We start from the raw sequence: 288,358 nt of genomic DNA on the forward strand, positions 1-288,358 counted from the left end.
GCTGAGGGATGCTGAGGGTCACCGCTAACACCCGGAGGAGTCAGGAAGGATCTTCCCCAAGAGCCTGCAGACGGAGTGGCCCTGCCCACGCCTTGGTTTCAGACTTCCAGCCTCTGGAAACCACAAGAGAATAAACCTCTGTTGTTGGAAACCACTCAGCTTGTGGTATTTCGTTACTACAGCTTAAGGAAACGAATACAGGTTAGGTTACAGGGACGGATCAGACTCTGGTCCCAAACAAACAGCTGGTGTCTGGGAGGGGGTGAAAATCCAGAGAGCCTAGGAGGGAGGGTCTCTGAGGAGGACCTGGGGAAGGGATGGCTCTGAGGATGAGCCCAAGCGCTGAGATTGCTGTGCAGAGCAGAGCGACCTTTTTCTGTCGAGCCCCTGGGGCTGCTCCAGAGAGGGCAGAGCACGGGAAGTGTGCCTGTACCAGGACCACCGATGAACCTCTGGCTGGCACCCCCTGGGTGGCCTCGAATGGCCACACCGCCTCCAGTTCTAACTCGCTGTTGACCTTGACAACACCCCAAAGGGTGACCTGCTCCAAATCAGAGATTGACTTTCTTTAAGTCACAATGGAAAGTGAAATCACCAACATGTATTAAATTTAAAGCTGGCACATTTCACTCTCCTCGCCCTGCTGCTTCTCCTCCACCATATGCTCTCCTGTGAAGCGATCTCAGTCAGATGACCATGGACAGGTCCTTTTTAAAAAGGTCATCATTTCCTGTGAAGGCAACTTTCATCAGCTGATTTTATGGGTGTTTTCCTTCTGCTGGAGCAGGTCAGCTTTAGGGTGGGCTTGTCCCACGTGGGGAGAGGGGAAGGAGGTTTGTGTGTGCCCTGGACCGAAGACCCCATCAGGTATGAGCCCAGGGTGCGTGGCCGAGACTGTCTCAGTTCTAGCACTGAAAGTCCTGCCTCCCAGGTAACCCTCAGAACTCAGCACATAGCGACCGTTGGTCTCCCAGCTGAGGATCACTTCTGCCTCCCCCGTGCACACAGCCCCCTCCATCCCCACCATGCACATGAGCCCTTGCTCACATTCTCACAGTTTGGTGACTCAGCCCTGAAGCCATCTTCTGCCAATGAATTCTGCAGCTTGTCAGACATGAAGGAACTCTGATTCTTTGTGCCAGCACAACACAAAAGGATTCTGAAACCCATTTGTGACAAGAATTTTAAATTCATCTGTGAATCTTTTGATCAAAACCTACACGTCAGATGGCTTTGTATTGATGAGCTCCTGGAGGTCCAAGCAAAGGCTATCTTATTCTGAAGCACCAGTATTCAGTCAGGCCTCTTTGGTTAGCAACTGATTTGCATTGAAAAATTGGCAGGTTTTTGGAAGGACACGCTTCAGGAGTATATCAGTGTCACTTATGGTGGGAGAAAAAAACTCCAGGATTGTTTTTGCTAATCAGCTTATTTTGAGTGAACTAAGCTATGACCTGGATCCAAAACTAGAGCTGCCTTTGGGTTATAAGATGCCACAAGTCTTGCTAGATAGCATAGTCCACTGTCCCAGGCTGTGGTGAGGTTCCTATAGGCTGTGCTAATTGGGCTTTTTTGTCTATGAGGGACAGACATCCAACTGGCTTATGCAAGAAAGGGGCATCATTTGTTCATTCATTCATTCACTTGACATGCAATCACTGAGGTCCTACTATATGCCAGGCAAAGTTCTTGCACAGCAGATGGATGTAAACCAACTCAAGACCTGCCTTCCTGGAGTTCACATGTGCATTTACAGTCTCATTATGGAAAATCCAGACCCAGTGGGTCAGGGGTTGAAATAGTATCAGAACACTCTGAAGTTTTCCTTTTCTCCCAATGGTTCACACAAAATCACTGGACTGGGGTGTCATGGGGGATACTTGGGTTTCAGGCCAACCCTGTATCCATCATGGTGGCCGGGAGGTGGGTAAGAGAGAAAAACGCTCTGATTGGCCAACTTGGATGATGTTTCCACCCCAAAACCAATCCCCATGGCTTGCAGGCAGTGAGGGAGGAAGATGCCAAAGGAATAAGCCAACTGGTCGGGACTGGCTCAATTGTCTATGCCTGAAACTCAAGGTTGAACCTATCTACTTAAGCCCATGGATCAAAGGATTGAGTGGAGGTGAGTAGGCTTCCCAAGAAACATATGGGTGAGTTACCAGCAAAAGGAGGTTAGGATGTCGGCAGAAAAATCAGCAGACCACCTGTTGTAATGCTTAATTTTACATGTCAACTTGGCTAGGACATGGTGCCCTGTTGCTTAGTCAAAACCAGTCTGGGGCTTCCCTGGTGGCACAGTGGTTGAGAATCTGCCTGCCAATGCAGGGGACACAGGTTTGATCCCTCGTCCGGGAAGATCCCACATGCCGCAGAGCAACTAAGCCCATGCACCACAACTACTGAGCCTGGGCTCTAGAGTCCGTGAACCACAACTGCTGAACCTGCATGGCACAACTACTGAAGCCCACGCACCTAGAGCCCATTCCCTGCAACAAGAGAAGCCACCACAGTGAGCAGCCTGCTCACTGCAGTGAAGAGTGGCCCCTGCTCGCTGCAACTAGAGAGAGCCCGCATGCAGCAATGAAGACCCAATGCAGCAAAAAACAAATAAATAAATTTATAAAAATAAACAGTCTGGATGTGGCTATGAAGATAGCTTTTAGATGAACTTAACATTTATATCTGTAGACGTTGAGTAAAGCAGACTATCGCCACTGGGTGGGTCTCACCCAGTCAGAGGAAGGCTTTAAGAGGGAAAACTGAGATTACCCCAAAGAGGAAGGGATTCTGCAAACCCACTGCCTTTGGACTCAAGTCTGCAACAAGAACTCTTCCCTGGGTCTCTATCCCCGCAGACTTGCCAGCCCCTCAATAATGTGAGTTAGTTCCTTAAAATAAATCTCTCTCTCTGTGACAGATGATAGTTGATGGATAGATAGAAACATAGATAGATAGATAGATAATAGGTAGAAACATAGATAGATGGATGATAGATAGATGAGAGGTAGATAGACGATAGATGATAGATAGGTGATAAGTAGATCTCTATCTCTATCTCGATCTATCTATCCTTTTCGATATCTACACACACCCTCTTGGTTCTGTTTCTCTGGAGAACTCTGATGCCCCTACGAGGGTCATGGGGGGAATGAAGGAACATACCATGTCACACACATTCTGGTCTTTGACTGGACACAACATTTGGTGAATCTTAAATACCTGGTGGCAGGGCCACCATATCAGGCCACTCAGGGCATAGACTGCCCAATTATACTTAGATTACAATATTAACAATGCCCCCTGTAGCTGTGCAGTGTAAAAATCCCATCTGCTTCTGACATCAGAGATACAACTTGGTGGGTTCATAGAACCCCATACACCCTTCCAGGGTAATCTTGCCACAGGCCCTTAGCTTGTGCTATATCTTATTCAATCTTGCTGCTATGACCAATTAGAACGGAAACAATTTACTGCTTAAATAATTTATCCAGATTCCACGCAGGAAGTCTTTTGCAGAGATACACCAGCTAATAAAGAACATTGATTTTAGAAGCCAAAGTCAATATGAGGTTAGGGAAACGTTCGTCTATTTACAGGTTCCTGTCTCCTGAGAATTTCTGTCGCTTTATGCGCTGAGAAAATTAGCCAGGCAACTTGATTGCAAAGTCTTCTTTCATTTGTTATTCTTTGGGTGTCGTTGCAACTGTACTTCTGAAATTGGAAGGGGTAAAGGTGTGGGAATTTCGTTAGCAATTTATCAATAAAAATGAAGATTTCTTTCCTCAGGTGCTCATTCTAGGAGATTACTTGCTAGTTTGAGGGTGAAATGGCCTGAGTAAGTGAGGGTCTAAACAGGAGGCTCTCTGCCTGGAGCACATTCAGGCCTGAGTAACGAGCTGACTTGAGTGTTCAGACTGTGTCTCAGTGTATCTGCTTCATAATGAAGACTCATTTGTAATTGGAAGCAATGATTTTCACATAGACAATTAATGTAATAAGGTATCCCCAAACAATTTTTTTCCCTTTGAATATCTCCCTCGTAATTTGGTTCATCTAGTTCATTTCCTTACTAAGCCCTTTTTTCACAGATAATGAAAAGGTGCATTTCAGCCCATCCAGGAGGAATTCACAATGCTTTGGTGATGGAGGCTTCCCCGTGTTGAGGTCCACCTGACTCTGGAAAGCCTACAGGTGTCAGGGTAAAGAGACTCAACCATTGCATCATCCGGAACAGAGGTTCCCAACCTTAGCATAAAGCAGGATCACTGGAGGCTTGTTCAAGCAGATTGCCAGTGTCCTATCCCAGGGCATCAGGGTCAGCAGTTGGGGTGGAGCCTGATGAGAATTTGCATTTCCGACAAGTTCCCAGGTGACCTGGAGGCTGCTGGCCCCAGACCCCACTCTGAGAACCACTGGTCTGGAACTCACAAATTCTTCAAAGACGAACTGATGAAAAGTCATTACCTGAATGGGTCCATGTTAACCAATCCCAGTGACTGACTGAGGTCTCTCAGTACTTAACCCCACACAGGTGAAAGACAGTTTAGAAAATCGCCCTGAGCTTTACTATGTGCTATTTCATCCCTTTTCTTCCTCTTCCACGTCCTGGCATGTCCAGAAAAGTTGATAAGTGGTTCCTTTTGCCCTGGTCCTTCATCAAGATGGAAACACTGAATTGGTGAAATGAACACAATGTTTACCCTTCAGACCACTTCCCTTTCTCCTCTGCATCCAGCTCCCATCCAGCCACTGTCAACATTCTGGAAGAGAAAGCAGCTCACAGAGAGCAGCTGTCAGGGCCATGGTGGCCTCAGGGACCCTAAAGGGGGGGCAGGCAGTACTTTCCCGGTGGGCAGAGGACAGCACACCAAGTTAGGTTGATGGTGATCGTGATGAGGATGATAATGACGATGATGGTGGTAATGACAGCACAAATTAAAATAGATTGGCACAGGCATTGGGGGCTCTGAGGACTGGGTTAAAATGTTTATCCTGATTGGTCCTGAACCCAAGGGGTAGAGCATTGCCAAATGTTCTCACAGAGAAAATGATGAATTTCAAAACGAGCCCCCGTGTTTATCTGACTCTTGTTCACACAAGTGGTGACTGTCTGTGCAGTGAAGCAAAGGAACCTCATCCGATGACGGGGCTGCACCCGGACTCTCAGGGGAGCGACTTTGAGGTGTGTGAGTCCAAGGAGCTCCCCCTGGCTTCAGCGAGAATGGAGCCAGGAAGAAGGTGGGCTCCAGGTGGGTGCTATTCAAAGGGCCGCCCAGGCGTCTGCCTGGGACTCTGCTCAGGCATGGAGAGGGCAGAGCCAAGGACGTTCTCGCTGTTGATTCGTGGTCTCTCTGCCTGCGTTCCTGACCATGGGGCCAGGTGTGTTTCAACTTTCTGGGCCACGATGTCATCATCCCCAAAGTGGGACGGGCTTTGTGCTCTCCACCCCTGGCCTGCCCCGCCGCCATGAGAACATGGTGAGAAATGAAGAGAACTCAGTTGGGCCAGGGGAGTGCGGTGTAAATCCAGCCGGGTTGGGGGCAAAGTGAGCTGGAGGTGATGAAGACAAAGAGGACGCGATACAGGCCTGAGGAAACGGGCAGATCACCGGGACCATGGCAGGCCATGCTGAGCTCTGGCTGTGACGCTGCTCTAGCCCCTTGCTACTCAGCTGGGCCTTGGGCCAGCAGCACCACAGCACCTGGAATTTGGTTAGAAATGCTGATTAGGAGATCAGGACCACCCCAGATCTCCCTACTCAGAATCAGCATTTTCACTGGATCCCCGTGATTCCCAGGCACATGGAAGTTTGCAAAGCTCCCAGTAGGAGCTGTAACTTCACCCCAACTGAGTTTGATGGACTAAGTGGTTGCATTGATTGGCTGGTGGCTACTCTAACTGTCTCTAGTCGAGTGTTGCTTGGTGTCAAGCACCCTCCCAGCGTGCGGGATGCCAACCCACGTCGAGACAGGAGTGAACTAAAATACTGCTACCATATCAGTAAACAAAGGATGTTGCAGCCATCAAGCCACCACGTTACATCCTCCACGACGGTGCACCCTGAGGAGACTCAGGATGAGAAAACACAAGATACTGGCCCCGGAGAGCTGAGGTACATATCAAAGGAACGATCTCAGTGAGCCCAGACTCTTGCATCTTCCCATACATAGAGAAGCGCTCAATTCCTTAACTTGAGATGTCTGGTTTTCTTTCATTAACAGTAACGTTTTCATGTTCTGACTACCTGGTCTTTGTTGCAAAACCCCCTATATATCCTGGCTCCCCCCTTGCCTCTTCAGAACAGTTTCTCCGTGTTATCTGAGATGTTGTATCTCAGGCTTGAAGTCCTCAGAATGTCCGCTGAATAAAACACAACTCTCAACTTTTAGGTTGTGCATATTTTTTTTTCAATCGACACAGGGCAGGTGCCGAAAACACAGAGCCTGCATTCTGGGCTTGTTTGGGCAGAAAACTGGTGAGTGGGCCAATACACCCACAAATTTCAGAGTCTAATAAGTGCAAGGAAGTGAGCACAGCGAGTGTTGACGTGGAGAGCAACTCGGAGGGGCTGGGGGAGGCTGCTTTGGATAGGGCGGTCTCAGGGCAGGTACTGATTGGACACCCGCCCCTGCTCTTGAGTATCACTACACATCAATGCCCAGAGCGTCAGCTCCTGCATCTCTAGCCCCTTGTGTCCCCATGCTCAGCCGTATTCTGCCTGGAGTGCCTTCCCTCCCCACCCAAGCTAACAGAATAACACGCATCCTCTAAGAACTGGCTCAGACCCACCTCCTTTAGGAAGTCTCTCCGGAACTGCTCCAGGGACTCTCAAATTGATTCCAATTAGTTTCTTAGGCCAGGGGTTCAGAAAACCATGACCCACAGATCAGCTGTCTGGTTTTGTAGATAACGTTTTATTGGAACACAGCCACAGCCAACCACATACATATCACCTGTGCTGTTTGCACATGACAACAGAGTGGAGTGAGGGTGACAGAGACGGTCTGGCTGATGAAGATGTAAATATTTACTATGTGGCCTATCAAAGAAAAAAAATACTGCTGCCATATCAGTAAACAAAGAATGTCGCATCCACTAAGCCATCACATTACAGCTGCCTGATGGTGAGCGCTGAGGGGACTCAGGATAGAAACAAGATGCCAGCCAGCAAGTCGTCAGCCAAAACAGCCACCATCCCCTGCTCCTGAGGGCGCAGCCTCGGGAGAAAGCACAGGATACTGTCCCCATGTGGCTGAGGTGCATATCAAAGGAGTAATTTCAGTGAGCCCAGACTCTTGCCTCTTCCCATACAGAGAAAAGCGCTAAATCCCTTAACTTGAGATGTCTGGTTTTCTTCAATTAACAGTAATCTTTTGATGCTCTGACTACCTGGTCTTTGTTGCAAAAACTCCTATATATCCTGCCTCCTTCCTTACCTCTTCACAGTAGTCCCTCTGAGCTGTCTGAGATGCTGTCTCCCAGGCTTAAGTCCTCAGTTTTGTCTGCCAAATAAAACATAATTCTCAACTTTAAGTTGTGCATTTTTTTCAGTCAGCAGGCCCTTTACAGAGAAAGTGTGCTGCCCCGTCCTAGACACCTCCATCCCCTAGCACACAGGACAAGTGTTATGAGCGGGCTGTTGTGATTCCTGGCCCCGCTGTCTCCTCCATGCAGATCTGTGCTCCTTGGAGCAGGGAGCATGTCTTGTCATCCCTGAGGGCCCATGCTGTGTGGGGCATCCAAGGGACCTGATAAAATGTTTGCTGATCTCAAGCTTGGTGCACAGACAGGTACCCCATGCCCAGTGTCCCACAGCACCAGGAAAGGCTGTTCTCTTCCTGATGAATTGTCTGACACTACAGAAGGCTCTGCAGAGACAGCCCTAATGTGTGGCCACGACATGGGGGATTCAGCCCTATTTGGTGATGGAATCTGAAGCCAGGGTGATCGCTAGCACTGGGGTGAATGTCGAATCTGTCAATCCAAAGCCCCTCCATTTACCTAAGAACATGGTGATGCGTGATGTGCTAGGCGTGCCTCGGGAATTGGCAAAGAAACCAAAGATGTTGAAAATACTGACTGATCTTACGGCCAGCTTTCTTTATTCACAGTAGTTATTAAAAGAGTCACCATGAATAACGAATTGGTGAATACAGACCATAGCTCCTAGGAGAAATACAAGGTTAGGTTCCTAAGAGTCTCTGGTCCCAACATTTTAATCAACCAGTCGATCCATAGCCCTGTTATATACGTGCCTCAGTTTAAAGCTACTTCATTGAATGCATATTGTTGGTTCACTGTCACAGACAACAGTGCCGTAACCCGTGCCTGATGAAGCTCATCTCACACACGTGATGTCTCCCTGAGGTACATCACAGCCTCCTTGTGCGTAGGACACTGGGCAGCGCTTCAGCGCTACAGGCAGGGGCCACTTTAAATAGCAACACCACCAATGAAGGTTCAAAAATGCAGAAAACGGTACACTGAATAGAAGGCAAAAGGGATACTTAGAGTCTGAGAGCTGAAGCCAGAAGGCAGAGCAGCCGGGCCCACCTCCGCTGGACATGTGCATGGATCTAGGTTCAAAAATGTCTGCCTCAACATGGAAACAACCTAGGTGCCCATTGACAGAGGAATGGATAAAGAAGGTGTGACATATATATAGAATGGAATATTACTCAGCCGTAAAAAGAATGAAATTTTTCCATTTGCAGCAACATGGATGGACTTGGAGGGCATTATGCTTAGTGAAATGTCAGACAGAGAAAGAGAAATATCATATGATATCACTTGTATGTGGAATCTAAAAAAAATGATACAAATTAACTTATTTACAGAACAGAAACAGACTCACAGACTTAGAAACCAAACTTATGGTTACCAAAGGGGAAAGGTGGGGAGGGATAAATTAGGAGGTGGGAATTAACATATACACACTACTATATACAAAATAGGTAATCAACAAGGACCTACTGTATAGCACAGGGAACTCTACTCAACACTCTGTAATGACCTATATGGGAAAAGAATCTGAAAAAGGATAGATATATGTATACGTATAACTGAATCACTTTGCTGTACACCTGAAACTAACACAATATTGTAAATCAACTCTACTCCAATATAAAATAAAAAAATTAAAAACACAACACACTAGTGAATATAACAAAAAAAGGAGCAGACTCACAGATACAGAGAACAAACTAGTGGTTACCAGGGGAGGGGCAATAAAGGGGTGGGGCAGTACGAGGTACAAACTCTTAGGTGTAGGATAGGCTCAGGGATGTATTCTCCAACACGGGAAATAGAGCCAATATTTTGCAATAACAGTAAATGGAAAGTGACCTTTAAAATTGTATAAAAATAAAAATGAAAAAAAGAAAAGTCTGCCCAATGCCTTTGGGGGAAACTTCCAGGCTGTCCATTAAAGCACATCCCATCCTATAAAATGGGGGTGAAGCAAGGTTACTGATCACTGCAGTTTATTTACCAGTGACAGTTTTTAGAAACAATGAATTAAAAAACAGTGATGGCAAAGTTATTGCAAAGTAAAGGTCACGGTGCATCACAGACTGTGTTGTTAGCACCGCAGTCCCGAGAGCTTGGAAGGTTGCCAAACCCCTGAATTTCAGGAGAGCAGTCACTGAGTCTTAGTTCTCGCTCTGAGGTTTTTCCATAATTTGGTTGTTTGACTTTGCTCACATCGTAGCCTCGGATCTGCCGCCTGGGACCAGCTCTAGCCGCAAAATAAATCCATGACAAAGTGGCTTATCCCCTCTACAAGGGAATTCAGCAGTTCCTACCAAAACCACACGGGTGGTTTCCCTTTGAACCAGGAGTCCCTGTCCTAGAAACTTATCCTGACTATGCATTCAACAATGTCAAATAAACGTGCACAGGGTTCTCTGTGATGGCCCTGGCTATGACTGCAAAGTGTTGGAAAAAACCTGAACGCTCACCTGTAAGACAGGTTGCATAAACTATGAGGCATCCACAGGACGGAGGGGAGGCAGCTGTGAAGAGGATAAATAAGGAGCCTGTGAATGAATATGGGGTGGGTTTCCAGGATGTACTCCTTAGTGTAAAAGAACCAAATGAGAGTCTATTGTACTCTTCTCATCCGCATCGAGTCAGTTAAAGGAGGGGGTGTAACCAGAAACAATAAAGCCGTACCCAGGTGTCAATGGTTCCTGTCTAGGAGGACTGTGCTCTCCCTGGGGTCTCGGGGGGCTGCCCCTGAGACAGTGGATTCTTCCAGGCACGATTGGTCCACCAGGGCTGTGAACCCAGGAAAGGAGTTGAGGCTGCAGGTGAGAAAAGCAGGGCCAGGGTCTTCCCTCCCTAGAGCCTCTGGGGAAAGTTTTCCGGGCACACCTGGGGCACCCTGAGAGCATCTGACTCCAGGAAAGCATGAAAGGTTCAGACCTTTCCACAGGCTGGGATGCAGTCCTCTCTGGCTTAGACTCTGAAAAAGGCTTACGGCCAAGACAGAAAGTTGAGAAATTAATTAAAACTCCTGTGCCCTTTCGGCTGCCACCTCAGAGAGCAGAGAGCCTCGTTTCTCTTGTTTAATAAGCAAGTGGCTGTGTTTACTGCCGCCGGCCAGCCCTTTGCCAACACCACCTCTTATTATTTCCCAAGTCTGGAGCCAGCTCTCCCCTGATTGATATGTCTGCACAGAAATGCAGTGACAGACACCTCTCCCCCATGAGCCCCTCCTTGCCAAAGGGGCCTTTAAGGTTGCGGCATCCCCCAGCCCCCCAGCCAGAGGGGTCTCTCCACTTCTTCCACCTCCAGTGGTGTCACACACTTAGAGCCTCGCTCTCTGCCCACACACCTTGCTCTCTGTTAACACCCGAGCTCTGGTCTCCACAGCCAGCTCTGCCTTGTGCATTGATCAGAAACGACTCTGAGGCAGAGGGGGGCCAGCAGCTGGAAGACAGTTCCTGCTGTTTTCCTTCCTGTTCTAAAGTCGTCTCGAAATGGAAGAAATAAGCCCTTTTGGAGGTGTAGGGTAGGGAACAGGGTGCAGGGGGTGGTGGAGAATCTGGAGTCAACATGAGCTTCCTCTTCCTTAAGTGGAGTAAGGTTGTGGGAGTGAAATATGATTAAATTGTTGGCAGCCAAGGCCAGCCTCAGGCAAGCAGTGAAACAGAAGATCTGGGCCAGGCCAAGTTCAAGGGTCTGGGGTCTGGGGAATGAGGGGATGCTGCCCGAGGGCATGATGGATAGAACAGATGCCAATTTTCCCAGCAGCAGAGGGGGATCCTCAGGAGGGTCCCAGGGTCCAAAGCCCTCACCCGCGTCTCTGAGGTGGTGGACCCATTCCTACCAGAGGTCTTTGAGGAAGGTTCTGCTATGATTCACTTTTCCTCTTAGTAAAATAGTGGAATGCCGTGGGTCTGGAAATGACCTCTACCCTTGCACCCAAGCCTGACGTATGCATTGGCCCGCTTGCTCCTGGCAGCTTCCCGCATCCCCATTCCACCCAGCCCCTCCAGGGTTTGTGCCCCCAGCCCTTCCATGGTTCATTCTCATTTGGGACCTCATTTCCTGGCCTCTGGAAGTGCCCAAAGGAATATTACTGATCCCTGAGTCTCAGCAAGGTTTCCTGAATAAAGAGGTGTCCCAGGGTCTTTTGGCTGGGAAGACCAGCAAAAGAGCACAGGATTAAAAGACTCTTGGCAAAATAAGAAACTTGGAAATACACGCCCACAAAAGAGAGCGGAAGAGAGGAAGTCCCCTCTAAGCTTGTGGGTGGATGTCCTCTGCAGTCGAGCTGGGGATCTGGAAACTGGTATCACCCTCCCGTGTTCTGTCCCTCCTGGAACGTGGTCCATGGTCCTGATTTGCTTAAAGACACAGGGATTACATATGCAGATCACCCAAGGTACCCCGAGGCTCTGATGCCCATAGGACCCCTTGACACCCACTGCTGTGTGGTTTGCATGGTGTTTGGGCACAGGGCACAGGTTGGCCTTCCCTCCTTGGGCCAGGACAGCACACCTGTTGCATCCTGCAGCCCAGCAGCATTGGACCTGAAGCTCTGGGCTCCTGAACCATCCTTAAGGGCACAGTCAAGAACTCAGGATGGATCAGAAAGAACGTCTGCAGAACTCCTAGCTCTGGTTCAGTCTTGTTAGGGTTGCCCTTGTTGGGTTTTTAAGGAACACCCATATAATTCTTCTGTCGTGGGAAAACACAGTTCTTAGATAGGCGTGGGAAATCTCTGCATGATGTGCAGCCTTGTTGAAACCCATGCAGGCGTCTGCCTTCTGGTGGTTTGCAGACCAGCAGGCAATTGCCTCTGCTATTGATTTCTCCCCACAAGGGCTGCCTTGGAGAGCCACATGCGCACAGCGAGAGCCATCAGAGGTAGGTGAGAAGGTTGAGGATTTAAATCCCGAGTAGAACACTAAAGGCAGCTTCCGAGCAATTGCTGTGGAATTTGTAAGCAACAGTTGAAAACGGGCATCTGTAAGCGTTTTTCAGAAAAGGGCTGTGGGGTAACACTGAATAGAAACAACCCAGCTCCACCAGACGTTCTCATGTTTTTATTAGCACACTGCATATCTGGAAGTGGTTTTTTAAAAATAACCTAAGAGTTCATAAGTTTGTTGGCTAGCAGAAGCCAGTCTTCGGTCCAAAGGTTATGACCAATCCAACATTCAGTAGGAAGTTTGCAAAATACCCTCCACGTGGAGTTAATATTTCACCTTGACTGGCTAAGTCGAGGGGAAATATTACGCTGACGGATTGGAAGGAGTCTTGTGTGTCTTATTACTGGATCTCTTCACTAAAAACAGATGTGTGCAAGGAAACAGGATGACATTTAAAACAATACTACAATCTTGTAAACTTCTAGCATCCTGATGGCATCTCCATATGATAGAAAGCACTAGAGCCATTCCTGGGGTCCCCTGGCCAAAATCCCAGCAGAAGGTAAATGTTCGGAAGCAGAAACTGGCTACAGGTCACAGCGCCAAGAAGTGGCAGGAGGTCTGATGTGACCACCCAGCAGTATGGCAAGGCCAATATCAAGCTGATAATACGTTATTGATCTGAGATGCATCAATTGGAGACCAACATTTGTTGGACTGGGCATGGGGCAGCCCTGTGGTCTTACACAAGGTTGCTCAAGGATGCTGCATGAGCCTTCTTGTCCATGCGTCCAGGAATCACGTGTCTCGACAGGTTGAGGGTAATAATAGTGATGGAGAAAGTCCCTGTGATGGTTGATTTCATGTGTCAACTTGGCTCGACCACAGTACACAGATATTTGGTCAAAGAATATTCTAGATGTTTTGGGGGTGAGATTAACCTTAAATCAATAGACATTAAGTGAAGCAGATTACACTCCATAATGTGGGTGGGTCTCATCTAATCAGTTGAAGGCCTTAAGAAAAAGACTGAGATCACCTGAGGGAGAGGGAATTCGACCTCCAGGCAGCTCTTGGACTTGAACTGCAACCTTCCCTGGGTCTCCAGCACACTGGCCTGCTTTATAGATTATGGGCTTGCCAGCCCCCACAACGCTGTGCGCCAGTTCCTTAAAATAAGGCTCTTCTCTCTATCTCTCTCCATCTCTCCATCTCTGTCTGTCTCTCTGTCTGTCTCTATATAAAGGTATATCACACACACACACACACACACACACACACACACACACATCCTATACGCTTTGTATTTCTGGAGAGCCCTGATAAACACCGTCCTAAGGCTTATAGGGGGTTGAGCTGTGAAAGCAAACCTCTCAAGAGAACGCAGGTCCTGCAGTGTCCTCCTTCCTGGGGATCACATATAAGTGGACATATTGAGAGCTGTCATCAAGGTCTCTTCTGTGATTTCCTTGAGGGGCCCCATCGATGTGCTTCATCTCTGCACAAGGACTTGGGGATCCGCAATGGGACTTCCCACCAGATGGTGTGACAGCAGCCTCCCCACTAGCTGGATGTTCTCAGGCAAGGGGCTTGACCTCCCTCCACCTTCACCTCTTTGTTTGTGGGACAGAGATGATGAGGTTTCCTTCACGGGGCTCCTGTGACGTTCGCCCAAGATACTGAGCACAGCAAGCACTCTGTAACCCACGTTGGTGGTGACATTGTTGTTTCTGTTGGGCATTATTACATTATCTGACCAACGTCTAATCAAGTTGATTGCAATGTATCATTTCAGAGTTTCCTTGTTTAAAATAAAAATGAGAGCCCTTTAGGATAACTCTTCTGCAAGGTGTATCTGGGGGCTGCCTGGCTATCGAGGATGCCAGAGGGGCTGGCTGCCCAGGTCATGGGCGCTAAGTAAGCCCAAACGAGTGCCCTGAGGAAGGCACTCGTTTAAAAACATCCTCTTCGTCAGCTTCCCGGTCGCTGTCCTGGAAATGCCGAAGGCATCCACGGTAGAACCCAAACTGGGAAAGTAAAATGAATGTGAGAAGAGAAGGTGGAGGAGCTCAGAGACAGCTATGAGTGGTCCAATCCTTAAGTGCAAAATCAAACCCACAACTTTCAACTCAACATGTCACAGCCAGAGCAGTCACGCGAGGGGCTGCAGAAAGAAACCCACAGAAGCTGCTGCAAATTGCATTCGCTCCTTCTTTAGCCAGAAGAGTCTCATCTGTGAAGACAACAAACTCATTCAAGGAGTGATGAGCAGGGCTTGAAATGCAGGGCGTGTTCGAGCTCTTTAATTCCTCACCTTGGACTGAAGCAGCGAGACAGACGGCAGAATGCTGCACCTCTTCACTTCTGCTCAACTGACCGTGGAGAAGAGGAAGGGACTAGAAAACACAGGCCGGGGCACTGCGGAGAGCACTCCTGGGGAGAGAGTGTGCATGGCAGCCAGAGGCTGCCCAGAATAAGAGACCAGGCACAACGGCAATGTTTAAGGGACATTTAAGTAGATTGAGGGTTCAAAAGAAAACATCCCAGACAAGGTGTTATGGACTGAATGTTTGTGCCCCAAATCAATATGTTGGAATCCTAACCCCCAATGTGATGGTGTTAGGAGATGGGGCTTCTGGGAGTTGATAAGGTCATGAGGGTAGAGCCTCATGAATGGGATTAGTGTCCTTATAAAGGGACCCCAGAGAGCTCCCTTGCCCTCTTCACCACGTGAGGACACAGCAAGAAGACGGCCATCTATGAACAAGGAGGCAGGTCCTCCCCAGACACAGAATCTGCCAGTGCCTTCGTTTTGGACTTCCAACCTCCAGACTGTGAACAATAAGTGTCCGTTGTTCATATGCTGCCCCGTCTATGGCACTATTATTATAGCAGCCTGAGCTGAGACACAAAGATAGATACCTCTGACACTGGTTTCATCCACTAGCTCAAGAATAATGTTCTCAAAAGTTAGAAAACCTTGAGATTAAATCTTGGTGCGTCCAGACACCAGTTGTAGGCACATCACTTAGCTTCTCTGAGCCTCAGTTTCTTCTTCTGGAAAAAAAAATCAGCAGATGATTTCTTACCCCAACAGGTTGTTGGGAAGAGTCAGCAGGAGCCCATGGGAAACACCTGGTGCAGCTTCCTGTTTAGAAAAGACCACTGCATATTAACACCAACCTTACTGATGATCTAATTATCAAATCCGGTGATTATGAGCCTTGCTATGTGCTGCCCTGAGGTCTACTCAGGGATTGCCTGAGGAAGGGGGGAGTTGAAGCCCCACCTACCCCCACCATGAATTGGATCTCCAAGGGCTATTTATCTGTCATCTGTCTTTCATGTAAGGTTTTGTTTCAGGACACCTCTTGTACCTACTTGACAGCCTCTCAGCTCACATAGGTGTAACCAGCTTTGCACAGGTGCTACCCTCCCCCAGAAGATTGACAGAAATATAAAACTTTGGCAAAACACTGTGTGTTTGGCTGTGGAGAAACATTGCCGGTGGAAATTCAAAATAGTACAACCCCTATGAGAGAGAATTTGGCAGAATCTAGCAAAATCTTATATGCTTGTACCTTTGTCCGAGGAGTCTACTTCTAGGAGCTATTTCCAGAGATGCCCTGGGAAAAACATGGAAAGACACGTGCTTTGGTCCTTTTCATTACAACACTACTCAAAAGAGAAGACGGTCGCAGTCAAAATGCCCATCACTAGGGAATGGCCGAGGAAACCAGGGTGCACCTATGCAATGGATTATTTTGCAGCTGAAAAAAGAATGAAAAATATTTCTTTGGGCTGGTTTGAAGCAATTCTAATGTTCAGAAATAAGTGAAAACATCAAGATGGTAAGTGTAAACAAAACAGTATGTTTTTCTTGTATTAAAAAATATATATTTGCTCGTCAAAAGGAGGTGGAACTAACCTGAAAAATGGCAAAGCTAATACCATCTGAGCAACAAAATAATAATAATATTTTATTATAACATAAAGAATAAAACGTTGGTGTTATGAAAATTGGGATGCTGATTCAAACAAACAATTTCTAAAAAAGGAAAAAAAATGGAGACAACTGGGTAATTTGAACAATGATGGGATATTTGATGATATTATGGAATTATTGTTAAATTTTAGGTACGATGATGATATGATATTGCGGTTGTGTGTAACTTAAAGGAGCCCTTATCTTTTAGAGAAAACAAGGGAAAATAATTACAGAAGAAGCAATATAATGCTTGAGATTTGCCCCAAAATAACCCGAGGGAGGCAGGGATCATTGTGGCTGCATGATGGGGACGCAGTGTTCATTATACTAGTCTTCCTTATTTTGTATAAGCTCGCCATTTTCCATAATAAAAGGATTTTATGTACCAATCTACCTTACTGATGACATACATTGAAGCCACATTCGAGGCATGGGGGCTTGTTCTACACATCCTGAACTGTTGGCTTCTGAAACAAACTATGGAAACTTTCAATTATGTTGTCAAGCAAAATCGGCAATGGGGACACTTTTGCAGGTTCCCTTGCCCCACTACCATGTGGCTGACGGCACTGATGGGCAAAAACGTGGCCAGGGTGGATGTGTGAGCCCAGGGTGTGGCGGACTTAGTCAGGAGGGGAAGGGAGAGCTTGTGCTCGGCTGTGGGTGGGTTTGCTCATGACTATTGTTAATAAACACATAAAGTTCCAGGGGCTGACCAAGCAACAGGGCAGGAACCTGCTTTCAAGGAGCTTACACAGCAGAGACGACAAAGGCTCTGCACGCGATGCAAATAAACAAGACTCCAGCTGGCGATGTGTGGGCCAAGATAAAAGGTCAGACACAGTCACAGAGGTGTCTGTGGTCCCGAAAGCCCTCGCTGAGGAAGGGATTCTTGAACTCAGAACAAACACAGGAAGGCACCAGCCCTGCAAAGATCTGGGGAAGAGGCTCCACCTACACGGGTCCAGCTCCCCCCAGGCTCCTCCGGGTTCACTGGGATCCAGCCGTGCTGGCCGCCTTCCAGGTGGCCCATAAACTCTCCTGGCCCGAGCGGGGTTCCAGACTCTGCACCTGCTGCTCTCCTTCCCTGCAGTGCCTTTGCCATGTGCCTGGAGGACTCAGCCCCTCCTTCCTGAAGTTCTGCTCAACGGCCGCATCATCATAGCAGCCTTCCTGCTGGAATTCCTTGAGGTCTCACTTCTTCTTCCCCTTGCTTGGATTTATTTTCTCCACAGTATTTCCCATCATCTGAAATATGATACGTTTACTTTTTGGCTTACTGTTCCCTTCTTGCCAGGGGAATATCAGCTCCAGGAGGACAAGGATTGAGTCTGTTTTGGACACTTGTGCAGTCCCAGCCCCTGGAATGGTACGGCATATGGTGGGTACTCAGTACTTGTTTCTTGGACAGATAAACAAATATAAGAACACTGTAGGAAAGACTATTTCAATTCCATATATCAGCACTGAAAATGAAATATAAATTACACTTTTGTGGCTTTTGTAAGTGGAACCTGAAAGAAAACCCCAACAAGAATACATCTAAATGAAGATATGAAGGAATTTTGTGGAGAAAATTACAATAGATTTATTCTAAAACGCTATAAAAGCATAATCAATGCACCATGTTCTATAAAAATAAAAATTATCTTCAAATTAACCCATGATGTCAGACAATTCCAATAAAAATCCCAATCCTTTGTAATGAGTAAATTGATGAGCTGATTCGACAACATAACTGTAAAAGCACAATGATAAAAATGGCCGAGAAAATTTTGAAGACGTGAAATGAGGTGCTGGGGAATGTGTTGGGGGAGAGGGCCATATCAGAGGCCAGAGCGCATCACAAAATTATGGTTGGTAAAAGCAATGTGATATTAGTAAAAGGCCAACAGAATGGAATACAGTGCCCAGAAACAGAGCCATGCATGTACAGAAAATTAAACTATGAGAAGGATGCTCTTGTAGGCCAGTGGCAAACAATAGAATATTCAATAAACACTTCCGGGGCAGTCAACTATCCCCATGGGGAATAAGATAAAATTAGCTCCCTATCTCGTTATCCCATGCGGCAGCCAATATTCAGTCTCAGCTGCATAAAGGTCAACTTAGCAGAGCAAAATAATTTAAATTTAGAAAAAAAATGAGAATATCTTCAAAATTTCAGAATATGGATATATTCTTAATTAAGATGAACGTGCAAAAACTACTGCTAATAATTGCTAATGATAAAACATAATCGCCAAATTCAACTACATTAACTTGAAAAAACCTATCGGTCATCAGGAGATACCATTTTAGAAATGCAAGAATAAGCCACAGGTCAGGGCAATTAGAAAAGAAAAAAGGAAAAAGATAGAAAAAAAGGAAGGAAGGAAGGAAGGAAGGAAAGAAGGAAAGGTATCCAACTTGGGGCAGAAGAAGCAAAACTATATTTACAGATGACATGATCTTGTACATAGAATAACCTAAGGAATCCATGCACACACACACACACACACACACACACGTATTAGAGCTAATAAATGAGTTCAGCAAGGTCCCAGGATACAAAATAATTGTAGATCCATTGTATTTATGTACATTTGCAATGAACCATCCAAAAACAAAATTAAGAAAACAACTTGATTTACAATAGTAAAAAAGAATAAAAGACTTAGGAATAAATTAACAAAAGACATGTAGGTCTTGTACAATGAAAACTGGAAAACCAGGCCTGGACAGATGCTCCCTCACAGCCCTCATAAGGAACCAACGCTACTGACACCTTGATCTTTGACTTCCGACCTCGAACTTTGAGAGAATAAATTTCTGTTGTTTAAGCCAGAGGTTCCCAACCCCCAGGCCATGGACAGGTCATGGTCTGCAGCCTGTTAGGTGCTGGGTCACACGGCAGGAGGTGAGTGGCAGGTGAGTGAGTGAAGCTTCATCTGTCCTTCCCCATTGCTTGCATGACAGCTTGAACAATCCCCCCGCCTCCGTCTGTGGAAAAATTGTCTTCCACGAAACCTGTCCCTGGTGCCAAAAATGTTGGGGACCACAGGTTAAGCCACCCAGTTGGTGGTATCTTGGCTACGGCAGCCCTAGAAAACCAATATACTATTCCTATATACACCTGTATCTACATCAGTATCTATGTACACGAATACCTACACCTGCACCTGCACCTCTATCTACAACTTGATCTAAATCTTTGTCATCTGTCTACTTATCTATCTACAAAGCTATCTGTGGATTGAAGGACCTCAAGACAAATTGTTGAGGGATAAAAGGCAGTTGCAGCATGATATATACTGCATAATACAATTCATATAAAGTTAATAATTAATTAAAGTGATAGAAACATCACGCTTCTAGTTCCTTAGGCCAAAAGAGCATGGTACCAGTTCCAACTCTTCTCTTTATTACACATCCTTTATCTGTCCTGTAAGGGCAGCCCATCATCTGTATCTTGAAAACACATGACCTTTGGCCACCCTCACCACCTTCACTTCTCACCAGCCAGGTCCAGGGCACAGTCATCTCTGGCCTGAATGTTTACTGGAATCACTGGTTCAAGCTTGCCCACTTTGGTCTTTGATTAAAACAGAAGCCAGAGAAATCTTGTTAAAGCTAGGCTCATACCCCTTCAGTTCGTAGTTCAGGAAGAAAAAGATACACAGCCTCCTTATTTTGGGCAGTCAACTGATAGTACAGAAACCGATAGCTTTCTGGTCCTGCTTCCTCTACCTCTTCTTAATCCCACCCGCACCCCCATAGAGGAAACCGTTCTACACAAGGAGAGAAAGCAGGAGACAGAGAGCGAGAGAGGGAATATGTGAAAACCTAGACACCTGAGCACCGGATGGGAGTCCTTGAAGCCAGCTCCACCCTTGACTTCTCAACTACAGGAACCAATAAATCCTGTTTTAGCTCAAACTATTCTCAGTTGGGTTTCTGCCACTTTTATCTGAGAGCTCCCTGTCTGTAGCTTTTCTTGGACCATAGTCAATACTTGAAAATGTAGAGTTGCTGTTTCCAGAGGCAATGAAAATGAAGTGACACTGAACTGTGACACCATGTGTGTCTTGCCTTATCATTGTCTCCAAAGCATCTTGAAGACTTTTGCTGGTTTCCTGGCCATTTTGGAATTCTCACACATAGAACAGGGATGTGCAATTTTTTACAATCCCAGAAATACTCTGAAATTGAAGCAATTTGGATTGTCTGGGAATAGATGTGTTTCTCATTCATCTTTTCTCATATTCCTCAGGGGGTTGTAACTCAGCAAAACACAGAATAAACAAGTAGGCACAGGATGCTAAGGGTGAGCAGGGCTTGGGGAGAAGGTCCCAGACGGGAAAGCAGTGAGCACGGGTGGCTGAGGCAGGACTTGCCCATATGCCTGAGTCATCCGTGTCCTTCCGGATACCCTCTGGACACGGAGACTGGCCTTTCGCCCAAGTTGAATGTGAGCAGTCAATCAAGGGAAGTCCAATCCCACTATCTATCCTGGAATCTTCTCTTCTGTCCAACTGACATGTAACCTTATCTCTCGAGTCCTTGTTACATGGATTTCCCCACTCAATCAAAGCAAGACCACTATGCGCTCCTTCTCAGATGCCTCTTCCGTTGTTGCCCTTGTCTCTGCAGTGGCCACGGAGAAGCAGCCAGAGCTATGCCCTCCTGCTGTCTTCAGCCCAGTCAATCCAGTTTCCCCGTGCTTTTGCTGGCTGGTGATTACATCCTGCCCAGTTCAGTCCGTGGATGAGTAGCAGCTCCCAGTTTTGTAGGAACAAACCACAGTCATTGAAAAGCATGTTCCAGGTGGGGATCCGAGCAGTGGAGAAGGTCCACACATTTCTCCAAACAGAAAAGACAGATTCTCTGGCCACTTGACACACACAGAACAGTGAGCCACTGTGCTCAGAGGCCAGGCAAAGGAAGCCAGGACTGCTATCAGGCTCAGTCTATAGGGAGCTCACTTGTGCATGTGACAAAGAATGGAAGTAATTTCTTGCTCTCTACAACTCAGAAAAAGGGATAGTCAGTCCTCGTGGTTCAAGGGTGATAGGGGGAGCAGGGAGAGGGTAGAATGTATCCTTTTTGTCTTGAATGTCAGGGACTACATAGGCTACAAAGAGGCCAGCTCTGGAGGAAGGGAGGGGAGTCAGGTGAAGGGCAAACATTTTGTACGTTAGTTCGAAGGTGGAAGGAAAAGGGTGAGGAAGGAGGGCAGAACTGAGTGTCAAATGCTTGGATGGGGTTATGGTGGATTATAGCTAAATCATGCACTGTTGTCATATAAATTTCCCTTCGGCTAAAGGAGAAGGTGGGAGGGGGTTATTAATTGTTCTGAGAAATCAGGACAGATGCCATAAAAATCAGGTGGATAACAACTTCATTATATTAAAGCAAGTAATTGAAGGGCCCATATTATGTTGCCTCCAAATATTTTGCATGCACATCTCATCTTTTATCATAAATTCCTTATGGATAATGACTGTTATAAAAATGATGAATTGCTTAGGTGAGTTCCTTTTTTTAAAAAAATAAAGGAGCAATCATTTTCAGACATTATTTCCTTGGGGGACACCACAGCAGAAAATGAGAACTGGCTTTTCCAACTTTGCCAGCTGCTTTATTTTGTTTTCTGTTTGGTTTTGTTGTGTTTCTGAAGGAAAACATTCGCAAGCACCAATATCTCTAGATTTGCAGAAAATTAGTTCTGTAGATGATGTGGAAATGATAGCCTATAAAGTTAATGAGATATTACCAAAGGCTGGATAAACAATTAGCAGTATTAGCTGCGAAGATAAACCAGGACCTGTTACCATCTAACAGAACTGCAACTAATTAAATCGAAAATTACAGCACAAGCGTGTGAAAACAAAAGTGAATGGAATGGGGGTGAGAATTAACAGGAGCTCATATTGCAAAGGCAACAATGTTATTAAAAATGAGAAGGAGGGTAGTGTATTAAAACCATCAATCTCCCCCTCCCCCATCCTTCACTGGATTTTGTTTTAATCATTGCATTTCCCCATTGTCCCTGTCTTTCTAGTGTCTGCTTCTGGCCACTCTGCAGGTCTTCAGAGATGCTACATTTGCAATTTCTCCTGTTCAAAACCTGCAGAGCAGCTATGCCCACCTGAGTGAAGGAGTCTTTTCCTGACCCCACAGACCATCCACCAATCCCCTGAAGCATGAAATTGGCTTCCTTGTTTCTGAACATGAGGAGCTATAGAACTTCCTGGGGAAAATTGGATATGCTGCAAATCTCAGCTTTTTACGTTAGATTTGGGAACCCCACGGTCCATGTTCTCTATGCTCTCAGGGACATGGAGCTGTATTTCTCCCCTTTTTAAAGAAAAATTACAGTCTTCCTATTTCACAGCTTTGCCTCAGTTCCTCCTTGTCTTGGAGAGCTTGGAGCTTCCCAGGGAGCCTGGTGGAAATGGAGACTGAGGTGGTGGGTGCCACAGGTAGAGTCTTCCATCAGGTGGAGGCCTGGGCAGGGCGAATAAGCTGGATACTGCTCTGCCTCCATCCCCCAGCTGTGGTGCAGAATATGCAGGAGAACCAGGTGTCTCTTTGTGAGACAAGGTTGGCTGTAGCCAAGACAGGAGAGTATGCCCAGGCATTCTGAAGATGCTGGAAGCAACTACATCTGGGTTTCCTTATATGAGACCTTGCCTTTACTGAGGGGCCACAGGGTCCCCTCACTTCCGTGAGAGCCAGGGAATCTGCTGCATGACCCCAAATCTCAAGGGTTCTCTCTAAAGCGGCATAGGCTGCTCTACCGATAGACAAGAAAGCCGCCTTGGTGGGGGACAAGCATTGCACAGCCCCACCTTGGCCCCCAGAAGAGCGACAGGATGACAGACGTCCCCCGAGAAGATCTTGAAAGGTTAGAAATGGGAGGGCTGTGTGTTGTCAACATCCTTCCTCTGATGACAGCATCCAGAGAGAACTAAAGGACATTTTGTCCCAACAAAGGTCTAACCTGAACAAGCCACACTGCCTAAGGGTCTGAGAAGAGCCACTCCATGGTTACGAGCATCTCGGCTTCCCACACAATTTACTGGACCTGGAACTTTAGACACTAACTCTCAGTGGAAGTGCTGCCCCAATATTCCATGTTTCCTCCTCTCATTGTCATTAACAGGATTGATTCCTTCCCTTAGGGCTCCCAGAGTCCTTTCCATGTTACTGCAAAAGGAGAGCGTAAGATGAGGACTTTCTCTGGATCATAATGCCCTGAGTGTGGACCACTTAGCTTTGCCTTTACTTATATTCTGTCTTATGTTCCTTTCTAGTTTACAATGGATGCAAATTTTGTTTCCTCAAGTAGTACACTTCAGGGATTCAGGAACTATACCCTACACTTTCACACAAACCCACATCCACATCTACACCACCACCACCATCACCACTACCATGGCTAGTCCTGGTTGGACATACCACAGGGGCTCAAGGATGCTCATCATGAAATCAACACTTATTTTATTCTGTGACATTTAACTTTCTTTAGACCAATCCAGCTCTGCCTCCCATAAGCTGTTCTGTTCAAGAAGAGAGCAAACCCAGCATCTCCTCAGAGCCTCTGCGTCTCCCCACAGTTGTCCCTGCTGCTCGTGGCAACTCTCTGACTTGCTCTATCTTTAGATAAAAGTAAGTTATTGACAACCTGGCTGGAGAAGAAGCATTATCAAAGAGCCCAGTAGATGGGGGCTGCCATGTTTGATGCATACAGTCTCTTTGATCGATCACAACACGAACACCTTTGCTCCAGGCAAACTGCTCTAAACTGTCTGGGTTTCCTGCAGGAAAGTAGAGCTTGTTTGGGAGAAAGTTAGAGGAGTATTCACTGCTTAGCAGTGACACATAGATGGGCAGCTTTCTCAGCCCACACCAAGACTGAATGACTGAGTAAAACCACATCAAAGGCCACTCAACCAGGCTACGCTCTACTCTCCAGCAAGGACTCAAAGGGCAGTAGGGCTCTCTGCTGTGGAGCTTCAGCTCCTAATGGGGATCTTACTGGATCCACAAAGAGCTGGGAGTTGGTGTTAATTGAGCCTCACCCTAGGTTACCCACCAGAGGAAGGGAGCCGGGGACTAAGCTTTCAAGACTCATTTTGATCCACCTCAACTTCACGGCACATAGGGGTGGTGATCAATTAGCCCCCATTAGTGACTTTTCTATCATCACAAACATAGGTTCCAAAGATACCCATCACTTGAGAGCCAATGACTCCATTTGTTTAAAAAATTTCATTAATTCGGGCAAAAATAATGATCCAGATATCAGAAGGGGCTAGACTTGGAAACCCTTCAGCGATGTATCACACATGAGAATAGAGCGGCAGAAAAGACTTCAGTGTAAACACTGTAATTCTGCCAGTAATTAAATAACCTTAAACTGACTCATTATCTTCAGAGTTACATGTTAATAATTTTACTGGCAAGCGTTTCATAAGTTAATTCTGAAAAGACTTAAGCATAGATAGATTTAATTAATTCCATATTTATACTAGCTTTTGCACTTTCAACTTCAAGTGATTTTTTTGAAAAGTCAAGGAGTGTATAGATACGTTGCATAAGTGATGAAATGACAACATCATCCTGAAATTGTTTGGAAGAGGAGCTCCGTGTTAGGGAATGAAGCTGAAGAAAGACAGAGCTCTCTACCCACAATTCTGGCAATAGCGTGCCACACTCGGACAAGGGAGGGGCCCCAGGATGGGAAAACTTGTTATCAATGATTTTCCTACCCTCTTAGTTCATTTAAAACATTGCAAAATGCATCATTCTATAAGATGTCTCCTGATGTTTTTTCTATATGACCATATCCTAGATGTGCTGTATACTGTAAGGTGGAGCTGGTGGCCAAACATTGATTCATGGTATTCATGGTAACAAGTTAAACTGAAACCTTAGTCCTTTTCTCAGAAAGACATTCAATATGTAGTATCAAACTATCTGCTCTTCAAAGTGGCTGACTCTGGGCCCTGAAGAAAGAACAAGTGCAGTGTGACTGGTATTTCAAAATGTACCTGGTATCATTTCACCAAATACTTTCAGCACTGTGACCTTTGGACAGCTCTCCAGGTGCACAAATGCTCCTCTCTGGGAATAGATAACACCTATCTCCAAAAGTTTATTCCACGTCCTGCAGGGAACTAATGGTGGGGTGCGTGTCTTTCTTCTCCTGGTTTCATCAGAGAAAAATCCAATCTGCAGGATGAACACTCACACCCTCCGTTCTGCGAAGAACTCCTGTGACCCCCAGCTCGTTGCTCTTATCTCTTGTCTTCATTTGCTTGAAGTAAAAGATAGATATTGGCTCCTAATTAACCCACCTAACCCTGCAGTTTAAATATCTTTGCTTTTGTGAAATTCTGGGTTAAGGTTAATAAGTCAACACTGCTTCTAAGCATGTTCTTTCAGAAGGTAATTCATGCATACTAGAGGAAGCATACCAGGGCATACCATGCCTGTGCTCAGGGTCAAGGCAATTTGAAGCAACTTTCCTTAAGGCAACAGGGAGAGGGTTGAAGGTTGGGTCAGATTCTCAGCTAATGACAGGGACTTTATTCTGGGACTGATTAACATTCAGAGTCAGGGCCAAAGCTGGAGGGGAGAAAGCATGTGGTAGGAAGAAGTGTTTGAACTAAACCCACAAATTTCTACTATGTAGAAGGAAGCCTTATGCTTGGGATGAGTTTAGCTGTGACTCTGTGTCTCTTTTTTGAGTTTAGGAATTAACCTCTTTATTTAAAGTCCAAAAGTAAGTCCCTTTGAAGGAGAAGAACACCACTGAGCAGTGAGTGGAGGTGAAGATGGCCCAGGAATGTGGTTTAGCTGCTTTCTCTGAGAGGCTGAGGAGGTGGTTGACCCCAGACCCAAACTCCCTATGGTTCTCAACAATACTGAACTCCGTTATAGATAGATGAGGGCATAATTTCTTGGCTGCATTAACTTTTAATAAGCTGGTTGCATCAGATCTAATTATGCCACGGAGGGCAGTTTTTATATTTTATAAGCACAAATAAATCCCTTCCCAATCTGCAAGCTCTTTATTGGCAATTTGCAAAGGCCTTTGGGTAGCATGCTTTAAACCTTCATCTCCTGTAGTCATTCCCAACTTGTAAGTACCTCTGGAAGATTCACCGTTGCTTAAATAATTGAATCTATTTAAAGAAATGAAGCCAATTAACTTTTCCGTTTATGACCAAGAAATAATTTCACCATGTGTGGTCAGATTCTGCTAAGTATCTAGGGATTCAATTACTGTTTAGAGCTGGGAAAAATCCAAATAGGATCTTAACTTATGTCAGATTGCCTTTTCCATGGCGTTTAGGGTAACTTCTGAGTCCAGACTTGATGGTGACACCAAGTAACCAAAACTCTGTCTAGTATCTGTAAATCCTATTTGGTTCTTCTACCTAAATCCTCAAACAAGATTTGTAAATTGAGGCTCCGTGCCTCCATGCTCTAGTTTTGGTGTCATTTTTTTTTTTCCTTACCTGGTGCCCCTTTCTTCTTTTCATAAGAAACACACTGTCCTCGTAGGTCTCTCTCTGATTGTAATTTTTTTTTCCTTTGGCTCTCTATGCACATTAAGGTGTATGAGAAGTTTAAAAAAAGGGTAAACTTTCCCTTTTTTTTTTTTTTTTTTTTGCGCTACGCGGGCCTCTCACTGTTGTGGCCTCTCCCGTTGCGGAGCACGGGCTCCAGACGCGCAGGCTTAGAGGCCATGGCTCACAGGCCCAGCCGCTCCGCGGCATGTGGGATCTTCCCGGCCCGGGGCACGAACCCGCGTCCCCTGCATCGGCAGGCAGACTCTCAACCACTGTGCCACCAGAGAAGCCCAAGGGTAAACTTTTCTTGTGGGAATTTGCATTTTTAATAGGAAATGTCATCTGATAATAAAGAGAAGAAAATGTGAACAATTGGAATATTAGACCTTACCACAGGCTGAGAACCCGGAGAACGTCTTGGCCCTCCAGGCGCTGCCAGCCTTGTGCTACGTGGGCTGAGCTCGCTGCATTCCCCCCCTCCCCCACGTGGCCCACAGCACAGAGCCACAGCCCCTGAGCAAACAGGAGAACCGAGATCTCGATATTTTCTCCAACTGCTACCCAGGGGATCAATCTCCTTCACCTCTGAGGTTTATTCTTTTATTTCACTCTCAGTTCTAGACCATATCTGTAGCTCTGGTCCAACCATTCTCTCAAACTTCAGTCATGTTTCTAGAACTTCTTAATAGACATCTCCACTTGCACATCCTGCTCCCTTCACAAACTAAACATGCCCAACTCAACCCAAAAACTCAATGAATATACGGCCACCGTTTACCCAGCTGTACAAATCAGAAACCTGGGTGTCACCCATGTCTTCTTCTTCTCACTCATCCTGCATACTCAATCAGTAACAAAGGAGACCGTACTTATGCCCTCGGTCTTTCTTACATTTGATTCCTTCCATTCTTACTCCCCCTGGGGATTACTGCAAACTATTACCTTTGCTCTCTGTCCCCTGCTTGTTGTTACATTGCTTATCTCTCCTAAGTCATTCAATACCCTTCACAGATGGCACCTCCTCCATGAAGCTTTCCCTGGGTCTTCACCCGCAAACCTTCCGATCACCATAATCATTCCTTCCTCTAAACCTGTCACCTCCTTCCGTCTTGTAGCACATATCCTTGGCTGCCTTATATAAGGGTTATTTGGGCACCTGTGTTGACCCATCTACTATTTTCTTGAGAAGGACCAGGGCTCTTCATCTCTATACTCCCTTCACCTAGAACGATCCCTTGCCCATGACTGTTATCTGAACAAAAAGCAACACTCAGCTAAAACCAGAATTTGAAGACAATTTGGAGGAGGGTATCTGCGCCAGCCGCCTCATTGTTCTCAAGAGAGACTGGGCATTTCTAGGGAGTTCCCTTTTGCTGCTACAACCAACCCTACAAACCAGGATTAGAGAGTGCAAGGAAAGCTGAGGTCTCAGGTCCCAAGTCTCTCCAGCCCATCTTAACTCCGGAAGATTCCATCATCAGGGAGAGATTACCTTGCAGTATGATGGGATTTGATGTCACCTGGGATCATCCCATAACTTGCCTCAACCCCTACCAAGGCAAATGCATTTAACTCTGGCTGGGGGCCGACCAGGTGAGAGCAAGACTCTAAGGAATGAGCCCTCAGGCAGGTGGCTCTGGGGGTAAGGCTTGTACTGAAGGACAGGAAGGCTGCAGCCAGGAGTATTAGAGCCGTAACGGCAAAACATGGTCCACGTTGGGGCTGCTTTCCTGACTCTTGGCTCTTCAGGAATCTGTGGCCCATGTTGTCCACATGGAATAGAACTATCCCAAATGGGCATCCCAAATGGGTATTTCCAATATCTCCTCTCCTGCAAGGTGAACTTGGGGAGGTGTCCTGCACCAGAAAGGGCTTTTGGAACGGTATGTGAACGGTGGATGCTTTGAGGATTGGGGGTTGTCAGGCACTGGGTTTATGTCAGTGCTACTGAAGAGGAGATCTGAAGGGTTCCCAAGAAGAACCCACACACAGAAACCAGGGTAACGTCCCCCTGTTCCTGGGATCCCTGCAATGTGAGTCTCCAAAAGCAGAGTCTGACCACATGGTGAAATCCTTTCTTGGTCGTAAACTGGAAATTAATTGGCTCCATTTCATTAAGGGGATCTAATTATTTAAGCCCCAGCAAAGGTTCTGGTGAGAGTTACTAATGAGGGTACTCTTAGCTGTCTCCTGACTTGGGAATCCGGTCAGCACAATTGCGGCCTGAATGAGTTAATGTAGCAATGACTAAGGGGCTCTGGGGGCCAGGGAGGAAAAGGTTCCACAGAGCGTGGGCCTTGGGAGCCAACTGCCTAGATTAAGAACTTCAAATATCCCCCATGCCTGAATTGGAAATGAGTTTGGAACTTTATCCAACAGCATAAACGAATGTAAAGTGTTCTTAGAGACAGGGGAAGGCAAAGAGCTACTGTTCTAGAAATGAGGCCATCGAACACTGGCAGTGCATGGATGGCAGTCTCGGGATTTTAGTCCAGAACCAAGCTTTCCAGGCATTTGTAAGATTGGCTGTGCTCCAGGGCGGGGTACTGAGCCGTGCCATCACGATTATTTTCCTTTCAGCTGTGCTATAGAAGAACCACCCGTGATCCTTTAAACGAACGCAATGACCACACAGCAGGAAGAAGAGAAGTGCTGAGAATCAAGCAGTTGTTCTCAAATGTCTCATGTACAGAAAAGAGTTCATGTCTTTCTAGGTACGGCTGCCATAGCAGCCTCCGAAATAATGAACCGCCATTAATTCCTCATTTTTGTAATTCGTTATTAAAATCCTAAATTTCGATGTATTCTTAATCCCTTAATCCTGAGTCCAGTTGATGAGGCCTAGATCATGAAAGCATTTTAAAGTATTTTATTTTTTGTGTAATTTGAAACAGACTTAAAAGCCTGTTATGTAGACATTAGGGGATGATGTGTGTGTGTGTGTGTGTGTGTGTGTGTGTGTGTGTGTACATGTTTCTCAATGACCACAGTAACTATTTTTACAAAATTAAATGGCTTGAATAATGATGATGATGATGGTGATGGTGATGATGATGATGGTGATGTGATGGTGATGATGGTGATGGTGATGGTGATGATGGTGATGGTGATGATGGTGATGATGATGATGTTGGTGATGGTGATGGTGATGATGGTGATGGTGATGGTGATGGTGGTGATGGTGATGGTGATGGTGATGATGGTGATGGTGATGGTGATGATGGTGATGGTGATGGTGCTGATGGTGATGGTGATGATGGTGATGATGATGATAGATGTTGGGATCTTTGGATACCCTACTATGACTCCATTTATCACCCCTGCCACCTAGGTTCTGACCAAATTGAGAAATAAAACAAATAACAAGTAGCTGATGGAGCTCACCTATGAACCCTCTTATTAGTAGGTGTCAGATTGGATGATGCAGCTCTAGCTGTTAATGTTGCAAGCTGAGAGTGTTGGGCAGACCTGTCCACCCAGCTCAGGATGCCCCACACTGGACCCAGGAGGAGCAGAGGCAAACATGTTCTCTTTCAGAAGCATTCTCAGTTTTTCCTCCCCAAATTTACCAATCAGATAAGTCACCCCTCTTCCTGGTATGAATGAAAAATGTTGCTGCCATATCAGTTAACAAAGGAGGTTGCAGCCATCAAGCCATCACATTACAGCCACCTGGATGGTGAGCCCAGAGGGAACTCAGGATGGAGACAAACAGGCTGCCCACTGCCAAACCCTCATCCACTGCAGCCACCCCCAACTATGCACCCTGGATGGAGAAAAGCAGAATACTGTCCCGTGATAGTTAAGGTGAATATCAAAGGAATGATTTCAATGAGCCCAGACTCTTGCATCTTCCCATATTTAGAAAAGCACTAAATTCCTTAATTTGAGATGTCTGGTTTTCTTTAATTGACAGTAACTTTTGATGTTCCGATGCCCTGATCTTTGTTGCAAAACTCCTGTATATCCTGGCTCCCTGCTTGCCTCTTTGTGGCAGCCCCTCAGAACTATCTGAGAGGCTGCCTCCAGGCTTGAAATCTTCAGAATGTCCACCGAATAAAACACAGCTCTCAACTTTTAGGTTGTGCATATTTTTTCAGTGGATATTGGGGAAGAGAGTAAAGGGGTGGGTAATGAAAATCCCTGCATGTGGGAGGAAGCAACCTGGCAGAGAGTTTATGGAAGCCAGGCATGAGCCAGATGTTATCACTATACCTACCGTATGTCTAATCTTCATAGAAACCTAATATAGGCATTACCAGTCCCATTGTAGAGATGAAGAGATTGATTTGGTCAGAAAGTTAGATGACTTGCCCAAGGTCAGCTACTTAGTAATAGGACAGGGATTTAAACTCAGGATTTTAAGCCTTAACCGTTTCCAAAGCTCAAGGGTTTATACCTGAAAATTGTACAGAACCATGATCCTCAGAAAGTGGTCCATGGACTCCTGGGAATTCCTCAAACCCTTCCAGGGTGTCTTCAGGGTCAAAATGATTTTCATCAGGACACTAAGATATCAGTTTCTGTCTTCACTTTCATATTCTCATGGGTGAACTGCAGAGTTTGCCAGGAGCTATGTGACACGTAGCATCACAGTTGATTGGAGAAGCAGCTAGGGGAGTTCAGCTGTTAACCAGAGATTAAAGAGAATCACAAAAATTGTGAAATAATGCCACTCTTCTCACTAACTTTTTTGTATTATGAAATATATTTCACTTTATTAAAATATGTGTGTTAATACGTGGTAAGCTTCTTATTTTAATGAAATAATAAATATTTTAATTTTTTCTCAGTTTTAATTTCTAATATGATAAATCCAAATAGATGTAAATAAAAGCTCTTTGGGGTCCTCAATGTTTTTAAGAACATAAAGTGTTCCAGAGACAAAGAAGTTTGAGAACCACTGGTGTAGAGCCTCATTTATCTGGATAAAGTGTGTGTCCCCTTTGGGCTTCCATTTCTGTTCAGCCCAGAGGACTAGCTCAGCTACCAGCCAACCGAAAGCAAATTTTGAACCTGGGGTCACAGGGAGGCAAAGAGATGAATCCGGTCTTTCATGTGGCTTGTGTGTCTCAGAACTCAGGAAAATCTTAACAAGTACCGACCTCTTCTTTATTTTCTCTTAAAAGATGTTTGTGAACCCTTGTGAAGACACACCCAAGACCAGAAAATCCTAGCGTAGAACGGAAACACATATTTGGAAAGTTTCCTTTTTGTTTTTTCCATGATTGACTTGGTAAGTAGTCAGGACTCAGTATTTGCTCTGTTTATTCTGACCTGAAAGAATCAAGTCATCAATTTGTGAACTTCTGGTGAAAACCAGCACCTTTGGGGGCAAAGGCCACGTGTCTCACAGAAACAAGGTAGTGGTTTGACTTTGGCAAAGATACAGCCATATGGCCCCTTGTTACCAGCCGCTCCCTTGATTCTCAGGGGGCTGTGGGGATTACTGCAATTGTACTGGTGGTGAGATTTTAAGCAGCTCAAAAAAACCAAAATAAGACTCTGCCTATGGTCAAGCCTATTGCCTTTTGAAGTATGTCAGTGCCAACAGAAGGTTAGAGCCTGTAGAGCCCTTGGATATTAGCTTGGTCCAACCCCTTCATTTTACTGGGGAATAAACAGGACCCACAGGAGGAGAGCACCCACCCCAAAGTCAACACCCACCACTGCTTAGGGTGGGTGCCTGTGAACATGATGGAAGTGGTGGGTTCTCAGAATGCCTTGGGGTTCCAAGCCTGCATAGACAAGTGTCCAGGGATCAGATAGGTACATGACACTTGGATGGAAGGTCCCAGCAAGGCCGAGTCTCTGCACTCAGATTGTGTTCTCTGCCTGGTCAACCTTCTATCCCAGCCCATTGACCCTGCATCAGACTTACATGCTTAATCCCATGTTCTTGTACTGGTCTGAGAGGTCCTTAGTCTGTGTCATTTTTTTCCAACATCTGGCATGGATTTCTTAGCACAGAACTAATCCTTCATACACATGTATTGAATGAATGAGTGAATGAATGAGTGCATAAACAAATAACTTGATTATGGGTAGGAGCCATTTTTCATTTAGACAGGACAGGACAGTGTGACTAAAATATTTGGGCTGCTTAATGAACACCAAAACCACTTCTGAGCCTTATCCTAGATATTTTTTTGCTTCATGGTAGATGGCATACTCCACAGTTTCGTCAACTCCTTTTGCACCTTATAGAACAGGGTGGATTGTCCTTGAGGGCTTAGATTTCACTGCTTGAAGCCATGAGGAACTGGAATGACTCAGACTCTTTCAGGTTATAAGTTCAAGGATTTTGTGTCCCGAATCCATTTCATTCAACTGTATTTATTGTGTATCCACAGTGGGCCAAACTCCCTACCAGATGTGGGAATACAACAAACCAGGTAAGGTTCTGAGCTCAGAGTCTTGCTGGGAGGATGAACAGGCAATGGCAATTTAACAGGATGAGGAACTGATGGAACCATAAGGGGGAACAGTTAACCCAGCCTTGTGGAGACGTCCACAGGTGGAGGTATCCAGCAGAGACCTGAAGGATGTGTCCAAAAGAGCGAGGAGAAGAAGACCAGGGTGAGAGGGAGGGGTGAGATTGTTCTGGGAGGTGGGAACTGCTTGTATAAGGCTGAGAGGCAAGCAAGATCCATGCTCAAGGACACAGTTTGGCTGGAGTGTCAGGCTTTCTGTCCAGTTTGGCGGATGGTCACCTCAGCAACCCTGCTGGCATTTGTCCAGTCTCTGAAATAACGCAGCATGATAGGGAACGGTGGGGAGGGACGAATTAAAACCATCTCACCTCCACAGACTGTCCTGACCAACATCCCCAGAGCAAAACATTTTCCAACCCGTCTCCTCCTGACTTCTCCAAATTAGGGAAAATTGCTGAGCAAGACAAAATATGGTCGCAGGCATGGCCAAGATGGAGATTTGACATTGTGACTCTCTGTCTTTAAGGAAAAGAATTTTTTTCAGTCTGGCAAACTGGCATTCCCATTCCTTGCTACACTAGCAGTTGGCCTGAAAGCTGCAGTTTCTTGTGAGAGACCCATATATCAAGGGCAGGACAGTTTTGATGGTTATGAGAATACATGAAAGTGCTGTTTGGATTATATTAAATGGAGCAAAGTAGGTCAATATTGTTTGGAATAATGAACTTGAGTTTAACCAACATATCATAAGCAAAATTATGTGGAAAACCATGGCAAGTTATTGTTGCTATATTGGGTTATTTGACTATTTAATCTTCTAATGTATGCACATAATAATAAAATACTTTTACATGTGGATAGAACTCATTTTTCTACAATCACGCAAGTGTGTTTAACAATATGTTAATAATGCATCATGCTACATTGTGGGGAAAGCTTTTTTAACATTGTACTCATCAGTTGACGTTGAGTTGTCCTGCTTCCTCACACCCACAGGCAACGTGCTTAATAAAATGGGTAGAATTAAGTGGAGAAGTCAGCTTGCTTCCCAGATCATCAGCTGTACCAGGACCAAGGAAAGCCTTTTTGTTGGAGTCATGTGATTGTTCCACGATGCATAACAACCTTCAAAAATTCAAAGAAAATTCTGCCAACCTTGAGAAAAAGCAGAATGTGAATCCTTTACCTTAAAGAGGACAGTTTTTACCAGGCTGATTCTTACCTTGGTCCCTCTAAACTCTTGCAAACCTCAGAAGAAGCATCTGAGTGAGGCAAGCAGGAATACAGAGAAAGATTCAGAGGCTTCCACTTATTAAGTTTTTGTGCTCCAGAATAGACTGGTACCGCCATCCCAGGGACATCTCTCCTGGTTGCATGGCCTCAGGACATTCTCTTATCCTAGTTAAGCTTTGGCACCTCCCATTTTGGGAAGTGTGAGGGCTAAATGGAGGAATTCCTGCTAAGTAAGCACCTGGTACAGGTAAATGCCTTCAACAGACATTTCTCCTCCTGATGATTATTATTATTATTGTCATTGTTATTGTCACTGTCATCATCCTCACCATCACCACATCACCATCATCATCAGTATCATCACCACCATCACCATCATCAGCATCCTCACCATCATTATCATCATCATCAATATCATCACCATCCTCACCATCCCCACCATCCCCACCATCATCATCATCACCATCAGCAGCATCAGTACCATCACCACTATCACCATCATCACCACCATCATAATCAGTATCGCCACCATCCTCACCATCATCATTACTGCCATCATCATTGTCATCATCATCACCGTCATTGTCACTGTCATCACTAGGGTCAGAGAGGAGGCATCCCCACACCTAAGATGCATTCGACCCACTGAATTTGATGCATTTTCTTTGGCCAAAACAAAACAAATTGGCCAATTCATCTCCATTCTGACCCTGTTGGCTTGGAGTCTGGCACCATTTTGCAGAGTGCTGCTATTTCTGTTGACATTTTAGGTTCTCTTGAGAGAGAGAAGGTGATAAACTAACCGGTTTGGGGGATCAGGGCATTTGTTATGGCCCTGGGGATGGACAGTTTAGGGAAAAATCCTGTGACTTTACAGATGCCCGGACCTCTGACTATGGCCAGCATTGCCCATCCATCCCAGGTCAGAAGAAGAAAGGGGCTGAACACAATGGTTGCCCCGTCCCCATTGCTCTGCTGTCCTTGTGAAAGTGACCTTCACAGCTTAATCAGTTGGTAGTAGAGAGCCAGATTGCCTCCTAGTAAAGCATAGTTTAAGATCAGTTTCAGGAATTTTTTATCTTTGTAGTGAAGCCATAATGGTCCTTGCAGCAGCTGGGCAGGCTGAGAAGTTGATGCTTCCAAGTGGCTCATTAGGGTGTAACGACATTTCTGAGAGTAGATGCTCCTAAGAGCAGCAGGCAGAAGCCTCGAAGCAGCGGCTTGGAGTGTATTCCTCATCAACAGTGTTCCAGCTGATGTACGGGCCATCAGGGACTAAACTCTATAGGCAGCTCTGGAGTCTGAAAAGGCGCTGAGAGCTCTTTTCTCCAGTATAGGGGATGGGGACAGTTTCTGGGTGTGCAGGTGTAAATGGAGGGGTGAGAGGGGCTTGGTGGGTCTGATTGGAGTTAGACAATGGTGGTGGGTTACGGGGGATTTAAAGCCTTCCTCTCCAGTTTAGATTGAGCTGTACGTTCTTACTCTGACATGGCTATCGCATTTGATGGGATTAAAATTTGGGAGGAAAAGTGGTCTTTGAAGTCAGGAAAATTCTGGTTTCAACCTCAATTTATCTTTTCAATAATCTTGTGGCCACAGATAAATCAATTCTGCTTTGGGGGCTTCACTTTCCTTATTAGTACAGTCAGTACAACTGAGTACAATTGCTTATATCTTTCGCTATGCAGTAAACCACCCTAAGACAACTTAATCATACCTGTTATAGCTCCGTGGGTTGATCGAGCTCAGCATGGTGTGTTCATTTGGGAATGCTCATGGTTATATTCAGACTGTGGCTGTGTCTAGAGTCATCCAAAGGCTTGGCTGGGCTGGAAGATCAAAACTGGATGCTTCATTTATGTCTTGGCAGTTAACCTGGGCTGACTGGGAGGACTGGGGGCAGGTGGGGCACCTCTCTCTCCCCACCCATGACTGGCATCCTCATAGCATGGCTGCCTCAGATTAGCTGACTTCTCACATGGAAGTTGACTTTCCAAAGACTGGGCATTCTAAGACCAGGAAACCAGAGCTGCCAGTCGCCAAAGACCCTGGCCCAGACAGAGACACAGAATCAATTCTGCTGTAGTGCAGTAGACAAGCAGTCACTGAGTCTACTGAGATTCAAGTGGAAGGGTGAGGATGCCATCTCTCCTTCAGATAAGTGGCAGAGAATCTTCAAGACCTTCTTTAATCCTCTTCCACATTGAGAAAATGGTATTTATCCCTAGTAACACTGAAAGAACTGATGGAAGGAAGTCTATAAAGCATCTTTCTGAGTGCCTGACATACACAAGCATTCAATAAATACCAGTTCTTTCTCTTTTCATCCTCATCCTTCCATATATCTCTTTTTTATTTAACATCTTTATTAGAGTATAATTGCTTTACAATGGTGTGTTAGTTTCTGCTTTATAACAAAGTGAATCAGCTATACATATACATATATCTCCATATCTCCTCCCTCCCACTCTCCCTATCCCACCCCTCTAGGTGGTCACAAAGCACTGAACTGATCTCCCTGTGCTATGCAGCTGCTTCCCACTAGCTATCTATTTTACGTTTGGTAGTGTATATATGTCCATGCCACTCTCTCCCTTCGTCCCAGCTTACCCTTCCCCCTCCCAGTGACCTCAAGTCCATTCTCTATGTCTGCGTCTTTATTCCTGTTCTGCCCTTAGGTTCTTCAGAACCTTTTTTTTTTTAACTTCCATATATATGTGTTAGCATACGGTATTTGTTTTTCCCTTTCTGACTTACTTCGCTCTGTATGCCAGACTCTAGGTCCATCCACCGCACTACCAATAATTCAATTTCATTTCTTTTTATGGCTGAGTAATATTCCATTGTATATATCTGCCACATCTTCTTTATCCATTCATCTGTCGATGGACACTTAGGCTGCTTCCATGTCCTGACTATTGTAAATAGAGCTGTAATGAACATTGTGGTACATGACTCTTTTTGAATTACGGTTTTCTCAGGGTATATGCCCAGTAGTGGGATTGCTGGGTCGTATGGTAAATTAGAACTGCCATACAGCCCTAGATCTCTTAAAACTGAGATGTCTCGCCAGCAGCAGAGTCCTGAGATCAGGATGTTCCTCACTTTCCCTCCCAGCTGGGAAAGTTATGGGAAAATCTGACCGTCTGGATTTTAGATTAAGATAGTTGTTCTCAGCCTTGGATGCAAGTTAGAAACTCATGGGAACTTTCAGGAATGGCAATTCTTGTCCTCACCCTCGAGTTTCATCTTGGTTGTTTGATATGGGCCCCCTTTATATGTCTAAGCCCCGTCCCCTAGTCTTTTTCATGTCTGCAGTGAGAGGGTGGGTGCTGAGATTCCAAGATCCCTATCGTCACTTGCAACATGTTACCAGGAGAGGTGACAGGTTGACCTACCCCAAAACCTACTGCGATTGGGTGTCCAGGTCGGCCCCAGGGAGCCAAAACTGGGCTCCGAGAGGCTGGGACTGCAAAATGCCTTTGATGAGGGGTAGACATCCATTTCCATGAATTCCTGGACCGGGAGGAGGAGACAGGCCAGGGAAGCAGCAGACCCTTGTAAGGAGCAGTGATGGGTGCGCCAGAGGATGTGAATTATGCAGAAACCAAATCCCAACGAGACCACTGTTTATGATCACTGGTGATGCCTGGCCCCCTGGGCTCTCTGGTGTGCAAAAGCAGGTGAGGGGTGTTGACAAAGTCATGCCAACGTGAGCATCTCCCTGTCACCCCACATCCTTCCATGAGCACTTGAGTGAACCATCCTTCTTTCAGGATTTAACAGTCATATTCATAAAAATGAAATGGTTACATGAGACCCCTGCTAAAGGGAACAAACACATTAGGTTTCCATCATGTCCGGGATGGTGGGGATGGATATAAATAGCTGGCTTTTATGAGGAAAGTGCTGAGCAGGTGCAAATGGTACCCACACCTTGAAGGTATCTGCTGAGTCTTATTATTCTTGGGTAATTGGGGTTCTGGCCAGTTGCTCTTTCTTATCTGTCAGAGTTTCTGAAGCTGGCGCCTCCAGAGTGAATGAACACCCCCTTCATAAGCAGCCAGGAAGCCAATTAAACCTTTCTCTGCCCTGGCAGGGAGACTTTCTCCTAGCCTCTCCAGCTACCCCCACATCCCCCGTGATACCTGTCCTTCCCTGCCCACTGCAGCCGGCTGTCCAGGAGGCGGAAGGTTCTGGACAGGAACACTGGGCAAGTGTGGATTCCTTAGGTGGCAGGAGCTGGAAAGCAGAGAGGGAGTGAGGGGCTGTAATCAGTTTCTAAAGAGAAGATGCATAACTGCTCTGAACGTCCTGGCTCACCAACCCACTTTTCAGGCGGGAGCAGAGTTTGGGAGAGCCAGGTCATCTAAACAAAATGACTCAGTTGTCCACAAACACCTTGATCATCCATTATGACTGACAGTTGATTTATTAGGAAGAACATGAGGCAGAAATTAGGGCACCCCTTCCTCATCTAGAGCTTTCCTCTTCTCTGTGAGTTTCGTGTCCATCTTCATCCTCTTGATGAATAAAATAGTCCTGCGTGACTCTATCCTCGTGGCCTCCTGGGTGCTGGCCGGAACCAGTGGAGAGGGTGACAAGGACCCCAGGGAAGAAGATATGATAAGAAAAGTCACCTCAAAACGCAGAGGGAAGAGTCTTCTAACATCTTTTGAAGACGATGGCCGTGTGCGTGAAGGAATCTGATTCATACAAAGTGTCATTTTAAAGTATTTTACCCCTTTGTAAATAATTCATTTTTTAAAATATGATGTTTTATTAATTTTGACTTTCCATGCTGTGAGCAGCTAATTCGTAACCAACTGTGCGACCTTCCATTCGTCTTAGCCATGGGATGTGGACGCACACATAAACCATCTGTATTAGTTTCCTGGGGCAGCTGTAACAGAGCAACACGGACTGGGTGGCTTAAACGACAGACATTTATTTTCTCCTGGTCCTGAAAGCTGCAAGACTGAGATCAAGGTGTCAGCAGGTTGGTTTCTCCTGACGCCTCTCTCCTTGGCATGTAGGTGCCACCTTCTCCCTGTGTCCTCACATGGTCGTCCCTCTGTGTGACTGTGTCCTAATTTCCTCTTCTTATAAGGACACCAGTCATATGGGAATAGGACCCACCCCAATAACCTCATGTAACTTAATTATCTCTATAAAGATCCTCTCTCCAAATCAGTCACATTCTGAGGTACCAGTGTTTAGGATTTCAACATATGAAGTTGGTGGGGAGTCCACAATTCAGCCCATAACACCACCGAAGGCCAGCGTAGCATCTTGCCTTGGGGCCAGAGGGGCCGGGTCTGCGGAAAGGCCCCTCCTCTCTATGACCTGCTACTTTGTCTGTCCTCACAGCGGCTCTGTCAGCCGCTGCAGACTTGGTTCGGGAAGGTTATGCACCTTCCGATAATAACCTTCCCCTACTTACCGCAGGGTTATTTAATACGGCAGCTTCCTTTTCACCACCCACAGCCATAAACAAAGACAGATTGCTCCTCTCACACTGAAGGCCTTTGAATATAGAACAGAATTGATTTTATAGATGGGAGAGGAAGGCTTCCTCACATGGCCCGTGTGAGGTTGCATGTGATGACAAAGCCCCTCGCTCAGCGAATTCCTCCTCCCGGGGAGATCACATATGCACTTGCTTCCATATGAAGGTGAGTGCAGATCAGATAGAATGCTTAGTTATTACCGCGATGGGGCTGAGTTAAAATTTTATTTCCCTGATCGTTTACCAAGGACCTGCTTCCTCTCCAGGAAACACGATTTCGCAGATCACATGAATCAACTTCATCAGCAGTTTCAGACTCATTTTCTTCACTGCTTTCTGATGTCATGAGTCTCGGTCTTCCTGGGCAAGCACTCCACTGGTTCCAGAAACTTCAGTGGTCTCCCATTGCCCCTGCCCCTCCCCAAGCACCCCCACTCTCTCTCTTACTTGCAAATCAGAGCTTTCTTCTCTAAACAGACTAGCTACTGGCCACCCACCCTCTCGCAGCCATTAAGTGCCCTCCAGACACCTGCCTCTCCCAATTCCTGGTGCTCTTTCAGCCTGACCAGGGAATTCAGAGCACGATAAACATTACCTGGTGTGTGTTTGTTTCCTGTATATGCACCTTATTTCTCTGAAGTTGCAGAAGGCAGAGAGTGAAGAAACAGCTCTAACCTTTCTGAGAGATTACTATGGGCTGGGCTCGGGCAGATAGAACACGTTTTCCAGCCATGGCGTTGTTTTCTACCTTGGCAATCGCGGTGTTGAAATAAAGGCATTATTTATTTATTGGAATGCCCCAAATATTTTAATCTGCAAGCTTTCACCACCGTGGCTCAGCGCAGCTCCCTTAAATAAAAGCCCACAGGGACAACCACGGTCCTCTCTCTGCTGTAACCCTCGGGGCAGGGTGTCTGGCACTGGTGCAGAAAGGACAGAGCCCTTGTCGCCCCACTTGCTGAGTGAGGTCCCTGTCATTTTTTATTAAACCGTGGGCTTCCTGGAACCCTCCCCTTTATCTACAGATTTCTCTGGCTTCTCTCTCTCCTGTAGCTGTTTTGGACTTGTTTTTGCAAATGGCAGAATAACGTGCAGATCAAGAACAGGGATTTGGAGCCAGGGAGCCCAGGTGCAAATCCTGGCTCTGCCACTCACTAGTTGGGTGGCTTTGGGCATGTTACGTAACATCTCTGTGTTTTATTTTCTTCGGTGGTAAAATGGGGGATAATCATAGTACCTATAATATCTTCTACCTCAAAAGATTGTTCAACTGTTGAGAAGTGAGACACTTGCAGCTTAATTAGCAGGGTCCAAACTAAGGTACTGGGTCCAACATCATTTTATTGTTTGTCCCAAGAAATTCTTGCCCCGGAAGATAAGCTGTAAAGGAAATCACTGAATCATAAGCTTCAGCAGCATCCTGACAATCTGTTTCGCTGAACAATAGATTGTCCAGCTGGGCAAACACACTTATTCATCAAATATTTGGCCCAAGACCCTAGCCCGGTCATGTCTGCCAGTCCGACACTATTATTATATCATCAACACCCTTCTAAACGTTCACCTTTGATTTCTGCCGGGGTGCGTTCTCCCTTACGTACTAAATCATCCGCTTGACTCTGCTTGATCAACAGGGCTTTGTGTGGAGAAAAAGGCAGTTAGAAGGATTAACTGAACATCATTCATTTATAATATCTAATAAGCACTTAACACTGCTTGGCACATTCCAGGTAAGGGAGGTGTCAGTTATCCTTATTATGTTCAGTTGTGAAGATAACTTTGGTGCATTCAAAACATTTATTTGACACCCTTTATGTCCAATGCATGTTCCAAAAGAATTCTAAGTGGACAAGTGAAAAGAGCAAAGAAAGTATGTCATGAGAGGGGGTTGCAGTGAACTTGGAGGGCACTGGCGGGGCCTCTCTGGAGAGGAAAGAATCCGAGGGCGTTTCCCATGCTCCCTCCTGCCTCCCTCTCAGCTGTCAGCTCGAGTCCCTCTGGGCTGTAATAAGTGTTCTCATCCTGCAGTGATTCTTGTGTTACTGCTGGAGAAGGTGGGCCTCCGTGTCAGGCCATCTCAGGATTCAGGGTGGGAGGACTGTGATAAAGAATATTCCCTCACTTCCATCGCCTCCTGGAGATTTGGGTACGTCCCGCCCCACCGCTGCTTGATCACCTTACAGTGGAAGAATCAACAGGATGATGGCATTTTCCCGTTTCCCCTCCTCCCCTCTTTTCTGTGGGGCCTTGGTCTTGCGAACAACTGTTGTGCCTCCAGGCTAGTGGGAGATGACCAAGATCCACAGTGCCTTCCACAAGAGAGGACTACGGGAGGGACCCACTTGCAAAGGTGGGCATGCGAGAATTCCAGGATGTTTTCTCCTTCCACGTTTTACACGTGGATGCCAAGTCCTTTGAGTGAAGGGCATCACAAGGACGTTTCATAAGAAGAGCAGAAGGTACTAGAAGAAAACATCGTGGGTGCACGCACACAGACCACTTTTCACATTTGGCCAACAATGTCGATTTTTGTCCGTGCCGCTATTTGATGTTTTTAGATCTGACCCGGCACTGGAAAAAGTTCGAACGGGGACCAGGAGGTGGTCATAGTCAGCTTGACGAGTGACTGTTGACAGGGATGCCTCGGAGACTCACTCTGTCGAGGGCTGATGCCTCCGAAACAGAAACGTGTGGAGAAACCTTCTTCAAACGGATGACCCCGTTTCCATTTGGAGGTGGTATCTGAAACTACTTTTCAGATTTGCTGGACTTAATTTTCTTTCTTTCTTTCTTTCTTTTTTCTTTAAGTACACACAACTAAATTACCTCTATTTTCTTCTGAAACAGATTTTACTGGAAAAACACAACTACCCTCATTCCCTTACATGCCCTGTCTTAATAGACAAGCTGTTGAAATTCTTTTGAAATTTGTTTGCCAAAGTCGGACATAACACGTTGTGAAGAAACTGCAGGAAGGGAGAAATATTGAAATCCAAGCCCCTCAACCATTTTATTTTAGACTTTAGACCATTGCAGATCTGCATGCTCATCCCTGTCTGAGTTTGCCAGGAGGGGAGAGGACCGTTTAAGGCCATTCTGGGTGTGAGCTGAGCCCCCAGCTCCTCAGAGGACAGTTCCAGCTAGTTTTGCCAGGAAACTGGAAGAGAGGGAAAGACTTATTGGTATGGACATCAGTAATCTGAAATTTATGATAATTTAGTCAGAGAGGGGCTACTGTGAATGGAAGGTTTGGCCAAAGGACATTTATAATGCAAACAAGATTGCAGAAGGGAGGTCTAACTCCCTTTAGTTGGCCGCCTGTTTTCAAGGACTGAAGGGACACACCATTTAGTTAACCTATAATTGATTTGCCAATGACCCATCTATCTTATCTGGTTTTCTACTAGATAGGAAGCCCACTACTGAGTGGGGTGGGACCAGCATGATGCTTTATACTCAAAGTTATTTGCTGATTGAAGAAGTGAATATTTTTATAAAAATAAAGACCCAAGGGAGAACACTTAGTTTTGGTGATACAATACATTATTTGTCTAATTTTTCTCCATTTCTTTTAAACATTGTATATTTCAGAATTTTCACTCATCTAGATCAGTGGTCTCAACTGGGAACAGTTTTGTTCTGCAGAAAATATTTGGCAGTATCTTCCTGGGCCTGGAGCTATTTCTGGTTGTTATAAGTTGGGAGAGGTGTGTTGGTGTTACTGGCCACCCCAGACACAACACACGCAAAGTGTTGTCTGTTTCCCAGTGTCAACAATTCTGGTGACCTTGACCTAGAGGGGACTTCTCAGTTCTTCTGGGGAAGGGAACTTGGACTCTGAGGCTCTGTGTTAGGATGTCTGTGGTTCTCATCATGCCTCTTGAAGGAGTTTGACATTTCTGCTTCTTCTCCGTCCTCTTGGACTCAAGGGGACGTGTGAGACAGTAGAACCTGAGAAAACTTATTCATCTGTTATTTTATAGAGGAACAGGCTTGAAAAGGGAATGAAAGAGACAACCTTCACCATCAGTGAATTCGCTTGTCTGGTGAGGTATCTCATTTGTGCCATGGGGAGAGTCTCCCCCCCCCCCGGGGAATGGCCAACTTTTATCTCCTACTTCTGGACAAACCCTGGGGTGGAGCAGATGCTGAGCGAGAGCTGGTGCCATGCAAGGATTTAAGCCCGTGTGAAGGTTCTGGAACACCCTCTCATGAATGGCACGAAGCAGACTCCTGTGGTGAACCTGCCAGTTTCATGAATTATCCCCTTGGATAGATGGGGAATTTGTTAAGTCTTGCCATCTTTTCCCATCTGTTTGGCCAAGAGGTTCATACAATGGAATTTGAGACCGTGAAAATGTAATGGGAAATGTGTCCCATGGCTGTGACTTTGACTATATGGATTTTATCTCCTCCAGGAATCCCCGATCTTAACTCTCCACCCACTCTCCACTCCCAGGCAGGTAGAGCCTGAGGTGGGAAGTCAGGCCCTACAATGGGTTGGCTTTTCCATCGGTTTCACCCAGCTGAGGGGTCGAGAGCAGGGTTTAGAGTGAGGCAGACGTGGAGTTGTACCCCAGTTTCATCATGTGTTACTCAAATCAATAGGGAGCCATTTCTAGTTGGCACACCGTTCCCTCATATTTAAAACTGGGATAGTGATGCCCAGCTTCTCCGGTTGTCATGGAGACAGAGATAATGTGTGTATCGTGCTCAGTCCAGTGTTTGCCATGAGGAAGCTCTCAGGAAGGATGGCGGCACACCCTCGGAGGTAGCATTTCCTGCCATGGGCGTTAATAGGGTGTAATGCAAAAATGGTGTCCTGGCGTTCAAAAAAGTTTGGGAAATATGCAGTGAAAGTTAAGGAGGCTTCTTTTTTTTCAACTGTAGGACTCCTCAACAACATGAATATGTAATGCAAATTAGGGCTCTCCAAGAGAGATAAATAGTGGGCAGCATTTTCCAAACTTGCTTTATTCATTTCACACCTAATTATTATGCTCATATATATGCAAAACACTGTTTGAGGTACTCAGGATCGTGCAGGAATAAGACAGAGTGTGGACTCCTGTAGCTTTCATCCCAGGGAGCAGATGTGAACAGAGGAAGGAGAAAAGTATCTGTGAGTGAAAGTTGTGAATCAGAGAATTAAAAAGGCTGAGAGGGATGGTTGGTTGCTTCAGATGGAGAGGTCAAGGCAGGGCTCCAAGAAGATTAAGTTGAGGCCTCAGTGACAAAGACACAAGCAAGGGACAGTCGGGGCAAAGAACGTTCCACATAGAGGGAACAGAAAGTGCAAAAGCAAAAGCCCTGCAACAAGAATGAATATGGTGACTGACACAGTGATGGACAATGGGGTCAGAAAGGCAGGAAGGACCCCGTTAGCATGAGATTTATGTTTTAAAGAATCACTCTGCCTGCACTGCTGTGACCAACACAGCAGGAGGCAAGGTGAAAGTAGAGAGGCTATTGCTGAAATCCAGGGGCAGGACAAGGGCTGAGACAGAGCAACGCTGGTTCTCATGAGGAATGCGTGTACTCTAGATCCATGCTCCTGTTCCTTGGAATAAACATTTTATACTTAGATGTTCATTCCTGTAGAATTCCCACATCACAAACCACAAGTAAACAGCTCAATGCATGATCACAAAGAGAACATGTCCATGGAATTCTCCACTGGGTCTGGAGGGTCTCCTAGACCTCCCCCATCACCAACCCCACCCCCACTTCCCAAGGGGAAGCAATATTCTGAGTTCTAAAGCCACAGAGTAGGTTTGCTTGCTTTTGAATGTATACGATGGACTCATACACTATGCATGCTCCTCTGGGTAGCCCCTTTGGTTCAACATCAGGTTCATCCAGGTGTTGATCACAGCAAGTGTTCCTTGCTGGTTGCTGTATAGAATTGCTTTGTTCCATTACACCAGAACACATGTGCATTCTGCCTTGGATGGTCATTAGGACGGATTCCTCTTTTAGCTATTATGAATAACACTGTTAAAACATGATATGTATGCTTTTTTTTTTTTTTTGCGGTACGCGGGCCTCTCACTGTTGTGGCCTCTCCCGTTGCGGAGCACAGGCTCCGGATGCGCAGGCTCAGCGGCCATGGATCACGGGCCCAGCCGCTCCGTGGCATGTGGGATCTTCCTGGACCGGGGCACGAACCCGTGTCCCCTGCATCGGCAGGCAGACTCTCAACCACTGCGCCACCAGGGAAGCCCTATGTATGCATTTTTGTTTGTATAACTAGGAGTGGAATCTCTGGGTCTCCAGAGAGATTGTACCATTTTTTCTCCCACCATCAGGGTAAGACGGTTTTGGTTTCTCCCACTTGGTGTCATCAGGCTTTTAAATTTTCGCTATTCTGGTTTGTCTGTCGTGGTACCTCTTGTAACTATAATGTTCACTCCCTTGATGATTAACGAGTTTGAGCATCTTCTCCCATTTAATGGGCCAATTTGGACATTCTCGTTTGTAAAATACCTATTTAAACATTTTTCCCGTTTTCCATTGCATTTGTCTAAGTGCTTAATTTGTGGATGTTTATTTTTCAGTTCTAGAATTGCCTTTTGATTTATTTATTTTTATTACTTTTTTTAAATGGTGACACCATTGTATTTGCATGTTACTCTTACTCTAAGAGGGAAGGACATTCTTCCACATTTTCTCTTTTTTAATGTAACATTATTGTTATTTTTAAATTTTATTTTATTGAGGTATAGTTGATTTACAATGTTGTGTTAATTTCTGCTGTACAGCAAAGTGATTCAGTTATACACACACACACACACACACACACACATATATATATTCTTTTTCATATTCTTTTCCATTGTAGTTTATTACAGGATATTGATATAGTTCCCTGTGCTATACAGTAGGATCTTGTTGTTTGTCCATACTATATATAATTGTTTGCATATGCTGATCCCAAACTCCCAATCCATCCCTCCCTCACACCCCCTTGGTTTAATTTTATGGTTTCCAGTTTTCTGCCCAGATTCTATATCTTGTTCTTTTTTTAAAAAAATTGTATTTATTTATTTTTGGCTGTGTTGGGTCTTCATTTCTGTGCAAGGGCTTTCTCTAGTTGCAGCAAATGGGGGTCACTCTTCATCACGGTGTACGGACCTCTCACTATCGCAGTCTCTCTTGTTGTGGAGAACAGGCTCCAGACACGGAGGCTTAGTAATTGTGGCTCACGGGCCTAGTTGCTCCGCGGCATGTAGAATCTTCCCAGACCAGGGCTTGAACCCCTGTCCCCTGCATTGGCAGGCAGATTCTCAACCACTGCACCACCAGGGAAGCCCCTATATCTTGTTCTTAAATTTCCTGAACACATTAATCATACTTATTTCAAAGTCTGTGTGTGAAATCTCAACATCTGTGAATCACTGTGGGTTTGTTTCTATTGTCTGTTTTTCTCTTCGTTTTCATTTAATTCTTGCATTTTTTTTAAAGCAATAGGACATCGGAAGCTAGATGTGTTTAAAAGGGCCTCCTATGTTTGGAGGGTCCTGAACTTCAATTTTATCTCCCGGGCACTGTGAAACCACCAAAAGCTATGCTTAGCTTCTTCACCACCATTTTCTTCCTGGCTTTTCTGCCTCAAGATTTCTGCTAATGAATCAGCAAATGCCTTCACAGGGAAAGCAGCACTCAATAGGGTCCTCTTCTGTGTGCCTCTTTTCTCTCTGGAGTGTGTGGAGATCACCTAATCCAGTTTATATGCAAGCTCTTTGGAGTTCAGGTTTATGGTTTTGTTGTGGCTGTTGCTTCTTCCTCCCTTTTCTTTTACTTTCTTTCTTCTTCTTCTTTTTTTTTTTTTAAGAGAAGGACAGGATAGTCTATTTCTGGTCTGCTTTCATTCCCAGTTACAGCCCTTCCTGGATCCCACCTTGATGCCCACATGTTTACTGGAACGCATCCTCCCTGAGAGCTCTGAGCATCCCTCACCCGCCCAGCCCTGTGGAACTGGAAAAAGCTCTTCTCAGCTTCTTAGGCCCTCAGGCTCCTTTCACGAAATCAGCAGATGTTTCAAGGAGAAAAGTCATGCCAAATTCTTGGCTCTGCCTTCCCTGGCCTTCTCTCTGGGATTGCGGCTCCACATGTCCCTGCTACCTTGGTTACATTTGGATGCCTTCAAACAGATGTTTTATTTTATGATATTCTTCCTGAATTTTCTACACATAAGAAAATTTTTATACAAAATTTTCAATCATCCACAACAAGCTCGTCTGTCACATCCAGATGTGGAACATCCGGATGTATTTTGAAGGGAGGTCAACAAGATGAGCTGAGAGATAGTCTGTGGGTGTGAGAGAAAGAGTCTCCTTCAACCTTCTTTAAGGTTTGTGGCCAGGGAAACTGAAGTATGGAATTGACATCCTTTGGAGGAAGTTGGAGAGAGATGAGGAGTTAAGTTTTGACATGCTGAATTTGAGATATTAGATATCCATGTAGAGATGTTGATTGAGCCCTTGCATACATACATCTGGAGGTTGAGGGAAAGATTAAGTCTAAATAAGCAAAGGTGGTCTTTGAGCAGATAGCGGATAATGAACTTGAACTTTTGGAGAAGGTCTTCCTGAAGATTTAACTATGGAGTCATTGGCATATACACTGATGCTATATTAAACCACAGAAATGATCACCTAAGGAACAAATGCACGTCAGAAGAGAACAAAAGTCTGAGTTCTTTGGCACAACTTTAAGAAGCTGTGGAGAAGAGGAGATGAGAAGGAACCATCATGGAGACAGGAGAAAAACCAAGAAGAATGTGCTGTGTTGGAAGCCAAGAAAAAAGAACCACTGATGAAGAAAGAGTCATCATCAATCTTGACAAAGATGGCATCAGACAGGAAAAATGTGTTGCAATTTCTGAGACCCTTCAAAAATTTTAGGTCAATCAAAGAGTAAGTAGCTGACAAAGAGGTTGGGTAAGAATTTCCCATTAAATAAGACAAAACCTAGCGGGTGCTGTGTCCAAAAGTCAGGAAGAGATGGGCTTCAAGAGGGAGATAGAGTTCAATGAGACAAAAACTGAAGGTTCAAATAAGATAAAAACATAGTCATCTCCTTTGGTTTTGGCAACATGGTGGCCACTGGTAACCTTAACAAGAGCAGGCTCAGTAGAATGGTAAGGACGGATGCCCAAGGCAGAGGGTTAAGGAAAGAGTATTAGGAATTGTATTAGCGTTCTCCAGCGACACAGAACCACTAGGATGTGTAAGTGTGTGTTTGTGTCTGTGTGTATGTGTCTGTGTATGGGGGAGAGAGAGATGGATTTATTTCAAGGGATTGGTTTGCACAATTGTGGGGGCTGGCAAATCCAAAATTTGCAAGCCAGGCCAGGAAACTGGAGACCCAGGGAAGAGTTGATGTGGCAACTGAAGTTCAAGGCAGTCTGGAGGCAGAATTCCCTCTCCCTTGGGAGAACCTCAGTCTTTTGCTTAAGGCCTTCGACAGATTGAATGAGGCCCACCCACACTATGGAGAGTAATATGCCTCACTCAATGTCTGCTGATTTAAATCTTAATCCTCTCCCCTAAAAAGCCCTCACAGAAACATCTAGAATAGTGTTTAACCAAATATCTGGGGGCCTTGACCTAGCCAAGTTGACACATAAAATTAACCATCAGAGATGAAAAAAGAAACAGAGTGTAGATGATTCTTTGAGAAGTTTCCCTATGAACAGACTAGAGCTAGAGGGACAGGTGGAATCCGATCATTATTTTGTATCTACAGAGGAGACATTTGAACATGTTTGATCACAGAACTTTTATTCTTGGAATAATTGTTAATATTTCTCTGATGTAGTGTTCTGTGAAAAACAGTTTGGGAAATTCTGGCTTCAGGACCCAAAACTAAGTTTGTATTTTTTTCCTGATAATCAGTGAATCAATCACACAAACAAACAAAACCTCACACTGCTTTCCAACTTTCTCTTTGTTCCATCTGTGGATTCTATCTGATGAATTTACCCATTGAGTCCTGCTAACTGGCTGCTGCTAATCTTTTTAGGCTCTAATTTTACATTAGGACAGAATTCCTGAGAAGGAACAATGCCTTTCATACTCCATGTAGTGACCTAAAGGTCTAATAACATGCTCTCAGACAATTGATGGGTTTGATTTGGGGGATGCCCAGCCATATCTTTAGTGCAAGAGACCATACCAGTTGGCCTACCCCACATGGAAAGAGACAGCCCTAGTAAATTCTCAAACACACATAATGCTTTAAGGTTTTCACCTTTCATTTATCTATATTGGTAGATATTTATTGCAAAAAAAGAGTTTGGGAAAAAAAATAAAAACAATTTGAACATCAACTCCGAGTCTGTGCCTAATTCCCGGAAAGAAATATTAACTTTGACCAAAAATAAATCATAGTGACTTCAAGGCCCTCAATGCTGATTTTATTATTAATTGTACAGATGTCTTTGGCCTGCAGTTATGTCATTAAGGAATGGAAATTTCCATTTGCAGAAAGGGATTTCACTCACCTCTCACTTCTGGAATTAGCCAGTGCTCTTAGTTGCAAGCAACAGATACCAGTATCATGACTGTTTAAGCAAAAAAGTAATTTGCTCAAAAGAGGTGGGGTAGCTCATGTAATTGTTGAGAAGTGGGGGGATCAGGCTCAGCACTTGAGAGTCAAGGACCGCACACATCTTCGTGCTGCAGAACAGCCCAGGAGGCATCAGTGTCCCTGGCACTGGCTCTTAGCTTTCAAAGTTTGCACTGCCAGTGTCCACTAGCGTTAGATCTTGGACACTAGAGCCACAAGTGCGCAGTGCTGGTGCCTTAAGAACTTTTTCCTCCCACAGATGTGTACCCCTGTAACCAAGCAGGACCCTATGGGACCTTCTTAGAACAGTAACCCCGCCCACCATGTCCTCCACCTTCCTCTTGTCTGTAGAAAAGCTGTAGCCTCCTAGGCCTTCCCTGAGTTCCAAAGAGTAAATTTAACAAGAGAAGTGAGAACATGCAGAAAGGAAAACAGTCAAGCAAGACAAAATAATAATAGTTTAGCCATTAAACAAAGTCAAGTACCGTTAGCTCCTCTTCAAGGGCCATAGATGATATTATGAGCCATGTCCTTTGAGATGTTTTGCAGATGCTGAAACCCCCACCAGGTGGAAGAAGTTAACTGTATGCTGTCCACCAGCATATAGACCCCAGAAGGTTGATGATGCTGACTCCTAATTACCTCACCACCAACAATTCAGAAGGCTGTCCATGAGCCGATCATACACACCACAACCCCTCTACCTCACACAGTCTTTAAAAACCTTTCCGTGAAAATCATTGGGGAGTTCAGGCCTTTTCAGCACTAGCTACCTGGACTCCTTGCTTGGCACCTGCAATAACTACTGCACTTTCCTTCACCATGACCCAGTGTCAGTAGACTGGCTTTACTGCTTGCAAGTGAGTGGACCCAAGTCTGGTTTGGTAACACCTTCTCAACATCACCAGATCCTGACTCAAGTCTGAGCAAATTCATCTGGTTGCTGGGCTCTAGGTCAAGTAATGGTGCCACAGGATGGCTAAAATTGTGAACATCTGCCTTTCTCTGCTTCTGTGTAAAAGGTGTCTCTGCTTCCCACCAAGACCCCTAAGGAGAAATTGCCACACATAGGAAGGAAGACAAAAAGTTTTGTAAAGCAGAAAAAACAAATAGCTCTAGTGTTAAATTAACTTTCACCACTGGGATTGGCAGTCCTAGGAGGCACCCAGGGGACCCCAGAGTTCCCTACACCTCCATCCTGCACTGTTTATCAACAACCTATTTCCCCTTCCTCTCTCCATGGTCAGGATTCAACACTTGAGTGAATATCGTATCATTTTTTTAAAAAAATGTTTTCACCTAGTGGCTTGAAGATCACAAAATGTCCTCATGAGCAATTACTTTGCTACCACTTGGTCCTACAACTACGGTTCTTCCTTCATGGATCGATGTGGGGATTTTTCCTTTTACTGATGTATTTCTTGCAAGTGTACACTCAGAAATTGGATTGGTTCAGGGTTCTCCTGGGCATACCAGAATGGACAGCAGAGTCACTCTCTGTGTATCACCTGATCCTCTTAATACTCCACCCATGATTAGGGTGAGCTTGTCCCATTTCCAACAATCCCTGAAAGTCTGAGCTTTTCCCTTTTCTCAATGCAGAGTTAAGTAGTCAAAAGGTTGCTGATCTTTTTAGGAGAGGATTAGGGGAAAACTTCCTAATCCTTTTTTGTAAGATTGTTCCCAGACCCCTCCTCAAGGGTGTGTAGCCAACTCAACATTCAAGAGGTCCTAGGCCTGTGAACTGACTCAGGTCAGGGGCTTAGGTGAGGGGCTGAGACTCTACATCATTATGGCTCTGTTTAGGCTCGGTTCACCTGGGCTGTTGAAATCAAATAGGATCTTACGTGCTCTATTTTGTTCCTACAGGACTCAACATGCATAAGCTACCTCTAATAATTTATGAATAGCAGACCATTCTAATTACAATATTTTTGGTTCTTAGGATGTAACCACACTCACTTTGCCTGGATGGTAAAGTATTGCCATGTCTTTGCCTGCCAGGATCCTGGAATTCCTATTTAAATCAGGAAACCCAATTCAATTGCAGCATCTCTGCATCTACAGTTCTATTTAAAGTTTCAGGTCCTTCCATCAGCAAAATATTTATTAATGTTTTTATGAAAGGAGTGCTCTGAGCTTTCTTGTAGGACACAATTAAGGAGTAGGAAAGTGGATGATAAATCCACCCTAGCATTTTAATCTTCCTCCTTTTGGAATCTTTCTTCTATGGTAAACAAAAGAAGGCTGGCATCCCAACTTCATTTAGTGTGAGCCTCTGGTGAAATGTTGGGCCCAGGTTTTATTCAACCAACTCAGAAAATAAGCAGAACAACTTTCAGAGGTTTGACTTATCACATTGCAATAAAAATCTCTGACATATGCATCTATATTAGGAAAAAAAATAGCCTGATTAATATTATGTTCTTCCTTGCTAGGACTACCACCATGAAATCTAGTGTCCTCTTCCCTTCTGTCCAGACATAATTCCTATCCTTAATTTATCAATTTCTTACTATTCTTTAGATATTTATCATGTTTTAAAATCACCAACTCAATATTTAAGATCTCTAAACAATATATTGAATATTTGCATGCCTTTAACTTGACACATAACTGGTTCTATGCTTTATGTCTTTTTTTGTGAGCCTTGGTTTCGTTGGTCAAGGTTAGAGTTGCAACGTATTTTTTCTGGTATAAATGAAAAAAAAATCTTGCAAATTCTTTGGTATTTTGGTTTATCATCGATCCTGCCATGGATACACCAGGTTGAAAGTTCTGGAGGAAAAAAGGGTCCATGTAGGCAAGGCTTCCCCTCACAGTGGTCCTCAGGCAGGGTCATTAGGGCATCTTCAACCAAGTGGGGACTACTCTTTCAGAAAGGGGAAGCGGAGCTGCTTCATCTGGCAAGTAGGGTCAGTGAGGTTCAGTGACTCAGCGTCCTATGATTAATCAGACTTTTCCCAAACATCTTCATTCCATGTCTTTGCTCTAGTGAAGACATCACTGCCAAACACTAGACGCTGCTATTTATACCATGAATGTTACTAGAACTGCTCTTGAAACTCAAGTTTCCTACAATCACCACTACCACACCATCCTTACTCCATCATTTCTATGCATCACTAGCTCCCAGGTCTAGGTCATGTGAGCACATCTGATTGATGGAGCCTAGGTGACATGAATATCTGGCATTTTCAGCTTTTCTAATGGGAAGTAACTTATCTTCCCATAAAGGTGGAGAATTCTTCATACATAGGAAAGGTTGGCCAGGCAGTCAACAAAGAATGACAAATGCCTACCGCTTCCTAGCAAAATGAGAATTATGTTTCTTTTTCTTGCTAGTGAAAATTAGCTTTCAAATTTTAATTAATTAATTAATTAATTTTTGGCTGAGACACGTGGCTTGCAGGATCTTATTTCCCTGACCAGGGATCAAACCTGGGCTCCAGCAGTGAAAACGCTGAGTCCTAACCACTGGACCACCAGGGAATTTCCCCCCAATTTTTTTTCTTTACATCTTCATTGGAGTATAACTGCTTTCCAATGTTGTGTTAGTTTCTGCTGTACAACAAAGTGAATCAGCTATATGTATATGAATCAGTTATATGTATACATATAACGCCATATGCCCTCCCTCTTGAGGCTCCATCTCAAAATTTTTAATTTAAAAAGACTAAAAATGAAAATTTATGGGGAAGATCCTAATTTATTTGATCATGATTGTGATGAGGTCCTTAGGGAGCTAGAGATTCATGATGGTTCATCCATTTAAGCACTTATTTATTGAGCATTACCTACAAGGCAGGTATCCTGCTGGGCTCAGGAATATAGTAATAATTAACCCAGAAGTGGCCCCATGCCCACTAGATTACTCTCTAGCAGGGAAGACATACAACAAACAAATAACATAAAGAACAAAATAATTGAAAATATCATAAGAACAATGAAGAAAAAGTACATGGTGTTATAAGACTATGTAACAGAAATATGAACTTGTTTTGGGTCCATCCCCTCCCTCTTTCCCTACTCTTTGAGAAGATAATCATTAGCCTCCTGGAGGGGCTTGTGATGGGCAGCTGGAGAGAGAGGGATAATGGTTCCCACAGTGGACAAAACGTGTCTGTATCTTTAAGAAGTGTGGTAAGCACATGGAAAAATTAGACTTGTGTATTCGGTTCATCAGGTGGAGAGAAACACATTACAAAACTAGGGCGCTGGAGTTGCTGATCTCAGAGACAAAACAAGGGAAGGAATCGGGAGTACAGGGTCTTTGTGTGGTTTCTGGGCAGCTTTGGAGCAAACCTGAACTGACTCAAGTTACTATCTCCCTGTCCTCAAACCAGACCCCATGATCTGTCCTAGCTCAGGCATGATTAGATTTACATTTTAGGGAAAAAATAATTCCTGGCTGCCACCTGGAGAAAGAATTGTGGAGAAGCAAATGAGAAGACCGCCCAGAACCCAACTGCAGCCCTTAAGGCAAGACATTGGCATGGAGTTTACACAAGGTGGCAGAGTGAAGACAGTGGTAGGACATCTTGAAGGTAGAATTAAGTGAATAATGCTGCAATCAGGATGTATTCTCAAATATCAGAAGAGTAGGAAAATACTGACGCTGAAATATAAAAACGAATCATGTTTCAAACCAAAGGATTCTTTTCTGAGACATATAAAATACTCCAGTTTTGTTTTCCTGAACCATCTTCCCCAACATGTTTTTTTCAGACCTACTTCCTGGGACTTGTATTAGTCAGAATTCTCCAGAGAAGCAGAACCCATAGGAGATTTATATAGAGAGAAAAAGGTGGAAAGGAATTGTGGCACCTGAGTGAGGAGGCTAATGGGAGAGACTGACATGCTGCAGACTCAGGAAGGAGTTGGAGTTCAAGTTCAAGGTTGTCTGCTGGTGAACCTGGAGGAGCTGACATCACAGACAAAGCATGATGTCAGTTTGCTACAGAATTCCCTCTTGCTTAGAGGAAAGTCAGCCTTCTGTTCTGTTAAGATCTTCAGCTGATTGGATGAGGCCCATGTTATGGAGGATAATCTGCTTTATTCAAGTCCATTGATTTAAATGTTACCCTTACCCCAAAACACCCCCATAGAAACATCCAGAATAATGTTTAACCACACACATGGGCACCATGGCCCAAGCAAGTTGACACATACAGTGAACCTTCCCAGGGTTGCATCTGAGACCCTAAGTGCAGATGCCTTTGAGAGCCAAGACCTGCAGGGTCCTTGGCTCACTCCTGAGTCCCTGTGCTGGGGCTTTGCTGTGGCTCACCGACCACTTCCAAGAATTGAGCAGAAACTCTTTCTCTCTCTCTCTCCACCCAAACACTATTCCCTGAAAACTCTCACTCCCTACAAGCAGGAGCTCAACTCAAACAAATGTTTCTATAAATGGCCAGACAGTAATAGGTGGCCTGGGAAGATGTGACATCTGTCCCCAGGGACCTTCCTAAGAGGATGCAAACCATCTGTCCTGTCGGGCTTAGCCTGGGCACCCACAGGCTTGTGCGGGAAATGGGGCCAGATGTTCTGTTGAGATCTTTTCTTGATCAAGGATTTGATGACACTGGTCCTTCACTTCTTCTGAATCAACAGCTGCTGATTTCATTCAAGTAATCTAATTTGAAATTTTGTTTCTGGAACATAGACAGCATTTTCCGCCCAAGCAGAACAAAGAGAGTGGAACAGGGGGACTTAATGGGAGATATTTTGGGTGTTTTCAGATGTAGAAGTCAACAATCTGTTCGTTCATGGGAGCTCTAACCTCTTGTTTTCAAGGAAGATGGGAAAAACATCCTGGGTACAAAGAATGTAAATATTTTGATTTCACCCATTCTCTAATCTGGGCTGAAATAAATGTTTCCCCGAACCCTTCCCAACCTCTCCCCTCCCCCCAATACATCTTTGAAAAGCCATGATCAGATGATGAAAATGGGTTTAAAATGTAATTTACCAGTTTTGAAGATATAGAAGTTGAAGATGCAGCTCTTCATTTCAGGGAGAAGGAGGACATTCTCTCAGATAGTTATAGGAGGCTTTGGAAGGAAAGACATTGTCCCCTTCCCAGGTGGGTGTGAGACAGGCTAGGACCTGGGGCCTGGGACCCTTTGCTGCAGTGCCTGCACCTGGACAAATGTCTCCTTCAGCAACAAAATACAAAGACACTATAAGGGACTAAAAATAACTGTGTGCATGTGCAGGTGGGGCAAATCATGGATGAGAAGATACAAAAAGACCAAAAACCCACCTGCCACTTCTGAAGAGCTGGGAGCAAAATCAGGGTGTTGGGAGCAAAAGCAGGGTACTGCGCATGCCCCCTGTGCTCAACACCACCAAAGGGGTGGGCAGACCACCTAAGCTGCCCATCAGGCCTGACCTCCAGACCCAAGGGACCAGCTCACACCCCTCTCAGGGAGCAAGTGAGCAAGGGAAACTGTTGCTTGTTCTCACTCCCCCCTGCTGCAGCAGGAGCCCCAATAAAGACTTGCCTGAATTTCTTGCATGGCCTCATCAATTTCTATTGGATAAAGGGGGCAGAAACCCTAGTTGGTAATGGTGTTTGGAGCTGGCCAGGAGGGAAGGAGACACAGCCAGGGGGACGGGGAGAAGGGCAGATAGGCTGTGGCCGCTCCATGTTAGGATCCGAAGTGTAAATGCATGAAGGGGAACAGAATCTGAAGATTCACGCACAGATGGCCACTCTACGCTTCAAAGGTCTGTGTGACATGTCTGGTCTCCTGCCCCTAGTGGCAAAAATCGGAACTGCCTCTGCCTCTCCTCCCCTGTGGTCCAGCCCAGAAAAGTGCTTTATCTCAAATGTCAAAGCGTCATCTCCTTCTTTCTCTGCTGTCTGGGATTCCTTTGGGAAATTTCCAAACGAAGGCCCTGGCCAGATCAGAGGCAGCAGCAGGCACAGGCCAGGCCCTAGGCTGGTCCCGGTTGGGACACTGGACCAAGGCAAGGACTAGTTGAGTGAGCTACTTACAGATTATTGTAAGATTATTAGGACTTGTTTTCTAGGAAAAAAACACAAAAAACTGAGACAGGTTTTTCTATTATCACAGAAATATGTGATCAGATTTTTTTAAAGAAAAATTAAATGTGCAGATGATGAAATAGTGGATTGCTGCCCCTTGGGAACAAGTAATCTACTACAAAGTGGCTCTGTGAGAGAAACCCGCTGCTGTGTGCACATCCCCACCCATGCCTCCCTCCCCCACCCCCTCTCTAGGGTCCAGAGAAGGGCTTCCTTCCACTCGACATGGTCTTTGGGGGTGTTCTTATCCAGGAAGCCTAACTATCCAATTAAACCAGCAAGAGTCTCAAACACCTACTGTGAATCAGACATGATGTAGGTACTGGCCACATGAGGACAAATAATGTCCCTCTTTTCAAGGAGAATAAGGTTTTGCTAAGAGACTAGATGTGTGTTGTGCTGTCATTTGTAAAAAGGGAAAGGAAAAGGGAAAATACGCTGTGTGTAAAGCACAGGGTTGTGGGACGGGGGGTGCAATTTGCAAGAGGGCTCCGAGGAAGGTTTTACAGAGGAGTGAAGTTAGGACTGGGTACCAAAGGAGGTGTGAGGACAAGTGGGGCTTGGGGTAAAGATGTGCTGGTAAAGGTTCATGGAGGAGGTGGGAAGGATGTGCACTGGCTGGTGCTGACTAAGGAGCTTGACAGGGACCCGCGGGAGATGAAGGGGGAAAGAGAGCAGAGCATTACTGGGTGGGAGTGAATATCCCCTGGGGATTCCAGGAAGGAGGAGACCCTCCTCTCACCCTGCAGGGGCTCCATCCCTTCCCCACTGCTCTGTCATTGGCACAGCGGTCAAGTTTAGAGACTAAGGTCTTTGGAGGTACTGATGGGACCAAGGACGGTTTTTTTGTTCCTTCACAGAAGTGCGATTACGGAGTGCTCAGCACCTGCCAGGAGCTCACAGCTGATGACAGAGGCGGATAGCGACACAGCAAGACGGAGGGCGCTCAGCACAGAGCAGGGGGACGGGTGGGCAGGGAGGGCTTCCTGGAAGAGGCGAGGTCTGAGCTGAGCTGGAAAGAACAGGAGGGAGCTGGCCCCACATCAAGCTCCTATGGCCACTTGACAAATCACCATAAACGCCCCGGCTTAAAGCTACACACTTATTCCCCCAGATCCTAGGGGTCAGGGGTCTGAAATCAAGGCGTGGGTAGGGGCAACCCAGGGGAGGGTCTCTTCCTCGCCTCTTGCACCTCCCAGGCCTGCGTTGCTCTCATTCCTTGGCTTGTGGCCCTTCCTCCACCTTCAAGTCATCAGCTCTTCCTCAGTGTTCACGCTGCCCTCCCTCCTCTGTGTGTCACCCCCCTGGCCTCCCGTTTGTAAGGACACTACGATGGCACTGAGGGTCCACCCAGATGGGCCAGGGCCACCTCCCTGTCCCAAGTTCCTTTACTTAATCACGCTCGCAGAGACCTTTTTCTATGAAAAGTAACATGCGCAGACCCAGGAATTAGGACGTGGATACCTTTAGGGGACACTATTCAGCCTAGTGTGGAATCCACTGCTGACCCCCGATCCTGATAGAGGCCATTATTATTTCAAATACCAGGGACAGATGATCCTCTGATCCCTCCACTGGATGAGCGTGTGAGCGTTTTAGGAGGGGGCTTAGGAGGCTCCTGGTGCGGCCGTGTCGCGACGGGGTGGGGACACGTTCCGGTGCTGAGCGGGAACAGGGATCCAGCATCCAGCCACTCCTGGGCTCCAAGGGGCCAGGCTTTGCATGTGTTTCTCTATCGCTGCTCGCCAACACTCACCCCTGTGAGACAGTTCCGGAAACAGCTCTAGGGTTTACAAGCAGCCTTGGGCGTTTGAAGACGGGAAAAGAGAGAGGATGAAGAGTATTAGAAAAAGCCCTGTGATGGCGTGCTTGGATGTGGATGCATCCGCTGAGCGCAGAGTGGGGAAATCTTACGTGGCCCGAGTGCCTCTGGAGCAGGCTCGGGGCATTGTGGGCTAGCCAGGACCCTTGCTCAGCTCCCGGCAGGGAGCACGGCTGTGCCGGGCCTCTTGCCGGAGCTGGGGACCGCGGCCTGTGAGCCTGAGCCCTCTAGTGGAAACTGCGGCCATTGGAGACCAGAGCCTACCGTGTGCCTCCCACCTCCTGCTGCTGACTGATCCCCTGCTCCTGTGGGCATCCACCAGGCTGACCCCTCCCCTGCTCCATCGGGATCCCTTGGGTCTCGGTCCCACTGGCACACCCAGTTTGGGTTGGAAAATAGGGGCCCTGCTAGTTCCCAGCACTGTGGCAGATACAGCTCTGGCATCTCTGGGGGAGACAGTGGCTCACCCCACCCCACCTCCACATCCCAGAAGCCACGTCTGGGCACCAACACAGGATGCATCCACTTCCCAGGTGGCCACGCCTCCTCACCCAGAGCAGGGCCCCGGCACACCCAGAAACAGGGTGGCCTGTGCCCCATGACCCTCTCCTGGTCCAGACCCCACAGGCAGGGCCTGAGGACACAGTCTCACTGGGTGGCGAGCTCTTCGTGCAGAATAAAGCAAAACAAAACAAAATAGAGAAACTCAAGAAGCAGGTGCCCAGGTGGCCACATGTGTATTCTGGAATTTGGAGGAGAGCAGGCAAAGGTCCTCAGAATCAAAGTTTAAGAAACGGGTCCCACTTTATCCAAACATAACCACAAACCTCCAAGGAAAGGTACAGCAGTGTCGCTGGATCAGTAGCCCTGGGAGGGGCACGGTGGCTGTGTGCTCACTCACTGATCCGCCCGCTGCCCCTGGAAGAAGGCCTGACAAACTTCAGGGTTAATATTCTACAAGATAGATATGTTTAGAAGGACTGTTCCATGGCCTCTGGAGAAGCCTACAGCCCGGGGTTGGGGAAGGGGTGGGGGCGGCCAGGGTTCCTGACGACATCCATCAGCCGTGCGGCTCTTCATTGATAGCTTCTCTGGGCCTCGGATTTCCTTTCTGCAGAATGGAGCTCTCACTCATGAACACACTTGTGTTTTGCCTAAAGAGTTACCAAATGGTTCAGAAACACTGTGCTAAACAGAATCTCCACTGAGGGCACAAAGTGAGCCCTGGTGACGACACACCGCACTTGTTCTCAACAGTCTTGAAGCATCTACGGCACCTGCCATGCAGAGATGAGCGAGGCGGGCCTCTGCCCTCCAGAAGCTCACCCACTGGCGGAGCCGGCCGAGGACTCTCCCTGCCAGGAGGAGTGGTTCCGTCAGGAGTGGGGAGGCGGCTGTCACCCCTCCCTCTGGGCGGGGCTGCAACACGGAGTCCCAGGATCACTGGAGGCTGTGTTATAATCAGGGCCTGGGTTCGTTACCACTGGCCTTGGGGACGCCCCTGGATCCCCATCAGCGTTTCATCCATTTCTAAGGTCCCAGAGCCTGGGACTGCCTCCCACCTGTGATAAATGAGGCATTGCCAGCCTGTCACCCTTACGACTGGATGTCTCAGGGTCTGTCCCAGACAGAGCCAGGCCAGATCAGCTGTGGGACATATGCTCTGGTCAGTGTCCCAGGCTCAGAGTCCTAGAGACATGGTCACAGGAAAACCTTGAATCATCCAGATTTGTGTTAAAAAGAACGCCACCCCGGAGGCATTAAGAACCTGACCATGGGGATCGTTGTGCCCAGAGCCACTGGAGTCTGCCCCTAGCTGGGCACTAAACAGGCAGCCCCTCTGCTGCTCCTGGCCTTTCCCCACCCAGGGCATGGTGCCGAGTCCCAGGACAGGGAGTCGGTGGGTGCACCTCGGGCTCTCCTCTTCTCTTGGCAGGTGTTAGAGCCCCGCAGACCCCAACCCAGACAAGCCAGATGGGCCCAGAGCTGGTCCCGAGGATCGGAGGACGGACAGGCCTCGGCAGGCTCCTGGGGACAGAACCACAGTGCACCCATGTCGCCAGGGCTCTCCCCTGCGGTTCACATATGCCTCCCCATTGGCGGTCCCGGAGGAGAGCCCAGCTGGGCACTGAGAGCCATGTGTGCACGTGTGAATGCGTGTGCTATGTGTGTGAGCTCACCTGAGCACGGGAGGTGGCCGGCCAGTCCCCTAAACCTTTACCTTCTGTGTCATCGGGTGGGCATGAATGTTCCACATGGGAACCTGCCGTGTTCCAGAGAAATCCGATGTCAGAGTCAGCTGCGACACACACAGGAGACCCTTGCTTCAGCTAATAAAGTCTGGGACTGCTCAATATAACCCTAATGTTTGTAATAAAATCTCATTTTAATTGTCCCAGGAGTCATATTATTCAAAGAAATGGTACAGGAAGTCTTTATTGATTCAGTCATGCCTTAAACGTCTCCAGCCCTGGGCCAGGCCACAGGCCACAGGGATCAAGCCCTGCCCCCCTTCAGAGAGTTCGTGGACCCTCGGGACAGAGGGCATATGTCCACACACGCCCACCCACTGGACTGATGCCAGAAGACACGGGCTCCCCACCAATTCGGCACCTCAACACCGGCAGCTAGCTCTCATTCCAGAGTCAGTTTTCACCAAGAAATAATGTTTTGATCATGTCATCAGGTTTTCTAGGCCACACCTAGAAAATTACTAGGTATTTTCTTCCTTATTAAATACTAAGTATTTAAATATCTGCTATTTAAGACTCACAGACACAGAAAACAAACTTACTGTGAACGAAGGGGAAAGGAGGGGAGATAAATTAAGAGTTTGGGATTAACAGAGACACACTGCTATATATAAAATAGATAAACAACTAGGACCTGCTGTATAGCACAGGAGACTCTACTCAATATTTTGTGATACCCTATAAGGGAAAATAATCTGAAAAAGAATATAGAACTGAACCACTGTGCTGTACACCTGAAACTAACACAACATTGTAAGTCAACTGTACTCCAATAAACAGACTCACTAAAACATGCTATTCAAATACTAGGCACACCTGGTGTTACATACCTGCTATGTGTGTAAATCCCTAGAATTTAAATTGTGCCTACCAGGTGTTTACCTGCCTATTCCCTTGCAAATCACACATTACCTAGTAAGTGACACACTACTAGGTGCTCTGTGGGAAGCAGTACACAGCGGTGGTCTACTGGGCTCACTTCTGAGCTACGTAACTCGCTTTCCCACCCTCCGCCTCACCGTCCATAACTTAAATCCAAATCCTAACAAAATTACAGTGATTGTTGTAGAACGAATCATCTGTGTATCGTTTTGTTTTGTTGTTGTTTCCCCCCGTATCTGTATCTCGCTGTGTCAGACAGAGAGGAGGGGAGGTTACTTAGCTAGGGCAGGGGCTGTCCCGGACATCTTTGAGCCTGGAGATGTGGTCAGGTATTGCCAGATGGGCAGGAGATCAAGGGAGGATGGGGAATGTCCTGGTCGAGGGGACGTGGCCAGGCTACAGGGGAGGAGAAAGCGGGGAGATGGGGGCGGAGCTGTGTGTTACAAGGAGGGCCTTGGAACCAAGGAAAACCCTTGGTCCTTCACTGGAAGCAGCTTCCGAAAGGGTGAGACGGGAGAATCACCAGGTCCAAGCTCTGGTAGAGCAGGATGAGTTTGGCTGAAGTGTAGCTGGGACGGGATAGCAGGGAGGCTCTGGGGCTGGACAGATGGGGATTCTACCCGGGGCGTCATTTATTGCCAGGTGTGCCCTGGACTAATGGCTTGGCCTCTCTGAGCCTCTGTTTCCCCATCAGTGAAATGAGAGCCATAAAGGGCCGGAGCAAGCTTGCAGCCGGTGCCCCCACCCCTTACTGTTAAGATGCTTTCACAGTAGTCTGGAAAGGGCTCAAATGGGGCAGGGCCCCGGGGTAGAGAGGTGAGTCCGTGGTAACTCATGCTCTACATGTCTCTTCAACATGTATAGAGCTCACCACCATCTCATTGGACTCTCAAGTGCCCTGGGAAGGTTGCCAGGCAGGTATGACAACTCTCTCGGTCCAGATGTGGGAGTTGGGTGTACAGAGCGATCTGTGAATTTCAACCCAGAGCCCACTCTCGCTCTTCCCCACGGAGCGTAGAGCTGCTCCGAGGGCGGTCAGAAGGGTGAGAAGCTTGACCAGGGCTTCAAGTGGGTCTGTTTGGATCTGATGGGCGAGTCTGTGCTTCCGCATCTAGAGCTGGCCTGAGACTCCGAAGACCAGCCTCAGGGCTCACGCGATGAACGCTGTCAGTTTCTCGAGTGTCTGCAGCTTTCTTGGAGCTTGCTGGTGGGGGTAGTGGGTACCGTCACCGAAAGCTTGGCCAGTCTGCCCACCGCGGGCCTCAGGATCAGCCCAGAGAGGGCGGGAGGCAGATCCAGCTCAGACCTAGGAGGTGGCTGACGTCACAGCATCTCAGCCCCATACCCTCCCCCCGGGCCCCGCATTTCCAGAGCCAGATCCTGGAATGGCCGCATCTGGAAGCGTCTCCAGTGGCTGAGACTGGCCCCCAGACATAGGAATGATACGGGGATCCAGGGAGGGGCCGTGGCCGGGCCTCGGGCACTCAGTCAGTGGTTCTCCCCACTGAGGGTCTGGAACAATCCAGTTCAACCCAGAACCCATCACAACGCCTGGCTCCGAACAGATACCACCTACGTCTGTGTTGGTGAGTGAAGCAATTCCACGAAAGGAATTTCTAGGATTAAGCGAATCTTGCTCATGGATCTGTAAGACTCCTCACATATATGCTCACACAGAGGAAAAGAAAGTGTCTCCTCTTCACCTGCGGGCCTGGTCTGGTCCGAGGAGGTGTGGCCAGTTCTGGGATCTTTCTGCCTGGTGTTCTGCCTGGTGACACAGGCCCGGAGCCCCAGCCTCAGCCTGGAGAGCACACGGGGTGTTTATTGAGGCGGTACTTGGTGCCGAGACTCACGGGTCCCATATATGTATTAATTGAGGCTCAGAGAGGTTATTCCATGTGCACAGGAACACACAGCAAACACATCAAATCTAGGTTCTCCTGATTCCACAGCCCCAAAACCCCTTGTGCCCAACCCCACAGGCTCTACCCAAGAGAGATAGACCAGACACTCTGCCCCTTCAAGCCCTCTTCCTCAAGGAGAGCTTTCTCTGGGCCCCAGCTGCCTGCTCTCTGCTCCTCTGCCCTCCCAGGCCACATGCCTGCTGTCTCCCATCCTTCCACCTCCAGCTGGGCTCCACAGGTTTCCAGCCTGTGCTGACCAGACACTCACTGTCCCGTGCTGGGGAGTCCACAACCCCTCGAAGACGGGGACTGTGATTTCCTCGGCCTTTTTCAAGGCAAACTCAGGGGATGGCGTGAAGTGGGGCGGCCCCTATGTTGATCAAAACACCGTGAAGAAAGGCAAAGAAAAAAAACCAAAACTCCACTTTGGCTGTTCTGTTGCCCACATCATGTCTTCCATGCAACGACAGCTACGCGGTTCCCAAGTCACTTCTGAACGTTGAAGAGGGGAGGGGGTGCAGCGCAAGGAGATGCAGGCATGTGAGTGGGGGTCCCCAGGTGCAGGACCCTCCCTCTCCATCCCGATGCCCCCCTCCATCCCAGCCGGTTAATGGAAACAAATCAGATGCAGAACTTGGCTCTATCGTCTTCTTCCACATGAAACTCTTCATTCATTTTTGTCTCTTCCTTTTTGTCCTGAAGCAAATGGAGGAAATCACACCCTCCAATTTCTGATCCACCTGACCTCCCATTGCTGATAGGGAGATTCCTAGTCTGTTCCCATCATCCTACTGCTGTTAGGAGAAGTGGTTGCTGATGGAAACACGTCACTGGTGGATGCTACCGCCAGTGCCGAGAAAGCCAGGGGATCAGGGTCGACACATTTTTGTTTGGAACCAGGAGTAAGGGGAGGGGGCAGGTGTGTTGCTGGAACTCCCCCCATTCAACCTGGCAATCCAAGGGTCTCAGTAGAAGCTGTACAGCTCAGGGTGATTTGTGCTGGCTGGGGACCCCTCCCTGCATCCTCTGCTGTCAGAATACTGCCCCCATTAGGGGCTGCTTTGTCCTGGAGGCTCAGCAACACGCCCTGCTTGAATGAGAGAGGGGACCCCTGTCACAGCCTGACCTCTTGCCACCTCGAGGCTCCCCAGAAGCCGATGGGACCACAGTATTTTCCCCCAGAGAGTTCTAGAATTACAGCATAGTCTCACCCACTCTCTGAAAACAAGGGCTCCCAGATATAACCACAATAATAATTTTCACAGGCATGGATTTCCATCTTAATCTTAATTCTCCCAATAGCAGAATTTCTACAGGACACAGAGGCCGTAAAGATTGGCCACAGAAGGGCAGCCTTCCCAGCTAGGCCCCGTTCCTCCCACCCCTACAGTCTTTCTCAGCAAAAGCAAACCAAGCAGCAGAAAGTTCCCTGTCCCTACCCACAGCCTTTGTGCCATAACTAGGCTTTGTCCTGAATAAGCCCAGGCTTAGGGACAGAGTTCCCCTGAGAATGGCTTTCCTTCACTGGGCGGTTACCTGAGCTGAGGCCCCCGGAGGAGGCATCAAAGGCCAGGCCAGGTGTGTCAGCTTCTATTTGGTACCACCCCAGACCCATCCTGTCTCTGGGGACCCTTTAAAGTTCTGCCAGCACTGCCTCTGCTTTATTTGTTTTCACACCTGTCAGCCTGGTAGGTTTCCAATTGTTTTTAAGCATCTTCTGTTGGAAGGGAAAGGGGCTGTACCCAGTGGTGTCATAAACCCAGCATATCAACTCGCAAAACACAATTCCCTTTAAGGCCTGAGAATGGAAATTGTCTAGATGGCTCATGGCAGAGCCTCCACAGGTGCAGGCTCACAGATGCAGGCAGCGAGGGAGAGTTTTGTGTCGTGAAAAAGGCTGTGAATGAAGGCATGGGCAAAGGAAGGGTGGCTGGAGCGGACCCGGAAGCTTTTTATTTATTTATTTATTTTGGCTGCACTGCGAGGCTTGTGGGATCTTAGTTCCCTGACTAGAACCCTCGCCCTCTGCAGTGGAAGCATGGAGTCTTAACCACTGGACCACCAGGGAAATCTAACCGGCCACCTTCACAGAGAAACTAACACTAAAACTCAGATGAAAGGAACGCCTTTCTGGTCAAAACTTTGGACAAGAACATCTCATTTTGAATGGCAACTGTGTTCTGATAAATGGCTGAGTACTGGGCAGACTGGGTGGGTTCAGTTAGCAAATTTTATTTTAAATAATTGATCCATCTAACAATGATTACCAAGCCCTCTTGCATGCAGGTTTCTACACAAGCCCTGGGGACCCAAGGAGTAGTTGGAAGCCCTGCCCTAATGGAACACAGCTGGCAGGGGGCCAGGCACCCACTAGGAGAAGTCCTACCATCCTCCAGCCAGAAGAAGGGGGAAAAGAGTCAGAGTCAGACTTGTCTCCAGAGAGAGTTTTGGCAAGGAAGCTCAGATTCCTGCTTCTTGCCTTATTCTTTATGTGCACAGGGCTATAGGGGCCGGATATCTGCAGAGGCAGAGGAGGGGAGGGTCAGGTCAAGACAAGGCGAGACACTCAGTGCCTGGAGCGTTACATGGAAGAGGTCTGACCCCTGATTTCAGAGTCATCTGTCCTCTGTTCTAGGAAAAGCAGGGGCTCCAGGGGCTCTGTGTCCTAATAGGCAGGATCATAGGAAGCGATTTTCTGGATAGAGGTCAGAAGTGTGCATATCAGTCTTATAGGAAGGAACAAGGAGTGTCATTGTTTGGGGAGCAAAACCTGTCTTCCTGGTGTCATGTGTTTTCCTGCGTGAATGGAATTTGGCTGCAGGGAGGGGAAGCCTGGGTTCCACCAAGAACAGCTCCCCATAGCCCAGTACTCATTGGTGGCCATGGACGCTGCCCTCTGGAGGGGTTTCCTTTCCTGATTTTGAAGGTTCTGTCATCTGCCCTAGACAGAAAAGTGTCAGAATTTATTGTTCAATCTAGCTGTATTTTGTGTGAGTGTGATATGTTCAGGATTAGAAGAGTCAAGGAAGAGAACATGAGAATCAAACCTTTGGTTTGGAAGTCAGTTACTGCACATGGGCAGAATCAGGAACTTGCAAATCCACATGCATAGAGTTATATTAACATGATACAAGTATATATAATATTTAATAATCATATTTAAGCAAGGGGTGAGGAATCCATCGAGCCTGGTGTTCCTTCTAAATTTAATTTACTGACCCTCAGGAATGTCTTGCGAAGGAACTTAGCAACTTTGGGTTCCTGCTTCCAGGTGGCTTGCACGCTTGATCTCCAGTCTCTAATGCAGTGAATGGGGGTCCAGGGGAAAATCCAGCCATCCTGGAAAATACACAGTTAGGATATCTTTTATATACATGCACTTTATTTTTCAGAGCAGTTTTAGGTTCACAGAAAAATTTAGAAGAGGGTATAGAGATTTCCCATGTACCCCTGCACTACACAAAACGGCTTCCCCCACCATCAACTCGCAATGCATTTGTTACAATCGATGGGCGGACCCCGACGTGTTCACTGTCACCCAAAGTCCATAGTTCGGGTAATGCAATGCATTTGAGCATTTGTTACAATCGATGGACCTACCCCGACATGTACATTGCCCCCCAAAATCTATACTTTGGGTAATGCTATGCATTTGTGCCTTTGTTACAATCGATGGACCTACCCCGACAGACTCATTATCACCCAGAGTGCATAGTTACATTAGGGTTTATTCCTGCTTGTACTTCCTATGTGTTTGGACAAGTTTATAATGACAGGCGCCCGTCATTGTAGCATCATACACAGTAGTTTCACTGCCCTAAAAATCCTCTGTGCTCCTCCTGTTCATCACTTCCTCCCCCACACCTAAAAACCACTGACCCTTTTACTGTCTCCAAGGTTTTGTCCTCTCCAGAATGTCATAGAGTTGAAATCATACAGCATGTAGCTTTTTCAGCTGGCTTCTTTCTCCTACTAACATGCATTTAATGTTCCTCCATGTCTTTGCATGGCTTGATAGGCTCATTCTCTATTATCATTGAATAATATCCCACTGTCTGTCCAGATACAGTTTATGAATAAAGCTGATATAAACATGCGTGTGCAGGATTTTGTGAGAACATGTTTTCAACTCTTCGTGTAAACACCAAGGAGCACGATTGCTGGATCGTATGTTAAGAGTAAGTTTAGTTTTGTAAGAATCTGCCCAACTATCTTTCAAGGTGGCTGGTCCATTTTGCACTCCCATCAGTAACAAACGAGAGTTCCTGCTGCTCCACATTCTCAGCAGCAGTTGGTGGTGTCAGTGTTCTGGATTTTGGCCATTCTCATAGGTGTGTAGTGGTGCCTCACTGTTTTTTTAATTCGCATTTGCCTGATGACGTATGATGTGGAGCATCCTTTCAGATACTTATTTGCCATCTGTGTATCTTCTGTCATGAGGTGTCTGTTCAGATTTTTGCCCATCTTTTAATTGATTTGTTTGTTTTCTTATTGTTCAGTGTTAAGGGTTCTTTGCATATTTTGGATCACGGTCCTTTATCAGGTGTGTCATTGAGAGGATCTTTATAACAGGATGAGACCCCAGCGATTGGAAAACAGTGACCTTGCTTGTCACAGCCCTTAATGAGCCTCCTCTCTGGGCCCAGGTGCTGATAAGGGTACTGGGAAATAAGAAATAGTTTGTTGATTATCTAGTTCCTGTATGGCCCAGCGAATTTACCTAGTGAGTACCCAGCAACTGCTGGGTAATATTGAGGACACGTGCACCTGGGAGGAAGGTGCCTGTGCTCACACAGAACTTGCAGGAGACCTCAAGGCTAGAAGGATCTCAAGTGTGACTTCATAATAACTTACTCTCAGGCAGGGTAGCTGACGTGACAGATGTTTTGCCAAGCTTCGGGCTAAGTGGATTCCAGGAACTGTTTCTGCTTCTCACCAGCAGCAACTTGCCTGGCACATGGCCAATTCCATCCTCACCATTAAAAACTAACCTTCTCTAGGTTTCCAAAGGCTCCACGTTGCTGCTTATTGGGGAGATGTCAGTCCTCATCCCATTAGAGCTTTCAGCAGCCTTAGCTCCTTGAAACCTTTCCTCCTCTCACCCCCCCACCCTCTCCTGGGCCCCTTCCCACCTCTCCACCTACTCCTTCCCAATCCACTTCACTGTCTCTTGCTCTTTGGCCCCATCTTTAAAGGTCAGAGCCCCCCAGGTCACCATCTTACCTCCTCTAGTCTCTATCTGGCCCCATCCTGTATTTTCCATCGGCCCCATGGCTTTAAACAACCCCTATAAATGATGATTCACAGCATCTTCTGTCTTCTCCCCGGGGCTCCACACTATACACGCGGCTGCTAGCTTAAATTTTCCACTTGAAAATATACCCTGCACCTCAAGCTTGACCTATCCAAACAGGGGCCCTGTTTTCTGCCCGCCCCTCTCCCTCTGCTGGTCTTCCGCATGTCCTGGGTCTATTCGCCATAACCCGCCTCCAGAGCAGGCTTGGTTGAACTCAGTGCTTTTCTACTTAAATCAGATCCATCACTCTCCTCCTTAACACCCTGAGAATGTCTGAGCATTTAGAATAAACATAAACCCCTTGGCAAGACCAACATGACCCCTTGTGGACAGGTCTCTGCTCCTCCCCGAGGCTCTAGCCCCCAGCCTTGGGGCATTTTAGGCTCCTTAGGGGGAGGCGGCTTTATCACTGCCATTTCTCTCCCTGGAAGGTCCTGCCCCACCTTTTGCAGACTGTCTCCCTCCAGCTGCCTCTCAGGGGAGCCCTCTCCTATGCCTGAGTCTCAGTCTGCTCTGGCGTCCATCACAAAATACCCCAGACTGGGGGGCTTAAACAACAGAAGCTTATTCTCCCAGAGTTCTGGAGGCCAGAAGTCCCAAATCTAGGTGTCGGCTCTCTCTCTGAAGGCTCCAGGGAGGGTCCTTCCTGCCTTGTCCAGCTTCTGGGGCCTCCAGGCATCCTTGGCTTGTTGCCACATCCCTCCAATCTCTGCCTCATCTTCACGTGGCCTCTCCTGTCTGTGTGTCAAACTCCCTCCTTCCCTCATGTATCGCTCATGAAGATACACACAATTGCATTTAGGGTCCACCTGGATGATTTAGGATTACTCCTCTCTCAGGGTCTTTCTGTCATAGAAGGTCACATTCACATGTTCTGGGGTTAGGACATGGTCATATCTTGGGGCCACCATTCAGCCTGCTACACTGTATTCTATGAGTTTCTTGAAGAGGGGCCTCTTCCCATGTGGATAAAGGGAAGGGCCTGTTGGGGAGGGGGACATTTCCCCCTCTACCCCTTTGAGTCCTTGTGGTGGGACTAATAATAAAATTGACACAAAACCGACGAACAGGAGAAAAACAAACAAAGTTTACTTCATGCACATGGAGGTCCCATAGAAATGGGATCTAAGAAGTGGCCAAAACAGATAGCTTTTTTAGACAAAGAAACAATAAATTTATGAAGAATGATAGGACAGAGAAACTTAGGTTTTGGTGTTCATTTCGCAAAGAATCTGAACAGAGTTTGGGCTTTAATCCATGAAAGAAGTCACAGGTTTGTTTATATAAGTTTCTCATCCCCAATTTCCCGATCTTTGGTGATAAGAATGTCCTTGTACCTCCAGATTCAGGGAGTACACCTTTCACGTGAGAGATGTATTTCCTGCTTTCAGGGAAACAGAAAAGAGAGTAGGAGTGTCCTTCTTGGGTTGCCCGTTTCTTAAGCAACTTTAACTCAAAATAATCATAAGCCATGGAGGCATATTTTGGGGTGGCCTTCCCTGGACCCCACAGGCCCGGGCATATCTTACAGGCAGGTCCAACCGCCCATCTAGGCAGCATGACATTTGTGGCAGTGTTTCTGCCTGCTGCAGGGATATTCTCAACATGAAAGGGCAAGAACTTGGTGTTTGTCTAGAAAATAGCATTCCGTCCTTCAGGGCAGGAGGGAGGTGGCAGGGCCCTTTGCGGGGGTGTGGAAGCTGGACGGGATGATCTTCCCCTGGACGGGGTGAGCTGGAAACTGGAGAGACAGAGTTTTAAGGAGAGGACCTCAGGGGGCCAGCCAGCAGCCTCTGGATGGAAAACAAGTAGTGTTTCCCCGGGGAGAGGGTGCATCAGAGGGTCCTCCTCTCCCTTCATCCGGAGAGGGGTGTATGGACCTAACTGCCAACTCAGCCCCACCAAGGACAAATGCCTCCAGTTCCCCTTGATTGGGCGGCTGGGGACAGAGGCACGGGATGCTTGCCCCGTCACGGTCTTCCTGGGACAGCTCCTTGGCATGCGCGTCAGCACGCGGCTCAGCTGTCTGCTTTCTTGGGACCCAGAGGCCCTCTTTTCCCTCCTTAGTGCCCCCACCAGGTCCAACTGTGGTGTACATGGATTGTCCCTAGAGAAAAAGCTCAAATCAGAGACATTAAAAAAATAAAAGTCCGTTTATCCTGCCGGGAGTAAGAAGGACAGACCGTCAGCAACGCAAACACATTTCCATCCCACCCCTTCTTGGAGCTTTGCTCCTCCAAAGATGAGAGAGAGTGAATGCTCACTTCTTTTCTCTTGCTAGAAAAGCAAGATGCAAATAAGTCTTCTGAAAGTCACTTCCACATGTAAGATTTCTGTGTAACATTTTGGAACATACAAGGAAGATGGAGGTACACACAGATGGTGAGTGGGAATTAACCAGGCAAGTCCTTGACTATTCCTTCAGTTCTGCTCCAGACTTCCTGCACAATCTGAGATCAGGCTGTAACCACACTGAGCCTCTTTTCCTTTATGTTAAAGTATGATCTGGTAGGAAAAAACAAAACAAAAAACAAACAGACAAAAAAAGAACCAGCATGAGTTTTTGAACCAGATAGAACTGCATTCAAACACTATCCTGCCATGTGATCTTGAGAAAAATATTTAATTACTCTATTCTCTGAACTGAAATAAACAAGTACTAGGGTCCTTATCAGATTGTTACAAAAATTGAATCTGAAAATGCACAATTCAAACTTGCACATAAGCCCTCAAAAACAGTAGTCTTTCCTGCTTTCCTAAACGAAACCGAGAATTAAATGACAGAAGTGAGTAGTCAAGTGCAGCCTCATCCTTTGAAAAGTGGTCCTTTTCCCTTAGCAGTAGGGAGCCAAATATTTTCTTCTCCGTCAATAAGAAACTCAATTGTATGAGCATTACTAATTTAAGTTGAAGGAATATTACTGTACATCAAAATGCTGCTCAGAAATGATATATATTTCCCCCCATCAGTAAAGAAGACGTGTTGAAATGTCTTACTTTCTAAATGCAGCCTTCAATGATCAAACCAGCCCAGAAGGGTCAAGCCCTCTGTGAATTCCTGTAGTGGCTCTTCTGACCTGTGTACCTGTACTGACCTGTGTTTTAGTTACATGGCTTCTGTCTTCCTCTGTCTGCAACACTGAGCTCGTTGAAGGTGGGGTCTTGTTTGGTCATCATTTGGGGCCATGATGGCTCCAGGGAAAGTGCCTGGGACTTACTGAAGTGAGTTGAAGCACACGTCCCTCTGGGAAAACATGCACATTCCTCGCTTCTGCCCAGCCAGACATGCCCATTTGCTAATTTTGGAGACTGTCAGTTAAGAATCTTCTGGTCACAAATTATCAAAACCCCACTTCAAACCAGCTGAAGCAAGGTGGGACTTTTATGCACTCTCCTAACCCCCTGGCCAGAGGTGGAAGGGCTCAACACCTAGCAGCTCCCCAATATTTTCTGACTTGTCCCCAAGAGCTGCTGTCACAAAGCACCTCAAACTGGGTGGCTTAAAATAACACATGCTTGTGGTCTCACATTTCTGGCAGCCAGGAGTCTGCAATCACGGTGTCAGCAGGCTCGTGCTCTCTGGGGGCTCCAGGGGAGGACCCTTCTGCGTGTCTCTCCCGGTGGCTCCTGGCAACCCTCGCCTTGCAGACCCCTCACCCCAGTCTCTGCCTCCATCATTACATGGCTTTCTTCCCTCTGTGTGTGTCTCTGGGTGTCTTTCCTCTTCGTATAAGACCAGTTATGTTGGATTTAGAACACACTCTGCTCCGGTATAAATGCACTTAACTAGTCACACCTGTAAAGACCCCACCTTCTGAGGTTCCAGGTGGTCATGAATTTGGGGACGCCATTCAACCCACATCACCCCACCCCCTTTCCCGATTTCTCTTGGTCTCTCCTCACGGCTTCTGGGGTTCATTCTAAGGCCGATTCTCCCTTCCTCATTGCAAAATGACACCAAGCCAATGGCACCAGACCTGCACCCTCCCTTACACAACATGAGAGTGTGTCCAGCTGCTGGGAGGAACCACTCCCCCCCAACGCCCCCCATGCCCCCCTCACCCTTCCCCCCTGCCCCCCCCCCCCACTGAAATGCTCCTGCCTGACTGTACCCGGAATCAAATGGTGCTTAAACACCTCAATAATTTAAATGGCAATTCCAGGAGCCCTGCCAGCAGAGACAACCAAATGACACTCCAGACCCCATCCAGCCTCTCTACCTCACCCCCAGGGGCTAATCAGGGACCTGGCTTTGTCTTTCAAAGGGCCTGAGGGGCTCTAGTTATCAACTCTGCTTTGCTCCCTATCCCATCTGAAGTGCTTTCCTTGTTTTCAAATAAATAAAACAGCTGAAGAACTGTCATTTCACCAGCTTTCCATCAGAAGAGAAAACACACAGGAAGGTGGGAAGGTGGAAAATCCGCAGCCAGATCTGAGGGAAGTGGCCCCACGGTGCGGTGCGGGCCCCCTGTGGCCGGGATGGGGTTAGGGTTAGAAAGAGAGCAGCCCCCAGGCCGGCTGCACAGCCTGTTTGGGTCGACAGTGAGACATAGATGAGGCATCCAGGTGGTCCTCGCCGGGGTTTGAAGTTCTGGTGTCCCAGAAACTGATGGGCCACCTGGCTCTCCTCTGCCCCTGCTTCCCCTCCCCTCCCCCTACTTTCCCCCTGCCCCTGCTCTGCATCTGTCTGTAGGATCAGCACAGGATAACAGCTGCTTTGACAACCAAGGTCAGAATCTTCTTGGGGCTGTGCACAGCTGGGTCTCTGGGTGGCCCCAACCATAGGGAGAGTGGACTTTGCAGAAGGACAGTCTGGGGTGAGAAATCAGACTCCTGCCCAGAGCTTGGGTTGCTCACACTGGAAGCCCACCCCTGAGAACATCGGGGCGGGGGAGCTCCTGGACAGAGCAGATAAGGCCATACTGGGGTCTCTCCTTTTCTGTAGAGGAGCCCACCTCCCAGGTGCCAAGCCACCAGCTGGGGGACCTGCACGGCCCAGGTGGTCCAGGTGATGGGGCCTCGGCAGGGGGTGATGCGGAGCCCACTCCCATGAGGGTCTCTCCCTTCAGCCTCCTACTGCCCCCCACCCCACCTCACCCCAGGGCCTCAGCCAGTCCCCGCTGTGGCTCCCAGGTGCCTGCATGGTCCCTGACGTAATCAGCAACATGACAGAACATGGACCATTTGGTGTGTTAGTGGCTTTCATTCCATGATGGCGTCGTCCTCTAGAAGGGTTCTCCTATCAAGGAACAGAAAGATAATGTTAAACCCTCTCACGGGGCGGGGTGGGGGGTGGGATGCCACACGGAAACACACAACTTGTCTGGTGCCTAAGAGCGGGCAGGGAATTAGCAGTTCTGCTATAAATCAGGTTTGCATGTAATTGTTAGACGGCGCTAGAAGTAACTGATAAAATGAAGAATGATCCAATTCTTCTCAACCCGACTCGGCTCGAACCAAGAGCGGACATAGATGCTGCGTCTCTTTGGCGAAGGCGGAGAAAAGGCTTTTATTCCTCTAGGTTTGGGATCCACTTCAGGGAAAGAGACTTAGATTCCGAAGTCGGCAGCGGCTCTGAGCGGGGTCTCGTCCCCGTCTGGGCACTGAGTGATCCCACTTCCTTTCCCACTGAGTCTGCGCCCTGAACCGCCTCTCTGCTCGTGCTTAGGCCCAGCCCTCCTGACTCTGGCCCCTTAATTAGCCATTCTTTGTACTGAACTTTCCTTGCTCAGCTACTGCATGCTTTCTTGATTGGACCCTGACGGATCAAAGATATCTGGACCCAGAAGAAAAGCCCCAGTCCCCAAACAGTACTGTCAGCCTTACAATCACACAGTCACCCAGCCTCCAGGAGGCGTGGCCTCTGGTCCCTATCGGCTGCATCCCCTTCCTTGGCAGTTCCACGCCCAGACCTCACAGAGCCTCAGGGCACTGCCAAGCCAGTGGGGAACCCAGAGCCTGTGAGAACCAGGGTTATGGGAGCCTGACACCTCGAGGTCACGTTCTCTGTCTGTAGAAAGAAAGGCGACAACCTGCCTGCAGGCCATCGTCCTGGGGATGCCTTTGGACAAAGTGTGCCCAAGGTTTCATTCATCTAACTGGGTCTGTGTCAGACCTGCCCGGTGACCAGGGCTTGGCCGATGGCTGTCGTACTTCCCGTGTGAGCTCAGAGCCAGCCTGCGGAAGCACCTACCTAGAAACCTGGTGTGAAGGTAGGCCTAGCACTGGGGTTTCAGAGGTGAAGCAGCAGGGTCTCTGGCTCACTCCTCAGGCACGCGGACCACATCCCTGGAAGAGAAGATTCCTTCGGGAGAGTGGGGACAGCGGCTCGTGCTGGTGCTGTCAGAACCCATGCAGCAGGAGGGAGCAGAGGGGTGGGATGTGGGGACAGGAACGCAAGGGGGTCCCCAGGAAGTGACCCTGGAGCTGGGTCTTCAAGTGTGATGAGAATATAGACAAGGCGGGAACACTGGGGGGAGGCTGGGGAGGCTGGGCATTTGGGCCACAGAGGACAGTGTGCACCAAGGCACCCACACACACACACACACAACCCGTAAGAAACTGCAGGATGTGTGACACCACAGCAAGAACTCGTTGTGATGGAGCATCACGTCTGAAGGTGGGAGTGAAAAGCCCGGGCTGGAGGGAGGGGTGGACATGATCGTAGAGAGCTCTGTGCGCTCTGGAGGAGCTCAGCCTCCGTCACCCGGCACTGGGGAGCCACAGCAGAACTAGAGAGAGAGCAGCAGCATGCTCAGACTGGACTCCGAGTGGGGGAGCTTTGAGGGGCAGGTAGGAGGCAGAGAGACAGGGCAGTGGGGCAGGCAGAGCTGATGAGTCCTGAACCCAGCCCGAAGGGGTTGAAGTGGGACTAGAGAGAGACTAAGGACAGAGTTACAGGGTAAGATCTGCAGGATCAACCACTGACGATCAGGAGTGAGGAAGAGAAAGAGATGAAACATACATCAGGATATATACCATAGAATGTGTGATATATGATCATAACACAAGGGATGACATATGTTCATTACAGGATTCTGCAAACCCAGGCTCCATTGCTCTCACTCACTCACTCATTCATTCATTCACTGCCCAGCTTTTGAACACCTTTTCTCCACCACACACAATTCCAGGTACCTGGGGAATGAAGACATAGCCCACAGGCCCCAGAAGGTCCGGAAACAGATAAACAGACAGGTGTCCACAGACCCAGCACTGAGTTCTGGTCACACCCGGGCTGGCTCTGTTGGGGGGCAAGGAGGGGTCTTCCCGAAGGGGTTGCCATTTAAGTGAAATATGAGAGGAATCAGGAGTAACTGGAGTCAGGCGAAGGAGGTGCAGGGGCGCTTCTGGCACAGCCAATGAGGGAGGCGGCAGGAACAGTTGACTTCCCGAGTGTCAAGAAGCGGCTGGGCGGGCATCAGGTTAGACGGCATTGGATCGGGGGACCAAGCATCCTGGGAGGATGGGGAAGGATACTCCCAGTGGGCTGGCCTCAGGTGTAGACACAGACTCGGGTCATCCTCCAGGCGATGCAAACCCCCTGCATCTCCCTCTGGGCTGCCTTGCATCCTGCTTTCCCGTGCAGGCTCCGGGGACTCAGCTGCCGGCTGAGGGGCACCTGTGTCCAGAAACAGAGCATCCCAAACTCCCGCCTGCAGATCCTGGCTCAGAGAGCCAGGCCCACGTTCCACCAGAACCCACCCCACCCCCATTCCTGCCACACCCGCTGTACAGGAAGCCATCAGCAGGCTGTTTTGATTGGCTCATTTCAGCGGGACTCATTATTTTTACAGGGAACAATTTCTAACAATTTTCCTTGTCACTCAGGGCAGTTGCTACTAGCTGAGTTTCTCAGGCCGTTATAAATACATCATCAGACACATTCCACAAGCACTTGCAGGTAAAAATAACCCCCTCTGCATTTGCATTGTGAGGCACAGATGTGAGATGATTTGGGTGAGACATTTGCTGCTCTGGGTCTCCTTTCTCTCCATGGGGTAAGGGGTGGCGGCTGGAGCTGCGCGGCCCTGAGGGGCTGGGTCCAGGGCATGGGGGGCTTAGAAAGTCGGGACGTGTGAGCCCGGTTCTCGTTCCCCTTCGTGGTGGAGGCTCAGGTAGGAAATGAGTGTTTGTGATGTGAACCACTGAGCTGGGACAGCGCTCCGATGATGTCAAGAGCACATGGGCCCCACAGGCTGGTGACACCTGCACCCTTTGCTTTAGACACTTGGGAACTTGCAGGCAAGCAAACCCTCAAGGCAGAACTGCTGAACATGGGGCTCTGGGAATGGAGCCAGGAACACTCCCGGGTGGGGTTTTTTTTAATTAATTAATTTATTTATTTATTTACTTGTTTATTTTTGGCTGCGTTGGGCCTTCGTTGCTGCGCAAGGGCTTTTTCCTCTAGTTGCGGTGAGCGGGGGCTACACTTGGTTGCGGTGCGCGGGCTTCTCACTGCGGTGGTTTCTCTTGTTGGGGAGCATGGGCTCTAGGTGTGCGGACTTCAGTAGCTGTGGCACACAGGCTTCAGTAGTTGTGGCACACAGGCTCTGTAGTTGTGGCTTAGTTGCTCCATGGAGTGTGGGATATTCCCGGACTAGGGCTCGAACCCATATCCCCTGCATTGTCAGGAGGATTCTTAAACACTGCACCACCAGGGAAGTCCTCCCAGGTGGTTTTGAAGCCCAGGTAGGATGTGCACACCCACATGTCCGACGGGCCAGGCAGGACAGAGCCGGGTGGCAGCACCAGAAGAGCCAGCCTCAAAGCCGTGTCTGGCACCTTCTCTCTGGGTGCTGTGGGTGGCCTAGATTTCCTGAGGCTTAGTTTTGTCATCTATAAAATGGGCATAATCAGGCTTTACCATGTACGACTGTTTGACGTTCAGTTTATGAAACAGCCCTTCCCAGATGCTCTTAAACTTTGCAGTGTTATTAACCACTTACAGGGAAGGAGAGCAGCCGACTCTCATCACTTGAGCTGTGTGACCGAGAGCAGATCCATTCATCTCACTAAGGCTCACTTTTGTCACCTCTGGGTTTGTGTCAAGTACTAAGCTGAGTGGCATCAGACTTCTCCCTACGGGGTGACTAGCGTTGCATATGCTAAGGGCCATGAGAAGGGGCCGGGGCTGGGGGACACGTGTCTGAGGGGCGGGGACATGGATCCCTCTTGGAGTGTCAGGGGAGAAGAGCTTCAGGGAGAAGAAAGAACCCCAGGCAGGGGGGATGGTCACAAACCTTTGTATGAAGAAGGGAGGTTACAGGGACTGTGGGCAGATAGGAGTAGACAGTTTGGAAACCTAGCAGATGGGTAGGACACCTGGCAGACAGGTAGGATACCTGGTACACAAGTAAGACACCCAGTAGAGAGATAGGACACCTGGAAGATAGGTAGGACAACTGGTAAATAGTAGGACAACTGGCGGACAGGTGGAATACCTGGTACACAAGTAGAGCATCTGGCAGAGAGATAAGGTGTCTGGTACATAGATAGGATAGCGGCCATAGAGTTAGGACACCTGGCATCAGGTAGGATACCTGGTAGATACTAGGACACCTGGCAGACAAGTAGGGTACCTGGTACACAAGTAGGGAATCTGGTGGAGAAATAGGATGTCTGGTACATAGGCAGGATACCAGGAATACAGGTAGAACACCTGGCATCAGGTAGGACAGCTGGTAGACAAATAGGGCAGAGGAGGACATCTTGACAGAACTGACTGTGGAACTGTGTCCTTTCAGACCATCCATGATGATGGAATCCTACACACGTGGAAACCTTTTCTCCTCACTAACCCCTGGCTGTGCTCTTGTTGACTTAGCACCAACTGTATGCCCACACTCTGCCTTATCAGCTCACGGCATCTCTCAGCAACCCCAGGCTCCGTTCCATAGATGGACAGCCAATATTCGGACAGTTTGAGCCACTTCCCAGGTCTGTGGCTCAGCCAGGGCCAGGACCCAGATCCTTCTGAGTTCAGTCAACGAGAAACGTGTTGCCTATTAAGAGCACAGGGCACAGAGAACTTTCTGGAGTGAGGGAGACATTCCATATCTTGGCTGAGTGTTGGTCACGTAGATGTGCACGTATGACACAGCTTATTGCACACCTATGAGTTTTGCATTTCACTGTGTTGTAACTTATAGCTTGATCTAAACGTCTAGATATTCTAGACGATTTTGAAATAGTCTAGATATTGAAAAATAGTCTAGATTTTGTGCTGAAGAGGCTCGATTGGTATATGCTGGCTGATCATTCCACCTGTCATCCAAGGTGGGACAAGCTTCAGAGTGAAAGGGGGCCTTAAACACAATTAAAATGATACATTTTTGAAGTATTTTTTGATGACTGGGTTTTAATATACGGATAGATCCATTGGAATTTTTTGAAGAACAAGTATTTTACAATAGACTCTTACCATTTAAAAATGTTCCATAAAATTGCTTGGGCGTTTCATCTAAGTCGCATTCTTTTTTTTCTTCTGCTACTACATTTGAAATTGTTGACGCCTTAAACTGACTCCTCTTTGTTAGACCATAACATATTTAATTGAGACAATTATCTTTCCGCAGGTGCAGGGGGACCTGGTAAGCTCAAAACAAGTTTTGCTCTGCAGAGGGTGTGTTCACAGGTTTTGTTCTTCCACGCTGAAATGTGTAAATATTTCACCCAAGTGCATTTACAGAGGCTGAGAACATTTCTTTGACAAACAGTCTTACAAGATAAAACTCATCAAATAAGTTGTCTGTTTTGAAGTCATTTCTATATAGGATTCTTTTTGAATGTTTCTCCCAATTTAGATGCTGTAAAGTTGTACATCTTTTAATTTCGTTCCATTCCGGCATGGAATATAAATTTATTTAATTAAAAATAGGAAAAAAAAATAGGGTTTCATTAAAAGATGCTTTCTACTAGTTGAGATATTCCAAAGCACAATTATGTAATTTCTAAATTAAATCCTAGGCTGTCGGGACTCACGTGGTTTCATTGGTTCCCTCCCTCCCTTGCTTATGTGGGGATAAAGGCAATGTCTTCCTTTCTGCACGCTTTGTTTTCAATAATTATAATTTTCCAAAAGCCTCAAAAGCTGAAGTTTTTGTTGTTGTTTTTACTCTAGTCATTGGATTATTGGATGCAACCAAAACACAGAGGATTTGTTTACAAGAGGGCTTGATGCCATTAGAGGACATTGGAAATTGATGTACAAAGAAGCTCTTCAAAGGCTCAAGCATTTCTAGAATCTTATTCCAGGTGAGCAGCAAGAGAGAACCATTGAAGGGCTTTTTAAAATTCAATATTTGCTTGTCTTAAAACGTTGTAGTTCAGTTACTCTAAGTGTATACAGATACACAGTTGTAAATTTTTGACAACTATCACTTCTATCATTTGACTGTTAGATTGTCTCAGCCTTTCAGACACAAGTTTGAATTACCTGTGCCCCTCAACACATTCCTCCGTTTCTGCTTCGTATGTTTCTTACTTTAATAAGAATATGGCTTTTACCCTGAAACGTATCAAATATGTGCACATGTCATCACCATGTCAACTAAAAAAAAAAAAAAAAAAAGCACAACCTAAAAGTTGAGAATTAGGTTTCATTTGGCAGACAAACCTGAGGACTCAAGCCCGGGATGGAGCCTCTCAGATCGCCCTGAGGGACGGCTCCTAAGAGGTAAGGGAGAAACCAGGATGTATAGGGGTTTTTGCAGCAAAGACCAGGTAGTAGGAGCATCAAAAGATGTTAAATAAAGAAAACCAGACATCTCAAGCTAATGAATTTAGCACTTTTCTTTGTATGGGGAGATATAAGGGTCTGAGCTCATTGAAATCATTCCTTTGATTTTCACCTTAGCTGTCTAGGGCCAGAACCCTGTGCTTTCCCATCCTGAGTTCCCTCAGGGCTCACCTTGGGGGCAGCTGTAAAGTGGTGGCTTGACGGCTGCAGCATCCTTTGTTTGCTGGTAAGGCAGGCAGCCTTTTTTATTCACAAGCACAATAAAACCGACCAGTTTTACCTTCAATGTGGAATTTTCAACCTAATTTGCCATAGCGCTCACCATAGTCTCAGGCGTTTTGCTTCCAACAGAATGGAACCCTAAAAGCTGTATTTTTAGTTCATCGATTGGATTAGGAAATATCGAGCCAGTCTTGGAATTCACGGGTTCTGTACTGGAAGTACCAGATGTCATGATTTCAAACGGGCTTCCTTTCCAGTTTGCAAATCTTTCTTCTGCCAGTGGCCCTAACACAACCATAGCTAACTTCTTGATCACTCCCTCGTGCCCGAGAAAACTTAAAATCTGAACTGAGTGGCCTGAGTTTGTGAATGTTGACTGAAAACCAAACGCACAGTCTAAAAGTTGAGAGTTACGTTTTATTCGGTGGACTTTCTGAGGACTTCGGTCCCAGACATAGCATCTCAGATAACACTGAGAAAATTGTTCTGAAGAGGGAAGGAGGGGAGGGCAGAGCCAGGATATATAGGAGTTTCGCACCAAAGACCAGGTAGTCAGAACATCAAAAGATGACTGTTAATTAAAGAAAACCAGACATCCCAACTAATGCATTTAGAGATTTTCTATGTATGGGAAGATGCAAAGTCTGGGCTCACTGAAATCATTCCTTTGATATGCACCTCAGCTCTCTGGGGCCAGCATCCGATGCTTTCTCATCCTGAATCCCCTCAGCGTGCACCATGGTAGGGGGTGGATGCAGCAGCTAACTGGCGGGGGTGGGGGTTGGGGGGGTGGCATCCTGCCTCCATCCTGAGTTCCCTCAGGGCTCACTGTTTGGGCAGCTGTAATGTGATGGCTTGATGGCTGCAACACCCTTTGTTTACTGATACGGCAGCAATATTTTTCAAAAAATCAGCGTTTGATCTAAATGAAAAATCAGGCCTTATGGAGCCACGTGCAAGAAGCCTTCTGCAGCCACACATGGTAAGTCCCTGTCTTCGAGAAAAATCTTCTTAATATGACCGCTGAAGTTGGAAGTAGGGGCCACCGTGTGGTCAGCCTCCTTCCTGCTACCCACAGGCAGAGGGGCCGCATGGAAGGGCATTCTGTGCCAGCTGTGGCTTCAGCAGAATTTTAACGACCAATGGAAGTTCAGGACTTGTTTTTTCATTAAATGTGTACTTTCGTTATTTTAGTTCATTGATGACCAAAAAGTTCATTATAAAATTTTAAAAGCAATATCAAATAAAATAAATACTTGGTGGTGTATTTGTCCTGATGATAAAGGAAGGCCTGTTTGTAGCTGAGCCCATGGCTGCTCCTGTCTGTCTGTTCTAAGCAGGACTGCTGGCCTCTAGTCTTCACCGGGCTTCATACACGTCTGCACATAAGGTCCTACCAGCCCCACTGACTGCCCGTTGGGGGCTTTGAAGTCTTTCAGGTGGTGGCGCTGGCCACAGCACAACTGGCTGTTCACCGGGTTGGTCGGCGTGGGGCAGCAACATGAGACACTTCTCCCCTTGCTGGAGGGAGGCCAGATGGAGGGCGTGCTCACTGTCACTCATGCATGAGCAGTGCCCAACGGTGGTCCCCACTTGGAGGCAGGTGAGACGTCCTGGGTCTGGAAAAGGTTGAGAGCAAGGCTGGTCTGTCATCATCAGTGGTCTTTCAGCTTGAACCCCATGTGAAACTAAAACCTCTTGCTGCCTGCCTCTCATGCACTAGGAGATGAGAGCCTCATGGAAACTGGGGGCCAAAAGCTGGCATCTGCTGGACCACATGGCTCTCGACATGAACATTCATCATAATACTTGGTTTGAAAATGAAAAATCTGGCACAAATGCCAAATTGATGGGTGTCTCGTCAACATGTGCAGACTGAGACAAAGGTCACTCTTATGGACTGAATATTGTCCACCCAAAATCCATATGTTGAAATCCTACCCCACAATATGATCGTATTAGGAGGTGGAGCCTTTGGGAGATAATTAGGTCATGAGGGTGGAGGCCCCATGAATGCGATTAGTGCCCCTATAAAAGGGACCCCATAGAGCTTCCTTGTCCCTTCTGCCACATGGAGACAGAGCATGGAGATGGCCGTCTATGAACCAGGAAGCTGGTCTCACCAGACACCAGGTGCCTTGATCTTGGACATCCAGGCTCCAAAACTGTGAGAAATAAATGTCTGCTGTTTCTAATGCCCCCAGTCTGTGGTGCTCTGTTATTGCTGCCCGAATGGACCAAGACAGTCCCCCTCCTGGAGGACAGCCAACCATCCCTGCCCAGGAGTGTCTGGCCTCCCTGAGCCCCAGGAGCTGAAACCCTCTCCTCCTCCAGCCCCTCTGAACAGGGGAGCTGACCCTATACCTACTGTCAGCCCCTCCTGCCCCGCTGCTTCCATGACAAACACAGTCTTCAGCGCTTGCTGTCTTTCCCTAACACACACCCCAGAACTCAGGCCAAATCTTCCACATTAGAATTTCCAGCAGCAGGAACACCGACTCTGCCAGGGCCCTTCTCTATCCCAACCCCGCAAAACGGGAAAGCCTGGGGAGGGGGCTCCTTTTGGAGGTGTGATGAGCTGGGCCAGATAGGCGGGGTCTATCTCTCTGCTCTGCTCACCAACACGTACCTCATCTCCAGAAAAGGAGGTGGGGAAACCTAGCTGTTTGCACCTACCAAACAAAAGGGGATGAGGCCCCATGAATGAAGGGAATACTTGGTGGCATCTACCCGGGCTCTCGCCCTCCCTGGTCTGCACTCACAGCCTGGAGAGATTCCAGAGGCCCTGATCCAGACTTATCTCCTCCACGTGGCAGGGATGCAGCTGGACAGATGCTCTCATCAGGACCCAGAGTGATGGGGGGTACATGGCTCCCCAGGGAGGGATGCTGTACAAATATCACCCACCTTTGGGCAGGTAACATCCCCCATCTCCCTAGTTTTTGCAGATGTGCAGATTGAAACCCAGAGTCTTTCTCTGTCTCTACCAGAATCACACAGCTGCTTGGCTCAGGGTAGAGGTTTGAACGCAGGTGTGTTTGACTCCTGCGACTGTGTCCAGGTGAGCATCTGACTCCACCTGCTCAACCCCATTAGCTCACTTGGAGGTAACCCCAAGACTGGGCAGCTTCAACCTCCGCACACAGCCAAGCTCTGCTCATTCGTCTCACCCCCTGCACCCCCTACTCCCCAGCCCAACCAGGGAAGGTGAGGAAGGTAACCTCCAGGTGTCACTCCCTCCTGGCTCCTCCCACACAAGCAAGACAGCAGACTGTTCACAGAGCACAGGAGCCCTGTCTGGAGGTGGACTGTGTCTGGAGCACCTCCGCTGGCCCTGGGAGAAGGCCACGTCCAGCACCTGCCTGGAGCAACCTCCCACAGGGTGTTAGTCTCTCTTACAACAGAAAAGAAATCAGTCCTTCCCTGAGCCACTTTGCACACCACGTGCATCGAGAGAGGATACAGGGCAATTTGTCCAAATTACAAACAGGAAGACATTCTAGACGGATCCATTGCAATTAATGGCAAGGCTTTAATTCCAGGCGCTTGTGTGACAGGAAGAATGACAGATGCAGAGGAGCCTGCCACTCCCTCCCCTCCCTGGTTCCCGGGCCAACTGAACACTCCTGTGGGAGCCTGCCCTTCATTCAGCCACAGATTTTGCTTTTATTGAGCACCTACTATGTGCCCAACATAGCTAAACACACTGTCAGTGTTTTTGGGGTCTGTCCAAGCAGGTCTGGGGCAGGAATGTAAGGATGAACCTGACCCCGGGGAGGAGGTGACCGGTGGCTTTGGGGTTTTCCTCTGGGGGTCTCCTGCTGCCCCAGAGTCATGTTTGTGGTCCTTTCGTTCCACAGAGGTTTACTACCCTCTTATGTCCTGACACCAAGCTACCTGGTGGGTAGAAATGATTAAGGCCAGAGCCGTGGCCACTCATGTAGGCGAAGCACAAGAGAGAATTATCAAGGGAGCGGCAGAGGGCACGCTGGGGTCTGTGTGGGGTCTGCGGGGGCCTTGATCTGGCCAAGAGGTGGCTGGTCTGGGCAGGACGGGAGCCAGGCCAGGCTGGGGTGGGGTCTGGGGAGGGCAGGCCCAGCACGTGTCACCAAGGAGGGTGGAGAAGCTGGCACTGTGGGTGCCAAGGAGGATGGAGGGGATGTGGGCCCTGCCCTCTGGAGGTGGAGACGGAACAAACACAAACACAGCAATTCAGCTCCTACTTAGAACGCGTCGTGCTTATACAGAGGGGGCTCAGGGGAGCTGATTGTCAGATATTCGGGAGTTTTGTGAGTGGGTTTTTCTGCAGTTCGTAGCTTAAATGGGACCCCTTGGGAGTATTGACACCATGGGAATTGGCGAAGACAGTGAAACAAAACTTGTCTTTTTTCTTCTTTTTCCAGCTGGTTTGTCAGCAAGGAGGAGGAAGCAGGACCCCGGGGGGTGGGCAGGACGCATGTGGGGTACAGCAGCCTGAGGGGAGTGCGCTGGGGCTGAGTCTGTGGGGTGGTTGGCAAGGAGAGGAAACCAGGCCAACTCATGGAGGAACAGCAGCCCAAGGTGCAGGCTGGCCGGGGCCCACATACAGCCACAAGGCCATTTCCTGCAGGGCTGTGGGATGCAGCTGGGAGAGGCCCCGCTGGGGCTTCCTCTGTGGGGACAGGAGTGTGATCCACAGAGGAAGTTCCACAGAGGAGCCAGTGCCTTCACAGCTGGGCTGGGGGACAGGTCAGCTGGGAAGGCTGGACAGGCTGCATGTATAAAGCCAGACCTTCCCACCACTGAAACTGAGCAGAATCCTGGGGGGCTCCTGGGCACGTAAGCCTTTCTGTGTCCCTTGTTTCTTGTTTGTAGGGAACAGACTCCAGCCCCCATGACCTTCCCTGAGTTCCAAAGGGCAGATTTGAGCAGTTGCTAATCAGGGAAAGGAGAGGGTGCAGAGATAAGGGAGGAGACCACCTGAGGCCAGATTAAAGGAGCGCAGGCCCTGCACACACCCTGATCCTTATCAGCAGCCCCGCCCTTGGACCATAGCTGTAAAACTCCTCACCAAATCCCCTCGGGTTAGGACACACAGTTGTTTTTTTTTTGTTTTGTTTTTTTTTTTTTGCAGTACGTGGGCCTTTCACTGTTGTGGCCTCTCCCGTTGTGGAGCACAGGCTCCGGACGCGCAGGCTCAGCGGCCATGGCTCACAGGCCTAGCCGCTCCGCGGCATGTGGGATCTTCCCGGACCGGGGCACGAACCCGTGTCCCCTGCATCGGCAGGCGGACTCTCAACCACTGCGCCACCAGGGAAGCCCGGACACACAGTTTTTGAGGCACGAGCCCATTGTGTCTCCCTTTTCCTGGCAAAGCAATAAAGCTATTCTTTTCTACTTCACCTGAAACCCGGTCTCAGAGATTCGATTTGGCACCGGGACACAGAGGCCAAGTTTTCAGCATCAACAGCACATGGACATTGAAAACACTCCAAAAATCAGCTCTGCGTCTCCAAACAGCCTGGATTCTAAGTTGTTCCAGAGCGAGAAGTTGTGGGCATGGGGGTGTGGGGTGTGGGGACACTGACCGCTGGCCACAGGGCAGGGGCTCTCGGCAGAACAGAAACCGGTCCAGGTGGGCCAGGCCAGGCCTGCACCCCGACGCCGAGTCCAAAACCCCCCATACACTGAGCAAATGAGGCCCAGGGCTCCCCTCAGAGCCTCCTCACTGAGTTTCGAAGCAACAAGGAAGGTTTTTGTTGTGCCACTTGAAATTAAAATCTCTCCAATTTGTGGAATTGTCAGCTGCTGGAGGAAATAAAACTGTTCATCTGCTTAATCATTTCAATATGACATTTCAAGGTGGGCAGTGACATGGCAGGGAGCGAAAGTTGCCCCACTCTCAGCAGACACAGATCATGGAAACGATTATGCCCATAAGGTTCCGTTTGAGGGTTTAACGGAACTGGCCTGCCCTGCCTTGATAAATAGCTCAAGTGGAGAAGCAGGCCCAGTGGGGGCGAGGCTTCAGGCAGGGAGGGAGGGAGAGAGAGGAGGGAGGGGAAGGGCGAGGGGGAGGGGGGAGGGGGGGTGTAGTCTCTGCCGGGATGCGGCGGGTCTGTCAGCTCCAGCTGCCGTAGCAAATATCACATACTGGGGGCTTAAGAACCAGACATCTGCTACTTATGGTTCTGGAGGCTGAACATCCAAGATCAAGGCACCAGCAGATGTGCTCTCTGGCGAGGACCGGCTTCCTCTCTTGCAGACAGCCATCATCTCGCTGTCTTCACAAGGTGGAGAGAGATCAACTCTCCCGTCTTTTAGAAGGGCACTAATCCCATCATGATGGCTCCACCCTCAAGACTCCCGAGGCCCCACCTCCTAATACCATCACATTGGGAGATAGGGCTTTTTTTAAAAAAAATTCTTTTTCCTTTTTAATTAGTTAATTCGTTTTTCGGCCGCGCCACGAGGCTTGCGGGATCTTAGTTCCCCGACCAGGGATTGAACCCATGCCCTTGTCAGTGAGAGTGTAGAGTCCTAACCACTGGACCGCCAGGGAATTCCCAGGAAATCGGGCTTTAACGAATGAATTTGGGGACACAGACATTCATCTGCAGCAGGTGGTCACCAGGACAACACTTGCAGGAACGTCATCCCATAACCCCCAACGGCAGGAACCTGCTGTTTCACCCAACTCACCGCTGGTGCTGGCTGTGCCTCCAGGCTGCCCAGGGCTGCGGTTGTGGGCCCCGCTTGCAGGGAGGGGAAAGCAGGTGGTAGATGCTGACATGTCCTGTCCTCAAGCCGAGGGGGAGCCCGGTCTCTGGGGGCAGGTCCCAACTCCCATTCCTGTTCCCTCGTTTGTTCCCAGCTGTGTGATGCAGGACGCCCAGCAAAATACGAATTGCAGATAAACCGTGTAGACTCTGGTGTAGAGACAGCCCATGCCTCATATATTCGTAAAAAATTACTTGTTTATCTGAACTTCACGTTTAACTGGTCCGGTACTCTATCCTGCAGCCCTCGACCCAGGCCGGCCTCAGCTTCTCTGAGCTTCAGTTTCCTCCTCCCCAGACAGTGTCCACCTGCGGAGACGGATGATTCCAGAAGACACCGGGGCAGAGCCCAGGGCAGCCCTGCCCAGCCTGGTGGTGAGGGTCTTGGCTGTCCTCCGTGTGTCCCAGATGCACGGGAGACCACCAGATAGCCAAGCCAGGTGACCACACGGGGACAGGGACAGGCCAGTGGTGGGAGATGTCCCTTAGCTAACGTATTGGGGCTGAGGGACCAGATCACTGCCTGAGGAAGGGAGGGGGCAGGGGGCCCTGGATATGAGCAACACCACAAAGATACAGGCTCGAGAGAAGTCTCCATAATCAAAGAAGTATCCAAAGTCAGAGCCTGGAGAAGAGAGTGCTGGCCGTGCCCAGGATGGGGATGGAGGCGGGGGCCAAGTATGGGAGGACTTTTCTTTGGTGTGCAGGAAACGAGGCCCTGGGGGTGCTGGGAGGGGCTGTGAAGGCAGCTGGGGTGGGAGGCCTGGGCAGGCTGGGTGGTGCCCTGGGGGTGGGGTGGGGTGGGAAGTGTTGGGCTGAACTGTGTCTGGAGAGCGTCCTGGGTCAGGGAGAGGAAGAAGCAGAGGAGGGATCAGGCCACAGCCTCCAGAGTTGCCAACCGTGATGTGGGACCCAAACACGGGAAGGGAAACTCCAAGGGTCCCAGCAGGTAATGGAAAGGCTGCCTTGTGAGACATACAGGCAGAATTCCAAGGTGGCCCCATGATCAAGGTTCACTCTGGGGCCCAGCCAGAACGGTGACTTGCTTCTCTCTCATGGGCTTTTGTAGATGCCATTAATGTCCCCAATCAGCTGATCCTGAGCTCATCAAAGGGGAGGTTGTCCTGGGTGGGCCTGATCCAATCAGGGGAAGGGGCTTACAAGAGGGACCAGGGCCCTTCCTGGGTTAGGGACTCTTGTCTCCTGCTGGATTTGAGGAAGGAAGCCACCATGAGTTCTACAGCTGCAAGAAACTCAATCCTGCCAACAACCCTGAGAGCTCGGATGAGACCCCAGCCCCCGGCAATACTGTGATGGCAGCCTCGTGAGATCACACCCAGGACCCAGCCTCTGACTCACAGCAAATGTGAGATAACTTACAGATGTTGTTTAAGCCGCTGAACTTGTGCTGATCGTCACGCACAGTAGAGGCTGTGCATCTCCCTGCGCGAGCTCAAGGAACGGCCAGGTGGCCACCTGACAGGTGTGTTGGGTTGGGACTTCCCATCTGGGTGAAAGGGTGCACCAGACTGCTCACCCTTGGAATCTAGAACCCACTATTCCATGCATCTGGACAGACTAGAAGGTGGGCATAATTCATTCATTCATTTCAACACATTTTGTGCAAAGCATGTATGAGAGAAAAACCCGGTGGTGCGGCCCTCAAGCGGCTTAGACGCAGGTACAGAAGGTCCGATGTCAGCATGTGGACACGTGGCAACTGGGCTAGGTGATCAAGGACTTGTGGTGCAGGTAGGGAATTGGGGAGGGGTTGACCATGCTGGGGGCCTGGGGGTCATGCTTCCCAGAGGAAGGAGCGGCTTGGTGAGATAGATCACGGAGCCGATGAAGGTGAACCTTCCCTTGGATCCACCGAGGGTGCAGGCTGGCTTGGAGCCAGTCCCCCAGGTCTCCCCTCACCTGGGCCAGGTACTCCTTGGGGTGTGGCCTCCCAGGGCTTTAACTCAGGTCTCCTCCCACTTCTGCTTCTACCTGGGAGTTGGAAGCCCTCCAACAACCAAGTTCTCATGCGGAGGAGAAGCAGGGGAAGGATGGGAAAGTGGAAGGCAGTGAATAAAGAAGGCAGATGAGCATTTTCTCTCTAATTTAAAGGGACCCCTAGGCACAGGCTTTGGCCATCAGCCCATCTCTATAACCTGGAGGACCCAGCTGGTGCAGCCATAGCCTCTAACATCACCCAGATCTGCTTCTTCCTCTGTCCCAGTTAAGATCCAAGTTTCCACAGGGGATCCAGAAAGGTCCTCCTGCCATCTGAGCCTTCTTTCCAAACAAGGCACCGCTCTTTCTTGCTCTCTGAACAGCAGGAAATTTGCATTTTTAGTGCTCAGTGCTGCATATATTGATTGAAATTATACTGATTTGCATTTTCAAGGTGGTCAGCCGGTGGAGCTGTTTTTCTAGTGCACACTTCTTAGAGAGAAAACGGAGCCAGAAGCCATAATCATGAGCGGCAGAGGACCTGGAATGAGAAAGCAACTACTGGAGCCCTCCTTGGGGTAGGGGGTGCTGGGGCTTCTAGGACCATCAGCCCTGGGCCGGGACCCAGTTCTTGGGGCCTGGGGTAGAAGCTGGACATCCCTCCGGGAGGGGTGTGACTTTCAATGTTTAGCAGGGGGACCCAGAGTTAGGCAGACTGCCAAGGTCGGAGGACCCCAATATTCACCCAAGACGACTTTCCCTTCTGACACCAACACCTGTGGAGGGGAATCCCCAAACCACCCTTAGGTTTGATCCTTTGCTAGAAAGACTCACAGAACCCACTAAAACTGTTCACTCGGTTACGGTTTATTACGGGCAGGGATACGGGTCAGAACCAACCGAGGGAAGAGCCTGGTGGGCTCCAGATACAAAGCTTTCATTGTTGTCTCCCTATGGGGTAAGGACGCACCCTCCCCCAGCATCAGGGTGGACGACACACACACAGCATCGCCAGCCAAGCAAGCTCCCCTGAGCTCTCTCCGGGCTCCATTAGATAGGCATAATGGATCGATGATTGATTGATTGGTGATCAACTGATGATGGCTCGCAAGGTCCATCTCAGTCGCCAGGTTGACTGAGACGGCACGGCCCAAAGCACCCATCACCAAGTCATACGGGTGGTCTTCCCGGCGTGGCCAGCCCCGCCCTCACCAAAGGCCCTCCTGATCCTCCTGACAGGATGATCAGGTCACCCTTCAGAAGCCTAAGGCAGAGACCAGACCACTCTTTAGGCAAAAGGCCGAATGTTTACTACACAGGGGACTTCGCTGGACACCCGCCAAGGCCAGGCCACACCCCTACAGCTCTCGCTAAAGGACCCAAGGCAAGGAGGGGCTCAGGACCATCAGAGAAAGAGCTTGTGAAGTCCCGTGGCCCGGCTGTGGACAGAGGCTCTGGGGCTGTCTGGTGCCAAACAAGATGGACGAACGTACCTGAACCAGGGCAGGGGGTGGAGACCGGCATCCCAGCCACGCCCCGCAGCTGTGCCCCCATCCGCCCATCCCCCGCTCCTGCTGCCTCTACTGGCTGGAGACTCTGCCCTCTGACATCAGCAGCGCTGGGCTGGTCCCTCTTCACCAGCTCAGTCTCCCGTCTGGGGGAACCTCTACGGTGAGGTCTGCCTGGCTGTCTGCCGAGGAAGGCACGAGCCCACCCCTCCTCCTCCAGTCGCTCTTGAGCCCATTACTTTGGTTTATTTCATTCATAGACTTTTATTGGGGGGGGGGGGATACTAGTTTACTACTGATGCTCCAGCAAAAGTCCATAAACGTGGAGACGTAAAACAACACAAATTTATTCTCTTACAGTTCTAGACATCATAGGTCCCGAAATCAAGGAAGCAGGCCTTCCTGACTTCTGGAGGCTCTAGGAGAGAATCCTTTCTTGCCTTTTCTAGTTTCTAGAAGCGCCACTCCTTGGTTTGTGGCCCGTCCCTCCATCCTCAAGGTCAGCGGGGCAGAGTCTTCCAATCTCTGACTCTGACCCGCTGCCGCCTCCCTCCTCTGAGGACCCTGTGATGACGCTGGGTTCTCTCAGGTAATCCAGGACAATCCCTAATCTCAGGACCCTTCATCTACTCCCATTTGCAAGCAGAGGTCACATACTCGCGGATTCTGGGCATCAGGACATGGACATCATAGGGAACCATTATGCAGCCTACCATGGGGGAGGTTATCCATATATTATGTATATCTAACAGTGTCTGTTCATTGTCTGCCCCCAACCCCACACCAGACTAGACGTCTCCTGAGGGCAGGGACTTGTTCACAGCTGCACCCCCAGGTCCTACTATGTGCCCTGCACGTGGTCAGGGGTCCGTCCCTATGCATGAAGTGAAGGAGAGAATCTAGTGTGAGAGGCAGTGGAGTGCTTGCTGTCTGCCTGTCACCGAGTGTCTTAGGAAGGTTCAGAGAGACAATGGGCTTGGGACCCAGGGAGGCCTGAGACCTTGCTCCATGCGCTGGGAGCTGCAGAGCTTCGGCCCGGGATAACCACCACGGGGGCTGGCGGGTCACATCCAGGAGACTGGACACGGCAACGCTGCTTCTGAGAAATGTTGGCAGGGGGTCCCAGGGAAGGGGCACTGCAGGAGGTCACCAACCCACTGTGGAGGCTGGTTCTCTCATCCTTGGTAGCATGACACAGACAGAGGGGTACCCCCTCTCCAAGGCTGTCCCCCACCCTGGGATGTTATTCAAACCAGGAGTCTGTGAGCCACAAATAACACCAAGACCAGGTCCGGGTACCTGGACCATAGGAAGGGCTCAGGTTTGGGGGTGCCTGGACCCCTCTTGCAGCCTCATATCTGGAAGAGAGGAGAGAGAGACTCAAATTAAGCAGTTTTCAGGCTGTATCAGAGGGCTTGGGGGTGCACGGCCCCTCCAGTCCCATCAGCTTCCTCTCAGGCACCAGAAGGTACAGCCTCACTGCTCACAGGTCACCAGGGAGACCCTGAGCTTGACGAGAAGCATGGACCGCAGTGAGTGGGCTCGTGTAAGTCGGAGATAAACAACTGTCTCCATCTCCTTCCCCATGGATCCACGGCCAGTCCTCCCACCAGGATCCCCATCTCTCTGCATCCTTTGTCTCCCCTCTCCTGGAAGGTGGGCTGCTTCCTTTCTGAGCGAGTCAGACATCTTGAGCTATTTTGCTTTGCTATCCATTTGTTTTTAAAAGTCTCCAGAGCCCCAAATTACATAATCTTCCTTGGGCACGTAAAGACAATTTATGAGTTTTGCCTGTCTCTACAGAACCGATAGCAGAAAGGAGGAACCACGTTGAGACCCTATTTCCAAGCAGCTCTCATCCAGTATCTCCTCTTGGTTAAACTAACCTCTCGTTCTCAGCCAGGTAAACCCAAAGTGCAGGCAAGAGCCCGGCATTCAGCAGAATTCCTGTGTGTCCTATGCTTCCAGAATGAATCCGTCACTTATGATATTTAACAACGATGAAAGGAGTTGTCTACTTATTGGGGGCCTCTCTGGAAATGACATCCTTTCATTTGTCCGAGGGTTTTATGATAACACAGGGGAGGGAGTATGCCAGGTGACCCCAGGGGCCATCCTGCAGGCCAGAGAGGGTTTAAGAAGCCCTGCTCCAGCCTTGGCTGGGATGACCGGCACTGCCCACCTTCACACTTACGCACCCTGCTCACCCCTCTTATTCACCCACCCACTCGGTACACAGCTTCTCAGCACCTGGCTGAGCCAGGCTTTGAGTGGTCCCTCTATGCTGTCTTTCTGTGTCTCCTGAAAGCCTGGTGGAAGGGAAAGAGCTTTCTAAGAAGTGTGGGTGTTGCTTTATCTCACAAACACCAAACTATACACTGAGGCTCGTGCGCTCCTGGCGGAGCTGGGCAGGGCTTCCCAGGGCAGTATCTGGGCATTTTCAAGCACCAGTTACTAAGATGGCCAGTTCGAGTTCTGCCCTGGAGGAAATGATGGTCCAGTGGGAGGAACAGAAGGTGATGTGGATGGAGATGAGGATGAAGGAAGAAGACAGAGGAGGAGGCTGGGGAAGGGATACTGGCCGTGGATTGTGGCAACAAAGAGGACACAGGAGGTGCTGTGGACACACAGAGGTGGGACACCTAATCCAACTGGGAGGCTGGGAAGACTTCCTGGAGGAGGTGAGACTGTACTGAGTCCTAAAGGACCAGGGCAGTTGGCCAAGGAACATGGGAGCAAGGAGCAGGAACTTTCCAAGGGGGTCCACTGGCCAACACAGAAGCCAAAGGGCCAGCGAGACGGTGCAGAGAACTTCAGGATGTACAGGGCATTGGCGGTGCTGGGGCGGGTGGGTGGCGTGGTGACGAGCACCGAGGAAGGTACCTAGAGGGGAAAGAAGGGCCAGGCCCTGAAGAGCCTCGGGTGCTGTGGGGTGCTGTGTCAAGGGTCTGTGTTGGATGGGAGGACTTGAGAGCCATTATTGGATTGTAATCCAGGAAGTGACATCACCATAGCCATCATCCACTTCTCCGTAATTTACTGGGTATTTACTATGCATGACACACTGTTCCAAGGACTGGATCTATGACGCCTCATACAATACTTAGAACCCCCAAGAGGTAGAAACTATTATTTACCCTCGTTGTACGGAAGCACAGAAAAGTTAAATAACTTGTCCAAAGACAAACAGCTGAGATTTCCGATGCAAAGCCAGGGTTTGAACCCAAGGAGTCTGGTCAGAGCCTGCATCTTAGCCGTGCTTCCCTATTGCAACACAGATCTGGTTTGCCCTTGACCTCTGACTGATGCCATGGCTCCTGGGAAGAGGGTGGGTGTCAGAGGGACAGAGTAGGCTGAAGAGAGTCTCAGAAGCTTAGACACTCAAGGAACAGCTTTCTGCAGTGTGGGGGCACCTTTTGCCCCTGACAACAATGCCTGGACCCCACTTGAAAGACAGATCCACTCTCGGGGACCTCCTCAGCCTATTAATCATGCTGAGTAGAAATCAGAGATTTTCCCATCAAGAGTCTGAAAGCCCCAGTTTCAAAGGATGTCTCTCGTTGTACAAATGAATAGCCATCTCCTTATAAAGCATTTTGCTTTGAAATTCTGGATGAAAAAGCTGGAGACCCAGTGATTGGAGTGACGGTAATAACAGTCACAAAAATCACCACCATCGTATGGTACCGGGGTTTTCATTTTGAAGTTGGTGGAGAGCTAATTAGTGTTCTCTGACTTCATGCTCCAAATCTGAGCCTTGCCCTTCCCACAGCAGGAAGAATGTCAGCCAGGGAATGTGGCGCGTGCAGAAATAGGGCTCTCATCTTGGGCTCTCTCGTCCCTGCCCCAGGCCTTCTGAAGATCCGGCAAAGATGCTTCAGTGTCACAGCAGGAACCCCTGGGACCACCAGCGACTTAAACATATTAGGATCCAGGACAAACATTTCTTAGCAGCTCAGGCCACGTGTCCAAATTGCACTGCTGGCCTCAGGAGGTGGTCATGTCTGTTCTGCCCCAAATACAGGGAAATCCCTCATTTTGGATGCGGCAGTTGCCTGCTTGAAGTTACTGATACCCAGAGTAAGGGAAGGGGAGCAGTGGACCATCATCCCTGGGCGGAAGAGCCAGGCCAATCACTTAGGATGCCCTTGCCCCTATGCTGCCCTCCTCCACCGTTTGCTGGGAGGACAGGAAGCTGCCAGCAATGAGGTCACAAGTTGCTCGCTTCACAGGACCATCCCCATCGAGCTGCAGAAAAACAAGGGAAACACCAGCAAAGAGAGAAGGACGGAGCCTTTGGAAGTGATATGTGACCTCCAGTGAGGAAACTCATTCAGGCATGCTCACCGGAGGGAGTGACCTGCAAAGAACAGGCAGGGTGGTGCTTCCCTTTATGCATTTCAACCTTAGGTGTCCCCGATGGTCACCCCTTTCCAGTCCTGGACAGGGGAAGGTGGGGAGCACCCCACAGGCCCCAAAGCAAAGGATCCTTAGGGTTGTCCCACATGCTCATGAGTCAGAGGTTCTGAAATGAGGCTAGAAAAGACAGGATACTTCAAGACAGATCCTATAATGGGGCGCTGTTGGGGCCAAACTTGTTCACCGACTTTCTTGACCCTGGTGGGAGCAAAAGTAGCAGTGTGTACCTTGCTCTCTAAGCACCCAAGTGAGCACCAAGTGGTCAGTCTGGCTGAGCAGGTGACCAGAGGCTGCAGGAGGGCTTGGTTTTAGGAATAGTCTGGTTAAACAGAGGAAGAGACAAAGATCCCATCTGAATCCCCAACCTTGTAGAAAACCCTCCTGAAATGTCTCATCGACTGGCCACTGGAAATCTCGACGTGGACAGAACAGGGCTCTCCTGCAGGCAGAGGCTTCTGTGGTCAATAGTTTGGTAGAAACAGAAAATTTGGTCCTCCAGGGCTCCTGGATATTCCTAACCATCCGATGGGGTCCTGAACCAATGAGAGACCATGAGAGGAGCAGTTAGCACCTGTTGGGGGCTGGCAGGGAGACTTCACATGATCCTGTATTGGTCAGCTCAGGCTGCTATGACAAATACTGTAGACCAGGCAGCTTAAAGAACAAACATTTATCTCTCTCAGTTCTGGGGGCTGGAAACCCATGATTCTGCTCCTGGTGAGAGCTCTCTTCCTGGCTTGCAGACAGCTTCCTTCTCACTGTCCTCACCTGGCAGAGAGAGAGCAAGCTTTGGTCTCATCAACTTTTTATAACGGCACTAATACCATCATGGGGGCCCCACCCTTATAACCTCATCTAAACCCAAAGGACCCACCTCCAAATACTATCACACTGGGAGTTAGGACTTCAACATATGAATTTTCAGGGGACACAAACGTTTGGTTCATAATACCTCGCAACAACCATGAGGCTGGCCGACCAGGAAGCAGGCAGCTGGGAGCCAATAGCCATCAGGATGTGATTTTCTAACTCTTTCTCCTGAACTAAGTCTCTGCACTGGAAGTCCCATCTGGGAGCACAAGGTTGGAGCTTATGTCCCCCCATAATGATGATGGGGAAGATCCCCTGAACATTGACTCCACACCCCGCTAAGAACGACATGGCTGCAGTGTACATACCCACCTCACCCCACCCCATGGGGAGGACCTGTGTGTTAGCCACAAGGGCAGAAGGGCTACGATTCTCATCCAGGCCTGCCTGTCAGCAAAAGGCTGAACCAGGCTCCAGAACACGCTCTGCAGACCCGCCCCTGGGCTGCCCCCTGGAGCAGTTGCCTGGGCTAATAATATTCTCACTTTAAGGGCTGCTGTTGGGAGAAATGGAACAAATATATCAAGCACTTGACACAGAGTAACTAGTTTATAATGTTAGCTGGAATTAATATAATCATCATCATCATCATCATCCCTCAGACACAGAGTGGGCATCTGATGAATTTTTGAATGAAGGGGTGAATGGCTATGTAAGTTTAGTAACAGCACGGTGCCGATTTTATAGGCTCAGCCAGCCACAGAGTCTGCATCTCCTTCTTCTTTTAAAAAATTATTGTTATTAATGTAACTAACATTTTTATTAAAAATAACATTTCCAAATTAAAAAGATATGGCATAAGACATCTGGACCCTCACATCTGAATCTTTGTTCAGTCTGTTGCAATATGTCATTTTGGTTGATGTATCTAAGGAAAACCCAGCCTCAGACATCGGTGTAGTTGGAAAAGAGATGAGCGTTTTAATAGCTTTTTCAGATAATTGTGGGTATCTTTTTTGATACTATGTGAAAATTTGACAAGTGGTGGTTTCTTTTTTTTTTTTATGCATACATCCATTCTATTCTTTTTTTTTTTTTAACATCTTTACTGGAGTAAAATTGCTTTACAATGGTGTGTTAGTTTCTACTTTATAAAAAAGTGAATCAGGGCTTCTCTAGTGGTGCAGTGGTTGGGAGTCCGCCTGCCGATGCAGGGGACACAGGGTCGTGTCCCAGTCCAGGAAGATCCCACATGCCGCTGAGCGGCTGGGCCCGTGAGCCATGGCCGCTGAGCCTGCGCGTCCGGAGCCTGTGCTCCGCACCGGGAGAGGCCACAACAGTGAGAAGTCCACATACTGCCAAAAAAAAAAAAAAAAAGTGAATCAGTTATACATATACATATGTTCCCATATCTCTTCCCTCTTGCATCTCCCTCCCTCCCACCCTCCCTATCCCACCCCTCTAGGTGGTCACAAAGCACCGAGCTGATCTCCCTGTGCTATGTGGCTGCTTCCCACTAGCTATCTGTTTTATGTTTGGTAGTGTATATATGTCCATGCCCCTCTCTCACTTTGTCACAGCTTACACTTCCCCCTCCCCATATCCTCAAGTCCATTCCCTAGTAGGTCTGTGTCTTATTCCTGTCTTACCCCTAGGTTCTTCATGACACTTTTTTTTCTTAGATTCCATATATATGTGTTAGCATACGGTGTGTGTCTTTCTTTTTCTGACTTACTTCACTCTGTATGACAGACTCTAGGTCCATCCACCTCACTACAAATAACTCAATTTCATTTCTTTTTATGGCTGAGTAATATTCCATTGTATATATGTGCCACATCTTCTTTATCCATTCATTCGATGATGGACACTTAGGTTGCTTCCATGTCCTGGCTATTGTAAATAGAGCTGCAATGAACATTTTGGTACATGACTCTTTTTGAATTATGGTTTTCTCAGGGTATATGCCCAGTAGTGGGATTGCTGGGTCATATGGTAGTTCTATTTGTAGTTTTTTAAGGAACCTCCATACTGTTCTCCATAGTGGCTGTACCAATTCACATGTCCATAAGTGGTGGTTTCTTAACGGTTAGTTGCAACATGGAATTCTATATCCGTACCTTCTGTATTGTATGACATTAAAATCCACTAGTTTACCTTGCTTCGAATAGATTTTTACCCATGCATGATTTTTTAAACAGCTCTATTGCGATATAATTCACATACCACACAATTCAGCCATTTAAAGTGTACAGTTCAATGGTTTTGGCATATCCGCAGACATGTGCAATCGTCAATGAGTCAGTTTTAGAACGTTTTCATCACCTTAAATCATCTCAAACAGAAATTGTGCCCTTTAGCTATCGTTCCCTATCCCCCACCCCCACCCCAGCCCTGAGCAAACAGTAATCTACTCCCTGTCTCTTGATTTCCCTATTCTGGACATTTCTCATCAATAACTCATACATGTCCCTTTGTCTGGTTTCTTTCACTAGCTTCATGTTTGCAAGGATCACCCATGTTTTAGCATGTGTCAGTGCCTCATTCCTTGTTATGGCTGAATAATCTTCTGTTGTGTGGAGGATCCATATCTGGTTATCCATTTGTCTGTTTTTGAACATTTGGGCAATTTTGAATAAAGCTGCTATGAACCTGCAGGTACACATTTCTGGATGGACTTTCACTTCTCAGTCTTAAGACCCCTGGTGGTTTCAATCCTCCGGGTGGTCTCTTTAATGCCCGGAAGCTTTGGATGTGGGAGTACTTGATTGATTAAGTCAGCATAGAATTTAAAGTCCAAACCGGGACACTCTTGAGAGTAAGACAGGGCAGTGTGAACGGTCACTCCTGGACAACGATCCCTCGGACATTTGGTCACTCTGCTTGCCAAGAGCCTCCCCTCTGGACACCCATGTCCCCCAGGATGGCAATCACCTTCTTAAGCATTATGCAGATGAGGCTACCTGCCTCTTTCCCAGTTTTCAAGCAAGGTTTAATAAGTCTGTGATGCCCCAGTCACAGAGAGTTTACTAACTTTCCCACCTGGCTGTTTGGCGTTTGGAACTTGACCCGAGGAATCTGGGCATGAAGACAACCCAAACCTCATCAGCCCCTAATCCCAAGTCTGGGTTCCAATGGGAGTTTTTGTTCAGCCTATGTTTTCTGAAACTCACTAGACTGAACTAGAGAACAACCTGAGAGAAGAGACCTCATTTGTCTGATTCAGCAGTCACAGAATACATGTTGGCTCAATGAACACATGAATGGAGGGACGGTTGACTAAGCTGCTGGCTGCTCTGCCTGGAGAGAAGGTGACCCGGATGTGTGTGCACCACTGTTTTCCCACCACTGTTTTCCCCCTGCTCAGAGGCACAGGCAGCTTCACGTCCCTCACAGCGCGCGGCAGACCCTTGCCTACGGCAGGTCCTACTGCTCCTGTTGAGGAGCTTATTACTCTCGTGAATATGCATGGATGTCGCCCTGGCTTTCTTGTTGTGTGAGTTTCTTACTCTCTTCTGAGATGCAGACACTGTCATTCCACAGCCATTCACATTTGCTTCTGCAGGAAGACAGCCTAGGAACGTAGTTTGCAGGCTTCTAGCCCCTGAGAGCAGGTGGGAGCTAAGAGGGGAGGTGATGGTGCCGAGTACCAGACAACAGCCAGCCAGTGACCTTCAGAAATGTTTCAATGGACGATTATGCATTTCTGTCTTGGATATCTGTTTACGGTCTGAATTCTACTCTGAACTGTAAGTCCTATGAGGACAGAGTGCAGGTGTGTTTAACATTTATCAAAGTTTACCTGGCACCTAGGATCATGCACAATAAATGTTTGCTGCATGAAGAATAAATTAATAGCTGACGCATGTCCTCAGACGTACAGCAATTTCACTGACAGCAGCCCCTTCCTAAAAATGGCAACAATGTATGAGCATCTAACATGGCAGGAGCATTGCCCAGGCTTTATGATTTAACCCTCCTGAAGTTTGCCCTTTCCTCTCCCATTTGAAAGATGTGAGAACCACGGTAAAGGAAGTGACATAACTAGTCTGAGATCTGGGATGGGGTGGAGGCAACACTTGAAACTATTTGTTTGATTCTTAAAAAAGGAACAAACAAAACCTGTGTCCTTCTGACTACCGTTAGCTTCCTTTTGTTGCATACAAACGTCCCTGCTGATTACGGAGGTGGGGGCAGGGGGAAGAGTTCTAGTAGCATCGCTCCTCAAGAAGATACCCTGGGGGCTTCCCTGGTGGCGCAGTGGTTGAGAGTCCGCCTGCCGATGCAGGGGACACTGGTTCGTGCCCCGGTCCGGGAGGATCCCACATGCCGTGGAGCGGCTGTACCCGTGAGCCATGGCCGCTGAGCCTGCGCGTCTGGAGCCTGTGCTCCGCAACGGTAGAGGCCACAACAGTGAGGCCCGCGTACCGCAAAAAAAAAAAAAAAAAAAAAAAGAAGAAGATACCCTGGATTGCTGATGTCGCTTTATATAGCTTGGGAAAACGAAACTCAAGCTCATCTGGGAAGCCGTGGGCCTGATTCAGCTTTTAAACACCTGCTCCAGACACGGCAGACCCGTGCTGCCTTCTCTGGAACCTTTTGTTGGCTCCTGCAACAAAGGAGAACTCGGAGCATCGGATATGAAACCCAGATGAGCCAGGAGTCACCGTCTCCTGGGATACATGTACCTCCCTCGCTCAGTGAAATTTCCAGAAACAAACGGATGATGGATTCCTTAGCTTTACCACACCCACCCCAAGGCAGGACTCAGCTAAAGATGTGACATTGGTGAAACGGGCAGAGATCAAGATGTTTAGGGGATGATGTGAAGACTTAAGCCCCCTGTGCTATGTTTCTATTTGGACTCTTGATTCCAGATTGCTCTCAGGCATCCCCTTTGATTATACCCTTTAGTAGGAGTTGGGAAAATTCTATCCCAGAAAATTTAGAATCTTGAAGCAATGAAGCCCTGCACCTGGGTTTCACCAGTCTTAGAGGTAAGCACTGGCCTGCTCTCAGTGAGGGTTACATTTAGTCGAAAGTTATAGAAAACTGGGATCAACAGAAGCTTGAACTAATGAGAGGTTTATTTTCCTTGCCTAACAGGTAGTCTGTAGGCAGGTAATTTAGGGTGCACGTGGCTGTCCACCATGCCCCCAGGGGCCTAGACTCCTTCTATCCCTTTGCTCCGGCATTTTGGGCATGCGGCTTCCACCCTCATACCTGTCACCTCGTGGTCACAACATGGTTGTTCCACCTCCCGCATCCCATCTGCATTCCAGGAAAAAATAAGGACAAGAGAGAAGGCAAAAGGCAGATGGTAAAAGGTCAGTCCCCTTCTAATGAACTTTGCCAGGCATCCCATCCAGCAATTTCTGCTTACATCTCATTGGCCAGAACGATATCACAAGCCACCCTGGGTAACAGAGGGGCTGGAATGTATCAGCTTTTGGCCAGGCACATTTATCACCTCCCCCACGACCACCACCACCCAAGTTCTGTTAGCAAGGAGGATGGGGACAGTAGATATTGGGGGGGTCATCTGGCAGCACGTAACTGCAGCCACATTCTCTAGAGGACAAACAAAAGGGAACATTTCATAGAAGCACAGCTTCAAAGGTGAAATTAAGGACCAGCGTTGATTATGCAGAGACCAGCTCTACTGCGTATAAGAAAATGATGATCTAGGGCAGCAAGTCGTAGAAGTTGGGTATCGCTGTCTTGAACGCACGTTGCCTACCAGGGCTTCCGCTTTTTAACATATTCAGAAAGCAGGCAGTGAAATGGGTTTCTGTGACGTGTCCTTCGTATGTTACACTAGAGAGAGCCTTCGGGTTGCATTGGCCCAGACTGGACCATCGAGTCATCCTTCCGTGCTGGGGGATCCTGGACAATCCACTTTGAACTCCGTATGCATATGCATGTGATCAGGCCGGGTATTCAGTCGGCATGGCAGGGGGCAGCCGTGCCAGATATTACAATATTGAAATACCTTCCTACCAGCTGGAAACAGCATCCCCCCCACCCCGGCCCCAACGCCCCGGCCCCTCCCAGATTGCTGCCGGTCCTCTCCCAGAACCCCTGCCTGGCCCTGTGGCTGCAGCCCACCTCTACCCCAGGACCCAAGCTGCACAGTGTTAAGATGTTTTCAATATTAAGCCCAGGTGTGATAATATCACCAACCTCTGCGGGTGGTTGTGGCACTGAAAAGAGATCAGAAATGTAAAATCCATCATGATGGCTGATGCCTATACACAGGGGTGACCTTCAGGCTACACTGGCGTGAGCCAGCTAGGCGTTTGCTCTGCGCTGGGGCATTCAGTAAACAACGTCTTCCTCCCTCCTTGGCATGTTCCAGATCTTCCTCGAGCGGAGGGTAATAGCTCGGACAAGACGTGGCTAGAGGAAGAAGCGGCTTTTCTGCTCAATTACTCTCCAGATTGGCTGAGAGAAGCCCAGATGTCACTTGAGCTGCTGCGGGGGGAAGACAGGGTCCAGGAATTACTGGCTGAGAAAGGGGGCCATAGAAGGATCTTAGAGATGATGAGTACGTGGATGATGATGGCGATGATGATGTGACCCTTTGTGACTAATCACAGCTCTCTCTTCTAGATAGAAGCACAGCCCCCGAAGACTCATTATCTGACCACCTGTACAGTTAGGGGTAAGCCAATCACCCTCACCACTGTTGACAAGCGTCTGTCTCTAAATTAGTCGGGTGCCTTTGACTCTTAGGTAGGGGATGAGGTTGAGACCAGAATCCTCCCAGCCTTGAGAGTCAAAGATCCACCTGGAGTTCAGGGATAGAAAAGGGTATGCAAACACAGCATGCTTGCCAGAAAGCATGTTGCCTCCCTGTGAACAAATCCTGCCATTGTCAACTTTAGGGCCTCTGTGAAAACAAGATATTAAATCTTCTTGAATTGTTGGTACCTACTCATTTGTAGAGGTGTCACTCACCCCTCCCTGTGTGAGGTTTCTGTCTCCTCAGCCCACTGATGTCAGCCTGGACATGCCAGTTGCTTTTGCCGGTGAAACGTGCATGGAAGTATCACGTGCCCCTTCCCGGGGAAGCCTTAAGTGTCACAGTGAGGTTCCGCTGTGACTCTGCCCTGCGCTGTGTGATAGGGTGTCCGGGTGAGAGCAGCTCCTTCAGTCTGGGTCCCAGAATGATGATAACGTGCTGACGGGCTGATGGAGCAGACGGTGGTCCTGAGCATGAGTGAGAAATCGACCTTCATTGGGTTCAGCCACAGCGCTCTGTGGGCTGTCTGTTGGTGCAACATCATCTAGTCTGAGCTGATGGATGCAGTTTACGAAGTGACTTGGAAGAGACACCGATAGCCCAGAATCAGTGGCATCCAGCTCTGCCCTTTCTGCTTGGAGCCAAGGGTCCCTGGACCAGCCAGTAGCAGCGACCACTCAAGGGCGAGACCACATCCCCTGTTTGGGGAGCTTTTCCCCAGGGAGCCTCACTCACTGTTATTTTCCTGCACACCCCCAGGGCTTGGTCAACACAATGAGCGCATCCTCATTCTCTCACCTCTCCTCCTAGAAGGAGTCGGACCTTTGGGGCCAGCGAGAGATGGCCCCCAGGCCCCTTACCTTCTTGGTAAGTGTGTCAACTACAAATTGGTACTTGCCATCTACCTCTACAGTGATTAAATCATTGCAGCTGCTGACTTTCAACATCCCCTGAAAGGAGTTCAGGGTGAAGAGCAGAAATGAGGCACTCTGTGCTCTGGGAAAAACTGGCAGAACGGGGCTTCAGATAGTTAGATATTTTCAGGAGCCAATTTTATGAGCCTAATTCTTCTATCTCCTCGTATCTAGAAAAGCACAAAATCCTTCACGGTGACGTCTGCTCCTCATGACTGGCAGAAACCTTCTGCAAAAAAAATATGTGCTTGATCGCATGGACTCCCCCGTCACCAAAATCACATCTATACTGACCTTCCCCCCTACATCTTTGGAGCAGTTTCTCAGAGTTATCTGAAATGCTTCCTCATCTTGCCCCAAATAAAACTTAACTCACAACTCACATACTGTGCCTTTTTTTTAAGTCGGCAAGTGTAACCAGGGGCCTGACCCTTTCATGTCCCTGATCCCCGAGCCCCCGCTTTTCCTTAATACCCAGATAATCCAACTAGAGCTCCATCCTGAGAACTCTGTGGAGTCAGGCAGCCCTTCTTGCCCCCACAGCCCCCAACCACCCAAGGCCCGGAGTCTTCTGGAACGTGAGGGAGGAAGGGCGTTTTCTTCACATCTCTTCTGGAGTTAGTCACCATGTCCCAGTTCTTCCTCCTGGTTGTTTCGACTACTGTGGTCTCCCCCCACCTCCACCTGCCCGGCAGCAGAGACCACCCTGCTCATCGCTCCCTGACTCTCCTCAACACAAGCACCACCGACCCGGAGCAGAACCGCCACACAGGACAAAACCCTCAGACTCTGGACTCAGTCATGTGAGAACATGTAAGGACTCAGCTGGACGGCCCCAGCCCCCAGACACCCCAGCCCTGATTGCCTTCCGGCCCGTGTCTGCCCGCCCTCCAGACCCTCTCCCCTCCAGCTTCGTTCCCCAAACCTCCAGATCCCGTAATGCCGAAGGACTGCGACCAAATTGTCACTTTATTTTGTGATGCAAATAAACGCTCATCCTCTTCACCCTTGTCCATCTCAATCGAATCAGCAAATCTGTCATCACAGAGAATTGCTAAAAGCCTTGAAATGAGGGTTTTTCTCTATCCCAGACCAGATCAAATTCTTAGGCAGCCCTCTTTCCACCTGCGGTAGGAACCCATCACTTGCTCTGAGGAAGGGGCGGGACCATCTTTTTCTCTTTCAGGTACACAAGTGTATTTGGATGGGTAGTAGAGACCTGGCATTTCCTCTGGCCAGGCCTGGGGTGCTGCAAGATTGTCCTGCGAGTCATTTTGTCAGGGGAAGTCTCAGCTTCCCTCCTAGCCTCTGACTCCCGCAGCTTCGCCCTTGCCCTCAGGTGGAGTTCACGGCTGTGTGCAGACCCACCTGGGAACAACTCAGATGTGGGCGGGGGTAAGGGCAGGATTCCAAAGTCAGGGCACTTACCCTCCCCAGAGAAGGAAAAGTGCCTTGGAGTTCCTCCCTCCCGCCCCTCCCCCTCCTCCCCACTGCACGTTTTAATAGGTGGGGGAAACTAGTAAGGCCGGGGTGCAGAGAAGATAGTATGAATGCTTTAAAGAAATGCATAATAATTTTAATGAGCATTTCCCTTCCATTTAAAATCACAAACTTAGCTACTTAATCAAATGTCATGCTTAAGACACATTTACCTCCTTGGGAGAAAAATGGAAAATGGCAGCTCAATTTGGCTTTGGATGGGTTTTAAAAATAGTCAAGTCTGTGAAGGCCATTAGGTAAATGGCCTAAGAGAGCTTCAAAGAGGGCCTCCTGGGGGGTCAGCCAGCTCCATTGTGGGGAAAATAGGGCAGGGCAGAGGCGAGGGGGCTCCTGGAGGGCCGGGGCCAGCCTGTGATTCCAGGTTCCTGGGCACAGGTTTCTCCTGGTAGGGGACCGGGTGATCTTTCCACAGTGGGTACGTCTGAAAACTTCCGTTTTGCACTTGCTGAAGCTGGTAGGCCTGTGTGTGTGTGTGTGTGTGTGTGTGATGACTTATACTCTCCTTCCCAAATTCCCAAAAGAGGAGAAAAATGAACTAGTCAGAAATATGAGATGCTGTCCAAGTACAAGAAACCAGTTACCTTAATGGTGAAATATGTCGTGTTTTTATTATGTTTCAGCCTGTAAAAAATGACAATGTTCGCATCAAGAGAAAACATAAAAACAGACCGAATAATAGACGGTCACTCTCTTTGGAGGAGTTGGAGCGATCAGTGCCCAAGGGTAATAGAAACGAGTGGGTCCTTGCCCTAAATCCGACTTTCCATCGTGGGTGGGGTGGAGGGCAACCTCCCTCCCCCCGGGGTTGAGGCAGCCAGGGCTATCTTGGTGCACCTCTGCTGTGTGACTTCCCCTCCTGACTCTGTCACTGCTTGGCCTCACAGCTGTTTCCCGAAAACACTTCTATGCACTGTGTTCTCAACCCAGAGGTTCCTATCTGAGGTCTGGGGAATCCTCCAGGGTAAAGTGGGCAGAATTCAAGGAGTCTTTTCACTTGGATGGTGAAAAAAAAATCACATCCGAAACCCAACATTTCTTTGTTATAAATGTAGGCAGCAGAGCGAGGTGCTGTGACACGCCAGTGACCGCTAAACACAGAAACTGCAGCCTTTTGCCTCATGTGTCACCACGGCTGTGGGCAGCCCAAACTATGACGGCCGGGGGTCCGGACACCCAACTTGTGGCACGTTTGGGGTCTGAAGATTCGTTCCCTACATGATAAAAAGAAGGTACATTGCTATATCAAAAATCTGTTTTAATATTTTGATAATGTTTCAATACACTTGGTTTCCTAAAAATCCTGTGTATTTTCGTCTCTGCACTTAGAATCGTTCTGAGACAAGGTCCGTGGGTTTGCACAAGGCTGCCGAAGGGGTACCTGGAGTCGAGGGGCTCGGGGTCCCCCCAGGCCCACCCGGTCCCTCAGCCTTCTCCGGGGTTGTTCTGGCTCCTGGAAGGGCCTCCCTGGTGCAGCAACCCCCCTCGTCCCGCTAGGTGGCAGCAGTGAGGGCACCGCTTCTCTCCCAGCTGCAGGGGCTCGGCCCTTTGTTCCAGGACGTCCCTCTGGGATCTGCCCCCGAAAGTCCTCAGGGAGAGAGAGGGCTCCAGGGGAAGACCAGCCAGGAGTGGCCAGGTAGGCAAAGTGCTGACTCAGCCTGCTGCTTCTTCGGACAATAACAGTGAAACCGCGTGTGAGGCAATCTCATTTAACCCCCACAAAAACCTCTGTGTGGAAGGGACTATGGAACCCATTTCACAGACATGAAAACTGAGGACCGGAGAGGTTGATAATGTGCCCAGGGCCCCACGGTGAGTGAACAGCGGCTCCTGGGCTGCCGGGTCAAGACTTGTGATCTGACCACCACACCTCCCTGTCCCCTGCCCCTCTCCTTCGGGGAAGCAGGTCTCCCCCCTCTGTCCTCCTGCCTGGGTGGAGGAGACCCCTACGGCTCTGAAGGACCTCTAGGGACCTCCAGGCCTGGCTCTGCCCCACAACCGCTCCCCCCCACCCAACGCCCTCCCCAGGGAGGCCTCTCCTGCTACTGGGGGTCTCTCACGTGGGCTGGGCGGTTACAGAGCTTCACTGGGGGAGGCACCTGCATAGAACACCTCTCGCTTCCCCCCCACGGACTCCCACATCCACACTTGCAGCACAAGAGCTGATTTCTAAGGCCTCTGATTTTGCACCTCCCTCGAGGGCGCTGAGAGTTGAAAGCACGGCTTTGTCCGCGGCTTCCCACGGAGTCAGCAGGTCTGGCCTTCAATGAGGAGTTTCACTGTAGTCACTTCTCAAGGACCCCGCCAAGGGCCCCTTCTCCTGTAGTTAAGGCCTTGCAAGTACAGCCTAACCAGGTAGGCCCAGGGGAACTCCTGGGGCCAAGAGTCTGGGGCGCGGCGCCCTGGAACTCGCAGGAGTCCTCCTCCAGGGCCTGGCCGAGCAGCAGCTGCAGTCGTGCGAGCCGGGGCTGCTGGACGCCCAGCCCGGGGCCTGTTGCAGCGTCGGGATGCAGGACCGACAGGGCTGCGCGGGGGGCAGAAGGTCCTGAAGCTCTGACCAGGGACACAGCTACTTCTTACGCCAGGTCTCGAGGCACGCGCCCAGGCCGCGGGGAGAGAGGAATCCCGAGCAGCGGACCCTCCCCGCCTCCTTCACACTCCCGCGGCCTTTTCCGCGCAGCTCCGCCAGTAGGAAACTTTTCTCCCAGCCCCCGCCCCAAGCGCCCCCCGAGTGCTTCCTCGGGAACGCCCCCTGCCCAAAACCAGCTCTCCGGGTGCACTGGGCGCACCGGTAACCGGGTCAGAACCTCGAACCGCTTCGCATGCCCTCCGGTTACCGTGGCAACACCACCCGGCGGCGCCCGGCGGTCCAATCCGAGCCAGCGGCCTCTCTCGAGCCTTTCCCAAGGTGGGGACCGGGACGAGGCCAGGGCTGGGGAAGGGGCGGCCGAGGCCCCGCCTGCGGCGTCACCAGGGCCGGGCACAGCCCCGTGCGGAGAGGTGGGCCACCGCAAGGCGGGGCGGTGAACGGCAGCCGGGGCCGGGCAGGGGGCTCGGGCTCCAGTTTGAGGGGCGGGGAAGAGGGTGACGTGAGCCGGGCCGGGCGGGCGGAGTTGGGACCCGCTTGGGGAGGCGGGGGCGAGCGCGCGGGGAGGCAGACGCGCGGAGGGAGGCGGCCAAGCGGCGCGGGCGGCTCTGCGGCGGGCGCGGTGGGCGCGGGCGGCGGGGCCCCGGGATCCCCGCCCGCCTCCTCGGCGCGGCGCCGCCGCCGCGCGTCCCCACGCCCCGCGCTCCACGGCGCCCTCGCCCCGCGCGCCTCCCGCGCCCGCCTCCTGCTGGCCTCCCGCGCCGCGGCCGTCTGCGGAGCGAGCGCTCAGACGGAGTCCCCGGCCAACTTGAGCGGGGCCGAGCGGCAGCGGAGTCCCCGGCAGAGCCCCCCGGCCCAGTGGCGCGCGGAGGGGACCTGCGGCCGCCAGCGTCGCCTCTGCCCGCACCCCCGGACCTCGCCGCTCCCTCGGCGCGGGGCTCGGGCCGGTGCGAGAGCCGCGCCGCGAGACACGCACCGTGCGCGGCGGCGCCGCCCGCCTCCCTCTTCGCCGCCCCGGAGGGCGAAGCCGCCGCTCCCCCGACCCTCGCCGCGCGGCCGCGGCGCTGGAGCGCGCCCCTTCCGGGCCGGCAGCGGGCGCCCCCGCCTCGCAGCCGCCTTCGCCGGGTCGCCCCCGGAGGGGGCCGCGAGCTCCGCGCCCGGGCCGGAGGATGTGCGCCCCCGCGGGCCGCCCCGCCTGAACCATGCGCCCCAACGGCGGCGGCGCGCCGGCCGGCATGGAGCCCCGCGCGGCCGCGCTCTGACTCGCTCTGCGCCCCGCGGCCGGCGGGCGGCGGGCGGCGGGCAGCGGGCGGCGGCGGACCGAAAGCCGGAGACCGGCGCCGCGGGACGGAAGCGAGCGGGCGCGGGCGCCGCGCAGATGGCCGGGGCGAGCGAGATCTGAGTCTCTGCTCCCCGAAACGTGACCATGTGGATTCAACAGCTTTTAGGACTCAGGTGAGCGACCCGGCCGGCGCCGGGGAGCGTGTGGGCGCGCGGGTGCGTGGGTACCGAGCCGGGCTGAAGCGGCTCTTTGCTCGGTGTTGCGAATAAAGGGACCCCCTCTCCGTCCCCGCGAACGGCCAGCCGGTGCCCCTGGAGCGGGGTCGGGCTCCGGTCCGGAGCTCTGAGCCCCGTGGCCCCGCCGGGAGCGGCCGGCTCTCCCGGGCTCCGCGCGTCCGGGTCGGGGCAGGGGCGCCCCATTCCAGTTTCCCGGGTTCTGGGGCCGGCCTGGGCGCACCCGCGCCTCCCGGCGCCAGCAGCGCAGTGTGCTGGCCGGCCGCCCCGGCTCACCTCCTCCCCGGGGCCCAGGCGAGGCGCGGGCCGCTGGGCGCGGCGGGCCGTGGACCCAGGGCGGGGGCCGGCGCTGCCGGGGAAAGCCAGGGCTCCGGCCTCCCGGCGAGAGCTTGACAAGAGGAGTTGGAGCAAACCAAAGCCTGATAGCCACGCCGCCCGCCTTTCCCCTTCCTCGGGGCCCCGTGACTGACTGAGCAGGGGCCTGCCGGGCTCCCAGCTGCCGATCCAGCTGTTTGCCGGTGACCTCCGGGCCCGACGGGCGCGCACAGCTGGCGGGCAGCTGGGGCGGGAGGCGCTGGGGCTCTGGGGGAGGGCGGGCGGGCACTCCCTACGGGCACCCCACCCCCCGCAGGCAAACACCCCGGGAGCGCCCCGGGGGCTTGTCTGTGTCCGAACTCCAGCGCCGGCTGGAAGAGGGCGTTCGAGCTCGGAGCACCCTATGGGGGTACCCAGGGAGACCCTTTTCGGCAAACTTTATCTGCCTGCCAGTGGTGCTCGGGTTTCAGCCCCTGCCTCGAGAGGTCTGGGACCCAGCAGGGCAGTTGTCCCCTTGGCGGGGCAGAATGCCTCCAAGCCATCGCCCTCCTGCCGGGGGGGCGCTCCGCGGAGCTGGTGCGTTTGGGTCCCGGATTGCATCCGAGACCTAGGAGGACGCAGGCGGAGGCAGGGAAAGCAAGAGTGCCGTTCTCGAGTTTGTCCACTGGGATGCACTGCGCTCCTGCGTTGGGGAGAAAGGGGCCGGTCTTTGCCGGAGCCGGTGCCTGAGCCGCCCCCATCGCCACCCGATAAAAGCTCGGGGGGAGCGAGCTGAAGGGAGAATCAAATGCGCGTCCTGATTTTGAGAAACTGGAAGCGGACGGAGCCCGCCAAGCGTTTCCTAGCTACCCTTGTTTTATGAGGCAATAACCCACTCCTGGGGTAAAGACTGTTTAAAACATCTAGTGAAAACTGTCAGATGTTATCATTGGCGTTTTTTCTGGAAAGGGGCATTCCTTGTCTTGGTGGCCGGGTCGTGTTCAGTGGGCTGGGCTTTAAAAGGTTAATCCTGAAGCGGATTGCGTTGGATATTGGCTCTGCCTGAATCGATGTCCTGTGCTCAGACTAGCTAAGGTGTAGGCTCGGCCGTTCTGGGATGCACACTAAATAGAGCGAGGGCAGCTCTGCCCGGGTGACCCCTTCCAGGTGCCTTGCCATCTGCCTCCGGGTCTCAGCCAGACCCCAGGGCCTTTGGAAAGATCAAAGGAGTCCCTGCTCTGTGGAGGAGGGGGGGTGCACCTTCAGCTCCCAGATGCCTCCTGAGCTGCTGTCTGGCACTACCTTCCTGATTGACTGCCGGCAAGTTATTTGAACTGACATCTTTTTTTATTACTAACTTGCTAGATTGAAAGATTAGTACATTCTGATAAAGAGAGAGGAGAGTAAATATCACAGAAAAAAACCTCTCTGCGCGTTCAAAATTCACTAAAACAGTTCCTCTAAAGCATCCCTGAATGAGATCTACTTGGGATTTTGCTTTAGGAAATAGTTCTGTTGGTGATTTTGAAGTTTGACCTTTTGGTTTTTTCCCTTCAGTGTTAGCACAATAGATTTTCTGCAAATGCGCCTCTGAGGACGGGCTGTCACCTCTCTGGAAGGCTGACAGGTGAGAGCTCTGTCATGTCTGCGAGCCATCCCCTGGCCAGGAGAAGGGGCCGTGCTTGGAGGGTCTGTGCTTTTGCGTCTCACCAGGCACAGGGTAACAGTCACTGAAAGCCAGGGATGGCTTGCTTGAGACCTGGTAATGCGCTTTTTCCTTGAACACAGCCCGTCACCTTTGCTCCCAAGCCCCTCCATGGCTCCCCAGGTGAACGCTGGGTGTCCTGCTGCCCGGTTTCGGGCCTGGTTAGGTCAGGCAAACACGGAACCTGGGGCCCAGGTGACAGAAGGCAGTTCTGGGCAGGACCTGAGGGCTCTCAGCTCTGACTTGCGAGGCAACGTCTGGGCTTGGATTTTTGCTCCTGTGTTGGAAATGAGCTGTGCGTGGAGCCTTTTCTTCCAAGGAGGAGGAACAGATTGAGTCTTTTGGAGCTGTTTTTATGCCTTTTTGGTGGTCGTTGTAGCAAAGCTCCAAAAGTACCGTCTGTCAGCTCAGATAAAGGTATCTCTTGAAGGTGGATCCAGAGCCTGGCCAGCTGCATCAGAGCTCGTTCTAGGAGCAGCTTGGAGGGGATGCTTACTCAGCAAGCAGTGCAGATTTTGGAGTTTGGCTGTCTGCTTGTGAGTGGCCTCTGAGGCCACGGCCCTCCACGTCGCACCTTTGGGGCTTGGAGCGTGCAAGACACTTGCCTTGAGGTGTCCTCAGGGGGGCAAGGGCTAGCTGGTGCCGTGCTCCTCCCGGGCTGTGTCCCTTGCTGTCCCTCTGCCTGTTCTTCCAGCCTAAGGTTCTGTCGCCCCTTCTGTTCTGAAGGCCCTGGGTGTGCCTGGGGGGTGGGTCTATAGCAACATAACGTGACTCTCTTCCTTCACTGGGCACTTCACAGCTCCCCAGGCCTCGGTGAACAGTCCCAGTGGATTGGCTGTCCCCATCCCCACCTGTAAAGTCCTCCAGCAGCTGGGGCTGTGCATCCAGGCTTTAGAGGATGGAGTCAGAGGCTCTGTGCACAGACGTTGCCCTCCTCGTCAGTCCTGACTCGTGCCCACTTCCAGCTGCTGGTACCACATTGATTGCCACTGGAATCCCTTGAGTGTCAGTGGCCGTGATACTCATCCGGGACAGTATTGCTGGAATAAATCACCATTTTAGGAGGCAGCTCACATCCTTCCTGCCACGCGGGTACAGCCCCCTCCCCTCACACGCACCCCCACCCAGGGGATCCACTGTCCAAGCAGAGGAGGGGGCAGTGGCCTCCTTCCAGTCTGTCCCTTCGGTTGATTTCTTTTACTCATCTGCTTCCTTTTCTTCTGTGCATCAAAGACGGCACAGAAGTGGGAAGCAGGGCAAGGTAGCTTGCGAGCAGAGACAGCTCTGCAGCTCCCTGAGATGCCTGTCTCCTGGTCCCTGGAGACGGAGCAGTTTGCTTCCCCACCACATCCTGCATCCTCCTAGATGGGGTCCCTCAGATGGCAGTGGGAGTGGTGGAATCCCGTCCCGCCCTTATGGTCTCCAGCCCACTGACCCAGGCACCATCAAGGTGTTTGGCAGGTGTGGGCTGGTGGTGCTTCCTCAGTCCTTCATTTCCTCGGCTGTTTTGTAGGAAAACCACAGGGTGCCCAGAGCACGGTGGGTCAGAGCTGCACCCTGGGTCACGAAGAAGTGGGTGAACACGAAACCCCGACCCGGCCGGCCAGCGCTGAGCCTCCCCGAGCCCCTGGGCTCCTGCCTGGGGTTATGTAAGAGTCATCTGCTTTCCATATGTAGTTGCCAAGTTTTCTTCAAAGGGCTACAACTCAGAAGAGACCAAATTGATGTAGAGATTAGCTTGGAAAGCCAAATATATCCTTGATCTAGATTTTCACGTTTGAAGTCTGGCTCGAGAGGGTTCCTCCTGCCCGATGCCAGTCAGACAGGAGGGGAAGGCAGGAGGAGGGCTCGCTGCAGCTGGAGTAGACAGACCCCGCTGCCCCCGACTCTCTCTCTCCGAGGCCCCCTGGAATTCTAAGGAGCCAGTGAGTCAGAAGGCCGCCCAGTGGGGAGTGGTGGTTACATACCTTGGATTAACTCTCAGTTCATAGAAAGTCAGAGGCTGAGGTCCACCCATGTCCGAGCTCTGGGGGCCCTTGGGTCCTGGTTACAGAAGAGCGTGCAGGACTCACCCCTACTGCTGCTGGTGGGCAGAGGCGGGAGCAGGGGCTAGCCACCGAATTGCCTCCCAGCAGCCTCTGGAGCAGCTGAGTTAATTGGATGCCCCAGCAGGTGCAAGTGGCTAGGTGGTGAGTGATGCTTCTCTCTTTGGAAAGGGCCCTGTGGATGGTGAGAGGTCAGAAACCCACCATTCGTCTATGGGGATCTTCATAGTTGGCAAATATCTCCAACGTGACCCAAAGAGAGGCCGGAGTGGAGGGCGGTGGGAACGGTGGCATCCATCCCGCCCTGTCGGCCCCAGCCCACTGACCTGGGTACCGCCAGGGTGTCGTGTATTGGCAAAGAATAGGGTCCTGCTGCAGCACCAAGGGGGCTGGGGGAGGAGGGGCTAGGGCGTGTATTTGCATTTCCATCCCATGCGTGCACTTTGCAAGAGGCTGTCACTTTCTTTCCTTCTCCCCCCCACCCAAGAAAAGGTGGGTGGCAGCCGTGCGGGGTCCATCTGTGCTTCAGCCTTCCCAGTCCACCATTGACGTGCTGGTTCTGTCCACTCACTGGGGCTTCTGCCATTCAGTGCACTTTCTCTCGGGTGGCCGGCCAAGGAGGGCTGGCGTGTAGAGCTCGCTGCATCTGCTCTCCCACCGTTTTCAGCCCTGAATGGACAGCAACCTGGACCGTGTGGCCAGTAAGCCCTCCCTGCCTGCCCTCCCCAAGGAGTTGGTGTTTAGGCCTGTGTCTCACCTCAGGGTCTTCAGCTGGCAGTGGTGCACCTGTGCTCAGGCTCCCTCGTTGGCAGTAGGGAGGATCTGTGGACTGTGGGCTCGTGAGGGCAGGGACTGTCTCATCCTTCATCACCTCTTGAGAAGAGTGCTGCTGCTTAGTCGATGCTCAGGAGCTGTCTGTGAATGAGTCAATTTGCTGCCTGGCACAGTGCCCTTGCTTTACAAGTCTTGCCCTTGTGGTTACTCATCCCTGACTACAAACTGAGACTTAGGAAAGGAATGCCCAGCGGGGCTGGCCTTGGGTTGAGACTGTGTCCTGCCCCCAATAAATATAGAACTTCTTTAACCTCACTTACTGGTGCTCACGATTCCACCATTAGAGGTTCATTCATTTGGCTTGAGATTTAGTCACAAGTGGAATGTAGACATGTTCACGAAAAACTATCCCACTGAGCGCTTTTAGTTATTACCAGTTCAGTAGGAGTGAGCACATCTACTTTGTAACTTTCTGTGAGGAAAGGTGGGTGTAGAAGGGAAGAGAACTTGAAGGCAGGTGGCACAGGTCCAGCAGTGGGATGGAGGAACTAAGGTATCACCAAGGGAGGACCGGGAGACACGGGAGTGCAGATCAGGGGCAAAAGGCAAACTGATTGTCCTTAGAGTGGGCTGAGGTCTCCACTCCCCGTCGGCTTTCTTGGGGAACTGGGACAGTTTACGTACCTACTAGGGACTAACTAGGGGCAGGGCTAGTTCACCTGAAAGAGAAGGTTCTGGTCAGTATGAGTCCAGGTGGGCAGGTGGAGTATGTTGAGGAAAGTTAGTGACACATACACACCTTGACGTGTCTGCTCCTGTCTTAAATGTGAGCTGTGGAATTTGCACTGTATTTGGATAAAATATGCATGCTTTTTAAAAAAATTTGAGGTATGACTTTCATAAACATTATATTAGTTTCAGGTGAACAACATAATGATTCCATACTTGCACACATATGAAATGAGCAGCACAGTAAATCTAGTTAACATCCATCACTACACATAGTTACAGATTTTTTTCCTTAAGATAAGAACTTTTTGGGGGGAGAGAGGGATAAATTAGGAGTTTGGGATTAACAGATACACACTACTATATATAAAATAGATAATCAACAAAGACCTACTATATAGCACAGGGAAGTAAGTATACTCAGCATTTTGTAATAACTTATAAGGGAAAAAGATCTGAAAAGGAATGAAATCTATATCTATATATCTATATCTGAATCACTTTGCTGTACACCTGAAACTAGCAAGACATTGTAAATCAACTATACTTCAATTAAAAAAAAATTAAAAAATAAAAAAAACAAACAAAAAAGAACTTTTGAGTTCTACTCAACAACTTTCAAATATGCCATGCAGCGACAGGTTGGTGGTTGCCAGGCGTAGGGGTAGGGGTGGGGGTGGGGGTGTGTGAAATGGGTGAAGGGGTCAAAGGTACAAATTCCAGTAATAAAATAAATCAGTTCGGGGAAGGACTGATTTATTTACTGGATGTCATGTACTGGATGTCATGTACAGCATGATGACTATAGTCCAGAAAACACGTCTGCTGTAACTGTCTGTGAAACGTAGAGAAATGCCCTGATCTCTGCGTTCACTCATGTCACTCATTTAGTTTATTCGTCAGTTCCTGAGCACCCAGGGCTGCCTGACCCTGAGCAGATGCTGTGCAGACCAGGAAATGAGTGGGATTCTGCCCCTAAAGACCCCTCACTCCAATAATGGAGGGGGAAATAAGCGTAGGGGTAAAAATACTCTTATCGGAGTAGAGATTAGCACTGTTCAGTAGAAATACTAGACGGGCCGCATTGGTATTTTGAAAATTTCCAGTAGCCACATTAAAAGAAGAAGAAAAAAAAAAACAGGTGAAATCAACTTGAATGACATATTTAATTTTTCCAATGTATGCAAAATATCATTTCAAGCTGTGGTCAATCTAAACCTGTACTAACGAGGATTCATTTTATGTTCTTACGCTGCTCTAAGTCTTGGGAATCAGGAGTGTGGTTTATTTTCACAGCACATCTCCTGCTGAACTAGTCACTTCTAGTGGCTCAGTGGACCCATGAGTAAGAAGCTGTCATATTGGACGTTTTCCTATGGAAATTCAGAAGTGAGAAAAGTAAATGTTTAGAGACCACCACCTCCCCAGCCAGTGTGTGAGATTGGCACCATTGCTCCATTAGGAAGAGCTCCGAGGAGGGCCAGTCTGGGTAGCAGCCCTCCTAATTCAACAGTGGGTGTTTGCTGATGACAGCTCTGTGCCGGGTCAGTGCCAGGGCCAGAGGCAGAACAGTGAGCTGAGGGGAGGGCAGTGGCTGCTGCCATCAGGGGCCCTCTGTCTGGAGAGGGAGCTGGGCTGTGCAAGCAGGTCCTTCATACCAGCCGGGGTCCCATACTGTAATGAAACGCTTTTGAAGAACTGAAGAGGGCACTTGTAACAGGTGTCACAGGCCGGTGTCCGTTGATGGAGAGGAAAGACCAGTGAAAGGGCTTGCTGAACTCAGAAGCCGTGCCACCTGTCAGAAAGGAGAGCTGACCTCCTGGAGGGATGTTTCCGAAATGTGCCCCAGAGCCAGCAACTGGAATGAACACACCCTCAGGTGACAGACATCTTGGTGGCCCCTCCTAGCTCCAGCAGCTCACATTCACTGGACCTGACCTGAGGGGGGCGGCCTCCATCCTCTCTCCTGCCCGCCCCCCCCCAGCATCTGTTACCAATGCTGAGAGTCCGTGACACCTTGGGCCCATGGGAGGAGGAGAGATGGTGAATCACCAAGGCCTGGTTTCAATCAAGACCTTTAGGAACTTTGTAGAAGTAGGTGTGTGTGTGTATGTGTGCATGTGTGTGGTGTGGGTGGAGTGGGTGTGTCTTTGGGGAGTTTAGGGGCCAGTGGGCATCAAAGCACTTATTATCAGGAGCTCCAACTCCAGGTGAAGAGATCAGGTTTTAAACAAAACTCCTGTAGGAGGGAACTTGCTATGTTCACCAGACTGAGGGTCTGGATGAGGAAGCCTGGAACACACCACATTAGGACCTGGCTTCTGACAAATGTGCAGAGAGGAACCTGATTCCAACGGGGCTGGTGGGCTGCCTACCAGTGCTGCACGGATGTGACAGGGCTCTTGAAGGGATTTGGAGGGAGCACCCTTGCATTGACCAGCCCACCCTGTGCTTTCAGAAAACACTGATGGGGCACTTACTAAGTGCAAGGCCTCAGCGCTGGGCGCGGCTTCCTGGCAGTGGGGCATGATTTGTGAAGAGAGTGTACTTTGCTGAGGTGCCCTGAGTGGTCATCCTTTCCTTCACAATACAAATAAAGAATTTGTATTGTGGGACAATTCCACAATTTGGGAGCTCTGTCTAAATTAAATTGTAAGCTCTTTGAGCTCTGAGAACGCTCCCATCTTGATCTCATCTAAATCTTTTTGAATGCACAGATATTGTTAAGCAGGGCACAGGTTCATTGTAAGATCCCTGAATTCAATCTTAGGGAACTTCGGGGCAACTGAATTGCAGATCAAATGCCTTCTTTTGACCAAATCCAATGGTGCAGCTTCTTCAAATGGACATAATGCTTTGTCAGCTGTTGCGAAGATTCTAGCAAAAGAAGGGTGAAGAAGGACTAATCACCAGTGTCTCCAGGAGTGGGATCTCAGGAGTTCAGTAGTGATTGATGGGCCACAGTATACCAGGGCCCTGCATGGAATTTTCATGCTATTTCATGGAATCCCTGGTCCTTAAAAAAGAATGCTTAGGTTGGAGGCAGGGAAGATCTCAGTGGAGAAGTTCTGGCAGCAGGAAAGTGCTATTAAAGAACAAACAAACAAAAAAACCCAAAAACTAACATTCTCAATTCTGTGGACCAATATGGTTTGTGAAAATAGACCAAGAAAATCCTTAACAAAATATTAACAAATATGCAAATTCAGCAATGTATAAAAAGAAGTGTATACCATGGCAAAGTGGGGTTCATTCCATGGATGCAAGGATGGTTCAATATTTGGAAATCAATCAGTGCAATCTATCATAAGAAAAGGCTAAAAAAGAAAAATCATATGATCATATGTGTTTGATAAATTCTACACCTATCTATGATAAGAACTCCTAGAAAAAAGCAATAGAGGAGCACTTCCTCAACTTGATAAAAAACATCTATAAAAAGCTGCCACTGACTTCACACTTAATGTTGAGAAACTGGACACTTCCCCTGAGACCAGGGACAAGATAAGGATGTCCACTCTCACCACTATTATTCAACATAATGTTGGAAATTCTAGCCAGTGTGATACAGGAAGAAAAGGAAATAAAAGACATACAGAAAGGAAGAAATGAAACTTTTCCTATTTGCAGAGGATATCATTGTCTACATAAACATCTCACGTGATCTGTTAACAAACCTCCTAAAATTAATAAGTGAATTCAGCAAGGTTGCAGGATACAAGATAAATGTACAAAAATGGATTGTATTTCTATTAGTAGTTAACACATGGACACTGAAATGAAAAAATGCAATACCATTTACAATTGCTCAAAAAATGAAATATCTCAGTATAAATCTAACAAAACTTATGCTGACAACTTGTATGTTGAGAACTACACAATGCTGATGGAAGAAATCAAAGAAAGTCTAAGTAAATGGAGAGACATACCATGTTCATGGATGGGAAGACTCAACATGGTATGAATGTCACTTCTTCTCAGATTGATATAGAGGTTTAACACAATTCTTATCAGAATCCCAGCAAAATATTTGCACATATAGATAATTCTAAAAATTTTATGTAAACATGAAGGAAGTAGAATAACTGAAACAGTTTTGAAAATGAATAATAAAATGAGAGGGGTCCGTCTATCTGATTGTAAGACATTATACAGCTACCATTATCGAGACTGTGTAGTATCAATGAAGGGGTAGATATACAGATAAATGAAGCAGGACAGAGAATCCAGTGATAGACTCCCACAGATACGCACAGTTGATTTTTGACAAAGGTGCAAATTTAGTGGAGGAAAGATAGCATTTTCAACAAATGGTACTGGAACAAAAAGACATTCATAGCCAAAAAAAAAAAAAACCTCACCTTATACAAAATTAACCCATAATGGGTCACACAATTAAATGTAAAATGTGATTATAAAACTTTAAGGGAAAAAAAAGAGAAAACCTGAAGGATATGGGGCTACACAAATAGTTCTTAGACTTGACTCCAAAAGCACAGTCCATAAAAGGAAAAACTGATAAATTCGACCTCATCGAAATTTTAAAATCGGCTCTCTGTGAAAAACTTTTATGAGGATGAAAAGACAAGCTTCGGGGAAGGAGGAGGAGAGAATATCTGCAAACCACGTATTTGTCAAAGAACTAGTATCCAAACTACATGAAGACCTTTCAAAACTCACAGTAAAAAAAATGGAACAATCTATTTAGAAACAAGTAAAGCCATGATGGGGTGTTGCACCAAAGAGGGTATTTAGACGGTAAAAAAAAAGCATGTGGAAAGATGTTCAACATCACCAGCCATTAGACGAATGCAATTGAAACCGTAATGAGACACCAGAATGGTTAAAATTAAAAATATTGACACCAAATCCTGGCGAGAATGTGGAGAAACCGGATCCCTCATACACTGCTGGTGGGAAGGTAAAATGTTACAGCCGCTCCAGAAAGCACTTTGGTAGTTTCTTATTAAACATGCAGCTGCCATACAGTTGAGCATTTCACTTTGGGGCATTTATCAGAGAAATGAAGAATTCTGTTCACACAAAAACTTGTAGGTGAATGTTTATAGCAGCTTTCCTTTTTTTTTTTTTTTTTTTTGCGGTACGCGGGCCTCTCACTGTCGTGGCCTCTCCCGTTGCGGAGCACAGGCTCCGGACACGCAGGCTCAGCGGCCATGGCTCATGGGCCCAGCCGCTCTGCGGCATGTGGGATCCTCCTGGACTGGGGCACGAACCCGCGTCCCCTGCATCGGCAGGCGGACTCTCGACCACTGCGCCACCAGGGAAGCCCCTATAGCAGCTTTCTTTATAAATAAAGTCTCAAATTGGAAACACCCCAGGTGCCCTTAAGGGAGGTCAATGGCTAAACACATCATGGTACCTTCACACCACGGAACAGTATTCAGCACTAAAAATGAGGAAACTATTGGTACATGCAACGGCTTGCATTGAACCTCCAGAGAATTACGCTGAGTGAAAAAAAGCCAACCTCAAGGATTACATGCTATATGATGATTCCATAGCATTCTTGAAATGGCAACATTATAGAAATGGAGAACACGGTCCTAGCTGTCAGGAGTTAGAGAGAGAGTGAGATATAGAAGGGAAGAGAATAGCTATAACAGGACAACCTCAGGGACCCTTGTGGTGATGGGAAGCTTTCTGTCTTGACTGCATCCCTGTCAGTATCTTGCTTATAACATTGTACTGTGGTGTTGTAAGACGTTACCACTAGGGGAACTGAGTAAGGGTGCACAGGATTTCTCTGTGTTATGTCTTGTAGCACTTATGAACCTATAATTAACTCAAAATAAAAAGTTTCATTAAACGAGTATTCTCTACCTCACTGTCAAAGGTTAACATCTGATTGTGTGTGTGTGTGTGTGTGTGTGTGTGTTCCCCCTTTAGGCACCACATATTTGGATTTAATGACAGTCACAGGTGATGTGGAAATGGGGAACGGGGTAAAAAAATTACCAAATTTGCTGTTTTGATTCTGCCACACCCTTCAGCGTGCAAAATGCAGCAGCATATGAACGTGCGGTGTTGCTAATGTGATGAGATCCTTTACCAGTGACAGTAATGAATGACCTGGTGCATAATTATTGGATAAGAAGAGCTGTCCAGATCCTTACATAAATCAGGTCAGCTCTGAAAGTAGTGCAGCCTTTTTGGGGACAGCCCCACTTTCCTGCCCTGGCACATAGGGTGGCATCAGGACCGTGCTCCAAGGAAACACGAGAACAGATCAGTAAGACAAGAGCCTCAAGTTCGTGAAGGCATAGCGTTCATTTGTGTCTTTGCTGTTTTCACTTCATTTGGTCTTTATGATAAAAGAACTGGAGTGTGTGTGTGTGTGTGTGTGTGTACGCACATATGTGCTTTATTAATGCTTGTGGAATGAAGTTGGGTAATGCAGTGGGAAACTCTATGTCAGGTTTGACTGTGAGCCTCTGAGATCCCATGAACCAGACCTGTTACTTCTCTTTTTCTGTCCTTTTATGTTCAGCTAGGAGTAGTTCCAGAAACACAGTAGTTCCAGACCTTTCTGTAACCTGGCTTTGCACTAAGTGACCCAGCCAATCTGTACCACTTCAGTCTGTCCTCAGGATCCACATGACGACTCTGCAAGGCAGGTGTTGCTGCTCTCATTTTACAAAGGAGGAAACTGAAGCTCAGAGAGGTTAAGTGATTTGCCCAAGGTCACACAGCTGGCTAGTGGGGGAGCTGAGATTTGAATCCAAGTTTCATGGATTCCAGGGTCCATGCATGCTCTTCCCACTGTCCCCTATGGCTCCCATGTTTTATATAAAATCTCCTTCTCACTCCCCTGATTAAGTCACACACTGCCCTTCTGAGAGAAACAAAATAAGATTTAAACTAAACCAAACATAAAGCCGAGAAGGACCCAGATGCTGTGATGTCAGGTCAGCACTTTGTGGATGTAGCCCTGACTCCGACATTACAAGTCCTTCAGGCACCCACAATTTTAGGTAAAAGTTTTGTAGTCTAAGTGAGAGATGATTTTGCAGCAAAGAATTCATAAAATGTCATTGATGAAAACATACCTGTGCCACAGATACAGTTATTCAATGTATTTACTAATTAAAAATAAATATGTCACCAAATCCAAGGGAGCCTCTCTTGAAAGCTCTTGTGAAATTAAACTGGGAATTAATGAATGACCACACTGAGAAAGCTGGGTTTAACATAACTTAGAAGTCTGGATAAAAAGGATTGCCCACCACCGCGTGCATGCGTGCGTGCGTGCGTGCGTTTATTGAGGTATAATTTATGTACCATAACAGTCACCCATTTTAAGTATACAATTCAACTTCTAGTAAACTTACTGTGTGTGCAACCATCATTGTAGTCATCTTAGAACATGCCCATCCCCACCCCCCAGTAAGATCCCTTGTACTCTTCACAGTTAATCCCATTCCTAGCCCCAGCCTCAAGCAACCCCTCCTCTGACTTTTGGCTCTATAGATTGGTCTGTTCTGAGCATTTCCTCTAAACAAAACCAGACTTTTTTTGTCTGGGTTTCTTCACTTAGCACAGTGTTCTTGAGGTCTGTCTGCGTTGTGGGCTTCTTTATTTCCGAGTAGCATTCCATTTTTTGGACATACCGCACTTCGTTTATCCGTTCATGTCTTGATGGGCATTTGGCTTGTTGCGACTTTGTGGCTGATACAAATAACACTGCTGTGAACATTGTTTCCATGTCTTTCTCCACCCCATGTACTTTGTAGCCATCCATGTAAATGCTTTGGCAGGGGTGGGGGTCAGAGAAGCCCTTGGCGTGTTATTCATTTAGCGGAAACGCACAAGCCAGGTATCCGGGATTCCACCTCTGGCTTTGGATTTGCTCCTTCCCTTCGCTCTGAAGAGAAGAGCTGACTACACATCAGCCATTGTTTATTTGTTCATTTTTCATATGATGCACATTTACCGAGTGTCGATTGTGTCTCCCCAAGGTGCTGCATTTTGGCGAGATAAAGACCAGGACAAAGTTTTCCATTCCGCCTTGGTACAAAGCTACTGTGAAGGGGAACATCTTGACTCATTAGAGCAAGGGCTCCTAGCTGGCCTGGGGGTGGCTCCCATGGCTGGACGGAGGCAGCCTGTGGCCTGGGGGTGGAGGGGCGGGGGTTGGCCGGTGGTCCTGCAAAAAGCTTCCCCACCGCAAAGCATCCTCCTGCACTCAGCCGGCATAGCTGAGGCAGCCTGACGGGGGCAGCTGTGCTTATCTGGGATCCTGTGCTTTCTTCTGGTGGGGCAATGATGCCATTTTAGGGAAATCCACCCTCATGGACTGTCTTCCAACAACAGCTATCATTTCAGAGGAAAGAGACAGTGCGGGTCCAGAGCTTTTGGGTCTGCTGTGTTGGCTGCAGAACCTCCGGGCCACGCCCACCTACTGGGGGTGGGTTGCCAGCGTCACCTCACACAGGTCAAGGATGGTCCTGGGAGTTAGCCGTGATTTTGGAGATGGAGCAGGGTGAGTCGCACCTGATCCTCTTTCCTTAAACGAACCTTTTTGGGTGAAGCTCTGCTGGGCTCCCTTGTGGTCCCGTTCGAGCACCTGAATAACGCAGCTCGCTTGGACAAGTCTCATCGCTGTCCTCCTGGCCTGGCTGCACCCACGATCGAAAGTAAATGTTCTCCTGTGGATCCAATCCCCCAAACTGATGCAAAAAGCCGTCTTAGGCAAGGAATTACCCGGGGATGGCCGATGGGCTTCATCGGTGCGCCGCCACTAGTTTACAAAACTGACTTTTCTAAATGAGAATCAGTGACTACGTAGGGTTATATCTTGCATACTTACAAGGAACCTCCAGAAACCGTGGGACCAGACTGTGACAAAAGCCTCAGCCTCCAGGCCAGCTGAAGACCATGTTCTCCTGCTTAGCAAGGAGCACATTGTGATGAGGGGGAAGGATCCACCCAGGAGTCTGTTTCCCTCACTCCTCCCACCCCCCTCTTTTTTGTAATGAGAGAATGCAGGACCGTACCCAGATGCTGAAAAAAGCTGTGCTTCCTGCCGAGGGACACGGTGGCTTTCAGAATGCAAGGATTCTTTAGGGAGCCAATTATGCAAAGACAAGAGTAAGCATGTTTATTTTTATGACACCACATTTCAAAATCCCAGAAAATGTTGGTGGAATGGCCCCATTAGGCGCCGGCCCCTAGTGCTGCGGTATCACACCGGGCGGGTATTGGGGGGTGCTGGCACGCCCTTGATGAAAGCCCCGCCCTGGGCTAATTTACTGCCCGTTACTACCCTGTCCCCAGCTTCCTCCTTCCCTTAGCATTTTCAGGCTAATTTGAGTCTCTTCACAGAAGCCTGATGCTCTAGAAAACCTGAGGCTCAGGCTCACGCAGCTGGCATCCGTTTCCCAGGTTCTCGTCCCCAGGGTCATCGGGGAGATCAGGGCTGTGTTTTTGTTGCACCAGCCACTATGTGGCGCCCCGAGGGTGTGCTGCCCCAGGACTGCAGCTCAGGCTTCCTCCAGGCCTGACGGGGCCGAGGAAGAGTTTCTCCTGCAGCCTTCATTCAGCAGGCATGGTGGCCTGCCCCTGGTGCTGTGATGTGCTGGCCACGAAGACAAGGGACCCTCTCCGGCCCTGCAGGGACTTTTCATCAGGGCGGGAGCAGAGGTGCAGGTGGAATTGCAGGAGCCGAGAGGAAGAAGCAGGAGCTCCTGGGAAGACTTCCTGGAGGAGGTGGCACTTGGCCCCCATCTGGAAGGAGGAGGAGGGTGTGTCCAGACAGAGGGAGCAGGGTGGCTGCTGTTGCTCAAGGAGCACTTGTGGTGCACGTGCTTCACAGCCAGGGGCCTGGGGGGCACCTAAGGGTCAGTGACTTTGTGAGGATGGCCCCCCACCCCTAGGTGCCGGGAGTGGGCAGGGCCAGGTGACCAACCAACAGTGCCGAGTCAAGGTGGAAATTTCCAGTAGGAAAGGGAAGACTGGGGGATTGGTTCCTCCTCAAATAATGTCATTGCGGTCGCTGCTTCCTTTGCCCACATGTGGGTCCAAACCTGCGTAGCGGTAAAGATGAAGGCCCTCTTCTTAAAGTAGCTTAAGGAGAGAGCTGGGGTGTGTGTGTGTGTGTGTGTGTGTGTGTGTGTGTGTGTGTGTGTGTGTAGGTGTGTATCTGTGTGGGGTGTGTGTATGTGGGGGGTATGTATATAGGCGTGTGCGGGGGTCTGTGTGTTGTGGGGGGTGTGTGTCTGTCTGTCTATGACTGTGGGGTGTATGTTAGGTTTTGTGTGTCTTTGTGTGTCTCTATGTGTGTAGGGGTGTGTACATGTAGGTGTGTGTGTGTTTTTGTATCTGGGTCTGTGTGGTGTGTATGTGTGTGTTGTGTAGGGGTGTCTATGTGGAGGTGTGTGTGTGTTTGTGTATCTGGGTCTGTGGGGTGTGTGTGGTACGTGTGTGTTGTGTAGGGGAGTGGGTGTAAGGCATCAGCGGACGTGAAAATCCCCAATTAACAAATCTTTGCCCTTTTCATCCATCAGCTACCAAACAGTTCAAACACTTTAATTGACAGAATCTCTCAACAGCCCTCCAAGGTCAGGAGACATCATTAGCTTTATTTCACAGATGGGTAAACTGAGGCAGAGCAAGGTTAAGCCGTTTTTCTAAGGTCTTGCAAAGTCAGCAAAGGAACTTGACCAGACTCCCGGGCAGCCAGCTGTCTAGCCCCAGTCCTGGGAGGGGGACACCGGAGAGAGCACAGCACATCCTTCTCTTGTTCTGCGTGTTGTGCGTGTCCTGAAGCCGGGAGCCCCCACCTGGGAGACGGGGTGCCTCCAGGGCTGATGTCCATGGCAGCTCCTAGAGGTGGTGGGAAGGGTGGACTTCGAACCAGCCCCTCCATAATCTCCTTCAGCCCCTCCCATCACTCTAAGACCCCCTCTTGTGGAGGAATTCGAGTCCTCCTGAGCCACAAGCAGGTAGAATTTATGTCAGTGGCCACAGTGAGTCTTTGAATTTCACAGGAGGGACCCAGACTCGGCCACCAGGAGGGTTCCAGACTCAGCCAACAGCCTTTTTTTTTTTTTTTTTTAAATTGAGGTGAAATTCACATACCAAAATTAACTGTCTTAAAATGTACATTTCGGTGGCGTTTAGTACAAACACAGTATTGTGCAACCATCACCACTAGCTAGTCCCAAACTGTTTTCATCTTCCAAAGGGAAACTTGGTACCCATTAGCTGTCACTCCCCATTTCCCCTCCCTCATCCCCTGGCAACGACCAATCTGCTTTTGGTCTCTATGGAATTGCCTGTTCTGGACAGTTCATATAAATGAGATCGTACAGTGTGTGACCTTTGGTGTCTGGCTTCTCTCACTCGTCCAAATGTAGCCTGAGTCAGCGCTTCATTCCTTTTTACGGCTGAATAATATTCCATTGTACGGATGGACGTTTTGTTTTCCATTCATTTACTGGCGGTGATTTGGGTTGTTTCACCTTTGGCTATTGTGACTAGTGCTGCTATGAACGTGAGCGTACAAGTGTCTGTTTCAAACCCTGTTTTCGATTCTTTGAGGTGTGTGCCTACGTGTCAGCACTTCCCAAACATGAGTTTCATCCACACCTGCCTGGGTTGGAAACAGCTGCACCGCTTGTGTGATCTTGGGCAGTTCCCATGGTCCCTCCAAGTTTCCTCATGTGAAGGATGGGGCTGTCGCCCCATGTGGGGCTGGGAGAATGGTCACTGCGTGAAAAACACAGCCTAGCGCCCGGCTGCCCAGTGACAGAGCCGACCCCAACCCCTACCCCATCACAGAGCAGCCAGGTTTCCGCTTTGCCTGTGGTCCCAGTGCTGGAGCCCTGGGCACGGAGCAGCTGTTTCATCGTTACTCCTAACACATCCCTAAGGGCAGAGGCTCGGGGGTGAGAAGCAGTGCTTTTTATAAGCTCTACACCAAAGAGGGATTATGAGCCATTTGGGGAGTGGATTAAAGCAGCTGCCCCTGGGATGAATCTTATTCTCGGTGGCTTTTGCTTCCCCTCTTCCTGGACCTCAGAGCTGAGCCATGTGGTCTATTGAAAAACACCTGAGCCGACGTTTATCCTTTTAGTGAGATGCCAGCCTGGATCCCGCAGTTAGGTGGGACCTCTGTGACCCAGCCGTGGGCTGTGAACTTGGAGTTTCCCCGGTGATGAGCCTGCTTCTTGAGCCTGTTGCCTTTCCTTGAGAGCTGCCTCTTGCTAGCACAGAAGTGCGATGTCCACTCTGCTCTTGGCTCCTGGGACACTGCCACCCCTCTGGTCCAGTGCCCAGGTCCCTGATAAGCGACCCGGTGAAGGTCTCACCACCCGACCTCATCCATCTGTGGTTTCCAGTCCTAAGAACCTGCTGGGCGACGTGTGAAGAAAAAGTGTGAATCAGGAGCAATCCCAAATTAACTGGAACCTGGTTTACCAGAATGTTCTTTTGTCCTCTCCCGTTTGGAGGAAGGGGAAAAGCAAACCACAGCCCACCATGTCAATAGGGGGATTTAAGTTTTAGGAAAACATCTTTCAAGGGATGTCCTGGCGTGGAGATCATTTGAGAAAATGTCGTGAACCTTATTCATCATTCCTCCTCAGTGGAGGTGATGGTAATAGTAACACTTGCTGGTATTTTAGAGTTTGCATCACACATCCCATGCATCACTTCACTTGTTCACAGTCATGAATAAAGTTGGGTGCTTTCGCGCATTTTAAAGTGGAAGAAACTGAGGTCCAGAGCATAATGGTGATGATGATATGGATACGAGGACGACAGCCTTCATAAAAAATAGCAATAGCAGGCGACTGTTACCAGGAGCTCACGATGTATCACGTAGCATGAACGCACCGTCTTTCTTAACACTCATGCCCGTTGGAGCGTCGGAACCTGGGTCTTCCCATCGAACAGGTGCGGGGCCGAGGGCTCAGGACAGGCCCGCCTTTCCCCATCACAGCCCAGGAGGTGGAGGAGAAGGACCTCTCCCAGGCCCTGCAGTCCTTCTCCAAATGCCCTCCCGAGTCTGTGCTCACGTCATATCCTCGTTCATCCAAGGACGTTGGCATGGTGACATGGAAACCTTGTTAGCCATGCTTCTAAATCTAAAAGGTATTGGCCCATTATTTTTCCTGCTTTTGTAGATCTGCAGACAGAACAAAATTGAATCCGTGGGTAACCAGAAAATGTAATTAATGGGAACGCAGAGTTTCACAGGGAAGCTGGTTAGAGCCTGCTTTCGTTGTGATGGTCTAAGTGGGGACCTGCAGTGCAGACCTCCCACTTGCACGCAGGTGCTGCAGCAAGGTTGATACTTTCGGAAGTGAGCTCTCCAGAGCACCGTCCTTCCCCATTTGGTGGAGTCTTTCAGAACCCCTCAGCCACCATCCCTGGTTTCTGTGGCTTGAGGCTCTCTGAGCTGCTTGGGAATTGTTAGGACGTGTAATTTACGCTAAGTACTGGCTGTCTCCCGGGTGTGGACCATGATGGGGGGTTGTCGTGGAGCCCATGTCTGTACTGGGTGGTGGGGGCAGTTGGGGTCACTCGGACCTTCCATGGATGGACCTTCCAAATGTTACCAAGGCTACTGGACCCCAAATCACTGGAGCATGAACATTGAACACACACATTGAACAAAAATGAAACAGCCGAACCTCCAGGAGCCACAGGGCCACACACGGTCAGATGTTCCAATCTTGGGGGCTCTACAGGGATGGAAGACTGTTTCTGTAGGAGCTTTGCCCATATGGTGTTGGGATATAGTCTGTTTCTGTTTGGGACCCTGCACTGTGCTTCTGAAGATGGTAAGCCTGAAAGTCTGGGAGCAGAATGTCTGGCAGAAACTCCTCAGATAGCCCCAAAGCAGCCATTTCCGGGGACCGGAACCCAGGGTAGGGGTGCTTCCATTGCAGATGCCAGCTCTCTCCAAGATCATTTCCAGGGAAGAGGCCATGTCTGTCTGGTGCATTACGGGATCCCCAGTGGTGTATGTCTCAGTGGGTGATGGGAGAGAATTGTGGCTCCCAAGCAGGTCCTGGTCTGTGACCATGATGCGATGCTTTGCCCTGAATATGCCACCTGAACACAAAGGGGACTTTGCAGAGGTAATTAAGGTCACTAATCAGTTGATCCTAAAATAGGGAGATTATCCTGGATTATCCAAGTGGCTCCAGTGTGACCACCCATGCCCCTAAATACTGAGACAGAAAGATGGAGAGATGCAGCAGGGGAGCAGGGAGATTCGAACCAGTAGAAGGGTGTGACGTGGTGTGGATATGGAGAGGGCCACCCATCAAGGAAACGGGGACCTCAGTCCTGTAACCATGGGGACTGGATTCTACTGGCTGCCTGAGTGACCTCAGAAGAGGACCCTTCCCTGGGGTCTCCAGAAGGAGACGCAGCTTGTCAGTGCCTTGATGTGAGCTGTGCAGCTCTGAGCAGGGGACCAGCCACGCCACTCTGGACTCAGACCCACAGAACTGAGGTTCTGTGGTGTTTCAAGCTGCTAAGTTTGTAGTACAGGTGCAGTTTGTTACGCAGTGTAGCTGACTTATACAAATGACTTAGGTAACGAGGTGCCCTTGATGTCCAGTTTTCTTCCCCCTGCCCCACTCCTCCTGTCTGTCTTCTCCCCATCCCCTTCTTTCTTCCTTTCTCTCCTTCCCTCTCCTAAGGCTTTCTCAGAATTAGTGGTTCAGGAGAGGCTCCACTCCTGAGTCAGGAGCAGAGAATTTGGGGCTTTCATGGACTGCATTGAACTGCATTGCCCCCACATAGGGCAGCCAGATAAAATACAGGATGCCTAGTTGTGTTTGAGTTTCAGACAAACAACAAATACGTTTTTGGTATAAGTATGTCCCAAGTTTTACACAAGATATCCTTATACTGAGAAAGAGCTGTTGATCTTCTGAAATGCAAATGTAGCTGGGTATCCTGTATTTTCATTTGCTAAATCTGGCCGCCCTAGTCCTGGAGATTACAAACAGGCTGAGAGCTTGGGTTGCAGCTCAGGACAGTGGGCAGGGAGAGGGCACTGGAGAGAGGATTCAGTGAGAACCTTTGGGCTTTAGGAGCTATTATGTAGGTCAGGGGCCAGCAAACGACAGTCTGAGGGCCATATCCCACTGCTGCCTGATTTTATAAATAAAGTTTTATTGGCACATGACCACACCCACTCACCCGTGTATTGTCTGTGATTGCTTTTGTGCTACAAAAACAGGATTGAGTGCTTGTGCCAGAGACCCCTACCCAGCCCACAAGCCTTAATCACTTGCTCTCTGGGCTTTTCCAGAAACAGTTTGCTGATCCCTGCTGTGAGGTCAGAGGTCAGAGGGAAAGCAGAGGTGCTGGCAGTGGAGTGAAGGACTGAAGTCAGACACAAGGGTGTACTTTCTGACCAGAAGGGCAGCTGGCTGGGGCTTTGCACACAGTGGGCAGAAGCTCTTGGACACTGGTCTGGAGCTCAGGTTTGAGGAGAAGATTGCAGAGCCCCAGTTCTGACTGCACAGGGGACAGGGTGGAGTAAGCAGGCTACACCCTCCTCTGCCTCCCATCTCCATATTTCGGGGTCTCTGGCAGAAAGTTCTGTGCAAACAAAAGCCTCCTTTCATCTGCATGTGCCTATTTCTGTCTCGTTGCCTACTTCTGCTCTTCCTTCTTGACATTCAGCGTTTTCAAACACAGATTCTGCACAGGGCGTGAATCATGTTGCCATGTGGCCATGGAGACGTTGTCTGGGGTGCTGGCTCCAGCATCTCCTGCAGGCTGGAGAACGCTCTCCCTTCCCCCTGAGGCCCAGATGTCAGAGCGTCAGGACGGGAGGGAGGGGGCGGGACCCAGAGCTCATGCCGTGCCCTCCTCTCCAGCCCCCATCCCTCTCCTGAGCCCCTCAGGAGCCAGTGATGGGAGCATGCTTATGCAGAGTCAGAGGGAGCTATCCCCAGGATCACTGTCACTTCCTACATGGGGTCTGGTGTTTGGGGGCCCCAGGACCACTCCCACTTCCAACACCAACTGAAGCATTTGGGGGTCCTCAGTACCTACCTCAGGTTCAGTAATTTGCTAGAGGCTGTCCCAGAACTCAGAAAAGCTCTTATACTCACAGTTAAGGTTTATTACAGGGAAAGGATTCAGATTAAAATCAGCCCTGGGAAGAGATGCATGGGTGGAGTGCAGGAAGGAACCAAACACAGGCTCCCAGCTGTCCCTTCCCCGTGAGTCAGGACATCTCGCTTTCCCGGTGACAGTGTGTGACAGTGCACGTGGAGTGTTGTCCCCCAGGGAAGCTCACCTGAGTCTTGGTGTCCCATGTTTTCTCTGGGGCTCGGTCACATACACCTGGTTGACTGCCCACGTGGCTGACCTCAGTCTCCAGTCCCCTGGGAGGTCAAGCAGATACTGTGAGGCCCAACCTCCCCCCACCCCCCAAATCAGACTGTTAGACTGTTTGGTGGCCAAGCCCCCAGGAAAACACAGACACTCTTATCAGGCAGGACATTCCCAGGGCCTGGACCCACCTCCCAGTGGCCGTAGGCAAAGGGCAGACCTCTTTGGTCATGGTTAAATCCTTTACTACACAGCGTGCCTTACACCGGGGTCTGAGGGTCCCACATAATCCCACTGTGGACAGTGGTGTGGCCAAAGCCAGTTAAATGTTGCCCTGAAGGCCTTCTGGGCAGAATGACAGATGGAGAGTGGTTTCTCCTTGAATCAGCAGGACGTCCTGGGGTGTCCAGTGAAGTTGCTGCAAGAAACAGCATCAAAGCTGCCTCGTTTCCTGCAGGGACTCAGACACTTGCACTGGAGAGGAAGCTTGTGTCCTTGCCCAGGGACAGCAGCCCTGCTGGCCGCTCGCTGCTCCCCCTCCGCCTCTGTGGCCTTAGGACGCTCGGCCTCTTTCAGGAGAGGACCCTTTGCCGCCTGGTTCTCGTGCTGCAGAGATCAGTGGGCACCGTGTGTTTGCCTCGTTTCATTTTGGTGCCTGTGTATTAGTCACACTCCTCCAATTCCCTCATCTCCTATGCACTTGCTCGTGGTTTTTCTTCTTTTTTTCTTCTTCTTTTTTTTTTTCAACCAGTTCCAAAAAAAGATGATTTGTGTGAAGGGAGTGAAAATTGAGTTTATTTACGACAAATTCAAACTTTGGCAAAGAATTCCAGAAGAGGCTACTGGCTCCCGAGATGGGTCTTGTTGCGTCACCGTCGTATGTGAAGTTTCCGGTCCAGCTGGCTGGTGAGACTGACCCTCGCTTCTGTCCTCCTGGGGTCCCTGAGGTCAGCTTCTGCACCAGCCCTTCTCAGAGACAGTAAAGGGACCCTGTGAAGTCCGCCTTCAAATAACACACACATCAGAAGGAAGAAGGAAGGCAGTTTCTTGGGAACTGCAGCCCAGAGACTCCCTGGACATTGATCTGGGGGTGGGACAGATGGGCCGAGGGAGGGAGACCGGGGATCGTTGGGTCCCCTGTGCGTCTGTCATCGGGTTTCAGGGATGACACAGCCCTCAAACAGGCCTTGTCTTCCAGTGTCTCGCCAAGGGCCAGGCACCACAAAAAGGGCAACGTGAGGATTTTAGCCTCTAGATGCCAGTGGGGGTATTGCGTTATTGAATTTGCTAAGAGTGGGTAATGTAGATGCAGTGGTGTTGCCTCCAGAAGTTAAAAAAAAAAAAGAGCACTGGGCAAAACTGCCCTGTGGGCTGCTTTCTGTTGGGTGTGAGGAGGTCAGGCCTTTGCCCAGCCCTGGGGCTGGGGCTCGATTTTGGTGGGGAAGGGAGGGAGGTGGTGAAAGTCTCCACCTGCAGAAGCACCAGCTCACTTTTGTTTTCTTGACTCATCCTGGCTTCTTGGGACCGACCGCCATGCCCTCCCAGCCCCGCCCACCTGTCCCGGCCCTTCGTGGAGAAGACGGTGTCAGGCTCCACCTGCAAAGAGGCAGCCCTGCTGGTGGTCTTGCCCACACTCGGGGGGCAGATCAGAAGGTGACTGCAGAGACCCTGACCCGTGCCCACCACCCTCCTTCCTGTTCCATCACAGAGATGACCAGGCTGAGCCTGTCCCACCCAAAACCACGGAGAGAACTTTCCAGAAGTAGAAGCGACCATCTGGAGGGTCCCAATACCCAGCGTTTGCTTTGGCTTGTTTGTTCTCGCCCCCAGACCTCTGTCCCGACATATGTCCCTGGCCGTCCGTGTCCAAGCCCACCCCGCAAGACCCCATCCCACAGTTCCGTGTTTGTAGGATATTGGGGACCAGCTAACGTGGCCTCGTTGACCCTCTGGTTCCTTCTACTGGGACAGATGCTCCAGGAGAGCAGAGCTCTGTCAGTCTCACCCCTGCTGGGTCCCAGCCCCCAGCACAGGCCTGGCGCATCCTCGGCGGGTGTCTGCACAGGGTTGGTTGACGCAGTCGTGGACGGGTGAGTGATAGATGGACGGAACACATGGGCACGTTGGAGCAGTGTGTTCATCTAGGAGGAGGGAAGGCTTGGGAGAGTCAGGAGGGGACCTGTGCTGCGTGAGCTGAGCTTCCCAGTCAGCAGGGCTGTTTAGGAGCATGTGTGGACCCTGTGACTGGACGGAAACGTGGGCAGGAGTCCCAGGGTGGCTGAGATTAGTTCAAGGTAAACAATGACGTCATTGTTGCAGGAGGTGTCCAGTGATGCAATCACCCGCTCATGGAGAGAGTGAGCTCCCCGCTAGAAGAGGCGTGTAAGCCCGGGCTGAGTGGCAGGTGGCAGGGACGGTGCAGAGGGGAGACCCCAGTAGACAGTCGGGGTGGGCTGTGATCTCAGGCGCGTTCTAGCTTGTTGGGCTCCCAAAGGCTGAGGACTCTGACCTCACGCCCCTGCTTCCCCTAATAGAGAGGCTGCCTGGTGTGCAGCCCCTGTCGAGCCAGCTGCTGAGATTAATTGCTTTTATATGTAGTAAGTGAGCTGTTCAAATAGAGGAGGGTCTCCACGGGAGATGGTCAGTGGCTTTTCTCTTCTATTCCCAGAGGGGATGGGAAGAGGATGGGAAGAGACGGTGGGGTCCCAGAGGGGGTGGGGACCCCACCCTCTCCTGACCCACTCTGCTTTGCCAAGTGGAGGACAGAGAGGGGATTAAGAAGGGAAAGAAAGATTAAAAAGGGAAAAAAAAGCCCTAAAACCTAACATCTGAAACCAAAGCTGGCCTGCAGTGGGCGTGAAGCTGTGGTTTGCAGGAGAAACTCTTTTCAAGTCGGTTGGCGGAGATTCACATGGGGTGGAAGAGACTGGCCTCATGAGAAGGAACCAGCTAATGTTCCCAGTGAAAACGACATGAAAAAAAATGCATGTGTGAGTACATGTTTGGGTCATTAAGAGCCAATAGTAAATATATCCATCCCATAAATGATGAAATAAACCACTTCTTTTCCTCTGTTCATGGTGGTCCTTGGAGCTAACTACTGGTTCAAATCAGAATGCCAATTCACTCATTTTAAGAAGAAATATTAGAGAATTCCCTGGCTGTCTAGTGGTTAGGACTCCAAGCTTCCAGTGCCAGAGCCCTGGGTTTGATCCCTGGTCAGGGAACTAAGACCCCTCAAGCCACGCTGCATGGCCAAATATAAGATATAAGTGTGGAGTGTGGTACTTCCGTTGTTCTCGTGAATAGAGGGTTTTCTTCCTGTAGGGGCTTGGTGAGTGTGGATCAGTGCAGGGAACCAGTAAGCGGTGGCTTCGGCAGCCCCCAGTGGAACGACTGAAGCACCTCCTGCAACATGTACAGGGATGACCCTTTCTCCAGCACTAGGGGCCACATCAAATTCTCCCTTAAGAATCTTGCCTGTGACCTCCAATTCATGGGATTTTTGCAGGTTCAGTTGAGGAAGAGTGTGTATTTGTGAATCACATAGACAGGTGCCTGGAACAGAAAGTGTGTGTGTCACTCACATCAGCGAATCTGGTCCAGCTTTGTGCACTGCAGGGCCCGGCCTGTTTCTGAAGATGAGCAGTGTTTGTATTAGTTATCCATGACTGCATAACAAAGCACCACAAACCCAGTGGCTTAAAACTATTCATATGTACGATTTCCCACTTTCTGTGGGTCTGGAGCCTGGCCTGGCTTAGCTGGGCTCTGGGCAAGGCTGTCGTCAACTGTAGGCTGGGGCTCTGGTCTCTTCTGAGGCTCAACTGGGGAAGAACCCCACTGCCCAGCCCCTGGCGGTTGCAGCTTCTTGAAGACTGCCTGACCGAGGGCTCCATTTCTTGCTGGCTGTCGACCTTTCACCCTGTGGCCCTCTCCATGTGGTAGCCTGCAACGTGGCAGCTGGCTTCTTCAAAGCCAGTGAGAGGGAGCGTCCCTTAGCAAGAGGGATGTTAGAATCTTAAGTGATGCTATCCCGGAAGCGACATCTCCGCCTTTCCTGCTTTCTGTTGGTTAGAGGGGAGTCCCAGGTCCTACCCACACTCATGGGAGTGAATTATATAAGGCATGGACACCAGGAGGCAGAGACCATGAGGATGGTCCACCACTGTGGTAAACTGCTCTGCCGGGGGTTCCAAATAATCGCTGACATTTGTGGACATAATAGGACCATGGGCAAGGTGTACCTACCTTGAAACATCTCATACTCACAACAACCCTATCATCATCCCCTTTTAACAGCTGAGAAAACTAATTCTCAGAGAGGTTCGGTAACTTGCCCAAAGACACACAGCAGGTATCTGAGGTCAAGTGTGCACACCCATACCTGTTTCACCCCTGAAGGCCAAGAACAAGCTGCTGACTAGGACCCTGGGGGACAGCTCTATGCCATGAATCCACAGCTCCCCCCAGTCTTAAAGGTACACCACCTGACTTCGGACAGCACCCTGAGTGTTCTGTACTGCACTTCCTGACGCAGTCATTTCTCAGCAGCCCTCTTCACTGTCTGGTCCACCGTAGCATTTACTCGATTTGTGTTTTGCCTGTCTCCTGTCCCTAGAATGTAAACCCCACGAGGGCAGAGAGTTGTATCCTGTGTCCCCAGACTCCAGAACAGAGACGTTCAAAGAGCAGACATTCAATACATATTTGATGGGTCAGTGAATGAATGAATGAAAGACCCTCATGTCTTGGACTCTTTGGTAGGGAACTCAGATCATACGTGACACCAGCTGATTCGTTTTTGGGGGGCTGCCATAACAAAGGACCCCAAAGGCGGGGGTTTTAAACAACAGGAGTTTATTATATCAAAGTTCTGGAGGCCAGAGGTCAAAGACCAAGGTGTCGGCAGGGCCACGCTCCCTCGGAAGGCCCTAGGGAAGGATCCTTCCTCGCCTCTTCCAGTTTCTGACCATCTTTAACATTCCTTGGCTTGTGGCTGCGTCACTCCAATCTCAGCCTTTGTCTTAGCATGGCTTAATTTTGTCTGTGTCTCTGTGTGCCTTCACCTTCTTCTTATAAAGATACCTGTTGTGTTGGTGTTCTCCAGAGAAGCAGAACAAAAAGAATATACATATATATACGCACACCTAAAAAGAGATTTATTATAAGGAATTGGCTTACGTGACTCTGGAACCTGACACATCCCAAGATCTGCATTCGGCCAGCTGGAGACCCAGGAGTGCCGATGGTGGAAGTTCCAGTCCAAAAGCCAGCAGGCTTGAGACCCAGAGAAGAACTAAGGTTTTAGTTCAAGTCCAAAGGCAGGAAAAGCCTGACGTCCCAGCCCAAAGAGGTCAGGTAGAAAGAGATCCTTCCTACTCAGCCCTTTTGTCTTATTCAGATCTTCAACTGATTGGATGAGGCCCACCCACAGCTGGGAGGGCAATCTGCTTTACTCAGTCTACTGATCCAAATAGTAATCTCACCCAGAAACACGCCCCCGCTCCGAGACACACTCAGAATAACATTTAGCCAAAACCCCTTGGCCAAGACAAGCTGACATAAAGTTACACATCACACCAGTCATTGGATTCTGGTCCACATAATACAGCATGACCTCATCTTAATTACATCTTCAAAGACCATATTTCTAAATAAGTTCACATTCTGAGGTTCCAGGTGGACATGAATTTGGGGTGTGCTGTTTATCCCACTGTACCCCCTTGGAAGGCAAAATCTAGGAAGGAGTTCAGTTGTGGGTCTGCTGGGCCCACGGCCTTCTCCTCAGTAGATGCTCGTGTGTGAATGACCATCACGGGACTGCATGGAGGCATCACCCTGCTGGGCCTGGTTCTGGCCACCATCCAGGCCCCACTGTCCATTTCACTCCCTTGCAAAGCCATCCTCAAGGCCGGTACACATGCCAGGCAGAGACGGCCACCTGGGGATGGAGAATTACAGCTGTATTTTCAGGTGCACTGGAGTTTTTATACCTAGACCAATAAAAGTTGTTTCTACCCCAGTAAGAATGCAAAGTCACTGTAGCATTGCTACTTAGGAGCTTGGGTTCCAGCACAAGCATCTTTCTAGCTGTGTTTTTATATGGACTTTCGGCTGAAGGGGAGTAGAAATGGAGCCTTTCTCTGCAGGATTATAGTCTAGTGTCTTATAACGTATACAGCATATGAGCTAAATAATAGGTCTGTGACATTAGAATTCGGGTGGGTTTGGAAACATTGTGAAGATAAACTTCTGAGCAAGTTCTGTTTGAAATGGAGTGTTTTCCAGCACCCGTTATTGGCTTAAAATCCTGAGAGGAAGAATTAAATAAATCAAAGAGACAGGTGCAGTTTTTAGATTAAACAGCCAAACTCATACAAAATCCCTTTGTCTAGACTGGACAAACGTCAAGTGTTACTTCAGACGTTTTGATGAAATGCCCACTGTTAACCGGCAGCCCGCTGAATGCCCGCACTGTTTGGTAAAGCCCCTTGGAGGCTCGTGTTTTCAGCACCGCGGACAGTGTGCAAAATTGCCACAGACTGCAACAGAGAGGGGTGTCCACTGGGCCACGCTGGTGGCATCCCCGTCTGCCAGCCACAGGCCGAGGAGAGGAGGCCAAGCGCCTGCCAGAGTCAGGGCGGGATGCAGCCATGCCTGCCCCTCTGGCAGGCCTCCAGGAAGAGGCGCCAGGACCTTTGGGGATGGCCCGAGGCGGGGCTGCTCCAGGCGTTTCTGCTCACTCCTCACCGGACAAGTCAGCTGGGGCAGAGGGGACGTGGCTGCACAGAGGCGATCCTGGGGCAGAAGCTCCTCATTCTGAGAAATCGCTGCACCCCAGCATGAGTGTGGAGAAGAGGCCTCCCTAGAAATGCCACATCCTGAATTGGCACCTCTGGCTGTGTCCCCTGCAGAGGAGAGGCAGGCCACGGCCAGGAAGCCGTGTGCTTGGGATCTGACAGACCAGAGGGGGGACACTGTCAGCTCGTGGCTCCAGGCAAGTCTGTCAGGGTCTCTGCCCGGATCTCCCCACCTGCAAAATGATGAGGGTGACAGTAGCCGTGGTGACAGCATCTCTCAGCCTGTTGAGTGCTGGACACCATGCTGGTCAGTCCTCAGCACCCCTGTGATGACCTACGTCATTGAGGCACAGAGAGGGTAAATTCTTAAGGCCACACAGCCAGGAGGGGCCAGGGCTGGGATCGATCTAGGGAGTCTGGCTGAGGGTCCGTGGGTAACACCATGGCCCATCAGGGCTGTGGTGCCGTGGATTCGGAGATGCTAAACGTGCAGGAAGCTTTTGTCTTACGATCGTGGTCGTGGAGGTGCTGGTGTTGCAGGGATGTGAGGCTGGTTGATGAGGGTCTCTGTGAACGGTGACCCATTGTCTACTGAGGTTGTCGTTGCTACAGTGGCCTCTCCCTGCTCGGGGATGCTCCGCCCGTGCCCCGGTCCAGCCTGGCCACCTGTCCTGCTTCCACCTTCGCCGTGTAGTTCCCTCCCTCGACCCCGCCCAGATCCACCCTCACCTGCGCCTGCACCTGGACCACCTTTCCTCTGCTCTCCAGGCTTGAGGCCACACCAGCCCTCAGAGGCCAACTCCTGTCCTCACCGCCCCAGCCCTGGCTGTCAGAGGCCCCTCCCCAGCTTCCTCTCCCAGGTGGCTCCTAGGTGCCTGCAGAGCATCTACCTGGTTTTGTATGATTTCAAACCCAAGGTGCCTTGTGTATTTCCTGTATCCCCACCCGCACAGCACCCAGAGCCATGCTGAGCCTTCACGGGGCTTTGGACGGGGATGTGATGATGATGGCGGTTTTGTAAGGAGTAAGGTTGCATCGTTGTCAAGCTCCCCTTGTCAAGCCAGGTCCCCTCTGCCTTGTGAAGCCCAGTGTGCGGTGTGTGGGCTCCACCTGCACCACCTGCCAGAGACCCGGTTCTGCATTAATTGTAAGAGTCGGATGGCTCAAATCTGGACTCTTACCTGCTGTGTGGCCTTAGGTGCATTAATCACCCTCTCTGTGCCTCATTCCCATTATCTGTAGAAGGGGGTTAGTAACAGCATCTGTCCTTCAGGGGCACAAGAGGATTAAATTAAGGCCTTTACAGTGCCGTGCACAGTGCCTGCCTGCAGCCCTTGTTCCGTGAAGGGCCGCTGGCATTCCCACTCGGCCGCAGAGCTCGGAACCCCCATCCCTGGAGGGCTTGTGAAAACACAGATTCCTAGGTCCAGGGTCTCTGCTTGCGTGGGTCTGGCCTGGGGCCTGAGAATTTGCATTTCTTACCAGTTCCCAGGTGATGCTGGTGCCACTCGCCAGGGACCCACTCTGAGAGCCTCGGAGCCTGTCCGTTCCGTTTCAGTGGATCTTCTGTGACCTTGGTGTGTGCGGAAGGCAAAGTGACTCCACGAACTTAGGAGAGCAAAGAGATGTGGGAAATGGCTTCTTGGTGCATTTTGGGGGACGGGGCTTCCTGTACTGGGTGCCCGCAGCTTTTGCACATCTTCCGGCCTCAGAGCTGCAAAATCACCATGAGACTCAGGACGAGATGAAGTTGTCACTCACCGTTTGTCTCATTCATTTCGCTGCCATTTGAGGTCCCTGCCTTATGCCAGCTCTGGAGTGGGTACAGTTGGGGCCACAGGGGCAGGAAAGGCCATCCCTGCCTGGGAAAGCCCCAGGTGGGACCTGGACAGGTGCCTCTGAGAAGGGTCAGGAGAGCGCGATGCACAGGGCTGGGGGCCCAAGGAGGGCATGCGGGGTGGGCGGGGAGCCCAGGGGAGCAGCCCATAACGCCAGGGAGGATGGGGCCCTTGGGTGTGCAAGGGCTGGGCTGGCCGGGCTCAGTGGACAGATTTAGTTTCCTGTCTCTGCAAAGCTCCAGGGTTCAGAATATGGGCTGCCTTCCACGTGTGCAGGGTGGGGAGTGCATCCCGGCTATTCGGGGGCAGCTGTTAAAGAGCTGGTAATTGTCCTCAGTGGAAACTGTTCTCCATTTATTTGCTCCTGGCTCAGCATTTCTTGCAGGTTTAAGAGTTCACAGGGCAGGTGGGAAGGAGTGGGCCAGGAGACCGCCTCGCGCCTGGGGCGAGGGAGCTGCCCGCCACCCCTGTGAGCACGGCTTTCCCAGCCATCAGCTTAATGAGTGGCAGGAGGCAGAGTTCAGGGGAGCAAGACCCAAGGCAGCTCAGGGGCCTGCCTGTGGGAGGCAGAGGGTGGGGTTGGAGGGGCTGGAGCAGCAGGGAGGGGAGGGGAGGGGAGGGGAGGAGAGGAGAGGGGAGGGGAGGGGAGAGGAGGAGAGGGGGGAGGGGAGGGGGAAGAGAGGGGAGGGGAAGGGAGGGGAGGGGAGGGGAGGGGAAGGGAGGGGAGGGGAGGGGAAGAGAGGGGAGGGGAGGGGAGAGGAGGGGAGGGGAGAGGAGGAGAGAGGGGAGGGGAGGGGGAAGAGAGGGGAGGGGAAGGGAGGGGAGGGGAGGGGAGGGGAAGGGAGGGGAGGGGAGGGGGAGGGGAGGGGAGAGGAGGAGAGGGGGGAGGGGAGGGGAAGAGAGGGGAGGGGAAGGGAGGGGAGGGGAGGGGAGGGGAGGGAAGGGGAGGGGAGGGGAGGGAAGGGGAGGGGAGGGGAAGGGAGAGGAAGGGAGGGGAGGGGAGGGGAGGGGAGGGGAGGGGAGGGGAGGGAAGGGGAGGGGAGGGGAGGGGAGGGGAGGGGAGGGGAGGGGAGGCAGCAACGTGAGCAAATGCCCTGTATGTCCTGATTTCAGGAAATTCTTTCCCTCCTGCTTCTTAGACATTCCAGACACATTGCCTTTCCTGGGTAGAATCCTGGGATGAGAAGGTTTTGCAGGCACCTGGGGCTCATCACTTGCTTCCAAATAGAGCTGCGTCCTAACCATCGGAGGTAGTCAGGCATCTCTCCATTTCACAGATGGGAAGGCTGAGGCACAGGCATGTCAACTTGTCTAAGGGCAGCTAGTAAAGGCAAAGCAGGTACAGCGACTGAACAGAGGTGGGATCAGACAATCTCGTGAGCTCACCTGCCCCTGGAGGGCCAGCCAGGTTCTTCCTGGGGAGAGCAGGGCTCCTCGGTGGCCTTGGAGATGGACTCAGACCTGGTCCCAGGCAATTGTCTTCAACATTCTGTCACTGTACGTCATCATGGCGGGGGGAGAAGGCAGAATGACCGAGCCAGCCTCCTGCTGCCGGAGTGTCCCCTCTTAGCAGGCCTTCTCGGCAGGGTGTGATGGTGACCGAGAGCCTGTCCACCGCCGTCCCACGTCTGTGTGACAGCCCATCTTCCTGGGTTCTGAAGGCCCGTGTTAGCGTGGTTGTGTCCAGAAGAAGGAGCTGCGAAATGCTCGCAGCCCATAAATCATGAAAAACAAGGACGTAACCTTGATTCTTCCCGTACCGTCAATACATTACCCAATTCAATCATAAAATGAAAGAGTGGTTCCATGTGTCTAATTCCGTAGGAAACATCAGCAGATCTCTGCATTCTAAGTGCTGCCTGCACAGCCCCTCCACAGGCTGCATGAGGCTTCCTTTGATGGAACAAGTGTCGAGCAGAAAAGGGTATAAACGAGCTCCCACCTCACTGCCTCGCGTGAAGACGCTTATTTAGGGGATCTTTTAATGCCTCGCTGCCGGGGTTTATTTGCACATGGTCTTCAAGCTGCTAACAATTTGTGTTTCACAATTTGTGGGAGCTTGGTGGCAGCCACGATCCTAACTAATAATGCTGACAAGACCAGACGCGGCATCTCCGTCTTCAAGATGCTGCTGGCAGGCGCTCCTTCCCGAGACCAGGAACTCTGGGGCTGCAGCCCCCTCCCCAGGCAGGGGACGGACAGGTGGGATGAAGACCGCACCCTGGTGCCTTCTTAACGTGCACTGTGGGGCCTCCCCTTGCCCCCCAACCCCAGCATTCCCCCCACTGCAGGGGCAGGTGCTGTGGGTGGCCCGCCATCAGCCATCTGGTCAACCTGAGGCTACAGGGCTGAAGGTCTGTTTGCCAGGCTGGAGATGGCAGGAAGGGTCAGGGGACAGACACAGGGACCCAGGCAGCCATTGAAACACACACCACAGTTAATAGAACCCCTCCCTTTAGGGATTGCCTCCTGTTTTCCCAGGGAAACCCAAACTGTAGCCTGGATCTCAGGACCTTTTCTGCCCCTCTGGGGTCTTTACCCCAAAAGCACGTGTCAGGTAGCTGACGGTTGATAGTTGCTGAAGCGATGAAACAATTTAGCCTCATGTTTACTTCCTCCTTAAAACTCTTGGTAGGGAGGGTCTCCTCCATTCAGTGCCCCCTTATCAAGTGATCACACCTGTGTGAGTGTCCTGGGGCTGCTATAACCACAGACTAGGGAGCTCAGAACCACAGAAATATATCCTTTCCCAGTTCTAGAGGCCAGAGGTCTGAAGTCAAGGTGTGCACAGGGCCGTGCTACCCCCCGAGGCTCTAAGGGAGATCCTTCCTGCCCCTTCCAGCTCTTAGTGGTCCCGCGCATTCCTGGGCTGGTGGTCATATCCCTCCATCTCCACATGGCCTTCTCCTCACCCCAAATCTCCCACTGCCTTTCTCTTACGAGGATACCTGTCACTGTATTTAGGGTCCACCCAGCTAGTCCAGGGTGACCTCATCTCCAGGTCTTTAACTTATCACATCTGCAAGGACCCCTTTTCCAAATACGGCCACGTGCTCAGGTTCAGGGTGCTGGGAGGCGGACATGTCTTTTGGGGGAGCACCATTCAGCCTATGCAGCAGCCCTGTCACACTGAGCTCCTGCCGTGTGCTGGAGACATTGCATCCATCATCCCTGTTCATTCGGAAACCCTACCAGGCACCTTCTGTCCTTTGCAACTTACAGATGATGACACTGAGGCTCACGGAGGGGAGCTGCATGAAGGCTGTGTTGTTGGCCCAGGAAGCGAGCAGCTGAGCTGGCCTTCAGCCCAGGACTGTTGGGCTTCACGGACCAGATTCCTACCTTGATGACCATCTCCCTCCCCGCACCTGGAACCTTGAGCAGGGCTGGGGTCAAGGTTTCTTTCTTCCCTGAGACTGTGAACCCTTAATTCCTTTGTGCCTCCGGCATAACCTCATTTCCAAAAGAGTGCCCCACGCACAGTTAATCGGCCTCAGTAAGTAAATGAAATGATAAACCCCAATCCTCCTAGATCCCTCACCGATGCTGAGGGAGCAGGTAAGCTGGGCCAGGTCCCCACTGAGCCTTTCTGGTCAGGAGGCACCAGTAGGAATTTATTCCCTCACTGCTATTCTGCCCATCTCAAAGCCAGCAGATAAAAAAGGAGATTCACTTAGATGCGAACGTGGAAAGACCATCCTTCTGGAATGTTTTATCTGCTCTTCCCAGCTGCAGTCAGGACCACTGGCCACAGCCTTTGGCCCTGGGCAAGGTGAACCCCTTGGTCAGTGTGTCCCCTTGGCCTTCCAGCATCCACCAATCCCTGTGGTCCCTCAGTGTGACTCACTGGCTGTATCAGCCGTGCTTTTAGGATTTCAGTGTTCAAGCAGAAGGTAGTCTCTGCTTCTGCAGCGGGATCAGGGTAGACAGAGATAGTGTCCCTAAGCTGGACCGGTATCCTTGCTGCCCACGCCCTGCCCTGAGCTGATCAGGGCAGCTGCCTGTCATCCGGGAACCAGATCCCCTGCTAGGAAGCCCCCACCCAGGGTGTATCAGAACCGAGAACATGGATGGTGACAAGACCAAGGATTCCTGGTCCCTCCCTCCAGAACCTTTAGCTTGGCATCTTCTTCCTGAAAGACTGATGAATGTCTGTCTGTCTCTCTTCTCTCTCTCTGTAGAATTCACGCAACAAACATAGAAAAGATATTTGACTTTTAGAGCCATGATCAGAGTGAGGATGTAGGATGGAGTGCTTAGAAACCTCATGAAATCCGTGTGGGCACTCACTCACCACACAGCAGAATCCTGGGGGAATTTGGGGAAGCCATGGATCATTTTTGCAGTCTCTCCCCAAATTATCTGTTGTCTCAGCTGAAATTCAGAAATAGGTTTCCCTTAAACCCAACGTGGAAAAGCATCGAAACACCAGCACACCTTCCGTCAGCCTCAATGCACCAGTCGAGCCATAACACATCGTGCCCCGTGTGAGGTCACCCTGGGTGGGGGCAGCCTGACGGGCAGCCTCTGGATGGGGGCCGGAACCCCTGGGGTTTATGTGGTGGACCTGAGTCTTGGTTTCCTTTTTGATTGGAAATGAAGGGCCTAACATCTTATCTGCGTTTATCATCGGACGGTGGGGGCAAGGGTTAAATGGTACCAGGTGGGGCAGAGAGCAGACAAAGTTTGAAGGGATGATAGCAGGAGTTTCTGTCCCCCATAACTAAGGCCTCTTTAAGAAAAGAGGACGTTCATGCGTGGGTTATAACCACTTGGGCCACAGCTGTGAAATGCTGAACTGAATTATGTGATGAATGTGGCTCTCATTCAGAGGAGGGGGCTGTCATTCACCCCCAGGACTGGGGTGGTCAGTGCAGACAGAAAACGGAGGGAGGCATCCCACAGAGGGACCAACACGGGTGCTGTCCATCCATCCATCCATCCATCTATTCACCCACCTGATGCTTGTGTGCTGGGCATTAGGGGGGCTGGGGTACAGACCAGGACAAAACTCAGAGCCTCAGGGGCCCCCGGCCAAGAAAAGGGGTGCGCTCTAAGTGGGTACTGAAGAGGGCTGTGCCTTCAGAAGGTTTCTCTGGACCCGGCCTTTCCCGGGGATGCAGGAGGGTGTTCAGAGGAAGAGGCGTTCACGCCTAGGCCAGAGGATGCAGGAGCGGTGGTGAGAACGGGACGAGGGCGGTGGGGCTGGGCTCTGCTGGACAAGGCTGGAGAGGCGTCCCGAGAGCGGCCTCGCGAGACCCGTAGGGTCGGATGTGGGACATGCGGAGACTAGTTGGGGGTCGACGGCATGTGGCCCGGGTGTTGGCCGAGCCGTGGGAGCGTCAGCGTGCTCTCAGAGTGACCACGTATGCGTGGTCTGAGCGGCGGCGTGGCTGCCTAACCCCTATCCCTCTCAGGCTCTGAGGAGGTGGTCCCTCCACGGTCTGGTCAGGCCTTGGGCCAGCTCAGCGTGCCCGGGTCTCAGAGGCACGTGCTGGCCGAGGCCTGGGAGGGTCCAACGGGGAGCTGGTCTGGCTGATGTCTGTTAGCTCGTCGGTGGACTGTGGGTCCAAAAGGGAGAGGAGGGTGGGAGGGAAGGAGGGAGACAAAGAGAGACAGAGAGGAAGAGGCAGAGAGAGAAACAGGGAGAGAGAGAGATGTCCTTAGGCGAAATGCAACATGTGAGAAATTTAAAAATACATTCAAACATAGACTTACTTAGTGAAAACGCTCAAGGTGCAGCTTCTCACTTAAAAACAAAGTGATTAACTTGAGAACAGAATTCGGGGGAAAAGAGCCCCGATTCTATGTTTTCTCTGGTGGTTTTCCTCGCTGCGGAGATGACCTGCGTACTGGGATCGTATCAACTCACAAGGTGCAGGGACGTCCCTGAGAGCATCGCTCCCCTCCACAGATGGGGAGACCGAGGCACAGAGGCACTGCAGGCTCCGAGGACCCCCACTCAGAGCGGGCACGCAGGCAGCACACACCCGTCGGAGGAGGAGCGACGCGTCGGGGCTCAGGCCCACGGGCGTCTGAGGCTCCCTGGCAAGTGGGGTGGGAGACGAGGTCCCCGTCCTTTGTCACCCCGTCTGTCTGGGGGCGACTAGGGCTCCTGGCTGACCTGGCACAGTGGCCCTGGTCTAGGACACTCTCTGTTCTCCATGGGGTGTTCCCGAGACCACGTAGAGGGAACGGGGTGTCCGGAACAGCTCCTGGCAGAGTAAAGAGAGAGAGAAACACACCGACATCCTTCTGCCCCAGAGAGGTTTCAGACACAATTACCGATAAATCAGAACAGCGCTCCCAGTATGAATTCAACCGATTGAGGCGGTTAAGTTGTGTGCCCTTGCCAAAGGGTGGCCCGATTAACAGCCAAACAAGCAATTTGTTACACCTGAAATACCTACTTTCCGAGCTGATGGCAGAGTGAGTGGCGCCTGGCGGAGCCCCCACGAGCGGGTGGGGGCTGGACCAGAGACCCAGCCCACCTTCCTTGCAGAAGGTAGAGGGCGTTCCCGGCAGATTCTGCACATACGGCAGGCTAGGACCAGACCCTCCATCACCGACCCTCCATCACCAGACCCTCCGGCAGATTCCCTCTGAAAGGGGTGGCAGCGGGAAGCCACCAGGATGCAGGATGAGGACAGAGCCCCCAGGACCTGGGGTTTGGATTTGCTCCTTTGGGGGGACTGCACCTGGATGAGTCTGGATTTCAAGCTTCAGCGTCCTCAGCCTTGAGACCTGATCGGGCTGTGAGTGCCCAGCGTCAGCGTGAAGGACCATGTGCTCTCCACGCAGCAAAGCGCTGGGCTTCCGTGAAGGGCAGCTCTGAAAGGTGGAGGAGGGACGGAGAAACGGGGCTGGCCGGCAGCATCCCTGTGAGGGGGTGGGAGCCCCCAGCAGAGGCAAGTCAGAGAAGAGCTTTGTTCTTCCTTTCCTTCGAATGAGAAGAGGGATGCCTCTCTCAGGGTGGCTGCCTGGCCCGAGGGCAGCATCCGGCTTTCACCGCTGCCCCAGGTTGTAACACAGAACCTCCCCAGCTCTGGGCACTGGTGGCACCCAGTGCACCCCTGCGGACTCATGGATGTATTTCCTGCTGCCTGACAGAGACAAACAGGACCTGGCCCTTCCCTGGAGGAGCATAGAGTCAAAGGGGTGCCTCCCCACTGCCCAAGGACAGAAGTGTGCCCAAATTCCTCCGGGAAGCCCGAGGAGGGACTGTACCCGACAAGACCCCACAGGCGGTTTTCCAGGCTCCGGCCCCTGTCATTGTTCCCTGGGCAGGGCTGGCCACGACCCTGCCCTCACCTCCGGGGTCCAGGGTGCTGATCTGTGTCTGCAAAGGTGTCCAGAGCTTTCCAACCCTTTATGACGGGTATGACCTCTTGTCTTAAGGAGGGGGGCCCAGCGGGCAGCCATCGGCTGCCCTCACGGATGAATCCTCTCCTCCTCAGGGATCTGCAACCTGGAGCTGCCCCGGGCACCCCAAGGAGGCCCTCGGGTGCAGGATGGCACTGTTTCTTTGCATTTGCACCGCCAGGCCTGGCGGGAGCTGGACACAGTCCTGGTTGAGAGAGGCGGGCTCCTCCCCATTTATGGAGCATGTGCCCAGGCCAGGTCCCAGATTGACCTTGTTTCATTTACTCCTCACCGAAGGCATTCTGTCCATTTTACAGGTGGGGATGCTGAGAGCTTAAACCGTTGCCCAAGGCTGCACAGTCCACAAGGAGAAATGGGACTTTGCAAGTTCTCTGGACGCTCGAGGTCCTTGAACCATTTCTGGTGGAAGGGGAGAGTCCCCAGGCTATGTAACTCTGTTCCTCCTCAGGGGGCATGCCCAGGGCTGGGAGTGTCCAGCCGCTCTCAGCATCCATGCCTCCCTCCCCCATCCTTCTCAGGCCGGAGCTGGGCAGGGCCCACTGGCCACCTCCCTTGGTCCCCCTCTGGGCAGCAGGGTTCATCCCCCGGGGTCTGTGGACGGTGTGGGTCGGTCAGCAGGGGTTGGTGCTGTGGGTGGACGGATTCCTCTGCCCCCTCGGTCCTCGGCTGCCCACGTGCCCTGAGAGGGTGGGGCACACAGCAGAGCTCTGGGGAGTTACTGTGTACCAGTCTTGGGCCAGCCAAGGGAGATCCAGGGAGGAAGACGGGGTGCCGGGTCTCCTGATTCATCTGGACCGTGAACCCCAGAGATGTCTGGCGCTTGTCCCTCCTGAGAAGAGGGCTGCCAGGCACTTGGGTCATCTGTCCTGTGCCCGGGTCGCTGCCCTCTCCCCTCCCCCGCGTCCTCGCTCATCACCTTCCCTCCTGCTGACCCCAGACCCACACCTGGGAGGCGATGGGCATGGGCCGCCGGAGGGAAGTGCGTCCGTGTGATTCACGGTCAGGGTGACTTTTCAATGCATTGGTGGGCAGGTCCCAAGGAAGGGCTGCCTGGGAATAAAACAAACCGAGGGAGCAGGGGAGTTTCCTGGTCAACAGAAAAGCAGCCAGACGCCGGGGACCCCAGGGCTGGGAGCCGCCACCACACGAGTTCAGCGGGATCGCAGGGCTTCAACGTGGCTCCCCAAATCCTCCTCCAGGAATCACTCGCCAAGTGCATCTCTTCACCCTCCACACCCATGAGGCAGATAGCAGAGCCGTGGTGGCCCAGGGCCACTAGGGTCTGACCCGGAAGGTCACCTCCCCCCGATGTGCAGATGAGGAAACTGAGGCTGGGAAGGCCGGCTGTCCCTCCATCATCAGGTCATCGTGGGGACTGACTGAGCTTGTGAATGTTAGAGTCCAGCCTCATCCCTGCCCCAGGCGAAGCGCTCGGTGACCGTTGAGAGGGGTTTTCTACACCCTGAAAGGACATGGGTCCTAGGAGGCCGCCAACCCCCAGCACTTTCCTTGGCAGCCCTCCTGACTGCTGTTGGGCCTTCCCGAGTGGACCCCAGAGGTCAAGCCATGGCATTCCTTCTGTTCTCCTCATCTCCCCTCCCTGGTAAACGTTGAACGGCATTAGAGACCTGTCACCTCCTCTGAGCAGCCCTCCAGGTTCATCCAGACAGAGCTGAATCTGCCCCAACAGGTTGACTGCCTTGCCCCTGGGTTATCTGTCAGGTAAAACCCTTGTTTTTCCAAGTGGACTGCAAGCTCCTGATTCATTCATCCATTCGTTTATTTGTTTGCTCCCTCAATGAGTGAATGAATGAACGTGCATTTGTGAGCCAGGCCCTAAGGTGTGCACTGATCAGAGAGGGTGGGGACACTGTCTCTTTGTTTCCAGATCCCCAGCGCCCATCACTGTAGCTGTGTAATCAAGGGTTGTGCAATCATTGGATGAAAACAAAAACTAACAAGCCCAGTTAACATTAGTATTAAAGCATAACTAATATTAAAGAAGAATCAAATTCAATAAGCGTCCACCTCAGGCTGCAGTTTTCCTCCCTCATCACGACTCTGGGAGGTCGGTGGGGTCGTGTTCCTCTCCCATTTCGTGGGGAGAAAGTGTCTGAAGAAACCCAAGAAGGCTCTGTGATGCTGCCGGGATGCAGAGACCCACTTAACGGGGCTGGGGCTGGGGGGCAGGCAGTGGTCACCGGTTGCCGTGGGCAGGCACTGGGGGAGATGGACTCTGAGCTTCAGAGGAAGCTCGGGAGAGAGGAAGGTGGGAGGTAGTCGTGGATGGCTTCCTCGAGGTGGTGGGAGGCGATGGCCCGGAGGACACCCTCAGGAGCACCAGAGCCCCCACTCCCCCCAGCTGCAGAGGGGCCCTTCTTTCTCCAGATGAGGCTGACCACCTATGCACTGGGCGCCGGGGAACCGAGAGAGGGAGTTGCCTACCTGTGTTAGGCACCTGCGACCCCAGGGCACATGTGACCACGTCAAGAATGCTTGTCACAGCTTTGGGGTGCCCTTTTCATCTTCTGGATGGAGGACAGCAGTGCCCGGGACAGCTCCTCCCACAAACAGTGGTCCAGCCCAGATGTCCATGTGCGGAAGCTGAGAACCCCTGCGTGGGAGGGAGGGATGGGCAGGACCCGCTGAGCACATGTTTGGTTGGGGGGAGGGGCGGCGGGCTCTGAGGGCAGAGTTCTGGCTGTGCTACCTGGTAAACGGCAGCGGCCCCTGGCTGCGCTGATGGGTGTGCCGTTTTGAGGTGGGCAGGGGCTTAGCAGGCGCTGTGCTGAGTCCAGATCTGTGAGGTGGGGCTGTGCTTGTGAGTGACCCCTGCGGGCACAGTATCTGGAACCATGGTGCTGGATCCTCAGGAGAGAGTGACAATGAGGACCCGCCGCAGGCACTGAGCTCTGAGCCCTCCGGGCGGGAGCAGCAAGAGAGAGAGGTCCCTGTCCTGGTCAGCTCAGGTCGCCCCAGCAGCCACCGCAGACCTTTGTCCTCTCCCAGTCCTGGAGGTTTGGGCGGGGCTGGTTCTCCTGAAGCCTCTCTCCTTGGCGTGTAGATGGCTGTCATCTCCCCATGTCTTTATATGGTTGTCCCTCTGTGTGTGTCTGTGTCCTGATCTCTTCTTCTGAGGACAGGAGTCATGTAGAATTAAGATCACACACCTAGGGCTTCCCTGGTGGCGCAGTGGTTGAGAGTCCACCTGCCAATGTAGGGGACACGGGTTCGTGCCCCGGTCCGGGAAGATCTCATATGCCGCGGAGCGGCTGGGCCCGTGAGCCATGACCGCTGAGCCTGCGCGTCCGGAGCCTGTGCTCCGCAACGGGAGAGGCCACAGCAGTGAGAGGCCCGCGTACCGCAAAAAAAAAAAGAAAAAAAGTTAAAGATCACACACCTGTAACTTCATTTTACCTTAATTACCTCTTTAAAGATCACATCTCCAAATACAGTCACATTCTGAGATACTGGGGTCAGGACTTCAATGTATGAATTGGGGGGGGACACAGTTCGGCCTATACCAGGACCTCAGGGACGGGGGAGGTTGACCCCAGGGGGAGACATTGCTTGCGGGGCGGCGGTAGGCGGCTGGTGATGGCAGAGCCCGTCTGCCAAGCTTGACACGCAGCTCTGCTGGGTTCTTCTGGGAAGAATTTCCCCAAATGTCCCCTTGCCGGTGGTGGCTGCCCCATCAGCCTTATGCCACATTGTGTTTGCAGCCGAGCTCTGGACACTCGACTTGGAGATTCAGGAGAGAAACCTGGGATGGCGGGTCTCACAGCTGGGCCACAGGAGGGGACATTGGGTGAACTGGAAAAGGGATGGCTGGGGACGCATGTTCACCTGGGTGTCCGTGTGTGTCCATGTGCGTGCATGCGCGTGTGGTCCAGGCTTGTGTGGCCTGCACGTGGAGTGCCTCTCGGGGGTTGGATGAGTCCTGATTCCCAGCAGGACAGCTGGGGTGGGAGGTGGAAATGACCCGGGGAGGCTCTCTACCCAAGCCCCCGCCCTACACCCGCTCAGTGCTCTGTGGAGGTAGTGAGTTCCCCGTCACCGTTTGTGTTCAATCTGAAGCTGGGAAGCTGTGGATGGCGGTGGTTAGAGCAGAGATGTCCGTCAGGCAGGATGTCCCCCGGCTCTGTCTTCCCACGCGGTTGTCTGGAGCCTGGCCTCCTCACCCTGCACCCAGGCCCTGGGGGAGGTGAGGCCAGGTGGCCGCAGGGTGGGCCAGGTCCCCGAGGCACCGCCCACTGGCTGGTTACCTGGGGCAGGTGCGCCGATACCTCTGAAACGTACATCCCCTCGTGGGTAACGTGGCAGAGTGGGGTTGCCTCTCTCGGGGGGTGTGGTTGGGGCTCGGCTCCTGGCTGTCCAGCATCACGCCTGGCGCTTCCCATGGCCTCGCCCGCAGCCCAGTGGGACTTGGGTCTAGGCGATCCCCCTCTCGGTGGGGTTGGGCAAGGGTGGGGTATCGGCAGCAGAGCCTCTGTTCTTGGCAAGTCCCCTCTTGATGGGGACACAGGAACTTGCTGTAGTGGAGACAGAACCGTGACCTACATTGTAGGGTTTGCACAGATGACTTCATGGACTTCTGGCAGTGCCGGCTCGTTTCCAAGTTAGCATTTTCTTTCTCCCCTATCCACAGACGCAACCATCCCCTGCCCCCCAGACCCCCTCTCAGGACCCTGTACCCCGTGCAGGCCACCGTATGGGTCCCTCCATCCCCTGCAAAGGCCCCATTTCATCTCAGCCTCATTTACACTCAGGTACAAGAGACTGAGGACAGTAACGTGGTTGCAGCCAGCCGTGGAGACTGCTGCCTGAGGACTGGGCTCCCTGGGTCCCCTCAAGTGGGCTGGGTCTGCTTTTGACTGTGTGAGGAGGACCCTCCTTCTCCCTCCTCCCTGCAGTCTGCCCTTCACAGACTAGACTCCGGAGGACCTTCAAGGTCATCTGCCCTCCCCCCGCCCCCATCAGCTGCAGGGGCCAGTCGTCATCCTTCCTCTGTGTGATGTGCCTGGTCCAACACCGGAGCCTCCTGCGAGGTTCCGGACCTCTCCAGGTCCTTCTGTAATTGCACCTCCTTCATAACGCCTGCTCCAAACTCTTAAACTATCGATTTTGTCTTCCTCATCGCTCATCTTCTGATATTCAGGGACCCACCATGCTTGAGCCACACTGAGCCCTTCTGAGCAGTGGTCCCAGCTTTCCCTAAGGGACGGTCCCGGGGGTTCTGGAGGTCAGAGATGGGCAGGCTTGGCCTGGAGACCACTGGAGAGAACTAGGGGGTCACAGCCTGAGCTGGTCCCTGGGGCTCCTCTGGAGGTCCACCACTCTTTCTCCCTGGACACACAGCTCCTCTGCCTTTGCCTCCTGAGGCCTGAGTCCAGCCTCCTCTTGACTCCTAAGCCACGTAGCTGGGCGCTTTGCCGAGAGCTCTGCCAGCATCTTGTCAGTGTCATCCCCCCCCGCCCCTCCCGCTCGCACAAGATGAGCACATGAGCACCTCAGGAGACAGTGTCCAGAGGAGCCCATACGCTGGGTGAGCGGGCGATGGAGAGCTGGGCTTTCGGCCCCAATCCGCCTGACCCCAGAGCTCTCCCTCAGCCATCTCGCTCTTCCTTCCCTACGCCCCGCCCTCCCCACCTCCATCAGGGCATCCTTTCGTTATCCCTGCAGATCCCACGACAGCCCTGCTTCTGAGACGCTGAGAAGCAGCGATGCCTCCACTGTTCTCCACCCTTCTTGGTTGGCTCACAGAGTGCCGGGCACATGTAACAAGCTTCGTAAATACGATGCAACAAGAGCAACGCAAACTGAAATAGACATTTCCCGTGAGAAGGAGGAACTTCACTGGGTGCTTTGGAAGCTGCGTCATTTCTTCTCGAGTCCACTTTTTAGGGACAAGGCTATCCGTAGCGAGCCATCTCTCAGCAGGAGCGGTGTCTGAGATTACACGGAATGTTCTCTACGGGGGATGCATGTTTCCCAGTGCCAGAGAGGCAATGGGACAGTTCTCAAAACCTGAAACCTTGGAGGAACACATCCTTCCCAGAACCAGCTTCCCTCCGGGGCTGAATATTTATCTCCTTCAGCATCAGCTACTTTCAGTTGTATTTTTAAGAGACTTCTTTCCAGAGAAAAACACAGCTACTATTTTTGTTCTTTTTTTTTCTTCTGCAAGATGAGAGTAACAGCCGTTCTTCTCAGAGGGTTACCGTGCGAGCAGCATGGGACAATTCGTGTCGAGCGCTAAGCCCAGAGCCCCACGCAGAGCTGGCGTTTAGTCCATGTGGGTGATGGTTCTGGCACCCGCTCTGCCCTTTCTGTCCATGATCGGCTCTGTTCAGCCCTTTCTGTCCACGATCAGCTCTGTTCAGCCCTTTCTGTCCATGATCAGCTCTGTTCAGCCCTTTCTGTCCATGATCAGCTCTGTTTCCATAAATATGCATTTGTGCCGTGGCCCTTATCTCTTCACGTGATTGTGTAAGAACTTTCCCGTGAGCATCTTCCCGGCCTGACAGCCCTGGCACATGGTACCTGGGACCTGTGTGCTGAAGGGTCACTGGTCTATAGCATCCCTTCTGCCCCACCGAACCCATCCTATATCTCTTGTTAAAAATGGACATAAAATAGGATTAAACTGGGTCCCAGTGAGGGACAGGAGACGTTCCTCAGCTCTCAACCCTGGACGCCTCTGGGGAGCTTCCTAAAACGTTACTGATGCTGGGCCTCCTCCCTAAAGATGCTGATTAGTGGGCCTGCTGCGGTGGAGCTGAGGCTCAGAGTTTTGTAACCATCCTTTCCCCCAACCAGGTGGTTCTCATGGGAGGCCTGGGCTGAGAACCACTGGCTGGAATTTGCAGAATTGACTTTGCCTTTCCAGGGTCTTCTAGACCTTGTTCTGAGTTGGCTTTGCTGGCAGGGATAGTTTCTCGCCCAGCTCATGTCTGTTTGCCTTTGCCCAGAGAGATATGCAGAAGACAGGCTTGACCCCGGGATGGACCAGCTCATGCTGGGGGTCTGTCTCAGACCTTTGCCCCCACCTGCAGAGGAAGCATGGGAAGGATGGCCCAGGGTACCTGGCAAGGCAGGCTGGCAGACCCAAGGAGGCTGCTCAGCCGCTGGGGCAGCTGCTGGTCACATCCTGGGTGCTGCCCAGAGAGGGAACAGACACCACGTTGGGGGGTCAGTAGCTGAGCCTCTCAGAGGACCAGCTGGGCTGGGGGCACTTTGGGGGCTGGGGGCTGCTGTTCCTGGATGGCCTGTCTGCTGTCCCGCAGCAGCAGGGCTGCAAGAGGACAGTGGGGACCTGGCCACGTCGGCAGGGGCTGTAGCATCAGACACGCAGAAGCCCTGCTCCCCACTCCCGGGGAGAGAGCGTTCCCACCCACAAGGCTACCCACCCACCGCTTGTCACCACTTCACTCCTCCGGAATGCTCGCGGGCGCGTTGCCCAGGCAACCAGAATGCCAGCACGTTGCTATCCTTCAGTCTCCTCCAAGCACCTGTGAAGCCTGTGAGCACCAGCCCCCGTGCTCCGAGTTCTGCAGGCGCTCCACTCTGGAGCTCCTGGGGAGGGAAGATGGGCCCCTGGGTGCTATCCACAGCCACGGGGGGAGTGGAGGGACCACGGCTGGGAGCCAAGCCTAAAGCACTCGCCATGGAGTCCCCGTGACACACTGTGGTGTGGGTACCCACGTTCAGCCCGTTTTACAGGTGGGGAAACTGAGGCTCAGATAGGTTCCACGGACTGCCCAAGCTCACGCGGCTAGCAGGTTGGAAGTCAAGTAGCCAGACCTGAGCCCCTGCGGTCAGCACCACACAAGGCCGCTTCAGGAGCCTGTGTGGATGAGTCATCTCCAAGCCTCTCTCCTCCTGGGGATAGAGATGGTCGTTCCCACCTCAGCAGGCCCCCGGAGGAGCAGACCATCCGCGTGCAGGCGTGTTTCTCGGCTTCCGCCCTGTGGACCTTCGGGGCTGGATAAGCCTGTGGAGGCCCGTCCTGTGCACGTGGATGTTTTGCAGCCTTCCTGGCTCTGCCCACGAGATGCCAGCAGCAGTGCCTCCATCCCCAGCTGCTGACGACCAGGAACGTCTCCAGACCTTGCCGAACGTCCCGTGGGGGCACGATGCCCCCTGTGCGAGCATCGATGGTGTGAACGCCCTGTGTGGACTGTGCAGCGTCACTGACGTGCCAGGGCTTCTTGTCTTCTGCAAGAGCTTATGAAGTAATTCCCCAGGACCTGCAGGGCCCTGGCGGCTGGATGAGGTTGGGAGGGGCGTGGATCCCACCTGCTCAGGTCCAGCGCCCACCCAGCCGCCTCCCCGTGGGCGGAGCCTCTGTGCAGACTGTCCAGGGAGTGGAGTCACCGTGGTTACAGGTTATAGAGGGTCTGTCCTTGCTCTGCTTTTTCTAGCGTGTCCCTGTCCCCACAGGTCTAGGGGTGTTGGGAACTAGTTTCTGAGCACAGAGATCTTAAGTCCCTGAGTCCTGGACTCGTGGTGACCCCAGCCAGGCCCCTTCATTTGTGGGTCTCTTGTTGTCCACACCTGAGCAATGAGGGTTTGGAATGAAGACACCCACCCACAGATGCTCCAGGACAAAGGGGTCCGTCAGGAGACCGGTGTGCCTGTGCTTCACCCACTGCACCCAGGAGTAGGAGGGTGTCGAGAGGACCCCCGCCCCCGGAGTTGACCCCACGTTCCGGGAAGGAGGGTAGCCAGAGACATCTGGTCACGTTGGAGGTTTCTTTCCTGAACCGCTCCTTCTCTGTGTCAGAAACCACGTGTGCGCCCGACATCCACTGGGGCTGCGGGTGACCAAAACCTAGGCGCCCAGAGCGCCTCTCCTGAAAGGGAGCGATGCTTTCATCCCCGCGAGTCCCGGGGCCAAGTGTGGAGCCGCTTCTACAGGACATCACGGTGACATCGGGCTGGGAGCACCATTCGAGTGACTCACAGCTGCGTTTGTTTCACTAGGAAAATTGAACCAGTTACTGCTTTCCAGAAGAGAGCGCGTGCTCTGCTCCCTTCCTGAGCTGGTGCTGGGGGATAGAGGCTGAGCCACCTGTGTCCGTGAGAGGGGAGGGCGGGTCTCTGCTCCTGAGATGTAGCCAGAGCCCCTGCTGCACTGTCCTGTTGGTGATGGGGGGCTGGGGGACACGGGTTGGAAGGAGGCCCCCCAAGTGCTCCTGGGCACCAGAGGGTCCTGTACGGAGGGTGGGGGGAGATGAATATCTCATGGTGTTGGAAAGCCGCGTCCCGCTCTCTCCAGGGCAGAGACCTTGGGGCAACACGGAATCAGGGATACCAGGACCTTTCCCCCACCGGGCACCAAGCTCTCCCTTCTCACGTAGAACCGAATGTCTCTTCCTGGTGGGATGTGCCTTCTGTCAGGAGAAGACGTGGTGGTGAAACAAAGGCTCACCTACTGGGAGTTTCACTTTGCCCAAAGGTCAGAGTTGAGTGTGGCCGCCATCTCCCCTTAGTTGCAGCTTTGGGGGTCCAGGATTTGTTCTCAGAAGGCTTGCCGCCTCCTCCATCCATCCCGGACCCCAAGCCTGCCGCCCCTTGCTCTCTGGGCTTCGCGAAGAGCAGCATCACCCTGTCAGGCTCTAGGAGACGGGGCACCTCTGAACATCCTGAGAGCAAATCTCATGGCTTCTTCCCTCCAGCTCCCTGAGTGCAGATCCCGCGGCTGGAGCACCCCAGCTTCTCGCTGCCAGCCCACAGCCCGAGCGCGCTTGGAACGTAGGTCTGAAAGGAAGGGGAAGTCCTGCCTGTCACCCACCATCCTCTTTGCTTGGGACAGTGGCTTCCTTAGATTTGTCCCATTCCATGGCTTGACTGCAAAACTGGTGAGGTTTGAGGAGTTAAATACAAAGTGGGTTTTCCCCCCAGAGTGTGTGCTGTGCTTGGGGTCCTGCTTCCTAAGATGAGCGTGCAGAAAGGGGAGGGTCATCACTTTTCAGTCGAGACGGCTGGCAGACAGGACACCACAGGTGGCTGAGGTCATCAGCAGAGGTGGGTCGTGTTGACATCAGGCACCCCAATACCATGTGACAGGAGGGCTGCACCTCTGAAGTTCCTCCCAAGAACCCATCCCCCCAGTCTAACCATGAGAAAAACACCAGACAAATCCCAGTAGAGAGACAGCCCACAAACTGCCTGATCTGCCCTCCTGAAAACTGACAAGGTCATCGAAAGAAGGCAAGTCCGAGCATCCGTCACAGCCCGGAGGATCCCGAGGAGACGTGATGACTAATGTTATGTGTGATGCTGGAAGAGAGAACTGGTGAAACCCTAATGCAGTATGGAATTTGGTTCATGATCACGGACCCGTGCTTTCCCTAGGTTTTGACAAACTCACCATGGTGATGTGGGATGTTCACATCGAGGCATCTGGGAGAAGAGTACACAGGACCTCTCGGTGCCCTTGTGCAATTTTTCTATGAATCTAAAACTGCTCTAAAAAGAAAAGCTTATTTAAACAAACAAACCAACAGAAGTGGGGTGCGATCAAGAGGCTTCTGGACACAGGATCATGCTGAGGAGGGGCAGGTAGACTCAGCAGGGGCCCCAGGTGAAGGGATGCCCATGTCTGTAGGGGTTGATGATGTCCACCTAGGAACACGGACTCCCCCAGAGCCAGCTCTGTGCTGGAGGAAGCACATCTGTGTCATCCCACCTGCGTCCTCGGAGTCATTTCAGGCTGTACCCTATCCGTTATTGATCATAGATGCACGGTTCTTCTTAGAAGATGAGGAGACCTCAGTGCCACCTGCTCCAACCGCCTTGTGTAAGGCTGCGAACCTGGGGCTTGTGGAGTGGAAGCAACAAGCCCACGCTCAGGCCAACGTCAAACAGAATTGTTCCCACTGTGGCTTGTCCCCCGAACAAGCTGATGGCAAGCCCCAGAGAGACATCACGGGTGAGGGTCTTCCTCAGTCATCCAGTGCTGGGGTTGTACATGGGGTGCTTGTCACTGCTAGTGGCAGGGCTGGGACAGGCTGGCCACCTGTCGGATACCGCTCAGGTTCTGCCCCGTCCTGGAGATTCCGGGATGGCCTCTGGGCCGTGCAGACTCCTGCATAAACTTCTGGCCCAGCCCCAGTGCTCTGGCAAGCGGATGCCAGCTGCTTGCAGAAGGCAGCCCTGCAAACTCCTTGCTCGGAGAAAAGCGCACCCTTAAGTGGAAGGGATGTCTTTGTCTCCCTTAATTGACAGTGATTTTCTTCAGTGAAGAAAATATACAGAAGGTATCAAATTGAATCTCAATTTGCTGAATCTTATTAAGCTGTTCTTGGGGAAAAAGGATTTCAATAAAAGTTTAAAAGGGAGAGAAGCAAAAAGCCTGCCAACTAGAAAATAAAGTGGGATGGAGCAGTAGTTCCCAATTTGGGAGCAATCAGGTGGGGTGGGGGGTGGCTGGGAGCCTTTGTTCTTCATTTGAAAGTCTAGGCTGGGACGCTGCCGAGGGGGAGCCTTCCGGGGCCCGTCTGTCACAGGGTGTAGACGCGGCAGCCGGGCACTCCAGCGAGGATCGTGTGGACGAATCTAAAGTCTCCACCGCATGTCCATTGCCGAGGCCGGCTGTGGCCCCAGCATCCTTTCTTTCCTCCCACCTGCCAGGGACAGGGAACGGAATTAGGACGCGATGCAATGTGCCCCAAGTCTGTCTACCCACTACCCCGGCACACATCCACTTCTTCAGATCCAAACTACATACCCTAAAATCCACGTCTTTGAAGTGTAGAGGTCAGTGTTTTTAATGTATTCACAAGGTTGTGCAACTGTCCCCACCATTAATTCCGGAACACTCTTATCACCCCTAAAGGAAACCCTGTGACCATTAGCAGTCACTCCCTACCCCCCCGCCCCCAGCCCCCGGCAGCCACCAATCTACTTTCTGTCCCTGTGGATCGACTGCTTCTGGGCATTTTTTGTAAACGGAATCGTACAGCCTGTAGCCTTTTGTGACTGGCTTCTTCGTGACGTTTTCAGGGTCCATCCACGTGGTAACGTATATCAGCACTTCTTTCCAAATAACGTTCCACTGTAGGGCTGGACCACCCTTCTTTACCCACTCATCAGCTGATGGACACGGAGATTGTTTCCAGTTTCCTCTGTTAGGAATAATGCTTCTGTGAACATTCGTGTATGCGTTTCTGCACCCAAGAGTGGAATTTCTGGGTCCACGTTGAGGAACTTCCAAACTGTTTGATGGCTGCACCGTTTCACATTCCCACCAACAACGCCCGAGACTTGCAGTCTTCCCACATCCTCGCCAGCACTCGGAATTGTCCCTCTGTTTGCTTGTAGCCATCCTCGTGGGGCTGAAGCGGTGGCACGTTCGTAAGGCGTCTGTGGATGCCCCAGGGTTTTGGGGAAGCCGGCCGCACTCGGCCTGCGCCATGGCCTGGCCCCCTTGGCGTGTTACCCGCTGGCTCTGATGGTTAGTGGCTCTGAGGGCCTCCCCTGCAGATGTGTGGGGTCCTCTGCCATCTTGAAAAATGGCTGATGGCACTGTGGATGCCTTCCTGGGTGAGAGGATCTGTGAGTGGTCCTCCAAGAACCTCTTAACCGTGAAATGAGTGTGGAGTTGGGGGCTTCCCAGCCCTGTGCTTAGCAGTGTCAGAGGGACACTGCAGAGTGTTCCTGGGGTCCTGCCTGGTTTCAGGACTAGCTGGAGGGATGAGGACAGAGGTCACTGGCTGCCCCTCACACGGTCCTCGCAGATGTGTCTGAATCCTCTCACACCAAGATGCGTCTTCACCCCAGGGGGTCCCACACAGGAGTCCAGGAAGGTCCAGATTGCGCACAGAGGCAGCAGGCCTGGTGACAGAGCAGAAGGTTTGGGGCCTTTGGCCCCTGTAGAGAGACCAATGATGGGTCCCCTGCAGGCCCTGGAATCAGTCCCTGACCTCCCTATGGGAGGGTCTCTCTCTGCTCCCCCGCCCAGGCCCCGCATTTCCTGGCTCCTGGGTGTGGGTGGAGCCTGTGTCCTGACCTGTTCACCTGCCTCTGTATTTCCCTCTGTGAACAAATCTACCCGTTCAAAAGGAAAGAAAATGGACTTGAAGAGGAAAAACAAATCTAGCTCTCCCCACTGTTGCCACGGGTTGGCTTCTCTGCATAACAGCTGGGGGGCGTGGAAAGAGAAGGGTTTCCATGGTAACCAATTACAGCTCACGATTGGTGGAAAATGGCAGAAATACCCTGCATGTGAAGTTGTGCGGGGCGGGCAGGCACAGGCCCTGTTGTAATTTCCTGGGGCGATGCCGCTCCAGGTGGTGGTGGCGGCGGCAGGCAGGTGTGTGTGTGACTACCGTTCACTCAGCCTGCCTGGCAGAGCCTCGTACTACCTGGTGGAGTCCAGTAATGCCTGTTGGGGCCTGGTGAGGCCTGATGTGACTGTGGTACCTGGGAGTGCCTGGTGAGGCCTGGTGAAGTCTGCAGGTACCTGGGGAGGCCTGAGGGTTCCTGGTAGTACCTGGTGGAGCCTAGTGGTGACTGGTGGGGTATGGGGGGACCTGGTGAGGTGGTGGGGTATAGGGAGACCTGTGGTGCCCTGTGAAGCCTGGGGGTACATGGTGAGGCCTGGGGGTGCCTGTTGACGCCTAGTGGTACCGGGCGGGGGGGCCTGGTGAGGTCTGGTGGTGCCTAGTGGGACCTGTTCCTACCTGGTGAAACCTGATAATACCTGGTGAGGTCTGGGGGTTCCTGGTAGTACCTGGTGGGGTCTGGTGGGATCTGGTTAGGCCTGGTGAGGTGGTGGGACCTGGTGAAGCCTGGGAGGACACGGTGAGGCATGGGGGTGCCTAGTGGGACCTGTTCCTACCTGGTGAAACCTGATAATACCTGGTGAGGTCTGGGGGTTCCTGGCAGTAACTGGTGGGGTCTGGTGGGATCTGGTTAGGCCTGGTGAGATGGTGGGACCTGGTGGGACCTGGTGAAGCCTAGGAGGACACGGTGAGGCATGGGGGTGCCTAGGGGGGCATGGTGAAACCTGGTGAGGCGTGGGGGTGCTCAGCAGTGCCTTGTGGTACCTGCTGGTGACCAGTGGTGCCCTCCAGGCCGAGGCACCACACCTGTTGGAAGCAGCATCTCATTTCCCTGAGGGCTGGACTCGCGTGCAAATGCATAGAGAGGTGGGAGAACTTGAGCTTCTAAAACATCCCCCTCCCTGGGCCACCTGTGGCCACAGAGGAGCCGCCCTTGGTGTGCACCTGGGGGCACCTCGCGCTGACCTGAATCTCCGTGTGCAGCGAGGCTGGCCCGGACCCTGCAGCACGCAGGGCTGGCCGTGCAGAGACCGCACACCGGCAGCCTCTTGGCGCGGACGCATTAGCATAATGAGCAGCTCCTAATTTCTGCAGCCAAGCACTTTCGTTCTGATTGAAAAACTGGGGCCTTATTATTTGAGGATGTGTCCTTTTCGGCAATTAGCGCTCATTAATACAAGTTTCTTCCTTTCAACATGCTGGGGGGACAGCACGTTCCTAAGTGTCAGTGAGGGAAAAGTCAGCCCCAGGCACGTGGACACACTCACACAGACACGGACTGATTCAGTCCCTTTTAAAGTCACGTGACACCCTTGGAAGAAAACCTGCCAAACTCCGCTTCCCCAGGCCTGGTTCTACAGTGTTTCTGGGCTGACGACTCAGTGCAACACACATGCTCTCCCACCCCCACCCGCGACCATCCCTGAGCTCTGGCTTCGTGTCAATTTCTAGACGTGGCCTTGCTGACGAGCTCTGGCTTTGAAGGGCGCCTGTCCCAGGTCCTCAGTTACCTAAGCCGGTGGCAGGGCGCGGGGCCCGGGTCCCCCCCCCCTCCACGTGCACTGCATCCTCCCCTGGCTCTATCCTTGCCAGGCCCGGGGCGCGCTCAGCCTCGCTGCCCTCGCCAGGCCGTGCGGGTGTGCCCTCCCCAGCCTCCCTGTGCTGAGGAGGTAGAGGACAGGGTTCCCAAGGGCACCTGCATGGGAGAAAAGTATCGGCAGAACGAGCACTTGGGCAGAGTGGGCACCCTGATGGACTCTCAGTTTCCCCGCAGCATGTCTTTTCCTGAGCGAGATCCAGAGGAGGGCACAGACCAGCAGCTTTCCCCGTGTATGTGTAACGGCATCTGAGGCCACGAGCCTGCTTTCAAATCGGCACATTCAACTGAGATACGAGGCGGCAGAGGGTGGGGCTGGCAGAGCGCGGGACCTGGCCCGGAGCAGTAGATGCTGGGACCCTGCTCCACATGAAGCCCCACAGGCTGAAACCCCTGTCCCTCCAGACCTCAGGACTGCAGGCTGCAGGCTTAGCATCACCCACCTCGGACCGCGAACGTCTGTGACCTGGAGGGAAGTGCCCGGGCCTTGGACCCAGGGTGTGGACCACGTTCCAGCCTGCCCGGGCCTTGGACCCCGGGTGTGGACCACGTCCCAGCCCTGCCGTTCCCTCCCCTCTTGGCGCCTCTGTTTTATTAAGGGTCAGAGCAAAGCGGGGATGGAAGGCCCGTGAGGTCATCTCTTCAGCTGACAGACGTGGGCTTTGGAGACTCGGTTTCCCTCCTGTAAGCGGACGCTTTGTCCTCAGCCGGCCACGTGCAGGCAAGCTCCTTGGAGGTGAAGCCGGGTCCTGAGCGCGTGTGGTTCGGCCTGTGCTGCTAAGATGCTAACAGACTGCGCTCGAGTCGGCCTTTGAAGTGAACTAACGAAGGGTTTCATTCCCCTTTGGAAGCTGGGATTAGCGCTCATTACAAGAAGAGCATTTCCTCGTCCTGGTGGGGGGTGGAGAGCGCCCCCCAGGCAGAGGCCCCCCCACTGATGCTTTTCTCTCTCTCCCACGCAGTTCCATGTTCATCCGCTGGCCCGGCTGCTCTCTAGGAAGCCATGCTTGGATCCTTATAGCCATGTTTCAGCTCGCCCTGGATCTGCCCGCGTGTGAGTCCCTGGGCCCGGGCCCCGAGTTCCGGCTGCTGCCCCGGCTGCCCCACCGGCCGCCCCGCTTGTGGAGTTTTAAGAGCGGACAGCCCGCCCGGGTCCCAGCGCCCGTGTGGAGCCCCCGGCCGCCCCGCTTGGAGCGTGGTCACAGTCACGGGCAGATGCTGAGTCCCCGGGCCCGACGGGCGCACAGACCCAGGGACCAGGTGGCCGCTCTGGGGCCCAAAGGGGGGCTGGCCAAGCCCCCAGCTGCTGCCAAATCCAGCCCTTCCCTGGGCCCCTCCTCCTCTGCGGGGGGCAGTGGAGCTCCCACGGACCAGCAGGCCCTCCTGCGGCGGGGGAAGAGGCACCTGCAGGGGCCCGCCTTCAACAGCTTTGACTTCCAAGGCAGCAGGCCCACCACGGAGACGGAGTTCATTGCCTGGGGGCCCACGGGGGAGGAGGAGGCCCCGGAATCCAATACATTTCCAGGCGTTTATGGCCCCACCACGGTCTCCATCTTCCAAACACGGAAGACAGCTGTGGCCACTGCCACCGCCACCGCCACCACGGCCACCTCCGTGACACTGCAGACTCAGGGGCTCACGGAGCCCCTGGACCCCAGGAGTGGGAAACCGGTTGGGGTAAGCACAACGGAGCCTTCCACCAGCCCCAGCAGAGACAGTGGCAAAGTCAGCAAGCCCCCACGGGTTCTGGGGGAGACCTCAGGTACGCCCACCTCTTTTCTGGTTGGTGCTGGGTCGGGGGGATATTTTGGGGGGGGTGTGGCTTAGGAGGGATGCTGAGCTGTGCCTGGGTGATGCCGTTTTGTGAGACTCTTCATTTCCCAGCAGGGAACCTAAAGCCATAGCCCCTAACGGGAAGATGGGGCGCTGTGTATCTGTGAACTTGCACGTGTATATGTCCTGACAAATCTGGGCTGTGCTCTGCAAGGAAGGGCCAGGCTCTTCTAGCTGCTGGAAGGGAGCAGGGAGAGGGTCTCTCCCTAGAGGTGGCCCTGAAGTGGGCACTGTACCCACCCTGCCCGTGTAGGGGTGTCTGAGCCCCACCGGACACAGGGAAACAGCTTCCTGAATGGCAGAACTTCAGCTCCTGGGCCAGCCTGGGAGTTAGGTGTGGGCACATCTGCTGATAGAGACAGGGTATGTGGTGTCTTCAAAAACCCTCAAGGGTATGGCCCTAAGGAGGGGCAGCTGTCAGACTGGCCTAGAATTAGCAATTACCTTAAACAGCAGGAGAGCCGGAGGCCGTGTAGCAGGAGGAGCCTCCTGTGGTGTTAGCTGAGGCTTTGCGCACTGACTCAGGTGGGGGGTGTCTTGTCCCTGAAGATGGGTTAGGAGGTGTTTGGAGGATGGAGATCTGACAGATGGCTTTGGTTCTCCTGCCCGTGTTATTCTAGGTGTGTGTAGACAACTAGCATTTCTTGGCTTTGGAATATCTTGCTGCAACGTCGTTTTGTTGTTCCTTCTCCTCCTGTAACTCCTCCAATTGCTTCGAAAGGAGTAGCCCTTGAAAATCTCCCAGGCCAAAGCTTGTCCCTTCGCTGGTAGGCCCCCTGCATGTACCCAGCTTCAGGCCTGCTAGGGGACAGCCAGAATCCTGGACCCCCATGTTCCCACCCACTGCCAGCATCCTTGGCTTCTGTGAACAAGCCATAGCCCCATGCCCCGCCATGACTCCCAGGTTTACAGATTGTGTCCGTGCCTGCACATCCTAGACTAGCAGCAGTATCTGCTGACTTGCAAAACAGGATGCAAGTTCCAGGACATGAGCCCAAAGGGGTGGGGGCACCATGCAGCCTCCTCCACCCCCGGCTTGCTTCTCCACTTCCTCAGGGTTTGGACCTGACACGGATCCTCTACAGAACCCGGAGGACAGAGAGAACTGCTCGTCAGGGTCCCTCCGCAGCCAGGTTGCCATGCTGTCCCTTGCACTCCGTGTGCGCACCACATTCTGTATCCCGGCCGACAGGCAGGGTATGGTCAGTAGTTGGACAGGTTTCCAGGGAGTGGGTGGCCTTTGTTCCATGACCTACTTCCTTCCTTCACCTGGATAAGAGAACTGCGGTTTTTTATTCTGCGTGATTCTTCCCTTGAGAGCAACATATCTGTGGAAGCAAAGCCAAGCTCCACCTCAACGCCAGGGGCTGGGGTCCGGGCTGGAGGGACGGAGGCTGTGAGCTCGGGGGTGTCACGGGAGAGGGTCTGCGGGGCTGTGCCTCAGCTGTCTTCCACATAGCCCCCTTCTGGCGTCTAGAGACACACAGACCCTGCCATTCATCTTCTCCATGCCAGGCGCCCAAGAGCAGCTTACAAAGCATTCGTTTTTACCTCGATAAACTCGCAAGCCATCATCATAATAGAATCTAGTGGTGCGTTCATTTATTGTCATCTCCTCTGCCTACGTCACTTACTATATAGACATGGATGAGAAAACGAGTTCCCATTTCTTCCAAATTACATTTGTTATTACTAACGTTAAATGCCCGGGATAGCATTAGAAGGCTTAGCAAATTAATTCATAGTACATTGGATATTGCTAATCCAGCTTGACAGATGCTTATCTTGGAAAAGATTTATGGTTCTTCATGATATAATCTGCTGCTAGATTAATTTGTTTAGCACAACAAATTTAAAAGGGGGAAGGTACGTGTGTTTGTTTCTAATGCAGAGAAATGTTCATTCTGGGAAGTGATGCTGGATGCTGAGTAGGGGCAGCCAGTGGTCCTCAGCTTCGAGTTCAAGGCAAGGAAAGAGAGGAAATGCTGATTCTCCTAACCGGGCTCATCAAAGCTCAGCTGGTCCTACATAAGTGATCCAAGCCCCAGGGCATTGAGAGCCCAGGCCGGGGTCCTGCAGATCCCCCTAGTTAGCAGATGTAGACCTAGGCCCCCCAACTCGGAGTATGACTACTACTCACCCTTCTCCGACAGGATTTAAGGCAGCAAGGGTGGTCTTGGGGATCCCAGAGCTGTGGTCTGGGGGGCCTTGCGCACCACGGTGAGCGGTACGTGCTTCCAGGCTGCAGATCTGCATGTGAATCTGGGCTCTGCTGCATGTAGCTGGCTGACCCTGGGAAAGTTCTCTTCTCTGTTGGCTACATTTTCTTCATTTATGAAAGTTTAGAAATATCTCTCCTAAATGGTTGCTGTGAAGTCTCAGTAAATCAACCCCAAGTACAAAACACGGTGTCTGGCAACTAAGAATCCTCTATCCGCGCCAGATGTTTTTATACCCAGCAAGAGTGACTCTGAGGAGAGGGTTACCGGCGTCAAGGACAAACAGGCCCAGATTTGCCCACTCACAGCTGGGGGGTGCCCCAAAGTCTGGAATGAAGGCTTTAGGAAGTGATATGAAGAATTTGATAAGTCAATTCTGTGGTCAAAAGAAGTGTCTTTGGAATCAGGTTTGGGAAGTTGTTTTATTTTTGCTTCTGTAGAGAAACGTTTAGAAGGGGAATGTCTAAACATTCCTGTCTGTCCATAGCACAGGCATTGGTGGGTGTAGAAAGGGCAGGTGGCTGGTGATTTGGGGCACTCTGAAATCTGTCAGGAGCTAACATTATATGGAAAAGCTGCTGGAATGACCTAAGGGCCCACTTGACGTGGAGCAGGAGTCACGCTCCACGTAAAGCGGCTGGGAAATCTCTCCTAGTTTTAGTGTGGTAGTTGAGAGTGCCACAGCCTGCCTGCCAATTCCTAACTTCATTTGTATTAGCTGCGTGAACTGGGGCAGCTTCCTTCTTATCTCTGTGCCTCAGTGGGAATTACAGAATTAAAAATCTCATAATGTTGTAAAGATTCAGTGAGATAGTACATACCAGGTGCTCAGCGCCTGGCACATCATAGTTCCCCAGGACATGTTTGCTGCTGCTGAGACGATAATGATGATGGTGGTGGTGATGATGAGAGAGATGATGATGATGGAGATAATGGTGGTGATGGTGATGGTGGTGATGTTGGAGATGATGGTGCTGGTGGTGATGATGAAAGTGGTGATGATGTTGATGGTGCTGGTGATGGTGATGATGATGCTGGTGATGGTGATGATGCTGGTGATGGTGATGATGATGGTGATGATGCTGGTGATGGTGATGATGACGGTTTTGATGGAGATGGTGTAGACGGTGGTAATTATGATGATGGAGATGATGGTGCTGGTGGTACTGGTGATGGTGATGACAATGATGATTATTGTCCTTGTGATGATTTGCTGTCACCGGCTTACTGCTCCGTGGTGACGTCATTTGATGAGGTCCCACACTCTCACCCCTGACCTTGGTGCTCCGAGCGGAGGTGCAGTTGATGCTTAGCCAGGAACTGCTTGGGGTGGAAAATCACCTGGCTCAGGTTCACCAAGGCACTGAGCTGCAGCCTCACACGGTGCTGGCAGAGGCAGAGCGTCAGACGGTCAGCACTTCGCCTGAGGTCCGGAAAAGAGGGCTCACCACAGTGGAGCGCTGCTCTCCAGTGACAGCTCTCTTGCTGGTTGTATTCTGAGTCTGGAATTACAGTGTCTCCCAGGAGAAAAACGGAAAAACGGAAAGTCATTTCCTGGGCTTTAATCTTAAACCTCGTCAACGGAGCTGTGGGCAGTTTAAGCCAGCCGGTTTCAGTCCCCGCGTTTGCCCCCTGCGGGATCTCCTGGGCATTTGGCCTGCAGTTAGCGCTCAGTAAAGATTTCCCAGACCTGACGTTCCTCGACCCTGCCTGCTGGCCCCCGGCTCCTGCCTGCACAGACACATCTGACGCTTTCCCCACCTGCCTGTGTTCACAACTCCGGGAAGGTGCACTGCCCAGGAGGGCCCAGGTCCCCATTGTCATTCGAGATGTGTCCCCATCTGGATCAGTCACAGATCTGTGACACCCAGCAGCTCAAGGATGCGATGGCTCAGATGTCCTCCCAGTTCTGTCTGGTAATTTTTACACTGGAATCCACTCACGCGTTTCCAAGGATGATTTCCAGGTTCCTTTGTCCTTGTCACCAGGGGGCCTTCAGTGTCCTCTTGGTGGGACGGGCTGGTGTCGTCTTCTCTCACCCTGCTGGTCAGATGACCTGAACTGGAAGCAGGGAGACCTTCGGATCAAGTCCCATGGTGATGGAGTAGTGTCTAAATACCGGGATGGGAGGGGAAGGGAGAGAGAAGCAGACGTAACAGAGAGACACGTTCCTCCCCTTCTGTTTAAAGCTGCGGTGGCGGTTTAAATGCTGAGCCCCTTTTAATTAACTTGCTGGGTGTTTGCTGCCAGGGAAATGAATCCATCCTTAATTTAAAGATATTTGAAGCAATGACTCACGAACTTCACAATTTCGAGTGGCTTAATTGGGACAAGAGCATCAACGAACAAGTGAGCTTGTGGAGCTTTTCCTCAACATCCTAAACGCTGCAGACGGCGAGGCTGGTCTTCGAGGTCTTCACCGGGACTTCCCGTATGGGTGTGGTATGGCTTGTCCTGCCAGCTCTGGTTCTGGAGGGTGACCCGTCCTGGCCACAGGCGGGATCGTGTGTGTCTGCGGACGGCGCCGGGACCTGTCCAGCCTCCCTGAGCGCTCCCCTGCCTTTGCTGAGCAAAGCTGTGTTCACGCCAAGTGGATAAATGGGCTGACTCATTAAAGCCGGCCTCGGATTCTCCTGGAGACGACTCCATCACCGGCTTCCTTTTATTCCCTTCACATGCTTCCTGCTCCAACTTACTGCATTTAGTGCTTCTTAAGCTCTTTGTTTCCCTCAGGGCCTCATTCCCCTTCTAAGAGCACTTCGGGATCGGGAAGTTTCTTTAATTCTTATCCCAAACCATGGTGGCCGTCCTCCTGTGCTTTCTACCTGTGAGCGGTGACCCTCCACCCACCCTGGGCTGTTGTCCTCCCCAGGCCCTCAGAAGATGCCAGAAGAGACCTGAATTGATGCCTCCTCAATCTGGAAACCAGTGTCCTCTAAGGGTGCCGGTGGGGCTGCCAGTGATCCAGGGCCTGGGAGGCTGCAGGAGACACACCCCTGCAGGATGCATCTCCCCTCCACGGGAACCGCATTCACAGATGCTTTTGATATACGGTGGTATATGGTTTCATCCACTCACAGGGAATGATTTTAAGTGTTGAAATTAAATATTAGACAGAACATCATTTTTAGAATTTTTATTTGACTCTGTTAAGAGAACTGGTCTCAGAGTTTCTGGCTTCTGATTGATTGCATAGCAAACCATCCACTCCTTAGTTGACATTAAATGCTGCACCTTGGGGCGGGGAGGGGCCAGGGGGTGGAAAACCCATCCCTGTGCCCTCTTTACAAGGAGCTTAAAAATCTCTTTGGGAAAGCCAGACAGGGAAGGGCACAATAGACAGATGACAGTTAAGGGCGTGAGAGGAAGTGTCACAAACACCACGTAGGCCATGATAGCTCAGGTGTTATTCTGGAAACACAGATGGGGGAGGAGGGGCGAACGAGGAGAGTCCTGATGGACGGGGAGGGTGAACAGGGGCAGAGGCCGGGGAGGCCAGCGCTGCTGGAAGCCCAGAGGCCTGCCTGGTAGAGGGAGCCCGGGGGGGGTGACCCCGGGACTGTGTTCTCACCTCTAGAACAGGATCTGGAAGAGAAAACCCTTGGGGTCCCTGGTCCAGCTCTGAACTGATACAGCAACGTGAGAGGCATGTGACCTTCTGCCGAGCACCAGAAGAACGGCCTTGGTGCTGTTTCCCTCCTGTTTTGTCATCAGTGAAAGGAGAGCCCTGGAGAGCTTTGGCATTCCCCGCTTACAGCGTCAACAGCCTGCCTGCCAGCCGGGGGGTCAGGCAGTGGGCCCAGCAGTTCCCGGGCGCAGGCAGGCTCTCGGGTCATCAGGGTGGTTGCTGGCAATGGGGTTTCAGAGCCTCTGTTTGGGGTGAGACGTCACCCGTTCTGTCCCCCGCCCCTGCCCAGGAGTGGTCCTGGGTTACAGTGACTAACGTGAAAGGGCCCAAGTGATTATACCTGAGGAAGAAACAGTGCCGTCACCTCTGCAGCAGGTAGGTTCCCAGTGAAGGTCAGGGCTCCCCAGAGCTCCCTGCCCAGTTCCGGAGACTCAGCCCCGCCTGCCGGGTGATGGACGTGCCACACGGTCAGACAGGAAGAAAGACCAGACCTCTGCTTTCGATGTGGCTCAGCGACTCTCTGCCCTGAAGTCTGTGGTTAGGAGGTGAGGATCAGTGATAATAGAGGATGCGGCTTCCCTTTCCAGAAGTTTCCTTTGGCAGCAGGGATGCCGAGTCTGTCTGGGGAGCTGTGTGGGGGACAAAGCTGGGGCTGGTGGGGAGAGCCCCTGCCTTGACGGGACCTGCCCCAGGCCCTGGAGGCCCGCCTGCGGGCCAGTGGCATGTCCTCGACTATGCACGTGGCCTCGGGGAGTCCCGGCTTCCCTGCCTGCACAACTGGGAAATGCTTTCCACCTCGCGAGGACATCCTGAGACTTGACCGTGTTGACCCGGGTGGAGCGCGGAGCTTGCGGCAGTGCCGGGGCAGAGCTGATGATGGAGTCCACCTCCTCTTGTGGCTACCTTGGGGGTCGGAAGGGCGCCAGCGCTGGGAACGTGCTACTTATTTTGTGTCCTTCAAATGCTCCCCGAAGGTATTAGGATGAGGATGTGCAGGCACCCAGCCAGAATTGTTCTAGCTCTTCTGTGACCCTTCTCTGCCCTGGAAGGGTTTCAGCAATCAGACCTACCCCGGAGACCCAGCAGAACCCCTAACGAGCCGCATCGGCAGCCCCGTGTGTGTTTTGGGGGGCGTCACACCAAGGGGAGGTCATGAGCTGGGGCATCCTTTGCACGAGGACAGCCTGCTTCTCTCCAGACCCTCCTGGAACACAACCCTCCCCCAATAAGTAGCCCAGGAAGGACTTGCCATGCTCCCAGCTCGGCTTCACTCTCCACGTTCTCAAAACTGGCCTGGGGGGCAGGGGGTGGTGCTGATGCTGAGGGAGGCTCAGCCATCGGGAGTCGGGGGGCAGGTGGACCCCCACCCAGCTCTCCTCACCCCCAGGCCAGGGCCCTTTCCATGACTCCGGGGGGACCCTCCCCACCACACACCCCTGTTGCCTGAAGCTTCAGGACATCCTGAGTGAGGTGGGGACAGGGGTCCTAAGTCCGAGAGGAAGCCGGTTGTCTTATTTGCTTGCACTTTCTGGGCCATGTGTGAGGTCCAGTGATGAAAGAATCTTCCCTGTCCTCTTGGGCCTTCAAGAAGCTCCCGGAGCGGGGGGTCTCCACCAGCAAAGCCTAGGCTGGGGGCGTGGAAGGGTCAGATGTGAAAACACTGTGTGCTTTCACACGCTGCCCAGAAAGGCCAGCAGCTAGGGCCCTGGCCAGGACTCCACGGGTGTGTCCTTGGGCCGAGGGCAGAGCCCCTGAGAGACGCACACCTGGGTCCTCTCCTCTATCCCCCATCAGCATGAAGGAGGGCACCGGCATCCTCTGTGGGGACGGGGCAGGAGGGGCCACCCCGGAGGACAGAGGCAGCTGGAGAAAGCTGGGCTGGGAGGGGGGTGCCAGAGAGCAGGAGAAGGCCGAGGCTCTAGGGCAGGCCCCCTGACCATCCAGACGCGAGGCCCGAGTTCCGAATACACATCTGCAAATGCTCCCTTAACTCACTTCCAACGCGCCTACCTTTTCATGGAAAATACAGCCGCCGAAAGCCGGGGTTCTAAACACTCGAGTGGTGCCCTGAGTGTGATTTAGAGCCAACACAGAGGAAGGTTACTTATGATAAAGGCTGGTCTGTGCACATCTTCACTGGGAAGCGTAAGGAGGTGGTCAAAGGCACCCTCCTCCCCCGCCCTGGGGCATCACCAGGAACATGATGCCAACACGAGCTGAGACAGGTGTCTTCTGGGCCTTGAGGGCACGTGACTTTCTGAAATGGTGAGCCGCTCTCTGCAACCTTGGGGACAAAAATAATACAGCTTCCTTTTGATGTGCGTGGTGGTTGCATTCTGGAAAACTTAGGTGCTCCTTAAAATCACGTAAAGAATACTCTGGGTCTGTACGTGGAGGCGAAGGAGGGTCTCCGGGTTCAGAGCATTCAGAACGTGCCTGAATGTGTGGCAGGACGTTCGCAGTCACACAGGACAGAGGGCCGTCTCTGGGGGAGCACGTCTGTCCCCCGCACTGCGGGGCGGGTGACATCGCAGCCTTACTTAGCTGATGCCAGTCATCGTGACAACCAAATGTGTCCCCACATTCCAAGATGCCCCTGCCCCCCGAGAATCCCGGCTGCAGTCCTAGGCCTCCCTGGGCCTCGCCCTCACCTGCGTGCCGCACACAGAAGCCTTCTTCTGTGTGTGAGTGTCCTGGGGCTGCAGCAACAAAGCACCCCAAACTGGGGGGCTTAAAACCACAGAAGGTCATTCTCTCCCAGTTCCAGAGGCCAGAGGACCAAAATGAAGGTGTGGGCGGGGCTGGGCTCCCTCCACAGGCTCTAGGAGAGCATCCTTCCTGCCTCTTCCAGCTGCTGGGCACTCTGGTGTCCTTGGCTTGTTGCCGCATCCCTCTAATCTCGGCCTTGTCCTCAGATGGCTTATTCCTTCTGTGTCTGTGTCTCTCCTTATAAGGACACCCGTCATTGTATTTAGGGTCCACCCTGATAATCCAGGATAGTCTCATATTGAGACCCTTAATGTAATTACATCTGCAAAGGTCCTTTTTCTAAATAAGGTCATATTGACAGGTACCAGGGATTAGGACATGGCTATCTTTGGGGGGGGGGGGTCTGCCATTGAACCACTACAATGGGAGGAGCTTTCATTAGCTCTGGCTGGGGTTGGCTGTGCCTGGGGATTTTCTCCTGCAGAGGCAGGGAAAATTGCAGATTTTTCATCTGCCTCCAGTCCTGGCATTGCTGGAGAGGTAGGCAGGCCTGCAGGGGGAGAGCATTAGCCCAACCCTCACTGACCCTCCCCCACGAGGCCAGAGCTGCCCAGAGGCCCTGGGAGCCACTGGGGCTTGGAGCAAGTTTCCTTTTGTATAATCTGAGCTTCACAGACAAGTCAGAGATCAAAATGCTTGAGGTCCCAGTGGCCTCATCCCTGTAGATCATCATTCACTCACTTGTTCATTCAGTTCAAGTGTTTACTGAGCACCTACTATGTTCCAGGCTCTGCAGTGACATCAGAAGACAGCACACACACGGTCTTTGTCCCCTCCAGGGGCAGCAGACAGACACATGTAAAAACACAAATAAGGAAACCCCATGTACGAACGTGTGCGAGGAGGATGCACATGAGGTGGGTGGGTGAGTGTGGCCGGGGAGGCAGGCCTCCCCACCCAAGGACCCGAATGATGAGAAGGAGGGAATGGCGGGGAAATGGAAGGTGTAGGCAAAGGAAACCGTGTGATGTGATGAGTGACAGAAGGGCTCTGGTGGGCGGGTCATACGAATTGGAGTCGGGGAGGTCAGAGTGGTGGCTGGGGCAAGGTTGCGAGGTGCTTGGGGGCGACCGTAAGGGCTCTGGGTTTTATCCTGAGTGTAGTGGGGTGAACAGAGTGCCGTAGTCCCTCAGAAGCTCCTGGAGGGCAACCGTAGGGGAAGGACAGGAGTGCGGGTGGTGGAGGCAGCCCAGTGGAGAGGGGAGGCTGGCGGTGGGTGGACTTACTGAAGAATCGGACGGGGAAGTGAAGAGAGAGAACAACCTGGAAGGCCTCCAAGTGTTGGGTCTGAGCAACTCGTGTCTTCAACTGAAAGTGGTGCCTGTGACTGAGACGGGGCAGCGTGGGCGGGCACAGATTGGAAGAGAATGTCGGCCGCTTTAGCCGTGTCGAGGTCAAGCTGCCGTGTGTGCTGTCCGGGTGGGGACGTCTGCGGATTTCTGGGCTTGTGAGTTTGCAGCTGGGGAAGGTCTGGCCTGGAGCGGAGACTCAAAGCCCTCTGATGTCCGGGTGCGGGGGGTCGGGATCACCTGGAGGGAGTGTGGATCGCGTGAGATGGGGATGGACACAGGGCCCTGGGGAGTCCAGGAAGTGTGAGGAAGAGGAGGAGGTGGGGGGGAGGGGGGCAGGACGGTGGTAAGTGGAAGCCTGGAGGCAGGGAGAGGGAGGAGGAAGGGGGAGGGGAGGGAGGAGGAAGGGGGAGGGGGAGAGGGAGGGGGAGGGGAGGGAGGAGAAAGGGGGAGGGGGGAGGGAGGAGGAAGGGTGAGGGGGGAGGGAGGAGGGAGAGAAGGAGAGAGAGGGAGAGGAGAATGTGGTCCAGTGTCAGAGCTCCTGGGAGGCCAGGGAGGTGAGAACCAAGGGAGCGTCACCCTTGTCCTGTGTCAGGGGTGGACTGCTGGAGGCTTGGTGAGAAGATGCCCCGGTGGAGCGGATGCGGGCGGGCGGTGAACAAGCAGAGGCGGAGGGTGGAGCTGGAGACTTTGCGCAGTCCGGGCTGCGAGGGAAGGGGGAGAGCGGAGGGGAGAGGACCACAGAGGTGACGCAGGACTTTGCTGTCTTGTTTTGCTGTTTGTGATGAGGGAGCGTTCGGGCATACTGCCTGCCCGCGCGAATGGTCCGGCAGAGAATGAAAACTCACGGTGGGGAGAGAACAGAGATACTGTGGAGGCAAAGTCCTTAAAGGACGAGGGGCTGGCCTTGGTGGCTGGAGGCCAACGTCCGTGCTCAGTGGAGAGGGCGGATGAGTTGGACTTCGGTAGAGAGAGCGGAGGTGATGAGGGGAAGGCAGGTCTAGGAAGCCCTGCTTTCCCCAATGATGGACACCCCCCCCTTTTAACTTGAGAACCTGCGCCAGCGCGAGTGGGACGTGGCCCTGAGGGGCGTGAAGAGGAGGCTCTGCCCCCTCAGGCGTGGACAGACGGTGGGCAGGTGCACACAGAGATCAGCCCGGATGGAGGTGGGGCACGTGAGCTGGTGGGAGGGAGGTGTCTGGAGGGTAGGAGATGTGGGCCCGAGCCTTCCAGGGGCAAGTGCGGAGGCCGCGTGGCAGGAGTGAGGCTGAGTGTGGGAAGAGCAGAAGCGGGGCAGAGGGCTGGAGCCCGTGCAGGGAGATGGGGAGGATGTGGGAGTCCTGGTCAAGAGCAGGTTTGGAGCAGGTTTCTCTAAGTTCCAACAGCAGCCACGGGAGAACTACCCCCACATGTGCAAGCCAGCTTCTGTCCACACTGACATTGGCAATGACCCGGACCCCACCTGTGGCCCCTCACCTGGTGAGGTAACCTCGGTGTCCTCACCCGGTTAGGTTGTGGGTCAGCAGACGTGGAAGAGTACATCCCAGCTGCCACCCTGTACCAACTCCAGCATCCCCTCTACCAGGGCCTTGCAGCCTCCACCTGCCCAGTCAAACCGGTTCTTGGGAAAACATCACCAAGTTCACAGAACATCCCGGGCTCTTTCTGCTGCCTTCCACCTCGAAGCCCATGAAAACGTCAGCCCCTTCCAGGCGTAAGGGTCAGTTTCTCCTCCGTGAGAGTCTTGCCCGAGGCTGGAGGCCCTGCCAGCCCCAGAATGGCCATCTGGAGTGTACCTTTTAGCAGTCTTCTCTAATCCACACCAGGACTGGCCCTACTCCTGGCTGAGACTCAGACCCAGACTCAGAAACGAGTCCCTCACTCTTCCCTCTGAGGCCCAGGCTTTATGGGAAATCACATTCTGTCCCCGTACTTGGGTGGACATTCAGGGTGTGTGGACCCCAGGCCCAGGGCTGGGGCTGCATTCAAAACAGTGGTCAGTGGTCAGCTGCCTGCTTGGCAAGCCTGGGGTGCACTTCTGGCCAGTGGACGGCTGACACATCCATGGATATCAGACTGGGCACTGTTTCCAGAGGCTCAGGAGACAGTGAGCCGTCGAGGGCGGCCAGATGCAAGGCCAGCAGCATCTCAGCTCCTCTGGTTTCTTGGCAGGCAGCTGAGGACGGGCTGGTGCCTCCAGTCCATTATTAGGAAAACCGAAGCATCCAGGCAATGAACCCACTCTGGTCTACCCTCTGCCACTGCCATGAGCTTCCATGGGGTGGGCGCCATGCAAGGCAGAGCCCCACCTGGAGCAGGTGGAGGCGGGCAGGGAGGCTTTGCATTCCTGGGATATCCTGAAGTCTCGTGCCCACCGTCCTTCTGGCCAGATCCCCAGATATCAGTTCTTCCCATCTGCAGTTTATCCTTGGAATCTTGATCACCATCGAGACACTTAAAATCCCTGTCCATCCCCCCGAGGTGGACAGGCACCTCTCTGCTCCTGAGTTAAGAACCTGGCAGCTGGGAGGGTGGTGGGGGGAGAGGAGGCCTCCTGGGGTCCGGTCCCTCAGGAGTTTCCTGGGGGAGGAGTGGGTCCGGGGCACAAGGTGGAGAGGAAATCTCCATGAAGAGATGTGGCCCAAGATGGAAGTTTCAGGGGCTTGATGTTTCTCTCTGAATGGGCTAAGGCAAGGGCACCACTGGCCATGGAAGGATGGGCCTCATGTCTGATGGCCCACCTGGACCCATCCCCCTGATGGTCATTTGTTTATGCACTCACTCGTACAAACCCACTTACAGGCATCCCAGTTTCCAGGCTGTAATAGTCAGCTGTGCTGTGTAACAAAGTCTGCAAGTTCAGGGGCTTAACACCACCTACTTGTCAGTTTCTGTGGGTCCTTCACTGGGTCCTCTGCTTGGGGTCTCATGGGCTCTGGGCCCCAGAGGTGTCAAGCTGGGAGCAGAGGTCTAACTGCTCTGAGGCTCCTGGTTACCTCCTACACCCGGGCCAGGTGCTCATCTGGAGGCGTGACTAGGGGAGGGCCCACATGCCGCTCATTCCAGGCATCACTTCCTCGTGGCCGTGAGACTGAGTCCCCATCCCAGTGAACTCACTCAACTCCCCTGAAACACGGATTTTAGCACCAGCCCTGCTACAGAAGCAACTTTCCTGGAAACGTCCATCTCGTGCCATATCTCCTCATGGAGTTTTCCTCTCCACCTTGGGCCCGGAACCCTCTCCTTCCCCAGCCCACTGCCCTGTGGTCTCTCAGTCATCAGAACCAGCCTCGCTGGGCCTGTCGCCTCTGTCCTGAGGACCCCCGTCAATCTCCCCATCAGCCCCTGATGGTGGTGGGGCCTGCGGAACCCAAGGGTGCTGCCCCCAGTCTCCTGCCCCTCTTGACCTGGCCAGCTTGGAGCCCATTGTTCTTTTGTGTCCTGGGGAAGAAAATCATTGAAATGAATTATGCATCAACACCTAGAGACGGATCCTTAATTAATACACTCAGCCATCTCGGCTTCCCACGTGTAAACAGCACCTCCAGTGAATGAGTAAATGGCCTGGCTCCTGACCTCAACACTGACAAGATCTCCATTTTCTTGTGTCAGGGGAGCCAGTCAGAGTGGGAGGAACCCTCGACAGGGTCTGTGTCCCCATGGGTGTCACTACGCTCACCGGGGCACTTGGGTGGTCCAGCTGGAGCATGAGGGCTGGGCGTTACTTTAACTTGATCACCCCTGAAGAGTCCTGTTTCCAAATAAGGGACCATTCTGAGGTCCTGCGGGTTAGGACTCCAACATAGCTTTTGTGAGGGACACAAGTCCACTCAAAATGCTTGTCATTGGGTTTAGGGCCCACCCAGATAATCCAGGATGATCTCATCTTGAGATCTTTCATTTGATTACATCTGCAAAGACCCTTTTTCCAAATAAGGTCACATTCCAGGTACTCCGGGTTAGACCTTCAGCATCTTTTGTGGGGGCACAAAGTTCAACCCATAAAAGTACCCCCTTCTTTCTGCCCCCCATTGTCAACCGAATACAGCTCCTCTCTCCTGTCTGTGTAGCCCTATGAGAGCAAATCCTTGAGGAGGGAGTGTTTGGTAAGATGGCTGCAGAGGGAAGGGGCTCTTCATCCCTGAGAACAGAAGTTTCTGGAAGTTTTCCTCGACCACACGTGGATTATTTAGCGTCCTATCAGAGGAGGAACAGGGAGGAAGAGAGACATGTCTGCAGCGTGTTTAGGGCAGAGGTTCTTGTAGAGGTTGCTTTTGTTGTTGACTTTGGCTTTGGGGGAAAAAACAACCCTAGAAGACACTGAAAGAGAATTCTAGGCAGTGAGCTTGGCACAGCTGTTCCAGAAGCTGGGATTAATCTGCAGCTCACCTAGAGAAGAAGCGGGATGATGGGAAAACGCTTAACTTCCTCTTGATCTCGTCTCATTCTTACACATTTTTAAAGACAAGCAAAAACACCAGCCGCTGTTTCCCCTGCTGGATATGTCAGTTCTCGGAAGGTGTGCGTGTTTCCCGCTGGTCCAGACAGCAGAAATGATGCGGGGCCTCCCCGTTCTGCAGCTGCAGGTGGTACCACAGAGCCTGAGGCCCGCCTTTCAGGCCAGAGCCAGAGGGGAGGACGCGTCTCCGCAGGAGGAAATCACCAGCCCTTTCTGTCCTGCAGTGCTGAGCCCACACCTGCCAGATGGAGGCAGCCCCATCCTCCTGAAGCAACAGGGATTTCTGGAGCACCTGTCAGGGGCAGGGTGGAGCTGGGCATCCAGAGTTGCACAGAGAAGAACAGACACTCCAGCCCCCCTCTGACGCTTGGTCCTTGAGCAGGTCACGTCCCCTCCCTGGCTGGATCAAACTTTGCCTGCACCCCTCCTTTTCCTCCAAGGAGAAAGTATGTCCTTCTCCCTTGGGTATCTCTTCTTAGTCTCACTCATAGATTCAGCTTCCGAAATTTAAAGGAGATTGCAGATGCTTTTACCATGAGAACATTTTATTGTTGTGTTTTGAAGTAACTGGAAGAGCTGACATTTGCTCAGAGTCTTTCAAGATGTCATCTCCAGGGAAGAGCTGCAGCCTCATCTTGGCATTTTAAGTGCCCTCCGAGAGCTAAGAAAAGTACAGGATATCGAAGCATCTTGTTGTACACTTTAAATATATTTAAATTTGTCAATGATACCTCAGTAAAGCTGAAGGAAAGGAAAAGAAAAGTACAGGGCAGGGCAGGCAGACCGAGGGGCCGTGGGCCTGGTCAGCCAGTCATCTTGTCAGGTCAGCTTGAGAAGGAGGAAGCAGGTGGTTTAAGGGACTGTGACCCCAAAGCTTGTCTGGTGGCATATGGAGGCCCACGGGGCAAGCTCACTCTGGCACAGGTGCTGTTGGCATGGATTTCCAGAAGGACCAGCTTCTACAGGCTTCCGGCCGCCCTGGGACAAAGGCAGAGGTGCTCACACGGTAGCATCTTAGGCTGGCAGCTTCTAGAGAGAAGCCGAAGCCAGGCTCTGGGATGGTGCCCTGCTCCCCACTTTTTCTCGGGTCCGATCCATGCTAGGGGGCCAGGGTTCTCTGCATTCACCATGAAAGGGGTCTGGGATGTCCATCGCCAGCAGCATCCCCTCCACGCTGCCCATCCTCCAAGACCCCTCCCTGGAGGCGAAGGCATCCCCTCCTAATCTCAGCTGTGAAAGTAACAGAGAGGGAGCCCCCAGAGCCTTGGGATGGCCGTGGGACGTGCCCTCTAGGGAGAAAGGCCCCACTGGGAGGGAGCGATGTGAGCTTGCCTTCCCTCTCGGGGCCAATGAGGTGCATTTCCACAGCCTCCCAGGGTACAAGGACAAGCCCTTCAGGCAGAACCTCTGCTCAGAGGGCCCTTAACACACAGGTTTGGGGACAGCTGTGTCCCCCTCTTCCCCAGAGAGGCTGAGGAAGGGGGCTGCATGGTGATGTAGGACCCTTGGGGTCAGAGTGTACTGAAGAGGCTGTGCAGGTCCAGGGGACCCTATGCCATCTCAGCTTAGGACCCTGCTAGGGCGTCACCTGGCCGATCTGGGCAAGGCCCAGCCTCCCAGGAGGAGGTGGGGGGGAGGAGTAGCACACAGATGCTGGAGGGCAGCTTCCCTGCCTGGCAGTTCTGCTTCCGCCGGTGCTCTGGTCCACCGGCTGTCACCTGAGTCCTGGAGCCCAGGACATTGTGCCATGCATGGCTGGAGGTCCTCGAGGAGTCCACTCCGAATTACGCTCTGCCTCAGCGAATTACAGACAGCCTCATCGATGCTAGAACTTTCTATAAATAAGAGCATCACCCCCACCCCGGGTGCCCCACAGTGCCCGATGCCAGCAGGTATAGAGCAGCTTCGTAGAAGCAGCACAGGACTGAGATAGCTCCCTGGCCCCCTGCAGGACCTGGGGCCCTGGGCCTCTGTGTGCACATCTGTAAAATGGGGTGACCTCTGTGCCAGGCCTCCCTCGGCACGTGGGTAACGGATGCTGGAACTCTGGGCGAGTTACAGTGTGCCGTCATCATCTCCCCTGCGTTCTCAGGAGGCCCTTGGGAGGCAGCAGGGCCCCATGGGGCTTGGCTCAGGGTTTTCACTTGATTTATTTTTTTACGGACATGAAATGCGCCCTTCGGACTGCCTCCACTGGGGAGATGTGGGTCTGCACTTGCCCAAGGTCCCAGCTGCCCTGAGAACCACCGTCTCCAGATCTTGGGTGTAGAAGCGGGTCATCCGGTAGGGAGAAAATGCCCAGGCGAATCCCATTTGCTCGTTCTTTCATTCAATAAATCATTCATTCAGCCAACCAGAATATATCGAGTGCCTGGCTCTGTGCTATGGGGCCTTTACAGTCGTCGGAATAGTCTCTGCCCCCGTCCTCGTGAAGCACGTGACTAGTCCAGTGGGAACCAAGTACAACTGAGCAGCTGCCTTCCCTGTTCCGAGAAGCCTGTTCGCATTGTTCCGGAAGAACGGAGCAAGGAGAGCTAATCCTGTTCCCAAGCACAGGAAATCCACTGGGCATGACCTGTGGGGAAGTTCCAGGGCGTCCTGAGCTGCCCCAGAGGGGTCCGGGATGAGCCTCCCCCAGCCCCCATTGGTGGCAGGGCAAGGGCCGGACAAGGCCACTGTGACTTGTGCTATTTCTCAGATGCCAGAGAAGATTCTGGTGTTGTGATCTGCCCACACGCCATCGTCTGTGTCAGAGCCAGAAATAGAAGGCGGAAGATTCTTGCTCTGATTTCTGTGCTCATAATTCTAGGGCAAGATACCCTTACAAAGTGTGGATCAAAGGAGACGGGGGGAGAGCCGAACAGAGCTGTTCACACGAGGGCTGGGCCGCACGAGCCGGGCCTTGCCAGTGCTCCAGTTAGCTGCATTTATAACCCATCAGGTCCAAGTGTCGACTGGGCTCAGCCCAGGGAAAAACGGGAGCAATTTGCAAAAGGCCCTTTCAACCATGACCGTGAAAATCCATGTACAGACCCGCAAACCTCCTGAACTCCAGGCACTTGTTCTGGGGGGGGGAGGAAGAAAGGTGCCAGCTGGGATGCTGCACCTCCTTAGAAGAAAGCAACACATGAGTTGAGCCCCAGGAAATGAAGGAAGGGAGTCAATTTGCAACTCCTGCCTTCACTCTAAATAATTAGATGTATCTCATACCCACCAAGAGCCAGGTTCTAAGTGCTTGCCTTGAATTCAATCTTGTAAGAGGCACAGCAGTTCTGGGAGACAGACACTCCTCTGCTCCTTATTCGGCAGTGGCAAAACAGAAGCACAGAGAGGTTAAGTGACTTGCCCAAGGTCACACAGCCTATAAGGGATGGAGTCAGGATTCTAGGCTTTAGGGATGTTATTGTAATACACTGCACTACCCGGGCTTTATCTCCTTCAATCTTCTCAACAACTCTTTGGAGTCTATCGCACAGATTAGGAAATAGAGACTAAAAGAGATCAAGGAGTCTGTGACAGTCGCAGACTGCTTGGCCCCAAAGGCCTGCTGTTCCCAGCACACTGGGCCTTTGAGCACGCACACGTATGGAGTCAGCCATCCCTTGGCCAAGCCTGGCTAAGCCTTCCTCCCCGCCATCCCCCCTCGTGGGGCCCTGGCCTTTCCCCTCCTCCTGACCTATTCCGACGTTCTTGGGCAGCCCCTTCTCAGCTGCCCACTCTGCAGCCCAAATGCAGCTTCTGCTGCTTCTCCAGGAGGTGCAGGCCCTGGGAGGTCCCAGCAAAGGCAGTTAGAGCATCTGAGGAAAGGGAGGGAAGGGTCTAAAGGTGCATGAGAGGGGCAGGAAAGCCCCCGCACCCCGACATAGCAACACCCCTGCATCAGCTTTGGGAAACACCATCCCTTTCCCCAGCTGCCTGGGGACCCAGCCCGACGTCCTTGGGTGATGAACGAACGACAGCCCTGCTGTCATGTGATCTCAGTTCACGTCCCACTGGACAGAGGGACCCACAGGGGTGACGCCCCGTACAGTGCATGAGCTCTCGGTGGGCGTTCTTGGGAGGAAGGAAAGAGGCAGCCCTGAGGAGGAGCCAGAGGTGGGGGTGGGGTGGGGAAGGGGTCAACTTTCTCACCTCCTTCTGCGCAGGTTCCAAGGTCCAGGGGCGTCCTCTGTCCCCAGGGCCCTCAAGCGCACCTCCCCTCCCCCCCGTGTCCCCGTCACAAGTCGGCTTGTCCACGTGTGCTGTCTGAGCTGCTGCCTGTCTTCACTGGGCGGGTGGAGGGAGCTCAGCTGGTCAGTGGATGTGGGGCTCCTCCCCAGGCCTCCGGCGGGACCCAGGGGTCCTTACTGCTAGATGGAGAAGCCAAGAGGAGCAGTCTGGGCTCAAATCACTTCAGACTAGACGACAGCCTGTCTCCTGTCCTGCCTGTCACTTCTGGGAGAGGGGGATGGGTGATTCCCAGAAGGGATGGGGTAAGGCATGCAGGGTCCTGGCTGGGGACCCAGGGTTGGGACTCTGCCTTAGAGGAGTCTGTCGCCCGCCACACACCCTGCCTGCAGACGGCCTGGGAGGTGCTCCAAGGCAGGCGTGTAGTGCTGGGGGGCTGGCTGCCCAGTGCCTCTGGGTCAGTGGCTGGCTCTGCCTGATCTGTTTCCTAAAGGCCCTGATTCTCTGTCTTCTGCCCTGGCCACCCCCAGCCAATCTAGGGAACCAGAACTTAGGAGAAGAGGGCCAAGCCTCCTCAAGTCTGAAAACCAGCTCCGCTGCGTCCTTGTTCTAATGCCTGACTGCTCTGTGCCTCACCTTTCTCACCTGTGAAACTGGGATACAAAAAATGCCTGCTTCATAGTGTTGTGAGGACGACAGGAGTTAATACTTGGAAAGTGCTCAGAACACGCCTGGCACACGGGAGGAACTATAAGGGCGTTTATTCCATACATTTCATCGTCTGCACGCAGCGGCCAGGTCTGACGTTGCCACTCCCCTGCTCAGGAATCATCAATGGCTCCTCACTGTATACGAGAAAAGTCCATGCTCCCTAACCGGGTTCAAGGCTGTGGTCACCTCCGCACATGGCCTCCAGGGACCCTTCTCCTTCCCAGGGCCTTACCTCTGCTTCCGGTACTTGCCCTGTTCCAGAGCCACTGGCCCCAAACACTCCCCTCCCACAAATCTCTCTCTAATCCCGTGTGGCCAGAAGTAATCTCTTCCTTCCCTCTGTGCTCAGGTCGCCTTCCCTGTTGTGCTACAGAAATTACTGCAAAAGAAGACTGGAACGAGGCCCTCCCTCCCCAGTGAGCCCCCAGCCCCTTCCGAGCAGAGCCCTGATAAGCGCTTTCTTTTTTCACCCTATGTAACATATCGAGAGTAATTGCACCCACCGTGCTCCACAGTATCTATCAAATAAGTAAACGAACAGAGGATTTTTTTGCCCTGTTTTAAACTATTTTTTATTGAAGAATAGTTGATTTACAATCTCGTGTTAGTTTCAAGTGTATAGCAGATACATATATATGTATTCTTTTTCCTTATGGGTTATTACAGAATATCGAGTAGACGTCCCTGTGCTATACAGTAGGTCCTCGTTGGTTATCTATTATATATATAATAGTGTGTACATGTCAATCCCAAACTCCTAATTCATTCTTCCCTCCTCCAGTCAATTTTTTAAAAATCGATCTCCTAGAGGATTTTTTTAATGAAGAGCGCGCCCCTGTCGCTCAGCCCCCTGCCCCCTAGCCGTGTGCACTGGGGGTGCAGGCGGGGGAGCCCCTCTGAATTTGGGGTGCAGAGCTCAGGTGGGATCCGCCTAGGTCTCTGCGGGGACACAGGTGTCCCAGAGGTCCTGGGTGTGGAACCTGGGTGGTTTGTCCTGTGAGGGCTCGTTTGCAGGCCCTTGTCGGGCGGGAGCCTCGCTTGATCCAGCCTCCTGGGAAGGAAGGGATAGGCCAGGTAGGCCCAAGTAGTGCAGGTGTTGGGAAAATGGGGTTATTACCCGTTTTTGCATCGTTGCAAAGTGGGGATGGTCTGAGCTGCTTCTTGAGAGGCGCCTGTCCCTTAGTAGCCTGTAGTTACCGCCGGGAAGTGGATGGAGCACGTGGGCCCCCGGGCCTCTGGTCGGAGCCCAGGCACCGGCGGGGAGGGGCTGGAAGGCAGAGCCACAGGTTGGGGTAAGGCGGGAGGCCTGCCTGCTCCTGGCCTCTGCCCAGCGCCCTGGCCAAGCCCATAAATTGCAAGTATTGATGATGACCTGGACCTGGCAGGGGCAGGCGCTTTGTTCTCTTTACACTGTTGCCAACGTGACTGTCAGCTCGTCGCATAGAGTCAGGTCCAGGCTGCTGGGTCCCGGCCCCCCGAAGCCCATTTTCCTGGGCTTGGGAAGAAGGAAAGAAATGCCAGCCACCTCAATATAATTCTTCCCAGAGGCCAAAAGAGGAAGCCGTGAACTCGAGGTCGGGGGTGCCGTGTGTGTTTGGGGGTAACCCAGAACCCGCGTCCCAAGAGCTGGTTAGACCCCTGCTATGTGCAGGGAGCCCACCTGAGGACACAAGAGCTCCTAGCCCTGGTTTCACCCAGTACTGAGGACAGATTTTACTCCTTCCCCCTAAAAGTGGTGTTTCTCTCCTTGTCATCTATCAGAGGTGCAGTTAGACCCAACACCAGGGTCCTAGAATCACTACAGCGTCATACTTAGGATGGCCTGGAGCCAGGACATCTGCCCCGGAGCAGAAGGAGGTCAAAGCCAACAGGGGGCACAGATTTTATTCACCAAGAATCAGATCTTGTGGACCTACTATGCACAAGCCTGGTGGCGGGCCCTGGAGAGGTGGGGCCCTGCTCTCCTTAGGAGGGAGGGGGGATTATACAGGAATTCACCCAAATGCATGATTGCAAACCACGGTGAGCATGCAGGACACCGGACACCGAGGCTAGGTTTACAGAAGAAGAATGTCCTTCCAATGGGGGGTCAGTGTGGCTGGGGAGGGGTGCAGTGGTTAGGGGTCGCCAGGCAGCAGTGGAAGGGGCGAGCCCTGGGGGCTGCATGGGACCAGCACGGGGTCCTCGGAGAGATGGAAGAACCAGTGCGTGGGGAGGGGGGCAGAGTGTGCAGGACGGAGGGGAAGAGCAGGGCGTTCAGACCACGGGCAGCACTTCCCCGGGATCCGGAGACCAGGAGGAGCCCTGGAGGGTTAGAGCGACGAGATCCAACCTCTGTTCGCATGGTTTACTCTGGCTGCTGTGTTCAGGAGAGACGCTGGATCAGGAGGCCAGGTCGGGGTGCCGGTGCAGGGATGCAGGGGAAGCGAAGATGGGCAGGACCTGCACGAAAACCCTGTGGCTGGACAGATTCTCCAGCATCACCAGCCTGAGACTGCTGGTACACACCGGGAGCTGAATGGCACAGGGGACCCGCCGAGGTGCCCGTCAAGCAAATGGATCTTGCTTGGCCACAGGCTTGGGTCCTGCCAGCTTTGGGGAACCGGTCCATCCCGGCACAGCCTCTCCCCTCCGTACACACGACAGCCAGGTGACAGGCCCTGGAGAGCAGGTGACTCCATCACCCGACACCCCTGTGTTTCCCGGGTGGGTGTTCACCTGAGGTCTCATTGCTGCCTCCTGAGCTTTCTGGGGAAATAAGTCAAAAAGTTAATTTGATTTTGAGCAGATTCTTAAATCAGTTCCCAAGAGGCAGAGATCAATTTGCATTTTATTTTTTCTTACTGAGTCATCTTGGCTGGTATTTCACACGAGTTGTTGGTATTTTCCGTGTTCTCTCACTGCACAGAAATGACCCTCAGAGCATATTTTTAAAAGAAGAAAGCCATCTAAGGATGGGGAGGGAGGCAGCAGCCTCTTCTGTACACGTGACTTCTGTTCCTCACAGCACGAAGACTCACGGCGGCGCTCATCTCTGACTCTGAGTTGTGTATTTGGTCAAAGGTACATTTCCTTCTGCCTCCCCACCAGAGTCCAGCATCTCTTCCTGCGTCCTTGGCACCTGGATATCTACCGGGGTGTAGGGATCCCCTAATGCAGACCCTCCGCCAGCGTGGGCGTCCCCATGCAGAGCACAGATCCCTTCAACTTGGAAGGTGCACAGGATCTGATGGAGCAGAGACCCCAAAGAATTGAGAGCAGGGACTCAAAGACCTATTTGTCCACCCATGTCCACAGCAGTGTGATTCACAGCAGTCGAAAAGTAAAAGCAACTCAAGTGGCCATGGATGGATGACCAGATAAACACAGTGGTCCCTCTGTGCAGTGGAATATTATTCAGCTGTATAAAAGGAAGGACGCCTGCTACAATATGGATGAACCCTGCAGACACTGCGCTCAGTGAAATAAGCCAGTCCCAAGGAGACGAATCGTGTGCGATTCCACTTACGCGGCTTCCCTAGAGTCATTAAACTCATAGAGACAGAGAATAGAAGGGTGGGGGCCGGGGGCTGGGGGAGAGAGGTGGGGAGTCAGTGTTTAATGGCGACAGAGTTTTAGTTTGAGGAGATAAGAAAATTCTGGTGATGGATGGTTGCACAACAGCATGAATGTGCTTAATGCCACTGAGCTGTGTGCCTAAAGAGGGTGAAGATAAATTTTGTTATGTGTATTTTTATCACAACTTTTTAAAAATTAAAAAAAAAACAAAACCTGACGGCTTCATACAGGGTGAGGACAAGGGTGTCCTGCTTCTGGCCCCGACCTTCGTCGGAAGCATGGGAAACAGAAAGGCTTTCTGGAGGTTCTAACCGCAGAGTTGCCGTCAGACTCTACAACCACAAATAAAGGGAAGTCCTTCTGCCAATGCACGTGGCTGAGGCCACTCAAGGGGATGTCAGAGCAGGGCAGTGACTGGAGGGGTTGAGAGATGGCCTCCTGCACGGGATGGAGCTAAGTAGACAGGCAAGCATGTGCTGGGAGCCCAGTTTCTCCTGGGGAAGAGGAGGCACAGATAAGGAAAGGGGGAAAGTGAGGATGATCTGAAGGTGTGGGTTGCATTTGGAGGGTGTGTTGGTTTTCTGGGGATTCTGCACAAAGTGCCACAGACTGGGACAGGGGCTTAAAACAGGGGACGTTCATTCTCTCCCAGTTCTGGAGGCCAGAAATCTGCGATCAAGGTGTCAGCAGGGCTGAGCTCCCCCAGAGGTTCTGGGGGATGATCTTTCTTGGCTTTGTCCAGGCTCTGGGGGCTCCCGCTGTTCCTTGGCTTGTGGCCACATCCCTCCAATCTCTGCCCCTGTCTTCCCTTGGCGTTATCTCCTCATGTGTGTCTGTATGTCCCCTTCTTATAAGGACACCAGTCACTGAATGTAGGGCCCCCACCCCTTCCCAGTATGACCTCATCTTAACTTAATCACATCTTCAAAGACACTATTCCAAATAAGGTCGCATTCTGAGGTTCTGGGTAGATAGGAATGGGGGGCGCTATTCAACCCACTGTGGAGGGGTTGGTGCAGACTCATGGTTTCCCCCGTGATCATGAAGATGTTTCTTGACTCCCCAGCTAAGGGGCCCCAGGAGCAGCAAGACCCTGGCCTGAATTCTCTATTGAAGGGCAAGGGCTCCTGGAAGAGATGGCTGATTCCAGGGCTGGGGCAGGGAAGGGACAAGTCAGGCCTGGAACACCTTGTGCCAGAGAGTAAGGAAGTGCCCAGAGAGCTACAGGGATGTGTCTGAAAGATGGAGAAGCCAGCCTGAAGGGGCTTCCACTGACCGAATCTGCAACAATGTTGGGTACAAAATAAGAAATGATGGCATAACCAGTTGAATAAAGTAGGGGTGACTGAGTGGATAAAGAAATTAAGAGAGGAGACCCCTCTTCTTGACGGTAGGATGCCACCTAATAAAGGCAGAAGGAATGACAGAATTAAACAATTGTCACCTTCACAGTAACAATTAATACAGGCAAGAAACATCGACGGACCATAAAAAGGGTGGGTAGAAGTTGGGAGAACAATGGGACTTTCCATCTCAAATTGTCTCCCAGAACATGCTTATTTTCACAAAGGGGAAGAAGTAACTTTGAAATGAAGATGCTTGGCGGACGCCACCTAGGCCCAGTGGTCCTAGTTGCCCCACCGGGGAGGGGACACGTGGAACTTCTCCTCTGGCAGATAGGAGTCACGGAGCACACAGCCTCACTTTGTGATTCCCCCGACCCACCCCCCCGCCCGATCTGCCACTCAGGGGGAGGCGTCGGGCGAACCAAAATCACATGCTGCAGAGTGCCTGATCCTTCCGTTAGCTTCCAAAATGCCAAGGCCGCAGCCGCCTAGGAAAGACTGAGAAATTGGTCCCAGCCGAAGGAGACGGGACGCAGGCCAGAAGCAAACGGGGTGTGTGGTCCAGGGCCGGATCGCGCCGGGACCGTCAGCAAAGCGGGCTGGGGCCTCTGGGCACAAGGCACATAGGAATCTGTCCTGTCCTCGCAGCCTTTCCTCTAAGTTTGAGATTGTTTCAAAATGCAAAGTAAAATAAATAGCTCAATCTAAAAGCCTGTCACCTTCTGCAGTTCCTCCCCAAGCCTCTCCCTGCATATGTTCACACAGAAGCAGACAAGAAAAAAGTTCCTGCCATTGGAATCAACATAAGGCGTAACGGGGCACACTGTGACCCATCCCCAGTCAAAGCACAGCCAGGGACAATACTTTTACTCTTTTCTAAAAGCCCTGGACTTCAGAGGCCATTCCCACCTGAGTTGTTTCCTTTGGTAACTGCATCCTTGTAGGAAAAAACAAACAAAAGGTGAGAGGCAGTGATGGGAAAGACGACTGTCCCTCTGGGCCATATTCTAGTTTCCAGTTACCTGAAAGGGTAGATCGGTGTGCTGGCCTGTTCTGGGAGATGCCCCTCAGGTCCCATGTGCCCGGAGACCCCATACTAGTTCCATAGTTGCCTCCAGAATGTGACTCGGGGGTCCTGAAATGTGGCTCCACGGCAGTTGCCGTGTGGTCCCTGTCCCCAGTGACATCTGCCCCAGGCCAGGTATGAGAGGCTGTTGTTAAAGAAGGAATGTGTTCTCTGCTGCGGGACCCATGGGGTCATTTGGGCTTCTTACTATTGGGTTATCGGAACGTCATCAGAGTCCCTGGGGCAGCAGGGCATAGAACAGAGGTGTTGCAAGCAAAGGTCGGAAACCCAGCACTGCTTCGCCAGGAACTTGTGTGTGGTGGGGCGGAGGCAGGGCTGGGGGAGGAGGACCGTGATGGGGCCGTGAGATGGTGTCTGAGGTTGTAGGGAATAAGGGGAAGAGGGCTCAGCAAGGGCGGAAAAACAGGGAAAACAAACGTTATGGAAACCGCAGGTATCTGTGCCTGCTCTCCCCACGTACCCATCCTCCCATGTGTCTGTGTATTCGCTCATTCATTCGTTAGCAGCAGGCCATCGGGCAAATGCTGAGGCCTTGAAGGGAGCTCAGGATAGGTGGGCCCGAATGGTTCCCTCTAACTCTTCCTCCACCCACTGCTCCCCAATGAGTTTGTCTTTTAGGTGTTGACCTGACCCTTTAAGTGCTCTGGGCAGCTGGGGCAGATTTGCATAGGGAAGGTCAGGTTGGCTCAACCCCATCTATAGAAGGTTTCGCCAAGAACAATTCCTGACTTACCTACTCAAAATTGATTTGGGAATAATTGGCCTCCTGATTTCAGTAATGCTCGTGTGCTGATTCAGTCTTGATGGTATAATTACAGGAGAAGGCGGGGCTGCAGCGTGCTGGACAGTCCCCCGAGCGCTCTGGAGGCTGGAAGCGGCTCGGGCTGGGAGGTGAAGCGATTGACTGTCTTATATGGGATCTGTCTGGACAGGCTGGGGAGAGCGGGGGAGAGGACAGTGCAGAGACACACGGCTTCCAGTCAACGCCACTGTGTCCTCGAGGAACAGCAGAGCGTGTGGACCAAATGGGCTCTTTGAGGACCTCGGTCACTTTGTCCAGGCCAGTTACGTGCATGTGGGTTTAGACCCAGAAGGAGCCTTGGCTCCCAGTTGCTGGCTGTAGCCATTCTTCCCATTCCCAGCCCCCAGTATAATCCTTATATCTATATAAGGCTTTTTAAAGGACTCTCACACATTTTCTCCTCTGGCGGATGAGTAGGCTGAGAATTTAAGTGGTTTGTCCAAGGTCAATGAATCAATCAGCAGAGCGATTATTGAACTCTATCAGAGAGCGTCGTGCTGAGGGCGCTTGGAGATGGCCGCAGGCCTGCCCCAGCTGCGCAGGGAGGGGAGTGCGGATCTGAATGCAAATACAGGCACGTGTGTGCACACACGTCATGCACGCTGGTGTGCCCAGCCAGAGGCCTGCAGTGCACACAGGCACGCGTGCACCGGCACACACATGCGTGCACACACACTGTGCCCACACAAAGACAGATCGCAGCCTCAGGCCAAGCGCAGTGGTTTGCCCGAGGGTGGAGGTGCCACCGTGACGTGGTGGGAAAGCAGAGAGGACATGTGGGTCACGGGGACTTCAGGGGAGGTGGACCTGGGTGGAGCCTGGGGATCCAGACCCCGTCTCCCCACCTTGAGCTGCTGCCACCACATCAGGGAAAGAACACTTCAGAGTCTCCTTGGAAGGAAAAAAGGAGACAATCCCAGTGGAACCTGCAGCTGCCTTTCCCCTCTGCTGCTGGAATTGAAATAATCAGAATAATCACAGGCAATCAGGCTCAATAACAATGTGTAATGATAACAAACGGTCGTCAGAGACCCTTCAAGGTCTGGAGTTGGTTGGAGTCTAGGATGACAATTTCCTAAATTAATTGTTCCGGGGCCTCCGCTTAGCTCACGTGTACGGAAACAGCTCAGGGACGGTTCGGCCTCCTTCCGAGCTGGGAGCAGGTGTTCTGGCTTCTTTGTTTTCTCTCCTATTTTGAAACTTAGGCTTCTCTCCACGCCTTGTGTGGCATTGCAGCCTCTGCCTTGCATCTTTGACATCAGGTACAGGTCTGGTGTTTTGATTAGGAAATAATAAAGTGCAACCCTGAGAAAGGGGTGTGAGGGGGTCCCCACTGGGGGCCCCTCCTCCTTCTGCCGGGACCCTCCCACTGCCAGTGAGCTGTGTGTCTCGGGATTGATTTACGCCCGGGAATGAATTATGCATGTCTTGGAGCTCCCAGAGCGCCTGGGTGGAGCGCCGAGGATGGGGGATGAAACGCTGCCTCTGAAAAGTGTGAGCCTCCCTCCCTTTTCCTTTTGGTTCCGAGTCCAGAGTAGGCGGGTCATCCATGCATCTTAGGGGGAGTCCAGCAGCAGAGGCCTCCGGGTCCTGGGAAATTCATTCTCTTAGATAAAATCCTTGCCCCATGCCCCTCTGCTGCTGGGCGAATGGCCCGCTCAGTGTTCGGCTGGGACTTGAGGACCTGTGGAGAGAGTATGGATTTTGAAATCATGCTGAGCTGAGTCTGAACACGGGCTCTCTCATGGACCAGGCAACTGGCAACTGGGACCAGCTCCCTTCCCTCCTCACAGAGCGAGGACAGCAGAGCCTGCTGTGACAGGTCACCACAAACCGGGGCCTTAAAATAAACAGAACAGTACCATTCCACAGCTCTAGAGGCCGGAAGTCCTAAATCAAGGTGTGGGCAGGGCTGGGCTCCCTCCGGAGCCTCCAGAGGAGGAGACTTCCTGCCTCCTCCAGTTGCTGGGGGTTCCAGGCGGTCCTGGGCTTGTGGCTACATCTTTCCAATCTCTGCGTCTGTCTTCACATGGCTTCTTCCTTGTGCCTCTGTTGTCCCAAATCTCCCTCTCCTTTCTTTACTAAGGATGCCTGTCATTGGATTAGGGCCCACCCTAAGTCCAGGATGATAGAGATCCTTAACCAATTACAACCGCAAAGACTATTTCCAAATAAGGTCACATTCAGAGGTATTTAGGAATTAGATATACCTTTGGGTGGCACTGTTCGACCCACTACACCTGCTCTGTAAGAGTACTTTGTTGTAAGAAGAAGCACTACTATGTGTTATGGCCTCCCAGCTCCTGGCATGCAGCCGTGACCCCACAAATGGTAGCTCATCACCGTCCCCTGCGGAAGGACCCAAACTGTCCTACACTGACCGCTCCAAGTCTGCCAGCAAGCTGATTTCACACCGTGACTGAAAATAGGCTCTGTGGCGTCGGATGGAAATCGGCACGTTTGGTATTAACTATTTCCACTGAATTCCCTTCTTTTGCAGCTCAGAGGGCACCCGGCTTGGGTGGTAGTGGTTGAACGGAATGAACCCCAGAATTTGCTTTGCCTGTTCGTTTGGTTGGTCACAGCTTGGCTTCCAGAAGTGCTCCCCAGCTCGAGAAATTGCCTCCCCATAGTGGGAGTTCGGTTGATGAGGTAGCTGGTGGCCTTGGGTCACCCCGTGCCATGTCGGGAGGGGCTGTGTCCCTGTGGTCACTGTGCTGCTGGGACGGAGGGTCTGCATATGAGGCCAAGGGTAGCAGGGGCTTGCTCCGTGCTGCCAGCAGACGAGCATGTCTGTATCAGGTCCATCCCGGGCCTCTTTCCAGAAGCCCCTTCCGTGGACACGTGGCTGCCTGAGCCCAGAATCCAGCCTTCACTGTTTGTGTTAGTGTCTTCTGACTGCCGTGACAAAGCACCACAGACCGGGCTGGGGCGAGGGAGGCTTCAAACGACAGAGACGGACTCTCAGAGCCCCGAGGCCGAGATCAGGATCGAGGTGATGGCAGGGCCGTGCTCTCTACGAGCGCCCTAAGGGAGGATCCTGGCTCTTGCACTCCCAGGTGACTCTCGGCTCAGAGCCGAAATGCTCTGATCGCTGCCTCTGTGGTCACGTGGCCGTTTTCTCTCCGTGTGTCTTTGTGCGTCCTCGCCTGTTGTCGTAAGGGCACCCGTCACATTGGATCAGAGGCCACTCTGCTCCAGTGTGTCCTCGTAGCTGATTACATCTGTCACGACTCTGTTTCCGAATAAGGTCTCATTCCAAGGCCCTGGGGGCTCAGACCTCACCCTATCTTTTAAGGGGGGCACCATTCCGCCTGTAGCACCGTTTCTCAACCTGTGTCACATTCCAGGCACCCACCACCACACACAGTGCAGCCCGAAGGGCTCTGTTGTTTCAATCCTGTTAACTTTGATTCATGCGTGTTGTGCATGTGTGCACCTGTCTGCCCGTGCGTGTACCCGCGTGCACCAGGGGGACACACTGGAGGCGTGGACGCACGTCAAGCCATCAGGGCAGGGCTGCCCGGTGGCCTCACTGCCCTCCAGGCTTTTGTGCTAAAGATGGAGACGGGAGGTGACCAAAGGGACCCGACAGCTGACCTCATCATCCTTGTAACTTCTGAAGTGGTTTTCCAGTAAACCTGGAGTGGACGGCGCACGTGGCAGCTGTCGTGTTGATGGGCGGAGGCATCTGCCCCATCCTTTGTAGCGGGTCCCTGGGGGTGGCTGAAGTGGGGCACGTGCCATGGTGAAGGGTGAGGGGACGCAGGGAGCCTCAAACCTCCTGTGAAAAGCCTCGTCCTCTGTCACTGTGAGAGGACCCCTGCTATCAAGTCTGATTGGACCAAAAGGAAGTGAGGGAGGGGTCTGACCTTCTGAGAGACACAGAGATAGAGAGAGAGAGAAGGACTTTGCCACCTTTGTCCAGCGCAGTACGTAGGGCAGCCATGAACGAGTGTTCTGATTCTATTCAGTTCCAGAAATCAGGTCACGTGACGAGCCTGGGATGCAGCACTCTCTCCAGGGGGTGTGGGCAGGAGCCAGGGGGGCGGGGACCAGCTCACCGCCAGGGTGTGCCAGTCTGGACGCGGCTCACACTCACGGCTGCGCCCGTCTGTCTGGGGTGTCTGTACCCCAGCTTTATACTGGACTTGGCCTTTTCCTCTGAAAAGCAGAGCAGGCTCGTGGGCAGCCCAGAGGACGGTATTTCACCCAGGAGGATGGAAAGCAGTTGAAACAAAACCCAAGGGAAAAGCATCCCTGCTCTCTAAAAAATGTGTTCCCACTTCCTGTGTGGTAAGGGCCGGTCCCTGGGCCCTGACGCGCCAGCCTGGCCTGGGCAGAAGCTGAGTGCATGGGTGACTCTGGACACAGTGGCTGTGGGGCTGGACGGGGGCCCTAGTTTCTGGACTCGGCCACCCGCTGGCCCCTAATACGAACAGACCTACTCCCGCCCCCACTTGCTGCTGTCCTGCTGGATGGTGATCAGTGCCCGCAGGGAGAAAGGGCAAGTTAGCCAGGGAAGCCACCAGGCAAAGTGCAGGGCTCAGTGGGCGGAGGAGACTCCATCAGATACACGAGAGGTAAAGCCACAGTGTGTCAGTGACCAAAGGAGGGGCAGGCAGGAGGGAGAGGGACAGAAGACACTGAGATCGTCCACCGAGATGGATGGGCAAGGAAGGGACAGGTTTGGTTTGTGCATGAGGGGCTCAGAACTTCCCCAGGGAGATCCCAGCAGAGGCAAGCATGTAGAAGGTGAGGGGTCTTGGTAAGAGAAGATGCCACAGCACGGTCAGTGTAGAGACGGCAATCAGAGTGCTGAGACCTGCCAGGGTTGGCCAGGGAGGGCTCCCATGCAATCTCTGTGTGCCCTGTATTCGCCATCCTGCAGAGCAGGGAGGACTAAGCGGTCTACCTGGCACATAGCAGGTGCTAAACAAGGAGGACTGACTGTCATGTGGTAGAGTCTACACTGGCTAAGTAGGAAGGAGCCTGGTGCAATTCCTGGCGTGGAGCTCTCCATGAGGGTTGGCCCCCATCCTTCCTCAGCTTCTCGACATCACCAGGTTCATCAGGACCCGGGACTTTCTTGCTCCTCTGAATCCCTTGTGTTGCTAAGAAAAGACCTTGACCTCCCACACTCCCCATGCCCCACCCAATCTCAGTCACCTGAATGGTTCAGTCTTCCAAGGAGGGTTTGCCTGTCAAAGACCAGGAGCTAAAGGGTGGAATTCAAGGCATGAGACAAAGGCTAGGTCCTCAGGGTAGAGGGAGACCTTGCAAAGCTGGGGACGGCACATCCTGATGCAGGGGTGCCAGTGGGTTCTGTTCTGCCCAGGACTCCTCATGCCCTTTGCACAGACTTCCTGCCAACAATGACCTGGGGGCTCCTTAGCCAATGGCCTTCGTTCTGACCACCCAACAGGTCCTTTTCCATGGCCTTTTCTGATCATCCCATCCCTGCCTTTGAAGATCATGCATCTCCTCCTTTCACAGAATCTTACTTCTTTGCTTCTGCAAAGGCCCTTGTGCACTAATCAACCCAAAATTTTCAAAGTGCTTTTTAGTGAAATCTACTATCTCCAGTGTGGAGAACAGGTTGAAAGGGAGCAGTACAGTGTGAACAGAAGTGGGGACCCCAAAGCCTCCTTATTCGTCCTTCTCGACCCCCTAGAAGGTACAATGTCAAGGCTCAGAAGAACATTTGGATAGGGACCACAATGTAGGCCTAGTTCCCCGCTACACAGATGGGGAAACTAGGACCCCAAAAGGAAGCAAGAACTGCCCAAGGTCAATCACATAGGAATTAGCAGGAGTATATTCTGTTTTCTTCCAAAAAATTCATACGTATTATTTGTACATAAATATATAAATTATTCATATGCATTCTTTATATAGAAGATATTAGTATTTACCCAGTTCTCTCTTGAAATGCTCCGTCTTGTAATCTGTTTTCTTTAATAAGAGATTAGTCACTGTTATTTAAAATGTGGTGCTACAAAACCTGGATATTCTAGGAGACTACTTTTTCTGTCTGTTATTTTGTTTTTCTCTCTTGATTTTTGTGCATTGGGTCCTATCCCCTACTGTGTCTGGTAATCTTGTGTTAGATGCTGGACATTGTATCCGAAAAGCTATAGAGATCATTTGAAGCTTTAGACTAGAGGTTGCCAAACTACAGCCTGTGGACCAAACCCTACCTGTTTTCTGCTTTTGTACGTTACAGGAGCTAAGAATGTTTTTTTAAAACACATTTGAATGGTTGGGAAAAAATCAAAAAGATATTATTTCATACTATGTGGATATTATCTGAAATGTGAATGTCAGTGTCCACTTTTTCTTTGGACTCAGCCCCACCTGTTTGCTGGCGTTGGTCTGTGGCAGCTTCTGAGCTGCAGTGGCAGAGGTGAATGGTTGCAGTGCGGACTATATGGGCCACGAAGCCTAAACTTTAACGTCTGGCCCTTTGCAGGAAGAGTCTGCAGACCCCTGCTTAGAGGCTGTTCCTCAGGCAGCAAGGTTGCAATTATGAGACTGGAAGCCGGGTTACCATCTTTCTGGAAGGCCATCCTCCTTGGAAGGTTTCAGCCTCTGTTATGTCTGTAGCCCACAGATGCCTCCTTGACTCCAAACAGCTGTCATCTGGGGGGGTGGGAGGATAATGCCTTTTCTGTTCTCTGAACTCTCAGGAAATTCCTGGCTTCTGACTTCACAGACTGAACTTGAACATTTTTCTGTTTCTGCTTGTTCTCTCTGATGGGGTCTCAGGCTTGTGCTTTGAAAGCCTGTCTTGAGAAAATGAGTTGGAATGTTGCAGGGACCCCAGAGCAAAGCAAAGAACCGCTGTTTTCCCATCGGTTTCCTTCTTCCTCCCCTCTCCTGGGCCTCCCACCATCAGGCCTTCCTCCCTACTCCCCTGGCATCACGGGGACTGGTCCCAAAGCCATCACTGCCTGGACCTTTTATGTCCTGACCTTGCAGCAACCTCAGAGAGGCAAGATGCAGAGGGAGGCCTAGCCCGACCTGGGCCAGGTGCTTCCCAGCAGGACTGGCAGGTGGCCCTGCCTTGGGTGGGTGTGGTTCTCTCCTAGTGCCCCTCCCTGCAGTATACTACAGGCATGGTCTGCTCCCATCCTGGTGGGACGAGGGGCATCAGACCACCACCTGAGGTCAGCGGGAGGGCCAGGCAGGGCTGTTGGGTGGAGATGGTGGTATGGGGGCCTTTAAATGTGGCTCTTTGTTTATTGTTTTAACAGAATGGTAGTTAGCAGCATAAAGACTGCAGCAGCAGCTATTTGGATTTAAGGATATTCCCCACTGAGAAGCCTTTCAAAAGTGGGCAGCTGGTGCTGGGAGTGCATGCCTTAACCCTGTTCTCTAATACCCCCCACCGCCCCCATGAAAATTGCATTGGAATTTCCCCAAACTTTCTGGCTACAAAGAGGTTTTAATGGAACCTGGGGATAACCATCTCTCTCCTGCTGGCTCCGATGACACTGTCAGTGGACTTTGAAGGTAGACCTGACAGCCAACTGGGCCTCCGGGCTGGGCTCTGTTTGCAAACTTAGCACAGTGCTCCATGGAGACTGGGCCAGACCTTCCCACCCTGCCCCTCAGGCTCAGTCTAACCCTGAAAGTTTGGCTTAGAACTTGCAGAAAGGCTGTCACAGATGGGGTTTTGTTCCCTACATCAATGAGATGACTCTCAGTGTAGAAACAGAGCAGTGGCCAAGGCAGGGCCCCAAACCAGGAGAAGCAAGCCGAAAGCAGCTCAGCCAGGGCTGATGTACGGCTGCCTGGCTCGGAGCCTGGGACCCTGTGCTCCAGATGCTCCGGGCGGGTTTGTCGTGGACAGGAACCCCGGACAGCTCTTCTCTGGCTTTTTAATCTCCAAAGCAGAAGCTTGTCCCAGCCAAGATTAGGCAACAAAGATCGTCCCCCCTGGATCAGCGATTCCCACATTGAGTTCCTTGTCTCCATCCGCAAACGTTTGTTGACAGCCGAGGGTGCAGCAGCAAGTGAGCGGAAGCAGCAGAACCACACGACGGGGTGCGTGCTCCTCTCCTGCGCCCACGTTCTGTGGAGCTCCATGGGTACTTAGTTTCCTCAGCATCTGGGGAAGGCTGGGTTAAACCAGCTTTCTGAAATCGGCTTCTTTTGCGGAGGATGCTCGAACCTGTGCATCACAGATCTCTAGGAGTGGCCTAAGCTGCACGCACAGAATTCTTATTTTTTTTGAACCCGGAGAAGAGCCTTTGGGGAGGCAGGGTGGTCCCTTCAGGTGGGCTGCCTTAAGGAAGCCCACGGCCCCCTCCCTCACCCTTCTCTCTACCAAGCAAATCAAACCAATCCTCCCAGGTCCTCACCCTTCATTCTGTGTGTCAGAGCCTGGCGTTCATGAAGGGAGAGCCTGAGGCTCATGTATAAGTAGTTGTCGGGGACGTGACCGCAGTGAATAAGTCTGCGAGCATTAGATGCCGCATTTCAGATGACTGGTTGTCTGAGCTCTGGACTGGAAACAACCACACCCCTCAGGGAGCTGTAATCCCCCTCATCACTCCTGCCACAAGGCCTCCCAGGAAGTCCCACTCTGACCTTCACCCATGCAGTTCCTCCTCTTTCCCAGGAAGAACCATCCCCTTCCCTCTTCACCTAGTGTATCAGCTAGCCATGGCTCTAGAGATGCCATGTAACAAACAGCACCAAACCTCAGGGAATGCAACCATACCAGGAAATTCCTGGGGTTCGTGCACATGGCTGGGGTTGCTCTGTCTGCTGATCTGGGCTGGCTTCCATCCCAGGATTGAGGCTGTCAGCTCTGCTCCACCTGTGCCCCATCCCCCAGTGGTGTCCTGGGCATATTCCCATGGCAACAACAACATGCAAAGGAGCCAGCCTCGCACATAAACGCATGTCCAGGGCTTCCCTGGTGGCGCAGTGGTTGAGAGTCCGCCTGCCGATGCAGGGGACGCGGGTTCGTGCCCCGCTCCAGTAGCATCCCACTTGCCGCGGAGTGGCTGGGCCCGTGAGCCATGGCTGCTGAGCCTGCGCGTCCGGAGCCTGTGCTCCGCAACGGGAGAGGCCACAACAGTGAGAGGCCCGTGTACCGCAAAAAAAATAAATAAACCCATGTTCAGCCTTGAACATAAACCCATGTCCAGCCTCTGCTGCATCACTGGCCCAGCCCAGAGGTGAGAGCTGGGGCAGGTCACCATATCAGGGGCTGGGGGTGACAGGAGCACTCCAAGTGACAAAGATGGAGGGAGGGAGGAACACTTGGGGCCACCATGGTGACATCACAGCCAGGGGACTAGTCTGAGGGTCTCAGTCTCTTGGGGACCCTTTCTGTGCCTTCCTGGATTGGCTCATAATAGGCCCTCATGGTACCTCTTGTCATTGGAGCCTTTGTCACAGAACAATGCACAGTTATTTCTGAGCGTGTTGGGTGGCACCTGCCCCCTCAGTCTCTGACTGCAGTGTGCACAGGGTGGGGACACACCTGCTTTTGTCCCCAGCTGCAGCTTAGTGTCTAGCCCAGTGCCTGCACACAGTAGGTCCTCAATAAAGAGCCCCTGAATGTACATGTGTCACTTCCCTATCTAGCAGGGACCGTCTGCAGATGAGGTGTCACCCTTCAATCCTGTCTCATTGGGGGACGTTCAGGGCCTGCGTGGGACCAGGGAAATGATGGGTGGCTGTCTGAGGTCCTGCAGGCAAAGCACAGAGTCGTGGCCCAATCCCGCCTCGCTCATCAAAGGGCACATCACGTGTCACTGCTTGATGACAGCGTTCCCCCAACCCCCGACGGCCTGAGCGCAGAAGGCGTTCTCATGAGTGACCCTGGAGGATGCAGGAATCAGCAGGCAGCTTCCATCTGAAATCATGTTCTCAGAGCCAAGCCCCAGACACGCTCTTTCCTGTACCCAAGACCCTAGGCCAGGAGCAGCGGCGGCACCTGCACTGCAGGGGGCACCAGGCTAGTGGGTCATCCGCAACCTTCAGAGCAATTCCGAAGGTAGGAAGCTCGAAGCTCCAGAGCTGAGGTCGGAATGCAAGTCCAGCCAGGTCCAAACGTGGTGGAGTTCATTATTATACCTGTCACTGTCCCATGACTGTCCTTACCTGTGACACACCGACCTGCGAGGGGTCTTCTGTCTGAGATTGCTGAATCCCCCTCCAGTACTCAGCCGGCATCCGAGAATCACTCACTCTGTCCTTCGCCTGGTATCTGCCTGTTGACTGCGGAGCCACGCTTAGGTCTGCTCCTCTCGGATGGAGCCATCAGACAGGCATGTGTGTCCTGGGCCACGGTCAACACGCCGAAACACCACTGAAAATGGAGAGGGGACAAGGTCACACACCACAGGGAGGTAAATACCCCACAGTCTGGGCCCCCATCTGTCTGATTTGGAGAGGTGTCTGGGGCACAGGGAATGTGTTCTAAAAGAGAGCCTTAAATAAAAAGATTAGTGGAACTAAAGCCTCTGGGACTGGACGGTGAGTGGGAACCAGGCTGTGGTATCTCTGAACATCCTGGGGCTTTTATTTATTTATTTATTTATTTATTGAAGTATAGTTGATTTACAGTGTTGTGTTAGTTTCAGGTGTACAGCAAAGTGCATATATATATATAATCTTTTTCAGATTCTTTTCCCTTATAGGTTATTACACAATATTGAGTAGAGTTCCCTGTGCTGTACAGTAGGTCCTTGTTGGTTATCTCTTTTATGTATAGTAGTGTGTGTATGTTAATCCCAAACTCCTAATTTATCCCTCCCACCTTTCCCGGCACCCTGGGGCTTTCTGGTACGGATGCAGCGCTGGTCCTCCTGTTTATTTGGGGCACGTTTGTAGGGAGTCTGTTCTGGGCCACGCTCTGAGCCAGCAGGCCCAGCCCTCTCCTGTAGCAGGAAGGCAGCCTGAGCCTCGAGGTCACGATCACCAGGATGTGTGCCACTATCCTCCACACACCTTCTGTGCGCCACCTCCTGGTCTGGAGCCCTGGCAGCGCAGGCCTGCAAAATGGGAACATGCAGGTGGCATCGTGAGGGTGGCTCTGGGGGGTAGATGGGCAGGCCTCACTCTTTGCCTAGAGGTTTGAGCCATTCACCGTTCTATGGGCTAAATATAGACTCCGTCCCGATGGTGGGTGCTGGTTCTGATGGCGAGTAATCTAGTCACAGACTTTGCAGCTGACACGTGGGACCCAGAGCTCCAGCTGCCGGGGGCCCAGGACCATGCCGCTCTGACAGCAGAAGGTCCTGTGCTCTCGGAAGTGCTGGCTGGTGGGGCACCGTGTGTGTCCCTCCACTGCCCCCTGCCCCCCGCCCCGCCGCGCCACCTCTCCTTAGCATCAGGCAATACCGCTGGCTGCCCCCCGCAAGACGCCCCTCCCCAGCCTGCCATCCTTTGTTGAAATATTCAAATGCTGTTGGGAGTTCTGCGAAGGAAATGGGTCATTTCCATTTTGGCTACTGAGCTCAAAGCTGAGTATCAGCTGCTTCTGTTCTTCAATGAGAGGAGCAATGAATTCAGCGTGTGTGTGCGCGCGCGTGGGTATGCGCACACGTGTGAGTGTGCAGGCCCTGTGAGCGTGTGCACGTGTGTACCTATATGAGCCTCCACGTTCTGGGGGGGATCAGCAAACAACACGGGAGAGGTGGGGATGGTGACACACTTAAGACGCCCCGATGTGCACACTGCCTGGAAGTTCAGGACTCCATCCCCTCTGCGTGGTTTGCATTTCCCTCGGGGACTGGCCTTTTTGCTGGAAACAATGCTGCCGTTAATGAGCAGATCTGACCCCCATGTCCGGGGTGGCCAGGGCCCCAGGCTGGGGACCCATTTCTTGGGCCCCCTTCAGCATCCTGGTTGCTGCTGCCCACTGAATCGGAGACCAACCGAGCAGCCAGATGGATGGGGCCTGGCTTCCATGGGTGACCCGCGTGCATAGCCATTAAATCCAGTTCAGAAACCCTCCCGAGCCTTTGCCACTTGCTGAAAGGTGTGACCCTATGGCTCTACCCTCTGACCCAAGTGGTCATGCAGTAAGAGAGGCACATGAGAAAAGGGTGGGCAGGGTAACAGAGGTCACCCCTCACTCTCTCTAGCTGCCCACCCACCCCTCCAGTCATGCCACATGCACTCTGGTGCTGTCCCCTAGGGCAGGGGTCCCAAACTTTCCCATAAAGGGCTACACAGAAAATATTTTAGGCTTTTGGGCCACACCACTCAACTCTGCCTTTGTAGCACAAAGGCAGCCTTAGACAACATGTAGATGAATGGACGTGGCCTTGTGCCAATAAAACTTTATTTACAATGTCAGTCAGTGGGCGGGACGTGGCCCAGTTTTCTGACCTCTGCTCCAAGGCCTTGCTACGCTGAATGTGGCATCAGCGGCCCCAGGAGCAGGTGAGATGCAGGATCTCAGCCCCTTGGGTGGGAGGCCGGCTGAGTCAGGATCTGCATTTAACACCATCTCCAGAGGGAATTTGTTGCCATAGGGGAGAGAAGAAGCAGGGCTGTCCAGGACCAGCCTCACAGTTGCACAAGGAGGATGCCTGCCCTTAAGGAGAGAGCAGTTAATGACTGCCTGTATCCCCCGAATATCCAACCTTCCCTGGGATCTTTTTGCAGATGAGGAAACTGAGGCAAAGCGAGTGTGTCCGTGTCCTGGGGCACAGGCTGGGGGTATAAAGTTATACAAATGTGTTCTCAAAGGTCTGGAGCCCAGGAGCCAATGGCAAGGTGTCTTCAGGGCTGCGCTCCCTCCAGAGGATCCAGGGAGGATCCTCCTTGTTGCTCCAGCTCTTGGCGCCTGCAGTCCCTCGGCTTATGGCCGCATCCCTCTGGCCTCTGCTTCCATCTTCACGTGGATTTCTTCCCTGTTCTCTCTGTGTCCTCTTCTCCTGTATGCCTTATAAGGGATAACCAAGCATTGCTTTGAGGGCCCGCCCTGGATCTAGGATAACATCATCTCCAGATCCTTAAGTAATTCATTAAATCTGTAAAGACCTGATTTCCAAATAAGGTTTTATTCTGAGGTTCTGGGCGGACGTGGATTCTGGGGGGACACCGTTCAATCCGCTACAGAGGGACCAAATCACGCGGCCCAGTGTCGGCTGTCTTGAGACTGGTGACGTGTGCGGTTAAGACTGTGCCTGTGAGTGCACGGCCACCCCCCGTGTGATGGCCCAGTCGGGGGACTGGCTGAAGGGTGTAGGGTGAGGGAGGCAAAAGAAAGAAAAGCAGACTGTGGCTCTGGGGTCAGCTGTGAGGGGATCGGGATTTTACAGATGCAGGGGAGGCTCTGGGCCTCCCGACCCTAAGTGACCCCCTGAGCGTCACAAGGCTCAGAAGGTGTAGTAGCTTCCCGGGGCCCCCATGATCCTGTCTCACAGCCTGGGCGTGTTTAAACAGCAGAGTTCATCCTCTCACTGTTCTGGAGGCCGGAAGTTGAGGCCAGTGTTGGCCGGGCCGTGCTCCCTCTGAAGGAGCTGGGGAAGCATCCGTCCTGGGCTCTCTCCTGGCTTGTGGCAGCATCACTCCGGTCTCCTCCCTGTGTGTGTCTGTGTCCAAATTTCCCCTGTTGACAAGGACTCCAGTCATACTGGATTAGGGGCCACCCTCCTCCAGCATGACCGCATCTTAACGAATTACAGCTGCAACGACCCTATTTCCAAACAAGGTCATGTTCTAGGGCAGTGGGGATCAGGGCTTCAACATCTGCATTTGGAGTGGGGGGACACAGTTCAGCCCCATAACGTGGAGCAAACCCTGCTGCTTGTGAGTGGGGTCTCCCAAGCTCTCTGTGCCCCGCACCCCACCCTCCCTAAGATCCCAGGTCTGAATGGGCAGAGCTTGCCCTTCAGGTTGAGGTGGGACAGAGCTGGGATTTGGCTGAGAAGACGGTGCTGAGAAGAGTGAAGGTAGCTGGATGCATCCGCTGGGGTCTAGATCTGGCTGCCGTGTGACCGTGTTAGGCCTCAGTCTCCCTCCGTCTCCTCACCTGCAGCACTGGGTTCTCAAGTTCAAGTCTCCAAAAGCAAAGGAAGTTCTCAACTGAGGAACTTGCCCCCAGATGTGGCCAACCCAGGGATGGGACAGCGTTAGTTGAGGCTAATGTCAGGAGACGTTATCCAACGTCAAGTCCCTTTTGGAGGCTGCAGAGAGCAGAGTGCATGTCATCATCCCAGGACCATGGTTCCACGGCCACTGGCCAATGCATGCAGAGAAAGGACAGCGGTGCTCCAGCGGGCTATTCAGGGGAGCAACTAAAGCACAGGCCCGAAGAAAGCCTGCTTGGGTTCGAGTCCCGTGTTTGCTGAGTCTCGGCTGTGTGTGCATAAAGGGTTAAGCTTGCTCAAAGGAAATTTCTTTTTTTTTTAATTTATTTATTTTAATTTATTAGTTTTGGCTGTGTTGGGTCTTCATTGCTGCACGCAGGCTTTCTCTATTTGCGGCAGTGGGGGGAGGCTGCTCTTCGTTGCGGTGCGTGGGCTTCTCCTTGTGGTGGCTTCTCTTGTTGCCAAGCACAGGCTCTAGGCACACAGGCTTCAGTAGATGCAGCACGTGGGCTCAGTAGTTGCGGCTCGTGGGCTCTAGAGCGCAGGCTCAGTAGTTGTGGCACACGGGCTTAGTTGCTCCACGGTATGTGGGATCTTCCCAGAGCAGGGCTCGAACCCACGTCCCCTGCATTAGCAGGCAGATTCTTAACCACCGCCACCAGGGAAGCCCTCAAAGGAAATTTCTTGACCCCACCTCCTGGGAGGTCACCTCTCAACCCTTGGAATGTCCTGCCTGATAAGAGGGTCTTTGTTTACCTGGGACCTTGGACAGGGCACACAGTCTATGCTAATAAGGGGATTTACGGTGGGCTACTGTGTCGGCTGACCTCTGGACGGGCTGGAAACCAAGGCCAGCCACATGTGGGAAGTCAGCCATGTGGACGTGACCAAGCACCAACCGAGAATCTGGACAGCCAGGCTCAGGGGACCTTCACTGGCCAGCCATGCCCCATGCATGTTGTCACCATGGTCACTGGGAGGAATCAGTGCTGTCCATGCCTCCACTGGCAGGATGACTGGAAGCTCCTGGTCTCTCCTGGACTCTTCCCATTGCTGACTTTAATCTGTAGCCTTTACCTGTAATAAACCGTACCTGGAGTATAACAGCTTTGTTCAATGCTGTGGGTCCTTCTAGGGAATTATTGAAGCTGAGAGTGGCCTTGGAGACCTCCCAGGCTGCACTGTGCAACCTCCCTGTGGAAACGGGGAGCATTTTTGTGCCCACTTCATGCGGTGGTGCTGAGCTACATGTGAACTGATTCACTGAGAACCACGGGTGGCATCACTGCCAACAAGAGTCACTTCACTGCATGGATTGGCTCGGCGGCCCATGAGTCAGTCCTGCACCCCTGCCCTTAGCCCCATCTCTGCTATTAGTGAGGATGGGGCTGGAGGGAGAAGAGGGGTCATAACGGGGAAAGGACCATATTTCTCACGTCGCAGCCACAGAGGGTGTCATCTCCGGATGTGTCTGACCCACCAACCTCATGCTACCTCAATGATGGTGTCCGGGGAAGTCAGTTCAGATGGTGCGACGTGGGTTTGAGGAGTGGACACCCGTTTCTTGTTGTTCATGCATTTCTCCTGTTAGCAGACAGCCTCAGCGCCTTTGATGTTTGGCTCCAGATCTTTCTTTCTTATGGGGCCATCCTGTGCATTGTAGGATGTCTGCCGGCATCTTTGATCACTACCCACTAGATGCCAGTGGGACCACCCCCATCCCCTGTGCCTTCTGACATGTTCAGACATCTCTGGCTGAGGACCATGGTGGCAGCCTGGCTCTGAGGTCCTTATGGGGTGATTCCTTGAGGTGTCAGCACAGCTGTTTCCTGGGTGAGCCTGTGTTCTCTCCACTGACGTCCTGCCCTAGGCTGGAGGGACTTCCAATGGGTTGACACATCATCTCAGCAGTCTTGGCTTCAAGCATGTCCATCACTCACCCCGTGGAAGGCTCTTCAGGGTCACTCAGAAAATGGTGTCTTCGTGACCCTGCCACCAAGCAGGTGTCCTTGTATTTCTGTGAACGCCCCAGTTTTAGAAGGTACATTTTCCCTCAGCAGCCTGCCCCCCACCCCCCAGGTGGCCGACTGCCCCAGAAGAGCCCCTCATCCTTGGGGTGCCTCTTCCTCAAGAAAGTGGGGCCGGCCTCTCGCCTGCCCCGCCATGGATGCTGAGACCTTCACCATGTTCCCAGAGACCATTTGTCAAAGATGTCCTGTGCAGTCAACATTTTGCAGTGTTTGTGGAAAAGGAATGGTCTCTTTGCAGTGGAATTGGCATTGCTGTCACCTGTCACTGTCATCACTGTCACCTGTCCAACCCCTGGAGACAGACATTCTTGGATGCATTTGTCAATGGGTCTTTGTTTCCATAATGCAGGCGCACAAGAGCCCTGCTTTGTAAATGAGCCACTATAAACCCAGAAATGCCATCTCTTTGCCTCAATTCCAGGCTCTTGTTCCTCCCTCCATCCAAGGGTACCTACCACCAGATGAGCCCACGCCACCCCTCCAGGACTAGAGGGAAGGTCCTGCAGTGGTTGGTTCCTCACATGGACAGTTAATTCGGCTCCATTTAGTAAGAAATTCATCCAGACCAGAGATGGATTACCAATTTCCCCATCAATCTTCAGGGCCTGATCTTATTACAAACCACCACAAATATAACCATAAAAGCCCTATTGATTGATGCAGCGCTTGGTAATCCATCTGTCGTCATCCATTATTCTGGGAATAAGTTTTCATTATCTGCATGGCAGCTGATTCCTAGCACATTAGTATACAGTGGCAATTACCAGGAGCAGAAAGAACCCCTAAATTAGCAGGAACAATCACACCTGTCAGGAAAGGGAAGCAAGACTCCCCACACAGCTTGCTCTGTGCTCTGGAACCATGTCTGAATGGCAAAGAGTTTGAAGATTAATTCAATATTGACCTTGGAAGGTGGAGAGGAGAAAGTGGGTTGCTTTTTCCCCTTTCTTAGGGGTCTAGAGTGCAGGTTCCCTTAAAGTAACCACCTTGTCAACCCAATCACAGCCCACCCAACAGCTGGCACAGAGGCTATTTGAGGATGGCCTTGCCCAGGATCAGTAAAGTTTATGGCACAGATGTTCCTGTCTGCGTTATTTAATGAGCACCAAAGACCTGACCAGAGGGAACAACTGGTGTGAGTGTTGAAGGTGTGAGTGTTGAGAGAAATTATTCAAGAAGAAGAGAAGTTTGGAGGATGCCGTCTTAAGAACAGTCCCATCTGTGGCAGGGCAAGCCCTGTCCGTAGACCAGTGGGTAAGGTCTCTCTCAATGCAAGGATTCTATGATCTGGACATTTTTTTTAATTAATTTTTATTGGAGCATAGTTGATTTACAATGTTGTGTTAGTTTCTGCTGTACAGCAAAGTGAGTCAGTTATACATATACGTATATCCACTCTTTTTTAGATTCTTTTCCCATATAGGTCATTACAGAGTACAGAGTAGAAGTTCCCTGTGCTCTACGGTAGGTCCTTACTGTGTTTTACACAATGAGGTTTCTTTTCAACCCTAATGGAAAAATTGAGATAGACACATAACGGAATTATTTCTGAGGGCCATTGGAGGGGCTCAATTGGTAAGATTCTCACTGATCTTCACTCTCCAAAAAATCAAGAATCCTGTTATGGAGTATCACACAGAGTGATCTATTCTCAAGCTGGCTTCACATGGACATACCCAGTCGGGAGAAACTGCCCACTGCTGGTTGTTATGGACCCACTTGATAAGACAGAGGCTTGGCTGTCTTTGAAATTACCTTGACAGTGGCCAGTGGAGGTCTCAGAAGACTGTAGACCTTTGATTGTAGAGCAGGAAGGTTCTACAGAACAAAAAGTTGGGAGTTTGAGTCCCGACTTCAGCCAACCATTCAAAATAGATTCTATACTTCTATTTAGTTGATCAGCCACACCACCTTCAGCTATTCACCTAAATCAGGGTCTGCAAACTATAGCCTGTGAGCCAAATCTGGCCATTGTTTGTTTTTGTGAATAAAGTGTTATTGGCACACAGCTATGCTTATTGGTGTGCCTATGACCCACGGCTTCTCTTATGCAGGGTTGAGAAGTTGCAACCGAAACCATACTACCCGCAAAGCCTAAAATATTTACTATCTGGCGCTTCATGTCAAGGTTTGCCTACCCAGGATCCACACAAACTTAAGGGACTTACAAAGATGGGGAAACAACTCCTGGCATTTGGGGAGGCCTGAAGGATAGGACAGATGCTTGAAACACTACCCAACTTCTCATGAGTGGTTCTATTATCTTCTTAGGAGCGACCTCCCAAAGAGAGGAAAAGGATGAGGCATCCTTACGGGGTTTCCATCTTCCAATCTGCTTCCTACAAATATCGTTCTTACCACATGAAGACCCGGTCCTTGTTCAACCATCATGACTGTGGGGTCTGTGGGGTCTTCTTGTAGCCATTGATTCCTTATGTCTGGGGCCCAGTGACCCATCAAAACACATGGGCCAGGAGTGGAAGCGCAAGACTGTTTGTTTGCTTTGCAAGAAAAGTACTTGAGGAACAGTAAGGAGTTTGCCTCTAACCAGTTTTGTTACCAAGAATGTGGTTACAGATTTGTTCGTCTGTAGTTCGATGTTTGATTTTTCCCTGGAACTCCAGTGTAGAGAATTGCCTTGTGTCCTGGCTCTGCAGGATAGGCAGTGGATTAAATTGATCATGGGTGTGAAGACAGGCGTAGAGAAGTCTTTCTAGAGAGCATAGCTGTTATATTATTCTTGTATTTCTGCCCAGATGATCCTAGCTGGTTATTAACCTACATATCATTTTTTTCCAAATTTTAACTTGGCAAGTCCTATGGAGAAATTTCACACAGAAGGCAGGAGGAGGACCTCCAGAACAAGGCAGATATTGGAATTATGTCATTACCTTTCTCCCTGCTCCCCTAGTTTTTTATTCTCTACTTTTCAGGTATCAATTTAATAATATGCCACACAGCTACTCTTGTAAGGTACTGTGTCAGGCATTATGTGTGTGGTGGGGCGGGCATGTAGGGGTGGATATAAAGATGGTGAAGATTTGGCTCTTTCTTAAGGGCCTCAAAGATTCATGAGAACCTCAGGCAAAGGGCTGGTCTTCTATTCTTGCAGTCGTCAGTGAGGGGGTCCCTTGAGCCAACTGTCTTCCCCTCTGGGCCTCAGTTTCTTTCATCCACCAGAAGGAGAGAATCAATGCTTTCCCATCCTCACCCACAGAGGGAGTGGGAGAGAATTAAACATCTAAGATACAGCTGTTCATGGAACACTTCCCTTCCAAGGACTTTGGTCACTGCAAATACTCAACTCAACAGAAGAATTCCCTGGGTAACATGATGTGAGGTCAAAAATCCGGTGATGGCCTGGGGCCTTCTCTGGCCCTGCAGACATTAGCGCATGGACCACAGAGTGCCCTGCTCTTCCAAGGGAACTCTCAGTGCCTCTAGCTGGGCTTGGCCTGAATTTGGACAAATCCCTACTACTCCTGTCGGCTCATTCCCATTCAGTGTGCTCGTTTACGCTCCATAGATGTTGATTGTTCCGACCTAGAAGATGGCATGTTTAGCCCAAGGAACAATGGTTTAGTTCTTGCCATGGAGTTTGGGGGTGTGACCTGCCAAGATGGCTGAGAGGCTTTTGGAATGAGCCTGGAGCACTCCTTAAGAGATCTATCCATGGAAGGGGTGGTTAGGCTCAAGCATCAGCCTCCATAATTTAGAAGATTATTCTCCTCAAGAATATAGAGGGTAGAGGTGCCAGCCTCTCTCTTGGAAGATGCAAGGACCCCAGATCAAAGCCCAAACTGAGATGAACAAAGTCTGAGCTCAAAATCATACAATACTACTGCTCTTAGTATGGGCTTCGGGACCAGCACATTCTATATGACCCAAGGAATTTACACAAGCTTGCCCAGATGATTTTCACTTCCATAATTTATGATGATTGTATCTGCCTCTGAGGGATGTTGCCAGGAATAAATGGGATAACACACACCTGACAATTGCTAATACTTGTTGAGCATACTTGTGATCACCATCATCACTACCAACATCAATATGATCACGATCACCTTCATTATCACCATCAGTATCACCACCATCATCACTACCACCATCATCACCATCACCATTTCCATCATCACTATCACCATCAGCAACAGCACCATCACCATTATCATCATCACCATCAGCAGCAGCAACATCATCACCACTTTCATCATTATAATCACTATCAGTATTGTCATTGCCATCAACATCACCATCGTCACCACCATCAACCATCATCACCACCACCATCATCACCATCATCACCACCATCAACCATCATCACCACCATCATCACCACCATCAAGCGTCATCACCATATCATCACCACCATCAACCATCATCACCACTATCATTATCACCATCGTCACCACCATCAAACATCATCACCACCACCATCATCACCATCATCACCACCATCAACCATCATCACCATCATCATCACCACCACCACCATCACCATCATCACCATCATCACCACTTTCTCAACATCATCACTATCACCAACTCCATCATCAATATCACCATCAGCAACAGCACCATCACCATTATCATCATCACCACTTTCATTATCATCATAATAATCATCACCACCATCATCAGCATCACTACCATCATAATCACCATCACCATCATCAGCTTCCTTCTCATCACAGGAAGCACAGACACAGGATGAGCACATACTCTTCATGACAGCATGGCCATCTCTTGACTGGACCAGAAGGATTGTGTAGATGGAGGGTGAGGGAAGACCAAGCAGGCATCTTTCCTTGTTGTCCATTAAACTGGACATCCATTTCAACCTCCCTCTGCCAACAAAGTCTGAGTTGGGTCTCAGGGAAGCTGGTGAATACATAGAGATTACTGAGGCAGCTGGGCACTTCATGGTGAGATTGAGGGTGGTCCCTATTGGCATAACTAGCTTTCAGCCCCACTGGCAAGCTGATTTGGCAGTCCTAGAGGGAAGGCAAGCCGGCTCAGAAATTTATAGTACATGCCACATATTGGGCACAGGTGCATGGGAAGCCATTGGCCAGAACCAACAGTGAACATTGCCACTTAAAAAAATGTGCACCGGAGAATCTGTTCCTGAGGGTGGACACCATGGCTGAGTTAGTCAAAACTGTCACTGACTGGCATGCAATAGGTGCTCAGTAAATTATTCTTGAATCAATGCATAAAAGAATGAATGAAGAGAGGCCCATGGCATTCATGGATTTTTCTCGTTTTCCAAGTGGTGCCTATCCTGCAGACTCAGGAAGGGAATTCCTTGGGACAAACAGAAATAGCCTGGAAGAGAGGCCGCCAGGAAGAGAAAGCTTGTTTTCTGGTCATGCCAACTTTGAATCATTCATTAACAACTCCCCCCATGAGGATCATATTCGGTAGAGACGTAACACCTGTTTGTGAGACTGTGTCCTTGAGAGGCCGCCAGAAAAATCTTTCACTCTGAAACCCTCCACACTGGACCATGCACACGTGGTGTTCTCACCCCAGGACATGCTGGGTTCTCAAGTGTGATGGGTAGGCCTCTGCACATGGATGTCTGGAGTGGAGAGAGACAGACACTCAAATGGCAGAGGTGAAAGAACATGGGGAGTCAGCACTCCCAGGGGGCAGGGTGCTGCCACTTGCAGGGGTCTCTGCAGAGCCCCTCACAGCCTTTGGCCCCCAGCTCCTCAGGCGTGGTTCTTGCTGACGGGAGGAGGGTGGGGCCAGAGCCCTGGACCTTTCAAGTGTCCCTCACTGACCAGCAGATTCAACCCTAGTGTCCACGTCCCAGAAAGGATGTAACAGATGAATTGTCAGGAACCTAGCCAGGGAGGGGACCAGAGGTGTTACCGGCCTGTCTTTTCTCTCTCCCTCTGCATCTGTGGTTGATGAAAGATGATACAGGAGGAGGGGGGCAGAGGAGAGAATTCCGGTCCTCTGCCATCCTGGTCCTCGTGTGGGGTTTGCAGACAGCTCTCGGTCAGGGCTCTGGCTGCTTCTGGAGTGGCCAGTCCTGCTGTCCCTGTCCTGCCATTTCCCCTGTCCCCTCCCCCCACCACGTATATACACACACAAGTGGAGACGGAGCCGCGAGGCCAGACTGCAGATCCTCTTCTGGGACTTCGGGAAGCATCTGCGGCTGGGCCTGGATCTTTTATTCCCTGGAAGCTCATCTGGCAGTGAACTTCTTGGAAAGTATTCTGGAAAGGGGAAGATGCTCCCCAGTGATCCAAGTGCCTGAGTCTATAAGGGTGTCAACATACATGTCTCTCTTCCCCACCTTCCCAGTAAATCCTGGGCCATACTGGCTCCTCCTGGGTCTGGCCAAACCCTGCTCCCACTTGCAGGCCAGCTGCCCTGGTGCCCAGACTTGAGGAGCAGAACTTACCCAGGTTGGGAGGAGAGAAAGGAGGGGTGACAGTGCTTACCTGTGCCAGGTGAAGGGCTCGGCAGGTGCAAGAAAGGACACAGCTGCCCAGGGGCCGGGTCATAGCTCAGGGACTGAGAGAGGCCAGGCTGGGGCTTCCCTTCCTGGGCTCCAGGTGAGAGCAGCCCCGGTACCCACAGCATGTGGTAGGCCCTGTCAACGTGGGCCCCCTGCTAGGGTGTGTGCACAAGATGGGACCCGGCATTCAGAGCCGGGTTGATGGGACAGGTCGCCACACACCCCTTCCTGGGCCCCTTCATCTCATACCCCTGGTTTCATTGCCCCCCTCCCCCTTTCTCTGTTTCCAGGTTTGGCGGTCCATCAGATCATCACCATCACCGTCTCCCTCATCATGGTCATAGCTGCTCTGATTACAACTCTTGTCTTAAAAAACTGGTAAGGATCCTCGGCCCTTCTGGCCTGGAAACGGGGATCAGTAGGGGTCCCCGGGGAAGCACGCACAGAAAAGTCCTTACTTTTCAAACGCGATCTCGGCTCACAGCCCAGGGAATTGTTTCTGTTTGGGATGGAGAACAGCATGCAGCTCCTGATCTGCTAAACCCGCTCACCTTTGCCCCGGGCAGCTTGGCTGGCTGGTGAGGGTGTCGCTCCCTGACACTGCCCTTCTGGTGGCTTTCTCTGCAGCAGGACACGAGCCCGGCCTCCTTGACTTAGTTCCTCAGGCAGCAGGTGTCCTGTTCCCAAAGCCCATCCCTTGGATCCCAGTGCACCTTTGAATGTCACCCTCCCAGCGCAGTTTATCCTTATTTCCCACCAGCAGCCTGGGTGGGGTCCCTGCCTGCCCCTCCTTGTCCTGGGCTGTCCTGGTCTCTTTCTCCTGCCTTCTTCTCACAGCCGTTCTGTGTCTGCTGAACTAGGTTACTGCTTTGCTCCAGGCGGCCTGTCTTTGCCTATTTCCTCCTGGAAATTGGCCTACTTTGAGGTTGGCCTTGGCTGGGTGTACACACCTGCTACACCCCTGGGAAAATCAGGGAGCTTCTGGCTAACCCTGCTGCTCGCATGCCTCCCAGGCCCCTGTCTGCCTGCAGTCACTCTTCCAGCAAACGAGGCTCCTGTTAACATCAAAGCTGAACGGCCCTTGTAGAGTCATACGCCCAAATCATCCCCCTGCTGACCAGTGGTAGGAAGTCAGACAGGCTGATGGGAGGGAGCTGCCCTCCCATCCTTCTGTTACCTGCAGCCTCCAGGTAACAGAAATGCATGGAAATGCAAGAGAAAGCCAGTCTCCAGGATTAGAGAGGGTGGGGAGGGGAGTGGCATCACCCAGAACAGACTAGCGAGGCCTTGACGCTCCTGATGGCCGGCAGTCCCAGGACCCGGGGCATTTTCTGGGGCAGATGACAAGGATAACTGTGAGCTCCCAACAGGGCATCTTGGGCAAGGCTGGCTGTCCAGAGAAGGGGCTCCGGAGCCCTGGACCACAGGGATGTTTAGCGGGTCCAGTCCCGCTGGCCATCTTGGTGAGGGAAAGCCCCTCCCCCAGAGGAGACCTCGGACTTTGTGACTTTGTAATAGGCAGGCAAGCTTCCTCTTGGTTTGCCCACACTTTTGGGTTTACAGCAAACCCTCAAAGAGTTCTTTGGGAAGGACAACTCAGGGCGGTGGATGAGTGGTTCCGTGACCTTGGGGGTGTCCCCTGGCTTCCACATCCATCTTCTTACCTCCATTTATGGGTGGATGTTCCCCACCAGCAATCAGGATTCCTCTCATTGGGAAGACAAGGCAGGAAGTTAACACAATTTATGGGGAGACGGGCTCACACTCCCGCCCCTTGCAGAGCCCCCTCGCTTCGCAAAGGCTCTGAGCGTGAAGGGGGGGAAAGGAGGAGAACTGCTGTCCTGATGAGGCGCCCCCCGTCTCCTCCTCTCTCCCCTCCTCTGTGGGGATAGCGCTTCCTTCCATCCTTGTGAACTTGCCCCTCCGGGGGTCGGGAGGGGTCCCTGCGTACCTTCTCCATCAAATCCCTTGGCCAACAAGGGTGGGACCCCCGTGTCTGGTCTACACAGCGTCTGGAAGCCTCTGTGGTCCAGAAGAACAGGGAATTAAGGTGGGTACTTCCTGGGGCACAAAGCAAGTTCTCTCCATAGGTCCCGATGGTCCAGTTTCATTTCCGACTTGTGAGCCTGGGCAGAGGAGGGGCTGAGGATAAGCGTTCCCCAGTTTTAACTCTCCCCAAAGATAATTGCATTGTCCATTCCAAATGAACGATGGCCACCCTGACCTGTGCACATGGCTTTCCCCATGGGCACCCATCACAGTTTCCATCCCATCCAGGTGTTCCTGGGGAAACTGAGTCAGCGCCTCTGCCCAAGCTGACATTCTTTGGCCAAACCAGGCCTCCGCTCTCCGATAACACAGGTCAACCCCTTACCTTCTAATCCTCCCAGCAATAATGGCCGCATTTAAAACTCAAATTTTATTTTATTTTTATTTTTTGAAAAAAGAGCTGATCGCTTGATTGTGGTTGATCTTTCTGAAGAGGCCAGGAATTACCATTTAATATTAAATGATGTATAATTCATGCCTGGAGATAAAGGTTCCAAGTGTAAGCGCCGGAGGTGTTTGTGGGTCTCGGCGTCTGCCCATCCCCCCACCCCCACCCTGACTCCTCTCTCCTCCAGCTGCGCCCAGAGCGGGAACCCTCGCAGGAACAGCCACCAGCGGAAGGCAAACCATCAGGAGGAGAGCTGCCAGAACCTGACGGACTTCACGACCGCCCGGGTGCCTAGCAGCCTGGACATCTTCACGGCCTATAACGAAACCCTCCAGTGTTCACACGAGTGTGTCCGGGCGTCTGTGCCCGTGTACACTGACGAGACACTGCACCCAGCCGGGGAGTACAAATCCACGTTTAACGGGAACCGGTAAGCACAGGCTTGGGCCAGACCCGGCCGCTGTCCCCTCTTGGGGATGCAGGGGCTGTTCATCTGTGTCAGGTGGCCTTCCCATCTCTTTGTGATGGTCCAAGCAAACGCAGGCAGCTAAGTTTGCTGAGATGAGACCAGAGGGGCACAGTAGACGTAAAATGGTGCTAAGACATCCAGCAGCCGGGGTTCACTTCCAGACCCCTGCGCTTGGTGGACGGACTTGTCTTACCCGGCCCTGGATCCCGCATGGCGGAGGCTGAGCGGGCGTTATGGTGCAGACTCCAAAGCCAGCCTCACAGTCTCAAGCCTCCCAAATGTCAACAAATCACGGTCGGTCCCCTCCCCGGTCAATATCTCTGAACCCCCATCGCTAAAATGTCAGCAGCAAATCTCGCAAAGATATCAAATACCAACCAGACTCCCGGTTATTAAACACTCCTTTTTATGAATCATATGTAATCCCTCAAAGAAGACATGCCTCTAAAACCATCCCTGGGAATATTTAAGAAACCCTTGAGTCAGCTTCTGAAGGTTTATCCGGAATTAGATTAAAACATCAATAGCTATTTTTTTTTTAAAGGGAGCACACACTCATGAATCATTTTGTAAATTAAAAGAAAAAAGAATTCTCCGATAACTTAGAGATCTTAGGAAGAAATGAGCAGGACACCAGGCTGACTTGAGGGACCCACAGTCAGTGGCAGGAGTGGCGGCTGGGGACACTGCCCAAGGTGCCCTACGGGGCTTCTCCCAGAACCCAGGTCGAGGAGACTCGGGGGGACCTTCAGCTGTTGTGCCCGTAGTTAATGTCACTTTGTCCTGTCCTGGAGAGCGAGTGGGTGTTCCTTAAACACCTTCTGCTTCTCCTCTCCTTGTGTCTCCACACCAGACTCTGCCGTATTGTCTATCTGAGATGCTCCCTCCCCAGAGGAGGAGGGTGGAGAAACCTCAGAGAGCAGAAACCTCAGGACCATCCTTCTAAATGACTTTGCTTTTACTCGACAGCATTTGGGGAGCTCGTGGGTTGCACTCCAGCCTTCCAGAAGGACGAGTTCACAAAGAATTGGCAAAAGGATTTTCAAACCATGTCACTGAATGCGTGTGTGCCTGTCTGGATGTAAATCCCGGCCAACCAGTGCTTCAGGCTTTGGGGGAAGAGGGGGAAGGGAGTGGATGGGTCTTGGTGTTTCGCTGTGTCTCTCTCTGCCCCTGTGTCATAGGAGAGCCCTGTCCACGTGCAGGGTGGGCATAGCTGGCTGGTGTGGAAGCGCTGGATGGAACAGCTTCTTGCCCTGGGGCTGAAGGCGATGCTCCGTTGGGTCTCACTGGCCTTGGAAAATGGTAGCTCGGTCTCAAAGGGGATGAAACACCTGGTGGCGGGGGGGTGCGCGTTTTAGTCATCAGGCCCCGCCCCCTCTAGAATGTGCAGTAAAGTGGGTGGAATCTCTGCCCTCAGAGGCAGAGACCCTGAGCTTCGCCTTGTCCTGGAAATCAAACACTGAGATCTGGAGGCGGCACCACCGTGGGCCTCAGCACCAGATTCCTCCCATGTGTGGGTCCCTCAGGCTGCGTGTCCTCCGAGGCCTTCCAGGGTAGAAGGGAGCCCTGGGCAGCGTGGGGAGGGGAGGCCAGTGGGTCCAGGCCGAGCATCACCTTCCTGGGATTCTTTTCGACTCGAGAAGCCAGTTTTCTGCCACAGGTCTGAGCCGACCTGTTTGTCAGGTGTTATGTACCAGCCCTGGTGAGCCCGTTTTTCTGCTTACTGCAGACCCTCTTCTTCTGATCGGCATCTTATTCCTGTGGCCTTTGTGTCTGAGAAATGGTTTGAAATCTCCTGCTGACTGGCCGAAGGCTTTTTTACCTCCTGGGGGCAGGGCAGACGCCATGTGTCTGTTTTATGGTACGTACCTCTTTTATTGGACCTTGATTGGTTTTCCCTTGGCCTCCCCTTTCCCACCCCCGTCTCGCCTCTGGGATAACTGGGAGCCCTTCTGGACATGGCAGGTGAAATTCCAAGGGCATCACCGTTCTGGATGCAAACCAGAGGGTTGGGATTGTGGTCTCTCTGCTGCACTCGTTAGAAATGCCCCATGTCCTGGTGGAAGGGAGTAACAGACTCAGGAACCCCCTGCTTGGCACCCTGCCCGTTTCCGTCAGTGCCGTTCCACCCCCTAGGATGGCCTGTAGGGCAGGGAACACCGGTTCTGGAAACGAGCTACAAGTATACCTCTCATTTCCCGCAATGAGAAGAGATCAGGGCCCCAGCCTAGTGGGCAGACGTCACGCCTCCATCACATCTTTACATGGCGGGGAGAGGTGGGAGAACACAGAGTGGAATTAAAATACAATTTTGAAATATAAGTGTAAGAGATAAGAAAGACAATGGTAAAGAAAGAAAGTGAAGAGTTGAGACATCTACTAATTTGAAGCCAGGGACAGGAGGTACCAAAACAGGATGAGTTTTCCACGCTCTGCTGGATAGGAACATTTGGTTTGCTTTCAATGATATTGACTTTGATGCTCACGTTAAATTGCTTTCTTCTGTGCCGAACCTCCCAAACACGCGAGCTGCTGGGGGAAAGAGCATCTCACCCCGTGACTGCACATTCTGGATGCACAGTCAATAGAGGCAACCAGGGTTTTTGGTTTTTTATCGTTTTCTCTTCTGATGTTATAGGTTTTTCAAAGGATGACATCTGCTTATCCACAGAGAGCATCTTTTTCCCCCCAGATATTCCTTCTAAGTGTGACGTCAGATCCCTGCCAGGAGTAGGGAACCCAATTTCTAGGCTTATTGATATTTAAAAATTTTTTTTCCTTACTTTTGCTCATCCTCTGATACGGGGACTGAGCGGAAAATGCCATTGTCAGAGTCAGGGGAGGGCCTGGGGCGAGGGTGGTGTCTTCTTGGGGTGCACATGGGGCCCTCAGAGGCCTCTGCTTGCAACACTTAGCTGGGGTCCGGGGGGCCCAGCTGCTTTGAGAAGCAGGTGTGAATCAATCAGTTCCTAATCCCAGCCCTAGTGAATTGCATCTTTGCTCCAAATCAAATCTGCAGCCCTCACTTCCTGTCCCAAAGCCAAAATGATCCACTTAGCTCTGTGTTCAGCTGGTGGATGAAGGAATATGATGAGATTAAAAGGGAAAGTGACCCTCCCCACCCAAAGGCCTTTGCTGAGATGTGCAGGTGAGGCAGGTGAGAGGAGGTCTGTCCCCAGCATTCAAGGGCCAGATGCCCTGGGCATGGCTCATCCACCAGAAATGTGTGACTTTGCCTGGATATGATTCCTCATTAAGGCCACGGGTGAGCTCCCTTTGGAGTTCTGACCAGGCCAGCGATGGGGAGCCTGCCCGTTAGCTGCGGAGTTCCTGCCTGCCTGATGAGGCCTCTGCAGGGCGGCCAGGTGGGCACCAGCATCTCTGTAGGGATTTCAAAAATGCATAAACGCATAAGGCATTGACCTGGGAGATGCCAGCCGTGCGCATCAAAGACCTCTGCTCTCTTCCTCCAAGAGCTGCAGGCCTGCGGCCCTGGAGGTGGACATGCCTTCCACTCCAGGTAGCACCAACCTGGGGCGGGGTGGGGACAGTTCCCTAATGGGACATTCACATGGCAGCTCACTGGAGCACTCTTGATGTCTAGAGACTCATTCGGTCTTCTCAGCAGTGCATCTTACAGAGGAAACTGAGGCCCGGCGAGGGGAGGTGACTTGCCTGAGGGCAGTCAGGTTGTCAGTGGTAGGGCCACGTGACCCCAGGTCACCTGGCTCCAGGGCCATGCTCCGACCACCGGTCAGAGAGCCTTGACTGCCATCCCCCGTGGACGCCTCTGCCCCATTCTGTCCCCGGCCCGACCCCAAGTGGGAAGAGGCTTGGGTTGTGGGAGATGAGGGTGGGCTTTCCAGCTGCCTTGGCATCCCTGCTGGGGACACTCAGCCTGACTCTGCGGGGCAGGGACATTGCAGGTGGGAGGCCAGCCCCCGAGCCTCCAAACGCCTGGGCCGAGGACCTCCTCATTCACATCGGAATATTGGAACCACCTCCCCGGCTTTAAAAGAAAATCGAACTGGGGGGAAAAGTGCTTTTCTTCACGTCTTTGCTCCAGAAGACCTTCCTGTCCCATTAGCCTGTTTCTGTCTCCAGCAGCATGGGGCACAGAAGGAGTGGGGTGGGCTCTCCCCACATGCCACCCTAGCTGGCCCTGGGGACCATGTTCTCCAGAAGGTGTCTGGACCCCACTTCCCAGCTCCGCCCGAGGAGCTATTTCAGGACCACCCCCATCTACAGGAGGGGGCACCTCTGTGTTGGAAGAGTTCAACCCACTCACGTGGATCTCAGGTGGGCAGTTTGGGGAGGTGAGAAGAGGCGACTGGACTTACTGGGAGCCTGGCCACGCTCAGACACCGTGCCTGCAGACTCGGGGCAACGGCTGCCTCCAGCCATCTCCTCCCGCAGACACGGACCAGGAAGACCCCGCGAGCAGCCTTGTTAGTCCTTGATAAATGCTTCCACATCCCTTCGCTGTGTCTCGGACGGACTGTTTATCACTCACTGGGAGGAAAGCATTTGGATTCAAAGTATCCCTGATGCTTACAATTAGTGCCTGGACATGAAGATGGAGTGGTGAAGAGCCAGGAAGACGGTTCAGATTTACTGGGGTTCTTATTGTCCCTTAAATAAATAGCAATTAATACTAAAACATTCAATTAAGGTTTAAGAGCCAGCGGAGATATTTATCTCTTGCATAACTGTTAAGCCTCTCCAAATGCATTTTTAATGACGCTACAGCAGTTTGTTACCGCACCGTCTTGCGTGTGCGCGCTAACCCACACGTACAGCTGGGACCTGAGCCCCGCCCAGTGCTGGGGCTTGTGCACACGGGTGACCCAGCCTGGGCAGAAGTTAAGCCTGTTTGCCTAGACTCAACCTCTACGAGAGATTCCGGCAAACTCTTGCCTCCAACCCCCTCCGTGGTGGAGCCTGATTGAACGCTCTGGACAAGACAAAATGAGGTGGCCTTTCCTGCTCCGAGGAAAGGGACCTTGGACACACACCTTTCATTGGCTCTTGGGCTAATTTCCTGTCATTTTTCACGTAGCGAGTAAACTTCAGGAAACCTCATCAGTGTTCAGATCTTTCCGTCTGCCAAGGCCACTTCATTCTGAACCCAGCCTGACAAGTCATAAAAGCTCTTGCATCCGAAGCAAGTGAGAAATAAATCATGTGTTATTATTATTTTCAAAAACACGCCAAAGATATAACTAATAAAAAAAAAAAAAAAACAAGAAACGCACCTGAGCCTTCCCACTGTGTTCTAAAAAATACATTAACAGAATATCCAGCTTCTGTAAATCAAAGGAACATTTTCTTCAAAGCAACATCCGGACCCTCCTGGAAAGCATTCTCTCCCCAAGCTGAGAACCAGCACCAAGGAAACCGGTGGGGAAGGAGCTTTTTTCGGGAAGTGGAGAAACTAGCTAGAGGCTCCACGCTCCAGGAGACCTTGCTGCCTTCTGCCTGTTCTCTGTGTTCTGCAGAAGCTGATGCTGATCTTTAAGCCCAGGACCCCCTGTGTGGTTCGCAGCCCGGGGGTGCCCAGGAGCCGAGCATCCCCTTCTGGGCAGCAGAGGGCACTGGTTTCTCCCAAGTCAGAATTCATCCCGGATCCGATTGCTCAGATCTCTCAGCAGCCACAGCTTTGCTTTCTGGCCCAGAGTCTTGCATGCGCACCCTCGCCGGGTACACAACCTCGCCGGTGCCCTTCTCCAAGCAGGACGCACCTCCCCCTCCCACCCCTTCCAGGATTATTGCCAGGCTGAGAGGCTCTGAGCCTTTGGAGCAGAAAAACCCGAGCCCTCCTCCACGAGCTGAGTGTAAGCAGCCCGGTTTCAGCTGGAATGTAGGGCAGGCCTGGAAGATGGCCAGGTAGCCTCAGACCCCTCCTTCTTCTTGCAGGGGACAGTCACCTCTGCAGGAAGCCAGCACTGCTGTTCCAATGGCAACTCAAGGCGCAGAGTTGGAGCCATCGCTCCCTCTCTCTCTCTCTCTCTCTCCTTTTTTTTCATCCTGAGATGCCAGATAGAAGCAGATGCTGGAAGGTTTGGAAGAGGCTTGGCCCCCATGTGGCCCAGGAGCCCCTCCATCCATCCTCCCAGACAGGCAACATGTGAAGGTCATTCCAGGCAGATAAGGGTATAAGGACAACGCTCCTTTCACAGAGATGCCTCTTCTCCGAGTTTCATCCAGTGTTGATTTTTCTCCCCAGGCCAGGCTCCAAGCTGGCACCTGGGCAAACCTAGGTGGACCTGGCAGGCACCCTGTGACACTTGGGTGATATGTGACATATACATGCTCAGATACAAACCAGTGCAGGTCGTCCTGTGCCTGAGGAGCCGTAGAACCGATGCTCTAACAGAAATGAAACAGAGAACATGTTTAGGAAAGGAGAGGGTATCCGCAAAGGCCTCCCCAGGGAGGTGACCGTCAGCAGAAACTTGGGGGACTTCAGGTAGGAGATTTGCGATTTGAGGCCAGGGTGCCACCTGGAAGGGGGAGAGGGAGAGGGAGAGGGAGGGATGGAGGAAGAAGGGGCGGGACCTCGTCCTGAAGAATCTGAGGAGACACTGTAGAAGCACTGGAGACTTTTAAGTGGCAGATAATATCTGTTTGGAAAAACCCCTAGGAGACACTAGCCCCAGGGAAGGAGCAGAAGCCGCACCTCCCTTGATCTGTCTGGTTAAGGTCACAAGAAAGGACAGGAGAGCAGCCCCAGGCTACAGTTCTCAAGGAAACCTTCCTTCTTAGGGAAGGAGGCCCTGTGGCTCACAGCCCCACCCTGGACCCTCCTGAGGGTGGAGAGGGGCGCGGTGGTCATCCTGCTGCTGGGACAGCAGGCAGCAGCTCAAGCCGGAGACTGTCCCAGGACTGGGCAAATGGGCACTAGGCCCAGCTTTTGGTGTCCCCATATTTTTTCAATGTATTTTTAAAAATTTTTAAATTGTAGTAAAATATACAGAACATAAAATTGATCATTTTAACTGTTTTTAACAGGACAATTCTCTGGCATTAAGTACATTCACAATTGCTTTGCACAGCTATCACCACCATCCATCTCCAGAACTCTTCATTTTCCCAAACTGATTTTCTGTCTCCCTTAAACACTAACTCCTCCAGCCTCTAACACCCAGCATTCCACTCTTCATCTCCATGACGACTCTAGGGACCACATATAAGGGGGTATTACATAGGATTTGTCTCCACATTTTTTTAACTTTCAAAAGATTAGAAAGGGGCTTCCCTGGTGGCGCAGGTTGAGAGTCCGCCTGCCAATGCAGGGGACACGGGTTCGTGCCCCGGTCCGGGAAGATCCCACATGCCGCAGAGCAGCTGGGCCCGTGAGCCATGGCTGCTGGGACTGCGCGTCCAGAGCCTGTGCTCCGCAACGGGAGAGGCCACAGCAGTGGAAGGCCCGCGTACCGCAAAAAAAAAAAATTAGAAAACAGATAGACATACAAGAGAGACATTCCTCTCTGTTTTAACCACCTCCCACCCCCAAATCCTAGAAAGCGGAGGGGGCGGGAGGGGCCAGGGCACAGCTGGAATAATGCTGCCGAGAGTGGTCCAGCACACATCTGACGGGATGTCCGTTTCATCACACGCGATGACACCCCTGCTCACAGCAGGGCAGGCCATCCCACAGGAGATGAGTAGATGCCCCATGTTGGCCTCCTGGAGTTGCCCAAACAGGTGTCATTTAGAGGTAAAAGGCAAGGCAAGGTGATGAGCAGGGGCCCTGCCTTCCTCGTCCAGACTGGGAGGGGTCCTGGAGAGGGAATGGGCACCGCCACCCCCTCCCCACGTGGAATAGACTTTGGCATGCCAATGCCCTTGGAGAAGATGACGGAGTCAGTGCTGACCAGATGCTCTCCTGCGGGCTGCAGGTGTGTCACCCCACCTGGATGCCCTTCAGCCCTCTGTCCTGTCGAGGATCACCCAAGGGGCTTATTTGATTCAGGAGAAAGAACCCTACCCCCTAGTCTCTTTCGAAGAAGGGTGCCATGACCTTCTTCTTTATACCATTTGAGGGCCCGCATTTCCTGCAGTGTGGGCGCAGGTGAGGGCTCTGAGTGACAGCAGAGAGAGGCGTGGCCCCATCCTTATAATGGAGCTGCAGCTTTGAGCCAAAGCCCCTCTGGCCCGAGCCGTGGGGCGTCCCGACTCACCTGGCCGTGCCTGGGATGGCTGTAGTTCTCTGAGTCCCTGGGGGATGCTGACTTCGGGGTCTGTCACTGAGGTAGGATGACTCTGGCGTCCCCATTTTCTGAGGTGGCACCCCAGGCTGGGCAAGAGCCGCCGGCTTCTTTGCAGCCCTCTGACCTGGCCTGCAAGCATGGTGGTTCACGTTCTCTCTGTCTCCAGCAAGATCACCTCTTGGGGAGATCCGGGAGGTGGTTTTTCTGACGCAATCCATTAACCTCTCCTGAGTCCCAGCCTCAGCGAGCGTCCAGCTGAGCAGTGGATTGAAATGGACTCCATTGCTTCCCATAGCCCCTCTGTGGAGCTGGCGGTCCCTCTGCCTGTGGTGGTGGGAGCTGAAAGGGAGCGAGCAGGATGCTGGATGCATTCAGTCACCTGCAGGCCTGGGGTGCCACACCCCTTGTAAGTTAATGCTGGGGGTGGGCCTAGCACCCTCTTGTGAAGCCCAGACCCCCTCCCACGTAGGCAGGAGGACCACTCCATCCGTTACCGTAGTTAACATGAGGTTCCCCCCGGGATTCCTAGCATGTGTACCAGCCCCTGGTGACCACGTCCAGTGAGACAGCCTTGGCATCCCCAGGACACTTGAGTGTCATTAGCCAGGAAGCTGTGCACCTGGGTCTCGGTGACCGAGGCTCAGAGGAGTTGCGTAGACACCTCCTGCCCTCAGCTCGCTGCCATTTAATCTCTCCTTGTTTTCTTTCCATGCAGGATTCCGTTGGTGAACCTGTAAAAAAAAAAAAAAAAAAAATTACAAATTACAAAAAAACACAAAACCTAAAACTAAACTATCTAAGGGGAGTGTCCCCACACCTACCACTTCTGTTTGCCGGTGGGGAACTCACAGAGCAGGACGCTATAGGCCAAATATATTTTTATAAAAATGCCGACGCCTATGGGGAACTGCCTTCTCCGAGAGCTTCTTTGGGGAACAGAAAGAAGATGGTCCAAGAGAAAGAGCTGGAGACAGAGAAAGGGCAGGAGGACACACCGGAAGCTGGGATTTGTACTGCGATTTTGAACCTGTGCCAATAATACCATTATGTGCCATGTACTGACCCGAGAGACTTGGTGACAAAGCCGACGCCAAGCAAACCGCGAGGAGAAATCTTACAGAAAACAGGAACGGGCATCTCTTCCGACAGAGCTGCTCTTTCTGGTTAATGTACATATATAAATATATAAAGACACACACACACACACACACACACACACGCACACACACACACACACACCCCTTTTTTGTACTGTAGCAATTTTTGAAGACCTTCAATGTTCCTTTTTAAAGAAAAAATGTGTTCTCGGTCACAAAATCTGATTTCTTTAACATGCTTAGTATGAACAGAACGAACTGGTGTTTTCTACTTCGCAAACACACACAGGCATACATGTGCATACACACACACGTACGCACATATATATGCATATATCGGAAATGCAGTTCCGCGAGCGAGCGTCTTCTTCCTGGTGACCTGGTGTCCCACTGCCATCCGTGCCAGGTGGCCTTGATGCACGCCAGCTGGCCCTTGAATGGCAGGTCCTGCGTTTGCTAGGCGTTTGGTGAGTGGCGCGATGTGTGATTTATTATCTTGGGCCAGAACGAAGAATGCCATGGTTTGATATACATCCATACATGTACGTAATCTATATACGCATAAATACGATCTTTTTTCATTGACTTGTTTGAAGAAGCTACCTAATAGCCATGTGCACACGTGTGTGGCCAGCCACCTACAGATGGGCCTGAGTGTCAGATTGGGGGGGGGCTGGTGGATCTTGGCCATCTTTGTGTTATACAGGCATAGACCGAATTAAAGAAATTTTCCAGTTGCAAAAATTAAAGGAATAGATCCTTGTAATGTGTGTGCATATGTCAGAGCAGAACTCAGAAATATGTGAGCTCCCCGTTCGTTTGGCAAGGAGTGCCAGTGTACTCTGCATTTCTTTCCCACATGTTGGCACTCAGAGGTTGCCTGCTCTTTCTTGAGCCCACGAGTGACTTTAAATTTTGGTGCAGATGGTGGCAAAGTTGCTGTCTCTTGTCGGCTCCCTTGGTCAACCTGTGTGCTCTACCATCAAGAATTCTACTGTGGAGCCTCCCAGTGGAAATAGGGGCCCAGACAGGAGTCTCCTTACAGAGGATCCCAACCACACACTTCACTGAAAATACTCCCTGCCAGCCCCCACCTTACAAAGGCGCCCTGATGCCCCATCGTGTGGTTAGTGGGGGGCACTGTAAGGGATGGGGGTGTCTATCTGGGCTTCGTGCTTCCCAATTAGACAGAGGGCGTGTCCTCCTTCTGGGGACCCCAGATTCGGTGCACATGGCCTGTCTCCTATGAGTGATTTCACCAGTAGGGCTTGCAATTGCCTCAGACCAGGTTGGCAGGCAGGGAACTAACTCCCCCCACCGCCCTCCCACTTATTGGTCAGGCCGGTGACCTGATTCTTCCACCAGGCTCCCTCTGCAACACCTTGAAATGTGCTTGAAAAGTTGGCTTTGGTACCTTTTGAAATATGGGAGAGTAAAATGATGCCCGTGGAGGGAAAACCTCATTTCTGTCGCACCCATTAAGATCGGTATTGGTGACAACTGCTCCAAAAGGAGGGTTTTTGGTTTTCGTTTTGTCACTTCCCATCTCCCCGCAAAGCTTGAACAGGACGCAGCAAACATCCATCCCTGACATCCATCGCCTCCAGGCTCTAGACTCACTGCACGGCCTGCGCTACACTCTCTACCGAGCATCCAGCTCACACATCATTATCCTCGGGTCACTCTCCCACTGGAGGGCGGCTCTGGGGCCTTCCTGACTCAGGCGAGCACAGCGTGGTGTGAGCACCAGCTGAGGCCTGTCAGCATCCTTCAGGGCCGAGGGACCTGCCGCTCTGTGTCAGATGCTCTGAGACGAAGGTGGTGGCTGAGGGGCCTGTGCTACCACTGACAGCAGAGCCTGGGATTCCTGCAGGGATGCAGCTCAGCGACTACTGCGTCGCCTCTGACTGCAGCTCGGCCCTTTCCCCGGACCTCAGGCTGCCCTCGGGATGCCTGAGCACCAGGTGGTACCGAGCTTTGCAAGGAACCTGAGAATAACGACCCCCTCCCGCCCCCAACACACACACACACACACACACACACACGCACGCCCCTTGGCTCGCGCCCAGGGCAGGGCTGGGGGACACACATACGGCCACCAGACAAGCCACACTTGCAGTTCTCCACCGGGAAGTCTAACATCTGTCGAGACAAATCCACTTTGGGGAAAGCTACCATTTCATGATGATTGAGGAAGTGTGTGTAGAGATGTTTTATTTTATTTTTTTAATGGTTACCTGGAAACATGATCTCTATACAAAGAGATAACAAATGAAAGTGAGCAGGCTTACAAAACTCAGCTCCACCCACAGTCAAGTCTATGAAACAATACAATGTGGTATTTTCCCTGAATCAGGCCCCGTGTACACGTGTCCAAGCATTGCATGTATCTGTGTCTGATGAGTTTGACCCGGCCACCCTTCCTCAGCCCTGGGGTGTTGTCCTGGGTCAGTCAGTGTTCCCTCTTCTAGGCTCCTTGGATTTCAGAATCCATCAGCGATCCCTCTGTGATCAACCTCAGAGCTGTAACTTCTTAGGCCCCAGGGCCCCAGTTCTTACATTTGCTTTAGCTTTTTTTTTTTCTTCTTCAAGAAAGGTATTCAAAGGAAGGTACTCACCATATTGTTTGGTGAGGTCCCCAAAGACGTGTCCACCTCCATCTTATCCCCTCAGGGAGTCTGAAACCCCACAATCATCAGCCCCTGGGCAGCACATCACCTCTGTCCCTTGCCTACCTATCGACTCTTAAAACTTTTAAAACAACAGGGCTTGGCTTTCAGGAACTCTCTGCTGTGTGGTCAAGTCTATCTCTAGGCTTAATCACTTCTGTGTGTACTTGACGCCATTTTTATCTGGTTGAAATAACGAGTGTAATTCCTTTCATTTACAAGTTCTGAGTGCCATGGGGAAGATGCTCCAGGCAAGATCAGGAAAGCCTCCTGACCTTTTCCTACCAGACTCAGAGTCCAGCAGTGTCAAAGGAGAGGCCACTTAGGAAGCCATGTTTTCTCCGAAGTGTTTCCAGTCCTTCCCAGTCCTGAGTGCGGGTGGACTTCTTGGGTTGCCTTCAACTCCCAGACATTCATCTCGGTCCTCCACGGAACATTTTAAACTTAGAAGCCTACACTCATCAGCAGATCCCGCCACCTCTCTGAATTTGACCACCAGGAATTCAGTAATTACTGCAGGGACCTTGCCCTCTTCAAACATTCTTACTTCGGACAAGTTTGTTACTCTTTCTCGGCCACATTTCAACGTCAATCAGAACTTTCCTTACAGGTTTTGGTCTTCAGGAATTCTGTGTGTGGATGTCCACTCCCATGTGTTAGCTCATGAAATGGACACAATAGAAAATAGACCCTTTTGCCCTGTGTGGTCTCTATCTGACTCTATTGCCCATAGAGATATTCCATCTCTTTCGCTTCTTCTCCCAGATGGTTCAGCATGATCCATAGCTCAAGATGCTTATCTTGGAAGATAATAAGAGGAACCAGGGCTGAGGTTCAGGGCTGGGACCAGCAGCTCTTTTATGGTCAGGCTGGATCTTCTCATACCTTTCATTTCAAAACGGCATGCGTACACACTTTTTCTTTGTCTACATTTTGACACTCTTTCATCAGGGAGATCTCAGCCTAAGTGAGTCTCGACGTTCCACTGGGCTCTCTTTCCCTGGCTCTTCCAAGGAGCTATTGCACAAGTTAGGATGGGAAAAGATCCTGAGTTCTGTTGAGATTCAGCTGTCATTCTTGCTGCAGCATGGGGGTTCTTTAAGAAGGCACTACTCCTATATGCACTTAGGAGAGAAACATCTCTTTGTGCCTCCTACAATTAGCTGAAAATCCATCCATCTGCTTATTCAGCAAAGACTTGTTGATCTTCTGCCATGTTGGTGATCAGTGAGGAGCAAGATGGACATGGTCCTGCCCCTGTGGGTTTTACTTTCTGTGCCAGATAGAGGAAGACAATTGACACAGAGCAAACAATAATTTCGATAGAACGATGAGTGATAGGAAGGCAGCAGAGCAGAATGATAGGAAAGAAAGAAAGAGAAATGGGAGTTGTCTGGGTTTCTTCATCTGGCCATCATTTCCAACTGGGAAATCATCACTTGCTTCCTGAAGGTTGGTCTGAGATTGAGGGAGCAAGAATGCCTTACTCTTATTTCCTGGATAAAAATTCAGTGCCAAGGAATAAGATGTCCTAGTCATGACAAGCTCTTCCACCCCTCAGTCATTCTAGCAAGGAGTGACACGGCAGGGGAAACAGAGAGATGGGACCAGGATGAGGTATGTCACCCAGGTGATGAACTGGGTCTCCTCCTGGATGGCTGTCCCCCTCTCTCCCAGCTCCCCTCCCCATCCCTAGGTTGTCAAGTCACCATTAGGTCAACCAGGTCTCAAGGAGGACAAAGGAATTCAAGGACAAAGAGGAGGCACACTGGACACCAGGGGCCCCAGGGAGAGCCACCCCTCCTCATTAGAGAAGGCAGCTGCCTTTTCCAAAGTTCAACCTCAATACAGAACATATTCAGTAACATACTTCTTAAACAACATCTGCTTTTATTCCAAAACACGCTATGATTCATGTAATTTTGGAGTGGTTACTTCGGTGCAGTTTGTCAATTTCCTATGCCGTACTGTTTTTTGATAGTTTGTTTGTTTTCCAATGTAAATAGCACAGCCTACATAAATGAGCCAAACTCTCACCATCTGAGAATCTTTGATTATTCTTCCCAACTTGTGCTTTTCCGCCTACTCTGAGCCAAGATCTCTGTGTTAGTTACACTCAGCGTTATTACTGGGGCTTCCATCCAGGTCTTAAATGATTGATTGCCATTTTGAAATATGCTTCCAGCCCTTCATTCCAAAAACTGTAAGGCATAGTTGGGCAGTTTTGCATTTCTGCGTTTCGAGTTTGCATTTGAATGTAAAGAGTGGGCTAAACAGAGGTGTAGGGAGAGAAGCAATATTTTTAGATCACCCCACCCACTAAACAAACAGAAAGATTGAGTTCTTTGGACCACAAATGATTCTAGAAAGATACCAGCCAGCAAGCCTACTATAGCTAAACTCCAGAGTTCAAATCGGTCATCATGTGAGCATGCAAGTAAGAAATTTAACTATGGGCCAGTCTCTCTTTATGCCAAAGGGGCAGCTGTAACATTTGCACTTTGTCAGGGGAGCAGCCCCGCCAGAGCAGCCAGCCTCCCAGGGTAGGGGGTGGGCTCACACGTACCCCCTTCCACTCTGCTTCACTGTAGTTGAGTAGGTTCAACAGCTAGTCTGCACTGATGAGAAAGCTGTGCACACAACGGGGCCAAGAATATGAAAGGGCAAGGAGAAGGCAGGTGAGATGCTTGTGTGGGCTCTTGAAGGCAGTAGTACGTGGACAGAGCGGGGTTGGGGGCGAGGGCCTTCTCTCCATGCATTCCCAGACACCACGACAGCGACAAGTCCACACTTCACACTTGTAAACGCATGGCCCACACCCAACTGTAAAGGCAACTGAAGAGCATGGTCATCTGGGTTATAATATGTGTCTGTGTTGGAGCTGGAATGCTAACATCAATCCTTCCAGGAGCCCCATTGCGTTTCCCACTTGATGGTTTCCCTGTTAAATGCTCCAAGAGTTACTGGGCGTAGAATCAACAGGGTAGTTTTGAATGAATCCATAAATCTAAGTCTTATATGGAACAGCCTCAGCTTAAGAGGGGGGTATAAACTGGGCCAGCTCTGCCATCAGGGACACAAAGCTTTCTAGCACTTAGGGTGGGGGGAGTGTAAATAGCTAGTGAGTAGTGGGGGAAGGGTCAGTGAACCTGTAAATGGCCCTGTTATCTCTTCCATGTAGGTAGGAATCAGAACACACATGTACCATGGAGCGCATAAATTGAATGGGTTAATAGGATAAGCCGAGAGGGTTGCTAAGACATCCCCTGGGGCTGAATTAACTCTTGCTCCTATCTTGAATCTCAAAGTAAAATATCTGCTGAGTCATGGAATGGACGCAGAGAAGGTCAGATTGTAGGAAACCTTCTTCATAAAGTTAATTATTTTTTCCTAGGTGGTCTCTGTCTTAAAAATAAAATCCCCTGGAGACCTGGATTCTTATCAACACCCAAATATTTGCAACACCAAATAACTCCCCAGAAGCTTCATTCGTATGTGGACTGTCCACACTGGTGGGGTTCTGTCGGACTTTTGAAATTCTGCAGTAGATTCTTCAGTGTTGATGTTTGTAGCTTTGGGATTGGTGAACTGGCAGTTCACGCCAGTCTTACTGACTGTGGCAAGTTATTGCTTCCAGAGAAGTGGGGAGAACTTTTTTCATGGGAGAAATGAATCTTAAGTTCTAGTTTTGGGCACCATCATGTACCATGAAGACTTGTTGCCACTAAAAGTCTGGGATGGGGAACACTCTGAGGACCCCCGATACAATTGTTTCAAGTCACCACGCAGGAAACTACAAGAACAACCACCATTGTCCCAAGACAAAAGGGACAACTTCAAAGCCATTTTGACACCCCAAACCCAATTTCCAGCCTTTGGGGGATTAATTGGAGTAGGAGAGAGGGTTTTTTCTGAAGTTTTAGGTTGCTGGAATCCACATAGCAGTAGAGCAGTGAACCAATAGCGTTGTTCTTGACAAGGTTTCGTGTGGCAGCGGCTACCACCAGAAAGAACTCTCTCCCTCTGCCTCCAAAGGCTATTTTAGGCTGGACTCCACTCTGTATTATCTCTCCCTTAGGCTTATGGATTTCTAACATCAAGTGTTGTTGTGACTGCCTACAACTTAAGGTCTACAAGGCAACGTGAGTATTTTTTTCATGATGAACTTACAGCAAGTAGACATGAACTGACATGAAAGTTCTGGAAAGGAGAGATTTCTAAGGCACTGTTAAATATTGTGCCATTTCCACATACAAGCACAACTGCCAGTCAAGGGCCTTAAAGACAGGGATGGGTGGTTGGTTTTGAAAAGTCAGCAGGCTTTACAGAGCCCACCTGTGGCCACACACGCCTTGAGTTGAACTGTCATGTCCTACAGAAAACACATTTTGTTTCATTACTTTTGTTCTTTTGCTTTTCATGTGCATTTGGGTTGCTTCCTCTGAAGCCAGAAGGGTGAAAGGACTTGAACGAAATCGGTTCTCAGTCGACTGACCATAAATTTGATCCTTTGATGAATTCCCAGCACAAGATGACATGGAATGGCTTGGGGTTCAGCAAAGGTTTCAGAGATGCATACATGTTCTGCTTGGTGGGAAGATGAGCACTGTCCATGGCATTTGCTTCTCCCTGAGATGTTCTCCAGTAGTGGGGAGAGGAGATATGGGAACTTGCAAAGTTTGGGAATGAAACGTTGAGATTTTGGGAAAATATTGTAATCAGTTTTGGGTTCTGGATAATTGGTTTCTTAAAAACTAGAGAGTGTTGTGGGTTTTTTTTTTTTTTCTGCTTTTTTTGGGCAAACCCATTGTAATCCTTTCTTCCTCTTGCCTCCCTTGGAGAAAAAAGATGGTGGGCGATGGAGCCCAGAACACACTTAACCTTTAGCTAAAATTATTTAAAGGAAAAGCAGAACAACAGCCAAGCCTCACCTGACCTTGAATGACTTTGTTAAGTTTACTTAACTCGTGATTGATACATGGATCGACAAGAGATTAACTGATGTTCTGTCTCTCTACACATGCACTGTTGAACATGAGTTAAACCCTTGAACATGACTTAGACCCAGAACGCATTAAACTGGACGTTGGAGGAAATGTGAGACTGCACATTGCTTATCTTTCCAAAGTCTTTTATATTTTTTTCAAAAGGAATAAATGTTTACTGAAAACATTTAGAAAATATCAATAACCAAACAGAAGGGAAACATCGGAAGCCCTTCAGTTACTGTCTAATTCAGTGGAACCTGTTCATGAAGGGCTGAGCGAGAGACAGCAAGTCGCAGAGATCTGTCCATGGTAAGCACGGTTGACCTAGCTGGCTCCAATGTACGTTTTTTAAAAAGTTAGTCCAATTCGCATTTGAGCACATCTTTGCCGGTTTAACTGGTCATGGACTCAAGTCTTTGCTGATCATGAGAATGCCTCTATGACTAAGTGGAAAATGCAGTCAACCATTTGGATGTTTTGTTTTCACATCCATCGTCAAGCATGGATCCCTGGGCACATCTGGGTGTTTGGGGGGGTATACACACAATACTCAGAGAAACATCCAAACTCTTGGCTGGATTCTTCACATGGGGCATCTATCTGAGGGTCAAAGACCTGAGAACCAGAAGGCTCCATGTTCTTTGCGATACCCCTCGTGTGATTGAACCACACTTGAATTCACCAGGTCTAAGTACATACATTTAAACATGGACCCATTTCTCCCTCTTCTTCCCCAGCTCACCCGTGGAACTAGGAAACTCACAAACCATGAACCTGAACCACAGGACAAGAAGGTCAATGGTGATGGCCACCCTGGCTCATTTTCACAGCTGTTAAGTTGAATGTTTTAGAACTTTATTTTCCTCCCCTCCTCCCACTCATGTATAGAAACACTGGGTTTATTTTGATTTTCCTAAATTATTTTCTGATACAATAAACTGTTTACTGTTTATTTATACTTTTACATGGATCACTTGTTATTTTTCCACAGAAAAACAGAAGTCTCTCTCTCTAAGTGTTATACATATATATCTATGCCTCAGCTGTCCTTATAGACATATTTATATATCATCTTCCTGAAACAAATTATTGTAGTTTATTGTTGTGTTTTTCTTTAAATGCATCTCATAATTATGTTAATAAACAGAAATTACATGATATATTGGGGTGGGGGTTGGGGGGCTGGGTGTGACTTCCATACAGGTGAACTTTTATTCCAGATTTTTTTAAGTTGTTTCTGTATTTCAAGACTATGTAATTTGGAAAATATTGTCAATGCAGCACCTATATCAACTTTGCTTTGTATATTTAGTACTCTGATGTTGCTATTAAAAAAAAAAAAAACATAATATGAAAAAAAAGAGACAAAAGAATCACCATTAGTTCAGGCCGTGACCTCAAAACGACTTTTTCTAAATGCTATTTGTCTATTGATTTATTTTTTAACAGTATTATATGAAACTTACTCTAAGAATATGGGTATTCATGTCTATGTCATGGTTCACATATTCTAAGATTTCCTCCCTGTATATTCATTATTTCCAAACCAATTCTTTCCCAGTTCAACCACAAAGAAAACGTTTCCGGGTCTCCGGGTGTGGGTCCTGGGCTGCTTGTAGCCGAGTCTGTGCCAACGGGGACAGTCCCACAGCACTGTACCCGAGACCACAATTACCCCCAAAAGCAGGCTGGGGGTTCCCCATTGAGCTTTTGTGGATGGTCTGAGTCCAGCTCACATCTGCAGAGATTTCCTGCAGAGGAAACTGCCCCCGAGAGGAAAAGAGGCACAAAACTTATATTTGTGCCTATCTGTGCCAAGGAAGGGCGCCCATCCTTGAGCCAGGGGACACACAGAGCACGCGTAGTTTACAGAGACAGAAGACGGGCTCAGATCAGGCTCATGATGTGTGAGTACGGACCCTGCCACCAGCCCAGCAGTTCTTCATCGGGGCAGTCTTACCCGCCCAGGGAACATCTGGCAATGTCTGGAGACATTTTTGGTGTCACGCTGCAGAGGGGTTGCTCCTGGACTCTGGTGGGTAGAAGCTAGGATGTTGCTAAGCATCTTACAACACACTGGATGGCCCCCAAAGCAACAGTCAGACCCAGATGTCCACAGCGCCCAGGTTGAAAAGCCCGTCCTCACCTTCAGGGGATGCAGGCTGCACTCTGCTCTGGTGGTGGGCATGAGCCTTGCTCCACTGATGAGGATTAAAAGAGGATGCCCTTGCCTCAGCGGCAGAGGTTTCCCTGCTCCCAGGGCTGCAGGCTCTCTGGTTGAGTCTGAGAAAGCAGGGACCTTAATTAAGGCCGTCTTCTTTTTTCAGGAAATCACACTATCAGCCCAGAGCGTTCCTCTTCGGACAGCGCCTGTCCACACACCTGCTGTGGTCTCAGTGTTGGGGATCCCTTGAACACACTGCCAAAGTCCTATACACCATCAGCTGTCCCAAGATACCAGGAGCTCACCTGGCTTGTGCAGGACCCCTAGCCCAGGGGGTGGGGCCGAGCTGAACCCAGTACCTCACCCCATCTGCCCACCTCCAGCCATGGCCTCACAGACCTCCAGAAACATCTCTGCAGCACAGTTCACCAGCTGCTAAGTTTCCTGGCCCCTCTTTAGGTACATCCATTGCCAAGGCCAACATCCAGCCTCAGGAAGACAGGAGAGAAGGGGGCAGGGAGCTGGGGTCCCAGGGATTAGGCAACACAAAAGAGCTGACCTGCACCTCAGGACCCCAGCTGAAGGTCTGCAGAGTTGGCGAAATGAGGCCTCGGCCATCTTTTCTGAGAAGGAAAACACATTCAAGGATGCAGATGTGCCAACGATTGGAAGCAGGGGGTAGAGGATTCCTTTCAAATTCGAATGAGCATCCTTCCCCCCTAATTAGCTCCGGAGTGTAGGTGGCACCCCTCCCCCGCCCACACCCTGTGCCCACTGCAGGACCCACAGGTGATTTACGTGTTGCCTCATCCAGCACAGCGGGGACAGATGCGCTTCCACTCCGTCTCCTCTAGGAGCGGTGCCTTTGCCTTTGCTCTTCTCTCACCCTGGGAGCCTCCGTTGGCTTCTGAGGCTGTGAGCCTGCAGATGGCTGTGGTGACCAAGGACTCCCCAGGGAGACCCTCTTCTCAGTCTGTGAGGGGCTTGATGCCCTGAGACACATTGATGAATGGGATACATAACTGTCTTTAACAAGCAGAAAAAACAATACCACTTTGGTCATTTAACTGATATAAACAAATCAACAGCCTGGATGCCATCAAAATAAATTCAATTTTCTCACCAGTGAGAGAGGGAAATTGGGATTTTAGAGTCCATTTGCTAGTGTGTATAGCCCTTGCCTTTGAACTGAAGCCAAGGACATAAATATGGGGTCTCAGTATAGCTGAATACATTTGGCAGAGCTGACCATGATGGGTGTCCAAATGTGTAAGCCCAGCAGAAACCTTTTGGTGTTGGAGGGAGGCTGGAGATGTTTCCCCCTCTCGGAGTATTGGAGGGACATGGCATGTGACACAAGGTTTCTTCAGCAACCGTCACCACTAACTGTAGGGAGGGCAGGGAAAGATGTTTACGGGGAACTAAGGGCCCACATCACTTCCCTCAAGAGGAAGTCAATTCAGCAAAGATGAACACTTGTCCACCACAAAAGCAGCTCAACGAACCACCCAGGCTGAAAAAGACCACAGGATTCTAGATCCTACAAGTCTCCTGGTCTACAGGGACGCTGCCTGGAGACATTGTTGGTTGTCACAATTAGAGGAGAGGTGCTACTGGCATCTGGCATGTGGAGGCCAGAGATGCTGCCACACCTTTGTCAGGTACAGGATGGCAAAGAATGATCCAACCCAAATGTTAACAATGCCGACATGGAGAAACCCTGCTTTAGGGGAGTTAAAGTTGACCTTCTTTCTGCAGAGGGTAACTTTTAATAGACTGGGTGTTGCTTCTCCAACACATCTGGTCTGCCACTGGTTGGCTTCCATGACTGACCATACAGTCTTCCTTAAAACACCAGCTCTGTCAGGAGACAATGGTTGCATCACCGGCGGCACCCCAGGCAGCAAAGTGCAGGCTCCCCTTTCCCCGTTTTTTTTTTTTCTTTTTCGGCATTTGCTTTCTTTCTTTCTTTTTTTTTTTTAAATTTTTAAATTTTATTTATTTTATTTTTTTATACAACAGGTTCTTATTCTTTATCCATTTTATACATATTAGTGTATATATGTCAATCCCAATTTCCCAATTCATGACACCACCACCACCACCCGCCGCTTTCCCCCCTTGGTGTCCATACATTTGTTCTGTACATCTGTGTCTCAATTTCTGCCCTGCAAACTGGTTCATCTGTACCATTTTTCTACATTCCACATATATGTGTTAATATATGATATTTGTTTTTCTCTTTCTGACATACTTCACTCTGTATGACAGTCTCTAAATTCATCCACGTCTCTACAAATGACCCAATTTCGTTCCTTTTTATGGCTGAGTAATATTCCATTGTATATATGTACCACATCTTCTTTATCCATTCCTCTGTCGATGGGCATTTAGGTTGCTTCCATGACCTGGCTATTGTAAATAGTGCTGCAATGAACATTAGGATGCATGTGTCTTTTTGAATTATGGTTTTCTCTGGATGTATGCCCAGTAGTGGGATTGCTGGGTCATATGGTAATTCTATTTTTAGTTTTTTAAGGAACCTCAATACTGTTCTCCATAGTGGCTGTATCAATTTACCAAGTGCAAGAGGGTTCCCTTTTCTCCACACCCTCTCCAGCATTTGTTGTTGGTAGATTTTCTGATGATGCTCATTCTAACTGGTGTGAGAGGATACCTCATTGTAGTTTTGATTTGCATTTCTCTAATAATTAGTGATGAGCAGATTTTCATGTGCTTCTTGGCCATCTGTATGTCTTCTTTGGAGAAATGTCTATTTAGGTCTTCTGCCCATTTTTGTACTGGGTTGTTTGTTTTTTTTTTAATATGCAGCTGAATGAGCTGTTTATATATTTTGGAGATTAATCCTTTCTCCATTGATTCATTTGCAAATATTTTCTCCCATTCTGAGAGTTGTCTTTTCATCTACTTTGTAGTTTCCTTTGCTTTGCAAAAGGTTTTAAGATTCATCAGGTCCCATTTCTTTATTTTTGTTTTTTATTTCCTTTACTCTAGGAGGTGGATCAAAAGATATCTTGCTGTGATTTATGTCAAAGAGTGTTCTTCCTAGGTTTTCCTCTAAGAGTTTTATAGTGTCCAGTCTTACATTTAGGTCTCTAATCCATTTTGAGTTTATTTTTGTGTATGGTGTTAGGTAGTGTTCTAATTTCATTCTTTTACATGTAGCTGTCCAGTTTTCCCAGCACCACTTATTGAATAGACTGTCTTTTCTCCATTGTATATCCTTGCCTCCTCTGTCATAGATTAGTTGACCATAGGTGCATGGGTTTATCTCTGGGCTTTCTATCCTGTTCCATTGATCTTTATTTCTGTTTTTGTGCCAATACCATATTGTCTTGATTACTGTGGCTTTGTAGTATAGTCTGAATTCAGGGAGTATGATTCCTCCAGCTCCGATTTTTTCCCTTAAGGCTGCTTTAATTATTCAGGGTCTTTTGTGTCTCCATACAAATTTTAAGATTTTTTGTTCTAGTTCTGTAAAAAATGCCATTGATAATTTTATAGGGATTGCATTGAATCTGTACATTGCTTTGGTAGTATAGTTATTTTCACAATATTTATTCTTCCAATCCAAGAACATGGTATATCTCTCCATCTGCTTGTATCGTCTTTAATTTCTTTCATCAGTGTCTTACAGTTTTCTGCATACCAGTCTTTTGTCTCCCTAGGAAGGTTTATTCCTAGGTACTTTATTCTTTTTGTTGCAATTGTAAATGGGAGTGTTTCCTTAATTTCTCTTTCAGACTTTTCATCATTAGTGTATAGGAATGAAAGAGATTTCTGTGCATTAATTTTGTATCCTGCTACTTTACCAAATTCACTGATTAGCACTAGTAGTTTTCTGGTAGCATCTTTAGGATTCTCTAGGTATAACACCATGTAATCTGCAAACAGTGTGAGTTTTACCTCTTCTTTTCCAATTTGTATTACTTTTATTTCTTTTTCTTCTCTTATTGCCATGACTAGGCCTTCCAAAACTATGTTGAATAACAGTGGTGGGATTGGACATCCTTGTCTTGTTCCTGATCTTAGAGGAAATGCTTTCAGTTTTTCACCATTGAGAATGATGTTTGCTGTGGGGTTGTCATATATGGCCCTTATTATGTTGAGGTAAGTTCCCTCTGCCCCCACTTTCTGGAGAGTTTTTATCATAAATGGGTGTTGAATTTTGTCAAAAGCTTTTGCTGCATCTATTGAGATGATCATATGGTTTTTATTCTTCAATTTGTTAATACGGTGTATCACATTAATTGATTTACGTATATTGAAGAATCCTTGCATCCCTGGGATAAATCCCACTTGATCATGGTGTATGATCCTTTTAATGTGTTGTTGGATTCTGTTTGCTAGTATTTTGTTGAGGATTTCTGCATCTACATCATCAGTGATATTGGTCTGTAATTTTCTTTTTTTCTGGTATCTATCTTTGTCTGGTTTGGGTATCAGGGTGATGGTGACCTCATAGAATGAGTTTGGGAGTGTTCCTTCCTCTGAAATTTTTTGGAAGAGTTGAGAAGGATGGGTGTTAGCACTTCTCTAAATGTTTGATAGAATTCACCTGTGAAGCCATCTGGTCGTGGACTTTTGTGTGTTGGAAGATTTTTAATCACAGTTTCAATTTCATTACTTGTGACTGGTCTGTTCATATTTTCTATTTCTTCCTGGTTCAGTCTTGGAAGGTTATACCTTTCTAAGAATTTGTCCATTTCTTCCAGGTTGTCCATTTTATTGGCATAGAGTTGCCTGTAGTAGTCTCTTAGGGTGCTTTGCAATTCTGTGGTGTCTGTTGTAACTTCTACTTTTTCATTTCTAATTTTATTGATTTGAGTCCTCTCCCTCTTTTTCTTGATGAGTCTGGCTAAAGGTTTATCAATTATCTTTATCTTCTCAAAGAACCAGCTTTTAGTTTTATTGATCTTTGCTGTTGTTTTCCTTGTTTCTATTTCATTTATTTCTGCTCTGATCTTTATGATTTCCTTCCTTCTGCTAATTTTGGGTTTTGTTTGTTCTTTCTCTAGTTCCTTTAGGTGTAACCTTAGATTGTTTATTTGAGATTTTTCTTATTTCTTGAGGTATTGCTATAAACTTCCCTCTTAGAACTGCTTTTGCTGCATCCCATGGGTTTTGGATCATCGTGTTTTCATTGTCATTTGTCTCTCGGTATTTTTTGATTTCCTCTTTGATTTCTTGAGTGATCTCTTGGTTATTTAGTAACGTATTGTTTAGCCTCCATGTGTTTGTGTTTTTTACATTTTTTTCCCTATAATTGATTTCTAATCTCATAGCATTATTGTCAGAAAAATTGCTTGATATGATTTCAATCTTCTTAAATTTACTGAGGCTTGATTTGTGACCCAAGATTTGATCTATCCTGGAGAATGTTCTGTGTGCACTTGGGAAGAAAGTCTAATCTGCTGTTTTGTGATGGACTATAATATAAATAACAATTAAATCTATCTGGTCTATTGTGTTATTTAAAGCTTGTGTTTTCTTATTAATTTTCTGTTTGGATGATCTGTCCATTGGTGTAAGTGAGGCGTTAAAGTCTCCCATTGTTATTGCGTTACTGTTGATTTCCTTTTTTATAGCTGTTACCAGTTGCCTTATGTATTGAGGTGCTCCTATGTTGGGTACATATTTATTTATAATTGTTATATCTTCTTGGATTGATCCCTTGATCATTATGTAGTATCGTTCCTTGTCTCTTGTAACATTCTTTATTTTAAAGTCTATTTTATCTGATATGAGTATTGCTACTCCAGCTTTCTTTGATTTCCATTTGCATGGGATATATTTTTTCATCCCCTCTCTTTCAGTCTGTATGTGTCCCTAGGTCTGAAATGGGTCTCTTGTAGACAGCATATATATAGGTCTTGCTTTTGTATCCATTCAGTGAGCCTGTGTCTTTTGTTTGGAGCATTTAATCCATTCATATTTAAGGTAATTATCGATATGCATGCTCCTATTACCATTTTCTTCATTGTTTTGGGTTTGTTTTTGTAGGTCTTTTTCTTCTCTTGTGTTTTTCACTTAGAGAAGTTCCTTTAGCATTTGTTTTAAAGCTGGTTTGGTAGTGCTGAATTCTCTTAGCTTTTACTTGTCTGTAAAGCTTTTGATTTCTCAATCAAATCTGAAGGAGATCCTTGCCAGGTAGAGTAATCTTGGTTGTAGTTTCTTCCCTTTCATCACTTTAAATATATCATGCTACTCTCTTCTGGCTTGTAGAGTTTCTGTTGAGAAATCAGCTGTTAACTTTATGGGAGTTCCCTTGTATTTTATTTTTCATTTTTCCTTGTTGCTTTCAATAATTTTTCTTTCTCTTTAATTTTTGTTTATTTGATTACTATGTGTCTTGGCTTGTTTCCCCTTGGGTTTATCCTGTGTGAGACTCTCTGCGCTTCCTGGACTTGGGTGGCTATTTTCTTTCCCATGTTAGGGAAGTTTTTGACTATAATCTCTTCAAATATTTTCTCGGGTCCTTTCTTTCTCTCTTCTCCTTCTGGGACCCCTATAATGCGAATGTTGTTGCATTTAATGTTGGCCCAGTTTTCTCTTAGGCTGTTTCCATTTCTTTTCATTCTTGTTTCTTTATTCTGTTCTGTGGCAGTGAATTCCACCATTCTGTCTTCCAGGTCACTTATCTATTCTTCTGCCTCAGTTATTCTCCTATTGATTCCTTCCAGTGTATTTTTCATTTCAGTTATTGTATTGTTCATCTCTGTTTGCTTGTTCTTTAATTCTTCTAAATCTTTGTTAAACATTTCTTGCATCTTCTCAATTTTTGCTTGTATTCTTTTTCCGAGGTCCTGGATCATCTTCACTATCATTATTCTGAATTCTTTTTCTAGAAGTTTGCCTACCCGTATTTCACTTAGTGTTTTTTCTGGGTTTTTATCTTGTTCCTTCATCTGGTACATATCTCTCTGTCTTTCATCTTGTCTACCTTTCTGTGAAAGTGGTTTTTGTTCCACAGGCTGCAGGATTGTAGTTCTTCTTGCTTCTACTGTCTGCCCTCTGGTGGATGAGCCTATCTAAGAGGCTTGTGCAAGTTTCCTGATGGGAGGGACTGGTGGTGGGTAGAGCTGACTGTTGCTGTGGTGGGCAGAGCTCAGTAAAACTTTAATCTGCTTGTGTGCTGATGGGTGGGGCTGTGTTCCCTCCCTGTTGGTTGTTTGGCCTGAGGCGACCCAATACTGGAGCCTATCTTGTCTCTTTGTTGGGTTTAGTGGTGGACTCTGGGAGGGCTCACACCAAGGACTACTTCCTAGAACTTCTGCTGCCAGTGTCCTTGTCCTCATGGTGAGACACAACCACCCCCGCCTCTGCAGGAGACCCTCCAACACTAGCAGGTAGGTCTGGTTCAGTCTCCTATGTGGTCACTTCTTCCCTTGGGTACCAATGTGCATACTACTTCATGTGTGTCCTCCAAAATTGGAGAGTCTGTTTCCCCTAGTCCTGTCAAATTCCTGCAATCAAATCCCTCTAGCCTTCAAAGTCTGATTCTCTAGTAATTCCTCCTCCCATTGCCAGACCCCCAGGTTGGGAAGCCTGATGTGGGACTCAGACCCTTCACTCCAGTGGGTAGACTTCTGTGGTATAAGTGTTCTCCAGTTTGTGAGTCACCCACCCAGCCGTTATGGGATTTGATTTTATTGTGATTGCACCCCTCCTACCATCTCATTGTGGCTTCTCCTTTGTCTTTGGATGTGGGGTATCTTCTTTGGTGAGTTCCAGTGTCTTCCTTTTGTTGATTGTTCAGCAGTTAATTGTGATTCTGGTGCTCTTGCAAGAGGGAGTGGGAGCACGTCCTTCTACTCTGCCATCTTGAACCAATCTCTCTTGGCTTTTACTTTTTAACCTGGGTTATTGCCTGCTGGAACAAAGTAACACAAACTGAGTGGCCTGGAACAAAAGAAATTTATTGTCTCAGCATTCTGGAGGCTGAAAGTCTAAAATCAAGGGGTTGTCAGGGCCATGCTCCTTCAGAAAGCTCTGGAGAAGGACATTCCAGGTCTCTGTCCTGGCTTCTGGTTGTTCCTTGGTTTGTGGAAACATCACTCCAGTCCTCACATGGCATCTCTTTGTGTGTGATTTTGTGTCCAAATTTCCCCATTTTATAAGGTACCAGTCCTATTGGATTAGGGCCTCACCCTGCTCCAGGATGACCTCATTTTAACTTATCATAGCTTAGGTGATCCTATTTCTAAATAAGGTATCATCCTGGCATCCTGGAGGTTAGTTAGGACTTCATCGTGTGTGAACTTGGGAGACAGAATTCAGCCCAGAGCACTGGGAGACCAGAGTGAGGTGTGGTCACTAGGATTGAGTCCAGCCCCATTTTTCCCTGTCCTGTATCTGCCCCTAAAAAAAGTGAGGAGCTGGAGGCTGGGAGGAGTAAATCCAGAAGGAAGTTTCAGGTTTCCCCTTCCCCCATATAATCTGGGGGGGTTGGTGACAGAAGTCTGGTGGGGGCATCAACTTTTAATTCTGAGGCAGCTGGTTTTCTATCTGGAAGCCCAGCTGGCCTTTGAAAGAAGTGACTTCGTTTTAAAGTGACTGTCCCCAGAATAGTGTTTTGCTTTGGTTTTGGGTTGCCAGATAAAGGTGAAGCAGCTGTCAGGATTACATGTGGTAATAAAACATAGAAAAAAGGGGAATTCTAAATACATAACCCCCTGCACAGAGGGCAGTTGCAAAGACAGAAAGTTGCCTCTTTTTTCCTTCTTTTGCATCTGTGATTCCTTATTTCTGGTTCACGTCTTCCCGGAAGCCCCACACCTCCTGATGGAGGGTTCATCCTACAGCAACTGTAGTGTCCCCGTAAATGTCTGCTGCATTGGTAAGGGGAAGGGAGCCGCCGTTCCTGGCAAGAGAAGCTTTGGGCGACTTTGCCTCGTGATCCAGTGGGCTCTTCCTTTCATCTCTCCCTGAACTAACCTTTGGCATGTGAGTACCTGAATTGGAAAGGACCCCTCTCCCCTCTGATCTGTCTGCACCCAGCACTTTATGTTCTCTCTTCTCCACAGCTCTCTCTGCATTCCCTAAATATTCAGCTTTGAACTTGGCAGAAATGAGGCAGCAAAATCTCTTGCCTTCGAGGCTGTGATTTTCCAGGCTTGCGGTCAAAGATGGCAAAGCAGGAAAGAGAGGTGAGAAGGTTCAGGAGATGCTGAGGTGCAGGGCAGGTCTGCAGTGGTCCTAGGCTGGTGCTTGACGCTCCACTCAAACCCCGGCCCAGAAGGTCCCCGGAGCTCTCCTTGGTGCTTAAGATGCTGGGTCAGTTCACTTGTTCTCTTTGTCTTGATAACACATCTCTAGAAGAAGCAGTGTGTAGACATACTGCTGGTAGTTTTAGAGATAATCACCCAGAGTGCAGTGGCTGAGAACATTCTACACAAACTAGAACTGGAAAACTACAAGGTATTGCACTTTTTTTGTTTTTTGGATAATGACACTAACTGAGCTATAGACATAGGCTAGACCTTCCTAGGACCTCAAATCACCTCCAGTGCGTCTTATTAATACCAGCAGGCTTCCTGGGGCTGTCATCACTGAAAGTAGCTGAGTCAGGGGAGTACCCAAGCGTTTTGAGAACACTTCACATTTATGCTGTTGAAGTCGTGCATTGATATTGTTCAGTCTGTGAACTGAGTTACTTCACATCCTCCCCACAACAGCAAGGGACCCCCCCTCCATTATACTAGATTGCTTTGGGTCGTGGAGAAAAAATAATAATAAGGAAGCATTATCATGGGCATCTGGTTGAGTTTTGTTCTCCCTGGGAGAGAAGAAATCACACCACAATCACTCCAAGAATGCAGCAGACACCTGACTCTGTAGCACATACTCTGGCTGGGCTTCTAGACCTTGTGCTGTGGTGAGTAATGGTTGGGCTATGAGCATCCCTCAGCCAAGTCCTTATATATGATAACATTATGCAGAAAAATAATGAGAACGATTGACAGATGCTGCTCACTTTGGGACGGAATTAATGCTTAAATCAAGCTGGCAGTGGGCAGGGGACTTGTGGAAAGAAATTAGGGAGGAAGCTGTATTTCAATTGGGAAGCCCTGGGTGCTTTCTGGGAAAGTGGGGCTCCTGTAAATGAAATACAGCTCTGAGCTCGCATTCTGTCTCCTGTGGTTCATCTGAGCCGAAGGGGTTTGTTCAAATGTTCTGAATGTTATTTTCAAAGAACAAATGAACATCTCATTCTGGAATCAATGACACAGGAAACAGGCAAGGAAGGAGGTGGCCTGGGAGAGAGGGCAGGAGGCAACATGGAGTTCTGCCCAACTAACAGCCAGTTCAAGGCAGGCTGCAGGGTGTGTGGAGCAGAGACACCCATGGGTCTTGGTGGGGCAAGAAGTGTCACACCTGGCGCTTTTCCTCTGAACATCAACAGGCAATAGGACTTGTCTCCCAAGGTCAGTGTGGGGGTGTATACAGCCTGGGAAATATGAGAGAGACCAGCCCAAACCAGACTGCATCCTTCCCAGTCTGGTCCCACTCTAGACCATCTCAGTGCTGGACACATCCCATGCAGACCATCTCAGTGCTGGACAAGAGACTCACAATCAGACTAAATGGGTCTGGTCTTGAAAGTGTCCCAGGTGAAGCAGACGTACCCCGCTGGAGCAGGTTCACTTGCTCAGGTGTTGAGGAGCCACTGGAGCTTTTGAGCAGAGGCCTGATGTGAATGGAGCAGAGTTTGAGATAAAAGGGCACGGACAGTGGGTTGGAGGGAAATGGGACCAGAGCCAGTGGTTGGAGAGGAGACATGACAGCAGTCAGCCAGGGGACAAGGCCACCGAGGCTGACCCACGGCCCGGAGGGAGGATCTGCAGGTGGGAGGGACAGAGCACAGAGTCATCTCCATGACCATCTGGGGCCAGGAAGCCAGATGTCCATGCTGGAATATGGCTAGACACAAGGCTGCTCCAGGCACAAGTCTCAAAGGTGGTGGGGTGGGCGGGGGTGGATGGTTTATGCTGTAGTCCGGGAGAAAGCAGACACCAGGATCCCAGCCAGGACCAGAGGACGCCATTCTCCCAGGCTCTCCCCCATGGCCCCATGTCTAACCCATTGCCCACTGTGATACCTGGAGGGTGGGTGGAAGGAGAGGCACTTGTCAATGAGTGAAGAAGGACTTGGGGTGTGTTCTGTCAAAGGGGGACTGGGACCTGAGCAGAGTGGGGGGGTGCCTAGTGCTGAGGAAGGCAAGGGGGCCACCCAGAAATCAAGTCCCCATCAGTAGGAAAGCCGGTTCTCCCCATAGCTCTTCCTGCTTCCGCAGTAATGGATCAGACCCTCCCCTCGCTATCTTTCCCATGTTGTTCTGGTCAAGCCTTGCTGCCCTTTCAACCATCTATTTGCATCACCTTCTTGTTGGTCTGCCCACCCTCTCACCTCTTCTCACCGCCCATCACAAATCAGACCTCAGATACTTTCTGCACAAAATCTCTGTTGGCCCAAATGCCTTCACAGAGCTCCCAAACTCATTTGCTGTCTGTGTTTGTGATAGTCCTAGGGAAGGCTTGGGTTTTCATTTTATCTGCTCACTCAGGGGATGGATGCCCTTGAATTCACTTTTTGCCTAGGAAAAAGGAGACCTTTAGAAATTGATACCCAAGAGAAGGTTTATTTTATTCAATGGAAGACAAAGCCTAATTCTCTTTTTTTTTTTTTGCAGTATGCGGGCCTCTCACTGTTGTGGCCTCTCCCGTTGCGGAGCACAGGCTCTGGACACTCAGGCTCAGCGGCCACGGCTCACAGGCCCAGCCGCACCGCAGCATGTGGGATCTTCCCAGACCGGGGCACGAACCTGTGACCCCTGCATCGGCAGGCAGATCCTCAACCACTGCGCCACCAGGGAAGCCCCCCTAATTCTCTTAAGGGTATGTTTTACCTTCCCTTGATGGTGGGTTATTACTTCTCAGCTGCACCCAGGTTTTCTGGACCAACTTTATTTGTGGTTAGGCCAGTGACTTACAGGTATTGACTGTCATCTGTGCCCCTTTTGAGGGTTGACCAAGGTGAAACCCACCACCAAAAAGGGATTTCTTTTTTCTCCTTTCATTAAGTTCTAGGCTCTGGCCAGCGATGGGTGTAAGAAGATCAAACATCACAGAAAACATGCAAATTAAACCGCTGGACACTCAGGGGCCTTTGCTGGGCACCCGGGAGAGACAGCCTTCCCCTGCTTTACTCTTTCCTGGCTGTGTTCCAGAAGCACAGGCGTGCACCCCATGGCACCCCGCCGACAGTCTGGGATGTTGGGCTGAGCACGGAAGGAGCGTCTGCCCAAGGAAGACCTTATAACGTCAACTTCTGGAAATATGATGGGACAATGGCCAAAACAGGGCTTTATCCTTTACTGCTGCAGTCCTTCTGTTAGCATCTCATAAAGCCCTTGTTCATTCTCGAGAAAAGGTGGTAGGGCCATTCCTCTTGTTTCTGACACTTGGGTGAGATAAACCACAGGAGAATGAAATGAAGGTGTGCCCAAAGCCTGGATATATGCTGCCAATAGGAAGCTGCTTTTGTCCCTCAAAAGACATCACATTGGATGGGCTCCTCCTCATGTTCCCAGTCTTTTTGGTCCCCTCGCCATTTGTCCTATGCTTCAACCCCAGGGAACAAAGCATTGTTTCCCCTAGTATGACTTATTCTTTGGGGTCCATGCATTAAGTTGTTTGCTCAGCCTAGATTGTTCTTCTCCCAGGAAAAATAATTCAAACTCTCCAAGCACAGCTCAACTCTAATTCCTCCTCCTCCAGAACACTCTTATTTCCAACTCCTCTCTTGTAACACCTGCCCTGACTTGGGTTTAGTCCACCCCTGCCCTGTAATCCTACCACATTGGGTCTGAGGTACAGTGCCCATCACTCTAATAGATGCACTGGAGGCCATGGTAGAGCAACAGGTGACATCTACTGAGCATACAGAGTCTTCCCTGACTCTGGCCAGCAAGAGATGAGGTCAGTGATCTGGTTGTCTATTGCTGTATAACAAGTCAACCCAAAGTTAGTGGCTAAAAACAAATGTCATCATTCTATTTTTTATCTCTAACTCTGCTGAGCGTGGACTGGGCTCAAGCTGGGCAGTCCTCCCTCCAGGTCTCTCACCTGCTTGCAGTCAGATGGTAGTTGGAGCTGGAACCCTCTGAAGGCTCCAATGCTCATGAGTCTAGATCCTGAGCTGAGGAGACTCAAACATCTGGGACTCCTGCATCTCTCTCTGTGTGATCTACCTGTGAGTGTCTGTTTCCTCATCTCTAAAGTGGTACTGATAATATGAACTATCTCGGGGATTGTTTTTAAATTCAAATGAGCAGGTAAATACCTGATAAATATCAGCTGATATAGCGGTAATTGTTTTCATTATCAAGAAGACTTGGGAGCTGCAGAAAGTCTTTGGATACTTAACAGCTATCACTAGAATGTAGGACACTTGTCTACACAGATTCTGAGGGAGGAGAGAGGCCAATGGATGGAAGTTATGCAGAAGATTCTGTGTGATTTCTAACAGGAAAATGGTTCAGAAATGGAACAGGCTGCCATGACAAAGAGTAAGTTCCCATTATTGAATGGGTTCAACACAGCCTAGTTGACCATTTACTAGGGAGAGGCAAGGGGATGGCTGCACCAAATGGAAAATTAGACGAAGTTCCTTCAGGATTTTTCTAACTCTGACTTCCTATAAGTTTCTGATTCTGTTATTTCCATTAATGGGGCCAAGAGCATTCAATGTAAACATAACCCTTATTTCTTCATCTATACATTCACTTATGCAACCAATATTTATTGAGCATCCCACAAGTGCCAGGTCCTGTGCTAAACATTGATGATAGTGATTATAGCAGCTCATGAATACATGGGGTTCATGAGCCTCATCCTAGAATCTAGTGGAGGATACAGCCAGTTACAAAACCATGTAATAGGAGAGATGCTCTATTGGGAAAGAAACCCAGGCCACCAAAGCTCATCTGTGGAAAAGTAGGGAAGGAAACTTTTTTGAAAGAAGGAATATTTTTTAGAACTGAAGGATGAGTAGAAATTTGGAGGCAAAGTATGGTTAGAGGTAAGATGTGGAAAGGAAGAGTGGGCCAAAGAAAGGGAATAGTGTATGGGAAGATTCAGAGATGAGAGAGAGCATGGTGAAGGGGAGTAATAAAGCTCTTTAGGTGCCCAGGGCACAGGGTATGGAGTAGACAGTTTGTAATTGAAGAGCCCTGTTGATCATTGAGAGGTATTCTTGTTCTTCTGATATATGTACCATCACTCAGCCTTCTCCCACAGTCTGTCATTTAGAAAGGTATTATTTAGTTGATGAAGACCAGTCCCAGTTATGTTGTAGTAGAAATAGAGAGAAGGGAGTGGATTTAAAAGATCCTCGAGGAAAAATTGGCATGCCTTGAAACTGGAAAATTCACAGTATTCTAAAGGATAACTGAACACAGGCACTGGATATTGTAATATTCAAAATGTCTAGCATCAAATAAAAATTACTAGACTGAAAAAGTAGACTAAGTGACCAATTACAAGGAGAAAACTTATTTAATAGAAACAGACCCAGAAATCAGAGATGGTGGCATTAACATTCAAAGTTCTTAAAACAGTAATCATAACTATGCTTAAGGGCTTAATGGGAGATATCAAAATAATGAGAAAAAAGATATTAAAAAGCATCTTAAACTGAAAAATAAATTATCTGAAATGAAAACTTCCCTGGATCTTAAATTGAAAAATAAATTATCTGAAATGAAAACTTCCCTGGAATAGTTTAACTATAGATTAAATGCTTAAGAAGAAAGAATCAGTGAAATTGAAATATAGAAGTAGAAATTATTCAATTGAAACATAGAAAGAAAACAGACTGAAAAAATAAATAAACAAAGCTTTAGTGATCTGAAGGACAAAATCAAGCAGTGTAACATATGTGTATTTGGAGTCCTAGAAGGAGAGGATGAAATGGGGTCAAAAAATATTTGAAGTAATAATGGCTGAAATTTCTTCAGTTTGATAGAACTATAGCTCACAGATCCAAGAAGCCTCACAGACTCTAAGAGGAAAACAAAACAATACAAAAGCAAAAACAAAAACAAAAAGCCACATTATCACCCAATTCTTGAAAACTAGTGATAGAGAAAATTAAGAATATTCAGCATAAGAAAACACACCTTCCATACAGCAGAACAAAGATAAGACTTATCTTACATGTCTCATCAAAACAATGAAATACAGAAGACAGTGAAAAGACATCTTTAAAAGGGGAAATAAAGACTTTTAAAGACAACAAAAGCTGAGGGAATCTGTGGCCAGCAGACTTGTACTAAGAAATGTTCAAGCTGTTCAAACTGAAAGAAAATGGTATCAAAGGAAACTCAGATCTACCCAAAGCAAAGAAGAACACCAATGATGGTAAATATGTGGGCTAATTTAAAATAGGCCCTTTTCATCTTGACTTTTAAAAGATAAATTACTGTTTAAAGCAAGAAATTATAGTGTTCTGTGGAGTTTAAAGGAGTAAAATATCTGACCCAAAGGGTGAGAAGGAGAAATAATTTTTTATTATTGAAAAGTGGCTATACTAGACATGAAAAGTCATAAACTTAGTTGAAGTTAGATAGCCATTGGGACTTTCCTGGTAGCACATGGGTTAAGAATCCGCCTGCCAATGCAGGGGACACAGGTTCAAGCTCTGGTCCGGGAAGATCCCACATGCCATGGAGCAACTAAGTCTATGCCCCACAACTACTGAGCCTGTACTCTAAAGCCCATGAGCTACAACTACTGAGCCCACGTGCCACAGCTACTGAAGCCTGCATGCCTTGAGCCCATGCTCCATAACAAGGAGTAGCCCCTACTTACCACAACTAGAGAAAGCACATGTGCAGCAATGAAGACCCAATACAGCCAAATATAAAAATAAGTAAATAAATTTATTTTAAGAAAAAGCAATTAAAACCATTAAAAAAAAGAAGTTAGATGGTCATCAGTTAAAATGTGTATGATGATCCCTATAGAAACCACAAAAAATTAAAACAAAAAAGGTATAACCTGGAATGGAGATACAATGAAATACTAAAAGATAGTCTAAGTAAGGCAGGAAAAGAGAGGAAAGGAGAGCAGAGAGAATATGACAAAAATAGAAAGATGAGAGTCTTGGACATAATTGTGTTGATAATTACAATAAATGTAAATAGTCAAAGTATTTAAATTAAGGGAAGATAACATCAGACTGGAAAAAAGCAAAATCAGTGGGCTGCTGGTAAATGCTCAACCACCAGCTCCCTGCAGGAATACAAGCCCTAATTTGTATCAGTTCCTGATTTATGTGGTGCAAATACTACCACTATGGTCAAGTTCAAGCTGCAACATGACATCCACCAGCTTGCAAAATTCCTGTAAAGTTAACAGTCAGCTCTTATGAGCCAGTATGAACATGCTTCAGCACATCACTGATTAAAAAAAACAAAACAAAAGAAACCATGTATGTACTGTCTACAAGAAACACACTATAAAGACGCTGATAGGGCTTCCCTGGTGGTGCAGTGGTTGAGAGTCCACCTGCCAATGCAGGGGACACGGGTTCGTGCCCCGGTCCGGGAAGATCCCACATGCCGCGGAGCGGCTGGGCCCGTGAGCCATGGCCGCTGAGTCTGCACGTCCGGAGCCTGTGCTCCACAACGGGAGAGACCACAACAGTGAGAGGTCCGCGTACCACAAAAAAAAAAAAAAAAAAAAAAAAGACACTGATAAAAACAAGTAACTGATAGGTTAAAAGTAAAAGAATAAATGGGGGGAGGGATATACCATGCTAAAAATAATCATAAGAAAGGTCAGATGGCTACATTAATTTCTGACACAGTCGATTTAGGACAAGAAATATTACCAGGGACAAAAAGAATACTTCATACTTCTTCTATTCATCCAGAAGACATAACAATTCTATGTACACAACAAATAACAACTTCAAAACATGCTAAGCAAAAGCTTACAGAACTGAAAGAAGACAGACATATTCATGATTATAGTTTCAATAGTCCTTTTTTGCTACTGATAGGAAAACTAGATTGAAAATCAGGGCACTACAGAAGACTTGAACAACACTATCAATCACTTTGACCTACTTGGCATTTATAGAAAGTTATTCCAATCAACAGAAGAATACATTTTCTTTTCAAGTGCATGTGTAACCTTCACTAATTTAAGCCATATGCTGGGCCATAAAACAAGTTTTAATAAATTTAAAATATTAAAGTCATATACAGCATGTGTCTGATCACAATAACATTTTATTAGAAATGAAAGAACCAAAAAGGTATCTGGATTATATCCAAACCTTTAGAAATTAAACACTCTTCTTTAAAAACAACAAAAGTTGCAAGAGACATCAGAAAGTATTTTAAGCTGAACATAATGAAAACAAGGAAGAAATCACAAAGGAAATTAGAAAATATTTGGAACTGAATGATAATGAAAACACAACAAATGAAACTTTGTGTGATATAGTTAAAATAGTGTTTAGAGAGAAATTTATAATTTTGAATGCTTGTATGAGAAAAGAATAAAGTTCAATAAAGTAAGATCCAGATCAGTGATTTAGTTTTCCCACTTTAAGAATCTAGAAAGAAAAAAGCAAATTTTAAAAAAAGTAAGTAAAACTAAGGAAATACTAAAGGCAAGAGTGGAAATCAATGAAATAAAATATCATCAACAAGAGAAGGAATTAATTAAATAAAAAACTGGTTCTTTGAAATAGCCATAAAAATCATAAACACCAGCTAGTCTACTAAAAAAGAGGCAAATCAAAATCAGATAAGACAACATATCAAAATGAAAGTGTGATATAGATCCCCCCCAGACAATGAAAGGGAAATATTGGAAACAACTTTATGAGAATAAGTTCAACAATTCAGATAAGATGCACACATTCCTTAAAAGATACAAGTTACTAAAACTGATACAAGAATAAGAAAGTTTGGATAGCTGTATATGTATTAAAGCAATGGAATTCACATCTAAAGACATTCCACAATGAAAACTGATCCATATGGCTTCATACTGGTGAATAATAACACAGTCCTGAGGAAATACTAGTCCTACATAACTTCCTTCAGAGAGTAAAGCAATAAATACTTCCCAGCTCATTTATGATTTGAGAATGAAAGACAGAACAACAACAAAAATCTACAGATGAATATCCCTTATTAAATTAGATGCAAACATTCCAAATACAATTTTACTAAATCAAATTCAGATATACATAAAAGAATAACACCAACTAGTGCTTATCGCCAGAATATGAAGTAACTTCACTATTCAAAAAATCAATTAGCTATTCCATTACATTAACAGAAAAAAGGGGGAAAATATGGTGATTTGAATAGATTATGAAAAAGCATTTGACAATTTTCAAGGCCCATAATGTTAAAAACTCTTAGCAAAGTAGAAATAGAAGGAAACATCCTCAGATGATAAAAGACATCAAAAAAATGAAACAAAACAAAACAATCTATAAGAAAACAAAACAAAAGCACACTTAATGGTGAAAGCCTGAACACTTACAGGAACGTGGCAAGAATGTCTAGTCTCACTATTTCTATTCATTGTTTTAGGGGAGCTCATAGACAGTAAAACAACAGAAGGAAAAGAAATAAAATGCATACAAATTGGACAGGAAGCAATAAAACTGTCTTTATTTGCAGATGATAAGATCATGTGTGTAGAAAAATCCTAAGGAATCTCCAAAAACGTTACCAGAACAAGTAACTAAATCTAGCAAGTTATCTGAAAAGTCAATGTACAAAAATCAATTTCACTTCTGTAATAGCAGCAAACAAATGGAAAATGAAACTTAGAAATAGTATCACTTATAATAGCATCGAAAAAGCGAAATATTTGAGGATCTATGTGTAGTCAATATAGTTATATACATCTAACTATACACTATATAAAATATGTAAATATGTGGGAATATATATATATATATGTGTATACATACAAAAACTGTACACTGAAAAACTATAACTTTACTGAAAGAGACTAAAGAGCTACATAATTGAAGAGGAACATCTTATTCAAAGACTAAAAACTTTACATTAAGATGTTAATTCTTCCCAAATTCACACATAGATTTGATATAATTCCAATCAAAATCCAAGCAGAGTTTTTGTTTTTTTTTGACAAACTGATTCTGAACTTTATCTGGAAATGCAAAAAGACCTAGAACAGGCAAAATGATTTTGAAACAAAGAAGGGACTTAGTCCTTTGGGGCTGCTATAACAAAAATGCCATAAACTGGGTGGCTTAAACAACAGAAATATACTTTTCACAGTTCCCAGGGCTGGGAGATCCAAGACCACGTGGTGAAAGAGGGGAGGAGAGAGAGAGGGAGAAAGCAAGCTCTCAGGAGAAGGGCTCTAACCCCAACTGTCCTGGGGGACCCACCCTCACAGCCTCATCAAAACCCAGTCACCTCCCAGAGACCACACCTCCAAATGCCATCCTTGCACTGGGGGTCAGAGTTCCGTATGAATTTGGTGTCGACACAAACATGGATCCAAAACCAGCAGCAAAGTGGGAGACTTGCCATATCTTGATTTCAGTCCTTACCATAAAACCCCCGTAACTGAGACTGTGTGACAGCCATAGAGATAGACATAGAAGTCAATGGAACCTAATAGAGATTAAAGAGATAGGGTCATATTTATATGCTCAAATAACTAGCAAAAAAGTTACAAGGTAACTTAATGAGGAAATCATAGTCTTTTCAAAAATGGTGCTGAGTACCGCTATGCAAAAAAAAAAAAAAAATTAGCATTGATTCTTATTTCACATCATACTCAAAAATTAACTTGAAATGGACCACAGACTTAAAGGTAAAAGCTAAAAGTATAAACTTTTGAAATAAAATATAGGAGAAATCTTCATGATCTTGAGGTAAGCCCAGATTTCATAGGACTGAGAGAGGAAAAGGAAAAAAGATTATAAATAGGTCTTCATTTAGCATGGAAAACTTCTGCTTTTCAAAGAAAAGAAGAAAGAAAAACACCACCATTAAGAAAATGAAGTTAAGTCACAGACTGGCAAAAAAAAATCTACAAAACATATTCCTGATAATGAACTTGTATCCAGAACATGTAAAGAACCCAATAAAAGAAGACAAATTGGTTTAAGAAATGGATAAAATACTTCAATAGACACTTCACAAAAGAAGGTAGAGGCTAAAATTTTTTTTAATTAAAATAAATTTTAAAAATTTTAAAAAGAAGGTAAAGGTGTGACCAACAAGCATAATGAAAAGGCTCCCAGCATTCTATTTTATTTTTTTTTTGCGGTACGCGGGCCTCACAGGCTCCGGACGCGCAGGCTCAGCGGCCATGGCCCACGGGCCCAGCCGCTCCGCGGCATGTGGGATCTTCCCGGACCGGGGCACGAACCCGTGTCCCTTGCATTGGCAGGCGGACTATCAACTTCTGCACCACCAGGGAAGTCCCCCAGCATTCTTACTCATCAGAAAATATAAATTTAAATTTGTCAATAGCTTTGGAATGGCTAAAATCAAAGGGAAAATACAAGTGTGGCAAGAACGAAAGTGCTCAGACTTTGCTGGGTGCACAGGGCACTTTGGAAAGCAGTTTGATGAACAGTTTCTTAGGAAGTGAAAATACACTTCCCATAAAATCGAGCAATTTACTCCTGGGTATCTATCCGATAGAAGTGAAACTGAGTCCACACAGAGTCTTAATCACAGACATTCATAACAGCTTTAATCACTATAGTCCAGCCTGGAGAAGACCCAGCATCAGCAGATGACTGGGTGTAGAGGCTGTGGAATAACCACACAAAGGAATATGTCCAGCACCACACAGGGTCCAAGTACTGACACACAATAAAGCCAATGAGCAAAATGAGGCAAAGTGATAAAATGCACTTGCTATATGGTTCCACGAAGATGAAATTCCAGAATAGGCACAGAGCAGGCCAGAGTTTGCCTGGGGCCAGGGGCCAGGGGCGGGGCGGGTCACTGCAAGGTGACTTAAGGTAAGTTAAGGTAATTTTTGCAGAACAGAGATAGTCTGTGTTTTTGCAGGGATGGTTACACATGTCTTTATATTTGTCAAAACTCATCCAAGTCTGCATTTAAAATAGGTGCTTTTGTTTTTTGTAAATTACACCTCAATGAAGTTGATTTTTGGTTTTGTTTTGCTTTTTCTTTAATTTTGCCTTTTATTTGTGTGTGTGTGTGTTTTAATTTTTAGTGAAATATAGTTGATTTACTAAGTTGTATTAGTTTCAGGTGTACAGCAAAGTGATTCGTTACATACATAATATATATATTCTTCTTTAGATTCTTTTCCATTATAGGTTATTACAAGTTATTGAGTATAGTTCCCTATGCTATACAGTAGGTTCTTGTTAGTTACCTATTTTATATATAGTAGTGTGTATATTTTAATCCTAAACTCCTAATTAATCCCTCCCCCTCCCTTTCCCCTTTGGTAACCATAAGTATTTTTTCCTATGTCTGTGAGTCAATTTCTGTTTTGTAAATAAGTTCATTTGTGTCATTGTTTTAGATTCAACATATAAGTGATATATGATATCTGTCTTTCTCTGTCTGCCTTACTTCACTTAGTATGATCATCTCTAAGACCATCCATGTTGCTGCGAATGTCATTATTTTGTTCTTTTTTAATGGCTGAGTAATAGTCCATTGTATTTTTATACCACATCTTCTTTATCCTTTCATCTGTCAATGGACACTGAGGTTGCTTCCATGTCTTGGCAATTGTGAATAGTGCTGCTATGAACATTGGGGCATATGAACATAGATGCAAAAATCCTCAACAAAATACTCGCAAACTGAAGTTGATTTTTAAAAGTGTGAAGGAGCTGGGGAGGAAGTGGGTGAGCCAGGATGTAAAAGCCCTCAAGCCACCAGCTAAGAGTCAGGATGTATCCTGTGCAGATGGGCTGATGAGGCTTCCATCAGGGACAAGCACATGGAGATTTGGGTTTCACGCTCACATCTGGCACTCGTATGGATACTGAATTGTAAGAGGCCGTACAGGAGACCTTGGGCTGAAGCTACAAATGTAGAAAAGCATGGAAAGTGAGAACAGCCAAGAAAAATCATCAACTAGGAGGCTTTGGAAACTGATTTGCTGAGGGGAGGAGAGGCAAGGCTCTAAAAAGTCTTCAAGTAGGGACTTCCCTGGTGGCACAGTGGTTAAGAATCTGCCTGTCAATGCAGGGGACACGGATTCAAGCCCTGGTCCAGGAAGATCCCACATGCCACGGAGCAACTAAGCCCGTGCCCCACAACTACTGAGTCTGCGCTCTAGAGCCCACGAGCCACAACTACTGTGCCTGCATGCCACAACTACTCAAGCACGTGCGCCTAGAGCCCGTGCTCCATAACAAGAGAAGCCATCACCATGAGAAGCCTGCTCACTGCCACAAAGAGTAGCCCCCGCTCGTCACAACTAGAGAAAGCCTGTGTGCAGCAATGAAGACCCAACGCAGCCAAAAATAAATAAATAAATAAATAAATAAAATTTAAAAAGCCTACAAGTAAAATGTTTTTAAAAGATATTCCCATAAAAAAGGGTGAACATCTTGAACAGACACTTCACAAAGGAGGACCTATGAATGGCCAAGAAACACAAGAAAAAGTGCTCAGTATCATTAATCCTCAGAGAAATGAAAAAAAAAATTTCACTAGACTATACCCCTTTGCACCTATGGGCTTGGCAAAATTGGACATTATGTACTGTTTGTTGAGGGTGTACAGACAGAAACACGGAGTCGTTGTTACAACCACTTAGTGACCCCGTTGCACATTATCTACCAAAATTAAACACGCATATTGCCTCTGACCTATTGAATTCATTACCAGGAGTATACCTGGTGAGAAGCCCACCTGGACATGTGCACGAGATTAACAGTCTCAAACTGGAAACAAGCCAGACTTCCATCAAGGTGGACTAGAATCATGAACTGACACTGAAATACTTAAGCAGCAGTAAAGAGATGAATGAACTACATGGACACGTGTGGATGAATTTCACAAACGAAACGTCAGCAGAAGGAAGCTAGACACACAGCATGATTCCGTGTACGTTACATTCCACAACAGGCAAGGCTGACGTACCATAATGATGCGTAGGGATGCACAACTTGGTGGCGTCACCATAGCAACAGCAATACCGAGAGCAAAGAGTAGTCATCTTGAAAGTCAAGCTAGGGCCCTCTCTGTGGAAGGGACATGAATATCTTCCTGGGGCAATGGCAGCATTCTACGTCTTGATGTAGGTGATGGTCACGTGGGTATGTGGTTTAGAACTACCCATTAATCTGAGCAGGCATGCTTTATGATTCCGCTTTAAGATCAGCAGAATACGGGGTAGTCACTGAAAGCTTCAGACACATGGGGCCACTGAGCACAGCTGCCCACAACGCCTGAGGGAGCCACACACGTAGATGCCAATGACCCCAAAAGGGAGTCAAGAGAGTAGAACTGAGCACCTAGTGTGAAGCCTGGAGAGGCAGCCTCTTCAACGGAGAAGCATGAGGAGGTGGGGAGAGACCAGGAAGGAAGGACTAGAAGGCAGTGTAAGGTCGGATCTTAACAAACGGCACCGCGAAACAGAGGAAAGCTTCAAGTGAGCTTTATTAGAGAGCGCTCCCGGGCGAGGTTCACTGGTCCGAGAGAAAGGGGCCAGAGAAGTCACGCCCAGTCCTAGGCGTGGGAGATTTTATTGAGGTGTAAGGGAAGGGTGGTTTGCAGGGGGTGGGGTTTGCTATACAGGGTCATTCCTTATTTGGTGAGGATACAGCAGGGCCAGTTGTTGGTTGGTCTGTTGTGGGGCGTAAACCCATTTTCCCTTCCCGTCAGCCCCATTGTTTTCTGGGCAGGAAGTTAGAGTCTCTTGTTGATTCCCAGAACAGGTGAGGTCGTTATGTCCCAATGCCTCTCCTTCCTCATACTGGTCGATGTTTTCTCTTACCCTCCCGGGCCTCCTTTCACCTGGGCCAACGGACCTTACAGGCAGGAGGTCACCCAGCACAGTGCAGAGATGGGAGAAGGACCCCCAGGGAGCACCTCCTCTGGGAAGCCCCTCCTCCCAGGGGTCCCCTCGCTGGACCCTACAGCCCTCCAGAGGCTGCCACCTCGTTTCCCCACCAGAATCCAGACTCGGCACGACACCCCAAGAAGCACCTGGAATCAGAGCTGCCTGTGGTGAGAGCCCCAAGCCCCTCCCAGGGAGAGAGCAAAGGATTTGCTCTGAGAGTGAAGAGGGCTGTAACGATGACAAAGACCTAACTGCAGCCTCTCCCGCAAAAGGGGACTTAGGTCACCTTGTCTGTGAGGGTCCATCTGTTTTATAGAGAAAGCCAAGACCGGAGACAGGACATGACCTCCTCAGTATCATGAGAACTTACAGGTCAGGCTAGAGGAAGCCTCCCAGCCAGGTTCTTGCTTGATGGCCTTCTCATTTCTTATTCTAATGTATGATTCCTGGTGGGGAGAAATGTTATTCTGTTAACATATTTGCATGATAATAGGAATTCAACATATTAATGGAAGGAACGCTAGCCCAGGGAAGGCCAGTGAAGCAAGACTTTGCCACTGGGGTTTCTGGACTTGCTGTGAATTTGAGAAGAACCCTGGGCCCCCTCCTCAGAGAAGGTGACACTAGCCCAGAATTGTGTGCATGCTTTGAGGGGGTTTGCAGACACCCTCTGTCCCCACCAGCCCATCCGAGGCTCAGGCTAACCCCTGTGAGGGAAGCCAGCTTTAGTCCTAATGACTGTGTGATGGTGGGCAGGAGGGAGAAGGCCCCCATCGTTGGGAGAGAGAGGGAATGGGGAGAGAGACAGAGACAGACAGACAGAGGCAGAAAGAAAGAGTGACAGAGAAATTCTCTTCTGTGTTCCATTAATAATAAGACCAAGTAACAACCCATGTCTACCAAGTGTCTATCCTGAACCAGGTGCTGTTCTAGACACATCACAGGAAACAGCTTTCTTACAATTAGGGGTTCGCATTAGAAACCTGCAGGGCTCCCTGTGGCCATCCAGGATCTTTGGACACCCTGAGCAGAGACAGTGGCATGAGATGCTGAGTCCTTGGGTCAGGAAGGGGTCTTAGCCACAGCACTTCCGGTCCAGGTGGGCTAGAGGCCCCTGGTTTATTATAAAAGCCGAGCAAAGAACAAAAAACTCAAACAGCAACACAGCCCACCCATCATTAGCCTCTGTTCAAGCCTAAAGATTGTAATTAAGGCAAAGAAGAACATCTGGGGTATTTTAAGCCACAATTGGTGTATCATTTTGAAAAATGGAAAGCTGGATTCTGAAACCACAGGTGGCAGACCCCGAGCAAGACATAGCAATTCCTTTTGTAAACAACTCTTTGTACCCCTGCTTCTCAGCCCCCACTTCTTTTTATTCAGACCAGAGGCCAGCTGCTAGTCCTTTCTGTGTGGCAACTGCAATACTGGACCAGGGTACCAAACTAAGGACCCCCCGATGATGCCTTGGAGGACCAGGTGCCGAGAGGAGCCCATCCTCCTCAGCCCCCTGCAGACTAGCCGTCACCTTAAGCTGACCCCTGGGGCCACACTTGGAGACCCCAGGGAAGATTCTGCACTCTCCCACTATTGGTTTAGACTTATGGTCCTCATGCACACACAGACACACTCAACAGGGTGCACAAGGACATCCCCATCCCCCTGGCCCATTCGCCATGTGCAATGTACACAGACAGTGAGGCAGGAGACAGATGGGTTCCAGGTTAGACATTTACGGATAGAAATAACTTCCAGGTAGAAATAACAACAGGAACAGGGTAAATAACTGGATTCTGCCTTCAGTGGACACTTTAAAATGACAGTAATGGCAGGGACAGAGAGGAGCTGAGCCCTGCCCAGATAAAACATAAAGAGACCACATATTTCTCATTCTTGAGGTCAAGGAGACCTTCCCGACTACACATGCAGAGAAGGGCTCCTTGGAGGTCTAAAAGGGAGGGGACACCACTCCATAGTGGGTGATGCCAACCTTCCCGTAGACCTCTTTGCTAGAATCCATCTTAGCTAAGAGATGTGCACGCACACATGTGAGGACCCTGAGTTATACCAAATACAGACTCAGAACCAAGCAAAGCAAGATGACTGGCCAGAGTAAATCGGAAGAAATACCTCATATAAGTGATTCAAACTACCACAAGGGTGTGACTCTCTCTCTGAGCCCGCCCCTGTGTGCCTATTCACATGTACTTTTTTCCTCCTAATAAACACTTTACTTGTTTCACTACTTTCCGTCTCTCTGCGGAAATTCATTTCTACAAAGCTGACAGGCCAGGGGCCTTGTCACTGACCACTGGTCCTTGGTGGTCTAGTGGCTAGGATTCAGCACTCTCACTGCCGTAGCCCGACTTCAATCTCTGGCCGGGGAACTGAAATCCTGCTTCAAGCTGCTGCAGGCCGAGGGCACCAAAGATCAGTGGTACCCCCAATTGTGGTTAAACATCTCCCACCCCTTCCAGCACCCGGCACCCTGCAGCCTGCCCACAGATGCATTCACTCATGAATTCAGAGCCTGATAGGGCCCAGCTAACGCAGGCTCCTCCCCAACATTGGAACCAGGAACCCTGTTGCCTCTGCCTTCTTTCTGCTCCTTCTACTTGTGTTAATTCATCTTTCTCTCCCCATTAGGGAAGCACGGAAGGGGCTGCTGCCAGTTGGGAGCAGATAATATCTGTCTGACACCTACTGGGCATAAAGGTCAATGCAGCGACGTGTTGATGGGTTGGGATTGTCCCCAGTTCTTCTTGATGATAAAGTTGTTTGGGATACAATTGCTGAGGGAAGGCAAAGGGGGTTTGCAGGGGTACATGTGCCGTGAGCCTAAGAGGGTGTGCAGAGTGCCTGGGGGTGTGTGTGAGGTGGGGGTGTGCACACACGCGGGGCAGGGTCCATGTCACCTGTGTCATGGGAATGAGGGTGTGTAGGAACATGTTCCTGTAAGCTTGTGGGGGGAGGGTGGCAGCGACTTCTGCTGGTGATGGCATGCCTGTGAGCATGTGGCTGGGGCCACGGGGAGTGTGTCTGTCACTAGGAAGTAGATGTGTGGACCTGTGGACGTGTGGGGTGGTCCTGGGGGATGTCTGTGTGCATCTGTGATGTGTGGGAGGTTGGTTCTATTCAGGTTTGGGGGTGGAGGGGTCTTTACATTTCCACAGGATGTCCTTTCTCAGACATGAGCTCTTCGCTTATGCTCTTCCAGCTAGAAGACGGACATGCAACTTTATTTAACGGATGAGAAGTGGGGTTTCTTGGGTGTTTTCATGTTCTCAACTAGAGAAGTAGCCACGTGTCTCACTTAAACACACACACACACACACACATATACACACAAGCCTTTCACAATCTCAGATACACAGGAAACAAAGCCCTCTCACCCCGTGAAAGGTAAGTCCAGGGCAGCAGGGTACTAAGAAGAAAGCTCTGCACAGCACACAGCCAGACTGGGCATCTGCACTGCGCCCAGGGCCTCCGTGATGACCTCTGGCCATCAGTCCAGCAGCTTTGCCATAGTTCTGGTTTTAGGTGCAAAGAGGCTTCATTAGGGTCTGCCCCAAACAGATGGTTCTGGAAAGCGTTGATGGTGAGGATGACGATGGTGACATGTGAGCTATTTTAATGTGGCAGGTGCCTGCCAAGTGTTTTCTGTGCATCATCTCATTTAATCTTCACAAGGACACTGGTGGGTCTACATCTCTCCTCCCTGAGACTCAGGGAAGAGGGCTTGCCAGGGTTACCTGTGGATGACTGCTGGCTGCCCGTCACCTTCTGTTGATCATCTCATCTCCCAGAGAAAGAACTTTAGCTGGAGAATGGCTGCCTGTAAATAGTCTACACTTTCTACCCATCCTGTACTGGCACATATCAAGATCCTGTGATAAGTTCAGGTCAGAGGGGTGTAAGTAAAAGCCAGCCGTGTGGCTTTGCAGGAGCTCTTTCACTAGAATGGATCAGCTCTGCCCTCCCCTGGTCCTTCCCCACTTCCAGTAAGAGCTGGTGCCTCTGTGACCCACAGGTGGATGCTCCAAGATAAAGATGCAGAGCTGCCTTGAGATGCAGAACTGCCTTGCTGGCCATGGAGCTTACTTCTCAACTAGAACACTAGAGGGAAAGTTTCTTCCATGTTAACCTGGTCCCCTGGCTAGAGCAGTGCAGACTGTTATCGAATTAATACAGAAATTGTCATACTTACACCGAAAAGGTGCAGGTTGACTCAGTAAGGTCTCAGATCTTGCCAGATAGAAGCTGGGGCCCCTGAGTGCATCCTTCTGTGAAGTTTCAAAACACCAGGAACACCAGTGAGGGTGACCCACATCTTGAGAAAGACGGGTTGGGAAGAGTCAGAATGTTGGAGACTGTGGCCAACCTCTTGTTAATTTTAGCAAAGCCCAGCAGAAGAAGAGCCCAGACAAGCACCAACTGCTCTTACAGGCAGGTAGTGGAGAGAAGACTGGCAGCCCTGCTCAGAGAAGGCCCTCTGCCGGCATCCAGCCACCAAGTGGATAGAAATGCGGGACCTTGCCGATTTAAGAAAGTCAAATGCTTTTGAACCCCAGATGATTGGATGTAAGGGTGGGGCCTCTGCCTTTCACAAGAGCCCCCCTCCCCATTACTACTGTCTGACCAGATGGTAGAGCCCTTCCAGCTGACAGCAGACAGGTGGAGGGTGGGACTTCCCTACCCAAGTCTACCATGTCCAATGGCCTCAAAGAAGTCATCACTGAGGAGAAGGGAGAGGGGTTATCAGAGCACAGAGGCCTGGAAATGGATGAGGGGCTGCAGGCTTCAGCCTCATGCAAAAAGAGGACTCTGCCTGTGATCACTCAGGCCTGGAAGAGACTGGAAACCTGTAAGACTTGGAGAACTCATTCACAGAGCGATAGACAGAATGAAAAGGCAGAGGACTTTGTACCAGATGAAGGAACAAGATAAATCCCTAGAAAAACAACTAAATGAAGTGGAGATAGGCAACCTTCCAGAAAAAGAATTCAGAATAATGATAGTGAAGATGATCCAGGACCTCAGAAAAAAAAATGGAGGCAAAGATCGAGAAAATGCAAGAAATGTAAATACACTAGAAGGAATCAATAGCAGAATAACTGAGACAGAAAAACGGATAAGTGACCTGGAAGACAGAATGGTGGAATTCACTGCTGCAGAGCAGAATAAAGAAAAAAGAATGAAAAGAAATGAAGACAGCTTAAGAGACCTCTGGGCCAACATTAAATGCAACAACATTCACATTATAGGGATCCCAGAAAGAGAAGAGAGAGAGAAAGGACCCGAGAAAATATTTGAAGTGATTATAGTCGAAAACTTCCCTAACATGAGAAAGGAAATAGCCACCCAAGGCCAGGAAGCACAGAGTCCCAGGAAGGATGAACCCAAGGAGAAGCATGCCGAGACACATAGTAATCAAATTGACAAAAATTGAAGACAAATTATTGAAAGCAACAAGGGAAAAAAAACAAATAACATACTAGAGAACTCCCATAAGGTTAACAGCTGATTTCTCAGTAGAAACTCTACAAGCCAGAAGAGAGTGGCATGATATATTTATAGTGATGAAAGGGAAGAACCTACAACCAAGATTACTCTAGCTGGCAAGGATCTCCTTCAGATTCGATTGAGAAATCAAAAGCTTTACAGACAAGCAAAAGCTAAGAGAATTCAGCACCACCAAACCAGCTCTACAACAAATACTAAAGGAACTTCTCTAAGTGGGAAACACAAGAGAAGTAAAGGACCTACACAAGAAACGCATAACAATTAAGAAAATGATAATAGGAACATATATATCCATAATTACCTTAAACGTGAATGGATTAAATGTTCCAACCAAAAGACACAGGCTCACTGAGTGGAATCAAAAACAAGACCCATATATATACTGTCTACAGGAGACCCGCTTCAGACCTAGGGACACATACAGGCTAAAAGTGATGGGATGGAAAAATATATCCCATGCAAATGGAAATCAAAGAAAACTAGAGTAGCAATACTCATATCAGATAAAATAGACTTTAAAATAAAGAATGTTACAAGGAGAAGGAAGGATACCATATAATGATCAAGGGATCAATCTAAGAAGAAGATATAACAATTATAAATATATATGCACCCAACATAAGAGTACCTCGATACATAAGGCAACTGCTGAGAGCTGTAAAAGAGGAAATCGACAGTAACACAAAAATCGTGTGGGACTTTAAAACCTCACTTACACCAATGGACAGATCATCCAAACAGAAAATTAATAAGGAAACACAAGCTTTAAATGACACAATAGACCAGATAGATTTAATTGAAATTTATAGGATATTCCATCCAAAGACAGCAGATTACACTATCTCCTCAAGTGCACATGGAACATTCTCCAGGATGGATCATATCTTGGGTCACAAATCAAGTCTCTGTAAATTTAAGAAAATTGAAATCATATCAAGCATCTTTCCTGACCACAACTCTATGATTAGACATCAATTATGGGGGGGAAAAATGTAAAAAACAAAAACACATGGAAGCTAAACAATACTTTACTAAATAACCAAGAGATCAATGAAGAAATCAAAGAGGAAATCAAAAAATACTGAGAGACAAATGACAATGAAAACACGGTGATCCAAAACCTATGGAATGCAGCAAAAGCAGTTCTATGAGGGAAGTTTATAGAAATACAAGCCTACCACAAGAAACAAGAAAAATCTCAAGTAAACAATTTAACCTTACACCTAAAGGAACTAGAGAAAGAAGGACAAACAAAACCCAAAGTTAGTAGAAGGAAACAAATCATGAAGACCAGAGCAGAAATAAATGAAATAGAAACAAAACAATAGCAAAGATCAATAAAACTAAAAGCTGGTTCTTTGAGAAGATAAACAAAATTCATAAGCCATTAGCCAGACTCATCAAGAAAAAGAGGGAGAGGACTCAAATCAATAAAATTAGAAATGAAAAAGTAGAAGTTACAACAGACACCGCAGAATTGCAAAGCACCCTAAGAGACTACTAGAAGCAACTCGATGCCAATAAAAAGAGAACCTGGAAGAAATGGACAAATTCTTAGAAAGGTATAACCTTCCAAGACTGAACCATGAAATAGAAAATATGAACAGACCAATCACAAGTAATGAAATTGAAACTGTGATTAAAAATCTTTCAACACACAAAAGTCCAGGACCAGATGGCTTCACAGGTGAATTCTATCAAATATTTAGAGAAAAGTTAACACCATCCTTCTCAAACTCTTCCAAAAAAATTTCAGAGGAAGGAACACTCCCAAACTCATTCTATGAGGCCACCATCACCCTGATACCCAAACCAGACAAAGATACTACAAAAAAAGAAAATTACAGACCAATATCACTGATGATGTAGATGCAAAAATCCTCAACAATATACTAGCAAACTGAATCCAACAACACATTAAAAGGATCACACACCATGATCAAGTGGAATTTATCGCAGATGCAAGGATTCTTCAATACATGCAAATCAATCAATGTGATACACCAGATTAACAAATTGAAGAATAAAAACCATATGATCATCTCAATAGATGCAGAAAAAGCTTTTGAGAAAATTCAACACCATTTATGGTAAAAACTCTCCAGAAAGTGGGCATAGAGGGAACCTATCTTAACATGATAAAGGTCATATACGACAACCCCACAGCAAACATCATTCTCAATGGTGAAAATCTGAAAACATTTCCTCTAAGATCAGGAACAAGACAAGGTTGTCCACTCTCACCACTATTATTCAACATAGTTTTGGAAGTCCTAGCCACGGCAATCAGGGAAGAAAAAGAAATCAAATAATGCAAATTGGAAAAGAAGAAGTAAAACTGTCACTGTTTACAGATGACATGATACTATACATAGAGGATCCTAAAGATGCCACCAGAAAACTACTAGAGCTAATCAATGAATTTGGTGAAGTTGCAGGGTATTAATGCACAGTAATCCCTTGCATTCCTATACACTAATGATGAAAAATCTGAAAGAGAAATTAAGAAAACACTCCCACTTACCATTGCAATGAAAAGAATAAAATATCTAGGAGTAAACCTACCTGGGATACAAAAGACCTGTATGTAGAAAACTATAAGACACTGATGAAAGAAATTAAAGATGATACAAACAGATGGAGAGATATACCATGTTCTTGGATTGGAAGAATCAATTTTGTGAAAATAGCTATACTACCCAAAGCCATCTACGGATTCAATGCAATCCCTATAAAATTACCAATGACATTATTTTACAAAACTAGAACAAAAAATCTTAAAATCTGTATGGAGACAAAAAAGACCCTGAATAGCCAAAGAAGTCTTGAGGGAAAATATCAGGGATGGAGAAATCAGACTCCCTGAATTCAAACTATACTATAAAGCTATAGTAATCAAGACAATATGGTACTGGCACAAAAACAGAAATAGAGACCAATGGAACAGGATAGAAATCCCACAGATAAACCCATGCACCTATGGTCAATTAATCTATGACAAAGGAGGCAAGGATATTCAATGGAGAAAAGACAGTCTCTTTAATAAATTGTGCTGGGAAACTGGACAGCTACATGTAAAAGAATGAAATTAGAACACTACCTAACACCATACACAAAGATAAACTCAAAATGAATTAGAGACCTAAATGTAAATCTGGACACTATAAAACTCTTAGAGGAAAACCTAGGAAGAACACTCTTTGACATAAATCACAGCAAGATATTTTTTGATCCACCTCCTAGAGTAATGGACATAAAAACAAAAATAAACAAATGGGACCTAATGAAACTTAAAAGCTTTTGCAAAGCAAAGGAAACTACAAAGAAGATGAAAAGACAACCCTCAGAATGGGAGAACATATTTGCAAACAAACCAACAGACAATGGATTAATATCCAAAATATATAAACAGCTCATGCAGCTCAATATTAAAAAACAAACAACCCAATCCCAAAATGAGCAGAAGACTTAAATAGACATTTCTCCAAAGAAGATATACAAATGGCCAAGAAGCACGTGAAAATCTGTTTAACATCACTAATTATTAGGGAAATGCAAATCACAACTACATTGAGGTATAATCTCACACCAGTTAGAATGGGCATCATCAGAAAATCTACAAACAACAAATGCTGGAGAGGGTGTGGAGAAAAGAGAACCTTCTGCACTGTTGGTGAGAATGTAATTGATACAGCCACTATGGAGAATAGTATGAAAGTTCCTTAAAAAACTGAAAATAGAATTACCATATGACCCAGAAATCCCACTACTGGGCATACAGAGAAAACCATAATTCAAAAAGACACATGCACCCCAATGCTCATTGCAGCAGTATTTAAAATAGCCAGGTTATGGAAGCAACCTAAATGCCCATCGACAGATGAATGGATAAAGAAGAAGTGGTACATATATTCAGTGGAATAATACTCAGCCATAAAAAGGCACGAAATTGGATCATTTGTAGAGACGTAGATGGATCTAGAGACTGTCTTACAGAGTGAAGTAAGTCAGAAAGAGAAAAACAAATATCGTATATTAACGCATATATGTGGAACCTAGAAAAAAGGTACAGGTGTACCAGTTTGCAGGGCAGAAATTGAGACACAGATGTAGAGAACAAAAGTATGGACATCAAGTGGAGAAAGTGGCGTGGGTGGTGGTGGTGTGATGAATTGGGAGATTGGGGTTGACATGTATACACTAATATATATAAAATGGATAACTAATAAGAACCTGCTGTATAAAAAATAAATAAAATTAAATTTTAAAAATAAAGGACTTGGAGAACTGGTTTGGCAAACAGAATACAACCTTTGCTGGCAAGTGCTGTGACTGAACCTGAAAGTAACTGTCATCTCCCCAAAATTCTGTCCCTTAAGTGGACACTGCCTCTCTCAACTGCCCAAGGGTAGCCCAGAGGTAAGAGCCGGGCTATGAATGAATGATGGACGAAGAGCTGCACAGAGAGCAGAGCCGAGTCTGACCAAGTATCAGTTCACTTCATACACAGGGAGCCTTCAGAGTCCTCACCAGCAGAGGCAAAGCCAAGTTGTGTGGGGGTAAGAGATATACAATTTTAGGGCCCTCTTGTACTTAAAGTGCAAATATATATGCAAAATTAGATCCTGGAGTGGATGCTTATTATTTATTTATTTATCATTTTTTTTGTTGCTGCTGTTGGCCACGCTGCACAGCTTGTGAGATCTCAGTTCCCCAACCAGGGATTGAACCCAGGCCACAGCAGTGAAAGTCCAGAATCTTAACCACTAGGCCACCAGGGAACTCCTTGGATGTTTTTTTAAAATGAGAAAAATGTCATAAAATATTTGAAATCTTAAAAGAGATAAAGAAAGTACATTTTCTTCTGCTTTACATTTTTGGCTTCCATTAATCTCCTTCTTTCCCTTGTATTTGAATTTTGGGTGTGATCCATAATTCTGTAAGAATTTAAAAAATCCATCCAAAATCAATGCATTTAACTACTGCTGCTGTGTTGTATTGAGCTACACCACGGTATAATCAAATTATCCCATACTCCATAGGTCAACTCATCAATGAATGTGTATAGTTTTGTCATTGAAACATTTATTTCATCAGCTGTTTCACTGGGTTGGTGGCATTGCATGTTGTTTCAGCTAAAAATTCTAGACTTGGTTGAGATGAGAGACTTTGGTTACATCAATACTGGATCCAGAACTTGACACACATACCTGCAATGTTTTGCACAAATATGGCTGCTGGTCATTTTGCTAGAGTTTTGTGCCTTGCAGACACAATTCTAGTAAAGTCTACTTTGCAATTTCCACCATGAAAGAAAACAATAGGCAGTGAGTCTGTAAATGTACACACAGCACTTTTGATGTGTTCCTGAGAGCTTCTGTTTTCCAAGTGGATGAGGAGAATGAAATATTTCCACACCGCATGTTTGGAAGAATCCACTGCCTGCTAACTTTGGCTGTGTGTTCTCCAAATCATGTTTCTCCTCCACCAATATGTAATTTTAGAGGTATTCTTATTTCAAGATATAACCCCTGCTCCTGCATGTTCAGGTCACGAGTCTTGGTGAGTGGGCACTTGGGCAGCAGGAGAATTTCTAGAAGCTATTCCTACAGCACACAGCTAGCAGAGCCTTGTAAACAGAAATACAGCCCACTAATCCCAGTGTACCCCCAACTCTACTGCCCTGTAGCCACATCCCAAAGGCCACTCCAATGCCCGCAGACGGGAAAGGTGATGTGGTAGGGGCATGCAGGAATGGAAAGAAACAGTGGCTTAACCGTTGCAGTTGCAATGTTTTCTGTGAATTGTATAAAAACATACCACAAATGCAATCCTCAAGAAACCCATGAATTATTTAAGTAGGGAAAAAGTGAAGAGTTAGAGAATATTGGAGGAACCGTTGAGATTGTTTGGGGCTTGATCTCGTGGTGCGCTTTCAGAGATGATGTGGGAGAGGGAGAGAGAATGTGATTTTGCATCATGAGATAGAGGCTGGACCTCAACTTCCTGTGAGACCTGGGCAAATCGGTTCCCTCTCTGCCTTTCCATTTCCTGGTGAGTAAAACCAGGCAGTAAGAATGTCAGCTCCATGTACCTCCTCCACTTGTTGTGAGGACCAGACCCCTGAGCGCAGCACGAAGTGCTTTGTAAACCACGCTGTGTTCTAGAGAACTGAGCTATTATTGAGGCTCTCAAGTTCGGGGGAAGCTGGAAATCAGCCTCTGTAGAGCATGTTTCATCACTGCACGCCAACCAGGAGGACAACCTCGATTCCAAGAGGGCACTTGTCTGAGTGCTTCCACTTGCAAAATCCCTCTTCATTTTTCCATTGCTCATTAATGCAGAAAAAATGTCTGAGGACCTGCTCCATGCCAGATGCTGGCATTACAGAGATGAAGAGGCCGATGAAGTCCCTGATCTCATTTAAGTCATGGAAGTAAACCTGGAGACAGATGAGACCAGACTGGACCAGCCCTGCTTCACTGCTTGGCAGTCATGGACTGGAGTCTATTCTGCCATGAGCCTGATTCAAAGATAGAACAAACCACAACCACTGCTGGATCTGGGCAGGTCCAGATCCATCCTATCTTCAAGCCAGGCTCCCTGTTGTGGTGGTGGTTATTGGTGGTGTGGTGATGGTGGAGGTGGCTGTAGTTGATGAGGTTGTTGTAGCTGTTAGTAATGGTGGTGCTCTTACCGAAACCAAGCTCCTACTGCTCACCACACAACAGGTCAATAAATCAAGAGACGCATGGTTGGGGCAAGGAATAGTGACTTTATTCAAAAAGCCAGCAGACTGAGAAGATGTTGGACTAGTATTCCAAAGAACCATCTTACTCGAGTTTGAACTCAGGCTTCTTTTATACTAAAAGAGGAGAGGGTGTTGGTCATTGCAGACTTCTTGGTGCCAGAATCCTTTGTTCTTGCAGCTGTGCACAGGTCAGGTCATGATGTTCCTGTAAACCTCCAACAAGACAAATGTTATTCTCTGTTCTTCAACCTTTTATCTCTATATGAAAGGAAAAGTGTTATACCCTTCAAGGTCAGAGCCTTGAGAAGGGGCTGTCCTGTATATTTCAGACTCTAGGCAACATTCTTAACTTGTTACAAAGCAACAGAATACAAAAGTTAAAGGAAAAGGAACAGATCCACTGTGGAGTCAGATTTGTTCTTCCCTAAGACAGTACTTGTTGTTATGATGATTGGTGTCATGGTGGTTGGTGTGGTGGTGGTGGTGTTTGTAGTGGTTGTTTTGATGTGGTGGTATTTGCAGCTGTTGATTTTTTGTGGTCATTGTAATTGTTGGTATGGTGGTGCTGGTGGTGGTTGTTGTGATTACTGTTGCATAATATTCTTATGGTCCTGGTACTGGTTGTGATGGTTTTAGTTGTTGCCATGGTGATGGTTATGGTTATTCTTACAGTGGTTGTGTTTATTGTTGTTGATGTTACTGTTGCTAGGGTGGTGGTGGGAGTTGACATTGTTGCATTGTTGTAATGGTAGTGATGGTTGTAGTTGTTCTGATGGTGATGGTGATTATTGTTGATGTTGTGTAAGTGTTGGTGATGCAGTGGTATTGTTGGTGTTGATAGTTGATGGTGTTGTTGTGGTTGTTGTAGTGGTGGTGGTTGTGTTGTTATTGACAATGCTGTGGCGGTATTAGTGGTGTTGGTAGTTGGTTGTGTTACAGTATTGCAATGATGGTGGTGGTGGTTGTGATATCACTGAGGTGGGGGTGATGGTTGCAGCTGTTCTTATGGTGGTGTTGGTGGTGATTGTGGTGGTGGTTGTGGTGGTGGTTGTTGTTGGTAAGGGGTAGCGTTGGCACTGTTGATGGTTGGTGCTGTTGTTAGCGTTATTGCAATGGTGGTGGTGGAGGTGGTGGTTGCAGTTGTTATGGTGGTGTTGGTGGAGACTGTTGTTACAGTGGTGGTTGTGTTGGTACTTGGTAGTGTTGCAGTGATGACAGTCATGGTGGTGGTGGATGTTGTGATGTCACTGTTGTGAGGTTCGAGGGGGAAGTTGTTACTATCTGGAATGTATCTGTTTCCAAGTGCATTCACTGCGGCCTCCTTTCCAGGATAGCCACACAAACTTACTTTAATTATTGATGGAGAAGTTAATTGTACCATGGAGCTTCTGCAAACCCCAAAATGATAGTCTTCAAACATGCTTTCCTTGCCACTTATTATGGCTCTCTGTTCACAGGCTGTGATCCAGCCTTCAATCTTTGTGACTACGTTCTGATCGCAGCCAATTTAAATAATTCTGTCAGTAAAAATTCCACAAGATGCTATCAAACATTTTATGAGTCTAAATATATAGCACCAACTGTGCCTAATCATCTTTTCTTTTTTTTGAAATCCCATTGGGAGGAAACTAGTGATAAAGAATATCTGGCGTAATTTGCTCCTTTGAGTCTCTCATTATTATTCAGGATTCCCGAATCTTCCATTTCCTCTCCTAATTTTTCCATTGTTTTATTTTCTTGAAGATAATCTGCTATGTGACATCTGAGAGCAGATTTGTTCAGCCTTTGATGAACATGGGGCTCCTGCACATGACCCTTTATTCACCAGCTCACTGTGGTCTCTCACCGTTGGCATCTCCAGGGGTGTCGCAGTCTGTGGACTTGTGCTCCGATCCAGCTGACCACTGCTTGGCCGTGAGCTGGGGATTATGTGCTGAGTCTTGGTTTCTTCATCTATAAGTTGGGCATCATCACACCAACCTGCAGGGCTGTCCTGTGGATAAGCCACGATCTGGACACTGAGCTCTCAAAGCTGAGCCTGGCCCAGAAACAGCAGCCCCTTTGGCAACAAGGCCCAGTGTCCTCTAAACAGAACTGAGCAGTCATTTCTTCATTGGCCAGCACATCCCTCCTTAGGTACCTCTGGCCAGACGGGCCACCTTCGGGTGCATGGGCGTGGCCCTACCTCCTCCATCCCCAGGCCTTTTTGACACAAACCTGACACACAACTTGGAAAACAGCAGGAACGCAGCAGCCAGTCCTTGCCCTGGAGAAGCCTGTGTTCTGGTAGAGAAGTGAGGAGAAGCAGGGCTGGCTTCACAACCTACAAAGCTCAGGGCAGAAGGAAAATACGGGGTACTTAATAAATTATTAAAAATTTCAAAGTAGCAGGGGATTAAACCAAACACAGGGCCCTTCTAAGTGTGGGGCCTTGTGTTTCTGAGCAGATCACATGCCCGTGAAGCTGTTTCCAGGGATAAAGGAACACCTGTCATGACAGGCCATGCTGGGCCCTTTATGTGATTTATTTTATTTCACTGACTTAAGAGCCCCCCAAAGTAGGTATTTGAATCCCTCATTTATAGAAAAGGGAGACGGAGGACATAATATGTTGAGAGATTTCCCAAGCACACGTCAAAGTCCATGTTCTACTGGTTAGGCTGGAATTGGGTCTTTGGTAGCACCTGCCGGCTTTCTGTGAGGAGCCCCAGACAATGTGGAGAAGGAGGCAGAGCATCCTCTCCAACAGCCTTGCTCTAGGCCCAGATCTGCCCTGACTGTTCAATGCAGAGTTTCTGGGTCCAGGGTTCAAATCCCATCTTTACCTTCTACTAGCTGGATGACACTGCACCAGTCATTCAAACCCTCAGGGCCTCAGTTGCCCCATTTGTGACACAGACAATATTGTACCTGATGATGTTGAGAGGACTGCGTGAGTGAAGAGGAAAAAAACATTTAGAATTGTGCCTGACGTATTAGAAATTCTGTCCTTGTGTTACATAATAATACCTTACTTGGATTTGGGATAAAACGTAGGCTTTGTTTTGGCAAATGGAAGGAGGTGGCTACCTGCATCACTCTAGTAGGAAGATTAGAAGGTTGGGAGAGTGGGTGGCACACACCCTTACCTCTGGGACTTATACCAGTGGCAGTTCTCAGGCCTTTGGACTTGAACTGAATTATATCACCTGGTTTTTCTGGGTGTCCGGCTTGTGGATGGCAGACTGTGGTACATGGTCTTCATCACCACATGAGTCAACACCTACAATAAATCTCCTTATATATATATAATGTATATTTTCATATATAAATGATATATACGTGTGTGTGTGTATATATATATATCTCTCCTATTGGCTTTCTCTGGAGAACTCTGACTAATCCGAGTCCCTATGTCATTGTTCAGCTCCGGGGACTGAAGTTGTGTTTTCTGCGTTCACTGTTATTTCCCCAGCACACAGAACGGTGCCTCGCGGGTGCTCAGGAAACATTTATGGAATGAATAGGTGAACAGGTGGAAGAGACAGGGGGCTGTCCTGTGCCATGCCTGGGGACTGGCTAAGGAGGTCTTCAGTTCTCCAGCAGACCTGCTCCATATCCCAGCCTGAAGAGCGTGGCCCCAGGGTAACTGCAGCTAAAGGGATGGAGCTTATGTCCCATGAGACAGACACCCCCACACACACTGCATGCCTTCTGGGTATGTTTCTTCCCTGGAATCTTAAAGAACAAAGGAAACTCCAATGATCTGTCCCTGGTCCCAATATTGTGAAGACCCAGGCCTCTGGCCCACATGTGCCTAAGACATGGACAATGTCTTTGACCAGAGGGACACACCCTTAGCCCTAAATCTGCCATCCACCACAGTGGACTGGAGATCAAAGTTTGTGACTAGATCACAGACCACAGATGAACATTTAGTTACATTCTCATTACGTGTCATTGTCTGCACATGTTTTCATAGACTCTGTTCTATGGGGACAAAACTGACTTTTTTTTAAAATCTCTCTATTCCCAAGATGTAGAGGGACATGGCTCCAGGTATGGTCATACGGACTGAGAGTCTATGGAGCTGGGAGGTGTTACGTGGTGAAATGTGCCCCCCAAAAGATGCTGAGGTCCTAACCCCCAGTGCCTATGAATGTGGCCTTATTTAGAAATAGGGTCTTTGCAGATGACCAAGTTAAGATGAGGTCGTTAGGGTGGGCCTTAATCCAATATGACTCGTGTCCTTATAAAAAGGAGAAATTTGGATACAGAGACACACACAGAGGGAAAAGGCCGGGTGATGATGAAGACAGAGACCAAGGTGATGCATCCTGATCTCAGCCTTCCAGCCTCCAGAACTGAGTCAAAGATTTTGTTTTTTAAGGTCCCCATCCTGTGGCATTTTGTTACAGCAGTCCTAGCAGACCAGCACATGAGGGGTGACACTTACTCATGCTGTTTGTCAAATATTTCTGGTTCTTCTCTTGGGCATACAGGAGGGTCACTGTTCCCTCATCCTTTTAAGTTCAGGGTGACCATAGGACTTGCTTGGCCAAGGCATGTAGGCTAAGAAGTGTGTATAAACTCTGGGGAGATGCTCCCAAACCCACGTGTGACTCACCACATTCCCTCTGTCTGCTTTCGTGATTATGGGAGCTGTGCTGGGATGAAGACTCCCCAGCTTCCCTCTCTGAAGGGTGACAGTTATCACGGGCCCTCTACCATCCTGCAACAGGCCTTTAATGCACGAAAAAATCTTTGGTTATGTCACGCTACTGTGATTTGGGGGCTACTTGTTACAGCAGCATAACCTAGCCTATCCTACTTGATACAGGTAGAATGGCAAGAAAGAAGGGAAGGAGGGAGGGGAGAAAGGAAGAAGCCTGTTTGCTGGATGATGATGCATTTCCCTCCTAGAAAAACTGAACTCTGGGGTTTCCATTTGGCTGCCAGATGTGCCCATGAACTTCAGCGATGATCCTGTTGGTTTAGACTAAGAGTGCATGCGTGCATACCACATATGCATGCATGTTTGCATTGCTATTTGCATGCACACATGTGCATGTTACTAGTCACGCAACTCCCTTTGGAGCCCACTTTGAAGAGTGACAATGCACTTGTGCTCAGGGGACAGAGTGCATATTAGTCAAGTCAGAGACACTTCCTGTGAGCATCTGAAACAAGGTACCTTCCTCCCACTCCAGATCCAGAGCCTCTCACCTGGGGCTGAGCTGAGCTCCCAGTAAAGAGCTAATGTTATAGAAGAGCTGGTGTCAAGGTAATTTGTCATAATAAGCCTTTTCCACCTGCGATCTCCCTCAGCAGAGTTTTGAAATATGGCAGAAACCCATTTAAGGCAGAAGAATGATAACAGACCCAGAGCTCAAGAAAACCAAATATGTTTGAGCAAAATCAGTCTTCATCAGAACCAACCCATTAAAAAACAAAACAAACAAAAAACACTGTGCCTAGTTCTATGTAGGGCATTTGCATATTTTTCAAGTTCTTAACAGAGAAAAATCACAAGGCGTCAGGATAGAAACCTCAAGACAGCTCCCATTCCCTTCAAAATGAACAAGAGATGTCATTTTTAATGAAGGGAGAAGAAAGATGTCTTTAATCCTCCCACCACTCTCCCTCCTCCGCCCACAAATTGGGAGCCCTCTCTTTGCAAGCTGCTGCAGAGAAGGGAACAGGGAAATGGCCCAGGTTGGTTTGAGTGGGGCTTATTAATCTTTTCAAACTCAACAGCCAACTGCCTTGTGTGGCCGGCAGTGAACTGGACGTTGACTCCACAGAACGACATCTCCTGATCTTGTAGAGTTCCGCGGGTGCTGAGGCTTCTCTGAGCCAGCTCAGCATAGGCTTTAAATCAGCAGCAAGATGGAAGGGCAAGCGGCTGCCCACCAATATGGCTTCCAGAGGGTTGCTCCTTTCAAAAGAAATAGTTGATTTTAAGCCTCTGTTCACACTGGAAGCTTTTTAAGCCAGAGGGACTTTACAAGACAGATTGTGGCAGGCAGAATTTGAAGATGGCCTTCAGGATCCCTGGTCCCTGCTCTGCATACCCCTCATAATTCCCTTTGCTTGAGTGTGGGTGGGCCTGACCTAATCAGGTGAGCCTTTTGAAAAGTCTATGAATCAGAGAGAAAAGGAGCCAGAGAGACCCAAAGCCACAGAGATGCTCTCCTGTTGGCCTTAACAGAGGACCCTGCCTTGTTGTGAGCCACGTGGCAAGGAACCATAGATGGCTTCTAGGAGCTGAGAGTGGTCCCTGGCTATGAGCCTCAGTCCCACAACAGCAAGGCACTGAATTCTGTCAGAAGAACATGAGCTTAGAAGAGGACCCTGAGCTCCAGAAAGGAACCCAGCCATGCTGGCACCTGGATGGCAGCCTTGAGAAACCCTGAGAGGAGAGCCCAAAATTTTCTCTGAAATCTGATCATGTGGTGATAATGGAAATATTTGATTTCAATGTGGAGAGATAGCATGTGGAGTGGCTGCCCACTTCCTGCGTATTTGAGAGTTGGGGTTGCCCAAAGCTAACACCAGAGGCAAAGGCATAGCACAAGTCCAAGGCTGCAGTCAGGGCAGCATAATCTGACTGTGGTTAGAGAGGCAGTCCCAAAATGCTGAACATCTTGTTCAGTTTTTCTTTGTTTTCAGCTTCCATCTTTTTTTTTTTTTTAACATCTTTATTGGGGTATAATTGTTTTACAATGGTGTGTTAGTTTCTGCTTTATAACAAAGTGAATCAGTTATACATATACATATGTTCCCATATCTCTTCCCTCTTGCGTCTCCCTCCCTCCCACCCTCCCTATCCCACCCCTCCAGGCAGTCACAAAGCACCGAGCCGATATCCCTGTGCCATGCAGCTGCTTCCCACTAGCTATCTACCTTACATTTGTTAGTGTGTACATGTCCATGACTCTCTCTCGCCCTGTCACAGCTCACCCTTCCCCCTCCCCATATCCTCAAGTCCGTTCTCCATGATAAAAAAAAAGCCAACTTTATCTTTCACATTCTATTTAAGTTGTAAAAATGAGAAAATATTGAATCAGTTAAGATTCTTTCTATTGAAAGTGACAAAACTTGATAGAAACTGTCTTAAGCAAAAATGTGAATTTATTGGCTCATGCAACTGAAAGTCTTGGCATGTATTCAGCTTAAGGCATAATTATAATCAAGACACAAACACAGCTCTCAGAGCTTTCATCTCTTAGCCCTGCTTTCCTCTGTCAGCTTCAACCAGGGAGTTCTAGCTCTCCCATTGTGGTGGCAGGATGGATGAGCCTGCTCCAGCCTCACAACCTCTCACATTGAGATGGACAAGAAGAATGAGAGTCTTTACTGTAGGTAGATCCTGGAACCTGGCCATTCACTAAGTCCGTGTTGGTGGTTAAGAACTCAAGCTCTGAGTGACTTCTTGGGTTCACATCTCTGCTCTGTGTCTTTGGGCAAGTTACTAAACCTCTCTGGGCTACATCTATAAAAAGAGGTGGTACAAACTATATAGGGTAGATGTGAGGCTTAGATAGGTTTGTGCAGACTGAGTGCTCAGGGTAGTATATGCACATAGTAAGAGCCCAGCCAATGTTAGCTACTGTTGTTATATTCCTTCCCTGAATCTGTCAGAGGGCAAGGAGAGGAATGACCTGGACTGATTGCTTGGGCTGGGGTCCTGTGTCCCTTCAGACAACCTAGATGGAGACAGGAGAATGGGCAGACCCCCACAATAAATTTATGTTATCCTGGGTGGAGACATGCCCGTGTTGTAACATTATGACATGAGGGCAGGGATGCTCTGGAATGGTGCCAGCTCAACTCACTGTAATTCTACTGACTGCATGTCACTTTCTCTCCCTCTGGTCCTGGAGGAAGAAGCACTCATCCTGGGTAAGAACTGTCCAGAGGGCGCTGGGAGGTCAAACTCACCACCCTGTTAACCAGTGACAAACACAGCATAATGTTAAAAACTCTCCAAGCTCAAGAGCATCCCCTGAGCTTGGCTTCCATGGAGACTGCTTCCACCCCTGGGGAATCTATTCAGAATAAGGGCTTCTGAATTATGAAGCTAAGGATGTGAAACAATTTCCACCCAAAGGAAGCTGACAGTCAGCTCATGAGGTGACTCACAAGGCAGGAGTCAGGATCGGGGGATGGAAGTGAGGTTGGGGTGGGTGGGGACACGGGCTCTGATGCTTGTAACTAGAAACTTCTGGAGGAGAGTTATGTAACGTCCTGAGCCTCAGTTTCCTCATCTGTAAAAGGGGATAATACCACTTAACCCACTGAGTTGTTGTAAACCTGACAAGGTGGCGTGTCACCTGGGCTTAGTGAGCAGCAGTCTCTGGGGCAGTGTGAATGTGTAGGGTTGCAGCACATCTCTAAGCCTGCGTTAGGAACAATCTTGACCTGTCCATTCGTTCACTTATGAAAAATGGTACCACGCGTGGGTCTGCTAAGACTGGGGTCCCCAGGATGCACCTCCTCCATTCAAGCCTTCCAACCACGGTGAACTAGGGGATGGATCTCTGTTCTGAACTCTATTTTCAAGTTAACTTTAAATCTATCCTCACAGAGGGCTTTACCTATGAGGAAAGCAGTGTTAACAAAACCCTCTCAATGAGACCAGATTGCAGAAGAAGCCATACAAATAATCCTTCCCCAGGGGCACCAGATGCTGCTATGACATCATGGTCCCAAGTGTGCCCAGCAACCACCAGCTCAACAAACAGGTCATGGGCACCAGGGCTTCTAGATAAACTTGCTCATTGCTCTTCCTGTGGCTTTTAGCCCCATGAATCCATCTCCCCTCTGCAGGATAATTCCACACTCTGATCATTTGGAGGGTGTCCTTCTTGGTTGCTTGTAAGGCTGGTCTTAATTATCTGGGAGTGTGGGTCTTGGGCAGGCTGCTTAAACTCTCTGGGCCTCAGTTTCCCCAACTACAGGCAAGGGAGGAAGCCAAGGTCATCTCTCAGGGCTGTTAGTGCAACTGGGGCCAGCGAAGGAGCCATCTCATCAATCCACCAAGTCTGCAGAGCCAGCAGTGACACAAGCTTCCTCCTCATCCTCTGCCTCCTCTTCTTAGCCTGTGGGATGGATTTGAGGGTAAATGAGATAACGTAAGTGAAAGATCTCTGTAAACCAGCAGTCCCCAACATTTTTGGCACCAAGGACTAGTTTCGTGGAAGACGATGTAGTGATTCACCGCCGAGAATCCAGAGACGCTCCCGCAGAGGGGAGGGGTGGTTCAGGCGGTAATGCGAGCGATGGGGAGCGGTGGGGAGTAGCAGATGCAGCTTTGCTCGCGCTCGCCGCCACTCACCTCCTGCTGTGCGGCCCTGTTCCTAGCAGGCCGTGGGCGGCTCGGGTGTTGGGGCTACCTGCTATAAATGAAAGAGTTCCACGATGTTCTGTCCCTGGCATTCATATTATATTCAAGTGCTGTTTGATGACCAATGAACCACAGCACAACAGATTCTCTCCCCAGCAGCAGAGAGGAAAGAGGGGAGGGCACAATCCTGCTTCCCCAAGTTAACTTTCCCTAATAGATGCGCTATTTTCCAATCTTTATTTTTCCATGGTCCCACCCTGGAACCTCACTCCAACACGTTGAAAATACCCTCAGTGTGGCTGTGCCTTCGCAGCAGGGCTGTGTGCTCATTTGTTTCCTAGAGAAACAGCTTTCATGAACCAACTCGTGGGGGGGGGGTGATATGATGGTGGCACAAATTCGCAACTCATTAAACCATCCACATAGAACACGGTGTGGACCAAACATCTCCCTGAAGAGTCCAGTGTGAAAGAATAAGGAAGACGCAGCCCACATCAGGCCAGATGCGGAATCGCAAACCAAGAGCACACAGCGCAGAAGGTGCTGATTGAGATCTGCGGTTCAGCCCTGTGTTGCAGTAAATTCTGTAATTGTTAACCAGACGGGCATTATCATCCCTGATGACACCCCATTCACCGCCGAGAATCCAGAGACGCTCACCTGTGTGCTCCCTATTACATCTTTTGCAACACAATGCATCCTGAGATTATAATTCCTAGTTACGACCCTGTATTTTTATTCCCTTCTGCCTGCACGCACCACCAAGAAACACACGAGCCTTTTCAGATGTAAAATAACGTAGAAGAAAACCGTGCGTATTGTGGGGTTTCAGATTGATGGTAATTAGGACTCCCTATGCCCTCGATTAATGCATGTTTATAAACACGCCAAGGGCTTGCCTCCTGTGGTGTCTGCAGGAAACAGGGACTCGGTCCTGATGTAACCACATTGACACAGAGGCTCGCTCTTTGGAACCAAAGCCAGTCATCTGAGAGAGGCTTACCGCTCCTCTCTGACTCAGGAGGGTCTGTTGTAGGTCCGCCAGATCCGAGAGGGAAGATGGAAGCAAACACGGACCTAGAGTCTCAGTGTTGTGTGGGCATGTCGTGGTCACCGGCTGACTCAGAGACGTCTAAGAGTTTCACCCAAGATACAAGTTCACCCTCAGCATGAAAAAAGCTATCTCAAGGGCCCGATACTGAAGAGTGATAAAGATCTGAAGGAAGGTCCTCCTAAACTGCTGAACTTGGAGTAGCTCACTGAAACCTGTTTGCTTATTTAGGAAATGTATCCGTTGGGGTTCGACCAGAGAAATGAAACCAGTAGGAGGTAGAGCTACATCTCCATCCATATCTGTAGCTACACCTCTCTGTCTCTATCCAGATTCTTATCTACACATCTATATCCACATCTGTGCAGATACCTATATCCACATCCTTATCTAGATACAGACAGAGGTGTATAAACGTATGGATATGGACATATATTTTATATCTCTAAAAAAGATATATTGATAGACAGATATGTAGATAGATTGATATTTATGTTTCTGTGTTAGTCAGTTCAGGTTACTATATATAACAAAATACCACAGACTGGGTGGTTTATATGCAACAGAAATTTAGTTCTCACATCTCTGGCAGCTGGAAGTCTAGTATTGGGGTGCCAATGTGGTCGGGTTCTGGCGAGAGCCCTCTTCCAGGCTGCAGATGACTGTCCATTCCTGCATCCTCATGTGGTGGAAGACGGGAGAACATTCTCTGGGGTCCCTTTTATGACAGCACTTATATCATTCATGAGGGCTTCACCTTCATGATCTAATCACCTCCCCAACCCCCCATCCCCACCCATACCATCACATTGGAAGATAAACAGGTATTATAGCTCTATAGCTATATCATAATATCTATCTATATATATCTATATCATAAGATCTATCTTGTGTATATGTACCATAAGATATAGATATCTATATAGGTCTAGACATATTATATGTCTCTATCCATGTCTATAGATCATATTTTTATACCTATATCCATATTAATATCTATATATCATATCTCTATATCCATATCTATACAGATATCTATCTCTCTACTCTCTCTATATCTTTATCTATCTATATATGATTTCTATATTGATTATCATATACGAATATCTCTATATCCATATATATATATATATGGATATGTATATAAAGATCTATGTCTATCAATAGATATAAAGATAGAGAAAGATCTATATGGAGATAGAGATAGAGAAATATATGGATATACATGTATACTACGAGGTTTATTTCAAGGAATTGGCTTCTGCCATGGTGGGGCTGGCAAGTTGAAATTAGTAGGCAGGCCGTCAGGAAGGGCAGGAGGGGACTCGCAGGTGAGGACTCTCAGGTGGGAGTTGACACTGCTGTCCACAGGCAGAGCTGCTTCATTCTCAGGGAAGGCTCAGTTCTGTTCACAAAGGCTTTCAACTGATTGGACCAGGCCCACCCAGATTACAAGGATAATCTCCCTGACCGAAAGTCACCTCACTGTAGATGTCAACCACGTGTACAAAATGCCTTCACAGCAGCAGCTAGATTCGTTTTGGCTTGAATCACTGGGAACTCCAGCTTAAAACTAACCATCGGGCTTCCCTGGTGGCACAGTGGTTGAGAGTCCGCCTAACGATGCAGGGAACACGGGTTCGTGCCCCGGTCCGGGAAGATCCCACATGCCACGGAGCGGCTGGGCCCGTGAGCCATGGCCGCTGAGCCTGCACGTCCGGAGCCTGTGCTCTGCAACGGGAGAGGCCACAACAGTGAGAGGCCCATGTACCGCAAAAAAAAAAAAAACAAAAAAACTGACCATCAAACTGACCATCACAGGAATGAATAGAAGATCTCTCATTATGTTGGAGAAGGTGGTAGGTGCGTTGGGAAGTTAAATATAGGAGAATAATTTGGGGAGGAATTTCCATCAACTATACAGAGTACTGAGTGTGTTATGGGTGTCTCACTAAATCAACACCAGCCATCTAGGAGCACGCACCCATGCACTAGCCCGTGAACCATGACTACCCATGTACCAGGCACTAGTTCGCAGACCCACACACTAGCCCATGCACCCACACACTATCCTGTGCACTCATGCACTGCTCCATGCACCACACATTGGTCCATGCACCTAGCCCACGTGCTAGCCCATGAACCACATACTAGTTTGTGCACCATGCACCGGTCCATACACCATATATCCATGCACCACGCACTAACCCATGCACCAGCCCATGCACCCATGCACTAGCCCATGCACCACTAGCTCTGTCCTCCACCCTTGTGGGCTTGTCTTATTGAACCATCCACAACTCTAGGAGGGAGACCGCATTTCATCCCCACTTTCCCGATGCAAAAACACAGGTGAAGTGGTGTCTCCAGGGTCTTATGATTAACTCCTGACAGAGACAGGATTTGAGCCTAGGATCCCTGGCACCTGAGTTTTTAATCCCTCTTTCACAAGATTTCCCAGTGATCTTTGCATTTTGAGACAATCCTGTATTATTCTTGAGAGTCAGCACTGATGTTGCCAATGACCCACCTGTGATGTTTCGACTCATCATTTTGCCTCTCCAAGCCTGTTTCATCATATGGAAAGTGGGGGTGTTGTCCCCATTTTAGGTCGTCCCTATTTGCTAGATGGCTTGAAGGTTTAGGAGGTATCAAGTGTGTAGATATACTTCTGTAAACTGTGCAAAATGGGAGGGATTCTTTTTCCTTAATTTTCATCTGAATAATTTTACTAACCACTACATCTGTGTTCAGCTTGGCTTGATGAATTGCCCTGTGTAAACAGGCAACAACAGTTCCATGGAACATGAGTGTGATTAAAAAATGCCATCTCTAAAATGCATTTATTTTCAGCCAAGGTTGGAGAGAAGTCCTCCACCATTCACTTTTTTTCTGTTGCCTATTTCCCTCTTTCCCCCTCTCCTAGAATGGGGGTCTCTGGAGACGCCCGAGCAGAGCCTCATGGCCTCTGTTACAACTTGTCCTGGCTCACAGCCCCATTCCTAGGAATGTTCTCTGTCCAAGCTCAGCCACCTGCATCTTGCAGAGGCCCCAGAGGCCCCTTGTTCAGAACCTGACCGTCCACACGACTTGTCATGGGGGTTCTGTCCCTACCACGCTTCAGGGAGCCCATCACCCTTGGGTTTCCTCCTGGTCTTGGAGCATTCTATGTCCAATGTTTGTGCCATTTCCTCATCTCTCTAATGGCAGTCTGCAGTACATTTCGTTCCTTCCAGGAGAACACAACCCTGATGGATTTCCCCCTTCAAAACAGCTCAGGGTAGCATCACACATTGCCCTCCTCCACAGGACTGCTTCCCTGGGAAGAGAGGAGCTGTCATCTTTAGAAAAGAAAGAGGTGCTTTCTCTTCCTGCCCCTGCTCCCTTGCCTCCTTTTTCTCTCTTCTTGCTTAGTCCAAAACACCCCTTCTTTTTTTTCGTGGGCAGATCACCCTGTCATATCTTTTTGTGTAGACACACAGGCATGGAGAGTTGAGGAGGCGAGGTTTGCTCATGTACATCTCTCACCCACAACGTTTTCGGTGGAACCTGAAAGTGAGGATGAAGCCCATTTGAGGAGTTCTCTGAGGGAGCCCGTTACTATGGAAGCTCCAACTTGGCATCACATGGAAATACCTGCCTCCCTTGAAATCTGCCTGACAGTGATGCTCAGCAGAAAATGTGCAGCACGGTAAAATGGGTTTTGAACATTTATAGAGGGACCGTGATAGCCGTGCCTGCTAATTAATTATGCACAAACACTCAGAGGGGCACCTGGTAGACAAGTCTGCAGGTAATGGCCTTTTGACAAATTCCCTTCAACTCAATTTTTTCCAGGGAAGTCTTTTTTTCAGTAAATAGAATAAGAGAAGGAGAGGCAGTTCATTTAGAGCTGGCTGCTCTGGGTACCTATTAGTTGAACCCTCACTGAAATACTTCTCTCTCCTCCTCATTAGTGTGACGGGAACAGGACCTCGAGTGCCACCTGGCCTGCCTCGTGTGCTCAGGCAAATCCCTCGGGGCTGTCCGTCTCTAATCAGTGAAAAGCATGTCAGGAGCTCCCATATTAGCAAGATCCACTCTCCCGGGGGCTGCCATCCGAGACCACTAAGGGGCTCACTGACAGTGGCTGGCGGTGACTAGATCCCAGTTCAGTCTCTGGAAGGAGACTTCTGCAGAGCTCAGAGACACGGGACGTGGAGTTTGGGTCCTGAGCGCTCCAAGGCTTCCAAGGAGACAGAGAAGAAGCACCGGGGCCCAGTGAGCTCTTGCTGCAAGGTCACCGAAATTTGTCACCACATTAAAGGAGACCAGTGAAAGCGGGGATTGAAACTTCAGGGGACAGGATGGGAATCAGGCTGAGGGAACGGCATAAATGGAGGAAGCCCTGAGCACCTGTCTGGATGGAGGTGGCTCTGTCATCAGGACCCTGGGCAGGCCCTGGTGAGGAACTTTCCAGAAGCAGACTGGGATGCACCAGGCCCCTCACACCCACCATCTAGGGTTTGGGTCCTTCCCAGTGGGGGTGAGCAGTGTGATGGCACAGCCCATGGCGACCCAGAGGCTGAGGCAGAGCAGAAGTCAGGCAGATGGGCGGGGAAGGTGGAGGCCTCTCCCCGTGCAGGGGGACATGGGGTCAATGGCACAGGGACCTGGGGGGGTGGTGGTGCCAGGGGCCTGACCTGGAGCACAGCAAACAGAGCAGTAGCTCTGGGCACGCTTTCTAGTCCTTCCCTTAAAGCCCCTGGGACAGAGTGAGGGGGAGCTAATGTCTGGGAAGGGAGGCAGTGGCCCTTTGGGAACCAGTTAGCAAGATCAGGGCCATATTGGCCCCCAAAGGGTCATCGTCCCACAAGGGTCCTAAGCCTGCCTGGGCTCCTCTACGATGAACATACAAGTGGAAGACTTGGGTTATGTTGTGGGTAGAATTGTGTCCCACCCCCCCGCCAAATTCACATATTGGAGTTCTAATCCCGAGGACTGCAGAATGTGACCTTATTCTGAAATAGGGTCGTTGCAGGTGTAATTGGTTGAATTAAGATGAGGTCATACTGGAGTCAGAGGCTCTAATCCAATGTGACTGGTGTTCTTATAAAAGGGGGACTTGGACACAGATGCTCAGACAGGGAGATGCCACATGAACGTGAAGGCAGAGACCGGATGATGTGTCCACAAGCCAAGAAGCACCGAAGACGCCGGCAGAACCTGGGGAGCTGGGCCACGGGCCCTGGAAGATCCCCCTCAAAGGCTCAGGTGACCCACCCTGGATCTCAGAATTCCAGCCCTTGGAGCTGGGAGAGGATAGGTTTCACAAGTTCGAGCAGCCCATCTGGGGGCTTGTTGGGAGCTCTGGGGTCTGATTCAGGTTAGACCCGGAACAAACCCTGAGGCTCATCCTTCAGTGTTGGTGGTTGGATCACAGCTGCTGAAGGACCACACTGGGCATCACCACCCCAGTGTCCACGGGCTCAGGAGTGGCAATAAGGTCACGGGCTGGGGTGAGGGGGGAGGTGAGCAGCCAGACCAGGATGTGGCTTTCCAGGCCTCGGGAACTCCACAGGAGACCGTGGAATGTGGTGCCTCCCCTTGGGGCTGCAGGCTGTCTCCCAGCGCTTTCCCTTTGATTCTCATCACAATGTGGTAAAGAAAACAGAACAAGTGATCTTATGAAGACTGTGAAGGCCTCGGTCCCACAGCCACAGAGCAGAGAAGGGATCCCACCTTCTAGGGATGTGACCGCCATCCCCAGTGCATCACACCCGCTGCTCCGCTGGCCCTGGGTTTCT

The 288,358-nt window shown here is 49.9% G+C and overlaps 1 protein-coding gene across 2 annotated transcripts; it reads left to right on the top strand.

Moving 5' to 3' along the window:
• Positions 1–110,336: 110,336 nt before the first annotated feature.
• On the top strand, positions 110,337–234,606 carry AJAP1 (adherens junctions associated protein 1). 2 transcript variants are annotated; one of them, XM_067718082.1, is made up of 6 exons: positions 110,337–110,487; positions 164,293–165,092; positions 214,063–214,150; positions 216,397–216,639; positions 218,411–218,542; positions 225,610–234,606. In XM_067718082.1, exons 1-5 carry the CDS (start codon positions 110,459–110,461, stop codon positions 218,481–218,483), a joined length of 1,233 nt encoding a protein of 410 aa, XP_067574183.1. In that variant the 5' UTR covers positions 110,337–110,458; the 3' UTR covers positions 218,484–218,542; positions 225,610–234,606. The 2 variants fall into 2 exon arrangements, with proteins under 2 accessions (XP_067574183.1, XP_067574193.1); XM_067718092.1 differs by lacking the exon at positions 110,337–110,487 and adding an exon at positions 161,757–161,908.
• Positions 234,607–288,358: the final 53,752 nt, after the last annotated feature.

This window comes from Pseudorca crassidens, chromosome 2 (genome assembly GCF_039906515.1).
Source record: "Pseudorca crassidens isolate mPseCra1 chromosome 2, mPseCra1.hap1, whole genome shotgun sequence".
NCBI classification, from domain to species: domain Eukaryota; kingdom Metazoa; phylum Chordata; class Mammalia; order Artiodactyla; family Delphinidae; genus Pseudorca; species Pseudorca crassidens.

Excerpts from the sequence above, each read along its gene's own strand:
- AJAP1 (XM_067718082.1), top strand. The coding sequence starts at position 110,459 with ATGTGGATTCAACAGCTTTTAGGACTCAG. Across the intron at positions 165,093-214,062 it reads GGTTCTGGGGGAGACCTCAG|GTTTGGCGGTCCATCAGATC; the intron begins GTACGCCCACCT and ends CTCTGTTTCCAG. Across the intron at positions 216,640-218,410 it reads TCCACGTTTAACGGGAACCG|ACCCTCTTCTTCTGATCGGC; the intron begins GTAAGCACAGGC and ends TGCTTACTGCAG.